Source organism: Barbatula barbatula (assembly GCF_947034865.1).
Source record: "Barbatula barbatula genome assembly, chromosome: 1".
Lineage (NCBI taxonomy): Eukaryota > Metazoa > Chordata > Actinopteri > Cypriniformes > Nemacheilidae > Barbatula > Barbatula barbatula.
This window is the reverse complement of record NC_136766.1, coordinates 21,680,533-21,896,515: the sequence shown is the minus strand read 5'-3', so window position 1 is coordinate 21,896,515 and position 215,983 is coordinate 21,680,533. Positions and strand designations below refer to the sequence as shown.

The 215,983-nt window shown below is 40.5% G+C and overlaps 1 protein-coding gene across 10 annotated transcripts; it reads left to right on the top strand.

The window, feature by feature from the left end:
- The first annotated feature begins 10,916 nt into the window (after nucleotides 1-10,916).
- Nucleotides 10,917-153,119, top strand: sox6 (SRY-box transcription factor 6). 10 transcript variants are annotated; one of them, XM_079457551.1, is made up of 18 exons: nucleotides 10,917-11,200; nucleotides 13,683-13,803; nucleotides 29,548-29,618; nucleotides 39,909-39,959; nucleotides 57,551-57,797; nucleotides 60,283-60,493; nucleotides 81,043-81,132; nucleotides 91,363-91,535; nucleotides 92,877-92,945; nucleotides 109,540-109,660; nucleotides 116,538-116,617; nucleotides 126,305-126,454; nucleotides 128,552-128,726; nucleotides 129,850-130,037; nucleotides 139,223-139,328; nucleotides 145,243-145,416; nucleotides 146,903-147,119; nucleotides 148,090-153,119. In XM_079457551.1, the coding sequence occupies exons 4-18, from the start codon at nucleotides 39,916-39,918 to the stop codon at nucleotides 148,382-148,384; spliced, it is 2,340 nt and encodes a 779-aa protein (XP_079313677.1). In that variant the 5' UTR covers nucleotides 10,917-11,200; nucleotides 13,683-13,803; nucleotides 29,548-29,618; nucleotides 39,909-39,915; the 3' UTR covers nucleotides 148,385-153,119. The 10 variants fall into 10 exon arrangements, with proteins under 10 accessions (XP_079313677.1, XP_079313673.1, XP_079313676.1 ...); XM_079457547.1 differs by having other exon boundaries at nucleotides 145,174-145,416; XM_079457550.1 differs by having other exon boundaries at nucleotides 109,537-109,660.
- Nucleotides 153,120-215,983: the final 62,864 nt, after the last annotated feature.

The following is a 215,983-nucleotide window of genomic DNA, read 5'->3' as shown; positions in this document are numbered from 1 at the left end:
TGAGATCTTTATCTGTAATTGGAGAGAAATTACAGTCTCTCCACTGCTGTATCTTGTTCTTTGAAAGCACCTGTGAGACATGCTGCCCCTCCCAAAGCTCCACAGCAGGAGCTGCCACATCTCACTGCATCTGATTAGAAGAAGTGAGAGGTGGGCTACTGCGTGTCTATGTGTGCGTGTGTTCGCCAGCCTGGTGGGCACGAGTTTGATAACATCCGCTTTTTTGCTTATTTTGCAATAAGCGGGCTGTTTTTCCTCCTCCAGCAGAAATCCCCCCAAGACCATCCTTTGAGAATTGTGGCATTTCCATTTATTGATGTTAGGCTGCTATTTCATATACATTTGTTATTCCACACTCTGGAATTCAAAGAGAATAAGAAAAGACCCATTATGCAAATGCTGCCCTGTTCTCCTAAATTCGCTGAACGTCTCGGTCAATGCTTCAGAAAATTTTTCACATTTGTAGTTTAAAGTCATAAGCCGACATAAGCATGCGTGAAACTCTACATATAAAAAGGCTTTGTCATCCAAGGATTCGATGACATTGACATTGAGTGTTCGAAAAACATTTAACCTTTGTTCGTTCCAATTAGTTTAAGCATCTAGTGCGTTATTTTGTATCAAAATTCCAGCGCATCACAGACCCTATTGTGTTCGCCATGTACGGTAATTCAATTCAGGTTTGAATAGGTGGTTATTTAGAACAGAAGAGAAGTTCCTTGGAAATGCGGAAGGTATGTTGTATTTGAATTTGAAAGCTGTCAATGTCCTTCATTTGAATTAATAACTGAAAGATAGATGAAGGAGAGATTAGGGGAAAATTGCTCTTTATTCACCGGCTATACAAATGTGAAAACTCTCAGGAGTATTTTCGGCAATAATGTCCATGGCGAGGGCTGCAGTCATTGGCAAGAATAATTTACAAATATGCAGTTGACTATAGACTGTTTGTCAATATTGACATGAATATGGGGTGGCGTTCTCTCCACAGGACTGCTCCAAATGCTCTCTGGTGAATTGGCAGCGACTGTTTACTAAATGTCTAGAAGTGACTGAATTAATTACTGCAAAACTGTGTGGAGCATTTCTCCACAAGTTTCCATAAATTTGTCACAACATGATGTGTTTTGGAGAGGCTGAAAAGATTACATTTTCTAAATAGCCACCTGTTTCGATGTGAAATCTGAGTTTTTAACTACTCTAACCCCGAATGAAAACTATGCTGACCCTGGCAGCTTGACGTGGAGATCTGCTCTTTGTTTTTTCAATCAAGGCTGACAAAAACTCCAAAGAATATGCCATAGAAACTCAGTCTCTTGTGTATCAATAAACTTAAGTCAGTGGTTCTCAAATTGGGGGCCCTGAGATGGATCCAGAGGGGCCACAGATTTTGTGGCATTTTATGAAAAATTGAGATTTATCAAAGCTTTTATGCAATCAAACATCAGAAAATGAAAACCAAAAGTATTGATGTGCCAGGATTGTATAACTGAACATGTTTATGGTTTAATACAATTCTTAATTTTAAGATTATACTTTTCATTTGGGGGGGTCGCAAAGCGATCCACTCTACACAAAGGGGGCCTTACAAATAAAAACTGAACTGACTTAAGTAATATGATATTTAATGATAGAACATATAATTTCAATTCACTGCATTCACCTTCCATTATACCTTATGCATGCACCTATATTTCACTTTCAGCTGACCCAACTTCCTTCCCCTGGATCTTAAAATATGAAAGGACATTACAAATTCACAGTTATATCCATTGTGCGCCCAACAAGGGGTGAAATCACAAATTCTCTCCTTTCTAGATGAATTCATGTCTCCTCGGCTGCTAATAATTCAAAGGCGCACAATTACTGTGTTTTAAGACTTCATGTTGTCTCGACATGGCAATCCTAATACTGCTGGGATCCTTATAACGTCTACATCTGACTTATGCATTCACCTAAGGGAGGCTGAGATTCTAATACAAAAGGTACTTGGAATCCAAAATGGTATCCTATGCTCTTTTATCACCATTGATTTACTTGTCTGTATTTTCAGAGAGGGATAAATCATTGAAGAGGTCGGCATAACATCATTCAATGTTCCTTAAAACACATTCCTGCATATCTAACAGAAGAATAGATGAAACTGGAACAGACTGTAGGCGCCCAATACCTCAGAGTCCCGCCGCAGCTTCAGCTGAACGTTAGAGACAAAGATTTACTCTCGTCTTAAATGTCAAGCCATCTTTGTTTGTTCTCGACAACGCTAAAAGATGCTAATATTCGCAGTAACTAACGTCTTGGATTTCTCGTTCAAACATGCTAACATGATATGAGAGAAAGCATAACAGCTCGAGACAAATGATTAACTCTGCATACATTAAAATGACTCGGGCAGCAAAGCACTGAAACATTTTGCCTAAATGCGTGGCATTTATAATACCTACAGTGTATTGGGCTTTTTGTAAACACAAATGAAATAAATGTCCTTGAGCTTTTTAGTTGATCTAACAGTTCTTTTAACTTCTGGAAGCTTTTCGCTGCACCTCTCACATCAAATTAAAGCAGAGCACCATCTCAAGGCACAAAACGGAACACTTCGGCTTCGGTTTCTTGCTGTGTTTGCAAAACCTGCCAATTAATCATTAATGAAAGCATTTAATGAGGCCCACCTAAAGCTTCTAGTGTTCTGCACCAGCTTCACACTACATGTTTCTTTAGGGGCTATTTTAGATGTGATGGTAAGTTCACATACATATTTGCCCTCCATTAACAAAGATTCCAGATTGCTGCGTTGCAAATGCTTTGACTATGAAAAGCCCATGCATTAATGTAAAGTTCATGTATATCAGTTTTAAAACATTATGAAACTCAAATCAGTGGTTTTTCAAGGGGTATGGGGATCAAGTATCTCTTTTCTTTGCTCTGCATACTTCCCAGAATTGTTTATATTTTTATTTTTTTGTTTTTCTCACTAAGTTCTTTTTTTTACACCCAAGTGAAGGTTTACAGTAAAATAGCCTTCATTGAATTAAGAATGTTTCTCTTCAGGGTTCATCCAACGTGTGGAGCCAACTGTTTAGGTTTGGAAACAATACGTGGTCTTTATAATATCATATTTAATATTTATCTAACAAAGTTTATATATGTTTATACAGTACATGTATTTTAGAAAGGGGGTCTCTCACAAAAGGTTGATCTTATTCGGGGAGTCCATGGTATCATAAAGTTCGTAAACCACTGATCTAAATAATTGTTTCTTTCCCTCAGAATTTTGATACCCTTACATTTTTGAGACATTGACTATCCACATATATAATAACAACAGCTGATCATTCTGTCGTAGTAATGCTATGCTGCAGGATATACTGTTTCAAAGGGTGAAAAAACTATGTCAAATCTGATTTCCTCACATCAAAAAACACAGGGAGAGACCAAGTGTAAACCTTAACACATGTTACACCATTGGTGTTCAATCAAAGTCAGATTAGATCCAGATATCTACAGAGAGAGAGAGAGAGAGAGTTCAACTGTTTTCATTGTTTGGATTTGCATGATTAACACAATTTATTATGATCTGATTAGATTGACAATCAGTAATAATGTTGACATTGATGTTGTCATTATACAAGCAAGAGCATTAAGCTCTCCTAACATATATAAACAACTGCCCCTAATCAACTATTTACATAACAATATTACATATTAAAAATAAAAGAAGAAAAATTCTAATGAAATGTATAGAGACAATTGATATTTAAGTCAGCCGTTGAAAACAGAGTATTACTTTGCTAAACCATGTTAACTTCTTGATAAATGATCTTAAATGCATTGTATGTTGCTTCGGATAAAAGTATCTTCCAATTGCATCGATGTCAAAGAATAATAACAAACAGTGATTTCCCCAGTATGCAAGCAAAATGCATATTATTTACAAAACTTTATTATCCTGTAGTGTAAGTGCAAGGCTTTTATAGTTGTTGTTTTTGCTATTCAAATCTATTCAGAGATTTTTACATTTCTTTTAAAATGTGTGACAGATAGAGCACTGTGTTTGGATCACCAAGTCTGTTTTGTGTTTGATCTTGTAGAGTATGTATTACTTCCAGGGCGAGAATAGATGACAGACTTTGGGGGAAAGATATCCCTTTAAGTTGGCAATACTCTTTGCCTCACATTTTGGAGATTCTTGGTTTAAGTAAGCAGAACTTAATCTTTTTACTGTTAAATTAAAATCTTAGTAAGTGTGACTCAAATAATTTATGCTTATCACAAAATTAAGTAGACAAAACTTAATTCACAAGATCGCAAATATAGATTTTTAATTTAACAAAACTAAATTTTTCAGTCTCTCAGTCGTAATAAGCATAAATCAAACACCTCGACTTGTGCAATCCAAAATGATCAAGAAGAGACTGGTTTTAGAACTCACTTGTCAATGCTCACTGGCATATCACATATGATAAAAGAAACCACGTGTGCTCCCACATCCTAAGCACATACACCGCTCTTCCGAACAATTGTAACCACAAAACTGAGAAATATGTCAAAATCTTCTTAATTTCCAATATACGTGAACATTAAACACTCAATTCACTGAAAAGCACATTTAACAACCCTAATTTAAAATCGACTAATGCAGTCTAACGCAAAGCATGACTCGACCATCTCGACCAATTACGAATGAACGTGCTATATCAAAAATGATCATTATACTTTACTCAAAACTAAACATTTCAGGAACCTAAAATATTTAGCAGTAGAACCTTTGTTTAAATTACGTTTACTTTACTTCATCTGTTTGGTTATATTGAGCTTTTGGGTTTACAGTAATTGTAACTACATCTTAAGCTTTTTTGCGGAGCCTTTCAAAGATGTGATGTAAGCAGCAATGAGAGTAAATATGCTTAGCACATGTCCATTCCACTATATTGTTATCTTTAATTAACGTCTTCAGATGTGCACAGAACAAAATAATGGATCGAGTTTTCCAACCACTGCCATTAAAAATACCTCTGCCAGTGTTTCCTGCCGCATAATGGTTTGCAGTTTGTCATTTTCCTTTTCCACGCAGACCCTATAAGCGATGCTTAACCCTCTCAACTAAAACGGCAAACACAGGTGATGTGCTGCTAGTTCAAGTGACAATTTACTTACTGAAGATGTTTTGGAGAAACTAAATCAAGCAAGGTCAACAGTCAGCCGCCGATATGTTCTCTTTTACAGAGTGACAGACACAGTTCTGTAGATGCAGGCTAAAAATCAAATCGCTTATTAATTAAACACATCTTCTGCAGACATTAAAATGTATGAAATCAGTTTTAATAGAAGCCTCGTGTGATCCTACACATTCTACACGAGGCAGTTGAAAGTACCAGACAAATATATTTGTGAAGTGTTGTTTGCTGGTTCTCAAGTAATCATCATACGGCAGCGTTCATATTTCTTTTGACAGAGGAGTGCGGCCTAATTAAACATGCAGAACTGGAGAAGAACACATGTTAATTTAATGTAACAAAAATGTTGACTTTTATGCAGGCCTTTTTAAAATATTAATAGAGTTGGCTTGAATTTCATGATGCATCAAAGCATTTCATGATATGCTAATGTGATGAATGCTGCCTTTTTCTCTAACAAGCTGGACAAAGCATTAGTCCAGACCAACAGGCTTAAACCTGCTCACCCTCACACCCTGCTTAATGACAGGCCCATCGCTCAGGAAATACCTTGTGATTTTAGGATTTTGTTAAAGGCCCACAGAAACAGACTTAGACGTTTGTTCAGAGATAATTGGTTACCTCCTAAAAACTCACAGGAAGACGAAAACGAATCGTGTCCTGGTTAAAACCTAGAAGTGTTTGAGTAACAGTTTTGCACAGTCGAGGCCAAACTATGTACATCAGTGGCAATAATTAAGAATAAAAACAAACTTACAATTTATTAGGCCTAATGAAACGATTCTCTTATAGGGTTTGGTGGTCTTTCTCATACTTTTGCTACTCAAAATTGCTTTTAATTTACACTAGGGGGTCGCACACCGGATGCGGAAGCGCCAAACCGCGCAGCGTTTAGGACAACTCGGTAGAATCAAGAGGTTTCTCTATTAATGTGCTGTTTTTAGTTATTCCCGAACAGATAAATGCACATTGAAGCTTATGGAGAAGTCAGTGTGCACATTGAAGATGGAGCCAGGCCCGGGGTCGGTGCTCGTGTGGTTTTCGTCCGGGCCGTGGAACGCTGGACCAGCTCTACACCCTCTACAGAGTGCTGGAGGGTTCATGGGAGTTTGCCCAACCAATCCACATGTGTTTTGTGGATTTGGAGAAGGCATTCGACTGTGTCCCTCGCGGCATCCTGCGGAGGGTGCTTCGGGAGTATGGGGTCGATGGTCCTTTGCTACGGGCTGTCAGGTCCCTGTACGACCGAAGCAGGAGCTTGGTATGCATTACCGGCAGTAAGTCGGACTTGTTCCCAGTGAATGTCGGACTCCGGCAGGGCTGCCCTTTGTCGCCGGTTCTGTTCGTAATTTTTATGGACAGAATTTCTAGGCGCAGCCAGGGGCCGAAGGGTGTCAGGTTTGGGGACCACACGATTTCGTCTCTGCTATTTGCGGATGATGTTGTCGTGTTGGCCCCTTCAAGCCAGGACCTTCAGCATGCACTGCGACGGTTTACAGCCGAGTGTGAAGCGGCTGGAATGACAATCAGTAGCTTCAAATCCGAGGCCATGGTCCTCAGTCGGAAAAGGGTGGCTTGCCCACTTCAGGTTGGTGAAGAGTTCCTGCCTCAAGTGGAGGAGTTTAAGTATCTTGGGGTCTTGTTCACGAGTGAGGGAAGGATTGAACGGGAGATTGACAGACGGATCGGTGCAGCTTCTGCAGTAATGCGGTCGATGTACCGGTCTGTCGTGGTGAAGAAAGAGCTGAGCTGCAAGGCGAAGCTCTCAATTTACCGGTCAATCTACGTTCCTTCTCTCACCTATGGCCATGAGCTTTGGGTCATGACCGAAAGGCCGAAATGAGCTTCCTCCGCAGGGTGGCTGGGCGATCCCTTAGAGATAGGGTGAGAAGCTCGGTCACCCGGGAGGAGCTCGGAGTAGAGCCGCTGCTCCTCCACATCGAGAGGGGTCAGCTGAGGTGGCTTGGGCATCTGTTCCTGATGCCTCCTGGACACCTTCCCCGGAAGGTGTTCCGGGCCCGTCCGACCGGGAGGAGACCCCGGGGAAGACCTAGGACACGCTGGTGGGACTATGTCTCCCGGCTGGCCTGGGAACGCCTCGGTATCCCCCCGGAAGAGCTAGAGGAAGTGTCTAGGGTGAGGGATGTCTGGGCACCTCTACTAAGACTGCTGCCCCCGCGACCCGGCCCCGGATAAAGCGGAAGAAAATGGATGGATGGATGGTTGAAATAAATGAGTAAAATGGCTGGTCACACCTTTGAATTTCTCGGTCAAAGAAGGCGTGACCGGATGTGAAAAGGGCGTAGGCAGTCTGTATGGATGCAAGGTTTGTTGTGGCAGTTGTTCAAGCTGATTATTCAGTGTTTGCGAATACAATAACACTATTTAAAGTCTCATTTTCATTTGCCCGAATCCTAAAATGTGACTTAGATTTGGACCGTTTGACAGAGACACGATCAACAAGTAACGTTAAACAAGTTCCCGAAATCGAAAGTCTCGTGTTGAATATATCTGCTAATAAAGTGGTAATTTAATTTTGCAAAACAAGAACGAATTGATGTGGATGGATGAAAAGAAACGCTTGTATGTTCTATTTATAGTCACTCAGACCAGGACTATTTGATTTTGAAATTAAAAGTAGTTGTCAAGTTATTAAAGACAGCTGCTCTTGAGCCACACGCGATTTGCGTGATGATTCCTTTACCAAACATGACAGATGTGTGATTCAAACTTGTATATTTTATTTAATCTTCACAACGTCGGTGGTACAAGATGTACAGTGTGAGCAGGTAATGTAGCAGGTGTAATACCCGAAGTAATCAACGGGTGGCGCATTCGCCCTGTACATTGATGAGCGGCGCCTACCTGGCGCACGCTGTACCTGACTTTTGCATGTGTACGCGGGCTCTGTTTTTTTATTCAGCGCAGCAACTCTGTGTGCTCTGTTAAAATATGTATTTATGTTCAGACATTACTAAAAACAATAATAGCACACGTGCAATAAAAATAATTTATAAAACACTGTATGAAAACCAAAAATAACAACTGATAGAGTAGCCTATACGTGGCTGCCTATACAAACATGATTTCAACCTGCACAACGAGCGCATGATGTAAAAAAATGCCGTCTGGGCAGGGAGCTCACTAAGATTTGAGAATCAGTCCGTTGGGTTCATTTTTATTTCACGAAATGCTGTCAGTTTACGTTTTTCCCCAGTTTGTCTGAGAACATCGACATTGTACATCACCGAACCGGCCAGAAAGATGTACGTCCTTCTTTCCCTGCACGTTAGTTCATTTCTATTTTTAATTGATTTCAGCCGGGCGTATTGAAAATGAAAGACAGAATAATAATTGCCAATGTTTTAAAGACCTTGCAGGCGTTTAAGGAAACTTTTCACTGACATTGTTTTACGGAAAATATTTTCAGTGTCATTCTGCAAACTGAAGAAGAGAAAAGTTTCAGTGCTGTGGCGTTATTGCCTTGAAGGCGATGCTTTGTTTGAATAATTAATATTCTCTTTGGTGTAGATAGAATCTGGGGATGAAAATGTGACGCGTGGATAGGATTTTTCTCAGGAAAAAAGGGAATGTGAAAATGAAAGACAGACAAGAGCCAGAGCAGATGTGATGAGATGTTGTGAAAGGATATCTATTCTGGCATACCCTCTACATCCTTAATCCTCTCGCTCCCACTCTCTTTCTCTCTCTCTCTCTCTCTCTCTCTCTCTCTCTCTCTCTCTCTCTCTCTCTCTCTTTTTCTCTCTCTCTCTCTCTCACTCACTCACACTCTTCCTCCCTCCCTCTCTCCCCCTTTCTTTAGCCCTGTGTGACTCTTCAGTTAACAAACAGTGTTTTCTTCTACATCTGCCCATATCATTGTAAGTACATTATTATCTATTGTTTAAATTCGTCTTGAATTTCCGAGGCTTTAATTTCAGCACACATTTGCATTAAAAATAGAACGCACGCAATTTTATTTAAATTAAAGCGACATGTGACATACGAATTATAGATGCGATTGTTTATTTAATAATTGTTTGATCTATTAACGTTAGCTTTAACTGTCTGTCTTTGGAAATATGGACGCCGTGTAAGACAAAGATTTATTTGTAGTTTTCGATGTCTACATAAATTCCAGGACAGTGTCAGGACTAACCTGCATTCCCAAAGTGCGCTTTACAGTCAGCTTGCCAAACTTAGTACATCTTGATCTGATTTGATCGGTGACATTTCTAAGATCAGTTTCTGAATCAGTTTCCACACAGTCTGAATGTGTCTAACTATACAGTGGATCTTTATAAAAGGGTTTGTAGAGGAACGCCTATATAGTGAGTGCGTTTCGTGAGTGCGTTTTTGTATTACTGGGTCTTTAAATGTTTCTATTTTATTGACAGTGCAAGTGAAGACGCGTCACAGTCGAAACACATCAAACTATGTTAAACATATTTGATTGTTTAAAAATCATTTGGCTATCATTTAAATAAGATTTTTAAGAAGCTGTAAAACATTGATAACATTGTAATATTGTTTATTTAGATGATCAAATCGTTATGCCTCGCTCTGTAAAGTAAAAAAATATAATTTAAAATGTCTCTTTTTTCTTTTGCATTTGAGAGACTTTATTGCATAATTATTTTAGAGGTAGTATACTGGGGATATCCCATTGCTGGACACAGTAATGAAATCAAATCAAGTAATCAAATCATATTAATAAATAATAAATTATTTAAATAAATAAATGGTCTGCTCACCATCGAAGGATACAATGAAAGTTCTACATGCATTTTGTTGAAGGACCTGAGGTGTTCTTTTGATAGCTGACACAACACAAACTACAAAATATATATATCTTGCCATGCTTGAAGATACATTCGCGATGGACAAAAAGACGCCGTAGCAATTCTAATAGCTGGAGTCTTTTCAAGAAGCTGTTTTTCACTTTTCGAGTTTTCAACAACAATAAATATATTAATGCTAAACCTTATATGTAGGCATATGTACGTACAGTTCAAATTGAATTACCTCATAACAATTTACTAATTTAAAATGATTGCATCTTAAAATTCCATCAAAGTGCTCATGGGCAGTTTTTAAATAGCATGCAAACTGAAAGCGTGTCAAACTTTACAATATTGCTTTGATAGATAGTCAGTGATTTCTGCCGTCCTATCCAGCTTGAAAAATACTTAATTTAACTGTATATGAGGATATTCTTTTCTTTTAGAAGCAGAGAAAGAGTAAAGAAAGAGATGTCCATATTTTCAACTTGACATTTTGTGTTGCAATTTCATTGATGGTCTTCCTTAACGGTGGTAGATGTTGCTATGTTTGCCGTGCAATTGCAAATCTTAGAAAGTAAAGTAGTCTATATATTTTTTAAATATACGCTTGAAATTAACCGTATAGAAATATGCATTTGTATATTTTATTCATTATAGCCCGTAACTGCGCCATGTATTTGAGGTGGAAAATTATTACCTGAGCTTTAACTTTTCCCCCCTCAATCCCCATTCTACCCCACCCGTTAAATACTCTCTCTCTCTCTCTCATTCTCTCTCATTCTCTCTCTCTCTCTCTCTCTCTCTCTCTCTCTCTCTCTCTCTCTCTCTCTCTCTCTCTCTCTCTCTGTGTTGTCTGGGAGGGGGAGCCCTGCCTCTTTCCTCAGATCAATGCCCTGGCCACTCACTTTCTGATGTTGCACGACGGGAAATGCTTTGAATACTTGCGACATGGCCGCTTGCATTGATTGCCAAGATTGGCAGCAGTAAGCATCGTCTTCTCTCGCGTCTGTTTTAGAGTAGTGAGGAAAAAACGCGATACACTTACAACCGCTCTCAGCAATTTTGACAGTTCAACTTCACTTAGCCAAAGCGGGATTCCCTCTTCGGTCAGTGGAAGCGATACACTTCTTTTTTCCTTTCCTGTTCTGCAGATCATTGTTTTTGATTTCTAACCTGTTTCGAAACCAAAAACGGGATTCGGCGAAGACGACCGTGTGTTCTTGGTACCCTGCTCCCATCAAGGTAAACTTTTATCTTGATAACCTGTCGTGCGTGATTTCATGCCTTGTCGTCATGTTGGTCTTCATGTGACATCGAAACACTTCTGCGCACTGTTTAAAGAGGGACATCTACTGTGTTTATATGTAAGCGTCGTCTTTATACTTTGTTTACAGTGACGTCTTGAATTTTTACTTGATGTTTGTCTTTTCTGCGAAAAGTGATGCGTAACACTTCGCACGTCGATACAATCGCCGAGGAGCGTTTAAATGCTCGTTTCCTCTCTAAATAGCTTTGTGCATACCTATGCAGAGAAAAACGTTCACAATAGGTTACACTTGTTGTTTCTCGAAGTACTCCCTGAAGTTAAAATGTTTTGTTTGTAAGGTTACTTTGCTGTCCGCTGTTAAACTAACGTAGTGTACACATGACGCACGCGCGCACTAAAACAATAACGCAGTGTATTTCAACTGTGTTATATTGTGCACGTCTGATGTCTAAAAATACTAGTGCGATCATTTCTCCGGATGGAGTATTATTAGTTGTTTTGAAGTAATCGTTGTAGTCTATAGTTGTCATCCGGACGACGGACAACTTCCCCGTAGCCTACAGGAGGTAATTTCAGTTCTGTCCACAGAGCGGTACTATTCATTGACAATAACGGGAGAAACGGTGCACTAGGTACGGTTCTCGCAAAAGCCCCACGGATCCGATCCGACTTCTTTCTCTTTATTAACAAATGATCGTGCTTTGTGTATTTAGGGACGGACACATCCTGTCCATAAGACGGTCAAGCAAGTAGGCTTTGTGGTTTAAAGATAACAAGGCTACATTTTTCTTCGTGCCAGCATGGGAATTTTTTCTTAACTTTCGCTCGAGGTCAGGCATATTGACCTTTGAAGAATGCCTAAGCCATAAATTAAAATGAACTCCTCATCCAAAGCTGATCCATTTAGAGACAATATGCAACTTGGACAAGCAGACTCTTTTCAGACTCCCAGCTTGAAAAACATACCGCGTTCAGAGTGAAAGTAAGTGAACTCCAGGAATTGTTACGCGTCCATTTATATCACACGCATGTTATTTTATCTGCAAGTGAAAATCGCTTGTTACATTGTTTAATGGTTATCGCTATTGTTTCTGTTTTTTTATGAAAGCAAATACTAGACAGGTGAAATGTTTTAAATAACTAAATCAGAGAGTTGTCCAAATAATATTCACTATAACTTTTACCTTAAAGTAATTGTTTGAGAAATATTTTTACATCGAATGTAATTTTAAAGAGACAGTACGCTTTGCTTAGGAGTGAGTTTTTATCTCGTAATTTGTTTTGAATTGTGTGCGATTTGATGCTTTTTGAGATTTTCACAAACAGCGAAGAGGTATGAAGAAGACAAATAGAACTCAATGTGTGTGAACTCGATCTGTAGGACACAGATAGCCCGTCATCTCGTGGGTGTTTCCCAAAAGAAGACCCTTTACAGACACAGATAAGCGCTTTTCAGCTGCTGGACGAGATGTGATAATATTTTAATAAGAAACATAACACAAACGCCGACGTATGACGGAATGAAGAGACTTAAAAAAACGCGCCTTTCAGATACACACGGAAAATAATTAAAAGGTAAATAAGGAATAAAAACAATACATTTTCCACACTTTGCAGTCGTTAGAAAGCGAGACACTGTTCCTCCTTTTGCTTTTAAAAGCTCAAGAAACACAAAAGCCGTGTTGTTCTCGTGCAGGGACGCAACCTGACACCTTAATTAAACACAGCTTAACTTTGCTAGTTTTTCTCTCCTGAAATTGTGTCCAGTCTGTAAGAATAACCGGGTGTCTAATAATACATTCTTGTCTTAAGTGAGAGGGGGCTGTTTGAAAAACAATCCCCTTGGCTTGTCCCTCTGTTGGGGTGAAGTTGAGCCCGTAATGGCATTTTGTTTTGAGCAGTTGCCGTTAGCTGTTTCCTCATAAGGTAAGATGGCACTGGAGCCCAATGGAACATTTATAATTAGACTGCCAGTTCAGCACATTGTCCTGATCGCTATACAGGGATCTGCTGCACTCAATAGAGACAGACGCCGATTCACTGCCTTTCAAAAAGGATGGCTTTTGATGGACAGCATGACTGACTGACAAACATACAAAATATGTATTTTTAAAGTCACGTGCATAAAAAGACAGAAACTAAGCACCAGCGTCGGAGGGTGAAAAGCAATACAAAGTTTGATGCAGAACGTGCATGCATATAATATAATACTTAAATAGAAATTAAGTAAATGTCTTTTTTATTATAAATACACTCCTTAAATGTACGCACCCGCAAACATTTAAAAAAGTTTTTATTCATCCTCTTTTCTAAACCTGGGTAGGATTTTCCATCCTCAAATTACCTATAAATGAAGGTTTTTATAACGAGTCCACAGACAAACGCATTTCTTCGGAGCACTTTCATTTAAAATAAGATCAAAGCGTCCGAGATGACAATATCCATGTCTTTTTTCAGGACTTTCTGTCCGTGGATTTGGAGAGGAACTTGTGGTTTTGTGCGAGCAAGGAGCGTTTTCTTTCTGGATCCGACGAGCAGATAAATACAGACAGATCGCAGACGAACGCTTATGGTGCCAGTAAGTTCAGAGATTTTCACCACATTTTGCTTTGTGATGACTTTGAAAAGATCTTCTGTCTTATATCACGTATGAAATGACGTAGGAAATATGTAGCTATTTTAATTTTATGAAATGTTCGATTGTAGTTAGATTTTTGTCTTTGTGCACATTTATATCTCAACCAAGTGCTGGTCAAATATTTGCTTCGGTATTGAAGTCCCGATAAAAGATTATATAAAGTGATGATAGGATTTTTTAAAAGTGTTTAAACGCACTATTGCATAGACTATCCATTCGAATTTATGCATTGACTGAGTCATTTCCTGGTCGAAATCATGGCAAGCATAAAATCTGTAAACGCCTTTATGTTTTGTAGAAACATTTCCCCAAAATCCTATACCTGGATTCGCTGAAATAGCAATAGGCATGTATGTCTAAACTTATTATAAGGATAAGTAGGCTGTTGCATTTATCTAATATTCCTGGAATGAGAGAATTTATTTTCTGTCTTAGTGGTACAACCATAACTTAGTATGTGTAAAGAGTCTTTTGATGGCTTCTTCTGGGATGTTAATTGCATAGCTGGCATCAGTCCAATGAGTTATCAATCCAAAAATCTGGACTGTAAATTAACTTTAAATAATTCTCTTTCATGTGTTTGTGTAGCCAGCCACAGTCTGTTGTTTCCAGAGGTTGTCTGCCATAGGTCTTTACTTGTGAATCATTGTCTCCAATTGTCTGTATTTCGCTACTTTCGCTTACTTTATTATATTTTCTGTGAATTTTCAATTTATTTTGGCTTTGTTTGATTATTTATAGTTTTATTACCTATTTAGATTTTTTTATTACATTTTATTTAGCTTTGGTTATAATTACTTACCTCAGTAAAGCAAAGTTTACGTGCATGTCTTTAATGTTTAAAGAATGTTTAAACACCATAAGTGGATGTATTTCATAAAGAAACATTAAGGATGATGGGACTTAATGGTTCTTTTTTGAAAGCCGTGAGGCCAAGTTTAGTTTATTCTAGTTTGTGAGCAATCACATTATAGTATCATCAGAATAAATTTTTAAAAGTTGTATTGCATTAAGAACAAGGACGTTTTACTTCACTCCACTGAATTGATGTTGAATTAACATGTTGCATATGAAGGAATGTGCCAGTGTAATTTACACGAAGATGAATGTAGTGGAATTGAACATGATGAAACAGTGAAAGATGCTCAGGTACAACTCTCATCTGGCTTTGCCTTTTATCGATGGGGTTAGAACAGTGCCAGCAGAATCCTAATGATAAATAACACTGGAGGTAAACAACAGCAGGTCTGGTAAAGGTAAGCAGCGCGCCAGCCGTAGGGGAGGAATGCATGAGGAGGAAATGCGGCAGCACATGTTGTGACATCTGTCTTTATAAGTGTTAGCTAATTTGCTGTGGAATATTTCAACAATGATCAAAACCGATGGCAACATGTTTATTAGAAGGCTTTTTTCTTTTGTGGCAGAATCTCTCAAGTTTCTGGTGCGTGTTATTGAAGCTTGGGCTAATAATTAGTCAAAGAAAAAGCTTATTTTTCATGTAAGGCCTGCATTTTTTTTTAGTTTACAGGAATCGTGTTTCCCCGTATTTGTATATTTTATGTACACTATTTTGTGTAGATTTTGTGTCAGAGCTGTCACTTTTGGAGGATGTTAGACACATTGTCATGAATGCTCAATTTCCCCGGGCGTCCGGTGTCCCTTATGATTTAGTAATTTACGTATCCAGGCTGATCCTGGATGCACAGACAAATCAATGCTGTGTAACAATCAAATGACTGTTGCTAAATAAATAAATAGATTTACAGTTTTGTGAAGACCTTTAACATTAAGACTTTACTATTTCTTACCCCCGGCGCAAGTACAGATTATCCAACCTATACTTATCTGTGCCTTAACAACACGCCCAAATTGCAGTCTTGGCACTGAAAAAGATATTAAAGCTTTAGCTCGGGAGGCCTTGTGAAATACCAATACAGTTGGGCAAGTCTTTCTGCGGCAGTCCAAAAGGTAGTTTTTCTGCAGGGTGTGTGTTTTTGCCCTTTTCCAACCTCTGGTCTAAACATTACATTCGCTCAAGCATTGAAAATAGAATTTGTCTTTGATTTCTCTGACACGCTTTGTATATGAAGGACATCTTTTTGCCTACAGATGAAAGTATGTTCATGTGTAGCCCAACGCTGTTCAATATACAGTACCAGCAAGTCAGAAGCTTTCACTCCCGAATATTACTAAATTTTTTCTGTCGCAACATTGACCAAATAACAGGGTGTGCTAGCACAGGAATAGATCATATCTCATCAAATAAACCATTTCTCTAATTCAGCCGATCTTGAACTTTACAACAGCCAGGTGTCGTGAGACACATAATGCCGACAATTCTTCGGAATTAGGTGCATGACAGATATGCCCTCTACGTTCGTAATACTTTCCTCCTCTCCTTATAGCCATTTCATAAGCAAACATGAATATGTAGATGCGATGTTCGGGATCTCTGGCGCTGTGAGGTTGTTGACACTGGCTTTATTGGTGGTTATTATCAGCATTATCAGGTCTAGGCTGTGGTACAGAATATTGTTTTTTCAAATCAGAAGAAGATTTCTGCGGAGCAATAGAAGATTCTGGGTCCATTTCCATTTCAAAGAGGTTCACTGTGCTTGCCGGCATCAATTAAAATGCAGTGGTTTGGAGTCCGTATACACACACACACTCGCTCTGGGGCGGAGGGTTTGCTGGGAGAGAGCGAGCACGGGGAACCGTGTGCAGGCGGTTGACTCCTGCATGCGTCTACAAATGCGCTTATAATTTTGTACAAATATTTATGCCAGTCCACGCTCTTTTGCGGAGTGCTTGTCTGCTGGCCAAAACCCTTTCAAGACAAAGTTAGTTTGCTTTTTCCTCAACCTTCTTGTTGTGGTGCCTCTCTATCGCTACAGCTGCTCTCTGACACACAGGCTTTGGCACGTGTTTAACCTTTAATTGGTGCATGAATAAATAATTGGAATCAATCTTTTGATATACAAAAAAGATACGGACTCTGTATTTAAGACCTTTCTACATTATGCTTGCTGTGGATGTTTTATTGTTTATTTCCTTTTTAATTATTTTTAGCTTGCATATATTTTTTGGATTAGCACTTTTTGTTGTGTTGTATCTCTTAAGGGTTCTGGTACTTTTGTCTGTGTGTGTTTGTTTAAAGGAATTATGCATTGTGTTTTGAGGGAATCGGACATTTAGATAGATTTTCTTTTCTTTTGCTTTTAATACAACATTTTTGAGAATCCTGGTATTCTTTGGTTTAGAAGAACCAACCCTTAACCAAAGATACTACATATTCTGTTACAAAAGGATATGCAAAGCAGTCAACAGAAGACACTGCTCATTCTGGATGCTTTACAGTTAAATGTGAGCCAGGTAGATCAGGCTGGCAGATTACCTACAGTACAAAAAGTATTCTGTACCTACAAGTGACAAACAGGTCAATATGTCATGCAGCTCTACATTCTTATGAAGAGTCTTATAAGATGGAACACTGACTTAAGCAGTGAGTTGGTTTAAGTAAAATAAAACAGTCAAGCCGTGCAATCTGACATGCTCCGTAGAGAAAGCTTGATTTGAACACAGCGATTTGTTATTTGAGTCAAGAAAGAAATATTCATGCAAACCTCACAGCAGAGTCCTCGTCTAAACAAAAAGGCCTTTGAATTTTCAGGGACTTTTCTGTTTTGTGAAAGAAAGTCTTCATAAACCGTATAGTTATCAAGTTGGCTATTGATTTCTTGATAATAGGAATCTTTTAGAATGCGTGTTTAATATGTACTACTATTTAGATATTTGCTACAACCCAGAAGCTGGCAGTCTATTGCAAATGAATACTGTTAATTCTTGTCTTTAGTAGTGATAGGACATCTTAAAGTCGGGAAAATAATATGGAAAAATTAAATGAAAGATTCCAAAATCACATAAGCCACCCTTCTTTCGGCGTGTGTGGAAACTCAGGATGCATAATGCCAAAAACAAATTAAAGTGACAAAGAAGGGTGGTAAGAGGAGGGGAGGAATTCTGTGGCTGTGCGTCTGACAGTAGTTCAGCTGAAACCAGCTTCTTTTGTTTCCTTACTCCATGATTATGTTCACCCGCTCACAGTTTTAAAGGCTTTCCGCCGTCGGTGCTACTTGTGCGTCATGAGAAAATGGCTTCAGCAGACCAAACCGCAGCTGTTCTCCTTCTCTCTCTCTCTCTCTCTCTCTCTCTCTCTCTCTCTCACTTTCTAACTCTCTCTCTCTCTCTCTCTCTCTCTCTCTCTCTCCCTCTCACTTACTTATCATTCACTGTCTTTTCTTTCCTTCTGAAGGAGGAAGTTAAAGCCTCTGACTGTTACCTGACAGTCGGTGGAATAAGATGTAGCATTCACTCTGCACAGCAGCAAACAGACAGGCTGAGCGAAAGCACTTGACTACCGCTATGGATGTGTCCATGAACAGCCTTTGATGACGGGGCAAGTGGTGACAGCAGCTGATGTGATGAGTGTGTGTGTGTGTTAGCGTGATCTGCCATTCTTGCCTTCACAGTTTAGAGAGCGGATGTGAGCGGCTTGTCTGAGTGGTCTCCATGTGAAGAGACTCGGCACTTAATGATGTCAGTCTTATATCAAAGCTGCAGCCTTGGACTTGGGTGTTTTTGTTGAGAACCGTACGGACTCTGTAACTCGTGTTAATAGTTCTTCGGGTCACGGCACCACCGACTACGAGATTGTAGACAGGAGAGTAGCAGGTTCTTAAAATCTAATTCCGATATGTTAAAGGAATAGTTCACACAAATATTTTTATTCTGTCATGAATTACTCACCCTCAAGTTTTTCCAAACCTTTTCTTTGTTTGATAGAACTCAAAGAAAGATATTTGGAAGAATGTTAGCAAATGAGATTTCTGAGGCACCATTGACTACCATTTACATTTTTTCTACAATGGTAGTCAAAAGTGTATCAGTTGATAACATTTTCTAAATAATCTTTCTCTGTGTAGAAATGTATTCAGGTTTGTAGAAATTTAACAGGGTTTGGAACAACTTGAGAGTTCGTCATTACAGAATTTTCATTTTTGGGTGAACTATCCCTTTATTAACAAATCTGCGGTTATAGCCAAAGTCTTTTTCTCTTCCTGTCCCTCTCTTTCTCTCTCAGGCTTTGCAAGTATATATTAACCACACCAAAGTGCAAACACCAAGCTGGAAAAAGTGGGTATTTTCTTGCGGAGGAGTGGAAAACAAATTGAAATCGATTTAAAAAATCGTCCTCTCTTGCGTTTGTTTGTCATGCTAAATCTTTGGGCCTGGAAAGCCTTGGAACGTAATTCAAATTCAGATTTCTTGGGTCAGTAGTCTCAAAGTGGAAGCTAAATAGTGAACTGTCATGTGGCGCTTGTTTTTTTAATAGGATAACAGAAAACTGTTGAAATAATGGAGCAAATCTTGTGGTTTCACCTCAGCTGCATTTCCATGGAGCCTCTTTGACTATCATTCAGGTTACCCGCACTGGCATACAAACACACCGCACACCCACACAGACGCACCACTCATCCTAGGCCAGTATTTGGGAACGTACAAGCTCCAGAGACAAAGAAAGGGAGAAGATGGAAAACGGGGCGCTCCTGGCAGGTTTACAGTCTCACCAGCCTTTTTCCACCAGCGGGCTTGTCGTCCTGCAGAGCTCCATTATGGGCCCGCAGCTGAAAGGATCTTTTCGTGCTACGAAAGTGAAACTATGACACAGGGCTAAACCAAACCCCCAAGGGCCTGCCGTGATGCAAATGAAACATTTACTCACTGCAACACCGGCCGACAAAGTACCAGTCTCTTTTCAGAGCCGATCCTTTAGTTACCTTGAGCACTTCTCTCCTCCTGGACCCTTTTATTATTATAAGGGTGTTATTTGACTATTTTGTAGCATTGTATAAATATTTCAGAACCGTGTCAGTGCAACACATGTTGGTGATTGGGGCTGGTTTAGCTTTGTGTGCGCGTGAAGGGATGCAAGCTTGAGTGGTGATGGCGCGCGAACAACTTGCGGTGTGGTGTCAGAGGGGAAGAATGTTTTCTGTCTCTGATTGGAGGCAGCGCTTCGACAACAAGAAAGAGACGTTGGGGGGGGGGGGGGGGGGGGGGTTGGACGGGAGGAGAGGATGGCCCTGCTCTTCTTCACTGTTGCTAAATTTATTCCATCTGCAGGGTGGAGGAGTTTGGACCGACTCCAGACCAGAGAGAGGCTTCTAATTAAATCGTCATCATTATCAACTTGTGGTCACCCATCATCCTGAGCCCTCGCTCGTCCAAGATGAACATTGGAGGCTTTTCCTTCAAGCCCCGTGTTGGACGGAATCAGAGAAGAAGCAGAATGGGAAAGGCTGGGTTTTTTTTTCCGCTTGGCGTACGCCGAAAAAAGGCACTCAGCCATTTCTACTCAGGTTTAAACAATTACTGCACATCAGAGGGAAGCGGAGGAATCTTAGCTGAGTCTGCTAGACTCATCGCTTTCCCTTGACTCTCGCTTTCAGAGGAAGCATTAGCTGTAGCTAGCATGTTCAAACCTGTAGTAATTTCAATTAAAGCCGATAGGCGTGTTTGTCGTATTCGGATCAGCACTGTTTGGAAAGTGCTCCCCTTAAGGGCTGACAGCTCTTAATACGGTATTCCAAGCATAGATATGTGAGTGACACTGAAGAGTGCACTAAAATGCTTTATCAAATCATAATTACAGCCCCAGTGATTAAAGGGGAAGTGACTCTGATTAGAAGAGTTTCTGGGGACGTGGAAACGGGATGAATATTCAAATGGGAAAGGCGAGGAGAAGCAGTATTTGGAGTTTATTTTTTATTTTTTCTCTCTCTCTCTCTCTCTCTCTCTCTCTCTCTCTGGAGTGAGGTAGCCTATGTGTCTGCCAGACTGCTGTGCAACCACAATGCTATGATATCATCTTTACCACATAGATTTCATCTGGGTCCTTTCAGTTCTTGCTATTGGGCAGAAAATGTGCATGCAGATATCGGCCCATTAATATTCAGGTTCTCTCTTAACCTGCTCAACAAGATTATATCAAGGGTGAATTTTTTCTTTCTTTCCCTACCATAATAAACATCTGATTTAGTGTGCACGTTGTACAGCGGCGTTTGGTGGATTAAATTGAGTTTTCGTATTTAACGCAGAAGACTTTCAGCACATTTTAGACTCGATACGTTGAGGAATGCGAAGAGGGAAATGGCAAGGCCTTATTTTCTCTCTCTTTCTCTCTCTCTCTACGCACGATGAGTATCACACGTTTTTGTGAACTTCAAAGTATGCACTGTTTAAGCAAAGGAGATAAAGGAGCATATTATTAGCGCCCGTCTTGTAGAGAAAGATTAGGATTGCTTCAGCCTTTTCTCACCTCTTAGAACCTCAAACACCGTCTACCATGTGATAGCCTCTATTTCAGAAATCATTTCACCAAGCGTTCATAAAACGTAGACTGTGAAATAGACGGCGAGAGCCTCACAATTTTACAATTTCACAACCGACTTCCCTCTTAGAATGACAGTGGCTAACCTGACTATTAGCGCTTTTGATTTCGCCGGGGCATGGTTTTGCGCTCGGCGAGCTGTACATAAAAAAGCTTAGGCCCGTTTGAATTTACAGCTAAATGCTGCTTATCTTGCAGGCTTTTCATAGACCTTAGAAAAGAGTTGTATTTCTCCCCCACTTGCAGACATTTTCCACCGTGTTGTTGTGCGGTTGAGCCTCGGCTCTGTTGTGAGGAGCACAAAAAAGAAGCAGCGCACCGACAACTTTTATTTCTCTCTTTCAGCCCTCACACACACAAGCATGTAAACAGACACACGTACACACAGTAAAATGCAGATGTTTCAGGTCATTTCTATGTTCTAATCATCCACATTCCTCCGAGTTCCTTGTGTTGTGTGTGTGTGATTTAGAGAAAGCCTGAGCGTGTAGCAGACCGAGAGAAATAGAGAGAGTGCTAATCACGTCGACGGCACACTCGACTGCTAAACAACACTGAAGTGGAAGGTGCAGGAGTTACATCAGCCGAGGGCTCGATCCAGCCGTGCATTTAGCTCGTGTCGTGTCGTATTCATATTCTCCCCGCGCTTAAACACCTTTCCACATGTCTTCTCAAATCCCAACATTTATTTATTTACGTTTCTACTTCCTTCCTAATTTACTCGTCAAAGCCCAGTAGGCCGGGAAAACGTAATCTAAGATAAACTCGAAAAGAGCGTGCGGCGAACAGTAGTGCCGGTGGAAGCCTCCTGATATTTTCGTTGGAGCGTTTGCCGGAGAATAATATGAACCATGTGTTTCAAGGGCGAGAGAAAATGAAAGACCTTTCATGTGACCCACCTGTCGCGTTTTCAGTGCCGATAATATTAACCTCATGTCACCATTATTGGCCAAGAGATCGCGAGAGTGTGTGTGTATTGATACCAGGGGAAACCCATCTCACTAGAGCTCTGGCACCTGTTTTGACACACATTCAGAGAGCTTCCCAGGAAAACTGTTTCTCATAAGACAGACAAACAGATCTCGCTAAAGTACAAATAAACAGAACCCGCAGCACACGGTGGTTGATATGTTGTAAATGTTTTGTCTGTTGTATAGTTAAAATCTATGCCTTTGCACACTTAAAAGTTAGTTTGTAAGGGTTATTTATGTTTCACGTGGTCTGTGTCATGTTGTAATGAGTTCCCTGGACACGATCGGAATATAATAACCGTTTAAAACAATTTATTTAACCCCCCTTTGCCTTGAGAAAATGCAAAACGTGCACCAGCACCCCAGGGCATAAGGTTGGACCCGTGATGTCAGTTGTTAGTGCTGGATAGGTAGGATAGGAAAACATTTATTATTTTCCAAAAATCCACTGTGCAAGGAGCAATATGTCACAAAGACGACATTGTAGCCATGTATGAGCCCATGCGTGTGCAAGCAAGTCACTCCCCAGTTCTGTATGTTCTCCAACCACCCTGATGTAGACACATGACTTGCGTCATGGCACTTCCTTTCTCCAGTGCAGAAATAAATGGAAACTACATAATGGAGAAGAACAAACCTTGCATAGTGGAAAATAAATAAGTAAAAATAAATAAGTACTGTATTTTGCCACTCATTATGCATGTCCATTTACAAGTCACTATAAATGCTAAATGCTATTTGCTTTATGCTATGTAAAGCATATCTTTAACACCATTTTTATTTGGATTGTGGCTTTCTAACAATATAAGGGCTTCGCAGATTAAAGCTGTCTGGTGTGGTGGCCAAAGGGCAACAATAATCTCACACTTCAACTTGCCACCTAGCCATCGTTTTGCTCCGCTAAGACGGAGCGGATTTCTTTAAAGACGTCCTCCGTCGGCTGTGCCCTCCGATCTGATTGCCTCGCGCATAATAAGAGCATCATAGGAAGGGACGTGCATCTAATCTCCTGTTTTGCGCTAATTGAATTCTGCACTAAAATAGGCTGGCAGGAGCCTTTACCTTGTTTGATTTACTTATTGCCTGACTGGAGAGGTAATTTGACGACCTCATTTCAAAGGCTCTTTTTTCCTGCAGAAAAAGAGTGTTAAACTCAATTACACCGGCGATCAGTGACTCAAACACTACATTTGTTTTCTCTGAGGGGGGAAGAAAGGAACCACGGAGAAGAGAGCAGCTTCGCATGTGCTCTGCTCCTTTTTAATCCTCCTTGCGTCTGAGCAGCCGTATCATATAGGGCTACTACAGGAGAGAGAGAGAGAGCTTAGGCAACTCCCTGCCATGTCAGCTGAGATTTGTGTCCATCTTTTAAATCATTTGGCTCTCTAGAAAATCAAGAAAGCAGAAAAATACTCAAAAACATGATTTTTCTTCTTCTACTAACTATCCACTTGCATATGGAGGTTATTTGTGGATTTTCAGGTGAATTTTCAGAAAAATATGTATTTGAATATTTTTATTAATATAGATTTTGTATCAAATATTTAATCATATGAGCACAATGAGATCTGTTATCCTTCTTGCCAAAGGACCTTGTAGATTTAGCATTTTTGGTGTCTTATATTTGAATAGAATCTACAGTAAATGAAAAACATTGTGAGCGTTCACAATTTATATCTCCCCCATCGGCCTGCACCAAACACAATTACAGCAGGAATCCACAGGCATGCTCTGGAACTTTGAATAAAATAAAATAAAATGAATTAAACACAGTTTTTAGACTTTCCCCTTTATTTTTGCTCATGCCTCCGCTCCGCCTGGTAAAACACTGCAGAATGTTTCTGGATTTTCATGAAGCCACCAGACTAAACCCTTGAGCACAATGTGCTCCTCCCCGCTTGCTGGTAAAATAATTAAAAGTCAACTTGTGCATGAAGTATGCAAGTGCAGATGAGTCGTAACCTCTTTTCTTGTTATTCATATTGAGACCTGAAATATTTTTCAGATTTGACATACCACACAAACTCATCCTTGGGGATCCAAGGCCTCTTCTGGTGAGCTTGCCCGAGGCTCCCTGAATCCCTCTGAAAGAGAACGCGGCACACAATTAATTTTTCTCCTTTGTGTTCTTGACCGTGTTGCTTCATTTAAATTGTATCTTGTTCATTCACTGAGGATGCAAACAGAGTCGCTTCGATTCAATTGCAAATGTAATCTTTGAAAAAAAGAAAAAACGGGCCGCACGCACACTCCTGCGTCGTCTCTATTAGAACAACACAAGTAATTTGCGCACAACCGGTGAGTCTGGCTGTAACCTGATCTTTTCTGGATCAATTGATTCCATTCTGGTTTAATTCACCATATGATTGACTTTCAGCACGGCTTACCGTTGGAAAAATATCCCTGTACAGAGACCGAGGCCTTAAATAGCACAGTAATTTGAATACAGATGCTTGCTGCTTAGACCTTGTCACTTGAAATGTCTCAGAGTCAGGAAACAATTGCAGGTTGATTATGTCGCCACTGACAGAAGTTGCAGGTTCTTTGTGTAGCAGACATATTTGCATTTAAATGCTTATTGTAAGCTGCCAAAGCGTATGCTGTCTGATTGTCTGCACAACCTGTTTTTTTTGGAGAACATAATAAAACGAATCGCAATAATGGATACTGAAATGATTTTGGAGGCAATCAATGTTTTCATGCTTTGGTTATCAGTCACATAATTTCTCGTGTCTGTGTGTGTTTTATTAGTTTGATTTGATGTTTTGAATTTCCAACAACGTTTCAGCAATGTTCCTTCTTTCTCTGTTATTCCACATACTTGACCTGTGTGTGCACGCCTCATGCATTTATCTTTGTATATGTTTCTCGTGTGTGTGTGTGTGTTTATTGTACCATAAAAGCGTATATGTGTGTGTGTGTGTGTGTGTGTATATACGTATGTTCCTGCTGCTTCAGGCTTTAGGTCCTTTGTCCTGCAGCACTCAGCATGTCTGCCTCCTCAGGAGATCCAGGGCTCTCTCTCGTCTGGCCACACAAAGGCACTGGCTTTCTTTGAGGTGTTAAAAACTTCCATTTATGCATTCCCTGGACAAAAAGCTCCCGGACCCATTTTCGAGTCCATTGGCAACACAGGCAGACATTGTGGCCACGCTTCTGCACTCATTTCACAGATTCTAAAACCGGTATGTGGTGAACAGGATTTCAGCAGCTAAAATGCCCCATGAGAGTACGGGTGATAAGAGAGCGAGAGAGCGATAGAGAGAGGACAGCAGGCGGCCCCCGTAAACTAGAAGATGAGACCCGGAGAATAAACACATTACCTGAGAGAGAACCGGGCTTGTTTCCATAACCCAACTCAATAGTAGGGGGCAGATAAATAGGGAAAAAGAAAGAAAAAGTGCCTTGCACAGCGGCTGGGGAATAAACTCAATCGACTTATTCCAAATCAATGACAAAAAAGAAGACAAGGCCCTACTTTCTTGGTCTGCTGTTTTCTAATCACGTAGAAGAATCTGTGAGACACATGCTGTATTTTACTTGACTGGAATTCCTCTCCGCCTGGATTTGAGGCCCCGGAGTGGCCTGTCAGCCCTTTCTTCCCCTAATACGGAGTTGCACTGTTGTTATTTCGCAGCAGAGTAAATCACATATAATGCATCTGCAGTGTCGGACATGAAAGTCTGACTTGGTCACGGAGCTGTCTGCAAGTCTAAAGAGAGGAGATGTTTGATTTAAACACAGCGCCCTCCTCCCCCAAGATGGGAATTGTGAAATACGCTTTTGAAATACAACAGTTAACCCTCGACTCTAAGCAGGCCCACTTAAGCTAAGCATGTGCTTTCTTGTGTCCGAATGGCAGATTCCAAAGAGGACGGTCAATGAAATATCAAATGAAAGTTGGTGCTTTTTTGTTCAGATGCTTTTTCTAGCATTCCCAAGTGCATTTTTGTAGAACATGGATGCTACCCATTTATTTAGTGGATGTGAGATGATCACACATGCAGCCTAGCTATGTTTTATTTGTCTCCAAAATGCTTGACTCTGTTGCTACTAGAATGAGTTACTCTTTATGGATTAACCTTTAAAATGTCCAAATTAAACATTTTTCCATCCACATCCATGGGCCGCTTTTTAAGTCCACTTCTGATGTGAAAGTGTCTTAATAAACTATATGTATATATATAACATATGAATACAAAGTAATAATAATAATATCGATTATTATTATGGTTTATTTTTATTTATGTTTTTATTAATATTTTAACACCATATTTTAGTATTCATTAAACTAATTTAATCAACACAATATAGAGATTTTTATTGAAAAACCCAAAGGTCCCTCAGTTGTGTGTGCGCACTAGTTGAGTTTTTTTCAAGCTGAATATTGAATTTTACAATAGGCAGGCATGAAGGTTTTTATAAAACACCACCTTTTCCTTCTTTGCTCTTCCCCCACTGCTAGGTGAGTGGCCTGTATTTTAGGCCTTGTTCTGCCTCATTTTACCCCCCTTTGCCTCTTCTCCAGACCCTAGCAGTGGTCCTGCTGTTAGTATAGAGATAACTGTCCTCTACCAGGTAAGAGACCGTCCTGCTGATGGGGGATATTGCCTCTTTTGTCCAAATAACTACTTCCCCTAAATCCCCTCTTAACATGTTCCGGACCGGGGGAGAGTAATGGAGGAAATGGTACATTTAAAGTGATTTTTTTGCTGGTTGCGGGATCAGAAGAAAGCCGAAGTTGATGTAAATGAAAACGTTCCATCCGTGGTTGTGGAGCACCGGGAGTACAACATGTTCACGGTGGAAAATGAAGGATTTCATCTATATTTGACCCATCCGAACCACTTTGCACTTACAGTTCAGTCTCTTATCGCACACATTTACTGAGTATTATGTAAAGCGTGCTACTGTAGCTCGCCTTCTATTGCAAATATATTTAAAGCAAGCTGCTTGCGTTAATCGAGTGTCTGCGGCGGCGAGGGATCATGGCCCTGTTAGCTTGTTACCGTCGAGGTTAGTCTCCTAGATTCCTTGTCGCCGTCATTTGATGTCAGAGACATAGCACTGTTATGTATAGAATTGATTAAATCAGTTTGAACCCATTTAAAATAATTTCTGAAGACTCCTGAATTCTTCTCTTTGTGTTAAATGCTAATAACATACTGGATTTGATTGGCCAATGCAAGCATGACATGGTGTAATGTGTATGTTCTGGCTATTAGACTTAGCATTGGGGAAAGGAGATAGTAAAACTTTGCAGGACTTGGGTCTTATTTTTGGAGCATCGGTTCAAGCTCTTATTTCATGTACAGTAGTGTGTGTGTTGTGTCCATTGGCTTGTGCTGCTGGAGTCAGTTTGAGGCGGTGTGTTCATTGGAGGGAGGCTAGAGTCACTGTCATGGTCGATGGATTGGCTCCCCCAGCACAAGCTTTAAACACCCCACTTATCTCCTTGGAAATATTTAGCACTGTTTTCATTTTAAAAAGCAAATTCTTCATTTGTGGAGTGATGAATATGACTAAAGGTTGAATTCACAGAGAGATCTGGCACTCATTTTTGGGAGCTCCCCATTTGGTCCTCATAGGGTTTAATGGGCATTAGCTTTTGGTGTAGCAATTTGCCATCTAGTAATTTCTTTCTTTCTTTCTCTCTCTCTCTCTCTCTCTCTCTCTCTCTCTCTCTCTCTCTCTCTCTCTCTCTTTCTTTCTCTCTTTCTTTGTTCATTCATTGTCAAGAGACAGAAAACCAGGCTGTATGTGTGAGAAAGCTGCAGCGGTAATTGCGGACACAGTGAATGAGTAATAAAACTGTTGGGTGACTAATAAAAACAGGCTGGTGCTGATTGGAATTTTCTTTAATGAATTCATGATCGCCCAATTAGAAAAGGGAGTGAAGTCCTGCTCTCGTGCTTAATTGTGAGCTCCCACGCTGCTACGACGGCCTGTCACGGTCGTTTTTACTGCAGGTCAGGGTTTATTTCATTGGTTTAATTATTTTTAATATCATTGTCTTATTATTCCCCATCAAAGTTTTGTTTACTAATGATTAGTTTAAATAAGGTATGAATATGAAATCGCACTGTTTTCTTATTCACGGCTTTGCTGCTTTCATAAGTTTTCTCAATTAGCATCAAATTATAATTTTTTTTTACCACTGCAATTAAAATAGCCCCCTATTTATTAAAGCACAACAGGAATTAGTCAACCGTTATATAGCTCACAAAGAAAAAGGCGTTTATAGAATTACCCCCCCCCCCCCGCAGGGGTTTACTCCACCGAAAGTGTATGAAAGTGTGTGTGAAACAAAATGTAAGTGCACATAATACCCACTGTGTGTGCGGCGGTGTGAACACACAGGCAGGCCCTTTGAGAACGAGGAATAGACTGTCAGCTCCGAGGTGCTATTAAGATGACAACAGCTTTCCATTCACACAGGGGTCAGAGCTCCTGTCTCTTTTCTCCTATTGTCACCATCAGCTTCGAGGTTCATCCATTGGCGACCGAAGATCTCGCAGTTTATTCTATTAACCACCCTCCCACACAGGCTTTTACTTCTTCGTCTGTGCGGCTGACGTGGCTCTCTGCTCGTGTGGCAGAGTGTGGTGGTCTCTGGATCTATTAGCTGTGACCTCAAACCTCTGTGTCCTCGTTTAATTGGTGATGCTGAAGGCGGTTAATTGTATAAATCAGCTGTTAATGAGATTCCCGCTTAGAATAATGTTGATAGAAGGACATAATTGAGATTTGTGTGGCTCTCTCTCTTCTTTGGTCACGTGAAGGAAATGTAGCAGTATGCATATGGCCGGATAAAGGTAAATCTGGGTGTGTCCGCGCGTCTGTTTGTTTGGGTTTCCTTGGCGTTATTGGAGGACCTCAGAAGACCTGCTAGAACTAGCCGAGTGTGTAACTAAATAAATCATTAGTGCTCGGCAGTGTAATAGAACCAGTGAGAGGAATTACGGAAAACAAGTGCTTTGTATGAAAGCCATTTATTAGTAGAATCAAACCGCACAGGGACAGATTAATGAGGTATTAGAGAAGTGGACTCTAAACATTGTCTGGGATTGAGTCCCTCAGGGAGAGAGGAGAGTAACTAGAGGCCATACAGCATTACAACTGTTTAACTTCATCTGCCGGGCCCCTGACTGGCTGCCAGCACTGCATCCTTTACTCATCTGACAACCCCTCTCTCTCTCTCTCTCTCTCTCTCTCTCTCTCCAAACCGAACACTCATGGCATTTTCACTTTGTTGTGTTGCAGGTAATTTTCATGAATTCAAAATCAACACACCAGTGATCTTTGGGAGCTGGGGATAAAGTCTTTCTGTTTACGTAAGTACAGTCGACGCTTTATTCCGTATAACATGTGTTCTGTGTGAGTTCCGCCTGAACATCCGTTCACGTGCGAGAGGGTTTTTTGTCTCATGAAATCGCTCTACATCCTCTTCAACACATTAAAGGTGGTCTCTCACAAATGAATGTGTTTTTCTGTTTTTGAGTCTCACTTTTCCAGAAATGAGTTTGCTTTATAACCCAGAGCGCCGATGAATGACTTAAATTCCCCTATAGTTGTTCACACTCTTCTTTCAAATCAATGGCATGCCGTATATTCCTTACGTTTGTTTAAAAAGCTACATATAAACTAATAAAAGCAGATAAAAATGATGATTGTAAGTCTTGGAGTTTTTGCGAAACGGTTTCGCCTTTTAGTACCTACCGCTGCGTTCCATTCAAACACACACACACACACACACACACTTTCATCGGTGCGTATAGAGTCAATCTATTCTCAATGCTAATACCAACTATGTTATTGGTACTTTCAGGCTGCCAGTCGGCCTCAATAAGAGCATTCAGAGCAATGAAGAAAGAACGCCTTTAAAAGAAACACAGACAGGGTCTTAGTAAACACTCAATATACGGCTGCAGTTTTCTGCCACAATATGTCTTAAATGTGAGTTTTCTCTTTCCGCCGTAGTAATAAAGATCATATCTGGCAAATCTGTTATTCCTGGTAATGTTGAGCAAACAAGCTTCGTGAAAGTTAAGTTCATATTAATCTTTTTTCAAATGTCATTTGGATATGAGATGCAGGACAGTTATATTAACGTGCAGAAAGCCCCTCTGTTGGCCCTGCATAATTAGGCCAGTGAGAATGCCATATTCCAGCTCAAAGTTCAAGGCCACGTGGCTTTATCCCTGTGATTTCAAGTCAAACATTTTCTTCATCTCGGATCAATACGCCCTATCACACCTCTTTTATTTTAGCTGCGGTTGTAGTGCATGCCGCCGGCGTGTTAAGTCCGTGCTGAATGGCTGTTGGAGGAAAGAGAGGCAGATCAGTCATGTTCTCTCAGCTGAGATGAATGGGGAAATAACAAAGGGGCCAAGAGTGATTACGGCTTTTGTCTGCCTGGCTTGTCACTCCATCTGAAAATTCACGTCAGCCCGAAATAGGCTGCAACAGGAGCTGCTGAGAAGGAAGATGTGATATTATTGGAAAATTGTGCAGAGACAAAATTTGATACAGCTCGCTTTTATTGCTCTTTTTTCTGCTCGGTGGGCGAGTTGATTTTTGTAAAGGTTTTGTGTTATAATCTCTGAGTAGATTTATGTAAGGCTAGGACTTGGTTTGTGCACTGGCGTGCCATGGGTGGTTTCTGTTAAGGTAGTCTTACTGTTTAGTATGAGGTTACATGTTCTATGAAAGTTGTGTACAAGTGCCGCCACGGAACAGCTGCGGCCTGTCCCGATCTGTGTCCTGTGAACACAGATATTAACATTGATATGTCACAGGGTCGGTCTCTATTTAGGGAATGAAACGCTGATTGTTAAGCTGAATGAAGGTGAAAGGAGCACTTGAGTTAGAACAGTAAACATAAGGCCTATGTGCTGGCCCCGCTCCAACACTGAGGGCAACAGTGTAAGCCTTGTACTGTACATCAGATTGGCTTTGTGTCAGCATTTACGAGCGTGTGTGTGTGTGTGTGCGTACATGTGGGTGAACATTTATGGCAGAGCATATAAGATACATACAGAAATTAAAACTTTTAATGTACAAGCAGTGTATTACTCTCAAATCATACAGCCACGGAAAAATTGAAGAGACCATTTCAAAATATAGTTTTTCTAAATTTACCCTTTATAGGTTTGTGTAGGTAAAATGATCCTTTTTGTCTTATTCTGTGAACTACTATCAATCTTTCTCCCAAAATTCAAATAAATTATTGTTTCTTTTTGCTTTTATTTACAGAAAATAACAGAAAAAATCTATTTTTTCAGACCAAGTTTATATTCACTTTTAAGAAATACAACATTAATATTTGTACATGTATTTAAGAAAAGTTCAACATTTTTATGTGATAACCTTGTCTTGTGTCTTGACCATGTGTCTTGTCATGTTGTCAGTCTTTCACATTGCACAAGTCTGATGACTTTGTCACTCCTAAGGTTTGATTTTGTTGAAATTCAACAGACACTTGACTGGAATGGCCACAATAGTAGTTTAATGTAATTTGCATTTAAACACAAAATGACCAAACTTTCATAACTAAAGAGAGAGAGAGAGCGAGAGCGAGAGAGAGACATGTTATGTTCTAGCTGTCAACATGCATTAAAAATCACCATCTACAAGACCTGGTGGTTTCAACATAAGCAGCAGTTGTCTTCATTTCACACCGATTGAGTATCAAGACAAGAACACGTTGCGCTTGGCATTCTTCCTCAAACGCACCGACGCTCACCAGACCTACGAGACCTAACACGGTCATTAATCTAAATTCCTTTGCAACTTTAATCTGCATGTTTAATTAATCACAAAATGAGGCAGTAAATAATTTGGGCGAGCGCGTTGCTTGCATGCGCCTGCCGTTTAATCGCTCTTGTGCGAAGTCATTTGGAAACACCTGAGGATGAAACGACAGCATCTGTTTGAACAAGCAGAATACACTCTTTATCAATGCGTGCCATTCATCTAATAAAGCTGCCAGAGCCTTCCTTCATTTCGCATTTAGCCCGTCTCGCTGCTGATGTCTCTGCGGGGCCCGTGGCTCCAGGAATGATTTTCTGTAAAAAAATTAAATAAACAGCCCTCCTGGCCCCCTAATGAAAATGAATAACCTTTGAGTGGTTATTTTTCCATCTATTAACAGGCTCTCCACAGATTCAGTTTTTCACCGGCCCTCTGCGTGATTGTTGTCATACAGTCTGTTCAATAGGGGCTGGCATTTTAATTTCATCAGGCCTGTCGAAAATTGTCTTCTCTCCAGTACGCCCGATGGAATGTTACATTTTATCACTGTGAATTAAGAATAAGATTTAATTTTTGGAAATGAAATTATTGTCATGAAAAGGGGTTCTCATGTCTTAACATCAGCGATGTATGTAGGGCACAGGTTTTATAATGAGTTGTAATGAGGTTTCTGGTGAGTGATGCCAGCCAGCAGCATGTGCAGGTGTGACCTCCGTTTTCTATATGAAATAGCCTTGCTATACTTTGAGCCGGCTTCATCCAGAAGACCAGAAATGAGTGCTAGTACATCTGGAGCGGAGTGGTGTCTTGAGTGACCCAAAAAAGAACAATTCTGTCATCATATACTTTGGTCATTTCAAACATTTATGACTTTCTTTATTCCACAGAACACAAAAGTCGATATTGTGAAGAAAGTTAGTAACCGAACAGCACTGGCCCCCATTCACTTCTATTGTACGGACACAAAACCAATGCAAGTGAACGGGGGCCAGTTACTAACATTCTTCAAAAAGAAAGTCATACAGGTGAACAATGTAAATGATGACAGAATTAAAATTTTTGGATGAACTATCACTTTATAGAGCCGCGTTTTGTTGTTTAAATGTGATTGAAATGGCACATTAAATTAAAAATGTATAAATATATGTATAACAATCGAACATCTGCATTGTAAAATTACTATATTAGTTCTTCTTATGGTCGATGATAACATATTTTTAAATCATTATAGCTTGGAGGTGAACACGATTAAATTAACAAATCAGTTCAAATGGGTTTAGGCTGACAAAAAGGTTGGGAACCTTTGAAGATGATAATAAATGTCATGCTCCAAATCAATCCCGATCAGACATCCTAACAACAACGTCATGACCGGTGCAGTGGCCTCCATCAAAGTTTATTCAATAAATCATCCTTTTGATGGCATGATATGCTTCATTCAATTTTGTAGAGAATGATACATGATAAAGACTTGGCAGTGCTTCATCTCAAGGTAAAGACCGTTCACCAAACTCAAAAGAAAAAAGGTGTTTCTCCTGTTCGCTATATATGGCCACAGGAACATGCCGTTAATCTCCCGGCTTCCACAGCTGAAGAGAGTAATGTAAAACTAAAAGTCCTGTTAAATGAATTATTGATTCCAACCATGAACTTTTCTCCCAAAATGCCATGAATCCTCAGGAGGCGATAATGTGCTCTGACCCAGGGGTGTGAATTCCTTGTTATGTTGAGAGTTGCCAGTTAATTGATTTGCAAATTATTTAAAGTTTGTGAGACCCAGGGGAACGCTTGGCTCTAATGATGAGTTTCTTTCTGTGTATTCCACTGACTCGACTGAACGATTGCAATGAGCTAATACAAGCCAGGAATGATTTACAATGCATTTTTTCACATTACCTCAAAGAGGAAAAGCATAAATGTAGAGTTTTCATAATTTATTTGCACAGAAACCCTGAATTGTTAAAGTCCAATGAGTTCAAGATAGTAAAAGTGGGTGTCTCAGAGACAAATATCTTACATTTCAAATATTGTCATATACACACACAAAATTATTAAACGATATATCTTTATTAATTATTAGTTATCACTTTGAAAAATCCTAACAAAATCAATTTAAATGAAACTTAATTTGCATTGTTTATTAATAGATTTTGTCTTACAAAAGTAATTTAAAGTTATAAGGTAACATTAAAAGTAACATAAAATTATCAATCCTCTCACTTGTTATCTTATTATTTTGAAATTATCAAACACCTGCATAAAGCTTATCTAAAAAAATTATCTTGGTCAAATGAACTCAACAAAGTTTTCCAATGTTATTAGAAGCAATACAGTAAAGATTGTACTTTTTTGAATTTATACAATTTTCAAACCTTTTGTGTCTTTAGTGACAGGTGTTCTGTGTATGTTTTCTGCTGCATTTAATTTGGTAGATCTCAGGTGTCCTGCTCACCTGCTTCACCTCGATTCACTCCTTTATTTTTTAAGTCCGACAATTCAATCAAATTTATAATGAAACATATAATGGCCTCAGCATAATCTGACGTTTAAATTACAGTGATGAATGCATTGAATGCACTGCACACATCTGACTCTGAAGTAGTTTAACATTGTTAGGCTTTCACTTTGTTGTGTCTGCTTCAACTAGCCCAGACGTCAAATCAAGACCCGAAGTGAGGAGAATTAAAACATCCGCCGGAACAAAGGAACATCCTCCAAGTCTTAATTGATTTGTTGCGCAGATGTAAGTTAAGCGAGACCTCACCTTTCTGCGGGGCTTGTAAGTTTGTAAGCACACGGTAATGTGTCCATTAGGGAGGCAGATGCTCAGCTGGTTGAGTTGTAGAGGAAAGGTGCGCGCCGTCTAACCCACTAAGTGGCTGTTTCTCTTTGCTAATATAAAGGAGACCCCGAGCCCTCATTAGCAAGCGCTGTCATTCAGACACAGAGTGTCGGCCTGATTTAAATAAAATGAAATGGAGATAGTTCTTTCTGGTCCCCTGGCTTAACTCATTGCCATAAACATATGCTCTGTGCCCCGCTTCTTTCCATCTTATTTATGACTTTAATTTGTTGTGTGGGCTGCGCTGGAAATCAAATTTAATACAATCCTCCCAGGGACCCTGTCATATAATAACATGGTAATTTCTGTGTATCCTTTTGAAAAATGAGGAAATTAATTCTTCCTGACATGTTCTAATTATTCCAGTGTGAACGGGCAAATCCAGTCTCTCTCTCTCTCTCTCTCTGTTAAGTGTCAGAGGCAGGCGCGCAGCCTCGACGGGCATCTAGGTGCTAATGCTGACCAGCAGTGCGTTTAATTTCAAACATGAGCAGACACCTTTCAACACACCTTCCTAATGTTGGGTTGCTTCACACAAATTAATTCACCACTCATCATGCGTCGCAGGGTGGGGGGATTAACGCTTGGGTCTTCGTTGTAAAGTGAGTGTAGTTTGTATTGGGTGGGTGGTGGTTAAAAATCACCTCTCTATGTCATATCTTCTTTTGCAAAGTCTTCTTTTGTTGTGTGTGTGTGTGTGTGTGTGTGTGTGTGAGAGACGAGGATACCCATGAGACTTGCGGATTTATGGATGTAGGAGGGATATTTTTTTCTCTCCCCGAACGTTCCCAGGACTGTCAAAACCTTTTCACACCTTCTGTGGCTCAGATGAGAGGGGATAAAATGTTAATTTAATTAGACTGTCATCAGTTAGTTCACAAAATACTGCATAGGCTTTGCTATGGCAAACTGTTTTAGAATTAGTTTCTAAACTTCTGTAGTGCGTTTAAATGTACGAATGCCGTAGAATCGACTTATAAGTATGTGTGTCTCCTCAGGGAACTGAACCCGCGACCTCGGTGTTGTTAGCAGCATGCTCTGCAAGTTGAGCTCCATTCAATACCGTTGATATGGCAATACATATCAATATCATTGATATTTCTAAGCTACAGTTCATCCAATGCGACATTTTCTGCGAATGAGTTAAAAAGGAAACTTAATGTGGTGTTTAATGTGAGGGTATTGAAAGCAGAGCTCCCGCGATTAAGCGCGGCCAAGGCTGAATATTTGTATGTGCGTGACACAAAAGCCTAAAGTCCCCATTACATCCTCAATTAAACCTTCTCCATTGACATTCACCCCAGTACAGTGTGCTTTTATTGAGCGCTCGGGTGCAGGCCAGGCAGCACTGGAGATCACATGACACCCCATGGGCTGTTATTATTGGCACATTTCATCATTTCATTTAACCCCTGTGTGCCACGCAAGAGGCACGGGCGTATCAATGATTTCTAAACCTTATTTGTCCAGGAGCAACAGAATAATCGTGCATCATTTTTTGCACCATGCGTTCACTGCTAATACGTGTCAGCAAGCGGCACTCCGAGAAAAAAATACATCCCCTTTTTTCCTCGCTCTAATTATGAACAGTGTTTCAGGCCCTGTGACGGGGAAAAAGTAAACAAACAGAAATGCACTGAACCTTTAGGTCGGGTTAAAGCCACAAAGGTCTAATTGATTTGGTGTGTGCCCTATATATGCGTGTCTGTGCGTTTGTGCGGAAGGGAGGAAAGAAAAAAGAACTTCCAAATGATGATGTCATGTGCCATAGAAAAGCTTTATGGTCACGATGATTCTCCCTCGATTCTGCTGCAGAATGCGGTGTGCATTATCACTTCCCACACCCCTGAGGTTTAATCCGTGCCATCTTGACGTAGTCATCCTCTTCATGGAATAAATGATACACGTTTTGGGCATTTCAGTACTTGAGCAATTCTAGTTCTGTAAAGTCTATATGTTTGTCATTAGCGTTGGTTTGTGGCCTCACTCCGAAAGGTCTCATTCATAAAAATCAGCAAATAAAGATGTAGCGAGATGTCTTTCTTGTCGTCCCAAAAATTGTTCTCTGACTCTTTGCCCACCCCTATCCTCACCGTGCAGATCAATGTCGGATAAGTTCAGCCAAACAATCTCCAGGATCTCGATCTCCGTGCCCGAGCCCACCCAGCGTCGGCGGCACTACATTAATCCAGCCAGTCAGTTTGACTGAAAGTTTGAAATGTGTGCTGCGTTAGCGAGGGGGGCCGTACAGAAGCCGTGTTAATAGTGAGGGCTTGTTGTCCATATGGTACTGTTTTAATAGAGCACATTTGTTGCAGATGGTGGGAGACTTCGCTCGGGCAGAAGCCGTTCTTGGCAGATCTTGGGCTCTTTGGAGAAAAAGGCACTTGACTTTCTACGCTGATGTTGATCTTTGCTGTTTTTCATTCAACAATCCGTTGCCCTTGAAACACGGCCTGTTCTTAATTTAAGCCTCGTTTTGCTCAGTTTATTTATTTATTTTAAATAGGCTGAGACAATACAGCAAGGCAAACTCACTTTTTCCTCAGCTCGGTCTGTACACCGCGCCTACAGTAAATCCCCACACACAGGGATTACGGTGGGGTTTTTCAGGCTGAGGTAATAGTGAGAAAGACTCTTTTTTTCAACTTCTTCAATTACTCTTTCAGTATTAGACTCTCATACTCTCTCACATGTAACTTCAAAGACTGGTCAGATATACTGTACACAATATTCACTCATAAAACAATTAAAGTGATACAAATAATATCTAACAAATTGTTTTAGGATTTTTATAACAATGATATGCTGTTTTACGCTCCCTTAGGGGAATACTTCACCCTCAAAATGAAAATTGTGTCATCATTTACTCACCCTCTTGTAATTTTAAACCTTCTGTAAAACACAAAAGAAGATATTTTGAAATAATATTGGTGACCAAAAACCATTGGTCCCCATTGACTGTCCCGCGTTGGTTTTGTGTCCATAAAATAGAAGTCAATGGGGACCAAAGGTTTTTGGTTACCAAAATTTGTTTCTATTACCAACATTTTCAAAATATCTTCTTTTGTGGTCTGAAGAAGAAAGTCATTCAGGTTTGAAATGACAAGAGGGTGTGTAAATAATGAAAAACATTTTTTAACTATATTTTTTGTGAATTATATACCAATCGAATGAATAAAGAAACAAACACAGAAATGACAATGCAGTACATTACCCTCAGTTTTATTACCGTAATGCAAAAATATTTTACAATTTCTGTGGAGAAACATATGTTAAAATACAAAACAAATATTTAAAATATATAAAGGTATCCACTCTTTTATGTGGTGAAATGTGATCTGAAGACGTTTTACGTGAGATTCACAGAGCATGTGTAAAAACCACGATCCCCGTCTTTCGCTCCAAACTGTTTTATATACTGTTAGCCAGTTATTCTTTATTCAGTTATTCTGCCGTGTGTACAAAACAAAATAAATGTTTTATATCTATATTTCTCACTCGGCTTCAGCATGTTTTATTAAAGCAGAATAAACATATCTCGCATTCAAAGCACAATTAAATCAAACCTTTCTCTCTCTTTACCCTCTGAAAGAAACAGACGCTGTCAGTGCGCTTGTGTTTTTGCTGTCTTCTTGCTGCCCCCCTAAAAAACCACGAGCTGGTGAGAGAGCGTGAGAGAAGGGTGTGCGAAAGCGTGTTTTTTTAACACTCCCTCGGAATGGTGAGGAGACACGCTTGATTGCCTCTGTTGCGTTTTTACTGTTGTTTTCTCTCGTTGTCACTGCTGTGGCAGCGCTGGGTATTATGCGAGCGGGGCGCCCGTGGCCGAAAACTCTCTCATCCCCCAGACACATCACTGTGTGAAATGTCTCACCAGGTCTTATGGGTCCTCCGGCCTGCTAAGTGCTGGTCGGCCTGAAAGGCACAGTGTCCTTGGGGTTCTCTGATCTCACTGTTTCCATTCTGTCAGTGGCTTTGTCTGGTGCCGTCTGGAGCAGTGCAATTTGCTGCAAAAAGAGAGCGAGATGGGCCAAATTGCACTCATGTCACTGAAAGCGAAATCATTTAGGAGACTGGATGTCTTTTGACTCTGATATGTGTCTTATTTATGATGATGTGAAAGAGAGAGGGGGGTGTTGCAGCATGAGAGAATTCGCTAATTAGTTTCAGCACTTGATGAATTTTGCTTCTTCGGTATTGCATGTTTTAAGAAAAACAGCTCTGGAAACGCGTCGGTCTATAGTCGTCGCCCCCAGAGGGATGAAAAGAGAGATGGAGAGAGAGGATGGAAACAGATAGGGAAGTTTGTAGCGTTACGAGACTTTTTGCAATTGATGTATATCAGTGAGTGATCTGAGCTTTAGTTAGCAAAGCTGTAGTTATAATAAAGTCTTACCGCCTTAGACCGCATTGTGTTCTTTAAATTTCCTTTTGCATAACAGTTTACTTAACAAGACACACACGCACTTCATCTTTACGAGACGTATATGAATGGCTTGTAAAGACCGAGAACAGAGACTAATGGAAAACCTTTGGATACAATTTCCAAACATGTGCTCCCGAATCTGCGGCGTTAGACTTTTAGGGCAGGCTCTGCGCGTGGTGATATCATGACCACATCCTCCCGCCTCCCCGTTGGCTGCACGGCCCAACGTTGGCTCAGACGCAGCCCCTGTGGTCCAGCTCCTAGAAGCCGTTGTGGCTCCGCCACACATGGCCTACAGCTGGACCACCACACAAAGCTTTGGGAGGAGCAGCGCCCAGGAACCACTGTCATACGATAACATATCATCAGAAACGGTACTGGAAACCATGTACGCTAATGACAAATGTCTGAAAAGCTATTAGTGGAGCTGTTCCGTCTTTGTTCTTCAGTTGGGTTTGGAAGATAAAAATGTTTGGGGGACAGTCGAGGATGTGTTGGTGGTTTTGTTTGTTTTATCCCCTCTGTTACTGTTTTAAAGTTGCTATGCTGACTAATGTTTGTTGAGTTACAATGGCTCTCTATGTATTTCTCCTGCCACAGAACCCAAATGCTGAACATGGAGGGCTTTCTGCGTAGCAGCTTTTTACTGAGGTTAGTTGCTTTAGTTTCTCTGTCGTTGCCGCAGGGGGTCCAGCGGGTTGAATTCATCTGTCCTTTCACAGCTTCGATATCACACCACCCATCATTAGCAGTCTAGTGGGATGATGTGCCGTCTGTCTTCATGTGTGTGTGCGTGCAAGTCTTAGACTGTAACTCTTTGAAAAGTTCTCACTGCCACCTCGCAGATAATCAAACCCAAAGCATTCACCCCCTTCATGTACCCTGTGCTGCCCACCCCAGCCCCTGTCAGTCGGAGAATGTTTTACCCCTCACACTGCATGCACATGTCTGTCACCTTCCCCGTCCCCTCCAGCCTCACCAGTTTGCTGATCGGTCAGGTCGGGGTGGGGCGGCGCTCGATTTGTGATTCTCACCATTTCCTGTTTTGTGTGTTTGTGTTATAACAGCAGTCAAAACGAGTAAGGATGCCATTAGCTCCCTCCCCCCTTCCTGTGATTCTAATTAAGAATTTGTGCAGTGTGTCTATGTTTCGCTGCACAGAGGAAGTAAATAACAGCAAGTGTGTTAGCCATTGGCTGTTCTCTCCGTGCAAAGCACCTTCTCCAGATTTGAATAGCTAGCAACCCTAATTAGTGATCTCTCATTAAAAGCAGCAGCAGCAGCATCTGCCTTTCAAAGCTGCTGTCAGCCAAACTTTACTAAAGCTAATGAATCCCCTTTAATTTCCTTTTCAAAGGGTCATTTATTTGATTAAATTAACAACATTTTTTTATTCTCTTTCCAGCCTGTCACAATCCATAGAATTGTGAGAATGCTATTCAGCGATGAATGCGACTTGATTTTTGGCCTTTTTAACTTTAAAGCTATTCAAATACTATGTATCTTGTAGGAAAATAATTTAAGAGGAAAGAAGAAACACAATCATGCCTTTTTAAAGTCAGCTTGAAATCAAAATGTACCCTATTGACTTTTTTGTCATGCACATTCCTGCTCTCATTCTGCATGATTCATCAGTGCATGTTATGCGTGTTGTCACTATAAGAGCAAAGAAAAATGTCTTTGCCATCTTTCATCAGAATGTAATAACTTGCTCTGCTTCTGAAATAACCTTTCTTTTTAGCGGATGGCACTTGTAGGCTGCAGGGTTTGGGAAATAATTTTGCCAAAAAGTTATTAGAGCATTGTTTTAGTCTGCTGAATAGTTCTCGCTAAGTCTATATGCTACAATTAAAATGTCCAGTGTATGAACACAGAACTAAGATGTGGAAACGCTTTCATTTCTTTATCCGAAGGAGATAACGTTTTTACAAAATGCTTTCTCTAGAGCAGTTAGACTTTTAAGGGATACTGTAGAAAAAGAACGGTTGAATTCCATGTAAGGGGACCTTCCAATATCTTGGAATCTTTTAGTGTAGCCCCATAAAGACGAATGCAGTCAGATTAAAATGTGTTTTTGAATAAGCGCATTCTGGACAAACCTGTCACGATATTTCAATTATTTGGCATGGTTATTCAAGTTTTACGTTTTCATTCAAATGTACAAACAGTTGATGAATTTGTTGGCAGACATGTGAACCACTTGCATCGCCCTTGGCACAAAGATCTGGTAGAGCATGCAGGATGCTTTGATCCGCCCACCTTCCTCCTTTAATGCCGTAGAATGAAGGATTGTCCTTGACTGCGGCCACCTGTTGAAGAGAGGATACCTGGCTTGTTGGGGGTAGAGAGATAGGACATGAGATTGAGAGGGCAGTCAATTGCATTTTATCACTTCCTCACTAATCTTTCAGATTTATTGGGATAAAAAATGATCACCTCACTTAAGTCATTCCAGACCTTACTGCACTTTTCATTCACATTATTACACTGGAATATAAATGCATGAGCACATGCTCGTAATCCTCTTCCCCATCCACATTAGAGACAGTAATATAACCTGTTTTTTAGAGCGATACATATGATCTTCCTTGTTACTTTAACAGTGGTAGCAATGTATTGTTACAGTATAGTACAACGAGAATTCACCAAGCAGCTATTTTGTAATTTTGCATTGATAAAAAAGGGGAACAAAACTTTCCTTATGATGATATTACCTTTTAACAAAAAAGGGCTTTCTAGTAATTTTCCTCAGTGAGTCATATATTTTGTGTTGGACCTCAGACTGAAATTTCCCCTGTAATGTATATTTAAATACACTAGTATTTATTTGAGTCATCTTACAGCACAGTTTAATGTACATATTTAGTCAGTTACTGTAACAATTTCTATATTTTACTATTAATAAGGAGCAGCATTAATTTATCTTGAGTTGAGTTGCATAATGGGCAATGACATTTCTTCTTAGATCATATGAAAGTGTTGATAGCTAGAACATTTGCATAAGGTTTAAAGAAAGTAAAAGAAAGAACAAGAAAGTGGGGAAGAGCGTAAAAGAGAGAGAGAGAGAGAGAGAGAGAGAGAGAGAGAGAGAGAGAGAGAGAGAGAGAGAGAGATGTCTCCAGCAGTTTCAGCCTAATCCCAGAGGAGAGGACCTCCTCCTCCATCTCTGCCATTATTTGATGTAATGAAAGGAGAAAGTGTGTAACAGCTAGATTGTTAATTAATTTACTCTAACAAGATGAAGATAAATGAAGCACACTGAAGGTTGACTAGGCAAAGGGGGCCCACTTAGTATTCCCTCTCCCTTCGGCCGCTGTTCACACTCACAAAGGGCCGGTCTTATACTAGCGCTAGAGGATATAAATGACTAACCGTCTTCACATCACCCTCGAAAACTCATTTCAGATTTCCCTCAAACTTTCAGCTGCATAATGACCTACATTTGAATAAATGAAAAAAAAATTGAAAATAAAATCTCCTCAGTTTTTAAAGTGCTGCGATTTAATCTGACTCCAGCACTTCTGGACTGCTGCTCATTTGCCATGCATGCTGATGATTAATTGATATTATTCTCTACGGTTAGTTATTTTGTTTATAGCCATCAGTCACCCCATTGACACTTTGGAGTTTGGTTAACGAGTCGTATTTCTTCGACAGCCGAACCGGAAAGTTTATACCTTATTTATGCTTTAATGTTGTAAACCAACATAAGCATTATGGTTGGATGATTGTGGGCCTACATAGAAACTAAGATAAACATAGATAATTCTGTGTAAACATGGGCTCAGATCTTTATGAATCTAGCACACAGAGGCCAGCTAAGCCTTCTGCGAAAGATGTTCTTCCATGGCCCGGCCCCATTCACTGTATGAATAGTATAGTCTAATGCGGATTGGTGGTTATTTAAGCGGTGAGAGAAAGAGGCCCAGCAGATACAAAAAAAAGATAAAGGCCATTTTTCGAAAAGCCAGACAGTTGTCTTCATCCAAGCCTCTTTTTTTCAACGGAGGCAGCGTTCTATCAAGGACCTTCTTTGCCAGACAATTCAACATGGGACCCGCATGGCAGAGCAGACCAATCACCGTGGCACCCATTCTTTGGACCTTTTTTTTTCAAGTCGCCAACAATAGCTTGTTGATTGTGTGGACAACACCAGTACAATTACCTTCTCTGTTGTGGTGGCAGAGCAGCGTTTTAATCTCCGCTCCCTGATAATAGAATCATCATTGTTATTCTTATAGCGTGGCATCGGGAGAAGGAATAGCCGCTCCATTATTTTGCAAATGTTCGATTAGCTCATCATGAACTGAGCGGCAAGAATCACAGCTAATTAGACAGCGAGAGCGTCGCCGCTGGCTCCTCCAGCGCCTGAGTTAAAAGGTGCCACTTGATGGGACAATAATATAAAGAAAGGTGGTAAAAAGAGGGATTAGGGCTGTTGCCGTAGTAACTCCAGCTTCCATCTGCGAGACGAACAATGCCTTCCTGCACCACCTTTGATTGAAAAATAGGAACGAAGAGTGAACACTGTGAAAGGACAGGACCCTTTTTAACATCAAAAGTAGAATTCGGGCCTATAGAGTTGTTTGGCTAGACTGCCGAAGGACAGAGTAGACGGGAGGTCACCTCGTAGTCCAAGGACAGCAAAGATTGATGTCCTTCCCAACAATAGCAGTTTGTATTGGGTGCCACGTTTGTTCGGTGTCATTGCAGATGAGGAACCCGCAGATTGGCTCTTCTCAAAAGTTCTTGAAAGGAGAAGGAAGAGCAGAGGGAAGGCGTGCGATTTAGCAAGCGGGGACAAAAGTGCTACACGGCCAAAACTGAGATAGTGGAGATAGTGATGTTTCTGCACTGCCCTTATTGTTCCTGGCACTTTGTTCACTGATGACGAGGGCTTTGACCAGCTATTAAAACATTTTTCTCATTATAGATTTAATATTGTCCATAATTCTGTATCCAGGAAAACATTATTGTAATAATTAAAGTGAGTTAATTCAGACAGGGGATTATTTATTTGTTATTACAATCATATGGTATATCTTTACCAGCATGTACCATTCATACATTTGCACTTCCATCATTGATAACATCATTATTCATTTTTTCCAACATGTTAGTGTCCTTCAAAAAACATTTGTCATGCAGTTAAAGTGAACAAAGAGCCATTAGAGCGTTTTGTCAGGGACAATATGTTTATGATCTACAATGTCTGTCCCTCCGTGTCCCTTCTTCATTTTATATCCCCTATTAGCAGAGGAATATATCTGCTCACATTAACCTAATTTATGGTTGGGGCTGCTGTAACAGCAGCACAGGTTAATGAATTTGGCATTACTGAGTAACTGTTATTGAGGGCTGAGGAGGAGCCCCGGCAGATGGAAGAGATTGTAAAGCTCTCTGCTTTGCATGGCCACTGTTGAGAGAGGGACAGGAAAGGAAATGATAAGAACATATCATGAACTTCGCCACCCACCTGGAGGACAATTGTGAGAACATCTTGTGTTATGTTTGATACAAGACTAACAGGTCATCCTTTGTAAAGCTTGCACGATGCTCGACTCTGAATGGAATTTTGATAATTATTTAGTTTGAATGTAATTTGATTAGGCATAGAAAACACATGAACGCGCAGGTGTTCTTTTTCCATAACTGGCCTTTTTCAGAATGTTTTCCCTTTTTTGATCCTTTCATACTTTCTTTATTTTGAAGCTGAATTAAAAAAAGAAACATTTTCGTGGTTAAAGGTTGATCTATGTGAAACATAATAGGTTTCAGTTACGTTTTAATTGTGCCTATTGGATAGGTTGGAGATATGTAAGGTTTACATACATGTATACACATACAGTTATATAAAGTTGTGTATGTGTATATGTAAATGACATAGAATCCCTCAATATATAGTTTAAGATTACTGGCTGGCGTCTTACACCCAAAAAACAAATAAGCGAAACAATTATTGAAGATGTACAACTTACTCTACAGGAAATAACAAGACAAAACAATTGTGATAAAAGATCTGATTTGTGTTTTTGCTTGTAATGTCTTACAAAAAGGAGCTCTAAAGATTTTATAACAAAAAACTTGTGGCTAGCTCTTTTCTGACAAAAGCAACTTGAACACTTACATTAGTAAATGTCTTTTAAAGTGGACATTCTTGAAAGCTCTTTCTTCCATTCCCTTGACATCTATGCAGTTTTTGGGTTTGCAATAATACGCAGTGAAGTGCCAAATGGTTGAAGATTGGCTCGTACGGCACCCAACACAATAAGGATAAAGAGAACTGCCCTGCAATGAATCACTGGTCCTTCCAACCATTTCCCTCTCTTTCCCTTCATCAGCTTCATTTATTTCACTCCTCAGCTTTCAAGTACTTCCGTTATCTCTGCCTTGACACAGTTGTGCATGGCTCACCAACCCTTTCAATTTAGATTTCAATTATCATGTTAGTTTTGTGATTAGGCTTGTATCCTCCAGGAATCAAACCTCTCTCTCTCTCGCTCTCCCTCTCTCTTCCCCTCCGCAATCAGATTGGATCTGATGAATTGCGCCTCTAATTACGGAAGTTATTGAATATGCAGATCGCTGATGACTAGCAGTGTATCTGTTCATAGTGCATTAACTCTAACTGTATCAAACAAGAGGCTCGTTCAAGACCCACTCAAGTAATGAGAGAGGGCCAGTGGATGCCATTAGCTGTAAATAATAGCAAGCTTGAAAAGGGCGAACTCAATTAAGACCTACACAGCCCTGTTACGCTGCCTTTGTTTCATTCCCTGAGTGAATACTTTAGTCCTTCTTGTGTGTGGGTTACAAGGATGTGCAAAACTGCATATTTGAAGTGATAGGTTGCCTAAACGAATAGTCAATCGGTACTAAAAAGTTATGTTTTATTTAAAAGTAAGCTTCACCCAAAAATTCTAATTCCGTCATTATTTACTCACCGTTTAGTCATTTCAAACCTGTATGACGTCCTTTCTTCTGCAAAACACAAACGAAGATACTTTGAAGAATGTTTATAACCGAACAACGGCGGTACCCATTAACTTGGATTGGTTTTGTGTCTGTTTTGGGTTAACTATCCCTTTAAGTTTCTATTTATATTGGCCCAAGTAAGACATGTTTCTGCGTTGTGACCCACCTTAGTGTCTTACGGTATAGGATTTAGTTTTTCAAGCATTTTGACCAGTGCGGTCATTGTAAACATGCTAAAATGTTGGGAGTTTTGCTCAGTATGAGGTATCTCCACTATGTAGCTCCCCTGACCACCCTTCTTACACAAGCCATGATGCAAACCCTTAAAATGGGTGTTGGTAAGGCAAAGGCAGGGTGCAGAAACTCAGTTTGGAGTGCTTGAAGCACCGTTGCTTGTCATGTCTGCCTGTCTCAACTAAACCTTGGCCTCTGGGTTCACTATATAATCACTCACATCCACATAAACACACCTCCCGTCCGCCCGTGAGGGCTGAGCCGCTCTCCCTAAAGTTTAATAGCAAGGGTTCTGGAGTGCTGTAATCTACACTTGACTCTTGAGCTCATAATGTGACATACCACATTACACATAGACTAGGAGACAGACAGATGCCCACTAACTGGCGAAGAGATACTCAGCGCCTTAAAAGTAGTGGGCCTAGTGAAGTGGTTGCATTAAATTACCTAACCTGTCAGTCACAAAGTTAAATTGTTTTCAATTTTTTCCCGCAGCCAAAGCTGTTGGAGCTGAAGCTGCTGTGGTAAATTAATAGTTAGTCCACAATTAAAATGTTTATGTTGCTGATTTGTGATTTTTTTAGGATTTAAATATTTTATGTCTAACTCTTGTTCCTGGTCTGCTACACTTCTAATACAACCAGCCATAATGCTTGACCCGGGGCATCCCCTCACAACAAAAAGCGGTTATAGAGCTTTGAATACTGTATATGCACGCTTCAAGCATTACACCATTACAGTCAAATGAGCTGAACTGGATGACACAATCACACTGGATTGAAATAATACAGTCAATGAAATGGACCTGACGTATTTATCATCCCTTCAGAAACGACTCCTGGTGGGAACGTCTTCTGGCACACAATAAGGCACATATCGTACACACACTTTACTCATCTGGCTAAATAGCCCACTGTTAAATATTTACCCTAAAACATGTCTCCATTTGCTATCGAGGTGACACCGGAACAAAACAGAAGGAGCATCTGCAGCATTATGCTTTCATAACGCTGCATAAAACGCGTTGTTTGTCGCCTTTAAAATGCAGCACTCGTATGAATAATGCAGCTCTCGATTTGAAGAGGAAACACTTAGAAGTTGAATTCATAAAAAATAAATCCCAAAGTTAGTTTTTTCTTCTGTGATGATGAGAGGAACAGTTAAGAAAGTAAAGTGCCGCCAAAGTAAATGAAATGGGCTCATCAAGCACAATGCTAAATTGTTTAGCCGCTGCAGCGGCGAGGGAAAAGGCGCTCTTTATGTTTCTTTGTGACTGGTGGATTATGGGGTCTATTTATGCTGTAATTAGTGTTCATTTCAGGAGTTTCCTGCTTTAAATGTGTATTAATGTAATGACAGAGGACGTGTTTGTTTTTAAGTGCGTAAGTGGAAAGGCTTAATGCAGGCTATCTGAATATCGCATCCATTCCGACGAGTGCTTTAATAACTGGTGTGTATTAACTTACGATCCTACTTGGGAGCACAAAGCTCAGCTTGCTTGCTCGTGTGGACCAAACTCGCTGTACTTAAGATTCAGAGAGGCTTTAGCACCTGAACCGCTGCAGCCTGCCTCAGTGTATTTTATGAGGTTAATAGGATTGTACTTGTTTACACCCACTGTTAGCTTTAGTTGAGGTCAAAGAGGTGGCTTAAACTTGTGTAATTGGCTTATTAAGAGGGCTCAAGTAGCATTGTAGCGAATAGGTTAAAAACACATGCCGACGTGGGGTGCCACACGATGTCGGACAACGTGGGCTGAGCATGGGCTGGTTGCGTGCTGCCTGTTTTTTTAGCCTCTGATAACGGGTGGCTTGCGAAAGATGACCTTTGTCAGAGGCTAGCTATTGTTTGCGGATTGGTTGCACACTCGGCAGGCTGTGAAACGCACATCTGCTACCTCGTAGACTGCAGGGAGAGAGATGGTGATATAAAGGGGAGGAGGAGCGGGAAGAACCGTGCCACACGTTACACACAGCCACAATGCGTATCCGCTTATCAAATATTTGTCCGGCCTTCACTACCTGTTTACCTTCCCTCTGTTTGCTTAGCTTATTTAAGACTGTCCATGCCAGCATGTGGACATTTTCATGTCTTTTGCTCTACTCTGTAAAAAACTATTTTTCAGCAGCTGCGGTGCCAGGAAAAAATGCAAAATAACTTTCATTGTAAAGTAAAATGACTGTAATTTGACATTTACCGCATTTCCAATATAAGTGGAACCTCTGTAAAATAAAACGGTAAAATAAAGTAATAGTTTGATTTCATTTTTATTTATTTTTTCAGCCTCTTTCTAATCTCGAGAACTGAGAAACGGATCTCACGTCACCATGCTCTCAGTCATAAATGTGCTGTGCATTTCATGACAAACAGAAGTGGTGTTAATATGCTCCTTGCTCATTCGCGCTTCCCACAATCCCTCTGCTGAATGACTTCAGTCCTCAGCTCACAACATGTATTTGTTTAATGTGTTTTTGATTGATTCAGTGATGATGATCCATACGGTCGGTATTGAGAACACACGCATATACGTGCACACAAAAGGCCTCTTTGTGCTACTGGCAGGCCGCACGATTTTGGGGGAGCGGAGTTGAGATTACACGATTATTTCAGTAGGGGCCCGAGCCAGTCGCGGAGACCGGTCCCGGCCGCATGGAGTGGGATGGCTGTGGTGACAGCAGACCACAACAGAGGCTGAATTCGGCCTGCATGGGAACCAGAAAGCAATGGACGGCAGCCAGAGACAGATACACACCACCCATGTCACAAACTTGTGGGTTTTTAAAAAGCTATTTAGTTAATGATTTCATTCTGAAAACCCGTCATGATGCATATGCCTGCCTCTGCCAGGAAAAGAGTGAGGAGAAAAAAGAGAGACGGAGGGTGATACACCAACGAAGGTGTTAGTTGACTACACTAAGGTTCTGACCGCTTGCGGCTGCCACACATATCTTGTTACCAAACTGAGCAGACCTTCATAACGTCGCCCGTCCTTGAGAAAATTTTTCCAGTTTGTTGAGAACATTTTTAAGAATGTTTAATAGTTTAACAGTTTAATTGCAGGACGGGCGAGACATTTTCTGTATCAGTCAGCGGCTAATCCAGTAATGTGCCTGCTTTCTGGCCCGGATACAAATCTACCGCACATTTTTCTGTTCAACCATGCTTGTCAGCTCCTGGTTTTATTAGGCCGTGCTTCAACGTGTTTCATATTCACTTTGCCGTTTTTTCTCGCGCTGCTCTGTGGGCTGCTCCTTTTTAGAATTGCTAAAACACAGACCCTTCATGTACTCCCTGAGCCAGATTTTCGCGGCAATTACACAGATCGATGGACGGAATCTCGCACTCGTCGTCTCATCTGCGCTCGTCCTTTTTGTGTATTATCTGTCAGTCATGTGGGGAACTTCTAACCACCTCCTGACAGACATGAGTGCCAGCCATTCGTTTACAGGGGTGGTTTTATTCAGCCCCCTTCGCCCAACCTGACACCGTGGCCACACACTGTTGCTTTCTGTCGAACGGGGGCGAATGAATTAGTTTCAGAGGTTTAAATCGGCAATCAATGTCACTTGGCCCAGCATAATAAGGCTTAATCGTAGATCTCTGAGATGTGTCCTGGCTGACCCTTGTGATTCGTCAGCCATCTTCATATGGCCTCATCTGGGTGGAGCGAACGAACTGGCTCGTTTAAATTTTCCGAGTGACGTGTCGCATAAATTGTTAGTTTCTCTCGCAATACTCATCCCTTCCCGTTTATGGAGTTTTCCCTAATTCTTACTTCCTCTCCTCTGTTACATGTCATGTCAGTGGGAAAAAACACTTTTTTGTTGCCTAGAGGAGAGAGCACACTATTAGTGAAAGAACGCATGCATGCGAAATAAAGCCAGTTTAGGTCACAAAAATAGTTCATGACAAAGAATAGAATGAAAAAAAACCTTCCAGAACAATTAGAGGTGGATAACTAATGAACTGGAATAGCGCAGCTCAAACGAAGCAGCGTCAAAGGTAATTCCCTTAGTTTTCTTCCCCCACAGAAATTCTGAGAATGAAAGAGAACAAAACAGCTTTTCTTTTCATTAGACGCTGCAAATTTTCCAATTTGGTTGACTAGCGACTGGTAAAGAAAGCATCCTATTTTTGGAAAAGGATTTTTTGAAAAGGAATTGGGGGACAGTGGCTGGAGAAAGCAGGGCACTGTGTGCCGGCATTCCAGATGTCCAAGCGGCAGTTGTACCAGCCCAAGGTTTCTGGGCACTGAGTGCCAATGATGACCTCATGAGCTCCAGACTGAAGACTGTAAGCATACAGTTCTCGCTGACACGGGCTTGAATAGCCCTCAGCCTTTCATGCCTCCATTCATTCTCTGCAGTCCTCTGGCGGCAAAATTACTCCCTCATAATTAGCCATTGTCCGCTTTTTTGGCTAGTTTGGAAAAAACTTTTCTTTTTCTTTTTGTCTTCACTTGTTTCTTTCTTTAACAAAAAATCCCACCACCCAACCCCCCTTTTTGAATATATCTGTTTTGTTGCAAACCTGCAGAACTGGCCCCCTCACTTCCTCAGTCTTTCCTTTGCATTTTCACTCTATTCTCTCTTTCTTCCTCACTTCGTAGCTGTTGACTGTGGGAGATTTTACACTTGATTTGTTGACTCTTCCTATAAAGTCCACGGCTCTGAAGAAAACTATCTTTTTAAATGACAGAGAGGACCTGTCCTTGAATGGTGCTTTGTTTACTGTTTTTCCAAAAAGGGGCCTCTATATTTCATCTGTCAGGATTGCTTTTCTTTCCCCCAACAATGCTTGATTGTTTCCACAAAAGTGAGAGAGAGAAAGATAGAAAAAAAGAATTCAGGTTCCACAGACAGGAGAATTCTGTATTATATTTTCCTGCCAAATTCCGATCTCTGTTTTCCTTCCCCTGCGCTCACAAAGGGCTCATAACTTACTGTCAACTGTGAGGGAAACCACAAAGCTCCACTGTTGCTCAGCAAATAGGCTGACGGTTGCTTGACGGCTTCACTGGCTGTAAACTTCGCTAAACTGCAGCATTGACACCAGGCAGTTTGGGAACTGCATCACGTAGGGCCCCGAACTTCTGCACAGAGAGAGATAGAAAGACAGCAAGCCGCGTTTCTCCTGTCTGAGTCTTTCTCCAGCTGCACGGGGACCAAAAAGAGACGCGTGCAGGAGCGAGGCGGCGTGTGTGAGCGGAGGGGCTTAACAGCTGCTCCGCCGGTCGCTCAGTTCTGTGTGTCTGTATGTGGTGTGTGAGTGACTGCGTTCAGCGCGGTGGATGTTTCTGTGCGCAAGCTTTTTTGTTGTGCGTTTGTGTGTGTATGAGAAATTAAGGATTTCGGGAAATGTTATGCCATCCACCTCAGAAGTGATGTGTGAGGAACAGAGAAGATCACAGAGGGACAGTATGTGAGTGTAAACTGACCTGATACACACACATTCACACACTTATCTCTCACTCACATTGAGGACAGTGAGAGGGACAGCTGTTCTTTCATTTGAATTGACCATCTAATCAACTAAAAAATTATTTTTTAATATCTGAATTTTGAATGCAGGACAATGCAATCTTTGATATTTAAAATACACTTTCTGCGTGGTTTTAAAGTTCTATTCCAATGTTAAATTGTGAACTGAGCCACAGTTGTGTGAAGAGAAAATGAAACGGCTTTAAATTGATCCCTGACAGTAAACAAAATATTTGTGTATCTAAATTATGTCAGGCAACTCAGAGTGCAAGTATTTCCCTGAATATTTAATGTCTTCGATTTAGTCGTGGCAGCAAATGACAAGTAAAACAAAAAAGATTTCAAAATTGTGCTATTATGCTTATTTAAATAATACATTTTAAATAATGCGAGCATTTTAACTTATGCTATTTTTAATGGAGTTGTTTTCGTTAACAAAATAAATACTAACTTGTTTAAACAACTCATGAATGTTAACAAAAAATATTCATAATGACAACAACTCATATTTCAGTTAATACCTGTAGAGGAAGAATATCATAGAAAAAATGTCTGTTAATGTTCTGCCTGTGCTGTTCATTAGGAAGTCGCTTCTGATTAATGGATGTCCTGTGGGTTTATCGGAAGTTTCAATCTGAAGTGCAGAACGGAGCAGATAAAATAAGTAACAGTTTTCCGATCGTCTTGTCGAGCGAGACTTCCTGCTCACTGGGTCAGAGAGAAGACGTTCTTTCCTTCTAACCCATCTGAGTTCATGCATGGTTAGGCTGCACAAGCACAATGGAAGGTGATAATTCAAAGGTGCTAAACAGCCACAGGGGGATTATACTTTTACAGCCCCGGTTTCACAGGTAACTTTGTCATCTGTGCGATTTACAGTCAGACATACGGTCGGCTCATCGGTTTTATGGAAGAACCTCTGTAGGACACGTGTACATATCAGCGGGTGTATTGACAGAAATCAGTGCTGTTGTGTTTACGTTTACATTGATGCATTTAACAGACACTTTTATCCGAAGCGACATACATTGCATTGTACTATACAATTGTTTCTGACTATGTTCAGGCCCCTGGGAATAAACCTGTGACCTTGCCGCTGTTAGCGCATACTGAGCCACAGGAAATCACATTTTTTTGTTTAGTATCGATGAATGGATAATGCATTTTTAGTAACATACTGTTGTTTGCTAATAAGGTCTGTGTTAGTTATTGAATGCTGACCATTATGATTGCAGCAGGTGCTGTTGTCAAAAAAAGTACTGAAAATATATCATAAATCTATACTGTTGCAGTGTAATCTGAAGAGCTTTTTTTCACTTGTTTTACAATTGTTGGGATTTTGGTGCTGTTTTAGTTTAGTGCCACAGGTGGCACAGTTATCATAAACACATGTTATTATGCTTTGACACGTTAACTCTCCTCAGGAATACTACACAATACATGTATGTATTTGCACTTGGAGGAATTTCATTCAAGTGTGTTGTTTCGGATTTTTTAAACTCTCGTGCATTCTCGTAACTCCCAACATTTTTAATAGCAACGTCTTTTAATTATGTTCTTTTCTTATTTTAGAGTTTTACGGTACTGTAACTTTTATCGTTTTCTGACTTAAATCTACGCCTCCTATTATATTTAAAAGCCTGCGAGTTTGCGTGAGCGCACATGTGTGCGCTCAGGCGTGTGTGTGTGTGTGCCGTTCCCCGTGGAAACTTGAAGCCCTGTCATAAAGCAGCTTTTTGCCATTTTCAGCTCACCCATCGTTAGCTGCTTCAACAATGGTCCCCTTGTTTTCCCCTCTTTTATTTGATTATTTCTCTTCATATAGGTCTGGGTGGCGGTACTGGAGAGCAAACTGGCCTTCTAATATTTCCTTTCAGGAGTGACTGGTGATTTAGGGGGTCTGCTTTGCCTGTGGTTTTTTGTGGGGGGAGTGTGGGGTGACAGTGGGTCGGGGCAGGAGTGACACCATAGCTCAGGAGTTACTTATCACCATTGTCTATAAAAGGGCAACAGAAAGACATGGCAGAGACAGAGGAGCGGGGGGCTTCTAACGATTGAGAAGGGGCGAAAGTGGATATCCCAAGACACATGGCCTCCAGTCATGAGGCCCCCTAAGGAACACCAGCGCTGGGTGTTTTTTTGTGTGTGTGCGAGTGGGTGGGTTAACATCTTGTTATGGCACTGAGCAATTAAATAGGAGTCTGTGCGTGATGAAACATTAGCAGTGACAACAATTCATGAGTCGAAGCATTCCGGGCTACATGAGAACTCGCGGCGAGAACTTAACACCTAATCCTCATAAACGTATTGCAATATTGTCAGCTATATATGGGGCCTTTCTCTACCCTTTCTCTCTGTCTGACTGACTGGAAAAAGGCAAGCTGTGCTGCCATACACTTATTGATTGGTTTGGTTTGTTAGCTGTCCATTGTTATTGTGTAATCAGGCCTGAGCTGTAGAGGACTGACAGGAATTCATATGAGGCCACTCTGGCTTAGTTGATATATTCTCTGCTTAATATGCACAAAGGGCAACAGATCAGACTTATTTACTGGAGAAACAGATTGAATTATTAATTAGAATAAAAGGAAGCGCTACGGTGGCTCACAGGACTCTATCACGGGTGTTTATTTTTATGAAAAGCGCCTGACGGATCACAATGTAAAGAGAATTTAATTTGATGAAATATGACGCTGTATCTCTCGGCGGAGCTCTTTTACACGTTCAGCAGCTCCTCCTCTGTCACAGACCACATAGAACTGCAACAGATTCTTGTTTTATGGCTTGTATAGGGAGGAATTAAATGATTTTGGAGTGTGTTTTTGGAAACCCCATCTAGGAGCAGCCCTCTTTAATGTATTCCATCTAAATGACGTCCACATTGTTGTATTTTCCAGTGTCGCTGGAGCTGTGGGTGCCGATTAGTGCGGAGGGGCCTGGCGTTGGGTGGGGGGATTGTTATGGTTGGGGGGAACAGTGTAAAACCCATGAACCCATTCCCAAGTCTCTGCACTCTATGCTGGCTGTGCACACAAGCTGAGACGCCCTCCGAGCTCTCCTAATGAATTATTAACTCCATCTGACAAATACTGTTACGGGGCCCTGGCTCAGATCTGTTGCGTTTTCGAATAAAATTGCTGTAGACACATGTTACAAGAGGATGGAGTCAGCCTCTCGCTCTCTCGCTCTCATGCCTCAGCACTTTGACTGATGGCTGGAGACTTGAGGGGAAGGCCTGGGAGACTGAATATTTTAGAGGTAAAATAATACCACTTGATTTACTGTGTAATACAAAAGAAGTGCTTTGTTTCACTTGCACTCCATTGAAGATGAATGTGTGGTGGGGGTTGTTGTGCTGGAAGCTCCGGCTCTTTGGATCCATGAATAAAAAATAGGAGCAGAATCACAGATCTCTCTCATGCTCGAAGTGAACATTCTCCTCCTCCTGCCTCGGTCCTCGTGTCACTTCCGAGCGACGTTCCGCTCTCCCTGAACTTTGCTCTTAATTTTGATTTTCAATTAACGCTCTACAATTTCAGAGATCGCTTTCTGTTTGATATAATGACAGGAAACAATTTATTGGCTGATTAAAATTGAGGGCTCGGCCTTGCTAAAGAAAATAGGGGCGAGTAGTGGTCTGGGTCTCTGGTGCCTTCCCCAGCGCTAACTAACAGATTTAGCGTGTTTGCACAGCTGCGCTAGCCTGCTTGATTAACTTCCATTGACTTCCATTGTCCGTTTCTGGTTTGGCCTCAGAACTAATCTTTCATGGATCTGTGGGTTTTTAATTTTTTTAGTTAGCATCGTAAAATAGCCGCGCTATATCAATTGCCATTACTGTGATTACAACAAGTGTGAGACAATATGGCAACTCAGGCTTTTTTTTCAAGCTCATTTATTGAACTACATTAAACAATTCATATTGAGAGTGTAAACTGGCTTAAGTGCTCAGCCATGTGTGCAAATTGATGGCACATCTTCAAATGAAGCAGTCATACTTTAAAGGGATTGAGAGCAATTGGGCCTGACAGCCTGTAGCAGGCCACACATCCCTCATGAGCCCGAGTGCACGGCTGCCCTGTGCACGTGAACAGATTAACTCACAGTTTGGTGTTAAAATAATCTCTCCCGGTGTCAAATTTGTTTTCGTCCCATGATGAGCCCCATGCTGGAAAACTTGGCAGGGTTGGGAGATGGCGTTCTGGAGGCACCTTGGGCTGTCTTCATTACCCAGCCTGCCTCTCTCGTATCTCCCAGCAGTGTCAGTGGGCGGTGGAAGGACATTAGCTCACCTGCAGCCCTTGACCGAGAATGCCCTTTGTCCATGCTAATGCTGCTAGCAGTTGCGTTTTGGCTTCCTCTGCTGCATGTTTCTGCCATGGTCTCTTGAAGACACCATGTTCACCTCAGACCCGTATGCTCAGAAGAACATTCATTATATTAAAAAAGTGCTGAGTGTAATATTTTTATGTGGTGAAAAATGATGGCAGAACTTTTATTTTTGGGTCAACTATCCCTTTAAGGAGTAAATGAGGGTTGGTAGACACATTATGTTGGTTAAATTAAAGTAGTAAACTAATCTTAAATACATTAGCCAGATAAGTGCTTTTTTCCTTTTAGAAAGTGACCTGTTTCTGTATGTTTGTCCAGACCGGTTTTATGCATTTCTGTTTGTTTTTGCCCCTGCCATGTTGTGTTTGCTTACAATTACTTTGACATATTTGTTCATCTGGTTTGAATCCCATCCACCTTTTTAATCACGTTTATTTTACTGGGAAAAGCTTCAGTTCTAAAATGTCAATTTACTCATTGGTGAGTGTGGAATGGAACTTCGCAATAAATTCTTGCAAAGTCACTTCCTCTCAGCCACAATACTAATCTATTCCAATGAATCCTAACAATTGCAAAAGCAGAACAGCATGATTACACACGACATGAAGGAAAATGCCACATTTGGGCATTTAATGACTTAATATGAATGTAATGATTGAAATCCCATTAAATGTTAGCGTTTGAACGTCACAGCTCTTTTGGTGGTTGGTGGCAGGGTAAGCGCTTTAATAAGAGAGGGTTACATGGTATGGTAACCCTCTTAGCGCGGTAATCAGGTTTGGGGCGGGGGATCGGGCCTCAGGCACCTCTCCAGACGTAGCTCAGCACGTCCATTTACATTAAACAAAGGATTAAGAGGGACCCCAGTGCTTGCCGTTTTTCCTGTGCCTAGGACGAGCCTAGCACAGAGCCATTGATAGGATCTCCCCTGCTCTGATACCGGTCCAATCCTGGGGTTGGATGGGGCGCCCAGGCTCAGAACGGCAGCCAAGTTCATATATTTGTGATGTGAGCCGTGGCTGGTGCGAGTGAACTTAAATGCGCTGGTGATACAGAGGAAATAAAACATTAGGGTTCTTTAACTGAGCTCCAGAACTTCCTGTCTTGAGAAATCAAAGCCCTTTGCCACTTTTTCTGCAGACCTGGAGTGATATTGATGTGTTGCCGCAACACCTGCTTGAATCCATCTTGTGACACATATTTTTTATTCTTTTCTTTCAGCAGAATAATGTCTTCCAAGCAAGCCACCTCTCCGTTCACCTCGACCCCTGACGGTGGAGAGGACGGAGTGAATCAGGAGCGCATGTCCTGGGAAAAGGAGGAGAACTCCGAGTTGCTGGCCGCTCCTCAGCTGCCCCTGCACAATCTGCTCCACAACAAACCTCCCCCGGAGGAGCTCCAGCCAATCAGCAGCAGCGTGCCACCCGAATCCGACTGGGACAGCCTGATGTCGGCCCAGCAGCGCATGGTGAGAGCTGTGCACAGTAGAGCTGCCAGGGATGTGCTCATTTAGCTTTTCATAGCTAATTTGCATGTGCTAACACAGAGTACGTGTAGTTTCTTTACTCTTTCAATGAGTTAAAAAAGACACTTGGCAGGTTTCAGAAAATGACAGCTGTCTGGTCTAGATGATTCATCTAGAACTCTGTTGGTCTGCAGATATTTTCCGATGGTGATGCTTCACGCACATTACGGTCTTACGATATTAACACAACAGTCCTATCGTGACATTACAAGCGGGTTAAACTCCACACGTATGCCACTGTGTATTCTTTCAAAACGCACACACAAGCACTCCTGCTTGGGAGAATGCACATCCCAAGGACATGACCAGAACAGAGCAGGCCTCTCTGGAACACGTTTGAATGAAGACTTAAGACTTTGCCTTTTGCCAAGCACTTGGCTTTGAAGTCTAAGCCCCCACAAGGGCCTGGAGATCCCTCATACTGTAAAAGTGAAGAAAAAAGAAAACGTATTGAATTTCATTTCACGTCAGAGCAATTTTATGAATCTATAAATAGAGGCACAATGAGAACGTATGAGCGGGAGTGGGAACAACCCCACCCACCCTTCCTCCCACGACTCAGCGGTGGTCTCGACAGACCATGAGGCATAGGGCCCAAACTCGGGGCTGACAGTCGCTTATTGTTCAGAGCTTGTAAAAGGGAATTCTCTATTAACCCTCCCTCCCTCCCTTGTTGTTGGCCCAGAGTTAGGTGACAACGACAGGCCCCGAGGTCTGGACTCCCCCAGCTCCGTGAGATCCGGACACTGACCCCGCTTTAATTAGCCAGAACAAGGACACTGACAGAACCAGTGTGGAAACCCTCACGGGCAAAGCTACCAAATTCTGTCACGAGGGAAAGAATGCATTCATTGTTTACTGTATGTTTTTCAGGAAAATTTCAGATTCCATTTTGATGTTTTAAATTTGCTTTAGTTGAGTGACAGAAAAAGCAGACAATAGTGTGGTCACTTACTATATGTGCAGTAGATACTCAGACAGGTGGCTTTGTAAAACATTTCAAAGGGAGTTAATGTAACTCATCATAGTGGTGTCCTAGAGGGGCGAGAAGTAATCCGCTTTTTACTGTCCTGTGTTCCCATTGTCCTTCTAGTTGTGTTCCTCACCTTCAGTATTGCTCAGGTGGTTGTTTGGTAATTAAATAACAGAGAGCTCTTGTTAGTTGTGTATTTAGAAAAGCGTTTCAGATAATGCTGGTTGGATGTGCTTCTTTGGATATGATGGTCAAGAGATTTTATTGCATCAGAAGAGAATACATTTTTTTATTTTTGTAATTCTTTCTTTTAAAATGTTTGATGTCGAATGCCCGATTCTTACTTTATGTGTTTTGGGCATTAATATACTAGGTTCTTGTTGTTATTTTAATTGTATGTACATGTTTAGCTTGTACAGTCTGTGTAAATAACATTTCAAATTAGTAATATTAAGCTATACAATTTGTGTGATATTTTTCTCAAATCTGAACCAAGTTTATAACATCGTAAAGATTTCTCGGTAAAAATAAAAAAAAACAGGAAAGCCATTTGCTCTTCATGTAACATCATTGTTTTCTGGTAGGAAAACCTGAGATTTTGAATAAAATTTTGATTTTGAAACTTTATTTCTACTGGGTCAATTGCAGCAGCACATAATCAGACTGCACAAATATCAGTCTCTGGTTCTCCAAATGTTTCAGAAATGTAGCACGCTTACACCCTTATCCTCCTTCCAAACTCTTGTCTCTGTCAAGACTTGTCGCTAATGCAGCTTTGTGTTTTATTAGGTTTTAGCCTGTAACGAGTTTTAAATTCATCTGATGTTTATGCATAGACTTCCATCTGCAGAAGTTCTCACTCATTGAAATAATACACTAGCATTGCATTTCACATTTCTCAATTATACTGTGCGGAGTTAAGTGATAGTGTGCTAGGATCAGACAAACAGATTCTCCCTCTTTGCTCTGTTTTCCCTCTCTGCGTAAGTGCTCAGGGAACACTGAACTATCAGCTGCAGACAGAAGCCCAGTTAACCACTAAACCACACACAGGTGGGACCGCAAAACAACAGCAGTTAGAGACGAAGCCCAGATTTATGATGGCCCTAAGGGTTCAGTGAGAAACAGCCACCAGTTAGAGAACTAACAAAATTCACAGCACTCTATTCCAGCTCAAACACGCACGTCTTACCTGTTAAAAACAGTTACTGTTCATTTACTCCTGTGAAGATCTAATGGTTTAACTTGATTGTTGGACTGATCTAGCAGGTAGACCAGAATAACTTCCATCATCAACCAGAAGCTAGCTTGTTGTTGAACATAATTTAAAAGAAATATATGAAGCATAACATAAGTTTTTTTTCTTACGCTCTTTGGACCACATTGCTGTTTTAATTTCATTAATTCATAAAATTAAGTGTTTTTGACCAAAACATCCATTTTGTTTTCCTGCAGGAATCGGACAGCAATAAAGTATGTTCCTTGTACTCCTTCCGGAATAACTCTACCTCTCCACACAAGCCAGAGGAGGGGGCCAGGGAGCGTGGCGACCTGCTGAGCAGCTCAGCCTTCGGTACGCCAGAGCGTCGCAAAGGAAGCCTGGCCGATGTGGTGGACACACTGAAGCAGAAGAAACTAGAGGAGATGACAAAGACAGAACAAGACGGTACACATTTTTACTGTGTCTGTGTATTTGGGAGATGTGTGTAAGGGAAGTTACATTGTATGTCTGTTTGTAACGGTACATGCACAGATATCCTAAATGTATTTTGTTTCTAGTTTCGGCTACTAAGCCTGAATTGATCCCCTCAGTTGCTCTGTTTTTCTCGTCTTTTCGTCCATTCTACATAATCCATCTCTCTTCTCCTACTTTGCACACGCACACACAGTCGTTAAACCTGGGAGGACTGACGTGGCTTCAGTATGTTTCCAGTTTGTTCTGAACCGGGTCCAGTGTGACAAAGAGTGGGTGGCACTACCCCTCAGCTTAAGTGTGGTCTCTGGGCCGTGCCAAACCAAACTCTCAGACCATAAAACACACGCCACAACCTGACGCCAGGAACATTACCTTTTTATTCTTCAGCACAGACGACAGCATTCATGCTGCGAAATTCATCTACAGAACAACTCAAATAGAGCCAAAAAGACCTTTTTTCTTCCAAGTGTTTAGAGCCTAGAACTGTCCAAGGATTTCGCAATTAACTTTTTATGATATTAATTCTATATAAAATACGCACCTGTGGTGTCAGAATTGTATTATTTATTAAAAATTATATTAAATATTATATTATATAAATATAAGGAACATTTTCAGTTCATACTTTTTTTAACCAATATTAATCAATAGTTTGATGAATACCATGCCGCAGTGAAGAGTCAATCTTCAGGGAAAGCGACTGAAAAACAAATACTGGAAAGAGCTGCTAAAACATTTTCTCGCCTCGTAATTAGTGTAAAGTAGAAACCTATACAATCAAATATCACACGCACGCACACATGCACACACTCAGACAGAATTGCTCCTTAGGGGGATACTAGTCTCATTTAAACATCTGGGAAGCTCTTAGCCTGAACACTTGATCAGAGGAATAAATTAGGTCATAATTTAGTTAAAAGTATTTTTTCTCACATAGTTTATCCGCCTCTCCTCTCTCTGTGAAGGTCTTCATATTAATTTAACCGTGTTTGTTTAAAGTCTATATCACTACTGCCGAGGGTTAGAAAAATATTTTGAATATGAAAACAGGATAAATTAAATAAATGTGAGTGAGGGGCTGTCAGTCACACATAGACTTGTTATTCTCATATTCATAATTGATATAGAAAATGATGACAGGCCATCCATTATCATAAAGGGGCTTCATTTTGAGTGAAATAATTTAACAGCGATCTAAATTTCTATGAACTGATTTAAGATTTTTTTTCTCTAAAAATATTTCCACCTATAATTTGCCTGTCTATCAATTAAGGTATCATATTAAACAAAATGCAGTTTTGTAAATAGGATCTAAAGTGGCTTGCTATAACTGTATCTTGGGGCGCGCGTTACGGCAAAATTCTAATTTTGCGGTATGAGTCATTTTAATAACGGTAATTTATCACAATAACGCAATATTTTTAAATGTAGTCCTTTTTTATTTTAAAGTATTTAATAAAAAAGAAACATATACTAATAACATTATTTTCAGTATTCAAGTCAATTTAATAAATGTATGAAAGGTATATCTTGTTTAATTGTTTTTTGCTTTATGTCTAGAATATGATTAAAGAAAAACTAAAGTTTTCTAATAATTATTAATTTGAAAGTTAAAGGCTTTCAACCGTAAAACAATTTTAAAGTCTCCAGAGATAGTGTGAAGGACAAGACGCACCCTTATAGGTTCCTACTGTTGTTCCCGGTGGGCCGTTTCCAGACAGGCAACTCTCTACCTTTCAGGTTAGGGTTCTATGCTAATGAGCCCCAGCTGGTATGGCCGGTTCTTGCAGTAATTTAAATGGTCAAGTGCAGCTCATAATCCTTAAGACCCGTATGTTTAGTGCAGACAGGAGAGGGTGCTTCACTTCTAGTGTACAGCTGTGTTAATCTGCCCTTAATAATGGAGATAGATTCGACCTCATGCCTCCTGTCTCACACCACAAAACCCCCTCGTTCCAGAGAAATTAGTTCCTGGGCTCAAGTGAGACCAGCAGTGTTCGGAGTTCAGCATGTTTGCATTAAAGTGTTGGAATTGAGAGGCTCTGCGTTCTTGAAGAACTCTGAGTTTGGTAGGATCGTCGAGCCAGCGGAACCTTAAAATCACCCTGTGCGTGACTCCGTTACCAATTGAGGCAGTCATATGTTGTTGTAACGACAAAGCAGGTTATTATGTTATGCGAGACAAGGAATGGATTTCCTAAACATATTGCAGCTCCGTTATTAAGGGAACAACTGTGGCCCTTACTGCGTTTTACTTTGCTTTGCCCCAAACACATTTTTAACATCTCCTATACCCAGTGTTGTCGTCTAGTTTGTTGTAGTGAATATACTTTGACCCCCCTGCCAGCCTACTTACCCATCTCAGATCGACAACCCATGAGCACCACCAGACTCACTAGTGCCTAGAGTATGTCTCTATATGTAATCAAGAGCATTCTGAAAGATTTATTGCAAACAAGATTTCAATATCCAGTGACAGCTGGGGGGACTTGCTGGAATTGTTTATCACTGTCTTACTCAGCCAGTTAAGAGTTACATTTAGCCTTAGCCTTTTCAGCGGGGCAACCAACATAATGTAAAGAATATCTTCTGAAAGTGTCATCCTTAGATTTTAATCTAGTTTGATTTTGACTGACTTAGGCCATGTCACATATTTAAATAAATGGTTAAAATAAAAATCTTAGCTCATCACTAATAACTAGATTTTTGTCTTATTTACACACACCGAGTCACACTTATGAGTGCAAGTGAGCCTATTATTGACATTGATAGCTAACTGTAATAATTTTGTTTTATCAAGCACCCGCAGCACTTATAGATTGCTGCCAGTGTTTCTAGCCTGACTATCACAAGGCCGGCGGGGGGTCTCAACTCTCCCTTTCTCCCTTATTTATTGATTCACTATTGAACGTCTGTGAAGTTGGCTAGTTAGATACAATTTAGTATGCCAACAATCCCCTTACAGTTATTTTAATGATAACAAATATGCTCATTATATCAAAGAATACGCAGTGGGGTGATTTATCAGCAGAAAGTATAATACATCTACGAACAGAGAAACACGATTGAGACGCCATTGCGATACAGGGTGACCCCGCCAACAGTGTAGCTTGACCCGGGCTCATTTTCTCTGACGCTTTCTGAAGCTGCAGCATCACTCGAAGTACCAGTAGCTTCAGTGGCAGGCTTACAAAAACACTGAAATAGTGCAGTTTAGATGCTTGCCTTTCATGATCTCCTTTTGTTTCATATCTCCCAGTTGCACCAATGGTCCAAAAGTCAGTGCGTCACACTTTTCTGAGACAAAACATGTTACGTGCCCTTGCACTTTTTTAAGTGGGTATGCTTCAAATCCTTGAGGCTATACGGCGTATACGTGTGTATCACGTAGACTACACCACTGCCTGTACCATGATTTCAACTAATTTGTTAAAAAACCCGGGATATGCCATGATTTAGGTCCTGATGTTCAACTACACCAAAATGATCAGCATTTCTTTATAGTAAAATGCAATGTTGGTCCACCAGCCAAACCAACACAAAACCAGCACGTATTATTAAAAATCAGCCAGCATTACAATTTGTGCAGTAAACTGTTTTTTTTTTCAAATAAGGAAGCTTTAGTTCAAGGACAATGATCACTTGATGTCACTTTACGTCTTCAATATAACGTGTAGGTCACATTTGTCCTATCAAGCTTATCGGTTTGTTTAGAAAACAGCAGTGTGTCCTTTGATTTCAATGAAGGGGAGATTAATTGAAACATTCCTGAAAGCATACGTTCTTATAGACAGAGATGCTACTTCATACCCGTCTTTACACACACTTAATTGAATGTGCGCCGGGGCTTTAAGAGTCAACCGCTCTCAAATTCAATCAGGCCTATTAGAACTGGACCGCAAGTCAGTTAGACTGCACTGTCATCTCAGTGCTTGCCTCCATCTCTTGTCCCGCTAACAATCCTGAAAGTACCTTAAGTGCTTGTGACCGCTCTAATGAATGAAAATATCCGGCCCAAGTCTAGAGGACTGCATTAAGCTGAATAGTCACCTTCGCTGTAAAAGAGAAGAGGCTATACCATCTACCACGGCGGCCTAGCAATTATGTATTCTGCTGTTTATTACAATTTGTAAGGGATGGTATTGTAAAAACATTATTTATAGAAAGCCTTCTGGATGGTGGTTGTCTGTAGTTTAAAAGTAGGGGGAAAAAAAACTGGACAAGAGGAAAAAATAACATCCATTGTAAAGATTGAAGGTGACCTTGTGTGGGATTCACAAGCAATTAAATGTTCTCTTTATGAAAAGTACTTAAGTAGTGCACTTTGATATATGAATCCACGGCTGGGGTGTTGTTTTCTTTGTCCTGCTACGAACACTGTGATATTCTCTCTGGCACATTTATGAACACTCCTTTTTGATAAAGTGGGATGATTCTTTACCCTTCTTTATTTGGTTGAACTGTGCTCACCCCTTTTCAACCTTGAATTGATTGTTTGCGGTTTAATGAATTCCAAATATCTAGTGTGTACATTGAGCAGCGTGCTTAGACACGGCCCCGTCCTTTGGCAACGCTTGCTCAATGCTTTATTTGGACAAACTAAACTTCCATCTGAACAATAAGGTCCAGTGCTGCTTTTTCTTGTGATTGTGCAATCCAGCAGCTCTTTGAAACTGACAGAAAGATCTAGAAAGAAGCATCCGCGTGTAGTCAAGAAGGCATGCTGCCTACTGCTCTAGTTTGGCCATCGGTGAACCACCGGCACTGCCAACTTAGTCAGCATTCTTGTATTGGCAGGATCGGCCGTGGCTCCTGGTAATAGCTTGTTAGCTGCTAATCCATGCTTAGAGCCTTGTTCATCTGAATGCCAGCATTACATTTTGCAGGCAGCTCGGTGGCAGGGGTTCAGATCAGTGGCTGGAAAAAAGACGGTCCATGCAGTCTGTCATTCCTCTGTGATGTCTAGTCAGTTTGTGCTTCTCTTGAAAGACCACACACACTGTCATCCAATCCGCAATCCGTAACGAAAAGCGATCAATTTTAAATTGCACGTTTGTTTGGTTTTAACAAATGCAGCTCAGGATAATTTCTTCAAATGTTTCCATAATCAGATTTATTTGAGTCTTTGCGGAATGCCGAAATCCATCATAAAAGCGATGAAATGTAATGCTTAATAACTTCTGTTTCTTGTGTCAGCGTATCTTGCGCAGTTGTTTCCATTTTCCCAGTTAAAGTAAAAGGGCAGTGTTGTTAGCCATGTTTAGCACGCACTCAGAAATATGTCACCCGCCTTCTCAAGCGAACAGGTGGAGAAGAGGCGCTTTCTGAAGATGAGTGAATTACGCAGCCAGTGGTGACCTGGGTGACAACAGGAACAGTTGCTAATGTGGCGTGGATGAGGGCTTTCTCTGGGGTGGTAACCCTAACCCTTTACTGGGGCAGAGAAGAGTTGAGTGGAGGTTACAGAACAGTGAAGCGGTGGCTCTATACACCTGGAGCTTTGTGTATTGAGTCAGAGTTAATGAGTTTAGCAGGAGGGCAGAATCTTCGGTACATCCATCCACGTAAACTCTGCTCTCTGGGGCAGGGAGGATATTTCCAGAGCCCTCCCCCCGTGGACCTTAGCCATTTCAGCAGCAGGTGAGCACCAGGGTAAAAAACAGCTGTGTGTGTGCGCTACCTTCTGGTGTACCAGGATATCTGTGCTCAGCTCTTCATTCTTCTGTTAAAGCATCTACCTGGTATGTTTGTCTGTGCATGTGTGATGCAATACATTTTTAATGGGGGGGCACACTGTGTTTATACATTTCTAACTGAAACTTTTCTCTTGTTTCAACATCCAGCTCGATATCTTTAGGCGGCGCGTGTCTTTTTCCGTTGAGATCGGCAGATTGATGGGTTTGGGCAGCGAGAGAATTGAGTGCAGAAAGCTGTTTTACCGCATGCCATTTGGGTAGCATTTTTATGACCCTCTTGAAAGGGATCTCGTAGAAATTGCAGAGGGGGCTAGCTTTGCTCTCTGCTCTCTTTGGCTGCCCTGTCATCTTCTTCTGATTTTCATTTCACCTAATTAATAACAGTCTTTGTTGTAATGATGTGTGGCACGGGCCCTGACTTGATGCATGCGCGATGAGGTCCGACCTTCTTAATTTCTTGGCTGGTGTCCGGGCTGAACCTGAGATCTGGAGACGTGCTTCAAACACGATGTTCCAGCGCTCTGTTCTGTAAGTCCACTGATCCCCCAGGCGGTGTTTACTGGCCAGATATCACTCATTCCAGGCCTTCTCGCTTTCTGTGCGCTCTCCGACTGTAACACTGTATACCAAATACTGGGACCACTGTATACCAAATACTGGGACTGCTTCTTTGAATAAAGTGTGTGGATTTGATGAATCCACACATGCTTGTACCGATGTCAAAATATGTCCTGCTGTGTTAGTTGCTCTTCAGGGTGACGTGCGGATCGCGAGGGTTGGCAGGTAAGCGTGCAGGCGAGTTAGTATATCCAGCCAGCTCTCAGCATATGGGATCCGGCCCATCATTTTTGTCTGAATAGGTAATGTAAATCTGCTGGGGTAGAGAAGACAGGCGCTGGAATAGCTTGTTAGGACACATGATCAAAAGCCCCACCACCCTATGCCAGTCAACTCTCCTGTCACCCTGCTAGGCAGACGTGAAATCGTTTTTTTCTTTTCTGAGTCTGTACATTGGAGGCATTCTGCCAGTCTGTGATCTTAGACTAAACTGATAGCCCTCCCGTTTGCAGTTCCCGAGACAGTTACGTTTCTGACAAGCCTTCAACACGAGAAAAAAGGGAATAGAGACTGATACAAACAAACCGCCAAACTTCTGATACGGTTTCATATCAGACATACATAATGCACACATTTCTCCAAGGAGCATGAGGCGGTATAGAGAAATCGCTCCTCTCTTGGCTACCTAGTGGAGCTCCAAAACTGTCCAAATAGAGCGCTCCACTTTCAGATGACAAAACAAGCAGCTGCTTCTGTCTCAATGTGCCATTCTTTGCGTCCGTATCACCTTCCCTCTTCTCAGATTCCCACTAGTCAACAGTAGCAACTGCTGCAAAGCATTCCAGGAGCCATCTTCTCTCTCGAGCTCAGCTGTTGACTCTGTCCCCCTTGTGTGGGACCAAGCACAACGCTTTCATTGTGCTGGTCTCTGTCATTGAGCTGCGCGTTTTGTTATAGGAGGAAACAGGAGTTTCAGGGAGACAAATCACAGCCTGAACAGAGCCGTGTTTGTGCCCTTTCTCGAACCACAGGTACATCCCCTCAGTTATGAGTGAAAAGTTACTGTTTTAGCTCCATTCAAGACTGTGAAATCAAATTTGACCAAATAACAATAAGCAATTTAGTTTGGTTGGTAATGTTAGTTATTAGTAAGTTGTATAGTATAATGCAATGTAAGTCGCTTTGGATAAAATCATCTGCCAAATGCATACATGTAAATGTAAATTTAGTCAATGCCAATAAAATTATTCATGTCAGTTTATTTGTGCATAAATTCATGTTAACAGATAATCTTTCTGGTTTTAAAGATGTGTTAGTAAATGCTGAAATGAACATGAAGCTATAATTATAAATGCTGTAGAAGTATTGTTCTTTGTTAGTTTATGTTAGCTTATGAATGAACTAATGCTAACACATGCAACCTTATTGCAAAGTGTTGCTAGATTATCTTGTAATGAATCTGTAACCAACAGCCCATAGGCAGGCATATAAAATATCAACCAATAATATCATAGCGTAACACTTTTCACCTTCTCATATACAAAGCCTATAATTTTATGCTGAATATTCCCTTTTGCTCGTAAATGCATCCCATTCTGCAAATTAAATCGGTTGCGAATGTCATTCCATGTTCTCTTTTATTATAATACAGGCAATAATGGAGTGAGTTAAATGTTACTGTAGGAACATTGTCGGGAGGGAAAGTGTAACTGGGGACAGTCCTGTCGCCCTTGTTTAACACCACTGTTGGAATATTGGTATATGTGTTAAGCACTCCTGGAATGGAGTGGTTAGGGGTTTTAATGAGCAAGCATCTTTATATGCCCCTCTCAGTATTTGGATTAGCACAGTGAGAAAAGCAATACGCTGATGCACAGGAAAAGACGACCACCCCATTAATTAGCCTTAAATCTGTCACTACACAGCCGAACGCTGCCGGTGGAAATAGCAGGGCCCTTTATGTAGATTAAAAGCGGGCGGATCTAGATGAGCTGGGCTTAACCTGTAACGCATATGTATATGCGCACATATGAGTATGAGATCACACCCCCCCCCACGTCACCACCCGCCTCGTGCTCAGTTCCCAAGCATTGACTGCACATAACTGGACAAAAGAGCTGGTGTCATCTGACTAGGATCAAAATAGTGTCAATGTAACTCACACCGCAGCCACAGACGGGCCGGTGTGGCCTGCTAATGATTTCAGGCCACGTTGCAAGGTTTGTTTTATAAGACCCAGCTACGTCAGCTCCGTCTGGTTGCTAATGCCACCACCTTTTCCAAAATTCACAGACACAACAGCTAACACAAGCCGTCCCGTAAACACAGTTGACGTGTGCCGAACGAACGTGGAAAAATCCTACAGGACAGCAGTTTATGATTCGTCTGTCTCTTTGTGTCTATCCCTCTTTGTTCAATAAGGTGTCAGACGGTGCCGGGAGACGAAATGGGATGTCAGAAAAAACATATAGAAACATGTTTTATTGCTCGGTGAATGCTGCGGCTATGATCATTGTAATTATTCGCTGAACGCCATCTCTCATTGGGAGCGGCCCCCATATAATTTTAAGTCTGCCTAGGTCAAATGGTTAATATGCTTTAGGACCCTGTCATCCATTACATGTCATGAAGTTCCAATGATAGCTTGAAGTTATGAGTTTTAATTCTAATTAATGGTTTGCTGGGTGGGACATTTTTTTCATTAAATTCCATCAACTGCAATTTGTGATTTGGGTAGCTAGGCACACTTTTCTCACCCCTTTAATTTCCCAAAGTGCCCTGCCTGAGGATACATTTTCTCCGCGCTGACCTGAGTCTGTTCTTGCACAGAGCATATACGTGGGATAGTTTCACCCGTATATGTTTTCTTTGTCTCTCTCTCTCGCACACACGCTTTCGTTTTTCCCCATTCTTGAGAGGTGATAAAGAAATGAGCTTAGCTCCACGTGAAACGCCAGCGTTTTCCATCCTCTCACAGCAGGCTGCGGTGGATATGACCCCACAAGCGGGAGCATAAGAAACGGGTCAATTCAAAGAAAAATACGGGGGCCATTGTTGCAGAACCGTGTGGGAAACAATGGAGCATTGAGAGTCTTAGCCGTAGACCAGCGAGGAGACTTCCGAGGCATCGGAATTCTTAACCTTTTGAAGTACTGGTTACCGGTAACTGCGCTGTCTCGACGTGGCCTTGCCGCAGACTTGCTCAGATATCAAAAGATATAGAAACAACCTTTCAGCTCCTGTCAAATCATCACGCACTTGTTCCTCGTTCAGATTGTATCAGTATTGTTTGGTGGTGCTCCGTGGGCAGATTCTATTCCTGCGTGCAGCTGTGTGGGCTGAACTCAACAGCCACCGGTGGTCCGTGAAGTAGCAAGAGTGGGTAGTTAGTTACACGATAGCTGAGCGCGTGTGTGCGAGAAAAAGGAGTCAGTCGGCTAAAAATAGTGACCTTTTGAGGCAGGTGTGTGTGCGAGCGCTGAACTCTGACATGCTGGTAAAGTTCGCTGCACGGGACCATAAACATTTTTAATTGTTGCCTCATAAAAATGGAGAGTGTCCTTGGCAGCAGAGGCAAATAGGCTTCCTTAATTAGTCAAGCGAGTTGAGCTTCCTTTTCACGTTTTAATGCCTCCACGCCCGCGTACAGTGCAGCACTGTTTATTATTCTTATGAATATAAAGTTTTAGCTTGTACTGCACGATCTAGTTTACAAAAAATAATCATCAGACATTTTTATGTTTGTACTTTCTCTCGAACGTATGGAATGGTAATTTGAAGCTCTTACACTTTAGGAAATGAAATGATTTGTCAATTACTTTAACCAAAGACTGCATATTATCTGAGCCATAATGTTTTTACGGTTGAAACGTCTCCTATTTTAATTTGAGCACCACATCATCTTTTTGATGTGATGTTTAAAGTCTGCATATATTGTGGAGAGAACTCCTCAAGCACGTCCAAGCTGCTTAGGTATTTAAGATGAAATAAAGTTTCAGTGACGATTCAAGACAAGTTAGCTTCACAGCTAATTTTAATCTATTCATGTGGATCCTATCAGTTTCTTTTTGTCCCCAGCACCCATTAATTTACTAAATCACTCCGAGCCGAAATGATCGCACTGAGCGTCATTATTCACACGTTTTTATTAATTCAACGTAGATGAATAAAAGTGAATGTTTTGAAGCATTGATTAGCAGAAGGGTTTATATCTGACAGTTAGATTGCAGGGTAGCCGGCATTAAAAAATGGCTCCTTTGCGAGGTACCCAGTAATTTAATTCTTGTGTGAAATTATTATAATTTATTACAGTATGTGGGCTCTAATGATTGCCGACATCAAATGGATATTATAAATTAAGATTAAATTCACATGTCTGTTCTTATTTTGGATATGTGCTAAAACATTTCAACAGGATTTTAAGACGTTCTGTAAGATGGAACTTTCTTTTATTGTTTCTATTTATTCATCTATCAAAGAAAAGAAATGATTTTAATAAAAATCTGAATATTGCAGACATGGATCAGAAAATAATTTTGCTTGCAGATTAACAGAAATAAATACACAGCTAAAAATTAAATAAACATATAAAACAACCAATATAAACAGAGACCGGGCATAAACATTTAAAACAAACAGGCAAACAGTATAAACAGGGACAGGGCATAAAGAGTTATTCAATTTGAAGTGTTTATTATTGTGCATACGTTTATATGTTTTTCACATTTCTTCCATGTTGTGAAGTTTTCGACTGAATTTTAGTTACGATGTTTTTTGTTGTGAGTAAACTCTAATGAGCAGCATCAGGCTGGATCGGAGCAGTCGAGGCGGACCTCCTCCGAGCCTGAGAGGAGGCTAAAGAGGACAGGAGAGAGAAAGTTCATTTTGCTATCCAAGCATTAAATGGTCCTAGTTTCGTAAAAAAGTGACCTTGTGGGGAAGGCAGTGCAGCAGAGCTTCTGCACAGCTCCTTCCAGCTGTACACATGGCATCCATCAGGGCACAATCAAGCGCAGTCCCAACACCTCAGGCTCGGACATATGTTGAGTTTTATTTCATTCTTCTGACATTAATCCTATTCACCAGCTGTTCTGCCAGCTGCCACTCTCCAGCTTAAGAGGAGATTGCAGTTTTGGGGGCCCGGCGTATGGGCTTATCTTGGCTCCTGATCTCTCCACACTAAGTTCTGATTGGATTTTTTTCCGTCTTGTGCCCACCCTCCCTTCCTTCCTCCCGATATCTCTCTGCTCCTCTCACTCTGTAGGATTTCTCGAGTTGTTCTTCCCTCACTAGAAATCTCTCTTGCTCTTTCAACTTTGCTTTAATTTTGTTTCTTTCCCCTCCTCCTGTTGAGGAAAGCAGGCTCCGGGGGTCTGTTTTAATCGCATGCCCAAGTCTTCCCTTGGACGGCCGCCTTCAGAAGACGCTGACCCTCTGCTAGTGTCTCGCTTTCTGGCCCTGGCTTCATACGCATTTATTATTCAGTTTTGTTCTTCCGTAGCTCTTGTATATGGTGCCCAGACTACTTCTCCAGAGGTTGGCTTGAATCCTTCTGAGGATGAAGATACCTGGCAGCCTTTCCTCCCAGAGCCACACTCGAGAAAATGGTCTCCATCCGTGACTTTGATTCAAACGAAGCTTTTATCTTGAAAGTTCGACTCGAACGATTGACTCTGTCTTTATTTCTTATATTCCACATATTTCAACTTTATCTCTCCCATTCGTGTTACCAATCAGCGTGATATATTTCCTTCTATGTCTTTCATTGTCTGATGGAATTTCTCTTATGTCATTAGTGCTTAAGAAGGGGCCTGTCATGGGAGGTCTGGCCAGCGTGAATCGATCATTGGTGGCTGCTCGCTTTAATAATTCAGCCGTGATTAGTGCAGAGTCCTGCAGTAAAATGGATTGAGGAAGAGGTCACGCGCTGCCCTGCTCAAGAGGTGAATTCTCTTGGGGGTGGTTAATTCATATATGCTTGATAGACACATGTCCTGTTTAGAAAGGTCAGGAATTGTGTGATTGCGGGAATGACGGGGTCTGTAAAGGAAGCTTTGCACCTCGTGTCAGTCAGATACATTCATCCACATGTCCAAATGTGAAGATTTTATTTTATTTCTCTTTAAACTTTTATATTAAATTAACACAATTATGAAAATGTAAATGACCTTTTATGTTTTGGTGGGATTCGATCAGTCTGCTAAACTACAAAAAATGACATTCTTACTAAGCATTTTTGTCTTGTTTTTAGTAAAAATATTGAAAACTTGTCAAATCAACATTTAATTAAGATATTTAGTCTTGTTTTAAAGAAAAATGATATAAGAATTAAGTAATTTTATGGTAAAAAGAAGTAAAAAATCTGCCAATGGTTGAGAAAAATAAACTTGAATTTAGTTTGACCTTTTCCTCAAGACCCTAATTCAAGTTCATTTGTCTCACCCCATTGGCATATTTTTTACTTAATTCTTATATATTTTTCTCCTTGCAATATCTTAGGTCACATTTTCCTGTCATCTTGATTTAAGAATGTTTATAACTGTATTTGTACTACAAAACAAGACATTTTTTGCAGTGTACTACCAGCAACTTGGCATAACTTAAAACTTAAAGGGATATTTCACCCAATTTTTTGTATTATTTTATCATTTACTCACATTTGCACCCATTGATCTCCATTGTATCGACACAAAACCACTCACGGAAAAATGAGTAATATACAAATTTTGAATGACATCAGGGTAAATAAGAGATGACAGAATCTTTATTCTTGGGTGAACTATTCCTTTAAATTCGTGTGTTGAAGAATAATGGCATGATGCGTTTGTTGATGGATTGGGGCACTACTTTTTACTTCTACCTGAATTCTATTTTATAATGTACCATTGAAAAAGTCAAATGCTTGTTGTACTATTGTTATACAAAGAAACCAGACCAAAAACTAAAAAAATTATAAATGAATTAATAAAAAACAACATTTCTCAGTCTAGTCAGTCTATTTTCAGCGGCTGTTGACAGGAGGAAAAAGCAGCGCTGTGTACGAGCAACCTACAGGTGACTAGCAGAGATGCTCACTAAGTGGAATAATGAATAGTATTAGGTGTCAATTAAACCAAGCCTTCCCCGAGGTGCAGGTGCTCGACAATATACTGACACATCTCAAGGAGCACAGGCCTCTTCACCCATGCATGCCAACAGGCGCATTTGCATATTAAAGAACCAAAATTATTTAACTGAAGCAAAAAAACATGAAAAAAGGCTTCTGGAAATGATCGAGGTTATTAAAACTGTTGACAGGGAAAGAAGGTAATTGGCAGAAAATGAGGGAAACGCTACTGTTATACAGTGTTGTGCGCGTATGTGTGCGTGTTTTCTCTCTTTCGTTATTTTTTTCAACCCGACTCTTCTTTTTAGCTGTAAGCATTGTGCACCGTCGCCCGGGTGTGTAACCTATTACGTTTAGATTGCTCCCTTGCAATTAGTGCCCTTTTTGTCCTCACTTCAATAACAGCGTGATTATGGAGACTTCAGGAGCATTCGCCGCCGCCGCCCCAGCTAACAGCTGTTGTCTCTGGAACTAACGACGGAAACGACAAAACATGTTTTCTTATGCCGTTTCACTTTCCTGCGTGCCTCTTGTAATTATTATAGTCTTATTTTGTGTGATGATGGAGTCTTGTTTTAGTGGCTCTGTGATTAAGACATTCAGAAGATTTTCACTCAGCGTTCTGCGCACGCTTGCTTTTGTGTGTGTCTGCGTGCGTGTGTGTGTGCATAACTTGAGACCCCAGTTTGTTTTAGTAAGGATATTGAAGGAAATAGAAGATAGAACACGTTTTTGGTTGTCTATTGACTGCAGAAACTCTATTGTAGAGAACAAATCACGTTCAAGGATTGCCTTCAGAGGGACAATGTTTTCTAGACAAGGCCAAGGAAAACGGTTGGAAGAACTCCCTCTATATTGAACAAACTCTTAATATTCTCTTGACCGTGTCTGATTCACTTCTTCTCCTTTTATCTCTCCTTAAATTATTAGAATTGAGAGTGCTTAGAGGAGAATTATTAACCTAACTGCAGCACTTGCAATGTGAGTGCCCCTTTAACCTGGATGGCTTCAAGTGGAACCATAATACCTTTTCCTCGAGTGGACCTTTTTCTGACGCTCTGTTCAAAATGAAAAAGGTTCTTTTGATTTCCACATTATAACAGGGTGTGTGATAGAAAGAAAAATCTATATTGTCATTGTCAGTTGATCATTTATTTAGTCATTTAGTGTTTTCCTGATGAATGGGTCACTATGCCTTTTTAATCGAAGAATCAGGATCTTTAGAATTTGAATTCTAGTGAAAAGTATAGATTGTGTCTCTTATTTTTAAACTCTTGTATGTCCTGAGATTAACACAACACACACAATTACAGTAACTACACATAAAGTGTATACTACTAATTATAAAATACTATACAATATATAATATTGTCGCTGTACAGATGTCCAAATTTGCATGAAAAAATCACTCTATATTTAAACTATTAAATACTGCCTTGTAAAAGTTGACAAGAACTTTTTAATACTTTTTATTAGTTAGATATTTGCAAAGCCCAGTGACAAACAAAGGGTGACAAAAAATAATGATTCGTGCCAAAATATACAAATCAGATATGGAGATATGAGGTTTCAGATTGACCGCTGCGATATACAAAATCTACACAACATATAGTACAACACAAAGTACTAAATATACAATTCAGGTCAGGTGTGGAGTGTGTGATGCTGTGGGTGAAAAGTGCACCTGTAGTGAGCAGAAAAATCGAATAGATCGAGTCTAGCAGCAATAAATTAATTTTATGTAAGCAATGGGCGAGGGAAACAATGAGTGTGATAAATGCAATGCATTAGACAACAGGTGCATGTGGTTATATGTCTATGGTGGCACTGAAGTCTGTTTTGGTTGTGCAGTTCAATTGCTCATTAGAGAAAAAATTGCACGCTGGAGGTTCAATTGTGTACAATGGTGATGTTTTTCAGGGTTTATTGAGAGGAAGAGACTTAATATACTCCAGCACAGTTCATTGAAAGTCAATTTCAGGATGTAGTGCTTGGTGGACAATTGACAATGGACAGTTAAAGGACAATGGGGCAGTTGACTGGGACAGCTGTAATGATGTGTGTACTGTGAAGTGTTTCAGGAGAGAGTCTGCCTCTTTCTCTCTCTTGTTTCTCAAGTGTAAGGAGGATTGATTGGAGGAAGAGCAGCTTCCTGTAGTGGGGATTACAGTTGCGATGTGAGACCTGGGGGTGCTGGCAGATGTTCTGGCTGTCTGCCACAGGGCAGGACTCATCGGGATGAGGGTACACCCTCTCCGCTCAGCACAACTGCTTTTTCAGGGGCATGACACAACTACAGTGGTTCACACGTACACAGCCGTAGAGGTCATTAATGACAGCAACCACTTTCAAGTACTTTTTACCAACACTCATTGTTCTTGACTTGAATGTTTTGAGGGCTGTTACAATGTTGATACTATATACAGAATTGGCCACTTTATGAACAGAAAAACCTTGTTAAACACCACAATTTTCGATCATTTACTCACCCCGATGTCATTTTAAACCTGCATGAGTTTCTTAGTTCTGCAAAACACAAAAGAAGATATTTTGAAGAGTGTTGGTAACCAAATAACACCCCCGATTGACTTCTATTGTTTCTCAAAATATCTTTTGTGTTTTCAGAGTAGTCACATGCAGGTTTTATTCGACATGAGTAAATAAACAATGACAGAATTTTCTTTGGGGGAGTAAACCTTACCTTTATGGGATAAAATTGTAAATATGTAGTTCTATCATAACTTCATAAGCACCAAGTAATAAAAAAAGCAAAAAACACACATTACTTTTACCTTGATTTGGCAAATAAGAGCAACATTCTCAATGCTACCTGTATCACAGTCTTCCACTGTTGCGGTTTGTATTAAACATGCAGTTTTGGCTCTGGTGAGGAAACAGATTACACTCAACACAATCCCTGAATCTTTCCTGAGATTTATGAGCACCCCTGTTCTTCCATTTCATGTATTTAAGAGCGTCTGTGTAATCTTGTCATCTGATCTTTGCTCTGTGTCTTAATTGATTTGCCATTGTGAGACAGAGCGAGATTTCTCTGGCAGCGAACCGAGCTGTCGAGGTTGGATCGTAGATGAGTGGTTAGATACACAGAGGCCAGGTGTAGGTTGTCCATTAGTATGTCAAGAAGGCACTGAAAGGGGCTCATATCTCTTCGTACTGTAGACCTGTTTCTGCTGAGATCAGTAACTCTCTTTTTACAATGGGCTTCATGACTGTGATGGCACTTTCATAGTTTTGGAAACATTGCAATTTTTTCAGCCTCTGTTGTTTTTTGGGAGAAACTGACGTGCTACGTTATAATCCTTGTGTTCTGACAACGACCTTCTCCTGAGTGTGAGAACGAAACACTCGCACTGAGACACAAGGGCATCACGGGCCGCAGTGCTCTCTGAAGAGCGACCCCCCTTCTCTCTATTTATTGTCTGTTCTTCATTTTCAACACATTGTTGGTCATGGAATTGTTGCCCAGGAGGCTCTGGATGAGTGGGGTGTCCTCCAAGTCTTCTCTCTTGTGCCCGTGCCATGTCATATCAGCAGGCCCGAGAAAGCTGCTCCGGGTCCAGTGGGGCAGAGGCTAAGCTGCCTGTAGAGATGGGGGACCTTGGGAAAATGTAAATAGGACACAGATAAGGGCTATTGTTTTCATTCCAATCTCATCTTGGCCGAATTGGTTTGCCTCGAGCCTCACCACGCTTTATCCGGGAGGAGGAGAGAGGACACTAGGAGATTTTTAAGGCCCTCATGGGATAACAACAATGAAGTCAATGCTTGATTTATTTATCTTCTCATTCTAAACCCCGACAGGCCTTTCGAGACAACTACAATCTATTCAGCACTTCCTGCTCAGTTTTCAGAGTCTATAAATGTCAAACTGTCTCTGAACTCGGGGAGAACTGTATTTTGAAGAACAAATGCAAATTTGGGGAAGGAAATTTACCTTGTTCAGTGGGTTGCGCTGGTTTTATCATTCAAAGTAGCAGAGGTGCTGAAAGATGAATGGATGTGGCTGAAGCTTTGTTCGATTTTTGAAAACGAATGGTCCACTTTTGTTACTTTACATCGGTAATATGTTAGTATGACATTTAAGGATTATCCAGATGTTAAGCAGTGTTTCCATTGGCATTTATGCTCTCTCCGGAGAAGATGGAATGCAACATGGGAAATTGTGCAAAAAACTGCCTCGTATTATTAATCTAAATTCCTTTCAAATGTTCCAGCTTTATAAGGGTACTTTGAAAAAACCCAGACGCCTGTCTCTTAAACTGCTTGTTTTCTTAAAGTAGCCTCACATGAAATTGCTGGATGAACCGTGCACGGTTTTGGTCGGGTTGTTTTCTGTGAGTGTTCCGGGTCCGTCATCCACAAATGCTGGACATTCCTCACCTCTCTCAGGTAAAATGCGTGGAGGACAGCTCCAGCACATTCCAGCTGTAGTGTGTATGTATGTGTGTGTGTGTGTGTGTGTGTGTGAGTGTATGTGTGTATGTGTGCGCGTGTAGGAGTGAGGGAGCGGTCACTCTCAGGGGAGGCAGAGTGGAGCAGAATGGGAGCTGGCACCGTATTATCTCCAACAGTTGGTGCATTCCTTAATGATCAAGTGCTGGAGAAGCATCTGTGCTGAGCTGTGTGTGTGTGTGTGTGTGTGTGTGTGTGAGAGAGAGAGAGAGAGAGAGAGAGAGAGAGAGAGAGAGAGAGAGAGAGAGTGAAGGAATATGGGAAAAGTCTTCCCTAAAACCTTTTAACCCCCAGGACAGTTTTACCCAAACCCTGTGCCATATAAGGCTTCTCTGGTTTCAAATCTTTTTTAAGCCTGGAGAAAAGAATGTGCTGCTATTTGTACTATACTAAATGTATATATATATATACAGTATAGTATATATATATATATTTGTACTGTATGTGTCTTATGTGTTTGTGGTTTTCTGAGGGGAGTGTGTTGAGAGAGGAAGCACTTTTATTTAGGAGCACCATCGCAGACCTCAGTCTCTCACTCACAAACACAAACGCAGGGTCTTTGAACAGCATAAGGTCAGGAAAACATGCTGTGAGTTCTGTATTGAGAAAGTCAGTAAAGTAGAAATAATGCTAGAATGATCCAAATGGAGGTGTCCTATTGGCTCCAGTGAAATAGAGGAAATGGAGAATCAAAGAAAATGTGACCTCCCTTTGATCACACCTCGCCTTGTATTACAGCAGTGACTGTCACCGTAACTCTCTGTGCAAGATGTCAAACATTTTCATGCTCGTAATCTCTGGCAAGCCTGGAGTGATGTCCCTGCTTTTCTTCTTATTTTTATTTTTAAAAAGTGTGCCTTGTTTCTCGTCTGTGCCAGTGTTTACTGCATTCGTGCAAGAGATAAAGCAGCGTTTGTGCATAACTGTAACATTAATTTTACTGCACAACGTGAAGATCACACCACATTCATGAGTGCGATGATGTCACTCATCCGGAATGTGCTATGGCCTGGAGTACCTCAAGATAGGACTACAATACACGCAGGCACAAAGCACGCAAACAGAATACCCCAAGTCATTCCCAGCACTTTTGTGCTCATGAATTGTACCCTTTTGTTTGCCAAAGTGCGTTCACAAATGGCCCATTGTGAGCACGAGTGGTCTATCAGCGGCTTACGGTGCCGCAGGGCAGCGTGCAAGAATGTCTGCTTTAGCCCCGTGCCCTTTGGCCCTTCACAATGGGAACAAACTCTTGATGTCTATGATGTCATGGATAAAAAAGAGCTCTTTTACCTCGGAAAAGGTACTAAAATCATTCATAGTGCAACTTCAAGCTGTATTTCATGTTATATCAGTATGTGGTCTTATTTAATACTGTCGTTAATTTGATTGTTTCACCTTTCATCGTGCCTGTTGTTTTGCCCCCCAAAAATGAGGTGTACCCAGTTCCTTTGCTTGCGGTCTACTTGTGTGTCCATTTCATTGGATTTCATATCTCAGTCTCGTGTGTGTGTTTTCAAATGCACTTGTGTGATGGGAACAGGCTGACCCAGGCTCTTGCTGGTGAGCAGTGTGTTCTTTATCAGCGACCCCAGTGCTGCGGCACCGCGGATACCAACCATTCCTCCTCTTGATTCATTGTCTGCCAGACAAATGTTAATTGTTTTCATCATTGCTGGCGGTGCGGGGCCAGTCAAGCAGGCCCATCTTCCTCTTTAATGTCTTTGTGCAGCGCCTCATTCTTATCACTCTTTAAGCCTCTCTGGTTGACCTTCAGAAGACCAGGGGCCCAGTCTTACGTTATCCACATAGTGTCATTTTTGCTTTTCTGCGTTTGTTCCTTCTTTTTGCAGTTCAGACTCAAAAGGAACAACATACCTGCCCTTCCTATGTATAAAACAATTAAGACCTTTAATAAAGATCCTTTCATGTCTCAATTCTTTTTCGTCAACGAATTCACCTTGACACTTTTGCAGACTGTCGTTGACCTAACTTTGAAAACATTGCGCTTGAGCATTTCATTCAGTTGCCGGCCCTGCTTCGTTTTTTGTCTATAAATTAAAACGACACAACAAATATAATATTTTTTCTGACCTTTAGACATCACCTCTAATACTCTTTCTGAACCTGTGTTACACTACTTCTCAATGCAGTTCTTGGTATTGCCACAGCCTATCCGTCAGAATGCGTGTTTGACAATTATCATGTAGGTATCTTTTGAAAGCCAGGTGTAACATTCACTTTTCTGAGGAGTAAAAGGAATTTGTTTCTTTTATTTAGCTCAACACATGTTTTTAATGGAAAGCCTTTCCTCCCGTTTGCTTTCTTTCGTTTTTCTTTGTCTTGGATGATGCTTTTTCCACAAGGTTTGAGGGTCAGAGTCAAAGTCAATGGATTTGAGAGATCTTGTATTTCAATGCAGCCTGCTGTCTGAATGCGCCTTCACTCTTGTCATCTGTGTTGCAGAGTGACGGCACTCAATCCATGTTTGCAGTCAGTTTTTTCTATAGCGTGAGATTTGTAGAACATATCGAATAATTCTTGCATTTTTATTTATACATCATATTGTCCACTTACCTGAAATGTGATGTGCCACAAGCTATTGAATTGTCCATGTATTGAATGTTATAAATGAAATGAATACCATCTGCAATCGGTTTGATAGGGGATATTCACCTTTTTTTTAGAATCCTCTTGCATGGAGGAACTCCTTTCCAAAGACTGGAAAGAGAAGATGGAGAGACTAAACACAGGCGAACTGTTAGGAGAAATCAAAGGTAAGAAATCTAACTACGGTATAGTCAATCTCTTACAACTGAGTCTCCATTCATATCAAAGGTAATTAAAGAATGGACCCCGGCTTCATAATACTCTTATCAGTCTTATCTTTTCTGTTCAAATTCCTCAAGATGTTGTGCCTTTCTTCTTAGCATGACTGTTATGCAGATTTGAACTGTTTTTGAGGGGCTATAGTTTTTTTTAGCTTGTGAAATGGATATTTGTCAGGGGATGCTTGTTTATTCCTGAGATACATTTGTGGTTCTAGTGGTTAATTGCACAATGAAGGGAAATTAGGCTTGATATAACCAAAGAAACGATGTGAGAAACGTGCTGTATTGGAAGACAATGCACTTTTTTAAAGATTTCTTTTCCGAGAGCAGGTCTTAGCACAGGCTGTTACAGAGAAGTGTTTATGGATCAGGAGACTGTACTGCACTAGACCTCTGATAACACACCAGTTCTGCCTGGCTCCATCCATGCTCTCCTCCCTATCTATCTAAATGTTTCCCTTTCTCTCCTCGGACACAACGTCTGACTCTTTTCTCCGGTTCCTCACTCATTTCCACCCAATTCGGATCCGCCGCAGAAATAAAGAACGGTCTGCTTGTCGTGTACCTCTGCGTGTTTCAATAACAGCCTTTTCTGTTCGAGGGGTACAGGTGTCAAAACATTCAGAATATCAAATGTTATAGCGTCAGTATGTCACGGCAATTTTAACAGAGAAGACATTTAGGAGGCAGTTAATAGCGGGATTTAGATTGCAAGGGTAATAACATTGGAGAGAAGTGTTATTGTTTTTTTGTTCCCTTGCTTAATGGCTCCACTTTCCATCCCTGTGCTATTTAGAATTATGAATAACATTTGTCCTTGGTTTTAATTATTGGATTACTCTCTTACGCTCTCCGTGCCGCCGGAGGAGGGCTCGAGGGTGGGGGGGTGTGGAACGAGAGAGAAAAAAAACAGTCGTACATTCTAATAAGTGCATTCATCTGCAATAACCTTAATGAACCCCCAAATGTAAATCACATCTTGTTAAACCAGATTCATAGTACCTGCTTCCGTTATGTGCCACCGTAGATCAAAGTGCAGTTGAGAAAATGGCTTTTGAAAAGAGGTCTTTTGAAATTACAGGGTATTTTTCTGTTGAATAAATGGTGTTGGGTGAGGTCACATTTAAAAGGTAAAAACAGGTAGAAGGCGTTGATAATACCCCACCGGTGGCCTCCGTCGAGAATTCCGGCAAGGCTAGGGGCGACTGTAGAGAAACTGACAGAATTACTTTTCATATCATACCGGCAGCCTAAGGTTTCTAATTAGCCTGCCATTTCATATGACTGTAGACATTTCAAAGGCCTCCTTTGTGCTCCCCCTTACAAAATGTCTCTCTCTGCGTTTGAAGTCGGCCCGATGTAAATACGGGCAATTAAAAAGGAAGCTCAGGGTTGGAGACACACAAGGTCTGCTTAATTAATACGCAAACAAAGGCACCAAGCTGGAAAAGAGAAAACATGCACAACTTCTGATTAAGATCTAAAGTGTTATGATAAATCGCAGTCGGGTTAAAAAATCAATACAAAGGCCACGCGTGCCGCTGGCTCGAAATTAATAGAGGAGAGCGCTACATAAAAGATGGCATGAGGATGAAAAGGAAGCAGTTGTCTGTTTGGCCTTGCTGTTTCTGCTCTTGTATGTGAACCGATGGCATTGTGCATTCTACCCACAGTCCTTTGTGTCATTGTTCCCACACGACAAAACCCCGCCTTTGATCTTTGTTCGATAAATAAATCGGCTAGGAATCGCAGCCCCCGCCAAACTGTTTGTCGTGATAAAATGAAGTTTCTTCTCCCTTTGAAAGTGTATACAGTAGCTCCACTTTGAGTTTGCTTGAAATATCAGCAGCTGCTCTTTAAAACCTTTATGCATTTTTCACCTCGCGGAACCTGTTAAGACACCGCTCTGTGGTACAAAACAAAGTTTAGCAGCTGAAAAAAGTTGCTGAACGCTTTAGGGCGCACAGAACAATATTGTAGGGAGAAAAAAAGAGCAAAAACTTGGAGAACATCGAGACCTGCTTTAGCACGTCCGTACCTGCCCGCCACCACATTATCTGCTATTGCACAAAACAAGTAAACAAAATGATTGCGCTGTTCAAACAGTTGTCTTGGTTTTTAGGTCTATCCATCCGTAACAAGTTCAGTTAGTCCTCTGTAGCATTTCTCACAATTCCTTCCTCGTGTTTCTGGTGTTCCAGGTGTGTTTTAAGTGCGGTTTAACTTTTTGGAATGAAATTTTATAAACTTCTGTACTGCATGACTTTGAGAGGGGCTTCCAGAAATGTGCTGAATTGGTCGGGGGGGTTATGGAGGCAGAGGGGCAGCAGAAGCGGGTACGGGGGGGGTGAAAACGGAGTTAGCGGCGGATCGCTTTCCCCCCGCCGACGCCAAAACGGCATGTTTGTTTTCATACCTGAGCTCAGCTGTCAATCAGAGAAAACAGTGAAGGGAGAGATGGGATCTGCAAAACAAAACCACAAAGCAGGAGAAGCAGGATGTCTGGAGACGGTCCAAGCCTCAGCAGTGCCTGCTCAATTCTGAGAGGGAGAAAGAGTGAGAAATACAAACTAGTACGTAGTAACACGTCAAATATATGCCAATGAGATTTAATTACCTAACTTAGTTCATATAGGCGCTGGTGGTACAATTCAGGCATTTGACCACAAAGTCAAATTTTGCCGTATGAGAAGCATTGACTCTAACTTAGTTTCATTTTTAGTTCGATTAAACACACTTCCACCCCTGCGCCCCTTATTCATTATTTGATACGTGCTGCTGGAAACATCCAAAACATATTATGAATGAATATTTTGGTCTGGAATTTTAATTTGGCTTGATCGATTTAAAGGTATTTATTAGTCAATCAGAGCTTGTGCATTTGCCTCGGAGCCTCAGTTTTGTTCTCTATGAATGTTCGTATGTCCCTGACTGTTCAAAAACAAAGCGACTAAAACTCAAACTGCAACTACGCAGACAGAATATAAAAATGACAGAAAATCACAAATCTCAGCATTGTATGAACATGAATATGGTGCTGCTGTATGGAAAAAGAGGCCCTTCACTCTTTTCATAATCAATTTCTCAATGCCGTCTGCATGGTTGTGAAGAGAAAGTCGTGTGGCCGGTAGACAAGTACAGACTCTTTATGAGAGCAGAAGAACTGAGTGTGGTTTTGACGTGACTTGTCCATGGCTGAGACGCTTGTGGACAGAAGCAGTCTGTAATGGTATAGAGCGCAGATTTTTCCAGCAGATTCATTTACTTGAAAACATGATTCTTCAATTTTACTTCAGCTTTTTTCATAATGGCTTCAATAAAAGCAGCACATACTAGTTATATGGATAAGCATGAAAATGTTTTAACACTTTTATTATTGCTCAGTTAAACGAGACAACATCATGAGGCAGATTGAGTTTTTAATGCATTGCCATTCCATGGAAAACTATGGTATAAAATACATTTTAGTAACATTACCATAAAGATCAAATAAATGCTAACACATGAATGCACACACTTTATTAAACATGTTTAGGCTGTTAATTTTGAATTTAATTTCTATTATTAAATGTTTTCTTCTATATGTGTATATCTTCAAAAGATACACTGTTCTTGAATACAGAAACTTCAAAATATTGTGGGAGTAAAATAAACAAAATTAAATGCTAAATTAAGGTAAATTATGGAATGGGGCAAAACATCACACATAAGAAACTTGTTTTCCGCGACTCTTCTGAGTCATTGTCGAGGACCGACAGAGGTAGCTTTCTCCCCCCATCACACCCTCTGAAATATTCCTCCATCTCCCCCATCCTCCAGCGGCACGCTCTGCATTTTTCTCTCTCTAACGCCTCAATAGTCAAACTGTTTGCCCTTATGTACCCAAGTGAAATATGAGCCACTGTAAATTAATTTTCTTTGGGCCACATTTGCAAGATGAATGCAGGGAGAGCTTTGCGCCGTTTCTCTCCTAATGAATTGAGGAATTTAGCTTGTGGCGTTTGGCTGTAGAAAGGCACACCTTGTTTGCTGCCTCTCACACCGCGTTATTGAAAGTGCTTGTGAACAGGAGTGTGTCAAGGGGAAGACAGCTACTGAGACTAGGAAACACACACACATATGCAAACCAGAGGAAAATCACTCCTCTAGGACACTAAACCACAGGGCAAATATTTTCGTTTATTAAGTAGATTCACAACGTCCTACACTGTCACATGCTAAATTTGCACTTGTCATGGTGCCTTTCTGACTATAGTAGGGTCCTAGAAATCCTCCTGTCTGATTCAAGCCCCGGGGTCCTTGGGGGACATGCTGTACACCGCTACTAAGGAAATCTTTACACGCAGATTTTAGCCGCACACACAAATACGACTCGTTATTGTATAGAGCTCATATAAAGTCTGTAGTGTTTCAAAAACTGAAATGGTTTCCAGGTTTGTCTGTTGACTCCAATCAGGGCTCTTTGTTCTCTCTGATGATAATAATAATAAAAATAGAAAAATAAAACAGTGAGAGGTCAAGGCATCTAAGGGAGTGATGAATGAAAGATTTTAAAAGTGTGCATTCAAGGACGACTCCATTTACAGCAGTAACCTTGATGAAAATGAAGTTTGCTTGGAGAAAAATTTGTCCCGCACCGGTCTGTGTGTATGTTATGTGGTCAGGTTGAGCTGTTAACTCAGTGGGACTCTGTAATGAAGAGGTTTGTGTGATGCTGAGGATGCGGGGAGAAGAGCAAGGCTCTTGCATTATCTTAATTACACTCGTGAGCATCGCTGCTGTCGTCATTAGATTATTAGTCGGTATTAAAGTGCCCCATGAACGTCAAGAACATGAAGTGTGTCTCTGTTTAAGAGCCACTCTGTTGACTTTTGGTGTCAATCAAGTGTTTTCAAGATTGCAGGAAAGAAGAAGAATCCTTGTTGACAGTATGTAGTAAGATTTAATAGACTGTGTACTTGCATAACGCTTTGTGTGGTAGTTTCGTACACACACATACATATTCTTAAATTAGCATGAAATATATATACTGTATATAGTTCTTTTTTGAAGCAACATTCATAAATTCATATAGATTGCATGGCACAAAAACAAATTTCATCAATTCATTTTATCAGTGCTCTGTGTTCTAATTCTGTTGGTCTAGCCATGCCATACATTTGTAACCTGCACAGTTATTTACATTTAAATGCTCACAGTACCTTGTCTGCTTTGGCACTGGTGAAAATTGAGGACGAGACGTTCTGCCACTTGATAGCATGAAAAAGAGCTGTAAATTTGCATTATGTCAAATTTGAATGCAGCACTGAAAGTTGTTTTTGGAGTTGATGATTTGACCTGCCATATGCTTACATGTGCTAGCAGATCTTTTTGCATGCTAGTTAATGAAGTTTTATTGGCAGGATCGGCAGGGTTTCGATCATTGCACGGGGCAGCAGGCCAGGTAAAAAACAGCTGTTGGTCATACCGTCTCGATTTAGGAGCAAGGAAAACGGTTTTATTAATGCCATGTCACTCAAAACGTGTGTCTTTCAACAGAAGAAAGCTGTTTTACATTTTTGAAGCAACAGTTAATAGAATATCATAATAATAATAATAATTATTATTATTTTATCAATTAAATAATTTGAATACTTTTATTTGTTTATTAAAATTGAATAAATAATGCATTAATACATGCAAATGTTTGTATTTGTGCTTGTTTAGTTTTTGCAGTTTTTGTACTCTTTTGCATGTAGTGTAAGTGCGTGTCTGTTGAACAGAACTAGAATGATTATACATGTGCCTGTGTGTGTTCTCTGTCTTTATTCTTTGATTTGATCTTTGTGTGATCTTTACCTTTGGGGCTTGTCTTTAGATGCAACAAGGTTCTGTATCATTAGAAAACATTAACAGTCTTTGAAGCACAATCACTTTTGAGCTCAATAACAAAGCACAATCAATTCACTTATGTGAATCCATACTGTAAATCATAGGCCTTTATGTACAGTTTGGCTGGTCTGAAAATCATTAGTGGCTCTAGTCTGGTGTGGATGTGGGAATATACCTTCCGACAGCCCTCTAGCCTCCAGTCATGTAAGGCACGCCTGCTATGTGGAGGCCACAATCGCTGCATTTAAAGCCCTCTTCATTTACTTAGGATGGGCTGGCAGCATATGGGGGCATCCATAAAAGCCAACTGACGCAGAGAACACAAAGAAATTCCAGTATTTGGAAAGGAAAAAAAGTCATTCAAATGTAGTCATAATGGTTCAGCTGTCCCTTGGAACTAAAGGAAGAGAAGAGAATAGAGACTATTTTCCTCTTTTGCCCTTTTTCTTTTTTCCGTCCTCATTCTTCCTAGTGTGTGTCCAGATCTTTTATCGCTCTTATTCACTCGGGACTCTTCAAAGTATCAAGCTGCCCTCTCTTCCCTTGGTGCTGGACTTGGAACTCAAATTAGGGATTGCTTGATTATATGGGAAAGGGGGTAGAGCTGGCCTGGGGTGGCAGAATAGCTGTCGGACAGAACAAATCGCACCCCTACAAAGTTCCTTTTATCTGCTGGTCCCTCTTTTTGACAGCTCCCTCTCTTGCTTATTCACTGCAGTCACAGTTGTTTCTCTCCAGTATTCTAGTTCAGCATTGTGGGAAATGTCATCCAATCTGTTTTGTGACACTGACGGGAGAGGACGGTAGATGTTCGAACGGCGCTTCGCCACGGTTCAGTAGTACGCCCTGTTCCAATTGTTATTTTCATTAATGAAAACCAAAATCCAAATTTATGAAAATAGTTTTGGAATGTAATAGGAATGAATTCGACAAACCTAACCTGCTGTCATTATTTAGCTGAGGAGGCATCTCCTGGCCAGAACGTCTCCTTAAGGAATGACAATGCAACGAGACACCTTTACAAGACTAGCCAGACTCTCTGCTGTTAAAAGCAATGCAATATGCACCAGTGCTTTCTTTGTCAGCGCTCTGCAGATGCACACAGATCAATCCCGCCCGTGCTTACCTGCCAATAAAACTTTTATCTGCTTTAAAAGGGGATCTAAAATTTAACACAGGAAAATAATTCTCTAAACAGAGCTACCAAAATATACACGGAATGAACTTAGCACCCTTTAATTGGGGTTAACAATAAAGCAATAAGTTGAAGCTATTTATAAAATCGCTCTATTTTAGTGTACTGTGTATATACTTTATAGTCATGATCCATTAAGAAGGTCCAGAAATCTGAGTAGAGGAAACAAATGTGAGAGAAGAGATGGAAGACATTTTGGTAGAGGGGAGTGGGGGGGACTAGGGGTTTGAGCTTGGACAATCGAGCCCAAGACGAAACAATGGAGCCTCTGTTAGTATGCTGTTGGTGTTTGTGCAGACCACCACTCCTCACACACAGACCCTGTGCTGGGCCCTCCAGAGCCGGTGGCCACTCGGTAAAAACACAGCTCCTGAAAAACACGTGTGCACTCGCTTACCGACCAATTCAAACATTTCAACGAACAGATACAGACATTATCATTTTTTGCTCATGCTACTATGTTTTGGAACAGTAAGTAAAATTGAAGTGTTTCACCACTCCAAATGGAAAGAAAATACACTTAGAAATAATTACGGTATGAATCCCGACTGTTAATGTATAGCAGAATGGAGTGAAGTGGATTGTGTGATTGAAACATATGATTGAGGTGGAGGGTTGTCAGGAGGATTCCTAAGTGGGCAGAATTGAGTCCAGATGTTTGCCCCTTCAGTAGGATGAGTTTCCAAGGGCACTTTTTAGGGGGAGGGGCTTAAAAAACAGAGGACTGGGTGAAGAAAGTTATTTGACATCCAACAGTCTGCATGAGTTTGTGGAGTGGCTCTCCCTCATCCCTTGAGAGATCCTCTCCCCCCCCCTTTCTAAACGTGTTTCTCTCTCCCATCTTTTTCTGTGTTTCTCTTTCTGCCGACCATGCTTTGGCACGTAGGGGGCAGATGTAATTCCCGACAGTGGGCACGGCTAGATACGGCCCTTTACGGTTGAAGTCAAAGGTTAATAAAATCGAATGTATCAATTTTACAGATAAGCCATTCACAACAAATGTAGTCGGCTGAATAAAATGTAAATTCAGGAGCAAACAGTAGCTGTGAATGGACACTTCTTAGGTGCCATGTAGAAGATACATGGAGAATGGCAGCCTCTTTTCTTCAATGCAGTCACAGCGGCGCAGGCCCGACCAGTAAATTGCTCTGAACGGGGGCTGGAGGTTGACAGGCCTTATTAAGACAAACGGCTTTCCTCATCGGAGAGATAAAATAAATCAGGTGTTTAGTCAAATTAAAATAGTTGAACTAGAGCGGGCCCCAGGGAGCCCCTTGGAGAAACTCAAGACAGATGTGGCCAGAAGAAAACAGGAAGACACCCAGGAAAGAATTTAACACTGAGCTGGCCCCAGTCCAAGTGAATCGTACAGTTGGGCTCTCTGGCTCTTCTTATGGAGCAGCAGGTAACTGAAACATGGAAACAAGATAAAATAGTGAGAAAGAATAAGCGTCTGCCTTCTCAGTAGCAATCGTGGCTGCTGTGAAAACATTAAATGGATCACTTAGCATTGAATCGCTGAAGGGACTGTACAGTCTCATGGGAGGACACACACACACAAAACACTCATCACAAAAGCTTAGTATACATATGGAAATCTCCTGTATGTTTAATAGGACAGTTCACCCAAAAATAAAGATTCTGTCATCATTTATTCACCCTCATGTCATTCAGAGCCTGTATATGACTCAAAAATATTTTGAAGAATGTCTCGGTGGTTTTGTGTCAATACAATGGAAGTCGATGAGACCCAGTGTTGTTTGGTTACCAACATTCTACCAAATATCTTCTTTTGTGTTCTGCAGAAGAAAGTCATGATGGAAAAATGAAAGCCCCCCCTTTGTCATTTCAAACCTATATGACTTTCTGTCTTCCGCATGAACACAAAAGAAGATATTTTAAAGAAAGTTGGTTACCAAACAGCACTGGACTCCATTCACTTCTATTGTATAGACACAAAACCAATGCAAGTGAATGGGGTCCAATTCTTCTTTTGTGTTCTGTGGAATAAAGAAAGTCATAAAGGTTTGAGATGACGAGAGTAATGTAAATGATCGGTATGTAATAAGTAAATCATGACAGAATTTTCATTTTTGGGTGAACTATCGGAAGGTAAATGAAGAGACCCTATCCATTTCCTCTCCAGTTGCTGTATGAGAGAAACAATTGAGATATTAAAGAGATCTCATTTGTGATTTGTCCTACGGGATGTGTCCTCATTGTGATCCTGCATTCAATGCATATGCTGTGTTTGATGTGTCTGTGAGGGAGATAATGAGAGGATGCAGAGGTGACAGTGACCCGTATGCGTGAGGCCCGTCAACTCTGAGGTGTTTGTGTTGGCTCCTCCCCTAATGAGAATTGAAAGCAGTCATTACAAGTCAGCGCCTCCAGTCACGGAGAACACACAACTGCCACACGCACACACTTGCGCTGTATTGTCTGTCACTAATCTGCCACCTTCACTCGTCTTGTGACAGCTCCTCTTATTTAATGGGCACAATTCCATTCCTCACCATCTTGTCCCAGAAGATGTGATCACCAGAATTGGAGTGGAAGAGCATCAGGAGAGAGAGGCTCGCGACCTTCGCACTTTAAATGAAGCCTTTCCGTTGTCAGACCAAGGCTGTTTGGATGATGCCATTCTCAGCGTTGACAGAGCTAGAGTTTCCCCTCTCAGACTGCTGTCTGTGGTCTTCAGGAATTCACTCGACTAAGACATAGTGGTTTGGATGCTCTGCATTTGCTGGCCTCCTTGAGCAAACACTTGCTGATCTGGGGAGCTTCTTTTGGGAGTGATTGTCGGGGCTTTTTATATCGTCTGATGCGCAGATCAATTAACAAGGGTCTGGCTCTTTCTTTGTTTGCTGTTCTGTCTCTAGGAAAACTGACACTCGTCTTGATAAAGAGACTATAATAGGTGAGAGACATCTGGCTGACGTAACATTAGATGTAAACCTTATTCTTCTCACTGCTGTGAGTGTGTTTAGGGTCAGGGGAACTCTCTTGGGAGAAGACCTTGATCTGCTGGCTCCATATGTGCGAGTTTGGATATGTTTGCGTTGTCCGTGCACACGGTTGACTGGCTGTGTTCTGTCTGTTTTTGTCAGGTACTCCAGAAAGTCTTGCAGAGAAGGAACGACAGCTCTCCACCATGATCACCCAGCTCATCAGTCTGAGAGAGCAGCTCCTGGCTGCACATGATGAGCAGAAGAAACTTGCCGCTTCACAAATGGAGAAACAGCGGCAGCAAATGGAGCTGGCGCGCCAACAGCAGGAGCAGGTGAGAATGAGCATCCACCCGCACACCCCAAACCATCTCTCGCTGGTTTTATTATCTGTGTGTCTTAGAAATCCAGGTCGTTCACTCAAGAGTTTACTAGCTGTGCATCACTTATTCTACCTTTACTATCTCATTCATCAAAGGAGATGCTTAAAACAAGATTGCCCGTATTTGCTTTTAAATAGGTAATGAGTCCTGCTATTTAGCAGTTTAATATTTTTATTCAGTTTATGACTTTATATTTCACTCCGTGATGAATCACGACGCACAACGTAACGGTTATTGTATGTAATTGATGAAATATGGAGGCACGTTGAAATTGGATCAAACTTTGCATGAAAAGCATGTGTAGATCAAGCAAATGAGGCGTACTGAACGCATCAGCAGATAAGCACAGCTCATAAGCTCCGGTAATTCCGCCAAAGATCCGTCTACATCTTCTCTGTTTTTATAGGGAAAGCATGTAATTGCTGTCAATTTAATATGCAGATGAATAGGTGCATTTTAGAGTCGTCTGCGCCTACCTGAAATGGATGCACGCGTTTCTAAATTTGTCCTATTAGCGCCCCCGATTCTACGGATTAATATCTGACTTTACGAGGGCTGTATCTTCATTGTATGCTTAGTTGATTTTAATAAACGTTTATTGCGGGAGTTTAGTGTTTTGCAAATGTTCAAGAATGCACCCAGTTCCATTAGTGACAAACAAAATGGATGGAGAGGACGGGAGGGAGTGGGCCTGTGGGGGTAAGGGGGGCTGAAGTTAGGATGTCATTTAGCCATCCAGACACGACACAGTAATTAACTGTTGACACTAGTGAAGAAGCCAGCACAAATTAATCTTGACACATTTGCAGACGGGTGATATCTTACAGTGAACACTTTGTAATTATATTTGAAAATTAAAATTAAATGACACTTAAACTTAGACTGTCGCGCTGAGGAGGAGGAACGGGGGAGTTTGAAGGAGCTAGGAGAGAGGGAGGGCGGGAGGGAGGGATATATCGAACGATAAGAGCCCATCCTTGGGCAGACCCGACCACTCCTAGGTTACATAAACATGCCAGTCTTTCACCTTTCTGCCGATCACCCAGCCAGGCCTGAAGCTGTGTATAATACGCTAGCTCTGACATTAGCTGTTCACTGATTACAGTCATTAGGGTCAATTGGTGGACGAGAGATATTTCCCACGAGCTATGATTGCATGTATTATCTGTCTGTATAAATACACGTTACTATAAACCCAGTAGCTCTCCAGCTATATGTTCGTCCGTCCTTGCATAATATACATCCTGAATTGAAGCAGCTGGGTTCAGCTAAACAAACTCTTTGCTTCCTTAGATCGCCAGACAACAGCAGCAACTTCTGCAGCAACAGCACAAAATCAATCTCCTCCAGCAGCAGATCCAGGTCGGTGTCCGATGTCTTCTCTTTTTTTCCTCGTCCCATTGCGCGGTTCTGTCAAAAACTGTTATTTTGTTATTACAACTGTCACCAATCAGGTTACAACTGTCACCAATCAGTTTAATTGGCCAATGGTAATTCGGCTGGAGCTATAGATGAGAAGAATAATTATCACTCCCTAATTAATGAAGTAAAAGACGCAAGAAAAGCTGAAATGGAAGAAAGCTTAATGACATCAAGTGGTGCCTGTTTGCATGTTTTGTGAAGAAGTGCCCTAAGGGTTTCAGACATTAAAGATGGTAGTAAATGCCTTTGAAATTATACTGTCCCAGCGCAGTGACGTGGCAACAGCTTTAGAAACCGGCACAGGCGCTGCTGTTAGCCCTGTAGGTTACATTGTCCGATATTGGCTTTAATTTGCTTTAATGCCTTCTCCACCTCGGCCAAGGATTCGGTAAACGCAGTGTGTTGACACACAAATTGCGCTAACCGTGCCTTTTACAAATATTTGCTGCTTACTTTAAGTCAGCTTGAGTGATCTTTTGAAGGTCTCTTTTTATAAGTGCTTTTTAAGAATAGGCTCATTGAAAGTTTGCTCTATGCTTAAAAATAATTTAATTGGATTAGTTGCAAAGTACACACGGTGGTCACCCAAATCCAGTTTCTTGCCACAAAGTGGATTGCGCTTTTTTCCTCCATCAAGCAATTATGCGAATTGCAAAAATGTAAATACTAGAGAAGGAAGGAGAATTCCCATCAAGGAAAATGAAGAGAGAGCGTACAATGGCACCATAAATAAATGTGACAAAATGTGCAAAGAAAGAAGGAGAATTGGCACGATAGATGCAGTGGGAGAATAAGTGTGTGTGTTCCTGGTAAACAATACAGTATGGGGACCAAATGTCCCACAAAGATAGTAATACCAGTAATTTTTTACCTCTATTATTTGGTCCCAATGATTTACACATCAGGTTATACATCAAACAATGATGTTTATTTGAAAAGTGCAGAAAGGTTTGAATGGGGGTTAGGTTTAGGGGTGAGATGGGGATTGGGGAATACAATATACAGGTTGTACAGGATATGTGGAAAGTCCCGATAAAACACGGAAACCCAACTTATGTGCTGTGTGTGTGTGAGAGAGAGAGAGAGAGAGAGAGAAGGTGAAGGCGGTTGTTGTGTGTGGTATGCAGTGCTTTATCAAGCAAGGTTAGTGGACCACCCAGCCTGACACACGGACATACACAAGCTGGTCAGTGGCAGTGGTCAAGGTTTTCATTCACACCCTACACACATGAAAGCCAAGGGCACAGCGAGCAACCCGTGCCAGGAGATCCTTCCCTTCTTTTTCCTATCACTCTCTCTGACATTCATTGGAGACAGGTACAAGTCTCCCCACTCCTCCATTCTCTCTCAGATTCACACCCAATACACCATTATGTCAGCTAGTCTCTAACATTTCTCTTCTCCTTTAACAGACTCATCCTTTGCTATTTCGCTCTTCACTTTTCACTCTCTAATTCACGTCTCATATCTAACTCTTGCTCTTCAAAGCTTCTGCGCTCGAGGCCCTCAGAAAAGAACCCCGAACGGTTTTCCTCTCACGTGCGGAGAAATCATTGTGAGGTTAACCATCAGCCTTTTTTTCTCTCTTAGATGTGTCAGGTAAAAACAAACCACTGTCTTATTTACACAGCCCTAAGCATAAAAGATTTATAGCTTGGCAGTAAAATCTCTTTCAAGTGCACTTCTCAAGAGAAAGACTCAATCTGTTAAAGGCCCCCGCTGTTGAAGAGCTGACAGAACTAGCCACTGTGCTACTATCGTCTGTTTGACGCACTTCGACGCGTAGCGTGTGAAATTTAGCTTGGGTTTCTGTGAGCTAAAACTGTGTGTTCAGTCAGTAGCTGTGAAGAAAGGGTTAAATTATTCTTAAGCTTTTGGATTTAACATTATATAGTTTGCATACGATTTATATAAACAATTTAAAATATTGTATATTTAAAAAATAGTATAGTAATATATATCGCATAATTCTGAATAAATATTGTAGTATTGTAAACAAGATAGTTAGAAAACATTTTTGATATACTTGCACAGTAAAAAGTTACAGATTGCAGCTTTAACACAATCTTGTTTAGACCCACAACACCAAAAATATTATGCTTAAGCCCTTTACTATCTTATCATGCTTTTTATCTTCTCTAAACTTTGTTTCCCTTTGTGACTCAATTCAACGTCTGTCTCCAGAGGCCACAGATGGCTGTATAGAAGGGAAAGTTAGAAAACAAGAGCGGCATGTGATGGGAAACTAGAGGACGACGCTGCTAATGCAGTTCACCATCTCTCTTGTTTTCATTAGAGCCGGCTCTACATAAAAAATGCCCAGCGCTCTTAATATACAACAGCTTTAAGTTAATTAGTACTCCAAATAAGCTCTTCAGCCTTCATGTAACAGACATAAAAAAGTTGAGTGGTAAAACAGCATGTGAGGATTGGGTTTCCCCGCTGTTAGCGTGGAGCATGCACGTGGTTTAAAGAGACAGCCTCTCCATCAAAGCGCTACTGTTTTGGCTCGCATGGGTCGGGTAGTTTTAGGCCCTAATTGATGAACTGAACCGATTGCGTCACTGGAGTCTGTAAACCGGACTGAATGGGGTCCAAGCTAAACCAAGTGTAACGCAACGGAGGACTGGTTTCGGAAGCCAGCTTTGGTTTTGTCTGGAAAATAGAGATGGAAGTGGGAATTAGAACCAAATCAACCTACTTTTAAATTGCACTTCTGACTGTTTCACGTTTTATACAAAGAGCCCTGAGACACGGTGAGATTGAGTCTTTGTCTTTACGGGAATTACAATGTCACTTGTTTTAAAGATAGCAGATGCTTAGATTACAGGCTTATCCGAACTTCAAGCTCAAGGTAGTTCTTTTTATTTCATACGGCAACTAATTCCGTCCGGGGACCGGATTACTGTTGTGATTCGAGTTTAAACTTAAAAGCGCCGTCAGAAGGAGATTGAAGGAGAGGCTTAGGAACAATTAAAAACAAATGTCGAAGTAAATCTTGATCTGCAGGAGAAAATGTGTTACTTATGTAAGACAAGTAAAGCCGTACAAATAAGACCGTGTAAAAGCCAATGCCTTCAACAGGAATGCCAAAAAAAGCTAAACAGTGTTGTTCTCTCTTAGAATAAGTGTTAATCACAACCAAAAAAACAAGAATTATCACGTATAAGACTCTTTAGTGTTTCAGTTGATTCTCTTAGGCACTAATGAGATTTCATTGAAAGCAAATGAAAGTCTGTGGCTTCTCTGATTTTTCTGTACATCTGAAATTACGGCCGTGTAATCTTTCAGTACACATGTCTCCCTTAGAGTTATAGCAAAGAGCTTAACAATGTCTCAAATTGTGCTCACATTTTCCAATCTCATTTTATACTGAAACTCAAAGAGAGCAACATTGTTAAAGGTAAAACTTTAAATTAAAATGAAAGATTATCTTTGTCCAAAATGGTTGACAGGAGACGCTGTTCATTGTCCTTCACACACTTAATACTTGCGATTACCGCTGCCGTGCAATGTAAGGTCCATACAAGAGTGCATGTACATTAGGTGGTATTGTTTTCCTCTGAGCCCTGTTCCGTTATAGCAGCTGTAAATTCCCAGGCTGGACTCTGGGATGGTGTGGTCCGGGGTTGACGTGCATCTCTAGCACAGGGTTGGCTTGGCGCCTGCATTCCTGCACGCCGGGGCTGGTACGGTGTGATCTAAGGTGACGCAGGGAAGAGAACACACAGGTGGAGACAGGCTCATCTTATTGTATACATACACACACAAGAGAAGAATGATTCCCTCAAAGGTCAGCCTGAACTTTAGATACTGAAGAGAAAAGCAAGGCAAAGCGTGTTTGAGGAAAAATACCCGTCACACTTCTATAATTTCTATTATGAAGCTCATATGCTGGCTCATATCACAGCAAACAAGAGTTTATTAGCTCCGGTCTCATCCTTCCTCCTCACGTAGGGCGCGCTAGTGTGAGAGACACACTGAGCTCTGTTTGTCGAAGGACAGAGATGCTGTTTGTCAGTGCTGGGTCATTGTTGTGCCGACCGTCGCTTCCTGTGTTTTAAAGGAGACCGCCGGTTCAAACACTCTGTCATTGTGAGGCCTGCTTCTACTTATCTAACCCCAGGGCTTCGTTTCCTCTCGCTGCTCTACTGCGAGAAACCTCCACGTGGCTGTCTTCCGCTGTCCCCCCCTCCACCTTCCTCCCATTTGACCCCCCCACTCTCTCTCTCTCGCTCCTCTGTTTCTCCTGCCAGCACCGGCTGGATCACACAGATCACTTGCTTTTCTCCTCTCACCCTCTTCTGGCAAGCACCACTTCCAACTCGCTCACCGGCATCTCAGCCACTTCTCTCATTCCTGGAACCTCATGGAATCTGCACTGTAAAAACAACTAAATTGGATTTACTAAATTTTTTAGTAAATTTGCACAGTGCACACAGTTTTTTTGCACACAAAATTGACACAAAAAATTATAATCTGATTTAATAAGATATTTTTTAAATTTCTTATTTTTAAAGAGGTTGTGCCTTTTAATATACAGTATCAGGACTGACAAAGAATTTTATAAGGACAATTTGCATACAAATTTAGAGAGGGCACGTTTGACAGCACATTCCCTGAACATTCACAGGTTGGGTAGTTGAAAAAGAAACATGTGTCCTATGGTGTGAATGCAAAAATTCTGAAAAAAAATCAATAACAGCGAAGATAAATAGGTCTTACGCTATTTTATATTATAAATATAAATACTAATAATATATTATACATTATTAGGAAACACGGTAAGGTTTATTTGTCAACTACCCATTTATATAAAGTAGAATTGTCCTTTTTATCAGTGTAGGATCTGGATTTCAACTCTGTAGCAGAGGGAGAAGTGGTACCATTACAGCTAAAACAGAAGCTGTTGTCAACATTTACTTCAAAGCGGGAAAGGTTCCCTCACATGTGGTTTTAAATGGTGTGGGGTAGCAGTGGGGAGCCTCTAAGGGTTAACTGATAATAGCTGCGTACAGCCACCGGATTAAAGATTCATTTTAATTATACACGGCAAACCACCGCCGAAGCAAAGCCAGACAGACTAAAGACAACTTGCGCAGATGATAGACACAATATACAAGCGTGTGCATGTGTGTATTGTTAACAGAAGCCAATCTGAAGGTGGAAGTGTGGGCCTTCAGGATATTCCTTTGTTCCTGCAGACTGATAGACAAACGCCTATGAGGTTGTGTGTGTTTGACTGATCTCTCTCATATGTGGACCACTTCCCCAGTGTGCCCTGGCAGACGTGTTTATCAGTGGGAGAAGAGGCCGGGCTAAAGGGTTAACCAGAGCCAGCCCTTCACCTCACATTACTCACACAGACACACAGACTTTGTTGCTGGATTTGAGCTAATTTAATTCTAAACTGATTTAGTTTCTGTAATAGTTGAATTATTTTATTGAATATAAGTCACTTCCTGTTGTTTTAAAAGGTTAGTTGGTCATCTTTGTATTGAATGTGATGAGAATGGACGCAGGTCAATGTGTCCTTTGGTATTTCAAAGCTCACAAACAGGACTGGAGAAATAATAGCGGTCTGTTTTTCTGAGAAATTGCAAAATGGTGCTCAGGTCGCGACTCTCACTATTTTGCAGAGCGGTGAGAATTCAAGGGGGAAGTTGAATAAAAAGAAACGCTGTCTGCAAAGACAGAAAAGAGATTTATTGTTAAACGCACAAAACTTTGTGGAACTCTTCTTGTGACTTTTTTAAGGGAGAAAGGGGTCTTTTGATTTCTGGGATGTGTTAAAAGTCACTTAACACAGTATTATAAATGTGAGCTATAGTGATAATATTAGGCGGACAGAACAAATAAAATAATTGACCTACGTAATGGTCATCTTATAAAATAGATTGTGGCCGGTCAACATATTCATCTCTCTCGTGTTCAAAAGAATCTGTGTTAAAAGAATTGTGATCCAGTTACCATACTGTATCATCTGCTCCCATTACAATTGCCATTATTTAACGGCTGCACATGAAGCTAATTACCATAGCTTTGTCTTTAGCCCAGAGCCATTTGGTTTGCCTTTTTAATTCAATGAACAACAATTAAATCCAATATTTCATTAAGCTCCCTCAAATGCACCAGGCGCCACATAATGGTGAATAATTCAGCCTGGGTTTTAGATAAATATAGGGGCGTCTAATTGGACAAAGATAATGCTACTAATTTGCCTCTTGTTAGATGGTTTTGGTTGTCTCCCAGCACCCTTGTGATCTCTCATGCTAAAGTCTCATTTATGCAGAGACGGCGTTGAAAACAAGCTATGCTAAAAAAGAATGTGTTGCCAATTAGCATTGTCTGCCAGGCAAATAGATTGTAATAAGGAAGGAAACGAGTGCAGGCGTGCATTTCCGTCTGCGTGTGTGCGCACGCGACGTCGCCCATCTCTTGATGGTGTGGAGTGTGCTAAGTTCTCCTCTGCCAGGATGAGGGCCATAACGGTCCCATCAAATCCTCTTGGCTTGTGCCCAGAGCAACGGACCCTGAAACACGCTCATCCTCCATTTAGCCTAGACTGTTAGCTGATGAAGAGCCCAACACACGAGAGCGGAGATAAAAGAAAGCGGTGACCTGACTCATTAGCCCCCTTTGATTTAATATATTGACACTTGGATACAAATAATTCCATTTAGTGTGCTTGGTTGGACGGAGGGGGTTGTGGGGGATCAATTTAATTAGTTATGAAATGCGACTTCTTGTCACGACGCAGGAGAAATGCTGACGTTAAATAAAGTCGTGCGGGGTTGGAACAATAAAGCTTTTGTAGGCCCGGTTTTAAAACTTAATGACGCATAAAAACGAGCCTAATAGTTACATCCGCACGGTCGAGACATGATGCTTTTGAAATTAAGCTAATGGATGGATGAAGGTGGAATAGATAACAGCACTTCAAACAGATTCTCGTAGTTAGAATATAAACAGCCCGGCTATGTGCTTTCGGAGTTTGAAAATGTCTTTTAGTGGTGCTTTTCCTCTATCAAACAATATCAGTTTCTTTATTTAAACTTTGTGTCAACAGGAAAAGACAGAATACAGAATCTGGGCAATTCAAACATTATGGATGTGACATTTTCAGTCCAAACTTAAAATATAAATTCTCAAAGCATGTATTCATTACCAATACATTGTATCATCTGTTTATATTTGACTAAACCCCTGATGACAGACATCAGAGATATTTCAGTCTCTGCATGAGTTTTCTATTTAAAAAAGGGAAAGATCATGCGTTATGGATGCGACAAAAAAGGACGTAGGTTTTTGATAGACAAAAATTTTCTGTGAATTAAAATGTGCAAACCACAAACAATAAAACCCCACAGAACTATTGGCTCTTTATAGAACATAAAATAGTTACTATAATATTTTTATATATAGTTATATATTTTCATGTGCCCATTTATTAGGAATATGGACAGTTATTCATGTGACAATTCTGATATGGATTATTCACATACCTAAATATGGAAAAATATGCTTTAACACACAAAAATGCTTAAAAAACTAGTTTTTTTCATCTTAAGGTTGATATTTGCATGGAAAAAACCCATCTGATTAAGAAACAGCAGTCAGTATTCACTTGTGCATTTATTCAGGTGCAAATCCATATAGTTGTTTTGGGGTTTTGCACATGGTTAGACGGTCTAGTACAAAGACATATCTATGTAGTAGAATATAGTGACTGACTGCTCAGGAAGACATTCAATAGTAGACAAACAGGCCATGTGTGTTTAACTCAAATTAACAAGTCAAAGGCATTTTGGGAGCTCTTATTCCCATATCACAGTGGATGAAATAAAAGGAAATGACTGATAATACTGAACTGAATATCAGTTAGAAGAAGCACAACTCTGGGTTGGCATCAAAGAGCCTCACTGTTGCGGTATTAAATCGAAACAGGTTGGGAAACATTGATCTGTAGGACATTGTTAGAGTCCAGACCCGAGTATCGGTGGCATAAAGCAGGCGCTGTCCAGCCGACATCAGCCCCTGAATCTCATCAGAAAACACCTGTCACTCGCTGCCTATGCACAATCCCTCCCAGATGAGCCCGTCGGACCTATACTTAGCTGAGCATTGTGCTCCGGGCCTTGCAAGGGGAAAAATATCAGTTGCTGGAGAACACATCATCCAGTGTGATGTTGATTTAGTTTCCTTTCCCCTCTTGCCCTGCCCACTGTTTTCCCTGTTAATGTTGAGCAAACCGTTTTGTCTTTGCATTGGCTTTTTAACGTGGTCCTCAGCCTCCGCAGTGGGCACACGCACAGGAGGGAAGAAGGCGAAGCATTAATAGCCTCTACTGTGTGCGGCCAGCCAGCAGTTTAGAAAGGGGGCCCGTGTTTTCTTAGGGCCAGGGTGGCAAAGCAAAGCATTCAGCCCCGCGCGTCGCAGCACAAAAAAAGGGCCGCTTTGTTTTTCGGATGGGGCGGAGGAGAGTCCAAGCATTCCCAGCGGAATACAATGAATGGGCCGTTTTGTCTCTCGTCCGTTTTTCATAGACACGGAATTGTTGTTGTCTTTCTCTCTCTCTCTCTTTTTCATAATTATTCTTCCCCATCACTGGGTGTGCACATGACATTCGAGCGTGTTTTAAACTCTCAACACTCTCATGTGCCTGCAATAAAGTCCCAGCCGTAACAATGTCAGCTTTCTGCTGGACAACAGAGTACTCTCTGTTGTTCTCCCGGCCCAGCTGCTTCAAGGCTAAAGCGGAGACAGTGGCTCAGTCTACACACAGATGACAGGATGAAAGGGAAATGCTCCTCTCTCACTCTCTGTGGGCTTGTGTTGGACAATGGCATTTTTAGTTAATGGGTGGTCTGATTTTAGAGAGTTAGAAAGCTGATTCTTCTCCTATTATATTCTTCTGATCACCCCAAAACTCATTCAGAAATGCATAGATTTTGACAGTGTGACCGATGGTGGAGATTTTACTCAGTGGAAATGTGTTTTGGCCAAATGTCTCTCTTGTTAATTTTAGTTTTTTATTCTTCAAGTAATGGCCTACTAGTTATATCCTAAGTATTTGTTATTTTGAAGGTTAGCAAAGATAAAAATAAATATTGATCTTTAAATACTTCATTCATAATTCAAAAGCAAGCAGAGTATAAATAAAATTAAAAATTAAACCGAGATTATGTGCAGGCATGAATATCACATGGGGCAATTTCCTCTCTTTCCAGTCCGTCTGCTCTGCACGTGTATTGTGTGTTGTGCCTATGCTGGTTTTCATACATGTGAGATGTATATGTTGGATAATGATGTTGCCCTCAGACTCATTTGTGGGTTTGTTTATGTCTGTCCTTTTCTCCCCTCATTAGCCAATGCTGTTTGAGCCCATCCCCTCGGGTTTAGCCAGCTTACTGCAAACCTTTTTTATGTTATGACCAGACCCTGTCAGAAATATACAAGTTTTTCTGCTCTGTCTCTCAATCCACTTTATTCTCTCTCTCTCTCTCTCTCTTTCTCTTTATAGTCTATATATATGTTATATAGTTAATTGTGTGAGTCTGGTAACAGGTAACACCGTAAAATAGTAAGTTAAACAAGCATAGAGAGGGAGAGAGGGGGAAAGAGGTGGACGAAATAGCTGTGTGCAGTGCACCACGGCAGAGCTCAAAAGACTACTAAGCCTTAGGCTTGTCTTTGATATTTTATATGCAATACAACCCTAATTGCTTGAAATATTTACAGACTTAAATTACATTTTAGGTTCTTAGAGGCTCAACAAGACTTTGCCTTAAGAACACATTTCTGTTGAACACACACTGATCACATTTTGCTGGTTGTCTTAGGGGAATAGCCCCCCCCCATCTTTGTACTCAACTAATTTACTAATTTCGGCATCCCAGCGTGAGGCTAGATTCACCCCTCTTGATATTAAACACGCTTATTTGATCCTTCCTAAAGTACGATTGGCAAATTGTTATGAATAAAAACTACACTTACTAAAAACAAAAAAACTCCCGTCCAAATAATAGACTGGAAGCATGTTATTTGCTCCGTTCATAGTAACAAGTAAATTTGAACGTGACGTGTGAAGATCAGAACAGGCTTGCGTGTGTTGCGCGTTTGTTTTTCACCCAGAGCACTTGGGTGGACTTAAGGCAAAGCGGATGGGGGAAGGGGGCGTTCTGCTTTTAACAGCCCCAGACTTAATATAGACATATTAGAATGGCTCTTTTCCAAGAGGGCTTGTTTTACTGTGTAAGGAGTTAGCGGAACAAGAAGTCATCTATTGGTTATTCCTTCAGAGGAGCTGAGCGCAGCACAGTGTCTGGTTTCTGTGCACCTTGCCCTGTTGGACACATAGAAGACATTTGTCCCCTGTCAGACCACGGTCTTTTGTCAGCAGGACCAGTTGCGTAACATACATCCACATATATGCAAACACACTGTTTGCCAGTCCAACTGTTCAATTGCCAGGAACGTTAATCTTTTACCTGTCCCTCAAAAAAAGAACAAAAGCAGAACGAAATAAAGAAAACACGGAGCTCATCGACTGATAAGCCTTTGAGTCTCTGGGCGAGTGGATTGCGGGAGGCGGGTCGGTCCAGGTCAAAGTCGCTGCCACACAAAGCCTCTTTATTCCCGGCTTCTATTTGTGTGGCTGATGAGGGCCTCCTGCAGAACTTCTCGCTAAAAGAACAGAGAGAGACGAACAATGCGTATAGTCTGTGGCACCGAGGTGGAGACCCGGTCTTAATTCCGGCCCTGTGCTGACAGAAAGCACGGGGATCAAAGTCCGACTCAGTCCTATCGATCTACACGGCCCGATTGTCATCAGCATCTGAAGCACGCCCGAACAGATATCTACCACTTTGATAAGGGCATGCGAGCGTGGGTTTATGCGTGTGTGGGATTAGAACTCAAAGCTGTAGCCGCCTTGTGCTGGAGGAGTGCGGTTTACTGATAAATGACCTGTGACGTGGGATTAATGTGTACTCTGGGATCCATAGAATTGTTTAAAAAATTGTCGTCTTCAGGACACAATAATATGTAGACTCCTGAGCGCAGAAGTGCTTTATTTCTCTCCACACTCGCTCTTTGCTGGTTAGTTTCCAGAAAGCGCTTGCAGAGTGTGTTCACAAAGTAGCAGGTTTGAAGTTTGCGCCGTCGGAGCTCACTGTGTGGATTGAACTCGGTTGCCAGATCCTCTAGAATCACTCCACTTTAAAATGGATCCCCTAGGGTGATTCTTTTTCACAGTCATTTTGGCCCTGGCAGTGTCGAGTCAGGCCAAAAACATTTGACGTGATTTTACTTACAGTTATAGTGAAAGCTGTTTCCACTCACGCTAAAATTAAAGCGCCCTTGTGTTACGGTTTTCTTTCAGACATTTAAAGAAGGGGAAATGGGCAAACATTTTGACCCAAATACAGCACAGAGACTGAAGGTTGTACAGCTTCACTCTCTGCTCGCTGATGGCGCTCTTTTAAAAGGGTCGGCTGGCTCGTAATGCTTAACCCGAGGCTCGGGAGGATTTGGTCTCTCTGGCTTCCTCCGAAACTCAAAAATAAGTTAACCAACCCCTCCCCATCCATCTTATCTCGTCAACATTGAAAGGCATCTTGGACATGTTAAAACAACTCCCCCTCTCTTCTTTTAAAAAGGAGAAAGAATCCCAAAGTGATGCTTCCTGAAGATCAATCTCTATTTTTATGTCAAGGGGAGTTAAAAACAGGTGGGGGGATGGGGGACCATGTCTCCTGGACCGGTGGGGGCCCTTTAAAAGACAGCGTGGAGCATGGGTGCTGACAGGGGCCCTATTGAGCACAGTAATGACTTGTACATCTCCATTTTCCATGCGTTTTTGTGACAGCTCAGATCAGGGTATGGCAGCAAATACACATTTACAAGTACAGGAAGCCATAAACATATTACTGGCTATACATTTACACACACCTGCAGGTTTAGCAGGATCAAACACGCACACACCGGCCCATTCTTAACAGTAATCCATGTACAGTGGGCGCTTTCCGTGAGTACGGTGGGCTGTCTGACCTTAGGATTAGTTGCTGCTGTAAACCATTACTGAAGCTGAGTGCTGATGTCAACATTTCCACTAACAACATTGATTAATCTATAGCTCCCTATTTACTTCAGGGGTCCCCCTCCTTCTTTTATTTCGGTCATTCAACTCACACCGAGTGGATGCTGCGGCTTTAAACAGCCCTCTGCTGACTGGCCTGCGTTAACTAAACTAAATTGCCCCTCCAGATTTCTCTGGGCCCCTCCAAAAATATCCATCTGACAATTCAAGTAATTGAAAATGTAATACTTTAATTCTTAATAAATATTTTTCAGTAGGATCAATTGAATAAAGTAAAACATGTTTTTACATTGTGCATGGAATAGTACCGTGCCTGAAAACTATGATCTAGTTTTTTCTGGTAGTAATTTGTGTCAATTCATATATCAAAAACATTGCGTGGGATATTTGGTTATTTAATCTGACAAAATTGCTCCTGCTTGTTTTTCGTACAATAGCTTATTGTGCAACTAACCCGTTTTTCATAGTTGCTACATTTCCAAAGTTGCTTTCTCAACACCCCTGGTGTCTTTAACGGAGGGTAAATGAATACCTGATCTAGGGGCAGGGTGCAGTATCGAAGACACGGTTGGATGATGCGTGTATCTCTGACATAAAGACAGATTGTGTTGTGTATCACTGTAGACTTCATCACCTGCACTGAACTAATGATATATGCGGGAAGCTGGAGGTGAAGAGGCCTCTCTCTATCTCTCTTTTGGTCTGCCGTGTGAAGAGAGAGAGAGGCTGCCAGCTACACAGCCTGACTGATTGCTACAGATGCTCTTTCTCAAGTACTGCGAGTTACATCTGCGCCACGGCAGGTCTTCGGGGACAAACAATAGCACCTGTTCCTCATAAGATGGGGCTCGTTCATGTATCTTTAATGAAGCTTCGGGGCAGATGGCGAGAAATGGCATTATCCCATCCTCTGGTTCTAAGGATCCAATAAGACAAAGGGCAGATAGGAGCCAGGCCTACAATGGGCTGAGTTTATGAGGTTCAGAGCTTCTAGAGTCCCAAGCCTTCCTCCTCACATCTGCTCCACTTCATTCTTTCATGCTCTTGAAGATCTGACTGGCAATACTAATGCTGCAGGCAGCCGGCCGTTTGGCACATGGAGGGAAGGAAAGGAGGCAAAATGTCAGGGTGCAGATACATATCAGACACACTCACACATGTTTATACATACAAACTCAAAATATGTGAACACACATGTAAGCTAGTGCATTATGGGACACAATTTAGCAATGTTTGCTGAAGATATCTGCTTAATATATCCTTGTTACCTTTAAAGCTTACTTACTTACTTGCATGTGTGCTTGCATATTTTACGAATTAATTATCAAGATACAGTATGTTGTTTAGTTAGAGTTTAGTTTTTTTTACAGTTGCTGAGTTTCTCATGGAAATTAAACGTTTGTTGTGTGGTTAAGGGAGTGTGAATATTGTTATTGTTAGTAGATTTGCTTATATACCATTGTATTATTTTGAACTATTTGCTTCTTAACTCAGATGATATACAGTATAATGTAGATTCCAGACTTTTCTTATAAAGTAATTTGCAAAATAAAAAACTTTTTAAATTAAACAAAAAAGATTAAAGTTGCATTACATATTCCTTATTACCTCATGCTCTATTTTAAAATATGTGCTATTTTTAAATGACTGATGAATAAAACATTGTGATATACTGTCAAATGACTCACAATGTGTTATTTTAGTATATGTTGATATCATATTTTGGTCATACTGTCTACCCCATATATACAGTAAATAAACATCATTTTGCACAGATGTCCACTATGCATTTAAGTGTAAACACAGAGAAAGACAGACATATCCAGTAACTGAACGATACAGAGACACGGAGACCGGCGGATATAATAGAGCAAGCTTCAATGCAGGATGCGCTATGCAATTTATCAAAATCCATCTGTCTAAGTGCAAGCACTTAATTCCATTCTCTGTCTATTAGCAGTCAAAGCAAATTGCCAGTGATCATCTTTAAATCTTTATCTGCATTGTCTGTTCGGCTCTGCCGGTGTACGTTAATTGACAGGTTTGAAAGCTAACCTTCACTATTAGTCCCCACTTTAAGGACGCTTATTTGATTTGCCGCTCGCAGATGTGACGTGTGTAAATTAAACTTTAATGTAAAGGCCTCATTATTGCAAATCGCAACCCCTCAAACTGAGGCCTATTTATCTGTTCTTACCTTCCTGTTTTCTTTCTTTAATGTCACTTGCAGCAGGAATGTCTCCTTTATTCCCAGAGGTAATGGTAGTATTGTTAGTTTAATTCCGCATTGATGGAAGTGTTGTGAGATTTGAATTAAAAAACAGAGATTGATAATAGAGTTTTAGAATAGATGGCAGACCAGGTGTTTCTGTCATTATGTACAGTGGTTTTGGACCGGGACTATGTGAAATGACATGTTAAGGAACAGTTGTGCTTTGGTTCCACTTTAAAAGCAGCTGTTGTATGTAATTCTGCGGCTTTAGACTGATTCGTCTTGCAAGGGTAATGTGAATAAGGCTAATAGCAATTATGTATGTGACTGACCTTAACGGCCCTCTAAAGGAGACCAATTTACATGGTCAAATCCAGGCAGAGAATTATCTTCTCTTCCTAAGCACTTTGCCATAAAATGTATTAGAGGTACTTTAGGAAGACCGTAGTCGGTGACGTTACGGACACTGTTTATCTTTTATCTATTCTATGTAATACTTCTCCCCACCACTTCCATTTTGAGTCACCTCAAATGCAAGCAAACACATCTGTGAGGTCATGATAAATAGCCCTCTGATCCTTCTCATTCAGCACATTTAAGCTATTTGTATTTGTAAAAACACTCTCATATGGTTCTTTCATTCTTAACACCGTACATGCACTTTTTAAAGTGCTATGCTCCATAAAGTGCAGGATTTTTCCCATTTAGTTTTGCTTAGAAGAACTCACTTAGTCCGAATCGATGAAATGGACCTGAGCACTTGTTTAGCACCTGGGGAAAAAGCCCTACTGAACCGAACTTGAGCGTTCGCTTCTCTGAAAAACGAAAAGCAGCGTGAAAAACAGAGATCGCGCAGACCTCAGCGAGAAAAGCGGAGTGGAAAGTGGCTGCTCCGAGCGGGTTGATTTCATGCCCCAATGCCGCAGCAGTAATTGCGCCCAGACCGTTTTTTTATTGCAAGCTGATTTTAAAGCGGGATGAATGGAGAAACATTCTAAGATGTGTTTATTTTGGGGGGCTGACCTTTATTAACCCGTTCTCCGGTCGGGCTCCCCAGAGGTGGGCCGACCCGCCTGCATTAACTCTGCCCTGGCCCACGGTAGCAGCGCTGCAACCTGTCACCCGAAGGCAGGAAGCAGTGAATGACAGCAGGACCGGGCCCGGCCAACACTCCACAAACATGTGTTTTCAAACTTCCATGGGAAGTCGCTCAGATCCCTAAATACACACAGACTCCCTTTTCTTTGTCTCTGTTTCTCTGTGTCTGTTTTCACTCTTGCTTGCTTTCTCTCTCGGGGATGCGATCCACTCACACAAACGCGAAGCTAATGTTATCCGTATGCATGCCATTAATGCTCTTTGTATTTTGCAATGAAGGCGAAATGATGAACATGGTTGAGAGCATTTGAAAGGCACCACACGCAATGCCAGGTGTTGACGTTATAAATGAAATATCACAAATGCACAAGGTTTTGGGTTCATTCCATCTTTTTCACAGCTAAAAACAGGTGTTGTAAATTACTGGCATCTCTTGGGAATTTATTATTGATATAAATGACCTTCCAAGAACATAAGACAAGAGCTTTATAGCTGTGAGGACTCGCATTATGTGTCTGTCAGCGCAGCACTAGATGAGGACAATCTCACCTGTTAGACTTGAGAAAATAAATATTAGCCTTATAGCTGCTTTCCAATAGGGAAAAACAAGCAATAAGCTTGTATAAAGCCATAAACTAAAAAAAGCAATACATCTGTGGCTGAATAGAAATTGAGTTGTCTGTTTTATTTCTGCTAGTTGTAGGAGAAACATATGAGACAAAGTTAATACTTAAAGAAAATGTGTAAGTCTCTAAAAGAAAAGAAAGAGGAACCCTCTAAGCCATTCTGAACAATCCGAGTTGCACACTGCACAACATATTAAATTCCTCACAGTCTCATGATTAGGCTTTGTGAGGAATGTCAGCCTGACACAAAACACCATCTCCTTATACAGAAGAATCTCCTGTGTGCTTTTATATAATACAGTACCGCTAAGTAAACACAATGGATTAAGCTCTTTTCCTCTCCCCTGCACGCACATGATGGCTTCTTTGAAGTGCCAATGTGCGATTGGTGGGTATCAACTGCAGGTATTCGGCAAACGTGTGCAAGGTCAGAATACGAGCGTTGCTGTCAGGATGTGTTAGACTCCTTTGTGATCTCTGTCTTTCTCTGTTCAGCAGGTCCAGGGTCACATGCCTCCACTCATGATCCCCATTTTTCCACACGACCAGCGCACTCTGGCAGCAGCCGCCGCGGCCCAGCAGGGCTTCCTCTTCCCCCCAGGCATGTCCTACAAGCCTGGTAAGAGCACACACATCTGCTTTCTTTCTGCCAGGTTTTCTTCTACACATCTTTATTGATGCGTAGCCCGTTGTACAGTTCAAATGTATTATTTTGTCTGTTTCCCTGGTCTGAGCACAAATCTTGTTATTTACATGCCCACATTTTGAATGATTTTGAATGCTTCGCACTTTAAAACACACCAGGTGCAAAATGACATTTTTTAAATGGTTATTATTTGTCAGAGCAAACATCACTTTAACTGTTGCTACTGTCGTACTTAGATGACAGTCAACCGAAAATTACAATTCTGTCATCATTTACTCACACCTGAGTTGTTCCAAAACTGTATAAATGTAAAGATATTTGGAAGAATACTTGTAACCAAACAGTTCATGGCCACCATTGACTACCATAGTAGGAAAAATTTGAGAACTGTTTGCTTTCCTACATTCTTCAAAATATCTTCTTTTGATTTCAACTGAACAAAGACATTTTAAAAGCATTTTGTCCTACTACGGTAGTCAGTGGGGGCGAAGAACTTTTTTATTGAAAGCATCTGTCCAAATATCTTTCTAAAGCTGAGAACACACTTTTAATGACTTTACTACGATTACGAATGGAATTTGATCATAACCAATAATTGTGCCTAGTCTATTCCAGTTGTGCTCAGTCGTTGTTTAGAATCGCAGATAAAATCATTCAGTGTGTAGTGTCTCATGATTCTAGTCTTAGAATTTATGAGCCAGTTGTTGCGAGTCATCCTCACTAAAGATTTTATTAAACGTGTATAAGATGGTATACAGGCAGAAATAATGAGAGAAATGCTGACAAAAGTCAAAGAAAGAGGCTAAAATAATAAAAGAAATAAGAGACCCTTGGAGTTATTATATAGATATTTTAAACTAATAACGGTAAATATATATAACGTTCAAATGCAAAACCCTCTGAATCCATCAGACCTCATTTTGTGTAAATCTGCTTTTTTTTCATCAGCTTCATATATATATTTTCATCAGATATTTCAGACCGGGCAGAGTGTGGTATTTAACGGGTTTTGAAGGGAAATTATTTGAATAACATATGTGTGGAGAGCATTCACTCAACATCGTGAAATCATCTTTGACGGAGGTGGCTCTAAAAGGGTTTTGCATCTGGACACTTTATATTTTTATTATTTAATACAGAAGAACAGGTAAAATTAGAATGATGTTTTTCCTTTAAAAGATAGACACCTCAAGTTAAATTTAAATAAATAAAAGCTAATTGTTTAGCATATTTACAGAGCTTCAGTACAAATAACAGTCTAAATGAAACGAAAATAAGCCAATGAATAAGCCAAAAACGAATGTCACACAAAAACGCTGTATATGCAGTATAAGGTATGGCATTTTCATTAATATAATTCCCATATTATTACTTAAAATAAGCTATATTCTAAGTTTCTTAATCGAAAATATGCAGTGTGTTAGTAAAGGGATATGTTACAGAATGTATTTCACGCTCACAATGAGGAAAATAAAATCCTGTTAACAAAGAAGACTGCACATATGAATAGAGAACATACTGTACATAAACAGTCTAGTGAGTCCGCATATAAGCATCATGTTCTGTTTCACATGCTTTGTCGAGTAAAATCAATCATATCTAAATGCATTGGTTAAGTTTGGGTCGGTTGAGGAGAAATGCGCTCCTTACGGCGCAGGGCTGCAGGAATAGACTATACAGCCTTGTTTTAAATGTTGCTAAGCGATCAAGTTTATTAAAACGCTTTGTATTTTTGTGATGCCTATTTTGATTAAAGATATTTTCAACTTTAAAGCTGAATGTAGAGGCAGAAGACGCCACTTTAGTTTATCTCAGTTTTTTTGGAGGTGCAGTTTGGGACTTATGCATGCTGCATTATTAGGTAAATGCATAATGGTAAAATGTTTTTACTTTCACGAATGATAAATGACTCTCTTAACTCTTGTTTTCATTACTAACTTATTTAACCTTATTATGGATCTTTGAAATCTAAAACAAAATTGCATAACTTTATTGGAAAAAGAAACGTGTGAACATCGTGGTTGCTTCACCCTATGGTTTTATTACAAACAAAACGTAATATAACAATGATCTTGCTGATCTATTTTGGTGCAGCGAGCGATAGATTTTATGCTTAGGCAGAAAATCAAGTCGTGACTCAAGACTTGTTTATGTGTGGTGTAGTGGTCTGATGCAGTCGTTATATATGTGCTTGTTTCTGAATGTCAAAGACTAGAATCGGAAGTCGCAAGAAAAACTACTATGTAAATGTGTTGTGTCCAGTCTTAGTATGTTGAAGCTAGTCGTTAAGTGTGTCCCCGGTTTAGTGTTCATCGGAACAGAAAATATACCGATTTGGAACAGCTTGAGGGAAAGTAAATGAAGATAGAATTTTCATTTTTGGGTGAACTGTTCCTTTAAGTTTAGTATATATGAATTATACAGTACCACTACAGTAAATACAGTACTTTCTATACAGCCAGGCCCCATTCTTCTTTTCTCTAGAAAAGCTATAGGTCTAATTTGTCTGTATAGAGGAGGAGCAAAAACACTTCAACTATACAGTGCAGATGTGTAGAGTAAAACATATCTGCTGATATTTTAATTCAAAGTATATATCATTCACTTCAGGCATCCGTTTTCTCTCCACACTCTATTATTTAGGAGACGTTTTGTGCCGAAATGACTGTCGTTCAGTGTAACTCTGGGGAATAGTTCTCTCAATACCGTGTTGTGTTTTTCAATCTTCTTCAGCACATATTTTTATCATTGCTTGCTTTCCCTAGCCATATTTAAAGAGCCCACAATATCCAGCCTTTTAGATTCTGAGAGTAGAACATCAAGCTAGCCTTGTCAAGGTAATTAATTTGAGCACTGTGAAGTGTTTCACCTCGCTGACAGTTTTTGGCTGAGTTCAAGGCATTTCGAGCCTGCAGAACAATGGATGGCGCGAATGAGGGCTAAAATATAAACACTCTCAGCATGAAAGGAACTTCATGGGCTGCAAATCTGCTGAGAATGCAGTACTAATATAATACTCCTAGTGGCTCACTTTACCCCAGTCTTGCAATATTACACACATCTAATAACTTTAGATTTTAGATTTACCTTTGTGACGTGCAGACAATAGTACAGTAGATACTAATCACAATTAACGCCCAAATGATCAGTGAAGATTGAATGTGTTTAAGTATCAATTTATTATAAAATTATCGCGTCATCTTTTTTTGTTTAAAAATAGACAAAGGTGCCCCCTGGTTGTGCACATGTTCCCTTTTTGGGGTTGAAGGGCCTCTGGTGAAGCTGCGTGTCATGTTTGTCCTGGCACGCCTTTCTGCTCCTTTTGTGAAAAAGAGAATGGTTCCTCACGCAAGCGTTCTAAATTCAAAAACAAATTTGTAGGAAATTGCTACAACATGCAGGTTGACTCACTGCCAGGCCAGTATCCCTCACTCTAATATCCAGGCATTGTTCTGAGGTTTAGGGATGTGCCACTCTCAGTTTCTGTAATTAAACATTTAAAAGCAAATTCCTGCCTCCCAGGGGATCAGTGGCATTTAGTAAAAGGCCCATCCTTTCATTATTTACTGTAGATTGACTGCTATTACGAAAAATAAAAAAAGTAAGTAATGACCTTTAACTTTAACCGCAGAGTTATCAAATGGAATGTTAGTAGACCTGTGGGAAAGGACAGATCAGAATCAGAAAAGTGACTATTGAAACGTTTAGTACAACTCAGTAAGGAGAATCCAGTTTTGTTTTGCCTTCACATGTTTGTTGTACGTACCTTATTAAAAGGGAAAAATGAAAGAAAGGAAAAATAAACTTGACAGAGAGATTGATAAGAGGCCAAACGCTTCTGAAGTCAGCAGGTGAGATGGTAGAATATTACAGGGTGTGGAAGATTAGCTAATAAACTGACTAAAAAGGTAAGTGAGGGAACATAAAGTCAGCTATTTTGGAATTACAAAGGCATGACAGGTTGAACAAAAAGCCTGAGGGCTTTCTTTTTCCCAGTTAGATTTTTTTATATGTTTGACATGGAAAGTGTTTTAGTACAAATAACAGCAGCTGTAATGGAATCTTTGGCGTGTGTAAAGAGCTTGCATTATTCATAATTCGTGAAACGGCGTCGAGGAGAAAAGTTGAGGAAATAGCTGTTAGTGTGAATGATTTGAATTATTGCTTTGGATAATGCGATAGGACTCATTGCTGTTTGGGCGACCCAGTGAGGGGTGTCCCAGACGGCCAAGGCCCAATGCTGATGGCTCAGACCATGCAGTGAAACAGCAGTGATCCCCTTTCTCACACACTGTGCTCAATGGCTTGAGCTTGGTATAAAGAGAGGACTCGAGTCATTCTTTACTCAAATAGACTTGAGGAAAATAGTGGTGATCCCCCCCGTGTGGACATGAAGACATAGGTATTGCAGATTGCAGAGCTGCAAACAGCCTCTTGGATGTTCACGGTCCTTGGGACCCAATGAACCCACAATGTCTGATTGACGCCCCCACCAGAGACACTGCTGACAGAAAGTGATTGCACATAACTTTGCCTGTAAGACCTTGGTGACCGCGCATCATATAAATGCATGTACATTAGCCATTAATTATCCCAATTTTGCTGTACATTTCCAGTTATTGTTCCAATCACTTTGTGCTTTTAAAGATAATACAGCCTCAAATCTTGGCGTGAAAAAAGAGTCGTGCGCAAGGTAGGCGCAGAGCACTTTAACAAAACTATTCATTTCGAAGAGAGCCCCACTCAGCATGAATATTCCACATACTTGCTTCTTGGCATCAGGTGGAGTTGAAGTGAAGAGGTTGCAGAAGGAGCACTCTGCCCGCCATTCCTCCCTGCCCTCATCCACCTTTTCATTAGCCTCAGAGCCCTCGCTTCTTATGGAGCACCGGCCTGTGTCGGCGTCAGCGGTGCCCCATGCTAGACCCTTGGGTCCCTCCACTTAAAGAGGCTCTGTGCCAAGTTGGCAGCCTAAATTGGCCTCAATTTGCAGCATGATACCTGGCTGAAACAGAATACACTATGAACCTCTCTAGCAATGCCTTTATGAGAGAACAAGCACTTAAAGAATTATTCAACAGCCTGCCCATTTTTTCAAAGAGACAAAGACAGTGGTGTTTTGTCTGGACTGAGGAGGTTTGCCCCTTCCTGGTGTCTAAGCAAAGCTCTTTGATAAGGTACCTTTCTAATAATGATGCTATCAAAGGGCAATTACAAGATGAAGTGGTTGCTCAGGCTTGAGCCTTATGGCTTTAGATGTGTGAGCCAAGAACTAAAGATGATTCCTATTCTTTATTTACCACACTGGCTAATTTGCTAGACTCTGTTACATGTTGATGGTCTATGGCATGGTATCCCCCCCTTTCAGAAGTCTCAGAATCAAAAGGGTACTCATATGGCGTGGAATGGGTCCATTGGGCTCTGAGGAGGGGTGATAATAAGCTCTTGGCCCTAGTACGCTTGGGGAAACAACCCTATTGGGAAGTCGTGTCACTAGAGCCTCCCTGGCATCTCCTGGCAGGAAAGGGTCCTGAGACCAGCTATGCACATTTTCCTTTTAAGCTAGATTTATTTTCACAGACAGACATGGAGAAAGCTGGCAACTAAGACAGACTGCTTGAGAACACTGGCTGCCCACCCAAGACCCCAAATCGCAGCACCCCAGACCATTAGCCTTGGCCTTGGTATTTTCAGCTGGCACCTGACCTGCCTGTGGCTCACATGACATATCACCACAACCACCAAGAGACACACGGGGAGCGTACGAGAAAGAGAAAGAACCTTGGGCGATAATGACCCCCTCTATGACTCTTATTGCACTATTTGAAATCAGTTCAGTTGCGTTCTCTATTCACCTCTGCCACAGGCTGGGATTGAATTTCCTGGCTGCATCACAATGTGCTGTGGTCAGTGAGATTGCAAAATGAGTGAGAAGGGGGAAGGGGGGTATATATGTTCCCCCATGCCTGTAGCTTAATAGCTCCATATGTTTGTGAAAAGAGGTGACAGGCAGAAGTGGGCTGAAACAGGTCCAATTTCCTTCCATGGGCACACTTCAGTCAAAGCTCCAGCAGACCTCATGATATCTGCTCGCCTTTCAGAGCCAGCAACACAGTTATATACACCAACCACAGCTCAAAACACATCTCAAACACTTAACGCACACTTACAGAGGAACTCAATTATCTTTATAAGGTTTTCAGAGCTATATGACAGGAGGGTTTGCGTTTGGGCATGTCGTTTTTCCATCTGATTCTTCCTGTGCTCATATTCTATTGTATCCTTAGTGTTTTATTCTATTGGATAAATTTGATCTCATTATTAAAATGTCTTTCTCTTGGTAGTTAAAAACCTCTTGTCGTAACCTGTTTGAGTTTGGCGTAAGCAACTCTTCCTTACACACATTATTGTGCCAGATCACATTGTAAAACACATAATGGAATGTAGAACAATTGTATGACAAGCCTGCAGCCATGTTGAGCGTCTAACAAAACATGATTTATCAGCGTCATGGAGGTGCGAACAATATTGTAAAAAACACAAACTTGTGTACAATGCAGAGCCAAATTAGAAAAGACTGTGCAAGTGTGGGCATAGATAAAAAACGGAGAAGAAAAAGATATGGAAAACAGCAGAACGTGTGAGACAAAAAGAGACGTTCCTCTGTAAATCCCACTTCGCTCTGGCCAGCTGACTCTTTTGTGAATGCAGATGTTTGGGCTGAGTGCCGAGGCTGGGTGCAGGCAGGCCCACAGGAACTTTGTTGGCACTTGTCTGGTCTGCCGTTGGGCCGCTCATTGTCTCAACCTGTGCGCATTGTTCACAATCCCCCTCCTTTTTTCTCCGACAGGTGATAACTACCCAGTGCAGTTCATTCCATCCACAATGGCAGCTGCTGCCGCGTCAGGACTCAACCCTCTCCAGCTCCAGGTATGTACAGCCACAAAAGAATTTATGGGCAGTGGGCCAAGCCCTCAGCACCGTGTGAGCAAACCAGCTGTATGCTAAATAACAAGTTTGAGCTTAATCACTCGCACACCGATCCACCCCTACAAGCTTAACACCTTGCATCTGCAATGTACACTTTTTTACAGAACAGCTTAGATGCCTATGCTTACATGTACATGGGAACCGGGAGGTTCGTATTTAGAGAGGCTTCAGTACCAGAAATATGTTGTTAGTTGACAACGTTTTGATTAACTTCGTGGTATAGTAATGCAACATCGTGATGGAAGACCTTCCAAGACCCTCTGGGCTGCCCTAAGAACATTTCTCACACTTTCAACAGATGCTATCTCTAGGTGACATGCTTTAATATAGATTCAGATCTTCAGCTTTCGGCTTGTTATCTTATCAAACTTGTCATTTTAATTGTTTTTTTTCAGTCCTACGAAAAACTTGGTGAGCCTTCAATTTCTTGTAGCATAGAGTATATCTTGTTTTATGTCTGTTGAACAAGTTTCTTTCAGCTGATAGAGAAGGTTAAGGCCTTTATCAGTACGATTAAAGTTCTAAGTCCTTCCTGTTTACATGGAAAATTAAAGAATCCTTGTGAGTAAATAGAAGCGATGCAGAACTTTTGAAACGTACCACAAATAAATGGACATAGGGTACTATACTTTCCTTCAAGTTCTCTGGAACAAAGGCTGAGCGGCAAATGAATGAGAGCAGAAGGTGAAACAACATTGTGGATTAATTAATTCTTTTTTCTTGCTTTTATTCATAGACAGTTGTTGTTTTGTCAACAAAAGTGGTAAGCAGTCGATAGCAATTAGACATTAAGCTCTCTGATAGCTGGGAATGTTGCAAAACAAAGCTGAGAGCGCAGGGAGGAGGACTTGCGGGGGAGGGTGGATAGGAGAGCATTTTGTACCTTTTCTTCTTGCTGATACATGTGCGCAATTTGTCCTTCAGAGCTTATCGCTCTCAGCCTTAATGAGCCTTGGCAAGTTGGAACAATGCTTGCAGCTGGAGCTGGAAAGGCCTATGCTATAGCATGCGACTTTAAGGAGAACAATCATTTGTGTTGAAGGTGTGGGATGCGTCTGTTCATGTTAAAGAGCATGTGTAGTTGTAGTATGTGCCTGTTTGTAAGCAAAATTTTACATTTGTGAGTCCATGTTGGTTGAGTAGCTTGGGTCTGTCCTGTCTATTTATAGTGTCACGGTGGGTCAGTTAGAGTCTGGGATAGTCATATATCAGGAGACACCGAGACCCCTCAGCCATTCATTGTGTTAATAGATTTAACCCTGAGAATGGGCTGAAACCGAGCCTCTGAGTCCATGACTCGGCCGACCTTTAGAAAATACAGTAAACACAAATGCACTACATTCCCATTAATTGAAGTTCGTCTGTCTGCCACAGATTTAGCTGAGCAGATTGGTATTTACTCTGCGTTTTCCTCGGTCTAAGAAAACCCAGCTAGTCAAACATACCCTTTCTACCGCGAGTGCATTCCGATCGTCATGTGAATGTGAGCGCACAAAGCCGAGCGGAAGATGATTAAAAATGATCAGGACAGATGAATCGAGATAAGGCTCGTTCCAAGAATAATGCTAATGCTTTCTAATGCTTTTAGTGCCTATGTTCCTTTATGTTACACGGACAGCTGAAACATTCTTTTGAACGAAAAAGACAACAGACAGATGTAGATGAGACAGTAATTTCACGTGGAAGGGAGGATTTGTTCAGCAGTTAGCATGCGCTAGCTTGAGGCTGCGGACGCTTTTGTCTGCTTTCCTTTTTTGAGCAAGAATAACAAGCTTTGTATTCCTGTCTTATATCAAAGGAAGCAGATCTTTCTAAATATGTCAGATAAATGAGGGTCAGCCTTAGGTCAGTAATAATGAGGGGTATGTATGGATTTGTCTGGTTGATTATCTGTAATGGCAGTATCACTGAGCTCCCCTACGCTTACGCATCACTGATCCGCTCAGTGGGAGTGACCTCACCTATGTGATCTCCACTTCCTGTGCCAGTGGACCCACCCACCCTGTGCCACTGGCTGGGTGCATCTGTCTAATTAGAATATCTTCACTTGTCAGCAATTCTGGCAAGGTATCATTTTCCCTAATTTGCTCGGTTTAGACTGGGGAAATATATGAACCTTAAAAAATGCTCTGATTGGAAAGGAATTAATTTCCACAATGCTGTGCTCGGTCATGCAGGAACAGGAACGGCCTCTCTGCCAGTCTTAATGTTGCCGATGCTGGAGCTCGCAATTTTACCATGTCATAACAGTAAGTGGGCAAGCTGTGGAATCTCTCTATCTCTCTCGCCCTTCACCCAAGCCCCTCTGTGAGCTAACAAAAGGCCTCAGGTCCCGAGAAGTGGAAATGAAAGCGGCCAGGCGATCTGAGAGCGTAATTTGCTTGTCAATACATTTCCCTCGGCCGACAGCGCACGCACGCACGGCCGCTTGTCAGCGCGCATCCCAACACAGCGAGTAATTTCACTCAATGCATCCCTGACAGATTGGCCCTCGTCTGCAAGTCACCAGAGAAAAGCTGCTCAAACTATTCCCCAGACCGCATGCCTCTCTTCATTAAGAACCTCGCAGGGTTCGGGATGAGCCTGGCACGGCCTACAAACAATGGCTCCATCCCCCAGTGTCGCCGTCGTATTAGAAGTGACACCTCTCACCCCCGGGCGGAAATTGTGTTCAGATTATAGCCGTACGGCTAGGCGGTAAGAGGAATTATCCTAATTCTACAAAAGAATTCGATTTTATTTTTGTCTCTTTGAATTGCCGTCTAATTTGCCAGCGTACAAGATCACCTTCATCAATTGCTTAGAGGAAAACAATTTCCTTAAAGCCATTCTCTCCTTGATATATTGTTTTGCCATTGAGTTCTATACAAATCTGAAGTTAACTTCCGAGGAGCCTGTTTTTCATCATTGGAAGCAGGCATGTGGGTTTAAGCTGTTCTAAAGTAAAGCATCATGGGATAAAACATAACATCTGTGTCCTCTTCGTAGTATATTAAAGACGGAGCAAACACAAATGGGACCTACGGACCCCCCCCCCCCCCCATCTGACTCCCCCATTTCTGTTTTCTCCTAGCTCTCATGTTCCTCACTTTTTTCGTAGCATTCATTTTAAACATTCATCTTTTTCCCTCATATTAATGGCATAGCCTTTGGCAGTATTCGTTTTCTGATTTGTGTATGCAGTGATTTTAAAACATTATGGACATAATTACTAGTCAATAACTAGACTCTCCTTTATGACTTTAACAGTCAGATGTGATGCCAGCAGTGGTTGAAACAAACTAGAACATTTACTTTACTTAGAAAGGTGGCTAAATTCTAAAACTCTTTTTTTACTGATGTTGCATGGAGAAAAAACTTCTTATTCACATTTGTTTTTGAATAACCAACAGAATTTTTTGTCACATTTTTACATCAATGCAACCCTGGTTATAAGACTGAGTACTGACTTTACATTCCACTTATACTCTTTAAAAAAAAAAGGTTTTGTATGCTAAGGGTCCTCACATCCTGCCTCTATTACTGCAGAGTTTGACTCATTTAAGACCAGACCAGTGCTTCAAAGCAATGTTGAGGGTCACAGAAACTTCTGGTGGAACAGAGGAAATACTGCGTTATCTTATGTTTGGATGCTCATGTCTCAGCATTCCGGATGTGTGTAGCGAGCATGTCTTTCTGCCACGGCTAACAAGTGGAGCACTTTTGACTATGAGCTGCAGAAATGAGAGCAGAACAGCTGCCGGTGTGGTTGAGGAGGAGAGAAGAGAGAGGAGTGAGGCGTGCTGTGTGAGACTCCAGAGACGTAGCCAGAGGAGAAGATACAGTGTTAGCGCAGAGCAGAGGTGTATATAGGTGATATAGGTGGACATCTGGACGGATGGATAGATGGGTGGGTGGGTAAAATTGTACAAAAGAAGATCAGATGGATGGAGATAGCCAAGTAAACAAGAGAGAGAGTAGCTTCAAGCACCTGGGTTAATATTAGTGCTTGATAACTTGTGCACGCTTGTATGTGAGGAACGCTTCAAGTTAGTTAAGCAAAGTAAGGAAAGATAAAAAACGAGGATCGGTTGAGATGGGGGAGGGAAGGATAGAAATGAGTGAGGGTGCAGGCTGGGCGCCAACAGATGGGACAGATGTCTGGCCATACTGGAAAGCATTGGCGCAGAGCGCTAGCGCACCCCTGCTTCCCTTTTCTGACATCTGGGCCAGCCTGGGTCAGCCCGCCTGCCTTGGGCAATGAGCCTGGACAAGCCTTGTGGCAAACGGGCGCCCTAATGCTACTGAAATGGCAGAGCTGCCCATGCGGCAGTAACGCAGTACTCTCCCCATGTAACCGCTCTCAGCTGTGCCCATACAGAGAGGGGAAAAGGACACACACACAAGCGTCTTAGTGTATGTAGTTTAGAGGGTATAGTGTGTTTATGTTTTGACGTATGATAATGTAGCAGTGGGGCTTTTTTGGCTCTGTGGATTCGTTTCAGCGAGCTCAGACTGGGGCCTATGCGGATAAGTTAGCGAGAGAGTCATGCACCATTATAGCTAAATCTGCCACTGTATTTCACAGCATCTGCTAGAGTGCAGTCAGCCCCTCTCTTTAAGAACAAACAAGAGACTGAAGTTGTTTTTTTTGTGTGTGTGATGGGATATTTGTCCATTGCGTGTGCTCCCATTGCTAAAAGCTCAAATTTAGCGTTTTATGGGCCATTTCATTTTGCGGTTTCAATCTGTTAGTTCACATGGACAAATATTCCGAAAATATACACATAAATCCTGTGAACCTTGAAGGTATAGTACATTATTCACACAAAGTCGTTTTTTTATTGCAGTTAAAGAGAATATGTGGTCAAACGTGTGAATTTTCAGCATTAAACGAACAGTTCACTCAAATATGAAAATGCTCTCATCATTTACTGTCCATCATGTTATTACAAACCTGTTTGACATTTTTCAAAATATCTTATTTCGTGTTCCACAGAAGAAAGAGTCATATACAGGTTTTGAGCAACATGAGGGTAAATAAATAAGATTTTTCTATTTTTGGGTGAACTTAGAGCTTTTATGTAAGAACTGTTGTATGGTGATCTTACATTGAAATGTATTTATGACAGTTGAAATACACAGGAATGTGTCCACCCGTGTGAATTACCCCTATAGTATTTTACAAAAGCTCAACCTTTCGCAAGCCTTCTTTTTCTGTTTATAAACAGTTTATCACAAATGTTTACATACTTCTACGCAGAGGTACAACGAAAGCGTCCAGAAGCAGAGTGCTGATGCGTCCAGAAGCTTGGCCTGAAAGTGTCAGGTAATCTGGATGATCTGCAAATACTGTTGTTGCAGGCAGAAACAGCGAACCCTCTCATTTAACCTCATCCGTCTCCAGAGGGGTTGCTTTTAATTATCAAAAGCTAACGGTGTGACCTTGGGTCGGACCCCACTCATTTTAAATCCACGGACTGTGAGATGGGCTTGGCTCAGATGCACAAGGGCGAGGGAGGGAGGCAGAAGACATTAGTAGAGTTGTGTATGTGTGCGTCGCTCGGAGTGTCAGGACTGCGGGCGAGCGAATTGAAAAGCCCCATTTCCAGAGCCTCTCTCTCTCTAACTAAGCTGTATAGCAGCGAGTCATTTAATGCTCAAGTGGACAAAGGTATTACCTGAGTCACTGGGGTGGATCAGACCTTTTCTCTGCAGGCCTTTCTGAAACCACATGCTGAGAGCGGCTCAACATCTCTGCCTCTCTTTTTCTCTACCTGGCTTTCGGCCTCTCTAGTGTTCTGTCCCCATCGGCTCCCATTTCGTCAAAGCCAGCAGCTTCAGTACACACTGTAATAGCTCTCCACTGTGTCAGATTGCTGCTTATACACCGCTCTGTATGTCTGTTGGTTTTAGCACACGTGTGTATGTGTGTGTGTGTTTAGATAGGAGTTGAAGTGTTTGTCTTTTGTTCCTGAAGAATAAAGCACAACCCAGTTTTACAAAGGGTAACATACAGTCAGCCATCATCAAAATAAATCTAGACAGATTGAACCTGACCCCAGATTTAAAGCATTTTAACTATTTACTAAAAAAGTAACGGCAGAATGCACAGATTCGCCAATTAGAATCAAGTGTCCCAGACAGCTGAGTAATAAAAGAACGTTATGGTCTTGTCAAAAACTCTGTTGAAATATGACCTTTCACTCCTCATTTTTGAAACAGAAATAGTGAAAGCTATATAATTATAGCTAGATTTAAACCAGGCCCGCATTACATGCGGTTTTCTGGCTTTCTGTCAGTATGAATTGAGACGGTAGACAGTATTAACTCCAGCGTTCAGCCTGAAGGATGATGGGATTGATCAAGCTCAGCGTCTTAGTTTTGTAGGGCAGGGGGCATGAGGCCAGCTCGTCCCAGCTGCCCTTTTCCCTGTTCGGCCATTGACTTTCAGCATGACCCTCATTAGCGTTGGCCCGGTCTGCTGCGGAGACCCTACAGTATGGCTGGAGGAGAGGGAGAGGGGGCCCGATGGAGCAGCTTTGCTTTATCCTGCTCTTGCCCTTCAGACACTACGAAATGTGTCCTCACCACCACATCAGCATTTCCCCCACTTCTCGGTCTCTCTGTACATGTCTCTCTCGCCCTTCAAATATTTTAGTAACAAACGTTTTAATATACAATGTTCTCACATATTCAATAGTCACCTACAATACACAAAACTTAAAAGAAAACGAAAGACAATTATTATTAATATGAATTAAAAAAAATTACGACAAAGCTTTAAAAGCATACAGTATAAGTTTATGTAAACAATAAATTGATATTGATTAGAGACAATTCAATACTTTTTCTTTTTAACCATTAAATAGTTTTATATTTAGCTTTTGAACAGTCAAGGTAGGCGCAGATTAGAATTTCACATCTTCCTTTTTCCTGCCCTTGACAATGAGAAATGCTCTAAATGTCACACCTCTGTGTCCTAAGCCACAATAGTATTTATTGTTCTTTGCTGTGTCTTCTGGTTGAAAGGGGCCCAGCACCTTTACACCTAACCGTGCGACTTTGACCCGCTAATAAAGGCTCACAAAAGACAGACCGACTCACTCTAATTTGAAGCAAAAGGTAATTACGCTCTTTTTCCGGAACAATAAAGTTCTTCCCACGTGAGGTCAGAGTCCGTCTGCCCATCCACAGCAGAGCTGTTAACAAACATCTGTCCAGCAGACCGATGCGAGAGCTTCCTCTCTGCCTCTTTCCCTTTTATTAAAATACACACAGTGCACATTCACATACACATTAGACACATAGAGAAAAAGTATAAATTGTGTTTTTAACTTCACAGGACAAAGACATTCTGTTTTGCCTATGTTTACATGACCAGCGAGTGGTGCTATCACTGTGTGAACCTAATCAGCCTGCCGATTTCCGCTGCCCGTGCGCCGCCGGTTGCCCGGGTCTCTTGCAGAAGAAGGACCCTTTTGTGCGGCATTAATGTGCAAGCGTTTAACTTCTGTACCAGAGAGCATTTTAGTGTTTATATCTCTTGATACATGTAGACACAAAGCGCTTTGTTTGGGTTCAGAGTGTTCTGTCTGAGTGGTTGAGGTGGGACGGGCCACTGATGCTGGTGCCACTTTTTCCATCTCAGACAAATGGAGTCCTTATGTAGAGCAGTAAGGAAAGGAAATGAGAGCAGGGAGAGGGCATACACGCCCGGGTACGAATGCGTTGAAAACCCCCTCTGTGCTTTTTTCTGCTTTAAAATACAACGACTGGGGCTGTAAAAACAAATGAAGAATGGTGACTGCTATTTTTGGCAAGGATGGAAAATTGGCCTAAATGTTGCTATTGAAGTTTCGGGGTCGAGTAATGCCTGCCGGAGTAGCAAGGGGGCAATTTTCTGTGTCACTCAGTCCAAGGTGATTATGAAATGAGCTAAGTTTGATCCAGGGTCAGAATTGTAGTTTTTTGTAAGGGGCAATAGTGGCCCCTCAGGATTGATTCACAGAGGCATTTTTATCACGCATTAATTTCTTAAATACAAATGAATAAACTAAAATGCAATGAATTTTCAAGCTGTTAAAAATACGGAATAATATCAAATATCTACTTGTATGTCGCTTTGGATAAGGACATCTGCCAAATGATTAAATGTAAATATAAAAGTTATTAAAAATTGCACAAATTATATAGAAAACCTTTAAGTAATAAACTTGTTCATGTGTTAGATTACATAAACACTGTTCACATTTTTATTGCCTTAAATATTTAAGTTACGTTTAAAATTTTCAAAAATGTGTTATTGTAATTTGTAAGTATAAGTTGAATAAATGTTGAACATATTTTGACGAGATAATAAAACCAATATAAAACATTTACAAATTTAAAATAGAAAGTTAAACAAAAAAACAATTACAACGTAGCTTTATCAAGCTATGTAAATATTTACATTAAATATTTTAATGTACTTTTGTTCACATAAAAATGTAGTATTGTTGTAATTTAAAAAACTTTTTTCGCGAGCTACACTTACAAATAAAAACATAAGAATTCACTATGAGGGTATTTTTGCTTTCCCATTGTATTTATCTGAGTTTTGTTGCTAACAGTGACATTATTGACAAGTGTGCTGGTTAGTTTTAAAACGTCTTCATATTTGACACTCCTGCTTAACGTGAGAGACATAAGACAATACAAGCATTAACCTGCCCGCTGATCAATATTTGCCTGAGGGAAAGCAGAAGTGCATATAGCTCTCCTCTCCTTAGAGAGCATGAAATGAAGTATGGATCGTTCTCCGCATCTGTGAATAATGCACAGCACTAAAACAAATGTCAATACTTGCTGTTGTACGGTTTGCAATGAATCGTTTCTTTTGATCAAACGCTACTTTCGTTTTTTACGGTACAGTTGTACTTTTATTCTTTTTGTCTGCCTGGTGTGTGGGTTTGATGTCAAAGTCATTCTCAATAGGTTATGACAGATGATCAGTCTCAGAGCTGAAGCCTAGACCTCTCACACACACTTTCCGTGCTCGCTTCCGTTAAATGATTGACACGTAGCGCTGAATCCGTACAACTGAAAGGTTGCTCAAGAGAGCGAGTGCGTTGACCGCAGGCCAATGAAAATAAGCAGGAGAACATGAATTTCTTTATGTCAGGTTTCCTGTCATAATGAGCGTCTTTGATAAACCGACTAATGAAAACCCGACAACGTTGAGTTTGGTTAACTTTGTTTAAGGGAACGTGCCCTGTGCAAAAGAAGTAGCGTAACTCAGGTGTCTGTGTTGCCTGTGCAGTCTGTGACTCATAAAGGCGCCAATTAAAGTAAAAGGGGAAAGAGAGGGGAAGGAAATCAGATCTAGAGAGGGAGCAAGTCTGCGAATCTTGTGTGATGAGTGGAAAAAAGTGTCTACATGTCTCTTGTATGCGTGCCATCGCTGTGTGGTTTTTCGGGCTGCTGTCTCTCCCTGGATCCAAGCTTTGATATACAGTTAGACCTTTGATGCAGCTTCTGTGTCGGGATGGAAAGGAAAAAAGAAATGCAGGAGGGAGGAAGAGAGAGAGGAGAAAATTGAGAATAAAGGCTTCGAATGGTGTCTGGCTTTGGATATTAACGCATTGTGGGTTGTGTCTCTCCGTACAGCAACTCTACGCCGCCCAGCTGGCCAGCATGCAGGTCTCTCCAGGAGCCAAGATGCCCCCGCTGCCCCAGCCCCCTAATTCTGGTGGACCCATCTCCCCCTCTGGCTTGAAGAATGAGAAGAGAGCTTGTACCCCCCTCACTCAAGTAAAGGTACGGTCCCTGCCTGGTCCGTTGCAGTTGGAGTGGTGTTTGACCGATATTCTCAGCTTCCTCTGTTCAGTAAGTCTGGTAGGTACTGCGGCGAGGGCTCGCCGCTGGTTCTCCTTTAAATCCGAGCCCATCAATCTGAGCTGCTTTTACAAGGCACCGGCTCTCTCAAGCAGAACTCTGTGGACAGGGTTGCTATGGCTCTTTCTGCCCCTGAAGAGCAATTTTTGGAACACACCACTCGGTTTCTCATCAAAGACACTGGCCACATTTTTAACTTTGAACTTGGACAGAACAAAGACAATGACATCAGCGGCACATAATCTAAATATATTGATGAGGCTACAATGATGTGATGATTTCTCTTTTGTTTCTTTTATAAGATTAACAGTAGGGGACTCGCACCACATGGCTCTTTTCCACCGGTTTTCAGCTCAGAGCTGAGCCTGTATGCATCATCGTCCTGCGGCTGTAACATAAAACACGCACATTTGGAAAAGTTTAGGTTAATATCACAATAGAGTTGATGATAAATCATTGAGCTGAACGGTAGTGTGTGCGTAGCGCTGTTTGCGGTCTGCTCAGCTCGGCTGCTCCTCCGGGGTTTTTGGAGCTGTGCCCTTGGAGAGCACTGCCACATATAAACATCTCAGCCTCTTTTCAGAGCAGACGCTAAGATCGTTGGAAATTACACCGAGCCTATGTTCAACCGCATAGTCGGATGGGCATTTTTAGACGTGCAGAGTCATTGCTGTTAGCCCTCAGCTCTGAATCTAATCGGTTAATTGACTCGTGTTGAACGAGAATCCTAATGTTAATATTGATAAAAGATGTTGCTTGATTTTTGCCCCGTTAGCTCCATATGTAGATATGTTGTGCTTAATTAGCTAGCAATCTGTTTGTTTGTCTAGTTGAAGGATAATTGAACGACAAACTGTTATTGGCAGTCAGATTTTTAAAGAGCTGGGGGCAGTCTCTGTATGTGGCCCATCTGTTTGGACACAGCCAGCGAAATCTTTTTCAAGCCTGGATATACTTGAGATTTACAGTCAACTGAACTGCTAAAACGGCGATTGCTAACCAGTTGTTTTATCTGAGATGTGTTTAATGTGATGAAATTACCTACCTAAAAAATAATTTTAGATGGATGATGCTTCTGAGCTTTAGTTATATAGCGTTTCACTCATGAAGCTGTTACACATATTTTTTTTCATTTTTTTTCATGTGCCTCAGTTGATGGAATATTACAGTTTTTATGGGATTTTTTACAGTATGTCGTATAAATAATGCTTTTATGTATAATCCGAGCTAAAATTTTTTGGGAAATCTCATGTAAAGAGAAATGCGTAAAGTAACCTTCAAATTTATGAAATTATAATTATTTTTTACATCTAGTTACGGATTGCAGCTTTAACTGTCATTCAAAATTTGTACAATTTTACACATATACAAATTATTTAAAAAAGCAAATAATTCAATTATTTTTAGTTACTGAGCAAGTAAATAATACTTTACAAAAAATTAAGTATTTTACAATGTATTTTTTCTCTGGTGCCCCAGCTGACGCAATAGTACAGTTTTTTACATTAAGTTATGGATTGCAGTTTTAACTTTAATTCTAAACTTTTACAAGTGTACCCATATAATTGATGGGTCAATATAATAATGCAATTTTATTTTACTACATTTAATATTAATTAGACCACTTTGAATCTATTCACCTCATAACGCCAATGAGGCAGATACCTACATAATAGTTATATGTTTATCCACATTTTTTCCGTAAGCTCACCCCGGTTTAAAAACGACTGCATTATTTGTTAACCGTTTCTCCAGGCCTGAAAGCAGGTGAGGAGATAAAGATGTGTGCTCAGACAGAGTGGGTTTTAATTATCCTGAACAAAGCCTGGCCCTCGCTCCACTAAGGAGCTACAGCATGGCACAGAGCCTGGCTATGAATACAGAACCCATGTCTTGGAGGAGTTGGGCTAATTATTCAACAGTAATAGCCTCTGGTGCATTGTCTTTTATGTGAGATGGAAAGCATCTCTCTGTTGGGCGTCCCTGTTTTAACAGAAGCTTTGTGTCTTTTATGTACAGGAGGAGGGAACGCAGCCTCTCAACCTCTCCGCCCGACCCAAAACAGCTGAGCCGGTCAAATCTCCCACATCCCCAACACAAAGTCTCTTCCCAGGCAGCAAGAGCAGCCCGAACAGTCTGTCTAAGAGCGGAGGAATCCCCAGCCCCATTGGAGGAATAGGTCGCTCATCTCTGGGTAAAACTTTCATGTTTCATAATTATAAAGATTCTCACCCGCGATAGACTCCCATTTCACCATCTCTCTTAGATGCAGCCATGTTAACTGCTTTAGAATAGAGCTGCGCATACCATTGGTGTATTTTTTTTCAAAGCTTGTAGGTCATCTCTCATATTAAGATTTCTTTTTCGGAAGCTGCTACTAACAGTTACTAAAAACAGTCTTTCATTAAAACGACACTGTGTTGTTGAGCAGCTTTCATTTCCCTCCTTCTCTTGGAGTTGGGCTTTGAACACAGGCTTGGTGTTTGTTTTTCTACTATTTCCGAGATTTAACTGCCATCCCGCCTCACCTCACTTTGATCCACTAATTACAGAAAGGCGACACACACTGAGATTGCTCGCTTAGTTTCCTGCTCCCCCCACACACAGTGTTGGCCACACTTGCACACTATACGCACAGAGCCTGATAACAAGATCTCCTATATTTTGTTTCCCAATATGGCCTTAAAAGTACTGTATAGGGTTTACAGGGGGCTGCGGAAGAGCGGTTCCAGACACCACACAGCGACAAAAAATAAGAATAAAAGTTATAATCTAAATATAATGTGCTTTTTTATTTTATAAACATGTTTTGTGAAACCTTAAGAATGAGACTGACATGGATCTTTTGTCTTTGCGGGTATAAAGTTTCTAATCTGCTTTATTCTTTATGTTTGTTCACCTATTTTGCACGCATTTATTATATTAGAGAGAGATCATTTACTCCCCCTCATATCATATAAAAACGTGTATGACTTTCTTCTGCAAAACACAAAAGAAGATATTTTGAAGAATTTTGGTAACTGAACATCATTGGCCCCCATTGACTTCCATTCTATGGACAAAACCACAGACATTTCTCAAAATATCTTCTTTTCTGTTCCACAAAACAAAGAGTAAAATACGGGTTTTAAATCATATGAGAGTGAATAAATGATGTCAAATGTTTATTTCTGAGTGAACATTCCCTTTATTAGACTCAGTTTTGTGTATAATAATGTATAAATGTTTATAATATTGAAGTGAAGCTACTGAACGCAATTCAAGCACTTAAGTTGCTGGATTTTTTTGCGCATTAACCAAGTGATTCATCCCTGCAGATATCCTGTCCAGCCTGAACTCAACAGCATTGTTTGGAGATCAGGACGCGGTGATGAAGGCCATTCAGGAGGCGAGGAAAATGAGGGAGCAGATACAGAGAGAGCAGCTGCTGCATCATCAGCAAGGAATGGATGCCAAGCTCTCTGCCCTCACCGGCATGAGTCTGAACAACTGCCGGGTTGATAAGGTGAGATCCTTCACAACAACATCTTCTCGTTCCAACTCCTTTCGCCTGAGGGCACAACAGCAGCCGAGGCTCAAGGACTTGAGCCCACAGTGTTTTTTCAGAGATGATCTTTAAAACCAATCAAGGCCTTTGAAGCCCGTCCAAAGGAGTGTCTTTGATTGGCATTGGCAGGGTAGATGATGGATGAGCGCGTGTTTGTGTTTGTGAGCGAGGACCATCGTCGTCCTCTGGTGCCCGGCCTGCGCGGGTTCAAACTGTGATGTCTCTGCCCAATTAAAGCGTTCAGGCGGCCCTCTTCAGCCCCTGGTGTGGGACAGGCCCACTTTGTATGGGGAGCGTGCGTTCTCTCAGGGATTCCTTTTAAAAATATCTTCAATCAATGAGTCAATCAAGGAGCAAAAAACAGACACCACTACCATCTGATTGATGCCATGGTGCCAGTTGGCTGTGAGACGCAGGCAGGAACCGGGAGTGGAAAGTTATTAATATTTCAGCACTTGATTACTTTTAACCAGCTTCTTAAAGTAGGCCAATGTATATGTAAAAAAAGTAGAGGGACTATTTTTAAACAAACTCCAGGCGAAACACATGCGCCCAGATTCGGGTGGACAAGTGTGTGCTCCGTAAAGTACAAACAGCAGTGACGTTCAGCTTAAAGCTTCAGATTCCCACCAGCTATTCGCGAAATTCTCATGACTGAGTTTTTTTCATTGTAGGTGTTTCTCCCAGCAATTTACTGTACCTCTTTACTGCCCACAAAAGCATTGTAGAAGCCATAATCTTGTTTTCTCAAACACAATGCTCAACTCTAAGCCATTATAAATGGAGATATCACCTAAGCCACTGCATTACACGCCATTCTTCAGAGATTTCACTCTCTTTTGTTTGTGTTCTTTGAATGTGGGTACGGTATGTGAACGTGCAGCCGTCACCTGTGGCTGTCTCCCTCCCTTCCCCTTTCTTCATTCTACCTCCACCAGCCTCAACTCATCCTCTCCAGCGCTCCTTACCTCCCAAACTCGCTGCGGGGTTAGCTTATGGTCAGCCAAACATGAGAATATGCCGCTACATGACCTGAATGTTGCGCCAACAATGGCTGAAAAGAAACGTTTGTCAACAGGCAGCACACACCTATGCCTGCATTGTTCTTACCAGGCAGAGCTTAACGCTTTCTTTCTTTCCTTTTGTTCGTGCTCGGGGTTTTGTCTTCACACGATTGTGAGGCCCTCCTTTTCACATGGTTATTTTGGCGGCTCGGCTCAGGTGAGCCTGGCGAATGCTTTTCCTGTGTCTCTTCACCACCCCCACCGACCCCCTTCCTCCATAAGCTCCATGCCCTGGAGAAAAAGACATTAAGCTTCAGGCTAAATGTGTTTTCCCTGAAGGACTTTGATGTAAGGGCAAGGTAATTCTGGGAAGCTGACGGTGCAAAGATCCGCTGTCTTTGACAGGAGCACAACAACCAATAATAATTAAGTGTTCTATCACCGTGAAAATATGACTGGTATGTTTGAATTTTCATTGTTGCTATAGGTTATTCCGCAGATCACAAAGACTCCTTCCATTGAAGTCAATCAGGCATCATTCACAAAGACTTTCTCTGCCTTTATTTCTTTCTCCTCATCTGAGTTTGAGGTTGCTCCCGTATCTCAGAATATAACTTTTTATGACCTTTACCGTAAAATCCAGAAGAAGAAATGTCAAACTTCTTTTGTACTGTAACGTCTCTCAGAGGCCTGTCTGCATCTGATGATATCATAAAGGCAGTTCCACCACAGTCTGTTGCTAGGCCAAACAGATTTATTCATTTCACAAACAACCAGAAGTCAAACAGAAACTGTCTATTCCATTTCATGCAGTATGCTCCAAACGCCCCTGAAATTTGAAGCTAATTCTAATGCAGCCGTTAATAATTCCCAATGAAATATTGTTCAGTTATTCAGTATTGTTACATAACATCTGAAATACTTCATTTACATTAAAAGCCAGAAAAAAGGGGCAATGCCCTGTACCCATATCTTTCTAACGGGACACTTAACATGTCATGGAGGAGAGCTTCTTACAGCAATGCACAAAACAGTAATGAACTGTCCGTTGTATATCACCGGAGTCAGACAGTCGGCCTGTGCCGCTGCTCACGCCTGTAGGTGTTCCAGATAAAAGCTTTCACTTTGGTCAGTTTCAGAATATGAATATTTCAGCACATCGCCTCACCTGACATAAATACTGGACGCCCTTTAATAACTGCCTTCCAGTTTGCTGTTTGGAAGTTTATCATGGTGAAAGCTTACGCGGAAGATTCTAGAAAGGTAACATAAATGGGATTAAGGAGAGGTTAACATCATCTACTGGGGCTGTTGGTGGGGGATATTAAATATTGATTTATCCCAGTGTAACGACTGAGCCGCAGAGTGGGGCTAAGTGCTGCTTACAGATGGATCAATTCATCTTTTAATAAAAAGTGTGTCTGTAGAACACAATGGATTGACCGGCATCCATTTCTCTCTCTTTTATATATCGCACGCAGTCACTTCCTTGTCTCGCGCCTCTCTCTCATTCTCTATATTCTCTCTCTCTCTCTCTGTTCTGTTTGCTGAGATGGAAGAGCCGTGTCCTTTGAGTCTTCTGTCTTTTAGGTGTATGTGTAAAATATTCATGTTTTACTGTTTGCTTGCGTGTTTTCTATCTGTCTTTCTTTTTTCAGTCCCATCAGTGAAAGAAAAGCTTTTATGGGACCTCTAACAATTTGCTTTTTGGTCAAATATTTATTATTTGTTTCATTGTCTACGGAGAGCAATTACTCCACTTTATTATTTATTTGTCCCAGTGCATGTCCTTTTTTATATAGTCTCATATTCTAAATGTAAAGTTTTGTTTCATACAATAATTTTTCTGTGATTTCAATCTAAAGATATACAAGTAAAATTTTCACAGAATGTTATTTACATTGTGAAGAATGTTTTTATGTATAACACATATGGTTTTAGGAGCTGGGGTTTCACAGACTGGGTCAAATTTTTTCCACTTTCAGTATAATAAGTGTAACTACTGTGCTTTGTTTGAACTTACATTTTAGAATGAAATTTTACAAGCCACGTAATGATAAGGTTCCAGCACTTTGGAAAGAGGCCAGATTTTGATTTTAGATATCGCTCTTGCTAATAACCTAGTTTTCGACAGACGTCGCAGTCCGGCGGGCTCTGGTGGGGATATAAAATATATTCTTGTGCTGACACTTCCCAAACTGGAATCAAAGGGTGAAAGGCCAGTGTATTAACCTATTGAGCATCCGCGTGGCTCTGCGCCCCCCCCCCCCCCGCCTACATTATTGATGAGAGGAATATTCACTTTTCTCAAATCCCAGAGCACAGGGCCACAAACATTTAAATGGAGCTTTGCTCCCTCCCATCGAAATCCTCACCCCCTACCTTTACATCCAAAGCCAATGTTTGCCCTCCTTCCCTCCCTGTGTGTGTTAGGGTCCTATTCACGCTTCCCTTTACAAAGTCTTGGGGTATAATCTTGTCTGGTCTGCAGCCCTGGAAGCAATTTTCCACCGCTTTTTCTGCTGCTGTCTCGGAAATTGCCAGCATAGGTTATTTTTGGCCGCAGAGTAAATCCTGCCATACATAGCTTTGGCCATCCCAAATTTGATTATATTTTGAACTCAGGCACTGCTCATTGCCAGCAAGTGCCATTGTTGAGTATTGCTTACATTATTTCTTTGTTCCAATTGTTTGGATGTTCCAGAGAATAAAAATAATGCCTTTTTTGATGGATTGTGTGGGTTTGAACGTGTGTGGGCGTACGTCCCGGTCTAGTTTTGAAACAATGCCACACACTTATTTTTACTCTTATTTTTTCCTAGTGCAACATGACCAAAGCTCAGCTCTGATGTTACGCTGTGGCTGCGTAAAATCCCAAATGGCCATAACAGGGCACTCGTTCAAAAATATAACAAGCCTCTAAACGCCAGACCTGCACTGGTTCTGCTTACTGCAGATATCATACAACAAAACTAGCGTAAAGAATAAAGTACAATGGGTCGATTATGTCGCCATATTTGGAAGGATCCCCTCCGAACAGACGCATAAAGAAACCTCTGTCTTCCAGATCATGAAATTCCCAGTGTCCATTATTTTAAACAGATAGCATGATAACAGCAGAGAAAGCCAAGGCTCTTCTTAACAGATCCTTGAGGGCTTTGTGAACAGTTCAGGGTCATTTAAAGCCTAAAAAGCATATAAAAAAGGTCCAGAGCGAAATATCTCGACGCAGCAGGAGCGAAAAACAGCGCTGGACATGTTCCTTTATAGCCAAGAGATGGACATAAAACGGTTCATTTCCCCAGTGATGTTAAAAGGTCAGATGTTTTGGGTAAAGTTCCTAGTTTTTATAAGAGACCGAAAGTTGTTAGTTTTACATGCCGTGATGGTATAATGTTTCACAGTGATGCTCATTCTGAAAAGAGATTACAATAAAAAATGAGGTCACGAAAATGCAACTGTGTCTTCGGTGCAGCTCTTCTGGAACTATGAATGATCACCGGTGGAGGGAGGTCTCATTCGCTCTGTGCCAACGGCCGCTCCTTCATTCTGGAAGCCTCTGAGCATGGAACGCCGCTCAGGAATAAAAAGCGAGTGACCGCATGAAAGGAACACCAAGCTCACCGCACAACTGCATGTGCTTTAGACTAAACGTTTCAGAACTACCAACTACTGGAAGCTGCACAATTATAAATAACATTGTGATTGGTTACGGAGGGAATTGAAAGCAGATGAGGGGCAAAATAGACGTGCGCTTTAGTGGGTTGTACTGTATAGGGCCTGGCCACAGAATTCTGAGATGACTGAAGCTATATTGCGCATAGACGGTCAGCACTCATTGTAATATCCTTTCAAAGCCTTCCTTTTTTTCCTCTATCACTTGGATCTCTGAGCCAGGTGTTGAATCTTGAGAACATGATGTATTCTCAGCATTCAGTCTCAAGACACATGACACAAGCACAGTTTCACTGGACCATTGTGTTGGTTTCATTTCTTGTTTTGTGTCAGATTATGATATTAGCCTCGTGCAACTGGTCAGATTAGTAAACCGCACCTGCTAATTTAAGTTCTATGTTGCGTTCAACCTGCTCATGCCTTCTCATCTGTAAGAAGCAAAGGCGTATGCTTTCCCCATTCTCTTTTAAAACATCTGGATGCGGATGCCCACGTTAAGCAGGCCCAAATTTACCTCACAATTGCCATTATCTGGACTCGCGCACATCCAGCTGGAACAATCCAAGGCCATATGGCCGAAGCCTGGCTATTTATAAGGGAGGATAAGCGTCATTCTATGGCAATGCAATGTGTAAGTACAGGGTAGACACCAGCACAATGCGCTTCTGCCCGAAATACACCCCGCTGCAGTCCTCAGGCACATGTTCTGCGGCCGGCCTGATTAAAGCCTTCTCCGCTGTGCTGACATGGGCTCCACGCTCTGGCTCCACTCCAGATGTTCAGAAGTTCCAGCGGCCTTGCCATCGCTCCTCCTGTGTTATTACTTCACCGTGCAGCCTTCCTCCGCCGAAACAAAATGCATTCAGCGACCGAATTTCAGGATGGAGGGGAAAAAAGGATAGCTGAGGGGAGATTATTGTGGGTGTCTTTTTCCACTTCAGCTCAGAGCTGTGGTTATAATTTTAGATGTGGGAACGAACGGCTGCATGCTGAACTCATTTGAGGGAAGGGCCAGCCGTGCGCCAGAGAGGTCGCGGTTAGCATGGGAGGGGCACAACGTGTACCATGACATATTTTTTCATTGTTTTTTTTTGCATTGTATTTTCCCTCTCCACCCTTTTCTCCTTCTCTCCGGCACTTGTGGATGCTGTAATGCGCATTATAAATATCCTTTATAGCACAATACAGAGATCCGCTCGTGAGTACGAGCTCGACCGGACGGGCCTTTCTCAGCAGGAGACACACCCTTCACTGCTCTGCTGTGGCAAAGTGATCAGTAAAAATTTAATGACACCATAAAATAATAAAAATGCCATTGATTTATCACAGCACTTGATGCGGACAGTAGTAAAGCCGTTTTGGACCTTTTTCAAGTCTTCAAACAAAAAGCCTGATGTTATGCATATAAATTATCTCTTTTAATATTTTTACCATAATACTAATGCTACGATATAAATTACGATATGAAAGTTACAACCAATAAGTGTATAAAACAGTATATTAAATTTTTATGGAAATTCTTTGTGCAATGTTTGAAGGTGTGCTCATTTAGTTTTTATGTTCTTGTTCACTTTTGCAATTACAGACTCTAAATGTACACTGTAAACAGACTGTCTGTCATGTATAACGGCACTTCCTAAACACGAATGACCTCTCGCGCTCTCTTTGTGAAGTAAGACATGGACCACAAAGGTGTTTGATCCCACGTTCGTATACAATAGCTCCATGTTGACTTAAAAAGTTCCTGTTTAAAAAAAGAAAGTTTAGCGCCCAAACAGTATTTAATGTAACTCGTTGATGAATGCTTCTTGTTCACCAAACTGATGTTTAATGATCATGACTTTATAAAAGGGGTTGATTGATCAGAGAGAGCCAGCTAAGCGGGGAGGACAGAAGCAAGTAATTTGTAACCCCCTCCCTCCACACACACACGCACACACGCACGCACACACACACACACACACTTTCTCCAGTTGTTGAAACCTTCCCCAGCGGACTGTCCACGGCGCATCGCCCATTGCTCGTGCGACTAATCGCACATCAGTCAATTTGTCATCGGGGGCCGTGCGCCTCTTTCATTAAGTGCAATAATGCGGTCTGGTGATGAATACAGCAGCGTAGGAGGCTTCACACGGAGCGTGGCACGGCGAGCTAGCGCTCCAACTCATCTTTACAAAGCCGCCGAGCCCAGTGGGGACCGCTACATATGTCATAATTAGAAAACACTTAAATAAGCAAGGCAGAGTCACGACAGCCAGCTCTTAATGACAGGCCATAAGCAGGTAGTGGTTAATTGTACATCAGAATCACTCAGATGGCCATAAATAATGGTTGTTCCATCAAGCATGGTGGCAAATTGCAGTACTTTTTTTCTGTACGTCTCTTGGATACTTGTGCCATGTTTTTGAGAAGCGGTAAATGTTTTCTAAGAACAGAAAGAAGTAAATAGGGCGATACTAGCGATGCATTGAGGACGATTAATACAATGTACAGTATTTTACAGTGCTTAAAAAATTTAGTATACTACATACCTGTCATAATAAAGAGGAACATGTATTTTAGGAAGCTGTAAAAAACGTTTTTATTACTGTATGTAGACAAATAACAAACAAACTTAAATGTCTTTACTCACATTTTTGTGCCCAAATCTGAGCCATAAATTAATACTGTAATTGGGCATCTGAATAAAAAATGAAGTATTTTTATTGCCATCATTGTCAAACAGGAAATTCTAAATTGCATGTATAACAACAGTAATTATATATATTAGCATTAGAAATACTTTTACTTAAGAGCATAAACACACCGCTGAACCATTAGGCCTACAGAAACATAAACTAACCAATAGTGTTAGTTAAGGGCAGATGCGGCACAAACCTTACATTGGGTTATGGTCTAATAAATATGTCAAGTAAAACTAAATTTACACCAAAATGTACACTTTATTTCTGTCATTTATTATTTTTAACTGATTTAAAAAATATGTGACAATTCTGTCAAATAAAACTTTAAAATTCTGTTCAATCGTAAACTTAATTTTTTTTTACAGTACAAATACATTTTGATGTGTTTACTGGGAATAGAATCTTTGTTTTGTTAGCACCTGTTCATATACAGACGAACACTGTAAATGATAACAATGATGTCAAACATCATTTGCAAATCAGACAATTGTCTTCCTTTAACCTGTTTTTTAAACACTCACTGACAGTGAATGAAGTCAAATTAAAGTTACCCCAGGTGCAATAATCACACAATCATCCCAAGTAATCCACTATTGTCGTGGGCTATTGACAAGTTGAGCCGAAGAGATAATCTTTTACCGTGTGAGGAGCTTCAATGCTCCTCTGACTTTCCCCAGTGGCGAAAAGAGCTGAAAACAAACAAACGAGCAAAACGGTCAAAGCAGCGCGGCTGAAAGATTAATGTGCAGGTCGGTGTCTGTGTGTGTGGCAGGGGAGCTGTTAGCATTGTTTGGGACACCCGCCCGAGTGTCTGTTCAAACTGTGTGTGATAGGCGTTCTCTGAAGAAAAGCCATGTGCCCGGAAAAAGACAATTGAAGCACACCTTTCGGCCGAGATTGAGTGCATACCCTGGGAGTAGAACAAACGATCTGGGGCCGACTCACCGTAACACGCCTCGCTTTTAGCTTCTTCAAGCACCGGTCGGAGGGGGGAGAGATTACTCGCGTCCTGCCGAGTCAAAGTGTCCATCTTCTCTTGGAGTCTTTAGAGAGAATGAGACACAAGGCCTCCGCTAATGCCCTGCCTCACTCACGGCAGAACTAGGTCATTTAACAATGGGCCCCAGCAGCAGTCGGCCCTCTCGCTCTGCATAATACATTAAGTGTAATGTGCTGCAACCATTCAGGAGAGCCTTCTGAAAGCTGTTATTTCAATCTGTAAAAGCACACGAACATGACATTTAATATTGTCGCGCGGGCGACGAATGACAGGAGTTTATTGTGCATCAAGTGTGACATGATGCCAAGTTTAATCTGAACAGAAAGTGACACGACAAAAGGGAAAACATGACGTGTTTCTCCTAGCACGAGCCTTAAATAAATGATAGACAGGGAGCTCAGAGACAGGGGCATGTATACAAAGATTAGAGGGAGGAAAAAAGAAACCCAACATTTCGCTGGAGGTCCCAAGCTGCATTGTGTGCTCAGGATCTTTCAGTGTGTTGTTTCTAAATCCATTTTACAAGAGTGTTTCAGATTTACCGGTACAAGTCCCTACAGATAGATGGGAAGAGACTATACAGTAGTTGTGATATAGATTGGCCCATCAAAATGCACGCGAGGATGATGTGTGTGTTTTTTTATTGTTATTATTATTTGGTGTTAGCCTTACAGCCTGACTGAAATGACTGAAAAGACTGAAAATACTTTTTTAAACAAGGTGCACATACTTCGGAACCCATTCTAAATATATATATATCTTTTTTTTTTGTATTTGCAGGAGAGGTCTCATTATGAAAATCTTGGTCACTTGGGTAAACTAGGCGAGGATGGAAAGATCGGTCATCACAGGGTCATCGACCTTACCAGACCAGAGGATTTTGAAGGTAAGTGTTTGTCTCCACACATTGCAAACCATGTGCTGTTTATCTGATACTTGTTACTTTGACTTAACTGAGGAATGAGGTCAAAAACAGTTCAGTCCCATGGTCAAACTGACTGGATTCCATAGGTGCTGGGTCAGTGTCAGGGGAAGTTGAAGGGGCTAGTGCAGTGTGCACAGCTGTATTTTTAAGTTTTCACAGCTAGTTCTGATTCGCTGGTGGATGACAAAGCGTTGGACAACGCTGGCCCTCATCCAGGATGGGCTCGTTTACTTCAGCTTGTGTTTGATGTGCTGGGCACGGAGGTGCAAATTCTGATAGCACTGACATGATAAGACGTCATCTCCTTTTGTCGCCCTGTCGGTACAGTAGTGAGAAACTTATATTCACAAACATTTTCCACACGAATAAATCATTTTATGCAGAGGTTTTCATGGAAACCCAGATCCAAGACAAAGGGGAAATAAATATGAATCAACCTGTATGACTTCCATCGACTTTCATTTTATGGACACAAATCCCCTGAAACATTTCTCAAAATATCTTCTTTTGTGTACCACAGAAGAAAGAGTAAATTACAGTTTCTTAATGTAAACTATTGATTTTTTTAGCTGAGTAGAAATCAAATCTGTAAAGCGTTAAAGATGCAGTTTTTCTAGCCTGGCAGTATCGTCTCTGACTTGACCACAGTAGATTCCTGCCAAGAAGGCGTCCCAACCCTTTCAGATCAGTGAGAAAGCCGATCTGAGTGGTGGGAACTGGTCTCCTCAGGGTTCCCGAGCAGTCGGGGCAGGGTTGAGGGCACACACGGCTCTAGTGATGGGCTGGTTCTTTAAAGTTAAAGTTCCCTCACCTCTTTAAAGTGGAGGTGAGGGAACGGAGAACATCCCACTGGTTCACTCCCAGTTGGGAGAGGATTAGTAGCAGGCAGAGGCCACAGAGGTTTCCTATCCCACAGGGGCGTAGTGGCGGACGCCAGTATGAGTGTTTAGAGCTCAGCAAGAGCCAACGGCATTTCCATCCCACAAACAAATCGAGATGAAGGATGTGAACAGCGTTTTTTGATGATGCGACCCACATTAAATAGTCTCTTTTACAAGCAGAATGTGTTTACCCGTTGGGATACATAAAGTGTTTTTGTGTTTAGCATTTTTTGATAGAGCATCAAACTAATTCCATGCAACTCCCCGAAATATTTAAGGAATGTTAGTGTTGTGTATGTGATACCTTACAAAAGCCAGTGCTGCATGGTTTTTATTCTGGTATTTGCCACTAGTCTCGGTTTTATTAAACTGTACTGTACTTTAGAAGCTTTGGAGCTTTATCTATAAGGCTAGCTACCTTTTTAATGCCCATTAAGTGATTTACCAAAACTACTGTATGACAAATTCTTAACGCTTTACCCAGACAAACAGACTCGCTCAGTAGCTGCTATTGGAAAGAGAGGAAAATTACTGAGTGGATCTGAACAGCGACGTGTGGAGGTCCTGAAAAGACGCGTTATATTGGAAACGGTTCGGGGTGTAAAACAGCTCTCTGTCATTGCAGTAACTCGCAGAAAGCTTTAGGTAGCTTGAACTAATATTTGCGATGCATGGAGCAACCAAATTAACAGCTGCCAAAGTTCTTACGAGAGACAGGCCGTTGGAAAATAACGGCGGCTTATGGAAATAGATAGAATTTCCTTCATTTTGCAAAAAGCCACGAGCCACATGCATCAGCTCACCGCAAAGTCATTAGGTCTTTTTAAGCTCAGAAGAAAAACATTAACTAATACCACAAAAGGCTTTAGTATGGCCCCTTTGTTCATTCACATATGGCAGCGTACAAGTTTTGTTTGCCGAACGGGTCGGGCATGTGTTTAAACTGTCTCTGTTGTAGAGGGGTCTTAACAGAACAAAGGGCATGTTGAGAGATTTTAGGGGGCAGGAAGTCAATGTAATTGAAGCATACTTTTTAAACAATATCATCCCAAATGAACGTTGGTCACAACATTATTAGTTAGGAATGGCCAAATACCTTTGTAATCTGTAGGTTATTCTTGTTTATAAATACAGTATATGTGTTTGTGCGTGCATGCGTGTGTACCTGATACATATACTATAATAATAAATATACCATGTATATTTACAGTATACTGTAAATTAAAATTGTGTGTAGGTACTGTATATATATATATACATATATTGCGAGTTTTGTGCCAAAATGAAACAACTATAAATATAAAATATTTTCTTTTTAAATGGAGTTATCTCATTTTGGAACCAAACTCTTTATATGTATGTATGTACACAAAAACAATAATGTTTTTTTATAAGGCACAGTAGTGTTTTAACAATGACACAAAAGCAGAGAACGTGTGTGAAAAGGAATGGCATGTACATGTTCTCCCAGCTTTCTGACAGTCCTTTTTTTCTTTTACTGTCACTGTAGTCTCAAACACTGCTTGTCAGCCTAGGTCTCCTTTCACAATCGCCTTCTGAGAAAAGGAATTTAGCACCCCCCCCACACACACAAAAAAAGAGTTAAACATCCAGAGCTAACTGCATGAGAAATAATAGCTTAAAGACACATGTGGTAACATGCCATGCCTTTGTCCCTATATGCTCACACACACAAACAGGGAAAAAATTCCATAAATCCAGCTGGTTAAATACCACCAATTGCCATGTTAAAGTGGTGTGCTTATATCACAGGCAAGTCGTAATGATTTAATTAGCGGAATATGAGCCGACATGAATAAGAGAACTGAGCGATGTGTGTCACATCTGTCTGTATGTATTAATCTGCCCTGATCCATGTGTCGGAGTCTTATTGTTAGCATTGAATACCTTCATGGAAAGGCGTATCTCTCTTTATGTGATCATCGGCAGAGGGCCTGGCAGGCTTGCGTGATTGTTGCTTGTTTCACAGTGCGGATTCCTGTGTGACAGTCGATGTGTGCCCTCGGAACAAAAGGCTAGCTGCATTGAGAGCCTCGAAGGCTCGGCCTTTTGGCTCCGTTCCGCGTACCGTCGAGTCCGGGCCTGCTGCAGACAGGTGTGCTGGGCCGCGGGGCCCCTTTCGCTCAAAAGCGCTCTCTCTCCACTGCCTCTGTAATTCATACAGTCCCCCTCTGCTCTCCCTCCTGTTCACCGGGAGAGACAAATTAAATGGAGATTCTCGTATCGCTCTGTCATGTTGGGCACCGGGTCTCATAAATCACAATAAAGTCGATTAGAAGCCTCCCGCCGTCTCACCCCCCCCCACCGTGGCTTCACCTCAGGGGGTCTCCCGTGGCATCCAAAAACATCTGCATTTATTTATACAATAACACACCTAACTAGGTGCTTCCTAAAAGAGTCGCACAGGGAAGAAAATGTCAATTAATGCTAATTTGTAAATGTCAGAGGCATGTAAGCTCTCTTTTATTAAACGTCAACAACCAAAAAAAGCAGAGGGTTGTAAATTGCACGGGTGATGTTTGCGCGAGTTGACTCGGTTGCCAGCTCTTTGGCTGCTTTTGATTAAGGCACATCATGATTGCAGCAGAGGCGGAGGGTGCGGGGACCACCCGTGTCTGCAAGTGGGGCCCTGTGCCAGGGGCCGCCGTTGCTCGCTCATCCCAACAGAAAAGACACCCCCTCCTCACCAGACTCGAACAGCGTCTGAGACGACTCTCATTCCTTGTGGTCTGTGAGCGCTGAGTCTGTGTCTGCTTAGCCGTCCTACTGACACACTACAGCAACAACAGGGCATGGGATGATTATTACAACCAGTCTGTCTGTGGAGAAAAAGCAGCACTTCTACGCAGTCCAGCTCCTTGTTGTGTGGTTGTCGTGACGCCATGGCGTGTTGTGTCTTTTCTCCTTGTAAGCTTCTCACCTACATCTGCATGCATGCCAGTATATAAATTGCTGAATCAGTGTCAGTGTAAAAGTAATGGCACGGGGCGAATCGTAAATTAGAGCCGGTCATCTCTCCCCCCTGAGCAGACAGTGGCTGTCGTGCTTGGGGCGAGGTGAGCGAGCGAGAGAGCGAGCACTGGGTTGGCAAGGTAATGAATGCGTTCATCTGGCCCCGGCAGTCAGCAGATTGCCCGGCGTTGATGGATACTGTCAGCCCTACGCCACACTACATTTCATTGCACAATAAACATGGCTGTCAAAACCAAACAAAGTGAAATCAATTTATCCTGCACGGTGAGCGCGTGCTAAATGAAATTAATGTACTGTGCGGGGATAATCCCTGCGCCCCCGTCGGCTTGCTCGAGGAGCCTTACCATGTCGTTCGGAGAGGTTGTAGTGTGTTTGGCGGTGCAAAGTTAGCGCGTGTCGATGAGGTGCGAAGCTCCGCGCTGACATATGTGAATGGCCGGGGTGGTCCGCGTTTGCCAGTCACTGATGATTGAGGATTATAGAGAGTGCCAGCCGGAGTGAAGCTTTACAGGCAGAGAGAGGCATACGTAAAATGCCTACAGACTGGGACCCCTACATTGAGGTGTTCCAAGCTCAGTACAGGCAGCCAGAAAAACAGCAGCCCTGGATTACAAATGCAGTGGTGTGATTGTTAAACATGACATGTGTAAATGGATCTTTAGGGCCCTGAGCAAAGCCGCTCTGCCCAGCAGGGCCTGGGGAATAGAGCCTCCTGCTGGCTGCCTGAAACGTAGACCTCATCTCTCTCAGGACCCCTGTCTGGCTGATGTTTGCACGGGTGTGTCTGAGAACCGACGAGGTAGCCGTTCAAGGCTTTTTTCTCGCCCCTCCCTCTCCACTGCCCTGGAATAATCTGTGTATCGTATTTTAACAGCAGAACAGTGCCAAGATCCATTACTTGAAGTTTTTTTTATCAACACCAGTGATAATAGAAATCAAAAGAAGGTACTATGTGCCAAGACTTGAAAGTTTCAGGGTCCTAATGAATGCACATCACATGTGGATGATGAAATATTAATGCATGATTCCAAGCCGCCTTTTCCAGTTTTCGGATCATTAAAGATGTATCGTAGCATATGGAAAGGCTTTTTTGGGGGGGGGTTGTTTTATTTTTCAAGCCTTGTTGATCAACATGTTTTTGTTTGTTGAAATATTCATACAGCTTTTATTTAATTCTTTCACATCTTACATATAAAAGGAAGCAAATGCGCATGCAAACAGAATCATTTTCGCTCCGCTGTAAAGTTAAATACAGAAACTGGGGGGGCACACATGCTGATTGTGAATGGCCTGATTGAGGATTTACAAGTCTGTCTGCTTTTCCACTCGCTTATTTACGTACGTTATGTTAGTCTGTAAAGTTAGGAGGAATCTGAAAGATGATTCATCTAAAGTAATGTACATCACCAAAACAATCCCCCTGAAGGAAGTATGAAATAGGTTTCGATCATCCCATGTGAGATGTTAACCTATATATGTCCAGTTACCAGCCCAGTGGTACCTAAACCACTAGCCTTATGAATATACACATATGGGAAGATGTTTATTTTGGCACTGGCACTGGCAAACACCCTCATGCCACATTTGTTATTTAGAGCGGTAGATACATTACAACAGTCACCCAGCGGGTCATAGTTAGAAATGCTATTTCTCAGACAAACGTTTAAAAGGCATTATAGACAAGGTCCTCATCATCTGGTTTAAACTAGTTTTCACTGATCAAGAGTTGCTCAACCAACAATGCCGTCTTGTTCTTCACTCCAAACCATGAGCTTGTCCAGCCCAGCTGGATGGGCAGGCTGGAGTGTGAAGTACGGCCGCAGGCCTCTCGTATCCCAAAGTCCAGCTCCAGTCACACTGATGTGTTGATGGATGCCCTGCATTACTAGGTTGATTAATGGTTTGCGCCCACTTTCTTGTTCTTGCTCCAGTGTTCCTAGGGAGTAAGGAACTGAATGGCTCTGCAGATAAACCACATCAGTATTATTGTTGGCCAACAGGAGGCGCCAGCTCTACCGAGGCACGGGTCTACAGGGAACCCCGGGGACGGAACAACAACGAACCTCACATCAAACGGCCCATGAATGCCTTCATGGTGTGGGCCAAAGACGAGCGCCGCAAAATCCTCCAGGCCTTCCCAGACATGCACAACTCCAACATCAGCAAAATCTTGGGTAAGTCTGAGCCCCCAAATCAATCACAAGCAGCGTTACCCTTTCCGTTTTCACTAGGGACGGCGCTATGCTCCATAAGAATAAACTGAACCCCTGCCCAGGGTCTCTGTAGTGGTGTCTAGGGAACTATTGAGGAGTCGTTCAGAAACTCTTGAAATATGTCTGTGCTTGTTTTGGATCACACTAGCTTGATTAGTTTTGTTAACACAGGGCCATTTTACGTCCAATGACTTGCAGTTACTAAAACAGTGATTGAAATTGTTTATTCAAGGATAAGCATTATTTTTTTTCATTGTATTACAAGAAGTCATTAAAATAACACTCCATAAAATGTGAACAAAGTTAAACAAACACTGTAAAATGAAGTACCTCAATTGATGTAGAAACTAAACTGCTAGAACTGCTTATTAGAAAAGGTGGGTTTTATGTTGATAGACTTATACTGTATCTACCTTCAATTAAAGTATATTAAATAAAAAATATATACACACTGCAAAAATGACTTTCTTACTTAGTCTCTTTTTCTTGTTTTCCAATAAAAATGTATAAGAATTCTTGAATCAAGAAGTATTTTCTTAATGAGCAAACTGAATTGAAAAATTAAGTCTTGTTTAAAGTCACAAAATATGAAACTTCTGTGAATTTGTGCTTAAAACAATCAAATAAATCTGCCAATGGGGTAAGAAAAATAATCTTGAACTAAGGTTTACCTTTTTCTTAGTCACTCAATTCAAGATTATTTTTCTTACCCCATTGGCGGATTTACAGTATTTGCTTGTATTAAGCACAAATTCACTGAAATTTCCTATTTTTTTACATAAAACAAGACTTATTTTCTTAAGTCAGTTTGCTCATCAAGAAAATACTTCTTGATTCAAGAATGTTTAGACTTTTTAAACTAGGAAACAAGAAAAAAGACTAAGTAAGAAATAGATTTTTTGTAGTGCAGTATGTATATATGCAAATGAATAATATCACACTCACATTTCCCCTCTGAATAAACACGCTCTTGACATTTCGCACACACTATGCCAAACGTATCTTGCTCATATAATATTTGATCTATTACCATACCTGCCTAATATTGTTTTGTAAATAATTCCACACAACTAAATGCGTGGTGAAAAGACAAGCGCGGTAAAGCTTGATGGCACGCTGCCCGCGGGAGCAGCTCAATTAGATGGATTTAGTGGCTGTCACGTAGGTCACATGTTTGTCATGAAAAATGACAGGGCTAAATGGCTCTTGTCCCCCAGTCCAGAGAGTCGATAGATCACAGCAACTAAAAGTCCCGTCAGCCTGGACGTTCTGACAGCTTGAGATATTTACTGGCCTGTTGTTTCTGCTAATGCAGCAATGGTAACCGTCATGCATTTACCCGTTTATTCAGAACAGCCGCACACTCCAGAATAATGAAGCTATGGTTGTATGTAGTGTTTAAACGTCTTGCCACAGATCCTAACGAATCACTTCCTATGATCATCAGGGTCTCGCTGGAAGTCCATGACAAACCAGGAGAAACAGCCGTTCTATGAGGAGCAGGCGCGCCTCAGCAAGATCCACCTGGAGAAGTACCCCAACTACAAGTACAAGCCCCGGCCCAAACGCACCTGCATCATCGACGGCAAGAAGCTGCGCATCAGCGAGTACAAGCAGATGATGAGGTCGAGGAGACAGGAGATGAGGCAGTTCTTCACTGTGGGGTAGGTGCACAGCGTAAACGCCAGGAAGAACAGCGGGTGGCCGTTGGCCCTCGCGCTCTTTAGCACTTAATGAAGCCGGCTTACGGCTCTCACAATAGGCAGGTAATGACTCCAATACGGTGTGCCAGTTCCTGCTGTAAAGCCTGTGACCCTCTCATCAGTTTGATTGGAGTAATTTAGTTTATTTTCTCTAACTCTGCCTGTCATGTTATAAGGCCCCTGTGCTTAATTTTTAATACACAGCATTTAAGATCGCGCCTTTGGTCGCGTAAGCGCTCTTCTATCGTGATTATATAACGCTGATGTTTCTTTCTTCCTGGGAGGATTTGATCTCGGGTTGAATCCCATTGATAAAATAACGTTTTCTTTCAGCTGCTCGAAAGCAGTGGCTTATCAAATTTAGACTATAACAGAGGGCAGTGGGACTCGCACAGCCATTATTTTAGGATATTAGGGTTGAGCGTGTATGTAGAGAGGGCTGCAGGGCAGATGTTTGGAGCTCGCCACTATAATTTACTGCGTGTGGTGAGTGAAGAAAATGCCTTCTCCAGGTGTTTCCACTTCAACAGCAAGAAATACGAGCGCTGGAGTATCAATCAGCCCGTTAAAGATCGGGAGACTGTGTCTCTACCAACCAATTGGCTTTGTCGCCGCAAAAGAAATGAGTGTCATTTTCACAATCATTCCCAAATCGTTGTCACTGATTGAAAATTATTTTTACAGGCCGCTGGCTGGGGATCTTCCGTTCGAGGTTTTAAATTCGAGAGCTTTACGTTGTTGCGCACCTCTGTAGTACATTCCTTCCATTCTCTAATTCCCAGAGACTGTAATTGTTTTTCTTGACAAACGTTAAACTTGTCATCCATCTCTTAAAAGCTCTTAAGCTGCTTTGAGCTTTGCAAGCTTTATGCACTCCTTGAGCATAAATCTGTCTTTCTCCCTTGTGTTTCCCTCTCCACCTCTGTATCAGGCAGCAGCCACAAACGCAGATCCCCATCACCACCAGTGCAGGCGTCGTCTATCCTGGTGCCATAACCATGGCGACCACCACGCCCTCTCCTCACATGACATCAGACTGCTCCAGTGCTTCGGCCAGCCCCGAGCCCACCATCCCCGTCATCCAGAGCACCTTCAACATGAAGATGGAACCCGTCACCACGGTGAACGGCGAGGACGAGATGGACATTTACGAGGACTTTGAGGACGAGCCCAAATCGGACTACAGTAGTGAAAATGAGACACAAGAGCCCGTCAGTGCCAACTGAAGCTAAGACACCCAGCGAAGAATATCCCCCTTTTATCAGAGGGAATACTGAAGTAGACGAGGAAAAAATAACGAACAAAGATGTAGAAAAAATCTTGTTTCTGATGATATACCTTTTGGGAGCCAGCATGCAGATGTGGCTCCCGCAGATTTAACAGCTATTGGTCTTAAGTGTTTCTCTGAGCGTGAAACAATTGGATGTTTTATTTTGGCTTTTTTAATTGTTATTTTATTGATTTATTTCTCGTGTTTTCATCATGGACGTTGATCAATTTAGGGTATTTACTATAACGTTTTGAAAAACAGGACTTGACGATTGAAACATTTCATACGAACGCATAACTCACAGTCTTACTTAAATTCACGTGGATTTAAACATGTATTTGTTTTATCGTTTGAAGCGTAGATTACTGTTTTCGATGGGGTTCTATATCTCACTCAGGTATGCTGTACCAGCCAACAGCTTGTGAATGTTTTTAATCAGAACTATTTTAAATGAAAAAGACAACAAAGCTTCATTTGACATATCATAATACGACAAAACTGAAGAAGTCCTTTCATTTGCTGAAAACTCCCCATTATTATTATTATTATTATTAATGTTGCTTTATTATTATTAATATTGTTATTATTGTTCATATGTTTTAAAAGTCCAGATGTGCCAAACATATCATAAGCTTCCTGCTCCTAAATCTTAAAAATGTAAAGTCTTAAGGGAGAGACCGCACGAGTCTCAATGCTGTCCTAGAACATAAAAAACGACTTTTCTATTGACTCGAATGCTCAGGAACTAAGAGTGTCATAGTTCTTTGGGAGGTTGAATGCAGTGATCGTCTGACCGCCTGCCTCTGTCCTCTCCCAGCGCTCTAGTTCAAGTCTTACCCTCTCGGTTCTTAATCACAGTGATTGTAATCAGGCCAGAATGCCAAGGGGCCAAATGGCATCCAATCTGCAGAATTGGACAGGCAGCAAAAGGCAGCTTTGGTGCATTACAATCACAAATTGCTGTTGTACAATATGTACATGCACATTCTACTAAACTCTTTAGCCCCGTTTTCCGGGGCAGATCATTGAAAGTATTTTATTTGCGCTTAAGTCTTGTGGACATTGTAAATCTTAACTGACAGAAGATAGTCTTAAAGCGGAGCGTGACCTCTGGGCTTCTGCAATGTGTTTATCATTAAGTCTTAAGAGAACACCCAGTTTATCTGGAGGTTTTTTGGCCAGTTACGCAGAGGTTAAGGAGAAACCCCCCCGAAATTGCTTATAATGGCACTTATTTTTCAAATCGTTCTTCCAGATTCATTATCGTTTGTAACGCTACATATACTGTAAACTGAATTGATTTGAATATGCACAAGGACAAATCTGCCAGTTTGGGCCATTTATAATTATTAATCCTTTTCGAGCACTTGGAACAAAAATTCAACAATCATAGCGACACCATAAAAATGCATGTCCTTTGTATTGGAATAGGCAGTCCTGCGGTTCTACTAAATTATTCGGTAGCACCAGCAGTAGAACAGATCTCAGGCTGTTTCCGTGCGGAAGGACAGCCAAGAAGCAGCTTGCGGTCAGGGCCTCTTGTTTTACGCATTGGCCCTACCGAAAGCTCCTACAGGGCATGAGCGCCATTCACCTCCATTCACCTGACCTCTGCCCACCGCACGCCCTGCCTCAAGGGGCTGCCATCTGGATCCCAACATCGGCCTATGCCCAGGAGAAGGTACCAGACAATGGAGACGAGACCCATGTGGTTTATTGTGCTCGCTCTCCATCAAAGTGCACCGGCCAGAAGCTTGCACGAGGTGCTCGAGCAGATGGAACAAGTAGATCAAGCTGTGGGGGATTATTAAAATGACTGACGAGTCGGTATCATCCGAAATACAGCATTATTAATGCATGAGTCCCGCTATTTTGCCTTTGCCCTTGAACCAGTCTGTTTCATCGGTAACCTGGAGATTAGAATAGACAAGAAATGTCACAGTGAGGCTGCTGGTCACTGCATTACCTCCAAAGGTCTAAAAGGTACCAATGGGTATTAAGCGCTTATATCTCCCAGCAGTCGAAGCATTAAATATTTTATTCAACGCCCCTCTTTAAAAAGCATTTACTTCATTCGTAGAAGTTCAGAGCACTAGAAGCTCGTATTCGTACCTTATTTTCGTTTGTTTTGTTTTTTAGTTTGTTGTGATTTTAACATGAGGTACAATACTTGGCTGGGTGTCACCTGACATCCGCGTTCAGTTTTTTTTCTTCCCTGCTTACAAGCCAACGTTTATTTTTAAAAGCTGTTATATCTGTTTGCTGGTGGATTGGTTGATTTGTACGTGATTTGTACATATTTCCTTGACCATGCCAAGCCAGTTCTGTCGGCTGGTAGTAGACTAAAGAACTGTTGTTGAGACTGAAACTTGATTGCGCTTGTATAGAAAAAAAAAGAACAGAAAAAAGAAACTTTTTCAATCTCACAAGGAGACAATTCAAAAGTGTTACAAGCACTGGATATAAATGGTATTTTTATCAATTCTGACTAATGTGAAGCCGTTGTGCGAGGAAAAAGCCCTACACGAACAAGTCACCTGTTTGGACTCATGTGTGCACGCCTCACGGTTGCCAGATTTGAGTCATTTTTCTCTCTACATATTTTGTTTATTTATGCAAAGACACGTGATGAATGAACACTTTGTTTAAGCTCTAGTGCTGCCTAGGGGAGAAAGAGCAGTGTACTCGACGGAGAGGCTCGCATAGTGACTGGCCAACTGAGACACACCGGACTTCAGTAGCACATTTTAATGGTCATGTATGTTTGTGTTGTATATTGTATTTGAAGCTCTCTAGTGCGTATAGACATTTTATTGTATTTATTAGCCGTTATTGGCTCTAAAAGTGTCAATAGAACATCATTCAAAGACAATCAGAAAACAAGAATAAAAACAATGACATTTGAAAACGGATTGGATCTCAAAACAACGTTTCTTTTATTATTATTATTATTATTATTGTTTGGAACAAATTCTCCATCTCATTACAGATTTTTTTCTTTGCTTTGTAAATATAACATAGGAAAATAGAATTTTATTTTTGTTCATGGATACTTGCTGAAGTATAAATTATGTATTTTTCTTTTTTTTGTGCGTGTATGTTGTTGGTCATTGTACGTAGACGAAAAAAATAAGAAAGACAATTCACTGTACCTCATGCTGTTGCTGAATTCACATCCCTGTCGAATGAGTAATATTGGAGACACAGCAGAGACACCCGGGCATCTGAACCTCGCACTCCTGCCATTACTTTTCGTCTTTCATTTTGATTTTGTTAATGCGTTTTGTAGCAAGGGAACATCTTGTAATCCTTGTACGTATTTTTTCACATTTTTATTTTTATTTTTTATTGCTGAGGTACTTGCTGAGTTTAAATAAGTGGTCATGTGCCAAATTTGTTTGAGAGAATATGTAATTATGGGGCATCATATCATACAGCATCATTTAAAAACACATTGTGGAATGGGGATGTGCAAATATTTATTAGATTTTATTCTGCACAATGCAGACCCGCTTATACTCATACAGTATTTTGCTCTGTGTTGCTTTATAGTGTTTAAAGAACATTTCTAATTCATCCATCAACTACTATTACATTTATTTTATGATACATAAATGTCACTGCCATATTAATGAATAGTATAGGTACAATGACTGAGGGACTTGGGTGTTTCTACTTATCTTACTGTAATGCTTTTGTTTTCGGTATGGACTTTTTTAGTCTTTGTTAATTTAATCAGCACAATTCACTGACATGCTGGACCGACGTGCTAGCTGCTGTTCAGATGAGTACAATTTTGCTGTCAGGGACAACATGCTGTTGTCGATGGTATTTTGCTTTTAGATTTGTGTAGTCTCTCAAGCAACACTGTGCTCCTCTGTCAATAGGTGCGCTCTTATTTTGAATCCCGCTAGCAGCCTGAAAACACTTTTTTCCCCATTTTGTCTTTGTGTGTATGTGTGTGATTGTGTGTATGTGTGTTTAGAGACCGGTTTCTCAGCAGGTACATAGACCCATGGCAGGTATTATTGTTTGGGCGTTAGAGATATAGAATAGTATCTGTTGCTGCTTTTGAGAAAAAGTTTTAAGTCTAAAATGTAAATAGTTTATCATATCTTGTACAGTCCAGTGTAAAGTTTTTAATTGAACTTAATAAGGTTGCCATCACATTTGTGTTCACATTCTTCTTTATACAGTACAAAAGACAGCTATTTGCTAAGGATGTTATTGTTTAAAAAAAGGTACTAAAATATTTTTGCTTGGCTTTAGTATGTAAACCAGCAAGTCATTGGTTTCCATGTGCAGTATTGACGTGAGGTAAACTAATTAATGCTACGTTGTATGTCCGGAGATCAGTCTTCTCTGTAATGGTAGTATTATTATATCAAATAAAATGAACCTGATGAGTGACACATTTCGGTGTATTTAGACACCTTAGTGGATTGTACAAATATTTAGGTTGCTCTCCCCACGAGCAGCATTTGGCATATTGTAATGTAAAACCATTTTTACAGTATATTCTCAATTCACTGATGTACAATGGCAGATGAGGTTGTTCCTGCCTGTTTGCTTATTTACCTCAAGAGTTCCTCTTTTCCACAAAAGATAGAGTATACACGCATATGACAAAATCGTCTCACCATCACTCCATCTTTTGTACTGCTGTTGACACTTACAAATTAAAGAGATTTTGTTTTATATGCTGTCTTTGTGGTTTTTTACAACATGTTCGGTAATGATTTTTAAACAATCGTTCGGATTTCATTAGACATAAGTGTTTGGTGTGCTAAGGTTAATTTACTGAACAAATTTGAAGGACTGCCATAGAAATGGGGCTAAAGTGAAAATTAAAACATTTACATATCTCTGTGTGTTAGTAAGCAAGGAGAAAAACCATACACACACAAACAGTTTACATATCATGTGGCAGCTTTGTTAACAGATTGTTTTAACACGCATTCCACTGACAGGACTGACTCCAATGGACAGCATCCATTTATATTTGTGGTGTGCGTGATTATTTTACAAATTCTGGATCAGTCCTGCTTCAACCAAAGGTTAATATCAGAGCAAGAACTGGAGTTACATTGCTATTTTATTGTACCTATAGGTATGTGAGAGCCCTGACTAACACTAATTGATAAAAAATGTGAAAGTAAAAGCCCATAATTGGTATTTCATAGAGAATGACATACATTTACACAATTAAATATGTTAACTTTACGCTCAAAGAAGTTGACAATTTGTTAACAGCTCTTAAAACTTTCTTTTTGGTAATACTGGCAGAAATTGTTTAATAGGTAAAACTACAAGTATAGTCAAACTATATAGGTGTATAAATAATATAGTATAGTATGTGGATCAAGAACTGGCCAGTGGTGTGGACTGGTTGCCACTGGTTGTTGTTGAGGCGGATGGACACAGCATGGGCTTCCAGATGACCCTGTGACAATGCAACACACAACACAGGTCTGATCAACCTGGGGGGGGGGCCTCCCTTGGTTGAGGGTGTCTTGTGATAAAGGGCCAAAACACCCAATGAGGCCGAGGTGCGCAACTGACAATGTGTCGCATTGTTGAGAACCATACAAAGGACATTATCAGCAGCACCTTACCAAAAGGTATCTTTCACCCAGGTTAATGGATGTGATGAAAGTAGGATTGGCAAACAGCTCTTGAGATGTCTCTCTCATGATAGAAAGGAAAGGTAAGTATAAATATGCTCTGTATTCTATAATCATTTATCCTTCAAACACTGAGGATGCCTACCCGACGAATCCAGTGGAATCTCGGACCTCCTTTCCTCTATTCATATTCTTGACTGCTCCCCCAGTCATGCATAATGTGTGGGATATGTCCTATTGGGCAAGTAAACTGTGCTGAAATAGTGGGATCATAACTCCTAGTCCTATTAAGCGAACCTTAAACATTAGATTTGTTATTTAGAGAAAAATACAAATCCACATAAAATTACAAATGAACTGCCAAGATGTTTTTATCTCAGTTATTAATTTTTTACATCAATTGTTTTGACCATTTCAATTAAACAGAGTAGTGTTGCTGTTTTACCAGAGATACTCTTATGGAAAATGCAAGGATCTGTAATACTTACCATAGGTAAGCGTAACGACTAACATGGATCCTGTGAGGCACCCTCAACCAATCATATAGTGCCTAATGGCAGTGGCTTGATCAGAGGCTGAGTTCAAGTTTAACGGCAATCGGTAACAGTTTGTTTCGTGTGCATTTGTTTGTTCATATTGTCAATACATATTGCACAAGAAAAGAGATTTTGTTGGTTATCCTGATCTAGTTTATTCATTAAATTGTCATGATCAACATTGTCATGATCAACGCAACAGTTACAAATCATTACCATTCAAATGTATTTATTGAAACATTTTATTTTCATTCAACAACAAATATACAATATATTTTACATTACCCATGTATTTTTCATCATAAAATTGCATAAGCATCATATGTATATGTGCAGTTTTAGTTGTTACAATATAAGTGTTCTCATAACTGCTAAAACCTAAATCCATCATTCAATATTATTTTGCCGTAAGAGAGTCCTGTCAGGTTTCTTTTGGTCTATTGGCAGGATCATGACAGAACCTCATGTAAAATGTGAACTGTTACCGACTGCCGTACAACTGGGCTGCATTCAGCACCAACAAAACGTTGCAAAACCCTGATTGAACACCCTGTTGTGATGATGCAAGAGTTGAACAATGGCAGCCGAGAAGGTAATTCTTTGTGTTCTTTTGGAAGAATTTTTGGAGCCTAAAGAAATCTGTATAAATACGTGTTGAAAACTGTAAAATACAACTCTTAATATCTTCTATTGTTGTGTATACCGAGCTGCAGGACACATTTAAACGACTTTACTTGGACCCATTGTGCGAGCTGTCTCTGTAAGACCGCGTGGGTCATATACATGTTGCTGCTGATTTGGCTGACATTCTTGACACACCCACCTAACAAGTGAAAACGTATCTCAAACCCTGTTGCCAGAGATTTGCAAACCGTTTCTAGGAAACGTGTCGTTTAACCCGGAAACCGTGGCAAAACGCTGCGCACCGGTTTGAGCTTGAACATGACCCTGACCTCCAGCCACTGACGCCACTGCCATTATATGATTGGTTAAGGGTGCCTCACATGATCCATGTTAGTCGTTACGCTTTTCCTATGGTATTACAGTCCCTTTCATCTCCCTATATAAGAGTATCCCACGCAGATCGCTGATCCCAGAAAATTGTCAGAGTGCCTTCTGTGTGAACGCAAAGGCATCCCGATTTGATCCACAAAGGGAACCTAGTAACAAATATTAAAAACAAAAAAATATTATGAAAACAAATATAAAGAGAGTAAGTTTTTTTCGTTAGTTAATCGCGTAGGCCTAATTTGTGTCTTTATCTAAATAATGGATGAATGCAAGAGTCCTTATCACCAATCTTAAGGTCAGACGCGATAATAGCGTTGTCCACTTCTAAATGCAGTTTAAACTTGAAATTACTTTGATCAAAACTATTAACACGAAAATACACAGCGCTTCAATAAACTTGATCGCTTACCAACCTAAACACAGCTGCGTGCACCTGTAAACCCACGAGTTCCCTATCGATACTTCACTCGTGCTGCGTAGCAGGACGCTATGGGAAAACTCATTTTTCTCCGATGACTAAAGCAATTCAATAGCACAGTGAAAACTGCACGCTCATTGGTTGGAAAAAAGTCAAACTTTAAACCAATGGTGGCGGAGCTGCCGGACCAATGACGATGATACCCACCAGAAGGGGCGGGGCTTATGGCTATATAAGCCGACGCATCGCCATAGAGTCCTCAGATCTCTTCTCCTTCAGCGATGACTCTTCTTCGCTTCCCGAGACTGACTGACTTCGCCATCGAGAGAGCACCTGCAGCGGATTCGACCTCCTGCTCAGCGGCTTCGACCTCCTGCTCAGCGGCTTCGCTTCAGCGGCTTCGTTCAGCGGCTTCGCTTCCGGCGGATTCTGTTGGCGGCTTCGCTAGCGAGCGGTTTTCGCTACCCAGCAACAGTCTTTTCCCTGCCGCTATCCGGCGACGCTAAAAGAGCAATTTCTCCCGGCGATGTTTCAAATACCGCGTCGTCCCTGTCACTCGTGCGGGGTCTTCCTGCATGCCGCTGACTGGCACGACGAGTGCGTTTCATGCTTGGGTCTCTCCCACGCTGAGGACGCGCTCAAAGAGACGGAATGCTCTCACTGCGAGAGTATGAGTCTCTCCTCTCTGCGCTCGCGGATAACTTTCTTTTCAGAAAGTGACTCCGCCCCTCGATCCCCCACGCCTCTGCCCGCACAGGCCACTGTGCGAATGAAGCAGCGGGATAGAGGAACTAAGCGCTCGGGGAAGCGCGAGCTCACGCCCGCTCGGCGTGCCTTGCCTTCTCCAGAGAGAGAGCTTTCCCCGGTTTGCTTCACCCAAACAGATCAGCGTCCACTGGCGGCCGCCAGTGACATGATCTCGTTCGGTGGAAACGAACTCGAGGAGGACGACACCATGTCGTTAGCGGCTTCGGACGGGGAGGAGTTAGCGGGCTCAGTAGATGACCCCTCTCCGTCTCCGGAACCCAGCGGACACGGGCCAAGTGCGGACTCCCAGCTCTTCCAGGTCCTCACAAAGGCAGTCAACGAGCTGGGTTTTCTCCCCCAGAGGAACCCGCTCGCAGCCGCCTGGATGAATGGTTCCTGCCGGGGCACCGTCAGGCCCTCGTCAGCGGACTTCGCCGTTCTTCCCGGAAGTTCACGGCGAACTCACCAAGTCTTAGCACGCCCCTTACTCGGTCCGTCTAAGACCGTCTTCTTCCTCCGCTCTCACCTCGATATACGGCGCAGAGGAACAAGGGTATGAGAAACTGTCCCCCCTAGATGAGTCGGTGGCCGCACATCTCTGTCCGCCCACTGCCATCGGATGGAAGGCGAAGGCAACTCATTCATCTAAGCCGTGTAGAACCACCTCGGTCCTCGCTGGACGCGCATTCTCGTCCTCCGGCCAGGCGGCTTCAGCACTACACTCCATTGCAGTGCTCCAGGTCCACCAGGCCAAACTCGTCCAAGGTATGGACGAGTCCAACCCTGACCCCGCGCTCTTTAGTGAGCTTCAGAGTGCAACGGATCTCGCCCTACGCGCCACCAAGGCCACGGCCCAGGTGATAGGAAGATCCATGGCCAGCCTGGTAGTGCTTGAGCGTCATCTGTGGCTGACGCTCATGGAGATCAAGGAGGCAGACAAGGTCCCCTTCCTGGATGCTCCAATTTCCACTACCGGCCTCTTCGGACCGGCGGTCGAGGGATTCGCGGAACGCTTCACGGCTGTGCAGAAGTCTTCGCAGGCCATGAAGCACTTTCTGCCGAAAAGACCCGGATCCAGACCCGTGGCGACTCACCCCAAGCCAGCTCCGACGCAACAGCCGGTGAGAACCCCTGCTGCTCAGAAGGCTCCGGGAGCTGACGGTCGTCAACGCTCCCGATCGGGACGGAACTACCCGCATCCCCCACGACAGGGTCCCCGGCCTAAGATCACGCTGGACTCTGCGCCTCCTGAGACCGATGCAAGGAAGAGGAAGGCTACAGGGCCCGCTCCGGCTGTCCCTCCTTCAAAGACCGCTCTCATGTCTGCCCAGTCACCCTGTTCAGTTCCGGGTGCCGGCAAAGTGTTGATAATGTGCAGTGCAGGGACTGTTCTAATGCCCACACAACATACCGCAAAATGTTTAATAAAACACAAACATTGTCAAAAAAAAGAGCAATCTTCCTCTTCCATTGTCTTTGGGAGTCAAGCCCCCAAGAGGCGGCGTACCTCCCCATTGCACCCAACCCCTTGCTACACGGGCCAAGGCCTGGCGAGCCATCCCCGGTGTGTCAGATTGGGTTCTGGGTATAATATCTCGAGGATATTCACTCCAGTTTGCTCGTCGACCCCTGCGCTTCCGCGGGGTCGTCCCCACCCGAGTACAGAACTCAAATTCACACGTTCTGCGCACGGAGTTGAGGAACTTACTGGACAAAGGAGCCATAGAAATGGTTTCTCCAGACCAAATCGAGTCAGGCTTCTACAGCCGATACTTCCTCGTACCAAAGAAGGACGGCGGCCTCCGCCCCATCCTCGATCTCAGACATCTGAATCGCGCCCTTATGAAACGGCACTTCAGGATGATCACGATGAAGCAGATCCTCTCGCAAATACACCCAGAGGACTGGTTCTTCTCTCTGGATCTGGAAGACGCATACTTCCACATCCAGATAGCCCCCCCTCACAGACGATTCTTGAGATTCGCCTACAATGGGGGTTGCATATCAGTACATGGTCCTTCCATTCGGACTCTCTCTAGCTCCCTGCACTTTCACAAAGTGCATGGATGCAGCGCTTTCCCCTCTCAGACAGAAGGGAATCCGCATTCTGAACTACCTCGACGACTGGCTTGTTCTAGCCCAGTCGGAGGACGAGCTACGGTCCCACAGATCCCTCCTCCTCAGCCATTTGAAATGCCTGGGCCTCAGGATCAACCTTGCCAAGAGTGCACTGTCCCCCAGCCAACGTATATCGTTCCTGGGGGCAGTCTTCGACTCAAATCGCATGACTGCCAGAATATCGGCAGAACGAGCTCTGGCTATTCGACGGCTTGCGGCCTCATTGACACAAGGGGGTTTCACGCCCCCTCAGGGTTTTTAAGAAAATGCTGGGCCTTATGGCCTCTGCATCTCAGGTGCTGAGTCTGGGCATCCTCCGGATGCGCCCCTCCAGTACTGGCTGAAGCCGAGAGTTCCTCCACACGCTTGGCGTCTTGGACGTCTACGTGTTTTGGTGAACCAAGCCTGCGTAACCGCCCTAGCCTCGTGGAAAGAGCAGGGTATGCCCCTGGGCTCCACGTGCAGTCTGAAAGTGGTCAGGAGAGACGCATCCAACACGGGTTGGGGGGCTCTGTGCGACGGCGAACCTGCCTTCGGCCACTGGTCGAACCAGGAAAGAAGCCTCCACATCAACTAACTGGAAATGAAGGTTCCTGCCGGTGCTAAAGGATCGCCACGTCTTAGTCCGATCAGACAGCATGACGGTGGTATCTTACATAAATCTCCTCAAGAGGCCTGTTTTCCCTGGTATTACGCCTCTTGGAATGGGCCCAGTCCAATCTGCGCTCACTGAGGGCAACTCATGTTCCAGGCAGACTGAACCGGGGGGCAGATATGCTATCTCGGAGCAACGTTCCTTCCGACGAATGGACGCTCCACCCCATGTCGGTTCAGCGAATCTGGCAAATCTTCGTCGAGGCAGAAGTCGACCTTTTCGCCTCAGAAGACAATACTCATTGCCCAACGTACTTTCCGAAGGGCAGGGACGCCTTGGCCCACACTTGGCCCAACCGGCTCCTCTATGCTTTTTCCCCGATCGCTCTCTTACAGCAGACGATCAGGAGGATCAGGGATCAAGCGCACCGAGTGCTATTAGTAGCCCCTTTGTGGAAGAACCAGCCTTGGGTCACAGATCTCTCTCAGCTGCTAGTAGTAGCCCCGTGGCCCATTCCCCTGAGGCGGGACCTCCTCTCTCAGGCAGGGAACACGATATGGCACCCCCAGCCAGAGCTGTGGGCTCTACACCTTTGGCCTCTCGACGGGAGCCTACGGACCTCCCCGAGGGCTTCTGAACACCATATCCCAGGCTAGAGCCCCGTCCACTAGACGTCTCTATGCCCTCAAATGGTCTGTCTTCGCCACCTGGTGTAAACCATGCGACGCTGACCCGGTGTCCTGTGACATATCGCTGATACTGTCATTCTTGCAAGAGTTGTTGGATAACGGCCGTGAAGACCGCCCTGCTTCTCGCTTTAGCATCGGTGAAGCGTGTGGGCGACCTACAGGCTCTCTCTGTGAGCCCATCCTGTCTTGAATTTGGGCCTAACGACGCCAAGGTCGTCCTCACACCAAGGCATGGCTATGTACCTTAGGGGCTCTCTACTCCGTTCAGAGCACAGGTTATTACGCTCTCTGCTCTCCCCTCCTCCGAGCGGGCCTGGTCTAGCGGTGTCTCTATAGAGGGTATCTGTGCGGCGGCCTGCTGGGCTTCGCCGTCCACTTTTACAAGATTCTACAGTCTGGACGTCCAGGCCCTTCAGGCCCGGGTCCTTTCTACTTTGGATTAGGCCGCTGAGCCCTGGCTCTATAGCCACGCCAGCACCTAATATTTTTTGGGACGATTAACCGGACTAGGCCACCTACTAGCTTGGCCTTCTCCGCATTCTCAGGGATTCCCTGTTCTACCCGGTCTCCGAGCCAAGGCCCGAGACTAACTGTGTTTTCATTCCATCTGTAGCACGGCGTGATTATACTGGTTCCCCATACCGTCCAGCGTCCTATATATATATTACACCATAAGATTATATTTGTATTGCATTGTAGCCTAATTGCATTGGCATTCTGCCTTAACAACCAGCATACGAGTTTACCTCCACTGCTTCTAGCATATAGCTAGCCTACATCATTTGGATTGAAAGAATGAAATCCAAAACCTCCACTGGCATACATATAATAAAATAATTTCTTTATCGTTGAAATTATAGAATTAAATGAAAATAGTTTTTTCACGCTTTGCTTCTTTTGTGTGTATATAAATTGAAATAATCAAGACTTCAAACGACTACGTAGGGCTGCTCGATTATGACAAAAATCATAATTGCGATTATTTTGGACAATATAGAGATCCCGATTATTTAACACGATTACTCATTAATCTTTAAAACAACATAGAAAATAAAAAAATATGAATTTTAACTCTGAATTTAACTGAGAAATAAATGTGAAGAAATAGCACTGCTGAACCACTGTAAAGAAAATAGTTTGCTGTGGATTTATACTACAAGAAAAGAGAGGATCCTTGCAAAATGGAATGCGCCACAATAATCGTTTACCTCGATTATTTTATTTTTATAATTGATGATGGCCAAAATTGACGATTACGATTAATTGCACAGCCCTACGACTACGGCCAAAAACGATTTAATCAGAAATGAAAAGATACGCAATGAAAGGAAAATATTTAGTTTTTTAAATGTTAGTCTATTACCTTTCTCTTTTGGTAAATGCAGAACAACAAACAGCAATGAGGTGCATTAAGTTTTTTCCTTGATTACACCATCTTAAGCTAAATATTGTCAAATAGAATACGGAAATAAATGGCTGTGCCTGTGTCCACATTTATTTATAATCATATACATTTATATTCATTTATATTTACCATGCCATTTATATTTGCCTTCATTTATATTTACCATAGCAACCTGCGACCAACATTATGAATGAGCTTGAAACGGTGAACTGACAGGGAAAATTTGAGAAATGCTGACAAAAATACAAATTAATATGCTATAATTTGGTTATTATTATATAGAGGTTTATTCAAATGACAAACACTGCTGTTGTGAAGGAAAATATAAGTTTTATTATTTAAAAATGTAGAAAAACACACAGCAGCAGGTGCAATTTCGAACGAAACGTTTTCGTTCATGAAGAAGGATAGCCATTTTAAGCTAAATATAAATTTTCAATCGAAAACAAAGGTATTGTTTACGCTGTGTGTCTGTGTAAGGGTACAGAAGAACATACAGCCTTGTTTTAAAGATGAATTAAAAAAAATTGATAAAATTTTGATCCAGTGATGAAATGCATTGTATTTTTTTAATAATTTAGATTCAAGTAATTTTAAACTTTAAATCTGCATTTAGATGCAGACAATGCCACATTATCCTATCTCAGCTTCAGTTTGCAGCCTGCATTTGTTTTTTTACATTTACGAATAATAGATTACACTATTAAAGACCAAGTGTAGAAAAACGTGAGCATTGAGCATTGCCGTTTATGACTAACAAAATGGGAATATAATGCAAAGCTTGCTCATCTATATCAGTAAATAGATCAATAGATTGGTTGGTTTAGCAGAAATTCCAGTAATTTAATGTGTATAGTGGTCTGAAGCAGTTGTGTGCTCTTTTCTGACTGTCAAAGACCAGAATCCACTCCAGTTGAAAAAGTCTTAGAATGTTGATCTCTCTCCCACTGCTGTCTGCACTGAACCAAGCACGGAAGTGCCGAATATGCCCCTAAAAATATAGAACAATAATAAGAACTTTGGGGCCTAGTGGTCGGGAGCATTTCCGTTGTGTTGTGGCTTTATTCCGTGGTGTTTTAGCTTGATAGCGTTGTTTTGTGAACTTATATTTGCTTTTTAAATTTTGTTGTTTGTGCACCAGTGGGCCACCGTACACACACACAAACACACACAAACACAAACATAACACATGGTCGAATGGGTTAAATAAAAGAAATATCCAAATATTAGGTGATAAACTTATGATTGGTTGTAAAATATAACCCCAGCTGAGAACATGGTGTTAATAAAATATCGGCTAAAGATGCTCATTATACAAACAAAAAAACATATCAAGACTTGTGTTCTGTTGCTATTAACCAGCATAGACTTTTTACTCTGGATACATTTATTTTGCTTTGCATGCCGCTTCGGCATGTAACGTGAAACATACAGTACCGATAATTCATTTCAAACAGTTCAGGTTCACAATGTTTGTGTAGTTTCTACAGTATTTTTAATGAGACCAGAAGTGAAAGACAAGCTGACTGAAGTAGTGGAATCTTTATCACATCGTGTAGAAGATTGGTTTAGCATTGGAAAAACAAATGCTAGTTGCCATAGTTATTACCCTTTAATTTCTACAGAAGAAAAATTCTAAAGTTTAGTTTTTAATTATTTACCTTTTGCAGTGTTAACCATATTACCATACAGCTATTGGAAATCTCTTATCTTTTTCCCTATAGAAATGAATGAGTAATTATACTAAAATGTGTCTCATCGAACATTATATATTCATAGCTGACCTTATTAATCTGTCCGCTTAGTTGGCTGCTATGTGTAATGCCTCACTAAATCTGGTAAAAAAACTCTCCCTTTCAACATAATACTTGCTTTGATTGAAAAAGAAAACATTTAAAAAAATTATTTTGGGGGGATCATACTACTAAAGTTTAAAAGGTCTGTTAATGAAGAATTTATTTTATATTTAATTTATTTACATATATATATTTACCTTTTATTTACATTTATTAAGATTTTATACTTTTATGAAGTGATTTATGTTCCATTTTAAGCTATGTTTTAGTTCAGCCAACTGTAGATAGTGATATACATTTTGTTACCATTGTTATCATATACTTAGATTTTTGTTTCTTACTGTGCTATTTTCATTGACTTAGCCACTCAAGAGTGTTTATTGTAAGCATATGTTACCAGGTCCATTATTTATCCCTGAGAGGAGTTAACATATGTTAACCCTTCAAACTGAACTTTATACCAACAGATGATTTGCCATTATTAGGCAAAGACCTGCTTTGCCCAGCCATAACTTTAGCTTTGTTTGAAACCCAAGGTTAGAAGATACATTCGTTGTATACCTAATTTCCTAAACACATTATGTAAGTGTATAGAGGATATTATTAATGTGTATGTGCTCCTGCTGACTGATTGCCGCGTCTGCCAGGAATAGAGCAGACGTCCTGGTGGAAATCAGGCCCTCTTAGTATGCATGGGTTTTTCATCTTTTGGATTCCAGCAACTGAGATCTTTCTTGCTCTCCGTTTCACCTCTTTGGCTGTATGTGATGAATAATTAGGTCTGAATATTTGTATTGTTCATAAGGAAATGTGGTGTTGGAATGAAGGTGAAGAGAAAAGTGAGTAAAATAGTTGCTGTGCTACGTCACGGCTTTTAACACGTGATTGGGTTTTAAAAAGTAAATTATCAGTCAGCTGTTTTTTTTATTAAATATAAAATCCACATAATGGTTGGAGAGACGAAGGCTGTGCATCATCATTATCAGCTGTCATATGGTAGGATCAAAAATACATACTTCTGGAATAGGACTTATTTCAAAACATTTTTGGAAAACCATTTACGTGATCCTTTTGTTATCTTCATCCATCATTTTTTGCTCTGCCAGAGTGCGCTGCGCAGTAAGCTCCTTCTCCCGAGAGCATGCGTAAAATAACCACGTTTTAACTGTGGTGTGTATAATAGACGCCTGTGTCAGCTCTCTGCTGCTGAAGCGTCCCACGGTAAATGGAAAATTAGACATATATTGCTGCACAATAAATCTTATTGTAATTCACAAAGCTTGCATTACAAATCGTTGGCCCTGAAAGCCGCCTTGGCACTGGAAAATCGCCCTTGTGCTCCTCTGGGCGTATGTGTGCACGCAGATGTGACGTTTTCATTTGAAATAAGACATGATAATTCTCATTTCCACTGGAGCTGTTTTTTCTTCCCCGTACTTCTCTGCATAAGCCAGTGGTGGGATGAGAGGCTACGGTAGGTGGGGGTGTTCGTAAGCACAGAGACCGATGTTGCAGTCCTTGAATGTCCTGTTTGGATGAACTGTCAGAGTGTTAGTACAAACATGTAGGTGTTTGGGCTGCAAATAATAATTAATACTGTATTGCTGCGCGGAGGCGACAGCCCTGTTATTTCATGGCCCTGATGACTAAACATTGGAGGGAGTCGTCTGGAACAATATTTTACTGTTCTGGAAGTGGCGGCTCCTCCTGGGTTCTGTGCTATTGCCACTGAGTCCAGTGAATCAGTCAGGGAGGGCTTTTTCCCTGAGCCCAGCTGCTATTTATCTGATTTTCTCATTAGACTTGACTCATGACTTCATTGTAGAGGTTTTGGCCCAAGCTCTGCGTCTCGCTGAAGAGTTGCACTTTTACACTGTTTATGCGTTTGGTTCGAGGCATTGCAGGTAACTTTTGTCTATGTATGGCTTTTATTTACCTCCCGGCCCAGATTGCTATTTAGCCGACGAAATGCCTTGCTTTTTTATTTAGAACGGTTTGTTTTGGACATACTTTTCAGAGAGCATGGCTGTGCTATTCAACTTTGGAGCGTTGTAGATTGCAGGGACAGCGTGTGACACAAAGAAGCCTCATGTTAATGTAATATAACACAAAGTGCAAATTCTTTGGATTTCAAATAGCACCTGAAAAGATATGAGGAGAGACGTGGGTGAAAACATCCTCAAAGTATTTACCTTTTCAAATATGTCTGTCATAAAGTGGGAGACTTTCAGCTGGTAGCTGCCTTAGATAGCAGATAAACGTATCCGGCGCATATGTATGGCCAGCTCTGGGCCAGGGCCATTTTTAATCATTGGAGGTGAAGGACTTAAGGAATCTTGCTAATTTCACAGATGGTTTAAAATGGATTAGTGTGGAGTACCAGCATCCCGAGATGCGCAGACCCACCAGGCCTCCTGTTCCTCTGCCAAAACTTCTCTTCCATACTCGCAAGTGCCTTCCAAAAGTCCTGCAAGGTTAAACTCAAACTTCAACATTTCTAAGCAGTGCCTAATTTGTGATACTTCACCTCTGCCGTCAAGCCCCCCGTGTCTGATAGCGATCATCTGCTTCTGATTGATAAGGACACCTGTTATTTGGTTTGCTAAAAACCGAGACCTGCCATAATACTCGCAATTACTTTTTGGTCTCCCATTGGCCGTGGTTGCCAGATGTTGCGCGATCCTATTTTTCCGGCATTTCTCCTGGTTCAGGTTCAGTGCGTTCCAGCAATAATTACATCCATCCAGTCGCAGTGGGAATCGAAGGATTGTTGTATCCCGACACCTTGATATATTATTCACACCGGCTTGTAGAAAGAGAGCTTTTTGCTTTGAGAATGACATCTTTAGTTTTCCATCCAAACAATAACTGTGATTACAAAGGTTTCCTCAAGTGTGAGGCCCCGCGCACAAAACAGTTGGCTCACAGGGCCATCTTTAATTGTTTAAATTCTCACTCGCCCCATCAATCGCTTGCTTCAGCATGCATGTAAGCCAAGTTCTAGAGGGGGGAAAAGGGAGTGTGAATGAAAAGGACATTGAAGGAGATGGTGTGGTGTGCGGCGGAGGCCAAGCCCGCTGACAGAGCCATCGCAGACCCATGGAGTCCAGACACAACTCTGGACGAGCTCAAAGAGCTCAGCTTGGAGTTAATGTGGGAACACAATAGGCCCGGGTGAAAAACTCAACATGTTTTTGTTGAACTTGTCATTCGGCAGTGCATAGCTGTAAAGAAAGCCTAGGAACCGTCTGAATGTTTTTGTGCTCTTGTAATGCACCATATTTGGGTCAGCTTTCACAAGGCTTTTGTTTGAGGACTTCTTACAATGGCGAAGACGTTTTCTGAGTGACATACACAGTAACCCTGTCCAAACCCTCTTGGACCCGCCCCGTCTTCGGTAAGTCTCCAAAAAGCTGACCTCATGGCACAGAGGGATGCCATAAATCAGATCCTTTCATCAGCTATCTCCAAGGTCCTCACAAAACATGCCATTCTTAAAAAAAACAAAAAAAAATTGTTCCGAGGGACTTTTGGAAATTGATGTTTTCTTTGCTAATGTGCCACAGGATTAAAGTGAAAATGTGCTTTGTTTATGTCTGGATATAGGTTTACATTTTCTCAGCCGCATTGGAAGGGCAGCACCCGGCACACTTTGTTGAGTAAGTTTTGTCGGGGAATGATTGACTGTATGTATGCAGTTAGCAGTTACCATAAACGCATTTGTGATGCTTTATTTTTCCCTCTTTTTTTCCCCTCCGCTCGTCTTTGAAAGCATATTTGTGTGTTCACTTTAGGATTCAGTCACATGTTTCGAATTTCTAAGCATGGTTGTTGGGCACATCCGTTTGCTAAATGAACTTTTGAAGAATCTGTATAGGGCAATATTTCACGAAATGTAATTTTACATACTGTTTCACATCATTGCATTCCCTCAGTGTATTTATCTCTGAAAGCATTTGACTGCATTTCTTTTGGGAAGAATGAATACGTAATGGAAATTTAAAAGCATCTTCACTCCCTCGGCTTTTTGAAGAATTTTGAAAAATAAAGGTTCCTACGAAGGCACGTGTTATTATCTCAGAACCATCACTCAGCTCTCTCATGCATATGTCAATTACTCAACCCCACCTTTATGAATATGTAAATCTGCTCAGAATGCATCATTAATTAGTAATTCATGCATTTTTCACAACCCCAGTGCTTTTCCAATGGAGGTTGATGAATTATCAGTTATTACATCCAAGATATCAGTTTCTTTTAGTAAATCGCTCGTTTTGAAAATCTCATCCTAAAGGAAGTGTTCTGCTGTTATCTCCACACCCTGACTGCGAGCATTTTGATAAAAGCCAACGTTCTCTAATGTACTGTTTCGAGTTCAGAGTTCATATCGCCGTGCACGTACAGTAGTATATTGGCCAAATAAAGCCATAATCGGACAACCTGTTCTTCTCAACCATTTAACATTATACATAAACATCAACATTATTTGTTCTCCTTTTGCAATCCTTCTGTGCCTCTATAAATTCATTACACAGGCCCACATGATTTTATTTGTCTTTGATAATTGCTTGAATTTAACAGACTGTTTTTGCTTACGGGACTTCGATATTTACACAAGAATAAACAAAGACATGGTTTTCTTGACCTTTATTTACTCTAGGTCCCTCCGCTCGCTCGCAAGGAGGATGATTTATATTTTTTTTGGGAAGGAACCCCCCTTGTGAAATAGTAGAGACCGGAGCACAAGGGACAATTGCCACAGAGGATCTGGCGTGTTGGCTAAAGCTCATTCCAGAAGCATGAATTTAACATTAAATCGGAGGCTGAAGAAGAGTGCGAGCTTGTGGCGTTTCTTGGGATTACGGTCCTGCTTGATGCAGCCACTTTGTTACCACCTCCCCACTGGCTTACAAATATATTTATGTATATGCCAGGCGACACTTTAATGTAAACACGGGTGTGATCTGGGGGGATGGTGTCTAGGGACCCTCTGGAGCATTTAATATTAGATTACAGTGAAAAGGAAAAGTGTTATGATGATCATTTCAAAGCGTTTTGCAAACAACAGATTGTGTTTTGTTCGCTTTTGCCACCTTATGTTCAATTGTTTGCCTTTTTAGTAGTTTGCATGAGAAGGCAGAAGATTTTACCATCAAACATCTAAATGCCAAATGTTCTTTCAATTATCATGTCATCATAAAACATAAGATTTCTTTGTAAAAATAGAGACACTGAAGTGCTGAATGCCAAACAATTGATTTAGCACAGATTTATTTTTCCTCTGTATTTTCTTATGAAAGAAACCAGTTGCTGCAAGGTCGACAACACTCTGAATATGGTGATCAGTTTTATAAAAAAAATATAAGACAAGTACAACTTCAATTGTTGAGGTGCAACCCACTGGACTCGGCCTATTGTTGCCGGCTGTTAAACTACTTTTCAGAGCGTGCCGTTGGTCCATCCTGCCATAAGTGGCAAGCCATTCAAAATAAAGCTTTTATAAATTGACGATTTACTGGCCCTTTTTGTAACAGCACTTACAGGCTACTGGCATCTTTTTCCTTTCCAGTGTCATTTTTTCTCATCCATAATCATAAATGTAAGACGAGTACAACAGCATTGACCATCATCATAAACTCATTGTGAGCTGTATGTCCATCTGAGGTTTTTCTTCGTCCCAGCACTTATATTTGGTTGTTGGATCGCATCTGAAAAGATTGACACACTAATAAACTCCTTTTAATTAGACACACTTTGAAATGCCTCATCCTTTTCTAGCCCCTCTATCCAGCCATTCTGGTTACTGTTGGCTTATTAAATCATTTGCCGCTCCTGGGTGATCTCCTTTTGAAACCAAGCCTGACCCTCCGGGCACAATTTATTTTATTTCAAAAATAATTTTTACCAGCAAATTTTGCATTAGTTCAAGAGAATTATAAATCATTATTACACAGGCAGACACTTCAAACATTTTGTAAAAAGCTTTCTGAGCGATGAGGCTTCAAAGAAGGATGCTCTGCCTTGTGACGGCTTTGCTGGCGTGGATCCATTCATTAATACCCTGCTTTTCGCTATGCAAATGCTGAAAATGTGTTCCTTTTATTACACAAGGACTATTAAACACCTTTGTTTCAACCGGGAGGAGGTGCATTATCGATATCATATTTCAGGAAATGCCTGAAGCTTTCGGTGATTAGAATCACCACAATGACACGAGAGAGCTCAGCGAGAATCTGGCGTCTGTCTGAATCCCATAAACATAATTTTGAAGACAGCATCACCTCCCAGCTGTAAATCGCTTGTGTTGTTTGAAGGGTGAAAAGATGTCAGTCCACAAAAGACAGTCCTGTTAAAAATGATTTGCTCATTACTAGATATCTTAAATATACATGTAAACTCATGAAATCATCTTCAACCTGACCGTGAACAGAGAGGTATTTTCTTACTTCTGACAGTGTTCAAATAGTGTTGATTCTTTATTCAGTAGCTGTTTGAGTTTTGTCATTTATTGTTTTTAATGTTTTTATTCATCCATGCAAATGTGCACTTTTGATGTAAGACTGGCCTCCTTGATCTGTTTAATTTCGCATCTCCAGTTACTTGCTGTAATTCTATTTTATCTCATTATTAGACATACATTTATATCTTCAAATACAAGGACTGCATGTGAATACTCGCATTTGTTCAATTTTTTATAAATGATCCAGGCTTAGTTCAAGTCATTTTTAACCAATTTGCAACTTTTTTGAAAAAGGTCTGTGTGAAAGAGCCCATTTGAGCAGATTCCGTGAATATAATGAAGAGAAATAAAAAAAAGATTTTTCCATTACATTTAAATTGATTAGAAAAATTAACTGACTAATCACACGCAGTATTTGTTTTTAAATATACTTTTATATACTAATAATTTCACATTCTATCTCTAAATTAATGCAGAAACAAAACATTTTTTAACAGCATCATTTTATAAATGAAAGCCAACATAAGATTGTTGGCTTTGCAAATGATGTCTTTATTTAATATATATATATTTTTCTACTAATCAAACCCATTATAATAAATGTGCCCTTCCTACCTGACTAACAGGTATAGGAAATATACATAAAATAAAGTTCTCAAACACTTTACAGTCTTTACTGTTAAATACATAAGAATCCTCATTAAAGCTCCAAAATCACATTGAATTCTTCTCTTTTTGTTCTTTGATTTATATCTGTGACAGCAGTCACAGCAGCACGTTTAAGAGAGTGACCCCTTTAAGAGCTGCCACTCCAAGCAGGTCTAATGCGCTTCCTACAGTATATATGCTAACTCTTTGCATTCATTTAAGACTTTATTTAACTAGTTGAACACCGTGCTTGCGAGAATACTAGACAAAATGTGGTAATGTGAAAAAATGTATCGCATGCATTAACGTTGACAGCCCTAATTCCTTGTGATTTTATATTATCATTAATTATTGATCATATGCTGCAGAATATTAACAAGAATTAAAAAAAAAACACGTGACTTTAAAAAGGTCTTTCACTACATATTTTTATTTGTATTAAATGTTTTGTTTTGTAATTTATCTTATATTTTAATTGAATAAAGTTGTTCCACATGTTCCTAACAAAGCTAACAACAGAATTAGTGGCTTAGGCCTTCTGCAACAGAAAATTCATTTTAAACGTTTGTGGGAATCACAATACTAAAACTGCAAAAAAGTAATTTACATGTAATGTTTCTAAAGTATTTAGTGATTCATTGCTTTCATGTGGCTGGATACAACATTTGTCAACTTAAACTCCCCAGTATTTCTTCCTTTCTTTGTGGGCAAGTGCCGGTCTGTGGTCTGTTTTGTATTAAACCTCTGGGTTAAAAAATCTTAGTTTACTGAATGGCAATATGATTTTTCCAGAAGCTCCCTTTTTATAGCCCTTTGTTGGTTAAAGACGTCATGATATGTGGTTGCACTCTTATTAGTGTTCCATCGGACCACTTATCATCACAAAGTATATTCTGATCGTCTTTCTCACCTGTGATCATGCCCATTATCATTATAAACCCTTTACAGACTGCAATTACAACTGTAGCATTACTGTACAGTCAGTTTTTTATTTAGTTATTGTTAAGTTTAGTTTCTTATAGAATTTCCAGTAATGCCAGAAATGGCATGGAAACATTAACTAATGATGTTTAACAAAATTTTTGTGTTTTTAGTTTCTTCTTTAGACAGCATCAAAAGATAAGAGGTCTCAGGTTCGACCATTAATGAGGGTTTGACATCCAAAGCACTCATTGACTAACAACTTTAAAGCATTGTCTTCTGTCTATGCCTGCTTATCATATACAATTACATTTTTGTTTGTTTGGTGTGAAATTAGTTTGGTGAGATTTCTTCCACTGACTATGTTTCAGTTAAAATAGTTTTTATAGTGTTTTTTTGGTATCAATGTGATATAAAATGTAAAAGAGGAACTCGCCTTAGACAAAATAGGAGATGTATTGTAAGTTGTGTGGAGAAAAAATATATACATTTCAGCATGTACTGATTTTTAAAATCAAATGTGTTAACATTAGTAAATTCATGATAAACTACTGTAGCACAAGTAATTGTATTACGATAAACATAAGATTAACAATGATTAATACACTTTATTATGCAACTTTATTGCTAATTGGTTATTCAAATTCGTTAATGCATTTACGAAAGTTAAAAAAATCTTAATACAACTTTATTGTAAAGTGTTACCAAAAAGTCTTAAAATCACTCCAACACAAAATACATTACTCCACTTGAGATGTGGAAATATCGACATTAGTGATCAAATAGAATAATACAAATGTTTAAGCTGTGTGACATCTTAAAAATACTTTGCATGCATTCATATAAACAACAAATCTATGTTAGAGAGAGTGAAAGTGTATTTTAAAAGGTTTAAGAAACATCCCTGCATCTTAACTAAACTGAATTTAACTCACAGTGTGATGATACAAGTCAGAACACAGGGATGATTTAATGGATCACATCAGACGAAACGGCATTGATTTTTCTCAAATTCTTACAGATTTAAACGTCGTGCTTTACTATTGTGTTGTATGTGTATTCGCCTGAAATATCACTATGATTTTATGAAAGCTCTTTTTTTCATTGTGGCTTTAAGCTTACTGGTCAAATAAGGAAACAATTACAAATGTTGGCTTGGGAATTGCTTCAATTTGCCAAATAGATTTATCTTGATCCTCAACGTGGTGAAAACATTTGGGGAGCTTTGCCGATTCATTAATCGGAACCGTATGATCGCTGAAGTATTGTGCAGTTTATACCGAAGCATTTCTTTCAGATTTCTATGCAACCTGAAGTCAATTAAACTCTTTCATAAAATGGTTTCATTGTTATTTAGCTTAATCTGATGCCTCTGAAACAATTATAAGTGTCAGTGTTAAAAAACCAATATAATCACATGATTAAAGACACAATTTTACTCTCAATTTATGTCAGCGTTACTTATATGATTTTATGAAATGTTTGTGCCCTTTGTGCCAATCATAAACAAAGCATGTGATTTTTTAATCAAATAATGTAGTTATTTAAAGTATATCATAAAGGCTTACGAAAAGTTGCCAATATGAAACTCAAAGCTTACATTGATCTTTGGCAGCATTCTCTCTTTGGTTGTAGTTATAAAGTGCAGTATTTCAGTTATTTGAAGTTCAGCAGCAGTATCACTGATCAGTAGATCACCACCATGTGTACCATTTCATAAAAGATAGAGAACTGTTGTACCTGAACGACTAGTCTTTTAAGCCTTTGGCATGAGTGCTTTATGTAAACCTTAATAGAAAAGACATTCATTAAATTCATTGATGTGGCATTCTGCATACTCTGTGATGTAAGAGTTGTCTTCATCTAATAATTGTCAGATATTGCTTGATATAATTTAGTTTATTGTAATATAACACTATTTATGTTGTGCATTATTTTAGATACCTGTAATGTGAGCAATTTCAGATTGAGTAAAGGGTCATAGTGTTTGCTGGATTGTGGTGGATTTTTGGACATGCTGGAGTGGCTGGGATGTTTAGCACAGTTTTATATGTTAAAGTAAAAGGTGCAACTTATTTTTATTATATAATCTTTTTTTATATAAATCACAATCTATAAATAGCCACGGAAATAAGCATTTCTTCAATTCTGGTCAAGTGTCTTTTTAAGTTTCAAACCTCAGGAATTACTTAGTCATCGAACAGCAATGGGAAAGACATTTTTTAATTTAGCAAGAAATGGATGTAAACAGTATTATGTTGTTTAAACATAAATATATGAACTTGTTTTCTTGCAGTGTTCAAGCTCTGAAAGCATTGCATCTTTTTTTGTCATTTTGACCAGTTTGCCCTGTTTTAATTTTATGCAAATAAAAACAGTTTGGAATTAGGGAGAAATTAATTCATTTAAAAATATCATTTTACGTATACTTAGACCTATAAAATCTAAACATTAAAACTGAAAATAGTTTTGAAGTGGTCTCTTATTTTTTTCAGCGGCTATGTATATTGTTATATTACTCTTTATGCGCCAACTAAACACTCTGTTATAATTTGTCATAATTTTTTAGGCTGCCACATGCAATAAAAATATAACCCATTTTTTAAATCATATATATAAACAATATTGATACATGTCTGCGAGCATGGATAGAATCCCACAATATGACAAACAATGGCACAATGAAAAGCACTCAATCTTTCATTTTCTGGTGTAATGATAATCCAGAGGGAATTTCAACAATGATGTTAAACTTTATACATTTCTGTTTTTGGTTAACTATTTGACTTTTTTAAAACAATACATCTTCAAAAGTAAGGACTTATCCCCAAAAGTTTAAAATGCATAAACAAAAGCTTTCTTTTTTAATCACAATGATACATTGATGTTTCTCGCATGCCTCACTATGAAGTCATCTGACAACAGTGTAGCATGTTTTTGTACTCTGTGTATGTTGTGCGGTATTCAGTAAGTAGTATAGTGGTATTTTCTTCCAAACATAGCCAGTGTCAGAAGTCTGATATACCGAATATAGTCAGGAAGACCTTATGCCTTGTAAGATGGCAGATCTGCTCCTGTCTTTTGCATATCAGGAAACCAGGACAGACCATCAGGGTCACAAGTTTGCCAAAGATGACCATGATCTTTTTTTCAGAGTTAGGAAGGGTATCATCCATCCTTAAGTGAATTTATATTACGGTAGATTCAACTAAAGCTTAAAAAATGACACTGAAGAAATACAGTAACAATGACAATACTCTTTGTTAAAAAAAATGCACGACACTTTACATGTACCTTTTAAACATGTCAGTTTGGATTATCAGGCGTGCATTTTAACAACAAATCCAATCATATTTAAAAAAAAAATCCTTGCATTTTGTATGCATTATTTTTCCAATGTGAAACCTGATTCCTGAGAGGCTTTCCCTCAGATTTATCTGGAAAGAAATGTCTCAACACAAACAAAAAAAATTTGGGTCCAGGCAGAGAGAGAAAATCGGTGGATGTTTTTCTATTCTATTGTCACATGCATTTGGCTTTCATTATGTTCCTGCCCCAGGCGCCTGCCGGCCTGTGAGGGAGCCAACAGTGATTTGGTTTATAGAGATCATATGGCAAGGAAACAGGGCTTGAAAGATGCAGCTCCAAGAACCAGATTTGATGAATTTCCTATGATTTGAGCCTGGGTTTATTCTTTCCTGTTGTGGAACAGACACCCGTAGCACACACGCCGGGCAGGGGATGAGGAGGAGAAAGGGTCACTTAAACTACAATGTAGGCTCTGTTTTCACACATCTTGAATTGCATTCCCTATCAGGACAAGAGGGCCCGGTAAGTGATCCAGAATGTTGGCAGGAAACCAGAGTTGAGCTTGCCTTTGTCATTAACAATTAATGTAACTGCCATGTCTGGGATCAGCTGCCGTGTGCATACATTATATCAAATGTTATCATTAGCTGATATTTTTATGAAGGTGAAACAGAGCCACGTGTTGATGGGAGACATTGATGGGAGCTTTCCTGTAGCTCAGTGGTAAGAGCATTGCGTTAACAACGCCAGGTTGTGCGTTCGATCCCAGGGGACTGCAGATACCTAAGTAAAATGTATAGGATAATGCAATGTAAGTCACTTTGGATAAAAGTGTCTGCAAAATGCCTAAATGTAAATGAACGGGATGACTTCATCACCTTTCACAAGTGTTTTTATCACAAACATCTAAACCAGGTCAAATTTCTGTTTTAAGTTTTTCTTGCCCCTCATTGGCAAAAAAACAATCACCTCGTGCCCATCTGCTGGCTGTCGGCCTTCTGCTAGAACGAATGCCAGTCTTCATCAATGCAACCGAAATGTCATCAAGTCGTTTAATGCTTCTTAATATCGCTGTATCGTTTACATTCCCGAGCATGCTAAAATGAGTCCCAGCTGGGGATTTTTGGAAGCCCGGAGAGAGCGGAGGGAGGGAAATTGACAGGCTATTTAGACGTGCTACTTCACTTTGCATTAGGGTGTACAATATCAGGTAAAGGTAGCCAAAGTAAGGCCAGATTTCAGGCAATGTTCATTGGGCCTGGAGCGATGGATCACTTACCTGAGGAAATCAAAGTCAACGGTAGAGGATCTTGGCTGGAGAGGAGCCCAGAAGCCCTGCGAAAAGGTGTGAAACCTGTAGAAATAAAAAAGCAACTCATTGAGAAAATCCATTACCGCTTGAGAAGCCAATAAGCATAAGAGAGCTGTCTTGTTAAGTCCAGTGGTTGATAAAGCAAGGCTCTGGCTTGAAAATTGGCCTCAGGTCAACGGTAGCAATAGATGGTTATTGATATGGGGAGATGCTCAGGGTGGTGCCAAGAAGGCTTTTCCTGTGGTCCCTTTAAAAACAAAGCACCACATGGGATTCATGCTTGAAGGGATAGTTCACATAATATATTAATAATCACAATTATTTTGCCAATATTAAAATCAGTGAGTTTGTCAAGGTATGACATGTTTAACACCATTGAATTATAATCAATTTAATACTATCATACTAATAAATGAGGAAAACTACCTGTATTGGTAATGAGAGTAAAAAAAACAAGTACACAGCGTGACTATAGAATTTTAAATGAAGTAATCTGTTAACCTCCTGAAATAAAATATTTTGTGTGCAAATGTTATTGAGGTTGAGAATATAAGTCAGGGACACTTAATATTTCCACAATTTCTTCATTTTTATAATATTTCGTCCATGATTCTTTTCTCATTTGTGACAGTTGAGAACATCTAGTAGGACATCCAATTGTTTTTATTTTCAGAATGTTTTTATTTAACTTAAATTACAACATATAATGATCATTTCAGCAGAAAAAGTAAAAAAATATTCCTATGTTAACATGATGCTGTGTGCATGATAGAGGAACACAATATGTTTATAATTATCATTTTTTGTCACCAAATTATGTTTTATTATTAAAATCTGTACTGCCATGATGTTTTCATGAGAATGACCCCTTCGCTTTATTACTCGCTATATCACGTTGAACTTAAGAAAACACAAATATAGCAAAGTATAGTTGTGTAGACCACTTTTAATGTGACTTTTACGTTGTTTTTGCATTAAAGCCTCAGTCGCTGCTCCTTGTAATTGCACTGGAAAAAGAGACCGTACCATTTTCCTAATTCTTTCCTCCTTTTGTGTTCCACAGAATAAAGTCAGTCATATGCGTTTGGAATGACATGATGGTGAATAAATGATGACAGATATTTTCATTTTGGGGTGAACTATCCCTTCACAGTAAAAACATACAAACACAGACCAGATTGCAAGAGTCATTACTTTCCTGCCTTCAAGAAGCAAGAGCAAGCCATACAGAAATTTGTCTAGTTTTCCAAATTGTCGTCATTAGAATCTTCTTTCCAGTGCTGTCCTGTTTGATTACGGGGTGTTTGCTTTGAACCTTCACTTAAACAGCTACCGTACCAATAGGACACTTAAGTCTTGCGCTGCTAAACTGATTTCATCTCCTGCTTCGTGTTTATGGCAATCATCCTCATTTTTCTTCTCGCCCTTCTATCTTGCACGGGCACAATGTTTTACAGTAGCTCTCTATCGTTTGTGGGACACTAAACTATTTGAAGAAATGCCATGTGTAAACCGATTTAAAGTGATGTGTTTGAGATGTGCTCAGATCAGCTTAAAGTTTGTCTTGATTGTTGTTATTGAAGACTACAGTGTCCTTTACTGTCAAGTATGTCAATTTTTGAAAAGAGGACAGACATTTCGCTCCCTCAGAGACGAAGTTCAGGGCATCATCAGAGACGGGGTTCAGGGCATCATCAGGTATGAGCCACCTGTCAGATAACCTTTGACCCTTTAATCGTCTTTGCTCTCCTAAGCTGGTGGCTCCCTCAGTAGATTTGTTTTTAATGCGCTGTGATGTTGTTTTTTTCTTCTCAAAGCTCTTCTTTTCTTATCGCTGTCCTGCTGCGTGGTTGAAGCCCTAGTGTAGCTAAAAACAAGCTTAAAATCCCTCATATTAGGACAAGTTCGATCATTAATCCATCCTCTCAAATTGCTGCCATATTTCTCTACAAAGAAATGTAAAAGCCAAGGGAAACCGGCTAAAATAAATAACATGAAATCATATTTCCTTTGATTTTTACATCTTTGGCATTTTGTAGCAGATTTGCAATAGATCATATTATTTGGGTGTTAATCTCCATTTAAGACAACGTTAAGAACATACGGGAGGATTTAAGCAGATTCACTCAATTTCTTAGTGGCTAAATTGATAATATTGTGCCTGAGATAGTAGATACTGAAGGCAATTTTCACAGTCGTAAGGAGAATTTATTTATGTATGAAATCAAATAATTCCCCCCCCCATCACATGAATCTCTGAGGGAGTCCTTTTGTAATCAATCAAATATTGGATTCCTAGGGCACTTACACGGCTGTGGAAAAATCCCTTGGAGATATGTAGAGAGATTCAGACATCTCTAATAAACGTGTCTCCGGCATTGTTAGCTTATCCTAGATGATTTGCTCTGAAACCATTTGGTTATGTCATTCTGTACATTTGTCAGTAATGGAATTGCACGCAAACAGTCAAATCACAAAACCAACAAGTGTGTTGTTTATTTCTGTTAAATTAACACGTAACGCATTCATTATGTTTGCTAATATGTAAAATGGAATAGTTTAGGTCTTTAAGGGAAGGTCTTTGATTTACTCTCAATTTTATGACTTACTCTTCGAAATTTGGTGGATTTTCTGCTCCCATCACATGCACTTTCTGTATGTCTTTTTCACTCTCACTCTCTCTCTCTCTCTCTCTCTCTCTCTCTCTCTCTCTTTAAATGTTATGTTATGATTACTGTTTGACAGTGTTGTTTTTGGCATTTGGCAAATTTAAAATAAAAACTCTCTGTCACAATTTACTCGTCATCCAAAGACAATTCTTGCTATTTCAGCCATTCCACGCAGATTAATAAAATATGTTTGCAATAGTCCAAGATGACCGAAGCTTTCAAAGAATGAAAATTGTCCCTCAAATCAAATAAAAATCTTGGCGTGTGTCCTAGTCAATTTTAAATTTCCAAATCACTTAAATCTCAGGGACATGCAGCGGACAACCTTAATCAATGCAATCATTTTTATTTCTTTTATATACTGACTGTTGCTCTTTGTTTACAATGAAAAAACAGTGAGACCACATACCATGACAGGCAATTCCAATGTCAATTTGTGTGCATATTCTACTTGATCACGTCTTCACAGTTCCGCCTACCCTTAATTTAATATTATACTAAAAAAATACAGTACACTTAAAGCTCTAAACAAACTTTAATCATATAAACTTTCTTAGAGGAACGGTTCACCCAAAAATGTTTATTCTGTCTTAATTTACTCAGGTTGTTTCAAATCTGAATAAATGTCTGTGTTCTAATGAACACTAGCAAAGATATTTGGAAGAATGCTTGTATTTAAACAGTTTCTTGACCACCATTGACTAAAAAAATTATTTATTCATTTCTTTGTTCTGTTGAACACAAAAGAAGATGTTTTGAAGAATTTAGGAAATCGACAGTTCTGAGGTTTGACTACCATTGTCATTTCTCCTACTATGGTAGTCAATAGTGGCTTAAAACTGTTTATATATTTCCTCCCATTATTAGGTGTGTTATTAGGAACATGTGAACGTCAAATACTGTACAAGGAAAATTCAAACAAAAGAGGCCGTTGTTGTGGGATTTAATTCATTTTAGCCAGCCAGAAACCCAAAACATTCCATGCTGTCACATAATACTGTCAGTTTCCTATTGGAAGTGCCAGTGTAGAAGGAATGAGTGTGCTGGCAAAGTGTGTGTATGACTGTGTTCTTTTTTCTGTCTTTTTTTCCTTCTGTCTGTGTGTATGTGTGTGTCTGCGGTGTAGGTGGTAGTGGTCTGGATAAGGCTCATGATACTCTTGGAAAAATATCATTTTTATAGAGTTCTCCCATATTTATTTGGAGTGTCTTTCGTTAGTTAGGACCCTGTAAGCACCATATTTGCTTTATCATTTTATAACCATATTTAATATTCTGTTAAACAAGACGACCATTTGGTTTCCTGCCATACAGTATGTTGTGCTGAGAGTGTGCATCATTGATGAGGGGAAGATGTATCTCTCTGCCAGTGCCTGTGTTATTTCACTGGATGTATGGCAACGGCCCACTTTATTTTGTTGCTCTGGGAAACCAGGGTGTGGCTAAATACACGAGTTCGCTACTGACAGTGAAATAACTCACCTGTCTTAAAAACAAGCACTGCAGTCTTGTTCTTCTGCATTTTATCACTTTTTGGAACAGCAAAAGAAAAAGTGTGAGCAATTATTGTAACCATGTCCAATGCGTTTGCCTTCAGTTTCTGTAGTCAATATCACTGTTAGGACTCTGTCCTTCCTGTCTCGAGCTTTCTAGCTCCCTGGGCAGAGTCATGACATTGCCACGTCTTTCGGGTTTCTGTTGTGTTATGTGTGGAGACATGTGGCTTTATGTTGTTACTTAATGCCACGTGTCTTCCTGTTATGTCTCTCAGCCCCACCCTCCTATCTCCTGTAATTTTATTAGGGTTTCATTCCCATCGTCTGTTTTGTAATTCACCTCGTTAGGGTTTCATTCCCATCAGCTGTCACCACTCTCCCCATGTAATCACTCCTCGTTAGTGTCTCCCTTTATATGGTCTCAGTTTCTCTCTGTTCAGTGTTGGTGCATTGTCTTTATCTTTTGTCTTATATCTATTGTCTTTTGTCTGATGTTGGTGTTTGTATCAACGCTCACGGTAGTATCCCCTGTTTCTCGTCTTGTTGGACTACCCTGTTTCGGTTTTGTTTCTAGTGTTTGTTTTCTAGTGTGTTTTTGTTCTTGTTTTTCCCCATTGCGGGTGTTTTATTTAATAAAGTTTATTGTTAAACCTTCGTCTGCCTGCATCTGGGTTCTGTCCAAAACCATTTCGTGACAGAACCCAGATGCAGGCAGACGAAGGTTTAACAATAAACTTTATTAAATAAAACACCCGCAATGGGGAAAAACAAGAACAAAAACACACTAGAAAACAAACACTAGAAACAAAACCGAAACAGGGTAGTCCAACAAGACGAGAAACAGGGGATACTACCGTGAGCGTTGATACAAACACCAACATCAGACAAAAGACAATAGATATAAGACAAAAGATAAAGACAATGCACCAACACTGAACAGAGAGAAACTGAGACCATATAAAGGGAGACACTAACGAGGAGTGATTACATGGGGAGAGTGGTGACAGCTGATGGGAATGAAACCCTAACGAGGTGAATTACAAAACAGACGATGGGAATGAAACCCTAATAAAATTACAGGAGATAGGAGGGTGGGGCTGAGAGACATAACAGGAAGACACGTGGCATTAAGTAACAACATAAAGCCACATGTCTCCACACATAACACAACAGAAACCCGAAAGACGTGGCAATGTCATGACTCTGCCCAGGGAGCTAGAAAGCTCGAGACAGGAAGGACAGAGTCCTAACAATCACATGCTATAAATTATTAGCTATAGTGCCCCATTGATTATGTGCTGGCAGTAAAGAAAATCATTAAAATATCTCAGCTTAAAGCATTGCTTGATGGCATTTTGAGGTAAGCTATGACGCTACAGAAGTTTCTATTATAGCTTTGGTTTCGGTGCATACAAGCCACTTGTGCTACTGTAAAAGACAAACCAATATATGCTCCGCCGCAATCATCATGAGTTTAACAGATGAGAAGGGTTTTCTTAAGATACGTAGGGATAATAGCATATGTCAGCCAAAATGCTAATGACTTTTTGAGCTCCGTCACTTTGAGCGGCGAGATTAAATTTCCAGCTGTAGCTATGGTGCAGTCTTCCGCTGTTTTAATGGATCTATTGCCTTGTAACTTTACTTTAAATTTGAATTTTCCCCAACAGTTGCCAGACCACACCACAACTTAGTAAATGTGATGCATTCAAAATCACTCTAGCTTAGTTAAATATGGGCTACTTTATATGAGCAACCCATGCCATACCGATTTTATTTAATGTTTGGTACTTCTATCTGCACAGTATGCAATATTTAATCTTGGACATATTAACAGCTATGATTGAGGTATAAAGAATGCTTATGCATTTAGTGTGAGGAAGTTTTCTGGTATAAGGGTTGTTTAGCATAATGGCACTTTGTTAGGGGCCAAGCCCCCTAGAGGCTATGACCACTACTGCTTCTGTTGGTTTTCTTTTTATAATTTTTACCCATTGGGAGTCTATGGCAGCCCAATGAACCATATGTAGGAAAATGATGAAATTTGGCACAATCGTAGGGGTGTTCCCCGTCGTAATGTGACCAATTATCAGCCCTCACTCTATAGCGCCACCAGAAGTAAAAAAAATTACTTTTCAAACGGCTGTAACTTTTGACCACATAATTGATCTACATAAATTCTACCCTGCACATGTCATCCACTTGCCATACATTAAGACTCCATCCATTACAGTAGCGGCCATCTTGAAAAGTACAGGATTGCGTTTTTTCGGTTCTATTGCGAACCACACCACCTATGCATCGCAATATTTAAAAAACAGTTTGAAAAACTGGGATTGGCCCATGTCAATGTATGAAGTTCTGAAAGCATAATGCATAAGCTGAAGTTAGTTTTAATTTTTCAAATTTCGGTTTTAAATTTGTTACTATTCAATTGTAATATATTTGTCCACACAAAACTACTGTTGTAAACCAGACTTTTATTTTGGCTGGTCATCAGAAGACGCTTATTTTTTTAGTGTGTGTTTGATAGCTTCACTCTGTAAAAACTCTCAGAGCAACTCTGGAGATGAAGTTATATTTTCTTATTTATATGGCTATATTTAGCACTTGGTTTGTTTTAGGATCACAATTCAAATAACGATGTTTCACGATGCCTTAGAAGAACCTTTTTTGTGTAAATGGTTCCATAAGGAACCTTAACATCCAAGGAACCTTTCTGATTTTACAAATGTTCTTTGCGTCGATTTATTATTATTACATGTAAAATATTAAATTATATTGTTAATGATATTGTAATTGTCAGTACCAGTATATTTCGATATTCAAAATCTAACTATACATTACATGTACCTATTGTAGCCTTGGAACTATAAGGTTCTATCTCCCAACATTGGGTAATTCATGTTCTTATTCCGTGCCCATAATTTATTTACGTCATGTGATGTTTTTCTTTACATTGTCTACATTTCAACACACAAAAAAGGTTTTATCAACAGTCCAGTGGAAAACAAAAACTTTGCAGCCTGTTATCTCAAAACTGGTCGAAATGAAGATGGAACATTATGATATTAAGGCAATGTTATACTGTATTGGTCTATTACCGTATAAAGTGTAATGTATTGTACAAAATGTTATATTTCATATATAACTATAATCAATTTTTATTGTTCATTTACATAAATTATTACAAACACATTTTTATTGTATTGTTTTATTTGTGTTAGTTAGCTGTATTTTTTGTTTTGTATTACTTGATAAAAATAACCCAATTGCTTTTTAATTGATATTACGAATGCACCATTAAAATAAACATGATTTTAGATTTTTTCTAATCTGTTTTTGTAAATGAACTCTTCATATATGATCCGCCACAGTTGAGCCAATTCAGAAGACCATCAGGCTCAGCATACCACTGTGTCACTGTGTGTTTAACCCATGCCTCCTCATCTCGCTGTTGTACACATTATAGTGCTATAGTAATGTACTCTTCGGGGACAGTGCTTTCTAGACATTCCACTAGTGAAAACGTGTAAATTAGCCCTTGGCCTGGCCCTGAAATACGTACATACTGCGAGCTGACATTAATGAGCAGTGAGAGATCTGGTGATTTAGAGGTGGGGCAGCTCCGCACTGCACTAGGAAAATAAACGCAAATAATAGATCTCTGGGCTGTAATTAAACGGATTGTGATTCAACAATGAAGTCATGAGCGTGTCATTTAGCTGGAAGTAACGCAGCCGGTGAGTCACATTAAGGAGTGTGATCACATCTCCCTGCGTGGCGAGACTTGCGGCAGTTCCATAGTAACACATTGCTGTCACCTTCCAGCAGTGGCGCTGGCTGGCACGCTGGGCAATGACGTTGCGGGTTGCTTGAGCAGTACAGAGGTAACCCATTGCTCTGTGCTTTATTTGCTTGCACTGAATTAACTATTGTGTAGGGGCTTTTCATGGGCCAGGTATATAGAAGCCAACATGCATTAAGTAGTGAGAGTATCTTTAACAGAGCCAACAGTGAATGGAAAGCTCGCACTGTGCTCCCAGGACTGCCACGCTAATACATTTCGAGTTTGCATTGCTGAATTGGACTCAAGTGTCTAGAATCAGAAGTAAATATATCCTGGTTCATATCCTGGTTTGCTCCCAGATCTTGGCTGGTGGGTAATACCTCTAAAAGACTTAATATTCAGACACAGTACCATTAAATCTCAAGTGATTTCAAACCCCTTTTTCTATATGAAAGACAAAGAGAAATGTAAATGGTTCAATTTTCTCCTGATAATGAAAGTTGATGGTAAAATGATAAAACCAAACAGATTAGATATGGGGGAACTATGTTTTTTAACTGTCTAACCCCTTAGTAAGCATGACTATATGATCTGAATATTCGGTTTAAAAAAATCTATTATGTTGTTTGTGTTATATTTACATAAAATAATCCTGCAAAAATATTCAAAACATTGCTCTTGTTTTCACACAGAGCTCAAGACAACTGTCAGGGAACAAAAGACATCACAGCGAGTAAATAACACATGTTTCTGTTATTATCCTCATGCTCAATTAGAATATAACAAATAGAAACATGCTTGTCCTTTGTCAACCCAGCACAAGAGATTAAAGTCGCAAGCGTTCAGTTTCAGTGATGTTTGCTCAGTTAGATTTGATTCAATTAAATTTGTCTCCCCCTCTTCTTTTTTTTTACCTGTGAACCCAGTGTTGCACCCCTGCTGTAAAGGCCAGAACTAATTATGCCGTTTCTCGCTCCCAGATTTTCACACCACTGCCTGGAACATCTGCAGCCTGTCATGTAGCATCCTATTCATTTCTACTTAATTTGATCCTAATATGTGCCTACACGAGGAGCCAGATGTTGCCTGAGACTGTGGCACCGAAAGTTTTGTTTCAGGGAGTTTGAACCTTGCATGGGAATTCGAGCCCTCGCTTCACCTGGTGTGTGTCGATGGCAGGCAAGATTATTTCCATAATCATTAATATGTAATAAAACTTGGTGATTTCCCCCCCTCTTCAAGTCTGTCTGTACATGTAGCAATCAACCCTAATTTGACATGCTTCCCATGAGTGGGACCGAATTGTTGTTTTTCTTTTATTAAATATTTTTTTAAGCCAGAGATGGCCATAAGATTTAGTTTTAAATCTAATCTATTTTAGATGTATTATATAACATTATTTATATATAATACAGGATGTAATTATATACTCTAAAAGAAAAAGTATAGCCTATAATGAATTAATGAGATTACGTCTCACTTAGTCATTCAGAATTTTGTGATCACCACACATTGAAGTTATTTAAAGATCTGTTTGGCACTTTTCCACTATTTAGTTCTTAGATGATAGATGTACGCTTAAACAGAGACCTTTGTGTTGTTTTCCTGTTTTAGTTCATTGGGGGAGTGGGTGCATGGCTCAGCACTTGTCTGATTAAGGAGATGAAAAACCTTGTGCTTCTCTCATAATAAGCACCATATGTTGCCCACTGGCCCCTCACTTGTGCCTTGTCATATCGAGTGGCTCCCAGACATGCCTCTTGACATGCCCTGTATCAAGCTCCTGGCCTGAACTAATGAGAAAAGTGTTTAGCGCTGGCGAAAACATCCCAGGCCTGAGAGTGAGACAGGCGCTTCGCTGGAGAAGATGTGGGCCATATGTCCCCGAATGCCCAACCCCCTTTCCTCTGCCTTGGCATATGGAAGACCACCTCCCCTGATGGCACAAACGTGCCATCCAGTGTTAGCATAGCCATTGCTGCCGAAACAGAGTTGTTCTCTTTTACTCTTTTTACACTCTGTACATTTCCGGTCATTGTCTATTTGCGGAATGTGATAATTGAACATGGAACCGGGCGCAGATTAGCTTCCATTATGCTATCCTTTTGGCTGCTTTAATGTGGGTGTATGCTGGCAGATAAAATGTAGACAAGAGCTGTAGTACTTATCATGGGGTCAGTTGCGGCATTTTCTTATGGATTGTATATTAGCGTTCCCGTAAGCAGTTGCTGAGTCTCCCACCACCGAAACATACACCCATGTGTCTTGAGAGAAGCGTCTGCTCCTGTTTAACCCCATCGGTTAGCATTCACAGCAGTGGTAGCCCACACCCAGCCCCACCCGGCCCACGCCCGAGCCATGCTGAAAGAGAAATCAGGGATATGTCTCACTTAAGGTTAAGAGCTGGTTTGTGAGATTGGAAGTGTGTGTGTAATTCCATCTAGTATTGATAACAGTAATGACTATTTATAAGTGATGGTGTTTAATTTAATCATGGCTCACATGACAACTCTTTATGTTTATATCGCTGAACTCTTTTTAAAGTAGTTCACCCAAAAATGAATCGTTTACTCCCCCCAGGTTATGCCAAATCTGTATGATTTTCTTCAGCAGGACACAAAACTTATGTTGAAATCCAAAAACATTGTCCCTCATTGTGTGGACTTAAAACCACTGAGACATTTCTCAAAATATCTTCTTTTGTGTTCTACTGAAGAAAGAGTCATATACAGGGGACTTAAGGGTGATACAATTATGAATAATAATTTTGGGATGAACTGTCCTTTAACACAAGTTCTGTTACGTTATAATTTTATCTTAAACACTGCTGCATACAATTTCAACTGGATTTGAAATGACAAAATACAGCTGTTTGTAGGGGATATTTCCTTTCCTTTTTATTTTATAAAACAATTTATATAAAAAAGTATATCAAATTGTATTTGAGCATATGTCAAAATCTGTTCTCTCTTCACTTAAAGGTACGGTTGTCCCAAAATGAAAGCTCTGTCATCATTTACCCCGTAAATTTCTTTGTTTTGCTGAACACAAAGATATTTGATAGAAGCTTTGTCCCCTATTGACTACCATAGGAGGAAAATGACAATGGTAGTGTCCCAGACAGAACTGTTTGCTTTCATACATTCCTCAAAATATCAAAAAGCAATTTATTCCTACAATGGTAGTTCATGGCGGCCACTGACTTTTAGGTTACAAACATTCTTTCAAATATATTTCAATGTGTTCCTCAGAACAAAGAAATGTATAGAGGTATACACAGCAGGTAGTGGTCTGGCTTTTGTTGAAACTAGTAACTTTGTATTAGCACCTATTGTACTATTGCGCTTTGTTTGACATATTGCTTATTGCACCCCGAAGTCGCTTTGGACAAAAGCGTCTGCTAAATGACTAAATGTTAATGTAGATTTGGACCAACTTGAGGGTGATTTAATGAAGACAGAATTGTCATTTTTGGGAATGAAAAAGAGGAAATTTAGTTACAAACTCTCAAGATGTTCTGGCCTATACACACTACCAAACATTGGCCTCGTGTGTAACAGACTCATTCATTTACTGTTATGAACTAAGGCGGTGCAGACCATTCAGTGACGCAGTTAGTTACCACATCATGTCAGAGTCTCATCTTTGAGGTGCCGCTTTCCCATCTAAATGTTTTTACTGTGGTTCAGCATCATGTCAAAACTGAAAACAACCTTCAAATAGACACCTGAAGATTCATTCAAACACACATAATTAATAATCTTCACCCTCACATTTAAACATCGCCTTTCCCACAACACACTGAGACGTAACCTGGAGACTCTGTGTCTTTCCCCTCCAGCCCTTGTTAAGACAGTGAAAGTGCCAGACGTAGCTTTGTGCTCTCAGTTTCAGTGCTGTCACACTGGATGACGGTGCAGGTTCTTTAGGCGAATGGGGCTGTCAGCTGACTTCATGCTCATTGTCTAACATTCTCACACACTCTGCCAATGAAAGCTTTGCCCCCTCAGGCAAAGTACATGGCAGCCTGCTTTGTTCTACATGCTACTGAAACGCTACAGCTCTCCCACTAAACTGGGAGCGTCCGATGCAATTAATGTAACGGGGAAGAAATCTCACTCTGTGATGCAGAGGCAGGGTACTGCTCATGGGCCCTTTTTAATTAATTTTGACATATAAACTTAATTACTGAACACATGCAAGACGTCGGCAGACTGTTTGGTTCCATGATGCCCAGCGTAATGATTTTTTTCGGCTGTGTCATTCAGATTCAGATTTACTTATTCAAGTAAAAAAGTTTTAAATAAAATAAATATTTTTTTAAGAAGCAAGCAAATAAAAAAATATTAGGTTTCGTAGCAGCTCCATGACGGATGTAAAATCATAAGTACACTTTTGTAAACAGTGACATATTTTTATATACGTATGTTTTGAACTATTTAAATTTTATTAAAGATTGATCTTTAGCTAGAGAACTTGTGGTGGTGTAATGTATTTTAAAAAACAGAATTAGCTGTTTAAAGCATTATACGTACGAATCCAAATTTGTTGGCTTTGTATATACATTTATATACAGTAATGTTTAGTGACAATGCTGCATTGACATCCCTGCCGAAAAACAGAAGAATGATTTATAATTGTATTTTAATCTGTTATGGTTTCTATTGTTTTTTTTTTCAGAATGGATGATTCTGTGTAGTGCTGGCCCTCTAGCTCTTACACGTGCCCCGAGCCCTCTTTCCATGCATTTATACTTGGAGTTCATTCAGTTACACTACATTTATACTCAAGCGAAATAGTAATCAAATCTTCATACTGTATTTCCGCCTCTAACCTTATTGTACATTTCTTATAATCCCACTACACAGACACAATCTTTGCTGCCGTCTGCTATTTCTTCTGTTTCAACTGGATATTAATGCTGCACTCTGATACTTTTAAAATCTATAATTCATCATTATTCGCAGGCCATATGACCATGTAGGTGTTTTAGTGCACTTCATTATAACCGCAGCTTCAGTCTTTAGGGAGACACGCTCGGCCCCGTCTTTGTCTTTGCACTCCAGCACACTCACATCAGAGAGCGGTGAGCAGCCGCTGAGAGCAAAGACACGTGCCAGCCGTGCTACTGTTAATAAAGAGGGTGTGGGAGAAAGTACCGCAGGAAAAATTAGCACCGGTATAAGAAAAAAGGACAATCACAGATTGTGGCAGGACAGCGGACGAGTTGTTGCCAGTAACTGTCCAGAAGAAGGACTGTGATTGTTCCATCTGCGCCCAAAGTGAGAGAAGAGAAAAAGAAGAGGAAAAAGGAAACAAAACGGAAACACATAAATATAAATGTATGAAACGGTTATTCATTATTATTTCATACAAATGCTTTTCTTTTCTTGAAAAATTTAAGCCGCAGCGGGCGTTTCTTATGTCAGAAGAAAGCCCAGGGACCACAGCTGATTTAACTAGGAGAAGAGAGCGTATGCACAAACCACATGTGCAACAGCCAGCAGTAAACAGTAAATATGTGGTCAACTTGGCAGGACACTGCATTTTCTTTAGAGTGCACAGACAATTTGTGTCAAATAAGAAAAAGGCGAGCTCTCTCTGAGGGGCTGAGGAAACACCCTTTTTCATTTTGTAAGGGACTATTTTAGGTCTGCCTCTAGCTGTTTGTTTCGGGGTACACCCTGCTAAAACGGTCTGTAAACCTCCACTGTCAAACGTCAAAGTATATAGAAACATTCGTTTGGACAGTGTATAAAATGATCTGTCGTTCCATAGATTTATGAAATAATAAACTGAATTGTGTGAAATTACGTTCCCCCTTAAGCAGATGTTTAGAGATCACCTTACAATGGGCCGCCTGAAAGCATCTCGCATATTTTTACTGTCGCTTATGCATTAAAAGGCCGTTACAGACGGTGTCGGAAAGCCGTCTCCCTCTTCGCTCTAATGTCAGCGGTGCTTTTGTGCGGATAATTCTGTCTGCATTCAGAGCTAACCTTTACCTCTTTCACTCTCTGCATAGCTGCTCCCTGTTTCAGGCAGATCACAGCCTATAATGAGAGCACTAAATAGAACGCAGCAATGATTTATTACAACAAATGTAAGAAGGGGGTGATTGCTGTGGTAAATATTTACACTGAGCCCTTGTGGCGTTTTTCAGTACGGCCAAAGATTTTATCATCACTACTGTGTCTTCATGTTATGTTCTGAATCTCGACCAAGAGCTCTGTAAAAGCATACGGAAGCCGGCTTTTTGCACAATTATTTTTTCTACACACCATATGCATTCGCACGGCATACTATTGATTTTCCCGATGTGACGTTCTGAAAACGGGGAGCCTAATTAGAAGCCAGGCTGATGAAGCTCTGTCCTCTTAGTCCACTGTGAGAAATTAACTGTCTCTTTCTCCTCATTCTTCTGCGTCTGCATCATTGACCATCTGCAGATAAAAATAAACAAGAAAATGATTTTTGTGCCTCTGTAGAAGCATCACAGCAGAGGCACCTTTGATGTGTACTCCTTGATCTGTTTGGCCCATGGTGTCATATCCCCCTGTGATGTTTGGGATTAATTAGGCGGAACGGGTATTTATCCGTTAAAATCATAATACTAATTTACCCAATGCACTGTGGTGCCTCTGTGGGTGGTGGTGGCTCCAAGTTTCTTTTTCTTTTCTTTTTACTTGAGAAGGTGCTCAGCCTCACATGTCACATTAATGCTTTCCACAGCAAACCTAAATGACTTTGTGATCAATTCAGCACCGTGCTCCTAAAAGCTTTCTCCTTTTGTCTGAATAAAACGTGGAGAAATATTCATTTGATTTTGGGATCATTAGCAGTGAATATTGTTTAATGGTAATTAATAAATAACGTATACATTTTAATTGCATACATTTTTTCTTTGCGTTAATTGAAGCATACTATTTTATTTTAGAATTTAGATTTTGTGTCCTTCTGTATTTTGTACACTTTATTTAAACAAATGTAAATGTGTCTAAAAATAACATATTGAATTATTTTGTTTAAATTATATTAAATTATAATTTTTCATTTTCTTGTTGATGATCAGGATTGGAATGTGTTTTTTAGCGAGGTGCCCGGAACAGATTTCACCATTTACACACGTCACGTTAAATTATACATTAATGAATTATGACAGCTAAGACTTGTCTTGCAAAAACACATGTGGCTCCGCCGTCTCTTTTTTTTTATCTGCACCTTTCACTCTCTCACCTACACACACACAGTCCATAACCAAACGCACCTAGCCTGCCTCTCACACACCTCTGCACAAAACACTGTCAACACACCCTCCCACCCAGCACCCTCTCCGTCGAACCTTGTTTCTTTGTGGCCAAACCAAATATAGAGTATATTGTCCATCTGTGTACAATGGGCCAGTGTGGAGCCTGTGGTTCTCTGGACTGAATGTAGTCTGTTCTCCGGCCCTGGGCAGTGAATGCTATCACTGCAGTGCAGCATACGGACCGCACACTATTCCCACACCCAGACACACCGCTCTGGGGATAAGACCAGCACAATTGATAGAAAGTGTATTCTTTTTCATAGGTTCCCACCAGCGAGCCTGTTTCGGGGGCCTTATCAAAGAACAAACGCCTTTGAAAAGGAAGGTAAACAAAGCACCATTGTGGGCATTGTTGCCCACACTTTTTACAGGAATAATCTGACATTTCCATCAGCCTACATTTGGAGTCTGCCGGGCCCAACCCTACGGATCAAGGGGTTGAGGTCTGAATGTTTCTACACCTTTTTGGGTGGGTAGGTGTCTATAGTGAACAGAATTTTGTAGAAATAGTGCCAGTGCACATTCGGTGGTCTCTCTCTCATTCTGATGCCCACTCCCTCGAGCAGAAAACAGCACAGCGGCTCTTATGGTTTCTTAAGAGACACATATTTTCTGAGGCTGTTTGTTTGTTTCTTTCTTTGTTCAGATGAATCATTCCCGGTTATTTATGAAATGTTTTTAACACTTTTCATTTGGCACTTAAATATATGCTCCCGAGTGTGTACGTGTGTGTGTGTGTGTGTGTGTGTAAAGGAGAATGCGTCCTTTTTCATTAGAAGCCGACTCTCTCGCATATATTTCCACATGACTGTGAAGTCAATGGTGATACTATTTTGCTGACTTTTTTATGCTTTATCCACATTTTATTGCATGAAATATAGATATTGTTTACTCTTTTATCCACAATCTGTGTTTAAAAAATTAATAAATCATGTTTTCCCTGCACTTGAATAATGTTTTGCTTTATGGGTGTATTTGAAATAATTTTGAGTATTCTGTATTTCCCAAATTAATTCCCAAATAATATGTATTATCACTTTTAATAATAAAATTAAGATAATTAATTAATGTCCTCTGTATATTATATTATCCTCTATTAAGGATCTTTGTGGTGTGTGTGACAAATACAGAAGAACATTGCTTGCTGGCAGAGCTGCCATTGGGACTAAGAGCCACAGTATAGTGCCATCTACTGGAATATAAGCGTCCTGCACAAAAAAAACGGGTTTCGAGTATCACTTAACACACTCCAACAGAGCCTTATTGATTCTGTATAAAGCTTTGAGCAAGGCAACAAACTGACACACAAGCCAAACAATTTACCAATCTTTATTCCCCACATTGTAGTTCATATCGGTTCATATAGGCTACAATATTTATTTATTTAACTTTCAAGCTGTAATCAGAATAATGTCCCCAAAATAAATATATAGGGGAGTTGTTTATTCATACACACCATCAGCTTCGTTCCAATATACAAGTGTGATACATGGCCCACGTGCTGGGAGTCATTTTCCATTATTTCTTCTCCTTTATGTATGATTACATTTGCATAAATTCTCAACAATTGTAAATAATTGACTTTTTTTAATAACACCCGGTCCAGCTTTATTTGGTAATGAAAGGCATTTGCATTTGCATTGAAGTATCCACCGTAATTGGACAACCTAAAAGCATGTGTGATACATTATGTCTGAATCAGCTAATTAATGTATCTAGCATAAGACGTTTTGCTGTTATGATTCTTTTGTCACATAAGCAAACCCCGTTGCATTTTACATGGAAAGACCTCTGGCTGACTTTTGGATTTTTGCTGAATATAAAACACATATTTGTAACACTTGCCTCATATGCCTGTTTGAGTGAAGAGGCGCAAATCTGCTTTCAGATGAAGCGGGAGAGAGATGTTTTCTCTGGTGGCGGCTGCAGCGAGAGATGGATGTGGATGGGGAAGAGCGTGTTCGTGGCCCCTTCTCTCCGTCTGACGCGGAGGGCAATCATGATTACTCACAGAGTGACAGTTTAAGAAAAACCCTGTCCTCTTGTCTCGCCGCCTGCTTTAAAAATACTCTTCATTATTTGCAGCCACTTTCAGTTTTAATAGCAGGAATGCTATTGCAAACCATATTTATTTCATCGAGGTCAGCCGTGATCATTTCCGTGAGGCTGAGACGTGTCAAAGCAGGTGACGTGTTTTTAGAAGCGCGAAGACAGTGCTGCATTTATTTGTAAATCCTAAATGTAGAGTATATTACTTTTTAATTATCTCATCCTAATGTTTTTTTTAAATCTTTTTTGTCTGTAAATTTGAATAAACCCTGGTTTTGAGTGTGTGGCACAATATGCGTTCTTCGTTTTAAGCTCCTGAGAGCTCAAGCTGGAACTTGTCCGTATAAGTGATCTTCGCTTATGTCTCTGCATCAGAGTCTCTCCATGCATCGTTCTGTTTTAAAGCCGTTGTGGGTTTTAATATAATATAAGGTTGGAACCTTGGACAACAATAAATTAGTTATAACTGTTTCTCACAGATTGGGATTTTTGCGGTGTTATGTGCCATTAGGCATTCTGCTCAGCATTATGGATTTTTCTGGAAGTTTCATTCACAGCTCTGCGGAGACATTGAGTAAAAACGAACACAAACCCCATTTAACATTGTGTGCTGTCTGATTCCTGACGGGCCTGTGTGTCCAGTGAGCTCTCCATTGGGCCACTTTCTATTCCAACTGCCTGAAGGCTATTTTCCATAGCCATATTAATGAGAACATACTCGCATCCACCGTCCAGCACTGCGGAGATGAAGAGGGGTGGGTCTTGGTGTGTGTGGGGGTGTTCACAGTGCTATTTGCACTATACCTATACTAATCTCACAGCCTTGATCAGGGTACAGTAAATAAACCCCCAAGGCCTCTATTGATCAGCCTTGAATTTGTTTTTCTCAAAATGTGCCATCTAGTTAGTTATTACAGATGTTACTCCGCATCAATGAATTATTTCATCAAAATAGATATGCCGCATTAACAATTTATTTTGAAGTAAACTCTTTCAGAGCCGGGTGTCCATTTTGCCGCACACACCCCTTTTGTGTGTGTGCGAGTGTGTGGCGGCACTCAGTGGAGGTCGCGGGTCAATATGGAACTTGTTGGAAGCTGAGCCCCGATGGTGTTCTCTGCGCTGAGCCGGGATTGTAGCAGTAGGTTACAAACTCCAATCTTTGCAAAAGCAGTGTGCTTTATTATTAATGGGCCCTAACAACATGGGGGGCCGGAAGAATGAGTGTCAGGAGTGAGGTCTTGTTCTGAAAGAGATACAGCCGGTTGATACACAGCACCTTTGACACATGCTTTAGACATGTTGGATTATGTCGGCTTGCACATTTCAGACACAATCCGCTACATTTTGCACCTCAGCCTATACAGTATATTTCAATGTTTCATGTAATACAGTGTTAAACAGACAAAAAGGCTTCATGCTTTCAGAAAAATTCACATTTACCCAAGCAGTGCTGCAATGTAAACAGTTGACCACCTGATGAAGAGGCGTCATGCACATCTTTCCACATACACATTTGATCAAGTCACTCAGAAAAGAAAGGAGGAAGATCATTAGGGTTGGAAAGGAGATAAGTTAATCATTTTAAAAGACAGACATATGTCTATATCAGTCTTCCTCAATAGGCGGACCGCGGTCTGGATCCGGACCTATGCTTCATTCCAAATAGCCTAATAAACCATTTAAAACTTTTGACTATTTTGGTTGTTCAAATTGAGCTGCGGCTTCACAATGGAGAATCACATCACACGCGCTCTCAGGAACATTAATGTAATTTATCTTTTGCCGCTATATCCTCTAATATCTTTATTTAGCTGACATAATCATTTTAACCCGTTTACTGTTTGCTATATGGCTCCAACCCTTCAACCAGATTAGTGATATTTTATTTACCATAACGTTTTTATCTACATTTAGCATTATTAGTCAGCATGCAAACATTTGTGACGCTGTGAAAACCCAGGCTAACATCTCTTAATCGAATTGATTATTATAACAAGCATCAAAAATGAATTTCAAGCAATTTCACTAAGATTTTGGTATTATTCAGTCAGTTATTGAAGACACTGTTACATTTTCACAGAATATTCTGTAGGATGATTTTATGAAGGACCTTTGCTGTGTTTTCAAAAGCAGGTTCAAATTTTGTAATGAACAACGTTTTAATTGGGAAATTATTTAAAGTTGTTCTGGTATGAAAGTGAAAAGGTGACATTGGATTGAAAAGGATAATTTAGTTAGCAACTCTGTTTATGATTTTAATTATATAGCATTTTAATTGTTACATTACATTTACATGTTATCAGTAGTTTTTCTATTTACAAATATCAAGCATCAGACTTCTATTAAGGGGGCATTCCCTTAAAACCACAGAGCCATACATACATATCAAAATATAAAATAAATGGCCTGATAAAAGAAAATTGACATATCTTCAGTAATGGGTTTTATTTTTTCTGGTTAAGCTACAGTAGTAGCTTTAACACAGAAGTGTCCAAATTATTTAGTTTACAGGTAAACCAGGTAAACAAGTCAAGTTGCGTCATCCAACTGAAATTCACTGATATTCAATTATTGAATAATGCATGTAATCAACAATAAAATGCATATGTTTAAATGGATTTCTACTTTATTTGGAGCAGGATCTAGATACTGTCAACAATTCATTTGCTCACCCCACTAGACAATCCCAGTGGAAACCCAGCCAGCAAAAAATCTGACTAAGGCGAACCAAATGAACAGCCTCTACATTATAAGACTTCCAACAAGTAAAAAAAGCTTGAAGCTCTTGTAATAGACTCATAAATGAAGAAAATCTACTGTATTAGTGAGTCGTCTTGTGTCCTGTGGATGTGTTCTCTTAAATTATTCTTATGAATGTCAAGCTTTCTTTGATTTACAGAAGACTGTCAATATAAGTGAAACCTTATGATGATCAGATGGGCATTATGTTAGTGTTGTTAAACATTATTGTGCAGACGTGTATACCTGTATATACCTGTACTTTAAAATAAAAGGAAAATATTGTGAGTTTTTAAAAGGAAAAAGTCGTTTTTCCCTTCTTTGACTGGACTGCTGAGTTCAGCCAGGCTAAATGTCGTGATTGAATTAGTGAAACCATACACTCACTAACCCAAAGGGTTTATGGCTGACTGTGACCACACACCCGTGACTGGCCAAAAAGTCTCTTCCTTCTGCCAACGTGACTGTTTTTACTGGAAAACTCACTGGCACGTTGTAGATGTTCGAATAACACTGACGGTTCAAAAATTGTGTTCATAGCTAAATTGTGATTATGTTTAATATTTGCTATTCCACCTGAGATGCTATTCCAAGCAATGCAAAAGACCACTGAGGGGGGGAAAGCATGGAGGCAGAAGACCCCACTCCCTTTTAGATGTTTTACAATAGCGGCTTATTTAAATCCCAAATATTACATTTTTCAAGCGCCTTTCAAGGCTCTGGCTTTGTTATTGCTTTAACATGGGTATCAGAGGCCTATGTTTATTCAACCCTCAATTACCAAAGGCTCAGCCGGCAGGCCTTTAATTGATTGCTTTAATTGATTGGTCGGGGGTAACCATGGCTGAAAAGCAGTTTATCTTAATCAGTTGAGAGGAAATGTAGAGTGGGGCTTGATTTCCTCCAGCTGATCACCCCTGTGTGGGCTAAAAGAGAGGGGGGGGGGTCTGTTGGGGAAAGAAAGAAAACTGGAGAGTGAAAGAGAGAGAGTGTGTGGTGATATAGGTGGAGGTGGACCTAAACGGGACATTATTGGTGCTGGGACTAGACTCTAGATTCAAGCAGTTTGCATTTCTGAACTTTCTGAACTTTCTCTCCCACTATGTGTTTGTGTTGATATTATGGATGTGTGTTATGCTGCCTTCCCATGCTCTCGGAAATTTGATAATTCCCATTTCTGATGTCTTGATTCCGAGCTGGTTGTGTTCAGGTGCTTTGTTGTCAGGAAAGAATGGAGGACGCCTTTGGGAAAATGATATATGGTAATAGTTTTCAACCGTACATCCTACTGTATAGTTAACTACTAGTCTATTAAACAATTCTGGAATATTGGTGAAATGCATGCTATTTTCGCAGTATATAAAACATGCAGTATGCTTCAAATGGTTATTCATATGACAAGACAAGGCAATGAAGCTGTTGCGGAAAGGCTGATCAATCATATCTGACACAGAAGAAATCCTCCCGTCCGCCATGTTGAATGTGTAAGGCCCGCCCATCTCGGGAACTCGGGTATCAACATTTTTTCCCAACTTCCCATTGGGAAACACGACAAAGGCATGTGCAAAGTGCAATTTTTACCTCTGAAACTTATTTTTTAGATAATTCTGAGAGCATGTGAAGGCAGCATTAATGCGGTGAAGTTATTATACTGCATGAGCTAGTGCATGCTGCTTTTCTCATCACTTTTCATCACTTCTTCTTTCCTTTTTCTCTTCTACCCCTCATCATTACGCTGAAACGCTATAACTAGATATAGGTCTAAATAGAGATATATGTAGATAGAGGTCAACGTCGAGCTATTTCACATGCTTGCTCAAAAGAGCGGTGACCCAATCCCGACCCATATTGTTAAGGTGGAATTGCACTTCAAATGTTTCAAGTGGCTTTTAACCAGCGACTGAAAATGAAGTTCATTGAAAGGAATTAGAAAATTGACCTCTGAAATGCCTGGCTCCTGCATAAACTTGCTGGCTTCATTGATGTCTCCTTTCAATTTAGCTTGAACTGGATGTTACTGCACTACCATAAGAATGGGGATAGGATAATGGCTCCATGGAGCCGTTGGATTGCCAAGCATAAATTAAACTAACCGTCTGAGCTCTGGTCTTTATCAGTGCGTACACATTACACCAATCATGTGTGATTTTCCGGACGTCTCGCTGTAACTTAGGACAAGGCCAGCGCGTTTTCCCATGCCATTGTGTGCAGTGAAGAGATGTCGGGTTAAAGAACATATACGTCTTTTCTGTTGTCGGTGAGCTAAAAAGTAAAGCTGGCCAGCTGATGATAGAATACTGTGTCAAACTCATCTCAATTCCAGTTAGAGGGTTTTGCATAAGGATGACTTTCAACCTTGAGCGATAATTCAACTAAATGACAGCCGTTGATATTCAAAATAACATTGTGCTTCTTAATTTCCTCGAACTTTAAGAAAAGCCCCATCTGACAATACAGTAATCTTGCGGTTCAGGGCCGGGGCTGGTCTCTGTGTAGGGGGACGTGTAGAAAAGGTTGTGCGTTATTGACGCAGGAATTGAGGAAGAAAGAATAAGTCTAGCAGCGTTGCAGCTCAGCGCTGGCGCAGCGCACCACGGACACAAAAAGCTTATGAGCTTTGTGTAAGATCTCAGCCTGAGGGCTTTGTGTTACGAGTTAGCAATCACAAAGCCTTTCTAAGCTTCCAGAGCGTGTTGAACTCAACCCAGCGGCACAGAGGTGCATGTAGACGCCTGCGCGTGTGTGTGTGAATATGAGGGGTTTAAATGGGATCTGTATGAACTGTTGATTTCAACATCCACGTAAAGCTTTATATCGATGATTGACCCATTATAGTAGTTTGACATCTCACCTCGAATGCTTTTTGGTCTTTCCTCCTCCAACCTATCACTCCTGCTGCGTGTTATTGGCAGTAATTTGAAAAAAAGTAGAGAGTAGAATATACATATACATGACTGACAGGCATTCATCGTTTTCCTTTCCGTGAATTGTGTTCTGTTTTCATCTCTCTTCAGCCACTCTTCTCAGATAAATGTTTCATGAGGTCCGCCTCATATACTCGGCTGGAACAACATGTCCGGTAGATTATAAGAGGCATCATTCATTCACATTCACATTTACCTTGGACGGCAGATCTGCACGTCCTATATTTAAGAGCGCGCACGCTCTTCCGAGGGACATAGAAGGAAGAGGAAGTGATGGAGAGGCATATTTGAATACCCAAAAGTAACTGTCAAATAGCATCTGCATTGAGAAAACTATCAAAGGGTGGCTGTGTATCAGATGTGAAAGCTTAAAGTGGGTCATGGGCTCCTTCCACTGTGATGCCACGGTAAAAATTCAGCAGCTTATCATTATTTAATCACGCTCTAATGGAACAAGTGATCCCCACCCCAAATATATGCCCACCTCAAAACTCAATTATTCCCTGATATGTTAACAGTTGTCACTTACTGGGCTGCACAGTGACGCAGACAACGAAAAGAAATATTGCGACCCTTGCAATTTGTCATTTGTAAGATGGTCAAGGGTATTGTTCATGAAAACAGAATTCATTCAATTGACTTTAACGTTATACTAATAGACTATTTACGAAAAAGCATCCATAATGTGATTTTTGTTTTAACTGTTTGTAGGCCCATGAACTATGAACCTATAATAATGTGTCACGTTGCGACGTTGTTCATGTAAGGAAGCCAGAGAAAATCACATTTATTCGGCATCATGTGAGACTGTATATTCCCTGACCCACTGACGCTTATATAAGTTACAAGTACACATGTATCCTGTTTTAGCTGACATGCCCATTTCTCATCAAACGTAAACTCCACTTTGTGCAATAAATCTTCTTTTCTGCGTCATTGCATCCAACTGCACTTCTCCAGAAGCCTTTTGAAAGTTTTCTCCAACTCTTGGATTTATTAGTCATTAAATAACATTCTTTTGACATCAAGGATCTTTCTATTTGCGTGCTGTTTTCTGAAACCTGGCATTATCTATTGAGCAGCGTTCGATTATTTGGATTCTTCAGACATATTGTGCATTATTGAACCTTGTCCTGTTCTCGGGTTGAATACAACTTTTTTCTTTTCTTTTCCCTCTGTACAGGTTTTCCCACCAGTCTCCTGGTTTTTAAGTCCACTTTTTAAATTTTAATGCAACATAACTTTAGCGCATTCAGAATCAGATCAAAGCCTTGTAGCGCCCTAGTGTTTGAAGTGTGCTCTATTTGAAGTTCATTCCAAAGACACTGCGTGTAAAACAAAAGTTTACATATATTTCGGACTTTGTGGGAGTGGTGCATAGTGTGTGCTGTATTGATCGTACTCTTTGAAAGAGAAGAATAAAAAAAAGCTTTGTTGAAATTGCACTGCTGTACTGGCAGCAGGGACTGTGGTGGGATCCGTGTTCCAATAGGAGACTGACTGATTTCCACAGGTTGAAAAAGGTCTTGGATTGATGTGTGTACGTTGTGACCTTATGACTGTGTTCCTGTAAATATGGGTGCAGGGTGGCCTGAAACGATTAGTGATTGGCAGACTGCCTTCTAAAGTTCTATGCAGGAAGTCAAAGTGATATTTACTGAAGAACAGAAGATTTATGATGATAAAGTATCAAGGTGATGTGAGAACTCTGAGGTTGAGTGCTGTGTGTCCCAAACAGATGCTCGCATACATATTGCTGTAGATTTACATACTCTACATACATTTTCCACGGCATCGTAGAGCATCTTCTTTAAGAGCAAACCATTGCAATGAAGTCACCATTTATGTTTGTTAATTGGTCATTCTTGCCTTCTTTCTGGCAGAAAGGAAACTCTTTGATGTGTTTCTCCTTATGAAGAGAACTTTTATGCTGTCTTGCATATAAACTTCTCACTTTTAGAACACACATTTCAGAAGGTTTGGCTTTTGAAAAGCTTGGCAGTAATGTTTTATTTTTCTTGTGTCTCTCCTTCTCTTATTGATATGATTTTCTTCTTTTGGCGGCTTGATGAACACTTACATTAGCCAGGGAAACGATGCTTGCATAACCTCTGTTAGCGTTCTTCATGACATCCTGAAGCATTGTAAGCCGTGCTCTCGATTGATTTTAGGTGGAATCACTCCCAGAAAGAGTTACAGTGCCATTGAATTTACTTTATCTGGATGTGTAAATCTAAACGTGTTTGTGTTTAGTCTTTGAAAAATCTGTCAACGCTATCTGAGGTCCTTTTGCATAAAAGGGGCATCATTTCACAACTTCAACGCCCTTTCCTCTTTATCAGAGGGCTTCCTTGGTATAAAGATAAGTACTTTGTTCCATCTTAAATGGGATTTTCCATAAAAAGCCACAGCAAACACATACTTCCAAGGCAAGGCTTCCTCCCCATAAATTTTCTAAGCTTTGCCTTTATAAGAGCCAATTAACTGTAAAGTGAAGAGGCAGTTGCGTCCATGTTAATTGTTTTCCCCGTTCGCAGAAACACTTGGAATGGGTGCTGCTCTGGCTGGCTTCCTTTGAAGTGAATATGTGCACACAGATGTACAATGACACAAGAAAGTTTGCATGCACTTTTAAATGTACAATCCTGCATAATTCCCAATCTGGAATATGAAAAGTGTCAAAAAAAACAAATAGCACATACAAAAATAATTTTTTAAACTTTGTTTTTGAGTGAGCATCCCCACAACCTGATCGTATGGAATTCAAACTATGTCAAAAGTCTTTCCCTAAAAACTAATACAATTTAGATGTCGCTATGGCAAAACACATTTATGAAATAAGTCGTGCCTAAATTACACTAGAGAAATAGGTGGTTTTCAAATAATTTTTTTGGATGTGTTTAAATATAGTCTGCACTGCAAATATTGCTTTTTGTTATGCTGTAAATACACTTTGTTTCTTTTTTCTTTCCTGTCTGCGCACATAAAGTCAGTTAATTGTCACAATGCTTTTGACGGGCAGCCATATATTATGACAAAGCGCTTGAGTCTTGCCCTGGCAAACATGTGGGTCAGCACTTTTGAAATGCAGCCCCCCTGCATATTGACCTCAGGCAATACATTTCATATCTGGCACCGCTCTGTACGGTCTGTATATTTTATGGGTGGCATAAATCACATGTCGATGACTCGGGTCCAAAGGGTGATTATGTTTAGAACCAATTTGTCAACAGAACATGGAACACTTACCCAATCAGACTCAATTGGAAAAATAGACTCTCAAATGAGTGAATTTAAAGCTGCATGTTTTGCAATTCATTTGCTGCATAAATGTACAGCATTTCTTTGGTATATCCTTAAGCAGTCTTCACTGGCAAATCCCTTTTTTTAAGAAATAGACATGCATGAAGAAATATGATATGTGTGAAATGCATGTTTTATTTATATTTTTGTCAGTCTGCTCACCGTTTTTAAATGTGCTTTATATAAATACAATACATTTTAAATTTAGGTGAAATTTTATGTGACGTCAACATAAATAAACACTATTTATTTCTGCCTGCACTTGTGCATTTCTGGGTTCGTCATTTTCATGTTGAAAATTCTTTAGGCTTATATCTTCTCCATTGCCATTGGTATCCATATCAAACACATTGTACTGTAGCTGGACAGTATCCATTGTATATCATTGCATGTGGTACAGTATGGCTCTCTCCAGTAGCTGTCATTGTTTTAGTAGACGGTAAAAGTCTGTTTTGCACATCTTGCACTGTTAAGCCTGGCTTTATGCATTACACGATTTTTCCAGTGACGAGAACGAGAAAAAAGACTGTAATTTTGAATCGAAAACCACTTGGCACACCTAACCCAGCATCAGCAGCGAGCCTCAAGAGTGGGGAGGATCTACAGAGAGTCAGACAAAAGATGAGTAATAATGAAACATCCAGCCTGAAAGCCACTGATGAGACTCTCTCTCCTCCTCTCCTTCTTCCTCCATCTGGACAGGAGCTCAAGTATTCATCTGTCAAATCAAACCTCTTTTGCTTTAGTCCTCTCTGCTTCTTAGCATTTTCACTTCCTTTGTGTCAGGGATGGAAAAGTTGATCCTTTTAGGCTAAAATATCAGACAATTTATGCATTGTAAGGACTGCTGGAGTGAGGCTCAGTTTACATTTGTCGTGTATAATCAGTGAGCACTTCTCATAAGAGATCATTGATCAGGCTGTCTAATACAACAATGGAGTAAGGTATTGTACCACAAAAGCCAACGTGTGCATAAATATGTGCATAATATGCTAGAATATGTTTATACTGTTCTGTACTTTGGCTGGAGTCTATTGAGGTGTGTTTTTCGTCGTGTTCACACCGCAGCTATGTGTTTTAACAACAATTATGTGCTCAAAGTGTCATTAGATTCTAAGGTTAGCAGACACGTTCTATGATTGAATTTATTATACCTGAATAATTGGGGTTTTGAAAACAATTTATGTTAATTTAATCTCCCTTATATTTACAGTTTTTACTAACTGTTTGTTAATTTTTTAAGTCCGATATCACAGGAATTCGTATTTCATTAGGTGGATAATTCGTATAATGTGAATCATACTAAATGTATGGTGATTAGAAAAAAGTCCAGAGAAAAAACATCTGTTTCCAACATCAAACACAGCACTTCTGTCATTGGCAGTGTAAAAAAGCTGTGAGAAATTTGTGTCTCCATTTGTTAATATTCATTTGGTAAAAAAGAATCACTAATGCCAGACTACTGTTAAAAAGTTGCAGGTCATGATTTCTGCCTACAGTGTTTGTACACCCTTGAATTATTTAATTAGAGTATTCACTACTGTGTTTTTTGCCAACTCTTTACTTCACTAAACAACTATATGATTTATAAAAAAAAATTGTGTACGTTTTGCAGTTTTTCTTTAAGGGATGTAACTCACGCTGTTTCTGCCAATCTCATTTTATCTTGAGTACCAGGTAGTATTGCATACTTCATATCTTCGAATAAGTCTTTAGTTACAGCTTTATACAGCTTTACGGACAGATACAACTTTACGATTATTTCCGAAAAACAGGTGACCAGCCCGGCCACTGATGAAGACAACTAACACGAGCACTATGCAAAGACATATAGACAAAACAACCACAGGTATTTTTACTACAAAGCAACGTTTCGTGCAATTACTGCCTGTCAGTTGAGTCTGTGACAAAACATTTTGAAGTGTTTACATATTGTTTATTACTGCATAATAAAATTAAAGTAGAAGTGTCATTTGTTTCATAAAGTCCAAGTTGATTTTATAATGTCCATTTTGTGTTTTTAAGGCGAAAAATAAATCTCGTTCTTGTGAACCCAGTCCCGGGTCTCGTGGGATAAGTCAAGCATGAGAAGCAAGCACGTTAAGAAGTAGGAATACACGAAACACTGCGGCAATTAAATTTGACCTTAACATTTTGTTTTTTTAGTGAACACTTTATAAGTAAAATTTACTTTAAAAAACTGTGTGCAAATTTTGCTCAAATGTACACAAAAAATATTTTACAGTGTATTTCAGACAGTGTGACTTATTTATGTGAGGGGTAAAACACTCAGTACAGTACATTGACACCATAGTGAAAGAGAATCTGATATTGAATTTCTGCCTATCATCATCAACTGGCAGTCTATTCGCACTAAATCATGTTTGTTGTGTATCATAAAGAAGAATTAACAGTGCTGAGGTAAATGGTGATTGAGAATTTAACAATATATTAGAAAAATATACCAGTTTTCTACAGAGACAGTAAATATTCTATCTCACTTGATTTTAAATAAGCCTAAAATAACAACTTGTGTGACCACTTCATCATCTGTTCTCAGCTGTGCATTGAATTTGATTTACACAGTATATGTTTTTACAATACTTGAACAGTGCTCTCTTTATATCTATCACAAATCTCCACGGTGTATCTCTTTTGCAGCCAAAATGTTTACCTGTCTGGCAGTTGAACTTTTCTTCCTTAAGAATAAGTGCCTTACTAGAGTTGTCATGCACTTGCCAGCCAAAGAAAACCGTGTCTATGGGTAAGGGGTGGGCGCTGTTGGTGGGTGGGTTTGTATGATGCAGGCCGGGGAAGCAGGGAATTGGGCTTGCTTGTTCTGTGTGCTTTCTGTTCACAAACCAGGCTTTAGATTGGAGAGATCTGTGAGACCGCTCTGCTGGGACCCCCGTAGACACAAAGCCCATTTCTCTGGGAGATTGCTACACTGTTTGCTGACATGAATAAAGCTGTCGTGTCCTCAGAGCTGCAAATTTGTCTTGGGACGTGGCCCTCCTCTTCGCCCACCTTCGATCACTCCCATGTAGCCTCTTCAGTTTTTGGTGCCTTTGGTGCTTACAAAAACACAGCAGACATAAAAATTGACCTTCATTGTGATAAACATGCATTTTAATATCTAACAGAAAACACCCAGCCCAGCATGCAGAATAATCCTTTAACAGGCTGTCAGTCTTTTACTCCATTTTTAATAATAAGGCTCTGCTTGTTTTTGGTTTCCCAAGCGATATGTTTGAATAGTATTTTACGAGCTGCGGCAGCAGTTTTGTCCAGCCGTTTGGAAGAACTGGCATTTTGTTCGGCCTATGAGTTAACACTTGTGTCTGGTGCTAGGAAATGGGTTAAAACTACATACCTGCCGTTCCAACACAAACAGTCCCATGCATTCCTGAACGGACCAGTCGGAGAGGCGTGAGGATTCAGTCGAACACGGAGTGGAGGGCCTGGCCACAAGACCCACACCCCACTAAAACATGTCCACGCGCTGTTCTCTGAATGCTCTCATGCTGGGAAACACTGCCGCCCAGCTTTCTCATTCAGAGCATACAGTATATACATGGGCAAACAAAGTCACATCCCTGAGAGTGTGACAAGTGGTTTGAAAACATTCTCATGCCCTTAAAAAAACGATGAGCACAAACTGGTGAAGAATCCCAACAACCCCTGCTCTTTGACATCTCATTCTTGATTCATCAGTCTGACATTAGTGCTGATGGTTGAAGAGGGAGTGTAGCTTAGTGGTTAAAGTTCAAATCACTTTTGATCCCTGGAGTAAGATAAAGTGTACATGTAAAGTGTAGTATACGTATTTTTAGATAAACAATGGAAATCGTAGTTTTTTTGCTCGTCACTTTTTTCCCAGAGGATTATGTTATTGCTAGTGTGTTTAAAACAACTCAAGTTTGTCTCTGTTTCTTCTGAAATTTACAGTATAAGGGGAAAAAAGAATAAAATTCCAATGTTTGTTTTTGTAGAGTATAGAGCTAAAAAGCTTGAATGTATTTGGTGAAAAACTCAGGATTTATTTATTGCTGACAATTATTTTACTTTCTGTTGTTGCCTTTCTGCAGTTTGAGAAGTTGAGATCTGGTCGGGTTCAGGAAAGAAAAGAAAGTCTCTGCTCCCCATTTAAAGGGATAATATCCCCAAAAATAAATCTTCTTCAAAACGTTTTCATGTACTCACCATCAAGTAGTTCCAAATCCGTATACATTTATTTTTTCCGATCAAAACAGAGAAACAAATTTCGAAGAACGCTTGTATCCGAACAGTTCTTGACCTTCCATTGTCCAGCTGAATAGTTTGTTGATTTCAGTTGATTTCATTAAAATGTGATAGATTAGATCCAATGCCTCCAATTTGTATTTGGTGTGGGAATTAAATACTAGAATACGAATATTATACCAAGATTAGAAGACAGAATGGGTTAATCATTCCTTACTCTTTTATCATCATAAAAATATAGTTTATTTTCTGATATTAACATCTGCATGAACACAACATGCTTGAGAAAGTTTTAGAGAAGGTGTCCATGCAATGTTGCATTTAAAATACACACCTACAGTACTCCCACATAAAAAAGTATTTCTCTCAGTCTCATTGTTACCTCACCAAATATATAAAGTCTGCCTTAGACACACATCTTAAATTCAGACTCAGTTTTTGATGCACTTGCACTCTTCCTTTCTTTGAAGCTCCACCCACTGGCCAGTCTGCTTCTGAACTTCCTGTGATGTGCAAGCCAAGACTTACAATGTATAAAAAAATGTATCATCCAAGCCTTTTCTCATTCTCTTTCTTTCCTCTTCTCTCTTTCATTTTCCTCTTCCTCTTCCTCCTCATTCCTCCTGTCTTGGCCCCTCTGCACACAAATGTCGATCACAGAAAAAAGAACAGCAAAAATGTTAACAACTCACAACTTCACACAGGCGCAAATAAACTTGGAGCCGTATTCAAATTTCTCCAATAAACTACATTGTTGGGAAGTTATGCAAATGCGGGCATCATGAGTCATTCATTTTTCGGTGCAATTCTCTGGGATTGGAAAGACGATAATGCCGGAGAACAATGTGCTCTCTTCAGTAATAATTAAGCTGATGGCCTATTATGCTGTATTGCAAATCAATATGTACGGTCCCTGGCGATGGATGAAGTAGGAAGGCTTGGCGTGGATCCAGCCCATCTCACACTGTGATTGAGCAGATGCAGGTGCATCACAACTTGATTCTGTGATTTTCTTTTTTGTCATCGGGGGGGAGGTTTGCAGTGGTGTACGGAAGAACAAGCTAGTGACAATGGCATCAGGCCTCTCTAGTGTAATTGTGTGTGAATGCTCATTTTAGAAAGCCTTCGGCTTTTGTTACACAGGTGTGTGGATTCTGTGTACTTCATGCTCTCTGCGGCACTTTCAGTTACTTTGTCTAGGTTTAAGCCTTTAGTTCTCTTTGTCTACATCTGTTTTGTCTTTGTTTGACAGTGTACTTTTGAATATGTTTTGTAACTATGCTTGTTTGTATGTAGGCCAATGTTTTGTAGACCGGATCATTTATAAGTCTTATATAATGCAAAAATCCCCAAAACACATATTGGTTGTTATCGGGGTAGCATTGCGGATGCTCTTTGACGAACTTTGAAAAAAGTCGCCATACCAAACGAAAATCCTCCTCTCTGTGGTCTCCTCATTGCACAAGCACAGAATGAATATTTGCTGTGTAAGTTCCCCAGTGTTTACCCTCTGGTTTGTTTGCTTGATATCGCTCTGTTTATCTCCATTAATTCTACCATTTTTCAGTCTATTGGATGTTGTGCAGTTGTCATCAAAAGCGCCTCTCCATGGAAGTTCTAGTGTTTTGAAGGAGAAATGAATATCAGCATTAAAAATTAAATGGTATATTGCAAAACATCACTTCATGGATTCGGGGCAAGTGTTGGAGCAGCTGTTTCACCAGTCATCTGTAAATAAGAGGAATTGTAGATAAAGACACTGAGGAGCTTGTTTGATATGCAGGAAGCAGCGGAGCTCGCTATAAATTGACTGCAGGAAATTGTGAGAAAATGGTCATGAATTGTTAGGGCGCATGCTTGATTTTTTTCATTTCATTTAATTTGATTATGCCGCGCATCTCGGTTTTTTTCCATCCTGTTTATTCTCGGAATTCTTATACATCTAGTATTTGAACCCATGAAAAAGTCCTTGAAAAGCTGGGAAAGGAAATTAAACATTGATAAGAAAAGTTGAATATATACAGAGTTTCGGAAGAGAAACATGAATTCGGGAATCTGAAATGATTAGTAAGGGTATGGTGAAGGCATTGGTTTATATTAGCCAGATTTCTCCTGTAGAGAGAGGCAGCATGTGCTGCCCTCCACATATTTAATGAAATTTATAACAATTGTCCTCCAATCAGATTAAGTGCTTGTTTAAAATGCAAATATGTTCTTGTCTCTGACATGCTGTAATTAAGTAGAACAATGCTCTATTTTTCCTATCTCTCATCAAGGGCTTTGAAAATAGGACAATGATTGACCACCTGGTCTGGTTACAGTAGCTAAATTTATTAAATCCTCTTTGTCTATAGAAAATCAATGAGGAATTGTACGCATTGCTAGGGGTCAGGCTTGTTTTTCTATCTGGCATGTAATTACCCTGACCTTTACGATACTTGTTGAAGATAATTTTAGATATCATTATATCTTTGTCGCCAAATTGTGAGTCCTCTCACCAATTTCCTTCAAGATGATCAAATTGAGGACGGCTGCGAGATCTAAACGCGTTATTGATTCAGATAGTTTGAGGACAATTGGTGGGCTGCACATTCTGGGCTTTATGTTGGGTTGTAGTTCATTTGATAATTTGATTGCGTGAAAATTTGGTCTTATTTCACCGACTTCCTTCTGAAAGTCTTATCACCTTGCTGGATAGACGGCTGTTTCAGAAAATAATACCAGATCACATCTCAGTTTCTGTGGTATCTTGATTTGTATTCTGTGACAATTTAACCAAAATCAATTTAGCAAAATTCCAGCTGGCATGTGATTAAATTATTCTGCCATCAGTGTGTTTGAACGAGGCCACGAGGGAGCAAGGCGACGTAAATATTTCCTTTTCATTTGTTACATATGGCTGGATTTGGTATCGTCTCAAGTTATCCGTTGGGAGGGCATTTTCTGGCACTCGAGAGTGGTGTAATCAGAGAATCTCCTGCAGAATCTGTGTTGTTTGACTGTTGGCTGAGAGCAGTGAATATTTCGTCTCTCTGCACACCCAGCTGACTGTGATTAATACAAACAAACAGTTTCTCCATAGAACAGCACCACGAGAGATGAGCCCTGGCTTGTCTCTTGAGTCACTTCATAATTATTATATTGTATCTCAATTTAACTCAATCAGAGCAGTTCACAGTACGGATCGGTTCCGGGCCGCGCGGGACCGCCGTTTCGTGAATCTTGATGTATTCTGTTGCCTCTGAGAAAATTAATTGGATTAAAAATGTTATAATCAGTTTCTTTGTGCATCCAACCTTGCATTTTCACCCCCCTAACCCGCCCTGCATCGTCTCGGCGCGTCAGGAGCCACATTCTAAGTATTTCCTCAGTTTCACGGCCGAGGTGTCGAGCCCTAGCGTCGATTCATTTAGCATAATCACTGTGTTCTAATGAAACTGTTAATACCAGAGTGACAAGCTTGCATCTTTCCTGAAGGCATCCAATCAGCCCACCACATCTCTGAGGTGACGGATGTGTAATTACCAACTTTGACAGACCTTGTTCAGCTGGCGCTTTGTATGAGTAGTGTGTGAGGAAGTGAGAGGGTGAACATACTGACGACTGTGCCTATGACCTTTGTCCTAGAGCATCATACCAATATATTTTTCCTGTTTTCAGGTTCGGATGGTCCACAGAGCACTCCACCTTTTTATAACGACAGTATTATATATATTTTTTGTTACAAATAATGTAAAATCCGTTGATTTCATCTTTAATTTAGTTTATTTTGCGTATTTTCGTTTATTTTTGTACAACAAAACCTAGGATAGTTTGTAACTATTGTGGCTAAATTAAAATGGGTGCTTAAAGGAATAGTTCACGCTGAAATTCAATGAAATTATGATATGTGTAGAATGAACATGGTATCGATAGTCATGGTTTTTAATATCACATTATTGACAAAACCTGTGTGTCGTGACACCCTTAGTATGCATAAAACAGCTAAACGTTTCATTTTTCCTTCCAAAACGTGTTTGTGACCTTGGACATCAATAATTGATTGAATAATAATCATAAAGTACGTAAATGCATTAATATTATACATTATAATTAATAATATATCAATTTTATACATTATAGGGGACTTCATTCTGTCCTCTCTGCGTTTCGGTTTTACATTTTTTATTTAAGCATAATTATGCAATGTATATCACTCAAGTGTCTCCAATGTCTCAAACATGGGTTGAATAAAAGAAGATCAAGGTCTCTTTCGTTTGAGGGGTAACTTTACTATGGAGTGTGCAGAAATTTACTGTAAATTGCCAGGTAAAAAAAGTACACTATAATACACTTAAAGTGCTCTGTTTTCACACACGAATTTTGTACTTAATATGCATTTGTTTTTAGTACTTTTGAAGATAAACGTAAGAAGATTTGAGTGTCAACTGTGCTATTTTAAGACACCATGAATAGATAGTTAAGTATATTAAATAAAAAAATGTATGTGTGACAATAGAGAATGTTAAAGGAATAGTTCACCTTCAAATGTGGTCATCATCTACTCACCCTCTTGTCATTTTAAACATGTAATTTTCTTTCTTCTGAAAACCCCAAAAGAAAATACTTAGATATTTAAAAAAAAAATTTAGATAATCTATTTAGAAAAATGTTAGTCCCCATTGACTGACTAATGTCAATGGGAGTCAACAGTTTTCTGTTATTGTTCTGTAACGTTTTTTAAAAAGATCGTCTTTTGTGTTCTGCAGAAGAAAGAAAACCATACAGGTTTAAAATGACAAGAGCTAGGGCTGGTAAATAATGACAGAAGTTTATTTTCATTTTTAAGTGCATTATAGAAGTGCACTTACATGAAGCTTCAGCGAATGCTGTCCAATGTAAATTGACCTCTGCCAGGACATGAAAGTTCCCCCTGCGCTATTGATTTATCATCTTGAATGCCTCTCATATGCAACTGTAGACCAGCAACACCAGCCCAAACATGCACGATATAGACCAATTTACAGCGACTTCTATATGTTAGAATTAGCAAGACACCACCCAGGTTGGAAATGAGACATGCTGCTGTTTGAGATTGTTGCGAAGATGAGCTGAAGAAAAAGAAAGATACCGTCTGACAGCAGTGGACTGTTCCTGAACACAGAACACAGCAGCAATGCCGTGACAGGCCAAGCCTCTCACTCACTCCCCATACTGCTAATCACATGCTAATAAATGAGCTCCCATCCCTGGGTCACATCCCCATGCTAACAGCAAGAGCTGTTTTTTGTCACTCATCGTTTTCTCACCCTCAAAATGAGAAAATAGCTGCCACACACATACAGGCTCCTCACAAGAGTGTGAATATTCTAAATAAAGAGATATTTGATCTTCGCTGTATTTTTTTTCTTTATCCAGGGGTGATGAGGTTTTGATATTACCATGAAATGTCATTGCGAATACTCAAATTGTAGGGATTTCGGAGCGGCGCTGATATTATTCATTAGAGCTTATGTATGGCATCCCAAGATCCCAACACACAGAGTGATTTGTGTTTAATCATTCTGATGTTTTGCTTGAATGTTCTGCAGGGTGGAAACTTAGTTCATCTACTTTGGTAATGAGTGTAAAAATGGGTTGCCATCTGTTTTATCCCATTTTTTAATTTGCTAAACATTCTCCGTAAATCTGTCGTTCCAAATGCGGTAAATGAATCCAAACACAGTTTTTGAATTTACATTCGGAATTATAATACGACTGCCTTTGAATTGAAGCAATCATTGTACCTTTGTGCTTCACATCAAAAGTGCTGATGTATTAACATCGCTGCTCAGCGAAATGATTTGTGCGTTACCCACAATGACTTGCGCCAGTGTGAGGAAGATGCAGTTCGATTTGAATGTATCCATAATTATTACAGATGCGTCGAAAGGATGCTATTACAAGCTTTTTCTCAGACTTCACAAATGTTGTATCGTAGGCCTGGAACATCAGATGTGTGCATAGCTGAATAGCCCTCTCAATGTATTCATCAAGGCAATTGAAAAAATGTGTAGTTTAGTGATCAGAGAGTGCTTCATGCTCAATGAGGATTGACAGTGCATTTAGCAAGGAGTCGTCTTGCATATTGCATGTCAGGTCACTGGTCATGTCTTATAGGTTATGTTTTGATGCGTTTTAATCTCTTGTTAATTGTATTTGCACACATCTTTAACGCCACGGAACTCCTGTGCCTTAATGTTGTTTGAAAACTTTTGGTGCCAGCTTCACCCTGAGCCAGGAACGGTCCCTGAACTAAAAGACAACCTTCGGTGGCTGTATTCTTGATAGACTGTCGACTCTGTGCTTGAAGTGACGGCTTAAGAAAATCTTCGCTTGAATAGGGGTCTCTCAGGAACGCATTCCTCTCGCAAACCTGGGCTGAACCCATCTTCCAAACTCTATTTGCTGATTATTTAACTACCTGTAAATGCACAACAGCTCTATTATATCTCACTAAAGGCCCTATCAAAAGGCTCTTTAATATACCAGGCGTACTACACAGACCGCCAGTGTTTTTGTACTTGCGCACGCATGCAACTTCATTGGGACCGAGTGTCCTCTCAAGAGGTTTCTACAGCCGGCAATGAAAAGTTTCCTATAACTATGTGGCAAATAGACAAGGTTGTTTGGGAAATATCTATGCATTAACATTCATATATATATAGTTTTGCAATTTTAGCCTTTCACCCTATTTACTCTGACGCCAGTGTGAAAAATCATATGGTTTTGGAGTCATTCTGCCAGACGTACAGTATATTGATATTCAGGCCGGAATAGAATTCAATATGTCATCCACCCCCCCACCCCCTCCTCTGAGAGTCACTCCTTTCTCTGTAATTTCCATTGAAATTTTGTGTGCAAATGCAGTAATAGACACATTTATAACATCAAAAGGATTCAATTTTCTTTTCAATCACACAACAGTATGAATAGCTTTTTCCATTGAATCTAACAACGAGGAGCCATTACTCGACACCAAAGGATAGGTTGCCTTCTCTTGCTTTTTATGAAAGTGTGTCAAACAATTTCCCATGTCTCCCATTTGTTCTAAACTAACAGGGGCTGTCAAACAGGTTTGTTTCAAATTTTTCAAGGAAATGGCAGTTCTTTCTATTGGTGCCGGGTAATCACCAGAGATCCGCACGTTTATTTTTTAATGCAGGCTGTAAGTGTCTTTAATGCGTTAACTCCTCTGCCTAACGGTTTCCAGAAGCCTGCGGATGACAACTTGGAACTGCTAATTGCAGTTGGTAAATTATTTGGGAAGATGACATGAATAGCATTTTACTGACATCAACACACAGGGCATCTGGATGGAGTGATGGCCGTGGCACAAATGATGCGAAGGCTTTTATTTCAGAAGAGAAATGTTTCTTTTTGATCTCTCTGCTTAAAGGTTACAGTAAAGGCCTGTTTGTCATATTCTGTCTGCTCTTTCAATTTGTCTTTGTGCCATTTAGATTTCTCGCTGTGAAAGCGATCAGTGGTGAGTTGCATCCACATTTTGTTGTTTTTGTTTGGTTGTATACTGTACATGAGAAAAGCTATCCGTACTGTTCGTTGTTTATATACACATGAATCAACATTAAATGACATTCCTAAATATTTGAACATGAATTATTAATTGATTATTTCAAAGTAAACTCACTGTAAAAGTTTTTACAGCATTATCAGTACTTTCATCTTGTCTTGTTTGCATTATGGAAATACTCTGAAAATTCATTATGCTAATAATATCACCTAATCACTTATGGTTTTTGAACGCTTACCCGTCAAATTAATTTTGACAACCTAGCGCTGTCAGATTTTAAATAACTTCTTTCCACTCACTCATATTTAGCCTCTGTGATGTCTGTGTGTTAATGGGAGTGGCCTGGTCTTTGGCTGTTATCAATCAGTTCGCATCATCTCTGACCCTCTGCTGTGCAGTGCTCCGCGCTCAAAAAGCCATGCACTGCAGCAGATGGCCCGCGATTTGTAACACGTATGTTTTTTAACATCCCGCCATCAGGGATTTTAATTATGTCTGGTCTCTGCTTGAACGTCTGTAGTGTGTACAATACAAAAAAGCCTACTCAACTACACAGGCTGCATACATAAGGATTGAAAGATCATAATCTTACATGTTAATCAGTGTGATTATTATACAGAGTTCAATTCATTGATGAAGTGTTGCATTAGTCAATCTGTCAGCACCAGTATTGGGTGTAACTAGTTACTAAGTAATTAGTTACTGTAATTAAATTACTTTTCTCCTTAAAAAGTAAAGTAAGGGAGAACCTTTTTTGTAATTGAATTACAGTTACTTCTGATATACTGTAATTGAGCTTAACACTGTGTTATACATTCAATAGTAGAAATGACATCAAAATTATAAGTCAACACATGCTTTAAACTAAACTACATAAAGTGTTGTTATTAACTGACCAAAGTATTACAAATGAGAGAAGGATAGTTTAATGTTTATTTGACTGATTTTAAAGAGCCGCTTTATGTCTATCCTTGAACATGTACTTAGTAACTAGTAATTCATTAGTAACTTACCCAACACTGGTCAGCGCTGTGTTTGTATAGTATCATATCAAAACTAAAGACTTTGTTTAAAATAAAAATTGAAATACTGTATTATCTGTAAGTGCTGCTTGAAAAACTAGATATATCTTTCTAAAGCATTTTTTGCCGAAGTGGTCAGTGTGTGGCTACAACAAATCATAGCAAAAATCATGTATGGAACAAGTCTCTTTCATACACAAAAGAAGCCAAAACATACATACAATATCTTAATCCTCTTATATTTGTAAATGGGGATTTTTGGAAGGGATCAAATGCACATGGAATCTTCTAATTCTATAATTTTCTGTAATTTGCATTATTTGCTTTAAAACGTGACATTAGTATTGTAATAATATGTATAAAAAGTTATACTTTCTATGACACTTATTACATGTTTAAGGATGGATAACTTTTTGTCTTGTTGAAGTTATACGTTGAACATGTTGAGCATTTTGCCTAGTTCAGATGTAAATTTTAGGTAGGAACCTGGACTTTATTCCTCAGAAAGTGGGACAGGTAAAACTGCCTTCTCTCTAGAGATAAGTATGGCTGAAATAATTTATTTACGTTTATTGTTGTTATTAAAAGCCCATCAACTAAATAGTTGACTATTTGACATTTATGGCTTAAAATTTTAACATTTAAGTAGGCTAAGGAATAGTTCACGGCTAGCAATGCATTAAAGGATTTCAATGCACGACGAGGAGGCCAAGGTTACCTCTGCGAAGTATTACAGCCACTGACGGAATGACGATGCCACACGACAAGCTGAAGTTGACTGTTCAGTTATCAAGATTAGGTCTACTAGTGCACAGAACATAATACAACTGGGGGATGATAATATGATAGGGGTGAGGTACAGGTGTGAT

Excerpts from the sequence above, each read along its gene's own strand:
- sox6 (XM_079457543.1), top strand. The coding sequence starts at position 39,916 with ATGCTGAACATGGAGGGCTTTCTGCGTAGCAGCTTTTTACTGAG. Across the intron at positions 39,960-57,550 it reads CGTAGCAGCTTTTTACTGAG|CAGAATAATGTCTTCCAAGC; the intron begins GTTAGTTGCTTT and ends CTTTTCTTTCAG. Across the intron at positions 128,727-129,849 it reads AATAGGTCGCTCATCTCTGG|ATATCCTGTCCAGCCTGAAC; the intron begins GTAAAACTTTCA and ends TCATCCCTGCAG.